Here is a 263067-nt window from a genome sequence, read left to right as displayed (position 1 = left end):
AGAGCAAAGGAAAGTCCAAAGGGTGGAGTCTAACGTGAGCCCTTGCTATAAAGTTCTAATATTTAACTATTCAAGGATCATGTTATTATACAGGCTAGTTTTTTCAGGATCCCATAGGTAATTATAGGGTGGTTGTGATACTGAAAAATCCACCCTCAGTCAGGGAAAATCTTGAGTGAGAAGACTTTTGGGGGATCTTCCAGAAGAGGCTTTGTTGTGTACTCACCCTGCCTTATTCATTGAATTTTTCAGAGGGTCCTATTCTTTAATTGTTCCTGTTCTTAAAATAAGTAGTCATTCTTTAAATGGAGGCTGTCACTGTCCGTTATGTTACAAATTAAAATCAGAATTTTCCAAAATAAAAAAATCTGGGGAGGAGGGTCACAGGTTTAGGGGGGCAGTGCATCCATTTGCCCCACCCTGACTACAGGGCTGGCCCCACCTGCATTCATTTGTTTGAGTTCGTATTTGCACAGGAGCCTACATATGTAGAGCCCCCCTTGAGCTCCATTTTGGTACATACGAAAACATGAACTCCACAGCATAAGTGAGATGCTGAGCTAGGGATGAGGTGGGTGTGTCCAAAGGGGTAGGCCAGCATAATCCCAACTGCATCCAAATGTAGAGTTTGGCCATCAGCACAACTGCAATGTGTATGCCAAATGCATGAACAGCATAATGATTATGGATTCATGTACTTACTGAAGCAAAACATGGTTTTATGAGCTTTATAGGGATGCACGAAAAATTTGCAAAACTGTGATTAAATATAATCTTTTGTAACATTCATCATGATCTAAATCCCTAGCAAGGATGAGATAACCCTCTCTTCTTCAATCAAAAACATGTAATGGAAGCAGCACTTAAGAGTGAGAATTGTGGTTTAAATATCCTGGCTTAGTTGCCGCATCGCTAGAAGTAAAAGTGTAAGAAAATAGCAGCTTGGAAGTTAGTGGTGCAGAAAAACACTTAAGGTATCATGAAAGTGTTTATTGTTACCTTACTGACATAATGAAGCAATGAGGGTAAAGACTCAGCACAGCAGGCAGGTGGTTGTTAAACCGTATGATTTTCTTGCTCTCTGACATTCTACTTTAGAATTCAGGAGCATTTTTCTTCTTCAATCCATTCCATTCATGTTTTCCTAGTTCTTGGATCAGGATCCTTCCAAGCTAAGCATTTCCCACCTGGGAAAATAAGATAGCTAACTATTTCATAATGACCCAAAGTTCATTTTCTTTCTATAAGCTTTCTATGCAGGGCTTGGCACATCATTGTTGCTAAATAATTCTGCATTTATTGCATCTGTATCCTTCCATGCCTGCAGGTCCCTCAGGGCAGTGTGTGTAGGGTTCACAAGATTCCTCTGAGGTGGGTTAGGTAAAAAGATAAGACCTACACAGCCCTTCAGTTGAAGGTAGGGTTGCCAGGTCAGAAGCATCCCAAACCCTGAGATTTTGGGGGCGGGGTGGAGTGATGTCATGGGGCAGGCCCAAGTGATGTCGTGGGGTGGGTCCATGTGACATCATGGGGTGGGTCCAAGTGATGTCACAGGGTGGGTCCAAGTGACTCCACAGGGCAGGTCAAAGTGATGTCATTAAGCATGATACATTAAACATCAATCACAGTTGTTGGCGCATACAATTCATACAAAAACATTTATCTGATTGAAAATTAAGATAGAAATCTTAGCTAAAAGATGAAGCCTGGGTAGTGAACATTTAATCTAGCCAATTCGCTTCTGGAAAAAAGGATTCAGGTGCCCTTAGGCCAGGCCAGGCCAGTCACCAGAAGGCCATTGTAGGCAGAAAGGAGCCTAGTGTTGTGGAGATGTTAGATGGGAGCACTCAGGAGTAAAGATGGGTGCCCCTGAAGAGGGTGCAATTCTAAACACACTTACTAAGGGACTAAGCCCCATATAACTCAATAGGACTTACTTCTCAGTAGATATGGTTTGGATTGTGTTGTTGGTAAAGCTTGACTAGGAATCCTCTGCAAATATATCCATATCCAAGTAGGGTTGGCAACCCCCTGCCTGGAATGCCCTGCCCCTACCTTTTAACATCCAAATTTCTTTACAGATTTGACCCTTCACTTCAGAAAGAGGTCTGAGTAATAAGAAGATTCTCTACCCTTTTCTGTCTCCCCTGTGGGCTGCTATAAACTCACTTCATAAGCCAATAGTGAATATAATTGACAGAGAGAAAGCACACATGATTTGGTCTACCTTCATCGGCAGCAGCTTGGGAACAACAACAATTGCAGCCATGCTGCCCAATATGTGAATTCTCTTTTACCACTATTGGACAAGAAACAAACAAGGTGCATCATCAATGGGTTTAAGAAGGTTGAGCGGAGCACATAGAACCATTGTTGTCGCTTCTGTGGATGAAAGGGAGTGAGGATAAAGGTAAATGAAATGCAAATAGAAAAAGAAAAACAAAGGACAGTGATGATTTCTTAAACGGAATACCATACCAATCACAACAAGATTCCTATGAGTAAGGCAGAAAACTAAGAATCCCACAACCAGTCAGGATTCCTCATCAAAAACCAAAAATAGGGAAAATGAAGAAATATTTGTATAAGCATGACTATCAAATATGTTTATTATTTATACAACCTATAAAGATATTTATAGTGCAATCCTACATTTATTTATTCAGAAGCAAGTCCCAATGTATTCAGTGGGGTTTACTCAAACAGAGACAGAACTGCAACCTCAAATGATAAGCAACTTCATTCACGCAACCCAAAATTCTGAATCATGCCACTTTAAGCTGTTATACTTGTTTTAATGGTTATTGGATTTTAAATGGATTTATTTCTTATTGTGAGCTGCCTTGATTTCCAGACTGCAACCCTACCTCACTGGGTTGTTGGAAAGATTCTCATACACACACACACACTGGAGATGTAAAAATACATACACCCCATATAATAGTTTATTGTCAAAGCCAGTTGATCATTGCAGAACATTAAAAAAATAAAATCAGTATTAATTTCCTACATAATAAAAGTGATACCTAAATAAGCCCTACCTAATTGCTGTAAAAAATAGGATTGGAGGGAGAGAGAAAGATATACAACACAAACACAATTCTTTCCTATGTTTACCAAAGTCCCATCAATTTACAGCACAATCCTAACCATGTCTACTCAAAAGAAAGTTCTATTGAATTCAATGGGGTTTACTCCAGAAAAGCAGGTACTGGATTAAAGCTTCATATTGGGAAGTTTGCAAAACACTGCCCTCTTCTAAATTTAAACCTGTCTGACTCCTACACATAAGTGAGAAAAAGACTGAAAGCTTACTTATTCAATCTGTGAGATGTTCAGAAAAGCAGGAAAAAGTACGTTTTCTGAGCCTTGGGCTAGTCACTGCCTCAGCCTCAGAAGGAGGCAATGGTAAACCCTTTCTGAATACCGCTTACCATTAAAACCCTTTTCATAGGGTCGCCATAAGTCAGAATCGACTTGAAGGCAGACAATTCAATTTGACTCTATATTCTTGGCTCTATAATTCCTTGTCAATCACAACCTTGACTTCTTATTGGCTAAAAACCTGAAAGGACAGGGATTAGAACAGAATTTAGAGCAACTAATAAGTTGTAGGGGTGTGGCTGATGTTTTGGTGTATATCTCTGGAACCAGACCACCTAGACAATTTTTTCAAAAAGAAATGAAAGCTGAAAGTCCAGAGATTAAGGTGAGTCACCCGGAGACCCAGAGGGGACCCCCAAAAACCTGAGTTTCCGGCTGAAAAACAGAGATCTGGTAACCCTAGTTGAAGGCACAGTAGGTGGTTGGGATTTCATCAAGTCACCCTACCTTGCTCCATCACTTGTCCTGACCCAGGGACCCTCCAATGTCTGTTTGTTCAACATTATGCTTGGATAGTGGCTTATCCGCTTCACCCTAGAGCATCTGCTCTATACATATACACCACACGAGAGTCAGGCCTATAAATGTTGCACTCTAAGTATTCAGCTTTTTTACCTCCCTTTTTGAACCATGTAGGTCCCCCAAAACACCTTCCAATACCAGCAATATCATCACATAATGAAACAAGTTAAACAATTAAAATCCCCAAAATATCTACAGAGGCCACAGCCACAAACCAAAAACAAGGCTCAATAGGTCCCAGACTATGTCTTAAATAATATTGACTAGGATGACTACTTTCACATTACCAAAAAAAGGACAAAAGAGGGTATAGGGTTGCATAACATTTCCATATCATAACTTGGATGTGTAGATACAAATTTAGAAATCATTACTATAGAAGTATATAGAAATACAACACATCACCCCATAGTGGGTTGACCTATGTGCTAGGTGACCTATGTGCCTGTTCATTCTGCTGTTGATGGAAACTTCAAAACTCCTGCTGTTGGGGAACTACTGAAGCTCAGTGGTAGATCACATGCTTTTCATGCAGAAGGTCCCAGGTTCAGTTCCTTGCATCTCCAGAAAGGAGTGAGAAGGACTTCTGTCTGAAATCTGGAAAAGTGCTGTCAGAGTTGACTGTACAGAGCCATCCGTCTTGGGAGCAGAGCACAGCCGGAATGGGGGTCGCCTCTCGCCCATAGCACACTGCATGTTCGTGGGGAACCCGGTGCTAAATCATTCGTAGATGACCTGATTCCCAGCCCGGAGCAGAGAGTTGACTGTACTGAGCTAGATGGTCATCTTTCTATGTTCCTCTCCCTGCTCAGGGTCCTTTACCATTAAACCTGCCTTGGACCAGGAAGCCCTTCCAATAGAGGGCACTTTCAAACAGAGGACTGTCCTCTGTAAAGTAGGACACCAAATGACAGACTGAGATAGTGGAGTGTGGGATTAAAAAATCTCATAATTTTTACCTGAGGAAATGAATATGAGAGAACCAGTGGAGGCCAGTGGCTCCAATGTCAGTAGGGCAGTGAATCTGCTCCAGGTTTTAGTCCGAACTTTCAAGGAGCTGTCCAAGGTGCTGAGCAACTTGGACAGCTCCTTGAAAGTTCAGACTAAAATCCAGAGCAGATCCACTGCCTACTGACGTTGGAGCCACAAGCCTCTGCTGGAGAAAACACCAGAAAGCCGTTAAGACATTTTTCCTGTTCATCTCTGCCAGAGCAGTCAGAACCCATCTTCTTGTAACAGACAATAGCGTTTGTTACAGTGCATTGCTAGCTGCTACACAAAACAGTTCCAGCTTCTGGGGAGTGGAGCCACAAACAAGCTGCTTCATTTGTAAAGATCCTATACAATACTGTACAATTTCATTTCTTCAAATGCTGTACAAATGCTGTACAATTCATTTCTTCTCATTTGCAACAGTAGGTAATCCTAGTTTCAGTATTACCATAGATATTGCTCAGAAAAATACTGCATGTGAATCACGCTATTTATTTACTGTTTTAAAATATCTTAACCATGTTCCCATTGACACATTCAAACTATATCCAGTTATATTTATATCATATTCAGACTAACCCATGAAATAATAGACCTGACTAACGTAAGCCCATTGATTTTAGTGGATCTACTCAATGACTTAGTTGGATGCAATTGCATATATTGCATAATTTTTCAACAAGATTTATCTACCTTCTGAGTGGTTAAAATATACATAAGAAAATACCAATAAAATCAATAGATTTTAAAAACAACTAAACTAATATATATATATCAGGGATAGGAAAGTGCTGGGCCAATCATGTCCCCCCAGGGGTCAAATTTGGCTCATAAGTGACTTCAGCTGATGGGCAGGAGGAAAGGGTTTCATCCTGTCTTGTCTGTGAGATCCTGTTCCCAGATCCTGTTAAGGAAAGAGAATGGGATTTTGACAGGTCGGTGCCCCTGCCCACTTGCCAGTGATGTGACATCATAATGACACCATGTGATTGACAGGTGGGCAGGCCCATTCACCTGTCAAATATGGCCCACAAAGCAGATCCTAATAAGAATCTAATCCATGGAGCCAAAAAGCTTTCCCAACCCTGAGATATGTACTTTCCAACAGAGGAGTATTTCACCTACACAGAATATCAGCTAGTGTTTTAAATATGTGTTTATTTTATTTTAAGTTGTGTTGTTTTAACATTTTGATGCTTGCTGTCCTGGGCACCGGGGCGGGGGGGGGAGGACAGGACAGAAATTTCATAATTATAATTCTACTTAGTGATATATTTTATTCTGCTCCCCAGTGTTATTGGGCTCCATTCTCTCTCTCTTAGTATGCTGCTTTCATATATTTCACCTCCCCACATCAGCATAAGATGATGCAAGTGCATGCTAGCACTGAATGTGCCGATATTTGCATGCAGTATGTAATTTGACAGCTGCCAAACACTCCTGAATGTTACCAAAAACCAACTGAAGAAAAACTGATGCTCTTTCCTTTCCAGAAAAGCCAAAAGTGATCCAAACCACCAAACACTATTTTAGCACATCCACATTTATAACACTGCACTTTTTAACTAGAGAGTTGTGCAGTCCAACACTAGATGGCAGACATTTCTCAGAAAAGAGGCAAAGCAGTATTCTCCTTGCATGTATTCACTGGTTGATGTGACCTAGATAGAAATCTTTCACTAGGAGAACATAAAAGGAGGAAGCAAGCACTCTTAGTTATAATACCAAAGGTGCTGACAAAGCAGCAGGATGGGAAATAAAAGCTTGACAATGTTTGATCTTGGAATAATTTCCATAGCTCAACAGTCTTAATTGGTTTTTCACACAGGAAGCAGATTATAGTGGAGAAAACCAAAGATATGCCAAAGATCTAAATGCAGGTTGGCCGTTCCCATGGGTGTCTAGATATTGCTGACAGAGTGCTCATTTACATGGTGGTTTACTATGTGTTTAGTGCTACTCACATCTCTAAAATTGCATGGTTCACATGATGTTACCGGCAAACAGAAGCTATCACACAGTTTCCCCCCTGTAAATCTGGACTAACCCAATACACTAATAATATGAAATGGGAAGAAAAAAAGATTTCACTGCCTTGCTCTAATGCTTGCAGATGCTTTGCTCCAATGCTCTGGGGGGGGTGTTAATCGTTCCCTGCTCCACGCCCACTCCTTCCTCCTCCCTTTGTTCATTTTATTTCCTATAGGCTGACAAACAAATTCTGGTTGGTCTCCTCTATTCTGCTGGCCTTTTTATGTTACTGCAAATGGTGCCTTTATTTTCTTCCCCCCCCCCACTTCTGCACAAAAACATAACACAGCTCAAAGATTTGTATTTCAGCTGCATCCTACCAGGACAAACAAAGATATTCACACTTCTGGATTTTTTTTAAAAGGAGCCTACTGCAGCTGATAGAACAGACTGAGCATGCTTAGTCACCTTAGCAACCAGAGGGAGTGGAAATGTATAATTAGAGGGTGGGACCACAAGGAAAAAGTGAGATTAATCTTCCCCAGAGAGATGCCTGCTTGTGTAAATGGGGAAAAGTGATTGGCAGCTAACATTGAGCAGGAACAGTGGAAGATGCAAATAAAAAGCAAAGGTAAAAGAAATGTATTTCCAGTGAAGAAATGCTCCCATGTAGATAAGCCCAGACTGGATATATATTGAGGCTTATTGGAAAAACAAGAAAGCAGTATTGGATATGGTAGCACTTGCCAGCTGTATTTCACCGAGATGATCATTTCCTATCCAAAACATTTTTAATCAGCTCTTCCAAAAACAGGTGCATTTTTAATCAGCTCTTCCAAAACATTTTTAATCAGCTCTTCCAAAAACAGGTATATTTTTAAAGCAGTCTGAATCTTTTTTTACCACCACCCCAAAAAAAACCCAATTAGATGTACAAACATCCACCTTTATTTATCACTTTTCCCGTAGTTACTTCTCCTTTATACATCATTGATCCCACCTAGATCTCATCTGTATAGATTATTGATTTCACCTTTATAGATTAGTTATCCCACCTAGAGATACCACCAAAGTTCAACAACAGAGATTTAAGAATGAACTTCCCCCAGTTTGGAAACCTCTGAGGTTATCAGCCAGGCCCAAAGCCCCTCTGAAATTCACCCTAGACTCTTGGGCAGTAGCCCTCCCCAATGCAATTCCCCTTTCCTTTGTCCATCCAAACAACTGGGCAGTAGCTGCAGCAATAGCCACAACAGAGAAACCTAGTGCAGGGCTACGGTAAGACATTTGTAGCCACAGCTGCACAACTACAGGCACAATGCTAAATGGAAGATGCAGTTCCAAAGGATCTTGATGTTCTAGATCATGATCATAGCAGCAGGGGCGTCACTAGGGCAGTGCAGCAGGTGCGGGCAGCACCGGGTGACACCCCGAGATGGGGGTGACACCACGAGCTGCCCCCCCAGGTACCACCGGGAAGTGGGGCAGGCAGGCAGAGAGCTGCCCTGCCCGCGCTAACATGTGGAAGGCGGCAGCAGCGGCCTCATCACGCAGGGGAGGAGAAGAAGCCCGCGCAGCTGTGGAAGGCGTGGGGAAGAGCAGGAAGCTAACAGGCAGAGAGCTGCCCTGCTTCCGCCCCGCGCTAACACGCCCTTTGTCCTACAGTGACCGGGAGGGAAAAGGTACATTGACTGAAATCCTCTCATTTTGCATGGCTATGAAAGATCATGCAGAGAGGGCGACCTGCACCGATTCTCCTACACAAATGTGAGAAGCAGCTCTCATGGTATGTGAAATATTTTTAGAGCCCCATGCCCCTCAGTCACCAGGAACAGGGGCTTGGATGCTTTTTTTTAGCTCCCACGTGTGTCTCTCCACTCTCTGCCTCCGGCTCCCGCTGTATCCACTTGATACAGGCTGGTCACGTTTTTGGCTGCTGATGCTGGCGCTGCCTTCTCCTCTTCACACATCCACACGCCAGGGCTGCTTGTAGCTCCCAGTCCCCATCCATTCACACACACAAACACGCAACCATAAAAGGGAGTGTTGTGTGATTTGATGGGGGGGAGGAACCTGGGCCCATTGCTACAGAGAACCATCTCCTCTTACACAGACACCCCTCCTCATTGCTATGCCTGATTTGATTCCTACACATTCCGCCCAGCTTATCCAGGCTGTTCCTGGGGGTGGGGTGAGCAGAGCAGAGCCCAAAAAGGAATGAATGAAAAACGTGATGCAGAGAGAGAGGATGAAGAAGTGAATGGATGAAGAGGGAAAGGGGGAAACAGGAATGAGAAACATGAAGAGGGATGAGGTGGGGAAGGAGGCAGAAGGAAAGCCAGCATTGTCTGAATGGGTGGATGGATGTGTTTAGAAAAGCAAGAAACTCCTCTCTCTCTCTTTCTCTCTCTCTCTGTGTGTGTGTGTGTGTGTGTGTGCGTGTAATCAGAGGGGATTTATTTTCCCTTTCCTTTTTAAATTTATTTTTAAAAATTATTTTAGAAAAGCAGGAACAAACTCCATAAGGACATTTCTGTTACTCAAAGAGCTTACAAATACTTGAACGGATGATGAGAGAAGAGAAAGAGCAAATATTACAAGAAATGCCTTTTTTTTAAAAAAAAAAATCCGCATCTTGTCAATTACAAAATGGATTAAATCTCTGCTGTAAATTCTCTCTCTGGAACTTGTGGTTTTGTTTTGCTTTCAGGATCAACTTCACCACATGTTTTCTTAAAGAGAAAGACTGCTTTATAGTGATCATCTCAAACTAGTAAATCAGTTTTGACATCATATTCACAGCACACCACATTTTCCTGCAAGTTCCATCAAACGCCGTACATTTGGGTTCCCCAATATTTGGCTACTACTAGCCAAACCAGATGGTATTTTTCTATCCTTTTCCCCTAGAATTATTCCACTTCCTCCCCCTTCATGCACAGTAGTAACATCTGTGGTAACAGCTGGTTCTGATTGCTGCCCAGTCAGTATAACCACTGTACAAGATCTACTCAGCCACTGTAATTACCTTTTTCTTTTGAGTGCCCTTTTGTCTGGGTCTTGGTTCAGGTGTGTATCCAACTTTGATGTGCTTATGGAAGGGGTGTGCAAGTAGTGCCCCCCCCAAGTGTGGAGGCTTGGACAAACATTGTGTTATGGAAAACCAAAGTCTGTGTGAAAGTACATATTTGGGAATGCCATCAGTGTAATCCTAAACACATTTAATAATATTGAACTTGCACGTCACAAAATATATTACAGTCATGTCTATAAGCACCAGGAGGGTAGTCGCCCGGGGGGTCTTAATCCCTCTGCTTTTTTGGGAGCAGGATCCCTATGTCTCCAAGCATCTTACAGTCAGCATGAAAAGGGAGTGTGTTAATCACTAAGAAGAGTCTTCTAATATGCTTCCTTGCCTTTCCTGCTGATTGGAGCCAATCAGAGTGAAAGGAGGTGAGTCAGCCACTGAGAAGTCTCTTCTCAGTTGCTAACGCTCTCCGCTTACATGCTGATTGGCTCCTAGAGATGTTTGTTGTGAGAGAATGCATTAACAAAGATCCCATTCTTAATCTAGGAGCAAAAAAGGGTGTATGTGGCTGCAACTATCATGAAGGAACTCTGCACTTCTGAATTTTCTACTAAACAACTGATAAATACCTATGTAACTTTGTGTCTGGAGACTTATTATTAAGAATCACTTTCCATAATTGTAAGGAGGTATGTCCACACGCATGCATCCCAGGCACCTAAATGAAGGGTGAGAGCAGCATAGGGACATAAGCAGATGTCTTATACCAGGGGTTCCCAAACTTTTCTTTTACATAAACCACTTGAAAATTGCTGAGGGTCTGAAAGTATCTGAAAATTTACTATGGGCATATGCAAGATAATTAACTCCCATTAGTGATAAGAGCAAGAATTTGAGCTGTGCGTATGATATTGTAATTTAAAAGTGTAATTTTAATTTTGCTAGTTGTTTATGTCACTACTATTGCCATTACATTCAGTGATATATGGCAATTACGATTTACGAGTAACATTAGTACAAAAAACATTACTAAGGATTCTATATGGTCTGATACGGGAGGAGGTCCATGGGGGTGACACCATGAGTTACCACACCGGGTGACACCAACCCTAGTGATACCACTGCATAGCAGCACCCCATGCTCAAAGTCACATAGGAGATGTAGTTCTCATGGTTACCAATCTCCCAGTTAGGACATTTGTTATTAACTATATTTCCCATAAATCCTTAGGAACAGAGGCAGCTTGCCTTACACCAGATCAGAGTATTTGGCCAGCTGTTTGTCCTTGTGCCCATGAACCTGCTCCCATAACCTAATTAAGACCCTGAAACAAGGTCACCTCACTGTAGGGCCTTACCTTCTCACTGGGTAAGTTTAAGAGAAATAGAAGTAGCAGCAGAAATAGAAGTTAGCAGCAGTCCTAACGGGGAGATTGGTATCCATGAGAACTACATCTCCAATGTGACTTGTGACTTGAGGAAGGATTCAGACAATGAAAAGTTCAGAGGCTTAATTTCCCCATCACACCCATTCATATAATTCCACTATACCTGAATGATGTTTTTCTCACCGCTTCCCTATCTTCCCCTTTGAGCCCCTATTAAGGTTTGCTTCAGAATCATTCAGATCTAGTCCTCTGCATTAGAGAACTCTATCCTGGTTATCGATATCAAATTAAAGACCTGTCGAGGAGCTATAGTTCTTATGGAACATGTACAATTTAAAGGCTGGCCCTACCATTGGATAGAAGGAGGCAGCTGCTGTTGCAGAGTAGCAAAATTGGGATTGGAATACCTGAGTGTGCTCTTGTGTGTTTGAATCTTTGCTAAAGATTACACCTTCCCTGGAATTAGTCAGACAGAGATGTTAAGCTTTAAAATAAGAAATAACTACTTTATTCTGGAAGTACATACTTGATAGGAAAGAGTTCTACATCTAGCTAACTAGCTAAGTTGGAGATGCAAACACTAAGCCTAGTGTTTGCCCTCATGCTTGGAGGAGAGGGAGAGACAAAGAGAAGATGTATGCTCTCCCTCTCAAGAGAAAGAAAAAAAAGGAAGGAGGAAGGAGATGTGGTCATCATCCTATGCATATCAGTTGAGCAGGAAGAGAGAGACAGCAGGAGATCAAAGGATAGGTATTAGCCTAGAAATCAGGAGGGGCTCATTCACATGGCAATTTAATATGAGATCAAGGCTGGCTGCATTCCCTTTTAATTTGCAGCGATCGCATGACTTTTTTGGAAAGGGAAGGCAAGCAGCTGCATTTCCCTTTAAATGCGAATCAAACCAATCCGCTGAAAATCTGAATAGTAAGGAAAAAAACACCTCTGCTTTGCTGCGTCCCACTCATGTAGTCCCTTATTCCGATGTTTCCTGCTGGGGGAGTGGATCGTAACTTGCAGATACTCCCCTTTCTCCACCCACTAAACTCCCCATCAACTCCATTTCATTTCTGTCTGCTTAGCCGGCCACTTCCGCCACTCTAGCCTTCCTTTCCGCCCCTTCACTCCCCCCCCCATAATGTTAACACAGGTTTGTGGGTGTGCAAAAGGGCAATGTTAATGCCCCTCCCAAGTGCAAGCAAAATAAACATCTGGGTTGTTTCAGGCTGGGAGCAAAAGAACACAACTTATAGTGTGTGTACTCACTCACACACACACACACACACACACACACACAGAGAGAGAGAGAGAGAGAGAGAGAGAGAGAGAGATGTCTGCCTGAAGGGAGAGAACCTGATTTCCCCTTCCTTAGGTTCCCCAGTTTTTAGCTCCCCCTCCCATCCTCATCAGCTGTAAGGCAGGAAAAGAGAGGTTTTTCAGCCCAAGGAAGCTCAGTTAAAAACCTCCTCTAAACTTTGTTTGTGTAATATCACAAAATTACCATTGTGGAAATATTAGTCATTTAATATTTGATTTTATGTTTGATCACAAAATAGTAGATTTTTTTACAAAAACAGATGTGAGAGGAATACCCTAGTTCACTATCAGAAGCAGGAATGAAAGGAGAAGGCTCCCTGTCTCTCTGCCACCTGCAAAAGCTGCCCTACTTTGCTTTCACTCACTCCCCCCATGTTTCATGTCAATTCTCCTCCCTGCAGAGAAAGGTGTAATTGAGAAGAAACAATGAAACTGACAAAAAAAAAACCTTCCCCTCTTCAATAGCAAAACTGAGAGAGAAGGGTAGTAATGACTTCGGGAGAGCCCAGAGTGCATAACAACTAACATGAGCGGAGGGTAAGCACTGTTGAGGTTTACTTCTGAGTAAATAAGGACCGGGTAGTCGCTTGAGGCTGCAGAAGGCACACACCCACACGTGCGCGCGCACACAAACTTCCACTAAAAATTGCATTTTATAAATACTTTTAAAAGGGGTGGTTCCCCCACACACTCTTCCTGCTTCAGTGTCCAATTGACAAGAAAAAATGAAAAAAACCCTCCCCTTCTCCATTGGCAATACTCCAGAGGGAGTAAGCATGCAGATTTGGGGGTAGGGCCACAAGAAAACAGCGATACTAACCCTTTCCAGAGGAATGCCATGTGAATTGAAAGTAAAAAAACTCATTGGAAGCTGGGGAGTGTAAACCTTCCAAAGCTATAGCGATGGCAAAAGGTACGTATTTACTATGAAGTTAAGCGCCCGTGTGAACCAGCCCAAAGTCTCCTCTCTAGCTACCCTTTTTAACCCCATGCAGCCTCAACCGACAAATTGGAGTTGAACCACATATTCCAACAGCTGCCTTAGGCTGCTGATTTTGGGTGTCATGAATCAGCAGCAAATTGTTACTTAATCTTTGCTGTATTTCTTACTGCTGGGGAAAGATGCTTCTGGGTTGTTGTTTTTATCTCAGGGGCCAAAATAATTTGGCCAGCCTTGAATACAATGTACCTTGAGTTGGAGCAAAGGAACACCATTTGCTCTCTACCTGAGGCCCTCCCTGGACAATGATATTTGCAAGGAATTCTAGACGGTGGATGTCCAACCTGTCCTGGATAGGGTTGCACTCCCCCTAAAGGAGCAGGTTCGTAGCTTAGGGGTTCTCCTAGAACCATCTCTGTCACTTAAGGCTCAGGTAGCCTCGGTGGCATAGAGTGCCTTCTACCAACTTCGGTTGATGGCCCAGCTATGCCCCTATCTGGACAGGGATAACCTGGCTTCAGTTGTCCATGTTCTGGTAACCTCCAAGTTAGATTACTGCAATGCGCTCTACATGGGGATGCCTTTGAAGATGGTTCGGAAACTGCAGCTTGTGCAAAATGCAGCAGCCAGATTGGTAACAGGGACCAGACGGTTCGAACATATAAAACCAATTCTGGCCTGCTTGCATTGGCTGCCTGTATGTTTCCAAGCTGGATTCAAGGTGCTGGTTTTCATCTATAAAGCCTTACACGGCTTGCGACCACAATACCTGATGGAACGCCTCTCCCGACACGAACCCACCCGTACACTATGCTCAACATCAAAGGCCCTCCTCCAGGTGCCTACTCTGAGGGAAGCTGGGAGGCTGGCAACAAGGGAGAGGGCTCAGTGGTGGCCCCCAAATTATGGAATGATCTCCCTGACAAGGTGAACCTGGCGCCAACACTGTTATCTTTTCAGTGCCAGGTCAAGACTTTCCTCTTCTCCCAGGCATTTTAGCATGTTTTTAAGTTGCTTTTTAAAAAATGTGTTTTTAAATGTGTATATTTGTTTTTAATGCTTTTAATTGTTGTAAACTGCCCAGAGAGCTTTGGCTATGGGGCGGTATACAAATGTAATAATAATAATAATAATAATAATAATAATAATAATAGGGTTGAACTGTAGCAAATTTCTGAGATTTTTTCTGTCAGTTCTCAAGCTCTCATAATCACAAAAGTCTCTGCAACTGAACTCTTACTGGAGTCTTCTCACAGTTACATGACTGGAGACTACTAGTATTGAAAAAGGAAATAATATAATATAAGGAAAAATATAATGTGGGAATCAGCTCTAAGCTTCAGCTCATCTCAATTCATTAATTATCCATTCATACATTTATATCCCACTTCACTCAATTTATTCAAGGCAATTAATATAAAACATCAATAAACAACATCATTTTTAAAAAACGGAATAAAAAAATCAGGAAGTAAAAAAGAAAAAAGAAACATCTGCAACAATCGTAAATTTAAAATAGCAGAACCACAGTTCAACCACTAAAATGCTTGTTGAAACAAGCAAGTTGTGTGCTTCTCCCCCCACCCCAAATGGAATCATGGAATCATAAATACATACATTGGCAGACAGCTTATTCCAAAGCCCCAAGGCAATATCAAAAAAGGCCCTCCTTCTAGTTAACCTCTCTGAGGCTCCAATCCCAAACACATTTAACACTGTGTTTAGTAAGTAACATACTTCTCAATGAGCTCGGTGGGATTTCTCTTGACAATGTGCTTAGAATTGTGCTGCACAAGAGGGAATCTTAAGCATGATCTCAGCCAGGAATGAAACTGGGTAAGAACACAGGAAGCTGCTTTATATTGAATCAGTCCATTGATTGATCTAGCTTAGTACTGTCTACACTGACTGGCAGCAGTTCTCTCTCTAGGGCAGCCTTTCCCAACCAGTGTGCCTCCAGATGTTGTTGGACCACAACTTCCATCAGCCTCAGCCAATGGCTGAGGCTGATGGGAGTTGTGATCCAACAACATCTGGAGGCACACTGGTTGGGAAAGGCTGCTCTAGGGTATCAGACAAGGGTCTCTCCCAACCCCACCTAAAGATGCCAGGGATTGAACCTGGGATCTTCTGCATGCAAGGTATGTACGCTACCACTGAGCTATGGCAGTGGGGGTAGGGTTCAAACAGAGCTGGAGAAAATAGAGTCTCCTAATAATTCACAGTTCAGAAACCAGGCCAATGGCAACTAGGAGTAAGACCAATAGGGACATGAAGTTATAAGTGCCTTGAGGTGAAATTCAGGAATGATAGTAGCAGACTGGTGGATGCTCTGCTGGTGCTCATCAGCTTCTGCCTACAGGGGGAGAATTCAGGTCCTACAGGCCCAGAGGTGCTTGGGTCATCTTCATCTGACCCAAGAAAAAAGATCCTGAAACCATCCAATGCTGAAATGAATCAATGAACTTCAGAATCAGGGAGACAACAGTTGGCCTTATATAGGGATGGGCAAATCTGTCAAATTTCAGCTTCATTCAGTTTCCGAATCTTAAGTTCAGTTTGCCCGTTTTCCACATCAGTTAGCAAACTTTTTCAAACTTTGTATACATTTTCGTGTCCATTTCTCCTAAATATAAGCATTTTTGCTAGCAAAACTCCATAATATGTATTTTGTACGCTATGCACATTGTACACTTTTGCACACTATATATGTTCTCTTTTTTGTACAAATTGTTTAGTTGGAGAACTGTATCACAAAATACAAAGAAATGTGAATTTGAAGGATAACTGTGTTTTTGCCCATATATTGGTTCAGGAAGTGCAATTAGGTAGATTCACATTAAAATGTGAGCTGAAATTATTTCTTCCTCATCTGTAGTTGACAGTATCCAAATTTCAAAGTATTTGTTTATTTATTCCAGCATTTCTGTGCCACTTTTCTGGGCAAACCCCTCCCAAGGCAGCTCACATAAATAAAGCACAAAACAATTCCATATTCTCTAGCCCAGAAGTGAAAACAGGTCAGATCTCCCTTACCCCATGTGGACTAAGTTGCACAGGTGGCCTGTTCCACCCACCTGTCGGTCTCCTGATGTGCAATGATGTCCGGTGACTCATTTTTGTCTGCACCATTTCAAATTAAACCCTGCATGCAGGCATAGGCACAGACCACAAAGTGCCAATGATCAGCAGATTATTGAGTCCTGTGAAGCACTGTGCACAGGACTTGGTAAGCTTAGAGTTCATTATGCACAGCCCTGGGCACAGTGCTTCCTCAACACTGACAATCAGCTGATTGTCAGTGCTTGAGAAATTCTGTGCAAGGGGCTCTGCACAGGGCTTCGAGGCACAATCTATCATATGTCAGATGTAGGGCAGATGGACATGGCTTGGCCTGACCTACTAGTTTTCTACTTGCATGGAGATTTGTTTTTCTATGAGGGAACTTTCCAAACTGATATCCCCCACCTGCAGTTTTTACCACCATATTTCTTAGGACTGTACTACTTCATTTTGCAGGATACATGTGTCCTGCATGGCTGTTTAGATAAAGCAGCAGTTTCTGATGGCTTCTTTGGCTCTTGCTATTTGATACACCTGCACATTATCTGCTTAATAGCCTCCAGGCAGCCACACTGAAAAACAATGTGGTCTGGTTTTCCCAGGATTGTTGAGAAGTCAATTTAGTGCTATAATAAATATACCAAGAGCCCAGCAAGGTTGAAAGAAGCTTAGTGTCTATCACAGCACCCACTTAAGAGCCTGCCTCATGAAAGCACCCCAGCACTTGAGATGGAAGACAGGCTTAAGAATTACAGTAAATGTCAATGTTTAAATGCTGTATAAATCCAGCTGTCCTGAAGCTGGCAGATCAAAGTTTCCCTGGAGCACGAATTGGTAGGTAGGGGACAATTTAAGATTTACTGCCAATGTCAGCTGCTGCAAATATGGGATGCATTTAGTAAAAAACCACAAAAATAAATTAAATGTACCAAGCAAGGGTCAAGAGGACAGGCTAAACAGCACTGCACATCCCAGTTTCTGTAGGTCACAAACAATGGCTTGAGCATCCTAGGGTTGGCAAGTTGATGAACATGAGAGTATAACTGGATCTGCTCTCCTGAGCCCAAAACTCATGTTGGAAGCATATGGCTGACAAGAGGGGGAACCAGTGGTGCAGGGAATGTTGATGTGCCAGAACTCATCATGACAGCCTCCAGAGCCATGACCCTATGGAGAGTCCAAAATGCAGACAGATGTGTTTTTATACACATCCCCCCCACCTAAATATCAGCACTACCACTAGTGTAGTGGCAAATTCAAAAGTGCAGGATCCCTTCATAATAATCACAGCCACAGCCCCTTCTAAGATTATACAACCTTTTGAGATTATAGAATAATCTGGCCAGGCTTGAACACTGCTTTCTGCATCTCTAACACTGTCACCATTTGACTGTCCTTTCTCACTGTCAGAGATATTGCTTGAATTACCAAATTCAGTGTCTACACATTTATCTCCTGCTGCTACCTAATTGCTTGGTGCTATAGATGGGATGCTATCATCAGGATTCACTGTCTCTTCTTCTGCAGTTACAGAATTCTCCACAACTTGGCTTCTTGAAGTAGGCACTAATTAGAACTCATTTCACTCTGATTGGCTTCAATTAGCATGAAAGAACAAGGAAGCAAGTTAGAAGACTGTTCTCGGTGGCTAACACACTCCCCTTTCATGCTGATCGGCTCATAGGATGCTGGAGACATAGGGACTCTGATGGGACCTGGCCCCCAAAAAAGTAAGGAGTCTAAGACCTCCTGAGATCCTGGTAGCCCCGGTATGGATAGTTCTTCTATCATGTCTTAAAGGTGTGATTTTTATATATGCAATGGCTACAGGTAGGTGAACATGCCAATTTTGGTTTCTCTCAGTTTCTTATTTTCCCAATCTTATGTTCAGTTTTTCACGTGTCCACATCACTTTGCTTTTAAAAAAAACTCCTCAGGAGTTTTTATATTACTGATTTATTTATTTATTTCATTAAGCTTATAGACTGCCCCATAGCCGAAGCTCTCTGGGCGGTTCACAAGACAAGAAATAGCAAAGTACAAGACACGTATCAATATAAAACATATAAAAAAGGTAAAAATTATTAAAAATTAAAACAATGTCAGCGTATACTAAACATAATTAATTAAAAAGCCTGGGTGAAAAGAAAAGTTTTAACCTGGCGCCGAAAATATATTAACGATGGTGCCAGGCATATTTCCTCTGGGAGATCGTTCCACAGTTTGGGGGCCACCACAGAAAAGGCCCTTTTCCGCGTTGCCATCCTCCGAGCTTCCCTATGAGTAGGAACTCGGAGGAGGGTCTTTGATGATGAACGTAGTGTACGGGCAGGTTCATAACGGGGGAGGCGTTCCAACAGGTATTGTGGTCCTATGCCGTGTAAAGCTTTATAGGTCAAAACCAGCACTTTGAACCAGGCCCGGAAACAAATAGGCAGCCAGTGCAGGCGGGCCAGAGTCGGTGTTATATGGTCAGACCGTCTGGTCCCCATTAACAATCTGGCCGCTGCATTCTGCACAAGCTGCAGTTTCCGAACCGTCTTCAGAGCCAGCCCCACGTAGAGCGCATTGCAGTAATCTAATTTCGAGGTTACCAGTGCATGGACTACTGAAGCGAGGTTCTCTCTGTCCAGATAGGGGCGCAGCTGGGCCACCAGCCGAAGCTGGTAGAAAGCACCCCGAGCCACAGAGGCTATCTGAGCCTCAAGTGACAGGGATGGATCTAAAAGAACTCCCAAGCTATGAACCTGTTCCTTCAGGGGGAGTGCAACCCCATCCAGAACAGGTCGAACATCCCCCATCCCGTCAGGAGAACCACCCACCAGCAGCATCTCAGTCTTATCTGGATTAAGCCTCAGTTTGTTAGCTCTCATCCAGTCCATTGTCGCAGCTAGACATCGGTTCAGCACGCCGACAGGCTCACCTGAAGAAGATGAAAAGGAGAAATAGAGCTGTGTGTCATCAGCATACTGATGGCAACGCACTCCAAAACTCCTGATGACCGCACCCAATGGCTTCATATAGATATTAAAAAGCATGGGGGACAGAACTGACCCCTGTGGGACTCCATATTGGAGGTCCCAGGGTGCCGAGCAATGCTCCCCAAGCACTACCCTCTGGAGACGACCCACCAAATAGGAGAGGAACCACTGCCACGCAGTACCGCCCACTCCCAGATCAGTGAGTCGTCCCAGAAAGATACCATGGTCGAGGAGAATCAGCAGGGTCGCACTCCCCCTGTCTGCCTCCCGACAAAGGTCATCACACAGGGTGACCAAGGCTGTCTCCGTGCCGAACCCAGGTCTAAAACCCGACTGAAATGGGTCCAGATAATCGGTGTCATCCAAGAGTGTCTGGAGCTGGTTGGCAACCACTCGTTCTAGGACCTTGCCCAGGAATGGAACATTAACTACCGGCCTACAGTTGTTAAAGTTTTCCAGGTCCAGGGACGTTTTCTTCAGGAGTGGTCTCACCATCACCTCTTTCAGGAGGCCAGGGACCACTCCCTCCCGCAGTGAAGCGTTAATCACTGCCCTGGCCCAACCGGCTGTTCCATTCCTGCTAGCTTTTATTAGCCAAGAAGGGCAAGGATCCAATTTAGAAGTAGTCGCACGCACCAGTCCGAGCACCTTGTCAACATCCTCAAGCTGTACCAACTGAAACTTATCCAAAGAATTAGGACAAGACTGTGCGCTGGACACCTCATTCGATTCAACTGCTGCAACATTAGAGTCTAAGTCCTGGCGGATGCAAGAGGTTTTGTCCTGGAAGTGCCTAGCAAATTCATTGCAGTGTGCCTGTGATGACTCCACGACGTCCGTAGGGCCGGAATGTAATAGCCCTCAGACAATTTTAAATAGCTCTGCTGGACGACAGATAGAAGATTTAATAGTGGCAGCAAAGTATTGCTTCTTTGCTGCCCTCACTGCGCCCAAGTACAGCTTAGTATAGGCGCTCACCAGTGTATAATTGCATCCATCAGGAGTTCGCCTCCATCTGCACTCAAGCCATCTTCTATGCTGTTTCATCGCTCTCAGCTCCAGGGTATACCATGGAACTGCATGAGCTCTACAGCGAAGAGGTCGCACAGGAGCGATCGTGTCAACTGCCCGGGTCATTTCTGCATTCCACAGTTCCACCAGGGCTTCGACAGGAGCGCCAGCCTTATCAGCCGAAAAACTCCCCAGAGCCTTTTGAAAATCTTCAGGAATCATTAGTCTCTGGGGGAGGACCATCTTAATGGGTCCCCCACCCTTGCAGAGGGACGAGGCCGCTGAAAGTCTAAACCTCAGCAAGCGGTGATCTGTCCATGACAAAGGGATCGATGTAAAATTCCCCACATCCAGATCACCATCCCCCTGTCCCGTGGCAAAAATTAGATCTAGAGTGTGTCCTGCTATATGTGTTGGGCCAACAACATACTGAGACAGCCCCATGGTTGTCATGGAAGCCATGAAGTCCTGAGCCGCCCCAGACAAGGTGGCCTCGGGATGAACGTTGACATCCCCCAACACCAAAAGTTTAGGGGATCTCAGCAGTACCTCCGAGACTACCTCTGTCAGCTCAGTTAGGGAGTCCGTTGGGCAGCTGGGTGGGCGGTACACCAACAGATTAAAAAAAAGCATAAAATGCCTTTTGGCTATGTTATTCATGATAGTGCTTAAATGAAAAGATGTTATAGCACTAGTTAAAACAATGACTAAAAGCAAAACAAAACAAAACCTAATGCCTGTCCATCACCACTGTTTTATTATTATTTATTAGATTTATATCCTGCCCTTCCTCCCGGAAGGAGCCCAGGGCAGCAAACAAAAACACTAAAAAAACCTCTTAAAACATCTTAAAGCAAAAGACTTTAAAATATATGAAAACAAAACATCTTTAAAAACATATTTTAAAAAAGAAACAGCTTTAAAAATCTTTAAAAGCCATTTCCACGTAGATGCATACTGGGAGAAGGTCTTTAGTTAAAAGGCTTGTTGAAAGAGGAAGGTCTTCGGTAAACACCAAAAACATAACAGAGATGGTGCCTGTTTAATATTTAAAGGGAGGGAATTCCAAAGTGTAGGTGCCACAACACTAAAGGTCCGCTTCCTATGTTGTGAAGAACAGACCTTCTGATAAGATGGTATCTGCAGGAGGTTCTCACCCTCAGAGCGCAGTGATCAATTGGATACATAGAATCATAGAATAGTAGAGTTGGAGGGGGCCTATAAGGCCATTGAGTCCAACCTCCTGCTCAATGCAGGAATCCAAATCAAAGCATTCCCGACAGATGGCTGTCCAGCTGCCTCTTGAATGCCTCCAGTGGCGAAGAACCCACTACCTCTCTAGATAATTGATTCCATTTCATCTGGCTCTAACAGTTAGGAAGTTTTTCCTGATGTCCAGTCGAAATCTGGCTTCCTGCAACTTGAGCCCATTATTCTGTGTCCTGCACTCTGGGAAGATTGAGAAGAGATCCTGGCCTTCCTCAATGTGACAACCTTTTATGTACTTGAAGAGTGCTATCATATCTCCCCTCAGTTTTCTCTTCTCCAGGCTAAACATGCCCAATTCTTTCAGTCTCTCCTCATAGGGCTTGGTTTCCAGTCCCCTGATCATCCTTGTTGCCCTCCTCTGAACACGTTCCAGTGTGTCTGCATCCTTCTTGAAGTGCAGAGAGCAGAACTGGACACAGTATTCAAGATGAAGCCTAACCAGTGCTGAATAGAGGAGAACTATTACTTCACACGATTTGGAAACTATACTTATGTTAATGTAGCCTAAAATAGCATTTGCCTTTTTTGCAGCCACATCACACTGTTGGCTCATATTCAGCTTGTGATCAATGACAATTCCAAGATCCTTCTCACATGTCGTATTGCTGAGCCAAGTATCCCCCATCTTATAACTGTGCATTTGGTTTCTTTTTCCTAAGTGTAGAACTTTGCATTTATCCCTGTTGAATTGCATTCTGTTTTTTTCAGCCCAGTGCTCCAGCCTATCAAGGTCCCTTTGAATTTTGTTTCTGTCTTCCACAGTATTAGCTGTGCCCCCCAATTTTGTATCATCTGCAAATTTGATAAGCATGCTCTGTACCTCCTCATCCAAGTCGTTAATAAAAATGTTGAAGAGCACTGGGCCCAGGACTGAGCCCTGTGGTACTCCACTTGTTACTTCCCCCCAGTTTGAGAAGGAACCATTGATAAGCACTCTTTGAGTACAATTCTAGAGCCAACTGTGGATCCACCTGATAGTTGTTCCATCCAGCCCACATTTAGCTAGCTTGCTAATCAGAATATCATAGTGCACTTTGTCAAAAGCTACATAAGGGGTAAGATGATCTTTCAGGTATTCTCAGTAATCTCCCCCGCCCGCAATATATACATTTCAGCAGCTTTGCCCTAACACACTTTATAACATTGAAAAGGTAATAGAAGTAGCTGCAGAATAGTGCTTAAGGCATCCTTCACCAACCTGGAGCTCTCCAGACGTTTTGAACTAAAACACCCTTCAGCACCAGCCAATATGGCCAATAGTCAGGGATAATGGGGAAGGGCTGTAGCTCAATGGTAGAACATTTCCTTTGTATACAGGAGGCCCCAGTTCAATCCCCTGCATCTCCAAGTAGGGCAGGGAAATACGCCCTATTAAAAATCCCAAGAGCCACTGCTAGTCAGCACAGACAATCCTGAGCTAGATAGACCAGGTCTGACCCAGTATAAGGAACTTCCTATGCTCCTGGAGCAAGAGTTGTAGCCCTACAATCCTGCGCTTGTTAAACATAATAATTCTCATGAAACTTTTTGGGATCTAAGCACACATGAGTATCTCACGATGACAGCCTGGAATATTGTGCTCCAAATACATAATTCAAGGATTCTATATTTATGGCAGTATTTCATGTGGAGAAAGAGACAGATAAGGTCAGAGAGGGTTTTTATTTTCTCCAGTATGCAGCCATAAGCTTTAAAACACTTCAGTCTTGATTCTGCAAAGCAACTCCTGATGGCTTCCAAAACAGTAAGAGCCTGACAGCGTTATATCAAGCTGGCATGAGGTTGGTAGCTGTCAGGCCCCTTCCTGTGGTCACCGCCTTGGCATGGTCCCACCTCAGGGTCCTGGTCTCTTAACGGTTCTCTCACCGACTCTAGCAAAGATCTCTCAAGATCCCTCTGCTAGGAGCACCACCAGACACTCCCTGTAAACAATATTGCCTTGAGACTGTGCCTTCGTTTCCTCCAGGTTTATTGCTACATTGTGTCTGGGTGCACTTACAGGCCTCAACCCCCCTGTATCTTTGTGCCTGTAAAGATTACAGCCCTGGGTTGCTCTGGATATCTGATGATGTTACACTATCTCTTCACCGCTGCCACCATTGATACTGTTTCCCAACCTTGGTATGTGCCCTGCCCACCCTTCTGGTCTGTGAAAGCCCAGCCAAGGATCAGGTAAACCAAGAAATATTTGTTTATATACACAGGGAATAACAAGATTACTTAAAGGTTTAGTCAACAAGCATGTGGTTTCATAAGATGCGTTACTCTTTATGTTTCTTAGTCATCAATATCCTGCCTCACTACCCGCCTAATCCAATCCACCCAACAACCCTCACCAAAACCAACCAACCCTCCAGAACTCTCAGAACCAACCAACAGAACATTCTCCAACATTCCAACCCAGGTACTCCCCCCTCTCACTCGGTCTACTTACCACATATACTCTAATAAACCCACACTTACCATATTTACAGTATTATATATACAGGAACATCACAGTAGCAGCTGACATATCTATCAGGGTTCACGTGATGAGAGGAGTCTGTGTTCTGTACTGTAGTCTCTGGCTCTCTCACACACGCGCACATACACACACACACAGTTTCCAGGATTATCCTCCCATGCATAGTGTTTCTGTTTCAACTTGCATGATTTAAAAGCTGCATGTTTCCTTTAAAGCACAGAGCAGGCAGTTCTTTCCTTCTTGCTTTAACAGTGGACAGTCTGAACAAATTCAAAGGTGAATCAGGAGACACCAAATTGTGTGACTCACTTGGAACCCAGTGCTGGTGTCTAAATGCCAGTACTGCCTCCCAGCATTCCACAAGAAGGGCCATAGTTTATTGCAGGGACAGGGAACCTTTTTAGCTCCAGAGGCCACTGGGTGTGGCAACCCACTTGTCAATCATATTAGGTAATTATAACAGCACATGATTGACAGGTGGGTTGACCCACCCACCCATAAAAATCCCTTGTATGGGCCTAAGTGGGGGTTTCCAGTACTGAAGATCTCATTGATTTTCCAGCTACTTGAGGTGGGGTTGGGGATTTGTGTCTCATTGATATGTGGGATGGACATGTACAGGATCCACAGTTTCTCATGTACAGTAGGGCCCCACTCATATGGTGGGTTATGTTCCAGACCCCCACCTAAAAGCGAAACCCACTGAAAAGTGGAACTCATTCAATAGAATGGTGCCCAATGCCCGAAAAACACTGTAAAAGCAGAACAAGCGCCGTGTGAGTGGGGCCTTTCTCAAATTGAAAGCTGCTGTATTAGCGGAACACCGCAAAGCGGGCTGCTGAAAAGCGGGGCCCTACTGTACCACAAACAGCCTATGAATGTGCAACTGTATTTGTGTAGAACGAAAGTGAGGGACCTTTAGACCTCCAGAAGTTGCTGAACTATAACTCCCATCAGCCCAGCAAGTATGTATGTATGTATTATTTGATTTATATCCCACCCTTCCTCCCAGCAGGAGCCCAGGGTGGTAAGTATGACTAATAGAATGATGAAAGTTGTAATTCAGCAACATCTGGAGTGGCAAAAGTTCCCCACTTGGTGCAGAAATCTATACATACGGTGCAGAAATCTATAATATGGTCACAGACCCTGCCTTTTCAAAGGTTTCTCATTCTTGATCTTGAATCACTGGATGTAGATCAGGAGTCGCCAACATGGACTATAGGTCTCATCATTCCTGACCATTGGCCATGCTGGCTGGAGCTGATGTAGTCCAAGAATATGTGGAGGATGCTTCTCCAGGTTCATCTGATGTAGATAATCTCCATTATAATTAGTGGGATGGACAATAACATGCGCTCATCTTCTGTTTTGTTGAGATGTCTGTGATGGCTTGGCTTCTGTTTATCGGCCTGGAGAATGGCATCCTTTGATTGTCTGGCAACCACAATTTTTTTCTTTGTTTCTCTCCTTCAAAAGCCAGGCAGGGCTTTTGAACAGTAATGGTAATTGCTTTTCATTTCCTCCAATGTGAAAAAGAAAATCAGTTTCTCTGAGTTGATGTAAAAGAGCAATGAAAAATGAAATGGACTGCCTTCAAGTCGATCCCGACTTATGGCGACCCTATGAATAGAGTTTTCCTGGTAAGCGGTATTCAGAGGGGGTTTACCATTGCCTTCCTCTGAGGCTGAGAGGCAGTGACTGGCACAAGGTCACCCAGTGAGCTTCATGGCTGTGTGGGGATTCGAACCCTGGTCTCCCAGGTCATAGTCCAACACTCTAACCACTACTGGCTCTCAAAGGAGCAATAGGCAGGTAGTAAATGTGTCATATTGGTATTGATGGGAAGATTGAGAGCGATAGACAACAGGTGATATAGGCAGTGGGCAAGGAGATTCTCCCACAAACCATTGATTTGGGGTGTTGTGTTTCGAGATGGAGGAGAAATTTAATTCAGTACACATTTAATGGTGGATCTAACTAATTTGCACTTTCTGAAACAACCCAAACATAGCCATCCTTTGAAATTCACACTTCTCTAAATTTTGCAGTGCAGTTCTCCAGACACACAATGTGTACAAAAATGCATATACTGGGGTAAATTATGCATTAAAATGGATATATTAGTAAAAATGAGATACAAAATGCATTGTATTTTGGAAAATTGCTTTGCAAAAAATGTGTAAAGCAAAATTACATATAAACGTGTATAGAAGACATTCTCATTAAAATGCTGACTTTTTTTTAAAAAAAATTGTAAACTGATGTGGAAATGTGGAGGACTGAAGAATGGAAAAATGAGAAACTGAGAGGAGCCAAAACTGACAGATTTGCCCATTCCTAGTTGTGTGCTTAGGTATTGTTTATCAGCCAGCTTGACTATAGGCCTTTAGCTATTTTGTATCTTGTTATATTTCCTGATCACCAGCAGGTGGAGATGTAAGCACTTTGAAAGAAGTATTGCAGTCACAATAATTACATTATCATTATTTATTCTCTATCAATTTTTCCATGTTTGAGATTGTCTGTCTGATTTGTAGGTTCTGTTTGAGCGTCAGGACAAAAATGTTATGAGATCTGTTACCTTCAATATCAGAAGAAAAAGAGGCGAAAATATGAATTTAAAAGCTGTACTAACAAGGGGGCAGCTATGATTCCATGTCTGAACAGCAAGCGGAGTGAAGATGCTTATGTTACAGAAGCAGAAATTCTCAAGCATGCCCCTTCATGACAGAATATTTCCAAATGATTTCCATTTTCCTGAAGGGTGGAATCTCCACTACAAAGTGAGAATACGTATCCACTGTGAATTCACCCTAGCTGGAATTCTTATCTTGTGACATAAAATGCAGAGAAAGCAGAGCTTGGAAGATTACTTTTAAAAAGTAATAAATTACAGTTACAGTTACATGGCCCCAAAAAGTAGTAATTACCGTTACAATTACAATTGCTTTGAAAGTAACTGATTACTTTACTTTTCCTCCAAAGTAATCACTACAATTACATTTCAGTTACTTTGAAAAAACCGCCTACAAGGTGCTGGCCTTGGCTGCTGCACATCTAAGTAGCTGAAAACAACATTAAAAATAAACAAACACATACAGAGGCAGTAGGATAATTATTTTTATTCATAAGATAGCAATGGTGGTCTCTCCACTGGTAAGGGTGGTGGGGAGGGAGGCTGAGGACACTACTCAGATCTTTGCACATCAAACCAAGTGCAACCCCCCCTCAGCCAGCCAGCATAATCTCTCTCACTTAACCACCTCCCAGACCCTGCCCTGCCACCAACTAAGGGCACTCACTCAAGCAAACATTTTCCCGAGATGCAAAAAAGTTAAAATACTGCAAATGCAGCACAGTAGCCAGAGAGGGTGGTGGAGGCCACTTTGTGTGCCAAAACATGTCATCATCTTTCATCTCCACAGTTCTTTATTTCCATTCTGCTGTTGCCTCCTTCTCCTCCTTTATCCATGTTCTTGACCTCCGGATCCTTTTTCCCTCCACTCCATTCTTCACCACCACTATCCGTTTTTTAAAATAATTGTTTTCTCCACTCCACCCTGTCTCACTCTCTGCCTCCTCCCTTGTTGTCTCCTATCCACCCACAGAGCATGAGGGAAGAGCAACACTGTACAGAAGCCCAGTTTGAGGCACATGATTTTCATCCACAAATCAGAGGAGCAGAAGACTTCCCCCTGCTCCCCCCCCAAGTAATGCCCAAAAGTAATTCTGGAAACGTTACAATTACTCCACAAAAGTAGTAAAATTACTCCTGGTTCTATTACAATCAAAATGTAAAGGAATTACCCACTCGTTACTCAAAAAAGAAATGAATTACAAGTAATTTGTTACTTGTAACTAGTTACTTCCAAGCTCTGAGAGAAAGCCAGTGAACATGCCAGTTTCATAACCAGCGCACTTCTGTTTCTGCAAGGATGTGTTCTGCTGTTGACTTTAACGACAACAGAGAAATGGCACAGATCTGCTCCTCCTAAGCCACAAATTGTTTCGATTGCAATTGGCAACCCATATCACATTATGGTGAGTAGTCTTTTAATTCCAGGAAGCAGACACAAGAGGTTTTAATCACTATGTTGTTCTCTCATGCAATAATCTGCATTAGAAGCAATACAAGTAGGACCTTCAATCAAATGTTGCAGTGTGGAATCATCCAGTTCAGGATTTCAGTCACTCTATGTCATTCTCCATATGCCAATCATCATCTCATGGTCACTGAGCACACTTAGTCCTCATTGGCCTGTTGGTGGGATTCTTCCCCCTTGGCATTTCCCTCCCCCCCAAACATGTTTTTATACTTCTGCAAATCTTGAGGATCCCCAAGCCTTTTTCCTGATTTATTTATTTTATTTATTTCTTTATTGCATTTGTATACCACCCCATGGCCGAAGCTCTCTGGGTGGTTTACAACAATTAAAAACATTAAAAACAAATTTACACATTTAAAAACACATTTTTTAAAAAGCAATTTAAAAACATATGCTAAAATGCCTGGGAGAAGAGGAAAGTCTTGACCTGGCGCTGAAAAGATAACAGTGTTGGTGCCAGGCCGCACCTTGTCAGGAAGATCATTCCATAATATGGGGGCCACTACTGAAAAGGCCCCCTCCCTTGTTGCCAGCCTCCCAGCTTCCCTCAGAGTAGGCACCCAGAGGAGGGCCTTGGATTTTGAGCGTAGTGTATGGGTGGGTTTGTGTTGGGAGAGGCATTCCCTCAGGTATTGTAGTCCTAAGCCATGTAAGGTTTTATAGGTTAAAACCAGCACCTTGAATCGAGCTCAGAAAAATACAGGCAGCCAATACAAGCGGGCCAGAATCGGTTTTGTATGTTCGAACCATCTGGTCCCTGTTACTAATCTGGCTGCTGCATTTTGCACAAGCGGCAGTTTCTGAACCGTCTTCAAAGGCATCCCCACGTAGAGCGCTTTGCAGTAATCTAACTTGGAGGTTACCAGAGCATGGACAACTGAAGCCAGGTTATCCCTGTCCAGATAGGGGCACTCCATGCCACTGAGGCTACCTGAGCCTCAAGTGACAGAGTTGTTTCTAGGAGAACCCCCAGACTACGAACCTGCTCCTTCAGGGGGAGTGCAACCCCATCCAGGACAGGTTGGACATCCACCATCCGGTCAGAAGAACGACCCACTAGCAACATCTCAGTCTTGTCTGGATTGAGCCTCAGTTTATTAGCCCTCATCCAGTCCATTGTCGTAGCCAGGCACTGGTTCAGCACATTGACAGCCTCACCTGAAGAAGATGAAAAGGAGAAATAGAGCTGCATGTCATCAGCATACTGATGGCAACGCTCTCCAAAATTCTACTGCGCAGATGCATTTGCGCAGAAGCAGCAACAGCAGTTAATTTTTAGCCAGCCTGCAAACTGGGCAGCTGCTCAGGGAGATCTGCAATTGTGGTTGTTTGTAAACTTTTTCAAGGGAGAAAATATTTATCTTTGACTAACCTCCACCTCCCACCCCTCACCCCCCACATCAAATGCCCTTCTTGAACGTATTAGTCTTTGATTCCAGGCACCCAGAGTCGAGGGAGAGGGGGGGAGAAGAGAAATAGAGGCTTTCCTCTTGGATTACAGACACTCAGGCACCCTTAGTCAATTTCGCTTTCCTGCCTGCAAGGCTACTGTCTGAGTCTTGTCAATTTCAACCACAGCCTGCAGGTTCTCTGCAGCGCGAAAATATCGCAAATACAAGCAAAAAACCCACAGGAATTATTGGCATATAAGTGGTCTGCTAGAGAGTCTCAGCCACCCGCAACCATAGAGACTGGTGGTCTACCTTCCTAATCATGATACATCGTTACTTGCTGTTCTGGAGAAATAAGTGGAATTGCAATCATGTGTATCTCCAGAAACGTTAACGGCAGAAAAGCATACAGTCGCTTTTGTGAAATATCGCAAATAGAAACAAACAAAAATACAGGAATTATAGGCATATAAGTGGTTTGCATGTTTCTTTTATCAGAGGGACCACCCCAAACCCTGTGCTGGTCACTTCAGCGCAGATTGACACAGCAGCACGCAGGGCTGTTTGCCCGCATTCCCTGCCCGAGCCAAGAGCGGCCACCCGTGGGGGGGGCTGTTTGCTTCCCTCAGGGGCAGCATTCCTGCCGCTGAGCCGCATAACGGTCCGGGGCTGAACCCTGCAGTGAATGAGCCCAAGGTTTATGGGGGGATTCGCCTGGCGATTACAAGCACTAATTGCTTGCACTGCCCACAATCCCCCTGGATGGTCAGGGGCACCTGGAGACACCCCCTCCAGCTGGCACTGCTCCAGAGTGATGAGCGATAAGGATCTCCATTACAGCCACTACTACCAAACCATCAGGAAATTCAAACTTTCGCGCTCGTATGTTCAAGCACATGCGCCTTGTTGTGCTTTGTTGCAAAGGGGAAGAGGAACATACGTCATATTTTTGCGGACCAATTGGCTGATAGGGGGGAGTGTTATGGGCGGAGCTGGGAAAAAGTGAGAAGTACGGGTCCTCTCGCTGCATGTGTGTGTGCAAAAAAAGCATTTTTTTTATTGGGAAAGAGCGAACAAACAGGCAAAGTGAGGACTGTAAGATGATGAACCGGATATGGAAAATGTGGATTATCCCACTCCGTTTGGATGAGCCCATAGACACCCAACCCCCAAAATGCTGACAGCTTCCAGAATCAGAAACTCAGCCCCTCTCTCACTCTGTGTTTCTCCCAAATTTGCCTATCGTTCTTTCACAGACACATCAGTTGCATCATCCTCAGCCTGGGGGGTTGGAGGGGGTTGAGAAAGACCTGCCCACTTTTGCAATACTTCCAGAAACGTCTCCAGGTATTTCATTCCTGTGGCAGCATTTTTCCCCAGCTTACTTAATAGAGGATGAGCCATAGCTGGGCGATGGTGCATCTTTACATACAAAAGGCCCCAGGTTCAATTCCCGGCATCTCTAGGTAGGACTAGGAATGTCCCCATCTAGAACCCTGGAGAGCCACTACTAGTCAGTGTGGACAATACTAAGTTAGATGGACCAATGGTCTGATGCAATTTCCTATGTTCCTCTGTCAAGGGGATGCTTAACTGGCCTTGCTAGGCCTTAACAAAAGAAAGAAGGTTTGACCATTTTAGCTGTCTTTCTCCAGACCTCAGTCTTACAACTATAGAATCACAGGGCTGGAAGGTGTAGCTTCCAGACCAACCCAAAAATATTTTGTTCTTATATGAGAGAGAGAGGTCTGTTGATAGAAGGACAATATCCAGTTGTTCACTGCAGTATCTGGTTGTTCGGTGCTGTATTCCTGCATTGCTTAGTACTGGACCCGAGGATGTTGGTGTCAGAGGGCTGGTTTATTTATTTATTTATTGAATTTCTTAGTTGCCCATCTGGCTGGCTATCCAGCCACTCTGGGCAACGTACACACTGGTTCACACTGGAGCTAAACTCCATTTAAAGGCAAAGCTTTTCTCATCGCGATAGAGTTTAAAGGTTCACACTTCTTACCTTATATGAGCCCTCAATCTGCTGTTTTGCGTTCATACTGAAGGGGAAGGGTTAATCTCACAGCTTCCTAATGACCACGCTCTCTTAAGGCCAAACTATCTCTTCCTCTGGTTACCCTGGCAACCAAGCATGCTCATTTTGTTCCAGAGTAAAAAAAAAAAAAAAGGGAGGAGGAGGGAGTGGGCATTGACTCACCAAAGCATCGGAGCTAAGCATCTACAAGACCCTAGAGATGCGAAGCACAGATGGTTTTTCCTTCCCTTTTCAGATTAAAATTGGATTGATTTGCTTTAGATTTAAGGGAGAAAGCAGCACCTTGCCTTTCCATGGGCTGAAACGTCATGTAAACTCAGCAAATTTAACAGGCATGTGAGTAGCACCGAGCTCGGAATAAGTCCCCATGTAAATGAGCCCAGAGTATCACTCAATGTATAGCGTGTTGCCCATGCTGAATCAAGAGTTGCCTTCCCACTTCCAAGAGGCAAAGCACTGCTAAGCAGTATCACATGTATGTACTACTACAGGTGGCTTTGCTGACAGGAAGAATTACCTATGCCCCTGTTTCCCTGGCAGTGGGTGTGTGTTCTTCAACATGCTTTGGGATGTTGTACTGAATCTACATATTCTCTGAGAAGTAGACATACTGATTAAATCTCATCGGGTTTCAGCCTGTTGTACTGTGTATTATTATGTGCAAGTGTCCAGAGTAGTACCATAAAAGCTACACACTGTGCAGTGTCCTACTTATATTTTTTAAAGCTACAAATGACTCACAAGTCACAAACAGGGAGATCTTGTTGGGACAGTAGCAGTGATGACTTCACCTTACTGAGGGTGTGTGTATTCCATGCTACACTGTCTAAAATTCTGCACTGTGGTCATCTAAACTCTGTGACCTGTATCAATTTTGCATATTTACATAATTTCTATTATTGCATATAATCTGCATCTTTTGCTATTTTACATGACATATTATGGTTTTATTCTGGTCATGGAAAAGGGCAAAAAGCTATGCAGTGCACTGAAGGCCCACTCCCAGCCGTAGAAAATCTCATGGCACGATATTAATCATGGTTTCTCAGATGTACGCCCTACTAATTTCCAAGTAAGAATGTTTAGGGTTTCAGACTTACTCAGCTATCACTCTGTCTCCTTTCAGGAATTGTTGCCTACATATTTTCAAGCACATCTTTTCACTGCTAAGGCTCACAAGAAGCAAAAATCTGCAACCAATATCACTTGCTGTGGTTCCACACAGAATTTACAGTATACAGTACACATAGTCCTTTGCCAACATGGTGTAGTTTTGGACCACAGCACCCATGCCAGCTGGTATTTATGGTAATTGTAGTCTAAAACATCTGGAAGGTGTCAGGTTGGCAAAGGATTGGCATAGTCCAATCCATTTTCTAAGGGCTTGGCTGTTTATCCAGTTCTTCTGGTACTTTTTCGGCATTATTACCAATTACCAATATTATTATTACCAATATTAATACCTGGTCTGCTATCACCAAGGGTCAGCAGCATCCTAGGGAAACTGCCAGGGCTAACATCTCAGGAGAGACCACTGTTGACCTCTAATCCATTGGTGCTGTTGCTCCCCATCATGCTTGCTTGCCTGTCTGGGGGTGCAACTGGGGACAGTGTCCAGGAACAGCAGCAGCATCTGCCACTGTAACCTGCTCATTGGCCTGCCCCTCTCTCTGGCCCTCTTGGACCTAATCCTCCTTGCCAGCCAAATATAGGGCAGCTGATCAAGCAGGCAATGGTGATTCTTCCTACTCTCTATCCACTCAATCACTCTCTGCCTTGCTATCTCTGTTTGCTATCAGGACAGAACTTTGGGGCGGGAGCCCATGGCTCCATTCAACAGAATGAGCAAGAGGACTCCCAGTACAGCATGGCTGACCTATCATGAAGTAAGTGAAATAATGAATATTACCATCTAAAGCAGTGGTGGGAAACTGAATAGATCTAGCAAGCCAGATTCCAAAATCCACCCCCAAGGAGCCAACTTTGACAGGTGGGATAATCCACCTGCCAATCACCTGGCACATTAAGGATGTTAAATGATTGGCACTTATCAGTGTTCAAAAAATGTCACTACAGAGACTCTTTGAAGTCTCTGCATAGGGAAAAGAGGATGCATTTAACAATGGAGCCTTTCTTCCCCCTCCGCAGAGGAAGTGGCCTTGGTACAAAGCACTGGAGGAAGTGCTTTGATTCCAGACTGCTTCCTCCAGCTCCCTGACAGGGAACTCTTTAGTGCAGCCAATCCCAGCTGGACTCCTTGTCAGGAGCCCCATTTGTGAAGGAACAAGCAGAGCTTCCTTTAAGGATTTGTTCCTTTACAGCTGTGCCTGAACCTGTCCTTCACCTTCTGGTGTCTATATACCAACGCGCGGAGCTTGGGAAACAAGCAAGAGGAGCTTGAAGTCTTAGTGCATCAAGGCAAATATGACTTCATAGGGATAACAGAGACTTGGTGGGATGACTCCCATGATTGGGATATAGCCATTCAAGGATATAAACTCTACAGAAAGAACAGAAGCAACAGAAAAGGAGGGAGAGTAGCATTATACGTCAAAGACAAATACACCTCTATGGAAATCCAAGAGAGCAAACAAAGTGGTCCGGTAGAGACCATTTGGGTAAAAATAAATGGAGAAACAAATAAAACCGACATGGTAGTAGGTGTCTACTACAGACCCCCTGGCCAAGAAGAGGTGGTAGATGAGGCCTTTCTCAAACAAATCTCTGAAATCTCAAGGAGGCAAGAAGTAGTAGTGATGGGGGACTTCAACTACCCGGATATCTGCTGGGAGACAAACTCTGCGAAGCACAAAGCCTCCAACAAATTCCTGATGGGCCTTGCTGATAATTTCCTCTTTCAAAAAGTAGAAGAAGGAACAAGGGGATCGGCAATCCTGGACTTGATCTTAACTAACAGGGACGAATTGGTCACGGGAATTAAAGCAGTCGGTACCTTGGGGGAAAGTGACCACGTAATGCTGGAATTCGTGATTCTGGGGAAAGCCAAAGAAGAATATAGTCAAATATGGACCTTGGATTTCAGCAAAGCCAATTTTAGCAAGCTCAGGGAAATGATGGGTAGGATCCCGTGGCTAGATAGACTAAAGAAAAAAGGAGCCCAAGAAGCATGGGAGTTCATGAAGAACGTATTACAAAAAGCGCAATCGCAAACAATTCCAAAGAGGAAGAAAAACGGAAGACATCGGAAAAAGCCAATGTGGCTACACGGAAGACTGGTGGAGGAGGTAAAAGTAAAAAAGAGCATGTATAAAGAATGGAAGGAAGGACGCATCACCAAGGAAGAGTACCGACGAGCGGCTCGGGCTTGCAGGAATAGCGTAAGGAAAGCTAAAACCCAGAATGAGCTGAGGCTGGCGAGGGAAGCGAGGAACAACAAAAAGGGGTTTTTCAGATATGTTCAAAGCAAGAGAAAGACCAAGGAAACGGTGGGACTGCTGCTCAATGAGGATGGCAAAATGTTGACAGATAACAAGGAAAAGGCAGAACTGCTCAACGCCTATTTTGCCTCCATTTTCTCCCAAAAAGGGAACAGTGTGCAACCTTCCATCGGTAGCAATCTCAGTAAGGGGTCGGGATTTCAGTTCAAGATTGATAAGGAGATAGTCAGGAAATACCTAGTTAACCTAAATGAGTTCAAATCTCCAGGGCCTGATGAACTGCATCCCCGAGTATTGAAGGAACTTGCGGATGTACTCTCGGAACCTCTTGCCATCATCTTTGAGAAATCCTGGAGAACAGGAGAGGTGCCGGAGGATTGGAGATGGGCAAAGGTCGTCCCGCTCTTTAAAAAGGGTAAAAAAGAAGATCTGGGGAATTACAGGCCGGTCAGTCTGAGTTCAATATCGGGAAAGATATTAGAACAGATAATAAAAGAGTCCATTGGCAACTATCTAGATGACAATGCTGTGATTAGTAGGAGCCAGCATGGGTTTGTCAAGAAAAAATCCTGTCAAACTAATCTCATCTCTTTTTTTAATCGGGTCACTAGCTTAGTAGAGGTGGAAATGCTGTAGATGTCATCTATCTAGATTTCAGCAAAGTGTTTGACAAAGTCCCCCACGACCTTTTGATTAGCAAACTGGTCAAATGCGGACTAGATGGAAATACTGTCAGCTGGATTCACAACTGGTTGGAAAACTGTACTCAAAGAGTGGTCGTCGGTGGCTCTGCTTCGGACTGGAAGGAGGTTTCGAGTGGAGTGCCACAGGGCTCTGTCCTGGGGCCGATACTCTTCAACATTTTTATCAATGACTTAGATGACGGGGTGGAGGGAAGCCTTATGAAGTTTGCGGATGATACGAAACTGGGAGGGATAGCTAACACAATGGAAGACAGGAATAAAATCCAAAGGGACCTGGATAGACTAGGAAATTGGGCTGAAATTAATAAAATGAAATTCAATAAAGACAAATGCAAGATTCTGCATTTAGGCCACAAAAACAAAATGCACGGGTACAGGATGGGAAATACCCGGCTTAGCAGTAGTGCGTGTGAAAAGGACCTTGGAATTGTAGTGGATCGCAAGTTGAACATGACCCAGCAGTGTGATGCTGCAGCAAAAAAGGCAAACACGGTTTTGGGCTGCATAAACAGAGCTATAGTTTCCAGGTCGAGGGAAGTAATAGTCCCACTATATTCTGCATTAGTCAGGCCTCATCTGGAATACTGCGTTCAGTTCTGGGCGCCTCATTTTAAGAAAGATATAGACAAGTTAGAGCGGGTTCAGAAGAGGGCGACGAGGATGATAGCCGGTATGGAGAACAAGTCTTATGAGGAAAGGTTGAAGGAACTTGGCATGTTCAGTCTGGTGAAGAGAAGGCTGAGGGGTGACATGATTGCACTCTTTAAGTACCTGAAGGGCTGTCACATAGAGGAGGGTACAGATTTGTTCTCTGCTGCCCCAGAGGGTAGGACTAGGTCTAATGGTTTTAAGTTGCAGGAGCGTAGATTCAGATTGGACATTAGAAGGAACTTCTTGACAGTAAGGGCAGTTCGGCAATGGAACCGACTGCCTAGGGAGGTGGTGGGATCCCCTTCGCTGGATGTCTTCAAGCAGAGGCTGGACAGCTATCTGCGGGAGATGCTCTAGCTGTGGATTTCCTGCTGTGAGCAGGGGGTTGGACTGGATGGCCTACAAGGCCCCTTCCAACTCTATGATTCTATGATTCTATGATGTCACATATGATGTCAGGTTTGGGGCAGGTGGGTGTGGTTTGTGGGAAATGGCCTCACAGACCAGACTGGGATCCTAACTAGGCCAAGTCGGCTGGAGGTTCCCCACTGCTGATCTAAAGAGAGTGGGGAGCTCTCTGAATGTAAGACCATTAAATTCAGACTCTGGGCTCCTTTGAGAGGAAGACTGGGATAGAAGTGTAACAATCATCATAATAAACATTGCCTAACACCACTTCTGCCACTATCATAAAGGCAGATGTATGAAAATAGTTGGTTGCTCCTTGCCACCATCATCGCCAGCTCACTTACCTGAAGAGGTGGGTTGGTGAGCAGAAATAATAATAATAATAATAATAATAGGTATTTATATACTACATAATATTCAAGATTTCTAAGCGGTATATATAAACTGTGTGGATTTGAAAAAAATGCATACAAAGAATAAGAACAATTAAAATTCATCTTAGAAACATTCAATAGGAAGGGGGCCTTTCTAATTGCAATCAGGAGGGAGGTTCCACAGGACTGGAATTGAATGCATAACCTCTGGTAGTTACCATGGGGGACCACTAATAGAGACTCCCCTGAAGATCTCAGTGATCAGGCAGGGATATAAGGGATCAGGCAGTCCTTAAGCCTTAAGGTATCCTGAGCCCAAGTTGTTAGGAGCATTGTAAATTAATATAAGAATCCTGAACCTGGCTCAGTTACATATCGACACTAGTTCAAGCTTTTAAGCAATAGCAGCAGGTGCTGTCTTTCCTCTTCCTCTGGGTGGTGGATTAGGTGAGCAAGTGAAGGCACATGGGGGGGGGAGACTGGTAGACAGGGGTCACAGAGAGTATTTTGCTGAAGGTCCCACAAGAGCTGGAGCCAGCCCTGACAGCTCTGTAGATGAACTAATGTCAGGAAGAGCTATCTTTATTTTTATTGTCAAGGTACTTAATATAGGCAAAGGCTTTTATATAGCCTGGCAGCAACCTTTGCATGAGAAGATGCCCTTTGCTTGCTTTTTGCTTTTACTCTGTTCTGTGTGGGTGTATAAAAAGGTTTCCTTATGCGGAGACAGAGGTCTTCTTCAAAACGAGGGCAAAATTATTTGAGCATTTTCAAGCACATTTAGGATCAGGAATACTGATTTCTTCCAATCTATCCACTTTCTAAGTTGGTTAAATGGACAAGGTTGGGAGAAAGGTCCCCTCCTTTATATAACTATTACTAGTGAACCAGTGCTGGTGTTGAAATTACACCCTTTTGGAAAAGAACATGACTGTGAAGCATGTCAGTTTCACCAAAAGGGTGGGAGTAAAGAAAATCACTATGACCCACATACTCACAGTTATGGAACAAGAGAAGCAAAGAAAAATGGTACATGGCAATCTACACCTGTTCTAATTCCCTAGTCAACAATAGGCAAGGGGGGTGGATTTGATTCAATTCTCATTTAAAGGCAAATTGGTCAAATTGACACTTTTCTAAACAATGAGGACTGAAACACAGCCATCCTTTGAAATCCAAACATATCCAAATTTTGTACTGCAGTTCTGCAAACAACCAATGTTTACAAAAATTCATATATTATATAAAAATCCACTGGATTCCTGAATGCCCTGGGGGAGTTCCCAGTAGATACAGCAGGTGACCCTGTTGAAGCCCTTGTTACGCTGTGGAACAGTGAGGCACATTGGGCTCACAACGTGGTTGCCCCCGAGAGCCCTCTTCGGCACTGTGGAGCCCAGCTTGCACCTTGGTACACCAGTGAGCTAAGGGCAATGAAACAGGCTGGACGACAGCTAGAGCGCAAGTGGACAAGGTGCTTGCGATGATGCGGCCAGCAACGTGTCTTCTTGACCCTTGCCCTTTTTGGCTTATTAAAGCTTGCCGAGGGGGTCTGACTGAGTGGATCCAGGGTGTGGTCAACGCATCATTGCAGGAGGGAGTGGTTCCAGCTGCCTTGAAAGAGGCGGTGATTTGATGAGTCCTGAAAAATCCCACCCTGGACGCATTGGTTTGTGACAACTACCGACAGGTTGCAAATACTCCCTTTTTAGGGAAGGTGATTGAGAGGGTTGTGGCGCAGCCACTGCAAGTACTCTTGGATGAAACAGATTATCTTGACCCATCCTAGTCTGGGTTCAGGCCTGGTTATGGGACTGAATCCCTGGTTGCCCTGATGGATGACCTTTATCGGGAGAAGGACAGAGGGAGTGCGACCCTGTTATTCTTACTTGATCTCTCAGCGGCTTTTGATACCATTAACCATGGTATCCTTCTGGGCCGACTTGGTGAGATGGGTATTGGAGGCACTGTTTTACAGTGGTTCCGATCCTATCTCCAGGGTCATTCTCAGAGAATAGCATTGGGTGACTTTCTTTCGGTCCCCTGGCAACTGTGCTGTGGAGTGCCTCAAGGTACCATCTTGTCTCCAATGCTGTTTAACATCTATATGAAGCCCTTGGAAGCAGTCATCAGGTGCTTTGGGGCGAGGTGTCAGCAGTATGCTAATGATACCCAGCTCTATTTCTCCATAACATCTGAATCAGGAGAGGCCATGCAAGCCCTGGACCGCTGCCTGGACTCGGTGGTGGGCTGGATGAGGACCAATAAACTGAGTCTGAATCCTAGCAAGATGGAGGAACTGTGGGTTGGTAGTTCCCGAGTCCGGATAATTGGTCAGTTCCCTGCTTTGGATGGGGTCGTACTCCCTCTGAAAGAGCAGGTCCGTAGTCTGGGGGTGCTCCTGGATCCATCTTTGTTGCTAGAGGCCCAGGTGACCTCCGTGGCAAGGAGTGCCTTTTACCAGCTTTGGCTGGTGAGACAGCTGCAGCCGTTTCTGCACTGGGACAGCCTGACCACTGTTGTCCACACACTGGTAACCTCTAGGCTGGATTACTGTAATGTGCTCTATGTAGGGCTGCCCTTGAGGCTGGTCCGGAAGCTGCAGCTGGTGCAAAATGTGGCGGCCAGACTGCTCACTGGAGCAGGGTATCACCAACATGTCACCCCACTGCTGAAAGAACTGCACTGGCTGCCCATTTGCTACCGGGCCAAGTTCAAGGTTCTAGTGTTGGTGTACAAAGCCCTATACAGCTCGGGACCAGGATACCTGAAAGACTTATCCCTTACATACCCAGCCGATCACTGCGCTCTGCAGGTGAGGTCCTCCTGGAGATACCATCTTATCAGGAGGTTTGTTCTGTACAATATAGGAAATGGACCTTTAGTGTGGCAGCACCTACCCTGTGGAATTCCCTCCCTTTGAATATTAGGCAGGCGCCATCTCTGCTATCTTCTCAGCGCCTTTTGAAGACTTTTCTTTTTCAACAAGCCTTTTAAGATGAGAGCTATCCCAGTCTGTGTCTGTGTCAGAATTGCTTAATATATTTTTTAATAATGTTTTTAACCCTTTTAAAAATGTTTTTAAAATGTTTTAATGCAGTTTTGTCTTAATGTATTTTAAGATTTATTTTTATGATGTTTAAAAGTGTTTTTAGTGCCTTGTTTGCCGCCCTGGGCTCCTGCTGGGAGGAAGGGCGGGACACAAATTAAATAAATAAATAGATAAATAATAATAATAATAAAAATGTGTTTTATAATGCATACATTTGTGAAAATAATAAAGAAGTATGCATTAAATTAGGAAAAATGCTTGCAAAAATGTGTGCAATAGTGAAAACTGCATACAAAATGTTTGTTAGGAGACATTCACATTAAAATGCAAAAGAAGTTTCATGAGAATTTTTTAAAAATTGGAAATTGCTGCAGAAACATGAAAAACTGAATTTAGGATTGGAAAAATAAGAAATTGAGAGAACCAAAATTGACAGATTATTCCATCCCTAATCTACACAACTATTAAAGATGCAGAAGTCCTGCCCTCTTTTACTTCTGGCTACCCCAGCTAGGAAGCACATTGGTTGACTTTGGATCAGTCATTCTCTCCCAGCCTAACCTATCTCACAAGACTATTGTGAGGATAAAAGCGGAGGGAGAACCATGTGGCATATATTGAACGTTTTGGAGGAAAATAAATAAGACTGAACACATCTGTTCACAGGTGATGCAAATGTGCAGAAAATTTGAAGTTTAGTTATAAATCTATAGATATCAGTCAATTTTTTTACCTGATAGAAGTGTGTACGAGGCATCATTTTTATATTTCACATAAACTGTGGAAGAGAGGCTTTAATAGCACAGGCCTAGACATGTCTACTTAGACATTAAGTTCCACTGCATTAGACTTACTATGTAGAGGATTGCAGCAAGGCAGAGCAATCCAACTCAGGGATAGCCAGAGGGAGGAGGTCCCTGTGGAAGAGGAGCTAGCAGGAAGCTCTGCGGCATCCACTTGCTGCTCAGGACTGCTGGCCCAGCTGAATGCAGGCTGTGTCAGGAGCCGTGCATGGGAGTTGGAAGGGAAGAGCCGGCTCCCATGAACAGGCCTACTGGGAAGTCAGCACTCCCCATAGACCATCACTGGAATAGTTTTACTGCACCAGCCTTTTTGCTGGCAGAACTTCACGCTGGATCGGGATCTGTGGGAGTGTTCGAGGGGGATTCAGATGCTGTATAAGTCCCCCCTGAGGTTCCTCCTCTGCTTTGCTCCCAGAACACCCCATTTCTGGGGCTATTGACGGCTTCCGATGGCTCTCCATCTGCCGGGCTGGCTACCCCAGTGGACCTCAGGCATTGCCATGGTTCAGCAAGGATGCGGGACTTCTGCTGGTGGAGCCTGGCAGTGCTGGGAGCCTGCCAGCTCAGCTGGGGGCCTGTCAACTCCTCCCACCCTGGTGTAAACTCAAGTTGGATTGCTCCCTATATAAAAAAGGTAAAGGTGTCCCTGCACTTGTAGTGCGAGTCATTTCCGACTCTTAGGGTGATGTCTTGCGACGTTTACTAGGCAGACCTTATATATGGGGTGGGATTGCCAGTTCCTTCCCTGGCCTTTCTTTACCCCCCAGCATATGCCAGGTACTCATTTTACCGACCACGGATGGATGGAAGGCTGAGTGCACCTCGACCCCTTTTACCGGAGATTCAACTTCCTCCTTCCGTTGGAATCGAACTCCGGCTATGAGCAGAGCTTTCAGCTGCGTTACCGCCGCTTACCACTCTGCGCCACGGAGGATCTTGCTCCCTATATAGCAAATGTGAAATTGGTGGATTTGTGTTTCTTCCCCTTTCAAGAAACCACAGGAATAATTTTCAGCACAGCACTCATCTTGGTGCTGTGCCAGAAATTACTCCTGTGTCTTTTTTCAACCATTCATCATCAATTAATGAGAAAAGAAATTCATTCTAAAATTATCAAAGGGGAGAGAAAAAAATGTTGAAATTCTCATGGGCCGTGTGCAGGGTTTTTGTTATGTGAGCGTGCTTTCTTTCATTCTTTTTCATTCCACAAAATCATTTTTCTGGTGGTCTGCACTCTGCAGCCTTCCCAGGTGCCCATGTGTCAAATTAAATTCAAATTAAGGATGAGTAAGCAAAGGCTCATAAAAGAGCAACCAAAATTATGAAAGGGATGGAGTGACTCCCCTATGAGGAAAGGTTGCAGCATTTGGGGCCTTTTAGTTTAGAGAAAAGCAAGTAAGAGGTGACATGATAAAAGTGTATAAAATTACACATGGCATAGAGAAAGTGGACAGAGAGACTTTTTCTCTCTCTCATAACATTAGAACTCATGAACAACCAATGAAGCTGAATATTGGAAGATTCAGGACAGACAGATTCGCTCCCACAAGAGGCAGTAATGGTCACCAACTTGGATGGTTTAAAAGAGGATTAGACAACTTCATGGAGGATAAAGCTATTAATGCCTGCTAGCCAAGATGGCTATCCTCTGCTTCTATAGTTGGAAACAGCATGCAGAATACCAGTTGCTGGAAACTGCAGGACAAGAGAGTGATTTTCTGCTCAGGTCTTGCTTGTGGGTTTCCCTTGGGCATCTGGTTGGCCACTGTGAGAACAGGACACTGGACTAGTTGGGCAACTAGCTTGATCTAGCAGGCTCTGTTCTTATATCCTTAAAGCCCAAGGAAAGGATATCATGAGGTAACTCCTTCCATGGAGCTTTTTCAGATCAGGAAATATGTGCAGTAGGGAAGATTACAAGAGTGCTGTAGAAATGTTTACTAAAAGAAAAACAGAGACTAGCCTTGGCCACCTCACAATAATATGTTAAAAGCTCACACACATAATTTGTTTTTAAAAATTCTAAAATGGTTTGAGAATGAGGCAGAGAAATGGAAGCCTCTTTTGCATAGGAAGAAAAATTTTCAGAAACTGGAAAACAGATTTCATCTGAGGGGTACCATTTTAATTTTCTACAATACCGTTGACGTTGTTCCAAAGGGGTGGGAAAATTTTTTGATTCAGTTCACATTTAAAGCCAAATCTATTGTATTTACACTTTCTGAAAAAATATGAAAACACAGCCATCCTTCAAGATTTACACTTATCTGAATTTTGTGATGCAGTTCTCCAACCAATGTTTACAAAAATGCATATATTAGGGGATAGTGTGCATAGACATGAATATATTACTGAAAACATATAAACATGTATTATGAGAAATAGCTTGCAAAAATGTATACATTATTCAAAACTGTACACAAAAACTTGTTGGGATCAATTTGCACTAAATTTCTGAAGAATTTTCATGAGGATTTTTTATTTTAAAAATTTGCAAATTGCTGCAGAAATGTGGAGAAATGAATTGAAGACTGGAAAAATTAGAAATTGACAGAACCAGAATTGACATATCCTTCCATCCCTAACTACAGAAAATTAGAAGAGGCAGAGTGCAAGGGGGGATTGTGTAAAGTGTTCCCAAGACAGTGTTAACAGTAAGTCCTTTGCGGGCACTAGAGTCCCAACAGCTGCCAAGGATGCTAGATATTGACTCCTCCAGGCTTGCTACTTTGTTCAGAGCATCACATCAAGCTTAGTCTATTCAAGCAGCCTGCTTCCTACAACATTTGAAAGCTCAAGCAGGGCATGAAGGCAAAGGGTCTTTTCTTGTTTGACCCCAGCCAGGGTCAGTCCAAGGTATTTTTCTACCTAAAGCAAAATACAAACTGGCACCTTTCCCTCCAATTCTATGTACAGAAGCTGATCAGACTGGCAGCTGAATCTCCCATACCATAGATTAAAAGCAATCTTATACCACTTCAACAGATATGGCTCCCCCCCAATAATCCTGGTTACTATAGTTTGTTATGGGTGCTGGGAATTGCAGCTCTGTGGGGGGTCTCCTAACAGCTCTCCTACTGGGAGGAAGGGCTCCTACTGCGAGGAAGGGCAAGATATAAATCTCATAATTAAATAAATAATAAAACTCTCAGCACCCTTAACAGACTACAGTTCCCAAGATTCTTGGGGGGGGGTGGAATTCTGTTAAAGTGGCATAAGAATGCTTTAAATGCATGGTGTGGATGTGTTTTATCACTGGTGACATGATTGTATCCTTCACTGCACCTGAAGAGAACAGGCTAGCCTACAGGATTACAGAGCATGCCACATGGCACACACCTGTCCTCCAACATTATTTATTTATTTATTTAACAACAACAACAATAATTTATTTCAGTCATAGACCAGATACAAAGAAATAAAAAACAGCTAAAATATAAACAGGAACATTTAAGAACTGATAATGACACTGCCTAACCTGCTGCTGCCTATCCTCTAGTATCTGACACCTGAGGCAACCATCTTGTTCTGCCTAATGATAAGGCTATCCCTGTCCCCAACATCTGGAAAGCCTCTGAAAGGAATACGAGGTGGTGAAGCCCCAAAATTAGTTCCTTGGGAACTCTTTGCAGGTATCCAGACATCCTAGTGATCCTGAAATTCCTGGAAGAAAAAGATTGGCTTGCTTTGTTCACCATGTAGCCTGAAAAGCTCTTTGTGCACCATTTTTGTGACATTTTTGTTGTTGTTATGTGCCTTCAAGTTGATTTTGACTTATGGCGACCCTATGAATCAGTGCTCTCCAATAGCATCTGTTATAAACCACCCTGTTCAGATCTTGTAAGTTCAGGTCTGTGACTTCCTTTATGGAAACAATCCATCTCTTGTTTGGCCTTCCTCTTTTTCTACTCCCTTCTGTTTCCCCCAGCATTATTGTCTTTTCTCATGTCTTCTCATTATGTGTCCAAAGTATGACAGTTTCATCATTTTAGCATCTAGTGATAGTTCTGGTTTAATAAGACCCAATTATTTGTCTTTTTTGCAGTCCATGGTATTCGCAAAGCTCTCCATTTTGCTTGGCTAATAGTAGTATTGCTCTAATGGGGGTCTTAGGACCAAAAAGCAATATATAAATAAACCACAGCACAACATAACATAACTTGGACTTTGCCATTTTTTTCTTATGGGCCAGCATGGCCACCTTTGCCTCCTGGAAAGGAAGCCCTCCACAGTTCAATCCTATGCATTGCATGTTTACTTAGAAGTCCCACTGTGTTCAATGGGCTTGCTTCCAGGTGAGGATGCACACAATTAGAAGCACAAGAAAACCCCTGCTGGATCAAACCAAATGTGCACAGCCAACCAGATGACCATGCGAAGCCAGAAATCACAAGTTCAGTAGTACTTTGCCAGCTTCTGATTTCCCGTAACTAGTATTCAAAGGTATACTGTCTGTGATACTGAAGGTAATATAGCCTTCATAATGAGTAGTAGCCATTGATAACCGCCATGAATTTGTGTAATTGCCTTTCACAGCCATCTAAGTTACTGGCAGGAAATCCTAATGCTTCACAGTACAATCTGATGTATTACACGCTTACTCAACAGTAATTCCCACTGTGTTCAGGGGCTTACTCCCAGGCCAGGAGCATAAAAGTGCAACCAAAAGTGTTTGGCAACAGGCTGAGTTGCTTTCTGTACATGCTGAGAAGTTCCCGTATTAAGGCTGCAATCATATTTCCATTTATATGGGAGAAAGGCTTGTTGAACTCAGTGGGACTTGCATCTGAATAGAAATGTATAAGAATACACTGATAATTTGTATTTTTATCACTGTTTCTTTTTAAAAGATGCAAGGTCATAGATGTAAGGAATGGATGCAAGACCACGACCAACACCCTTCAAGACATTTTATTTATGTGTATGCTCTTCCTGGTATATGATGTATAACACAAACCGCATAAAATAAAATGTATGTGTTTTTTTCTGGTGCTCCAATTCTTTCTATTTTTGGCTTGTGCTGCTCTCTAGCTGCAGTCATTCTGCACGCTTGCTAGGACAAAAGCTAGTCAGCCCTACTGATCACAGTATAGGATTAGGACCTTGGAAAGCAGGCTTCAAATCCCCACTTAGCCATGAAGCTCACAGGGTGACACTGGGCCAGCCACACAAGCCAGTCCATTGCAGCAAATGAGGCTGCCCCACTAAGCTCAGTCTGCCCTCAGGCAACCTGTCTGCCTTCTTACTTACAACTAGTCTAGATGGTGACCCTGGCTGTGAGCTTCCTCCTCTGGTGGCCCCATCTACACTATACATTTAAAGTGCTATCATACTGAGTGGAAGGCCTGTAGCTCATTGTTAGAGCATCTGCTTTGCATGGAGAAGGTCCCAAGTTCAATCCCTGACATTACCAAGCAGAGCTGGGAGAGACCCTGTCAGAAATTTTCAAGAGCTGTATGGACCGATACAGTATAAGGCAGCTTGCTATGTTGCTATGCCACTTTATACAGTCATAGCTTTTCCCAAAGAATCCTGGGAACTGTAGTTAAGTATACTGACAGTTGTTAGCCCCCCTCATTACCCTCACAGAGTAGCAAACACAGAGAGATCCCTGGGAAGAGGGATTCCTTTTTAAACCACTCTGAGGCTTGTGAACAGGAGCAAAGCATTTCCATTAGCCACACCTGGAAGGGGAACAGGTTTATCTGCCAATCAGTTGCAAAATCTCTTTGAAGCTGAATTGTTTTTTTAAAAACCCACTCTCGAGCTGCTACCACCAGGTTTTACAGTAAAAAGGGCAGCGAGTGTGTTTGTACCCTGAGAACTGTGGCTCGATGAATGGAATATGGGGCTCCTAACAACTCTCAGCACGCTTCACAAACTACACTTCCCAGTATTCTTTGGGGAAAGCCATGACTGTTTAAAGTGGTATGATACTGCTTTAAATGTATAGTGCAGATTGGGCCATAATTATCAGGGTTGCCCTTTTATAACTCAGCAGGGAGGGGGCCACAAACTAGAGATATTTGGCTCAGTTGGCTCCTATTGTTGACCTCCTCCTTGCCTCCCACCCCATCAGTCCCAATGGGCATCTACCACCGCTGCCAGGGTTGTTGTAGGGATAACATGGGGAGAGGCAGAATCACATCTGTTATCTCCAACTTCCTGGAGAAAAGATATAAACATCGTAATAATAATAAAGGGGGGGGAACAGGCAAGGGGCTAAAAAGTCGCTAATCTTAGACACGTCCCTCCCCCCCCCGCACGGCCAACCCAGCTCTGGCCCGGGGCTGCTATAGCCCTCCGTTTCCACGTAGAGCCCTTCCTCGGACGGGTGTTTCTTTTCTCGCCCTCGCTGCTCTCACAACGTCAGTGGGAATTTCCAGCTAGGAAGTGAGAGGGAGGCGAAGGTGCGGGCGGAGGGAGAAAGGCGGGAGTCACCGAAGAGGCTGGTGCACGGTCTCGTCAGTGTGTGTGCGTGTGTGGGCGCACGCGGGCAGCCGGGTGCGCGCGCGCGCTGTTGGAGGCCAAACGAGTCCGCGCAAAATAAAACAAAAAACAAAAGCCTTGACAGTGACAGCCGGCGCGCGCGCGAGGCTTCCTTTTTGCGTTGTTTTCCTTTTTTTCTTCTTCAGCAGACTCGGAGCCAAGCCAGAACCCCACGGGCAGTTAGTTAGTTAGTTCCGCCTCCGCCTCCTACTGTTGCTGCCGCCGTCGACGACTAGCCTCTTTCAACCCGTTGCGTTGTGACATGGCGTTCTTATAACCGGGACTCCTCCTCCTGCTCGTGTTGAGTCTTTTTACTATCGGTCCCTCATATCGACCTGGGTTTCCCTTCCTCGGCGAGGCGTGCTCCACAGCGAGGGCCATAAGGAATTCCGCTCCCTAGATTGAGGTAAGTCCCCGGGAAGTGGGGGGAGAGATGAGAATAAGAAGGCAGGAAGCGCCGTGTTCACAGCAGACGCTGCCTCGCGCGCGCGCTCTTGGTTGCCACGCGGGAATGTTTATGGATGCGGCAGAGAGAACTAGAAGGAAGTCTCTTTTTGGCCAGTTCCTGAGGGAAAGCCTGTTGGCAGATTCAAAGAGCCAGTCTGGTGGCGGCGGCGGCACATTGTAAGGCTTACAGATGTATGGTAGCAGCAGAGGCTTTCGCGGGCCGCCCCTGATAAAGTGGCCTCTAGGCTGCGAAAACTTATGCCGCAGTAAACCTGTTTGTCTTTAAAGTGGCATAAGGCTCCTCTTTCTTTATTTTTTGTGAGGTTGGGGACAGCATTTTTATCAAAGCAGATTTCCCACCCGTCCAATGATTACAAACTGATTTAAAGGGGGCGAGGGTGGATGGAAAGAGGGGATACACTGATTTCAGTTTCTAGGCGGGACAATTTTCACAGCTGGCATGAAGCTGTTTTAGATATGGGCTAACTGGGCTGGATCTCTGGGGAATTACATTTTGATTGTTGAGTTCTGCATTTTTCTCTTTCTGCCTTTTGTGTGTGTACTTCAACAGCTCTTTCTGCTTCCTCATTCTTGTACAAGCTAACGTAAGACGCTGCTCCTCATGCTCTGAGAAAACTGCTGGGGCTCAGAGAGGAGCGCACATGGCGAGGGCTTCTCTAAACTGAAGGATAGGAGTTGCCCTTTTTCTTTCTGACAAGTACCTTTTCTTTCTTTTCTCCTGTGCCTTTTGCAGTTGTGCTAAAGGCTGATATTCGACTGGAGAAGCCTCTTCCTCCTTCCCCACCCCCACTTCACTTCCTCTCTGTTCCAGGAACAGTCTCACTTGCTACATGGCTGCCTGGCAGAATACAGCTGGTAAAAGACACAGGAGCATTGATGGGGAAAAGATGACAAAAGCACTGTAGTGCAGAGTCTCTTTTATAACTGACCTTCGAGGAGCCAGTAGGAAGGGCCATTGTTCAGTGGCAGAGCATAGGTAGGGCTGGCTTAGCATGGACAGTACTGAACTAGATGGCCTGGCTCATTATAAAGCAAGTTCCTATGTTCCCACCTTTGGAGCAGAAAGTGGGGGGAAGTGGTAAAACAGCAAAAAAAGACAATATATTCTTACCCCGATGCCACTCTGAAAGTGGTACTATATGAGTGCATCTCTTTAATGCCATTTGAAGTGTCTTTTTCTCCCATTGGGATTAACCAGATTTTTCCCGTATATAAGTGTAGATTTATCAATGCCAGGGCTCAGCCTTTTAAGAGACGTAATCCTAAAGAGAATAGATCTAAAGGACGTGTAGAGTGCATCCCTCCCTCCAATACAAGATCAGCACACTTGATTCATAGTGATCTGAGATTAGGGGGCAGGATTTTCTTGTTGAAAGGTGTGATTTCCAGACACCCTATTTTTTTATGGATTCGTGATTATTTGTGCTCATGGTGGTATCGGGGCAGTTGGGAACAAAGAGTGAAATATAGGAAGCTGCCTTATATACCTAGTCAGACCATTGGTCAGTCTAGCTCATTGTTGCCTATACTGACTGGCTGTGGTTCACAGGGATTTCAGGCAGGAGTATCTAACAGCCCTACCTGAATACACAATGCTACTTGAAATATTGTTTGTGCCTGCAAAAGTTTCAGGCTGGACATACTGCTTCACTTCCAATAGCTGCATAGCCCTGCTGAAACCCTGCAACTTTTCATACCACAAATGTTTCAGGTCAGGGGGGTTTGTCCCACTTTTGTTGTGCTGTGGTGCAAGAGTGCCCCTCTAGACATCAAAAATGTGAGGAAGCATTGCAGAAGAGCTAATAAAGTGGAATGATGTATGGGTGGTCCAGTATAAATTCACCACTAATGCACTATTATTGCATCAATGACATGTTGCAGAATACGTCCACAAAAAACCCCACCAATCTGGAAGGTCAGCACTTTTCTTGCTGCACCCTGTGTCAATGTTATTTTTTTCTCATTTGGGAATGTAATACTTGCCAGTGTTGATATGTCATCTTCCATGTTTAAGGACCAGGGCAACTGCACCTTTGTGTCCCCCCCCCCTTCAAAGGGCCTGTTCCCACACAGATCTGAGCCCCTGGACCTCTCTTTTTGAAAGTTAATCGCCAGGTGGGGAGAGGGCAACAATACCCACTAGGGGCTAGGCCTACTATCTATTTCAGTACCAAATTCCTTCACTGGATATATTAGTAAAATAAGATTTGGGCATTTGCAGAGTGTCCCTAGTTATCTGAGATGAAGAGAAAGGGTTTTCCTTTCCAAGGGTTGTTGGATTTGAGTCCCAACAACTTTCATGTTAAGAATTAAGCAGTAAGTAGGTACAGATGCATGCAATGTGTGTTTGTGAGCCCAATGAATGGTGATTGATATACCTGGAAAAAATGGTAGCTGCATTTTTGAAAGCGTGAGAAATGTAACACACTACAAGGTTTTCTGTGAAATGAAGATACTTGAGCTGTTTAGACTCCTTTTGCTTTGGGTTCCTAGACTGCATGTTTCCTAGCTATTTTTGTTTTAATTCAGATTTTAACTTGTGCCATTCACACACAAGTTGAAAACCAAGATGGTGCAGGAGGATAGATGTTATTATACATAGCCAATTGCTACTAGTATTCCAGGGGTTTTATTAGGTCCCACTACTATGGGAATGCAGGAGCTTTTGGGGTATGCCACTAGGCTGTCTGCATTGATGTTAGAGGACAGTGTGATACAAAGGATTAAACTTGCCACTTGGGCTAGAGAAAGTGAGTGTTCTAAAGGACACCTAATACGTTCATGTTTGTGTTCTGAAATAAGTTGCATTTCATTAAAATAAGGGCTTGTGCAAGGATGGGGGGAGATGTTTTGTTGTGACTCAGTAACTTTCATGGGGTGGCGGAGAGATGTCACTTCCAAGCTGCACTGATATTAAGAGAGGGAACATTCATTCCATTTGGCTTGTATCATTAGTAAAATGTATTTTTTTTCCAGTTGCTTGGTCCTAGAGAATATGGTTCCTTGTGTGGGCTAGGTTTACTGAATGAGATTGAAGCATGATGTGTACAGTACAGCCCCCTTTTTCTGAAATCTCTTGCTTCTAACAGCAGGTTTGTTTGCTTCCTACGCCCAGAGCTTATCAATACAGCAAACTGCTCATTTTCCTTCCTTTGCAGCTGCTCTCTGCAGAGTTGCAAAATTAGGTTATTGAAGGTGTCCGTAGTTGCCTTTTAATATAGTAAGATCAATAAAATCCTATTTATTAATGGCAGATGCTGTCAACTTTCATATGTAATATTATGCATTTACAGAATTTCCTCATTTCTCTTTGTTCGCTATTAAAATGAAGATGGTTTTTAGCAACAATTTTCTGCACTTCCACAGCCTAATCCTCAAATGGATTTTAAAAACAAACTAAATAAAAAAACCAAAACCATATGGAACTATTATTGCAAGACTTTAACAGCCATGATGGATCCTCTCATTCTTCTATTTGACATGCAGAGTATTTTTTGTTTTGCAAGCATAATGGGAAGGAGCTGTATTTTGGGGCCATTTCATACATTTCATACATATATTTCATACATTATAGTTTTCTACCCAGAAAGTGGTGCTTGGTGCCCTCGGTATTTTGCACTGTTATGATACACCTTGCTGCAAAAACTCACCAGCAGCAGGAGTTATGTAAGTGCACTGAAATAAACATGGCTGCATTCATTGTGTGTTGACAGTGTGAACATGTAAGATCTGTATTGCAGGGATAGACCAAGGTTCAGCATTCTGTTCTTTGAAGAGCAGCCAGCTAGATGCATCTCTGAGTACTCACAAACAAGCAGAGTATGAAAGTGTGGCCTTCCTCAGTTGTTAGTTTTTGGCATATAGTCCTCAAAGGTATTCTGCCTCCATACATTACTTATCATGTCTAGTAGCCATTGACAGATCTATATTCTATTAATCTGCCTAATCCATTTTCTAATCCATAAAGGAAACATCATATATATTAGATGCTTGGGGGAATACAGATGCCTTCATGCCCTGTTTGCAGGTTTCTTCAAACCACTTGGCTGACCACTGCTGGAACAGGTATCCACACAGGCAATTATTCATATGACAAGTGCCCTAATGTCCTTGTCAGCAGTGTGGCTTTTGAGGGATTGTGTACATATCCAATTAATATACAGCCCCTGCAGTTAGCATACTTTGGATCTTCTGCCTCTTTGTTACCCACTAATCCACCTGCTATAATGTTGTCATAGCCACACCACATTGTACCTGCTCTTTTATGTGTGTACATTTTAGTTAACTTGATTCTAGTTTAACACTATTAATAGTGGATCAGTGGCGTAGGAAGCTCTTGCAGCCAAATCCTCCAGCCATTCCAATGGATCTGTGCCCAACAGATCCATTAGTACTAGTGCAGGGGTTCCCAAACTGTGGTCTGTGCACCACCAGTGATTGGCAAGCTTTAAAATTGTTACTACTGTGCTATTTGTTTTGTTTTGTGTGTTTTTAAATTTACTTGTAAAGTTATAACCTACTCTGGTTGCTTCCAGAAGTTCTGTGTACTGAGTGTTCATCCTGATTTGTTTACACAAAGTTTGTGGGGAGGCTAAATGATGGCAACAGTTTTTGAACATTCATTCTGATCTGTTTGTGGATAATAAAATGTCACATCAAGTAATTACTGTCCCACACTTTCTAATGCATTTCCCTATCACATTCTATATCACAAACCTTTTTTAAAAAAAAAAGGGTTTGCTGTGCAAGATCCCAAATCCTTACTAATTGTACAAACTGAACTTGCTGTTATGCATTGAAGCCCACATGCAAAATAGCAAGTCTTGAGGAGCCCTCTGAGCACCCTGAAAAAGTGGCCTAGATATGTTTCAGTAAATAAATACATACAAAATAACTATTTAAGAACATAAGAAGAGCCTGCTGGATCAGGCCAGTGGCCCATCTAGTCCAGCATCCTGTTCTCACAGTGGCCAACCAGGTGCCTGGGGGAAGCCCGCAAGCAGGACCCGAGTGCAAGAACACTCTCCCCTCCTGAGGCTTCCGGCAACTGGTTTTCAGAAGCATGCTGCCTCTGACTAGGGTGGCAGAGCACAGCCATCATGGCTAGTAGCCATTGATAGCCCTGTCCTCCATGAATTTGTCTAATCTTCTTTTAAAGCCATCCAAGCTGGTGGCCATTACTGCATCTTGTGGGAGCAAATTCCATAGTTTAACTATGTGCTGAGTAAAGAAGTACTTCCTTTTGTCTGTCCTGAATCTTCCAACATTCAGCTTCTTTGAATGTCCACGAGTTCTAGTATTATGAGAGAGGGAGAAGAACTTATCTCTATCCAATTTCTCAATGCCATGCATAATTTTATACACTTCTATCATGTCTCCTCTGACCCGCCTTTTCTCTAAACTAAAAAGCCCCAAATGCTGCAACCTTTCCTCATAAGGGAGTCGCTCCATCCCCTTGATCATTCTGGTTGCCCTCTTCTGAACCTTTTCCAACTCTATAATATCCTTTTTGAGATGAGGCGACCAGAACTGTACACAGTATTCCATATGCGGCCGCACCATAGATTTATACAACGGCATTATGATATCGGCTGTTTTATTTTCAATACCTTTCCTAATGATCCCTAGCATGGAATTTGCCTTTTTCACAGCTGCCGCACACTGGGTCAACATTTTCATCGTGCTGTCCACCACAACCCCGAGGTCTCTCTCCTGGTCGGTCACTGCCAGTTCAGACCCCATGAGCGTATATGTGAAATTAAGATTTTTTGCTCCAATATGCATAATTTTACACTTGTTTATATTGAATTGCATTTGCCATTTTTCTGCCCATTCACTCAGTTTGGAGAGGTCTTTTTGGAGCTCTTCGCAATCCCTTTTTGTTTTAACAACCCTGAACAATTTAGTGTCATCAGCAAACTTGGCTAACCCCAGTCCTTATAAAATATACACGATCTGTTTCTTCCCTGTTAATGTTTGAATAACAACACTGAGTTGGTGACAGAAGTTGATTGGGGTTTAATTTATGCAAAATGAAGCAAAGTTAAGATCTTAAAATAGGATGTGCTTCTTTACTTATTACATTTTTATTTGCTGTCCTTCCTCAAAAGAGCTCAGGACTGTCTACACAGCTCTTCCACCACCTTTATCTTCACAACTGCGATATGAGGTAGGTAAGACCCAAGGCCATTCAGTGAGGCTATGTATACAAGACAGTTTATGTATCCCATCTGTGCATGTTTTTCACATCACTCGCATGAAGCCCTCATCCAAGTAACAGCCGACTCTTTCCCTTCATTGAATTCAGATTTTCCTGATCCATGCATAATGCAGTAAAGAAACAAAATCCAATGTAAAATGGTATGTATCTCATGGCTGGGCATACTGAAACTCAGTGTGTGGGTAGGATTTTTTGTGTGTGTGGTGACATTTTGCTGGGTGCCATCTATCACCATACTATTCCCTACATCTAACTCCTAACACTCTAATCGCTATACCATACTTGGCTTTTCAGCATTTTTTTCTTTAAGGATTAGAGGTGCCATTGTGAAAGCTTTTTGCAGACCTTCCAGTTTGTGTGTCCGTGTGTAAAAAAAACATTGAACAATAGACTACTGTGATTCACAGAATCACATAATAGTCGAGTTGGAGGGGGCCTATAAGGCTATTGAGTCTAACCCCCTGCTCAATGCAGGAATCCAACTTAAAGTATACCCAACAAGACAAGTATACACTGTCCAGCTCCCTCAAATCCTTCCAGTGCACTGAATAACTTGGAAGTATCTCCAATAGGGAATGCAGTCACATCCATTCTATCTCATTTTGGTCTTACTTGCAGCTAGGAGGAATAACTGTAGGAGGAGCAATTGCTTCATACTGGGAATGGATGATCTTGAAGTGAGAGGGAAGAGGGAAGGTGATCTATTATAGTGGATGCACAAGAAAGTTAGAGATAGTGAGAGTCTTGGATTAGACATTTCTCTCATACTAGCTTTAGTAAGCATGCACATACGTTACTGATGCTGCACAAGAAATAATACTTGAAATTGTCACTGGGTAACTTCATCTAAGGACGGAATGATTGCAGGGGAGATAGGTGTTCAGTTTCAATGAGTGCTCACCAAGGCTTAGCTTTGGAACCTTTCCCCTCCAAAACTCCAGCTCTGAAAGATGTTCTAATAGCTTCTTTGCAGATATTTGAAGTGCCTTTGGGTGCTTCCAGATGCGGACTTAATATTGTAGGTGGTTTAGACATTGCAAATAGGTTGTTGGTAACAGTTTTTTTAAAAAACAAACACTGGATTTCATCCTGAAGTTAAATCCAGATTAAATGGGGGGATGCCAACCATGTTGTGTGGGATGCTGCCAGAAATGTGCATACATGAGGAGCACTGATCCCACCTGTCTGAAAGATCTGTTTCGTTCAATTCTGAGTAACTCCATCTAGCCCACATATATCTTGAATTGGTGCAAAGGTTTCTAGGCATCATGCTTCCCAGAAACTATAAGCAAGAGAGCCTTGGGATTCATTTTTTTCCCTCACTTGTTTTCCAGGCTCATTCTTCCTTACAATTCCACTTTCCTTCAAAAGCTCATTTCCATAGAGCTATAATGATCTTGTAGTGAGAAGGTGAAGAAATCTGATCTGCTGTGAGTGCTTCTTTACAAAAGACTTTTGAGATGAGCTCCTTTGGCTAGAATACAAAATGCAGGTGTTATGTTGAGCTCCAAACCATATCTTTGCACTTTCTGTTCTATATTAGCAACATGTACACAAATAAAACGAGAGAGACTTCAGGGTCCTTAGTGCAACATGTGACTATATGTTTTGTCAAGAGTCCCATATTAAGAGTTTATGAAGTGAAGTAGAAGATCTGGTACACTGTCTGTTCCACTACACAGAGGCTCAAGAAGGAAATTTATGAAGTTATAATAAAACTATCTGACTTTAGTTGGCCATAAAAATGTGTTGCCTTTTTGTGACTATATTTAATTTATGTTATTTAATAAAATTTATAGATACCTATAGATATCACTTGATTGTAGAAAATCTCTAAGCGGTTTACAAAAATATGCATGTGTGTATAATACATGGATAGCTAATGTGGTGCCCTCCAGATGTTATCGCCTGCAACTCCCATCAGCCCCATCAAACATGGGCAATGGTTAGGGATGATGGGTGTTATAGTTCAGCAATATTTGGAGGGCACCACATTGGCAGCCCCTGGTGTAGCATATTGGACAGCCATATTTGTTTAAAGCTCCTTAAAATCTTAGAATCAAGATAATGATGAGAAATTGCTATATATACATATTTGCAGATCAGTGCATTTAAGTGTCCTTTTTAAAAGGTATTTCATTTTGTATGTAATTTTTGAACAGAAGTGGAATTGGTTGATGCAATAAAATGTTTCATTTACAGGGCACCCACATTAGACATAGTATTCTCTTATTACAACCACATCCTAAATTCATTTAGGTCTGTGGATTATCTCTAGGCAAGTTTAGGCGGTGAGGCTCATTCCAGTTCCTTCACTCTTCCCCAGCCTGATACATCCCCCTTTTACTATACTGGTTCTTTATGGGTTCTTCTAACTTGCTTTCTTCTTGCTGGCCTGTTAACAGGCCATGGAACCCATCCATCCCCTGACCCATTGTTATCCAGTTGAGCATTTAGTTGCTCCATGATTGCTCTCTAGAAGTGCAAGTTCATATCTTCTTCTTGTCTTTGAGAGCTGGCCTAATCTAATAGTGAGTAGTGTCAGCTGCAAGTCCCCAGTTCAAAACTCATGGCAGCTGCAAACACACTAGGAAAGCCACCATTCCTTTGAATTCAGCCCCTCATCTGCCATTAAAATAATAATGCTGACTTAACCTTGTAGAACTGTTGTAGTAATTATTGAGACGAGGACAGGTTTTCACATAACACTAATATATGGTTTGTTTGAACACCTAAAACCATGATGTTAAGCCATGGAAAACAAAACAAAGTTTGGAAAAAGAAGATGCGGCTTGTTTGCTTGTGTGTGACACAACTCAACTCATGGGTTGTTGAACAAGTCATGGTTAAAAGAAATAATGATTTACATAATGTGAATTCACATTTGAAATGTAATATTATACATGCTTATTATTTGGTTGTATTGGAAAAGGTATTTGCAGGTTTAACCCTGATACAACTTGTTTTGTCATATCAACTGATAAATAAGTAACTGCCAGAACAAGGTATTGAGCTGAATAACCAGTTGTTGTCACTTGAAAATACTTTTATCTTCTCCAGAGATAATATTTTGTAAGATTCTTGCTACAGTTATGACTACTTCCCTTTTTCTCCATTAGAGCAAGGCAGAACTATTGAGTGACATTCATTTAGTTTTAAATGATTTGATAAGGAGTTCCATACAGGCTGAGGTTTGTTTCATGAAATTGGAAATGGTGTGCTTTCATTTTTGCATGGATTTTAATGTTTCATCTTTTTAGCTTAGTGAAGCTCAAGCAACTCTGCAACCATATGAATCTTTCAGCACATTTTACAAAACGTAGAGTGGGAAATGGAGAGACTGGAAAAGATATAAACTTGTAGAGTGAATAGTTTGGCTGAGAAATGTATTGTTATAATCTTCCTTACTTTCCAAAAGATTTTGGACCACAACATTTTAATAGGAACATAGGAGGCTGCCTTAATACCAAGTCGAACCATTACTTCACCTAGCTTAGTATTGCTGACACTGACCGAAAGAAGTTCCCCAGGGTTTCAGGGAATGGTCTACCTGGAGACGCAGTTGATTGAAACTGGTACCTTTTGAATACAAAGGATGTGATCTACTATTGAGCTACGGCATTTTCTCAGTATTGCATTCTTTTTTTAAAATGGGAGATAAGTCTTCCCAATCTTAAAATGGTTAAATAAGAAGCATCAGAAGAACAAACTTGTTCTTCTTTAGATTCTGTTTTCTTCAGTTTTTATGTCAGTGCATATATGCCTTATTTGCAAATCTAAAAAAAATCTTAAAACCTATTTCCAGTTATTTTCTGTGTTATTCACCTTAAGCTTGTTTCTGTTTTCAGAGGAATTGAGGAGACTCATTTATATATAAATGTGATAATGCAAAGCTGTTTAAACTTTAGATTAGTGTTAATGACTTCCTTGATTTACATGTTAACAGAACAGAAGGAGAATAAATTATGTAAATTGGTAAATATATGCATAAAATACTTTTATTTGAATCACATGCACAGTTTTTTAAAAAGACGAAATACTTCAGGGAAAAGTTGCCCTTGCTATAGTTGACACCAGATGATTTGGAGACTGAAACAATTCATACATACTCCAGAATTTGCTTTGGGTTACTTTCGTTCATAAGTTCTGTTGTTTTTGTAATGTTATTTGTGAACATTTTAGGGTGGTTTTTATATTTTGTTTCAATGGTTGTCTCTGTAAGTCATTTTGAGTTCATCTTTTTGAAAAAGCGAATAATTTATTATTGTTATTATTATTGTCATTATTTAGATCTATTAGTTGCTTAATACCTGAGGTCCCCAAACAACTTGCACAATGTTAAAACAAAAAACAAAACACATTATAAAAAATAACAGTAAACAACAACAAAACAATAGCAATAGCACCCCCACGCAGTCACAGGAAGGTTTGGCAGCATATTAAAAAAAAATTATCTCAATCTATCAAATGCCTGGGAGAAAAGGCACTTCTTTATCTGATGCTGAAAAATGATAATGAAGGTGCCAAGCTAACCTCATTGAGGAACATATTCCACAGACAACTGAAAAGGCCTTCTTCCTTGTCATCACCCTCAGAGCTTCTCTCAGAGGGGGGACCTGGAGAAGGGCTCAGAGGAAGATCTAAGGGTCTGGGTAGGTTCATATTGGGAGAGGCATTCCAGAAGATATTGAGGTCCTGACCCCATAAAGAGCTTTATAGGTCAAAACCAGCACTTTGCATTGGGTTTGGAAGCGTACGGGCAGCCAGTGCAATTGGAACAGGATAGGTGTTATATGTTCCGTTTGCCTTGAACCTGTCAATAATTGGGCAGCTGCATTCTGCACTAATTGAAGTTCCAAACAGTTTTCAAAGGCAGCCCCATGTAAAACGCATTGCAATGATCAAACCTTGAGGTTACCAGAGCATAGATTACTACTACTACTACTACTGTTTTATTTCATTCCTCTCTCTGTAACCCAGACTTTCAGGAATAATTTTTCCCCCAGGAATACACTTTTCATTGCAGAATTTACACAGAAGTAGACTATCACATAGTCATCATAGCACATTTCTTGTCTGAACAGTGATAAACAGTACCTCCATATTTCATCCATTTACAGTTTTCTGACTTACCATGATGTGTGAATCAGGCCATTGAATACCTTGGGGTACGGGGGAAAAACACCCTTAAAAGTTTTTTTATAGGTTTAAATTAGCGTCAGTACTAAATACAAAATTTGTGCCACAAGAAATAAAACCAGCATTTCCTGTTTTAAGCATTGAAATATTATCTTTAATAGAAAAGGTAAACCTCCCATCCTTTGGCCAAATTTAGCCCTCTCTAGGCTGGCGGTTACAGTGAATGTCACACTGAAAATTAATGATACATGTGGTATTTGATGAAAATTTGTGCATTTTTGTAATCTCTTAGCCCTTTTAATCTTTTTCTCATGTTTTCATTTGCTGTAATTGAAGAAGAAAAGGAGTTGCGTACAATATGCAAAATATTACTTTATAGATCCAGCATGGTCTTAGTAATGTCTGAGCATGATACGGATAGCCTATGTTTTGCTGGATTTTTGTTGTTTAACTCCCTTAATGACCTAGAAACTGAACATTTGTAAAGTTAACTCACTAGGCTACAAATGGCTTAATTCTTAAGGTTTGTGGGGCTGTATGTTAAATAGCAATAGGGAGTATGTCAGAATAGTGTTGTACTCTTTGAGAGTGTATTGACTAGATAGGGAATCTCAGAACTGCAAAGAAACATAAAGGCCAGAACTGGGCATCAGTACTTTCTCAACTGAGGCTGTGAGCGCACTAGTCACCTACAGCAAAGTAGAGGATGTCCCTCACTGCCTACTATTTTGCCACCTATATCAGACCCCTACAGAGAGATTCCTGGGACAGATTTTGACAGCTTTAGAGGGCGAGACTCCTTATGTGGAAGTTTGTTGGTCACCGTCAGATTGCGACCCGTATGTTACATATAAAACAGCTCTGTTCGCTAAGGCAGCAAAACATATTCGGGCAAATACCTTGAATGCAATTGCAGTGGACTGTACAGGGGACTGGTTAAATTGAATTTGTTTGTACTGTATTTTTGTATATATATATATATATATTCTTTTGGGTTGTTATGGCTTTTAGTCAAATACAATAAGATGATGATGATGGTGATGACCTACAGCAAAGTGTTTCCATTGGCCACACCTGAAGGGGGAATAGGTTGATTACTGAACAAGTGCAAAAACTCTTTAAAGTGAATTAAAAATAATAATGCACTCAAGCTGATCCCACCAGGTTTTAAGTAAAAAGGGGTGGGGTTTGACTAGCGTGTGTTCCTGTTGTCAGAAAAGACAGGTGAAGACACCCTGGAACCGGCAGAAAAGTAAGTGGGTCTCTTCCCTGAGGCTGCCTCCAAGTTATCAGCTATTATCCATGTCCTCTTGTTTGTGGGTGGAGGAATGAAGAGCATTGAGTTTTCAGAGAGTTCTCAAAGAATCATAGAATAAGAAAAAAAAGAATTGTCTACCCACTAGCCTTCCATAGACTGTCAATACAATCCAGGCCATGGTTGTTCCACAGAGAGCAAGAGGTTTGCGAAAAGGTGCCTGCAAATTCTGGATATTAAAGAACCAAGATGCACGCCCTGTTCTATGCGTGACTTCTTCTGTTTCAGACAGTCTTTAGAACAGAGTTGCTCCAAAACTTTCTCCCATTCCCCCCCCTTACACTTGTCCCTGAGAAATAGCCTCTCTCGCTATGAACCTACCCGTTCACTTCGTTCAGAATCTAAGGCCCTCCTCCGGGTACCAACTCATCGGGAAGCCTGGAGGGTGGTTACTAGATCTAGGGCCTTTTCTGTGGCGGCCCCTGAGTTGTGGAACAGCCTCCCCGAAGAGGTACATCTGGCGCCTACACTTCTATCTTTCCGGTGCCAGGTAAAGACCTTTTTATGCTCCCAGGCATTTTAATCTTTTAATTTTCTTAATCTTTCTATTTTTAATATGTATCCTTCTTAATTTGTGTTGTATTTGTTTTTGTTGTGCTTTCTGTTGTTTGTTTGTACATGTTTTTGTGATTTTTTACCATGATATATTGTATTTTACCTTGTTTGTTCACCGCCCTGAGAGCTATTCTGCTAAGGGCGGTATATAAATTGAAATAATAAATAAATAAATAATAAATAGAGAAAATAAATTATATTTGAAAATTATCAAAAGCAAGAAGAAAATCTGGTGACATTTTCATGGGTGAGGTGCAGGGTTTTTTATATGCTTTCCTTATTTTGAGGTGGCCAATGAGTGCTCATGAGGGTCCCATCTTTCATTGAGCATATCATCTTGCCAGTAGTCTGCATTCTGCAGCCTTCCCAGGTGCTGGCACCTCAAATTAAAACCCAGGGCAAGACATCAAGAGATCTTATCCCATGGGGGTTTGTCAGTTCAGGAAGTGTGGGCAGCCGGGAAGGCTACAAAAATGTTTACTGGAAATGACTACTTGGGCACTTTGTAGTGTAGTGATAACATAAGCTCAAAGCCCTGCACAGACCCCAAATCCTAAAGAAATTCTCAAGTATCTTGAGAATTGAGGCAGAATAATGGAAGCCTCTTTTGTAGAGGAATGTTTTTCTTGAGAAATTGGAGGGTGGATTTCAGCATTATACTAGTCTAGCAGTTGTGAAATTATCAAAACGTTGATCTGAAATGCTCTAAAAGATGTGCATAACAAGATTTTGATAGGTTTGTTGCTTATACTGTGAAATATTCTTATTTGAAGATGTAGGATATTCTAGTAATTTAATCTGGTAATGTGAATCATCAGCAAATGCATGAAACAGCAGTTACATGTGTTTACTCTAGGCAATTCTATTTTCATGTGATTGCACTGTTAATCTCCTTCCATAGATGCAGGAATTTTGTTTGTGCCTTGTGGAATATTAAATTCATTCCCAGTATTAGCCACTTTCTTGCCATTGCGTTGTTAATTGCTTGTAGTATCCTTAGGTTTACAAAGCAATTTGTGGTGTGGTTGAAGGGGGATCTATGTTACATCAATAGTAAAGATATAACTATTGTTATATCAATAGTTGATTCAGGCTTCACACAGGAATTGGTAATGTAGCAGCGTTATATTTTGCGTGCACACACACTGCTATCTGACAGGGCTCTCAACACATGCCTGCCTCAGAGTTTCACCTAGTTCAAGGGAAGAGAGGGGAGGGAAAAGGAGTCAGATTGCTGTATGTACTTTAGCAAATGTTGCACTGTTAATTCGCTATGCTCTGAATACAGCACAGAGGTGAAGTAAAAGCAAGTGAGTATGCAGTTAATGATATGCTGGATTGTGGTCTAGATGTATTTGAGCGACAAGCAGACAGAGGTTGTTATATAGTACTACAAGCTGTAATTGGCATAATCAGCTTTAGTTGATTGGTGACAGGAAATATGAATCTGTGAGGCATATTTATTTGTTGTTGTTTTTAATGCTGTGTTGATTCCAGTGTATTGTAATAAAGAATTACAAATAAAATATTAAAAGAGTTCTACCATATTAAAAGAAATGGCAGCTTATGATCAGCTTAAATTTAACTTACACTTTCACTCATTAGTAAATCTTAGTAAAATACCTGTATAGGTGCTTTTTGTTACATGGGTTCACTTGCTTGACTCATCAGCCCCAATTTTTTAAGCAGTTAAAAGTGTTAGCTCTGCGATCTTGAGCCTGCCTACAAGTAAAGAAGTTGCATTTAAATTAATGATAATTATTTCAAAAGCAGTGAATATGTAATGAAGTGGTATGATGCTTATTTATACTGAATGTGGAGTGTATTTTTCCAGACAATACCTTTCGCTGTTGGACATTCTGATATCTTCATAGTAGAATTTTGGGGCATTGTTATAAATTTCTGTTTGCATCAATCAATATAAATAAAATGATGCATCCTTCAGTTGTGTATTTTAGATCACATTTGCAATGGAAACCAAAATTCTGTTTTTAAATAGCTGTCATCAGAATATCCGGCAATAGAGCCAAAGCCTCTTTTTTCTGAGTCACATTTGATCAATTCAAAACATAGATGCCTCACATCATACATGCTTAAGAGAAACTAAAAAAAAACAACCCTCAGTGAAATTACCAGAGCTCCTCCAGAAAAAGAATGTATAGCTCATTGTTGTGTTGCAAATAAGCTGTGAACCTGGTTAAACAGGTTTCTCTAGAAAATTGGCAATACATTTAAGAGGAAAACCTTTTAGCTCAAAACGTTTACTGGAAAGGCGGACATTTTACCAATGATGTGCATTAAATCCCTGCTTAACAAACTTGGGATTCCTGGCTAGCTGGGATTGTGCTGAAAAGAGAAATGCTATTAATATCTGATGATTAAAGGATGAATGAAACCTGACTCTCTCTAGTCTTATTCCAGCTAATGAGGCAGGGATGAGGGGAGTAAACCTTCAAAATGTGGTGGTTGGTAGGTTTATTTATTTATTTTCAGTGCATTTCGAAACTTAATATCTAAAATCTCTATGCAGTGTACAAAAATACAAACAAAAACAGCAAAAGAACTTTAAGAAAAAAAACCTCCCAGAAATCTAGCAATAACTGGGTCTGGTCTCATGAGTCAGGAAAAACCTGTGCAAAAAGATATGTGTTTTACAAGATAACTAAAGCAGCAGATGGATGATACTTCACATATTGCTACTAGATTACTAGCAGTGGTAATTGTACAAATGACAGAGCTTTGCTTACCATCATAATGTGTTTGGTATTTCAGTGAGTGTGTGTAATTGTTAATCCATATTAATGGATTTTCTGTTTTTATCTAGTACTTAGTTTAGGTATTGTTTTTGATACATTGTTTTATTACATAACTGCAAATGATACAAATGTTAGCTGGATAGATCAAAATGGCTTGTTTATTTACCAAAATTTATATGCTCTTGAATGTAAAGATCTCTAAGTGGTTTTCAAAAAACATTAAAATTATCAATAAAACAGTTATTTTCCTTGTAGATTAATTTTCATCCTAGCAAACTGTAATTGGTAAGTCAAGGACAAACCTTAGCTTCACAGATTGGCTTGTTTGGAGCAAAACAAACCATAACATAATGGACATGGGGACATAATGCTAAGAAAGAGTGTGGTTTGTTTGTTCCTGCTTGTGCTAGGGGATGAGTAAAGCAGGAGCTACCCATGTGTTCACGGCAAACCATAAACTGTGGTTTGTTGTGACATGCACATAAAGCCTCAGGCTGCAATCCTGTACACCAAGGGGTAGCCAACTTGGTTCCTTCCAGATGCTGTGGGCTGCAAATCCCATCAGCATCAGCCAGCATAGCCAATAGTCAGGGATTTTAGGAGCTGGGCCACAGCATCTGGAGGACACCATGTTGGCAACTTGTGCTATGCACACTTAATTGGGAAAAAGGCCCATTGAACTCAATAGGGCTTATTTCTGAGTACCTACACATATTTGTAGGACTGCACATTTAGATTACTAACATGTGCTTTTCAGAAGCCAGAGTGGGATAGACCATTGAAGAGGAAATGAATTAAGTAGGCAGGAGAAATGAAAGAAGGGATTATGATAGGTATAAACTGCCTGACACAGAGTCAGACCACTGGTCCAACTAGCTCATATTACTTTTGCAGTGGCTTTTGAGGGTTTCTGACAGGATAATAAACTTTTGAGTGAGAATTAAGGTTAAAAATGTACAAATATTCTTATTATCATATGCAAAACATAGAGGGGCATAGTATTTGTTACAGGTGTGAATTGGCTCTGTCTGTACCACAAATTAAGAAGTCTACAGAACTCAGGAACTGAACTGCAGATTGAAGCAGAGAGAGTACAAAGTGACTACAAAACAGATTAGAATTTTTTAAAATACAACAGATTCAGGTACAAAGCGAATTTTGGGCCCCACACACGCCTATAGTACATAGTACTTCTTGAACAATCATGTAATATTCTAATAGCATGCAGATTATGGTGTAGATCTTATTTTTGGCTTAAATTAATATTACGGAATTTTATAAGATACTTTGAATATCTTCATATTCAATGAAAATTGATTTCTTTTCTACACATGACATGTATATTCTTCTTCTGAGGATTGGACTTGAGGAAACAGTTCTTCTAATTTAGAGCAGAAACTGCATTTGCACAGTGCTGATTGACCAGCTCATGTTTTATCGGTCATGAAGCAATTTCCCCTCCCCTGTTGAAGCCAATCTTTGCATTTAAATAGTTCATAAATGGTTAACAAAAATAATAAAGCACCAGACATTAGTATGGTTAAACATGTTGGATGCTTGAGAATAAAATTTAAAAAGTGGATGGCCCACCTGAAGCATGAGGAAACTAATTTTTTAATAAAATTAAATTAGTGCTTTATTAAAGTTTTCATATCCTTTTTTGGACAGTGTAGTCCCTACTGTAATCCAAGTGACAGTTTTATTTCTGCAGTTTAATCGGTTATGGAATCATGTAAATACATGGACAGTCATAGGTAGTCAAGAAAGGATTTAAGTAGGCCAGTAGCACGATTGAGTTGCCCCTTGGAGTTATTTGGCAATTAACTCCAAATCTCCTGGAAGTTTATTTAAAATTTATTTATGTACTAGGGTAGATAGGACTTTCTCATAAGCTGCCAATTGTGGGAGGTTTTGTATGCAGCCCTCAGCTCCTGGCATGACACAGGATTTACAAAATGGAGGATTCATTTTGTGTCTGTTGAGAAGCCAGAGGTGGGGTGTAGGATGGGAAGAGCTTGCTCCACAGCTGAAAAATGGGCTCCTACTCCTCTTTAAAGGAACGTCTGTCTCCACCCTTACATGTAATTTACGGTTTCTCTTTAAAGAGTGAGATACCTTTGTATTTCAGATTCACACTTCAATAGCATACTGTCAATTTTACGAAGAATATCCATTTTAGTTTTGACTAAAGCTTTATCTGTATACAGTTGCAAAATATGTACTACCCTATTGCTGCAGTTAAACTAAGACTGTCTCTTGGTTGTCATTTATCATTATAAATGCTTATTTGTCTTTTTGCTTTCCATACTTTTTTTTTAAAAAAAATCTGAACATCCTTAAAGTTCCGATCTTAAAAAGGAAATGGCATGCCAGTCATAAAAACACTTACCTGGAAGGAAGCACTTCTGATTTCTTGCTTCTGAGTTATATGCCTAAAGGAACCGATTTTCCTAATGTGGTTTCTGAAAGTAGACTTTTATCATTACTTTGTGGTTTCTCCTGTCCTATCTGACTGATCCAGAAGGTGGTGCTGGAGGACTCATGCTCAGCCCAGTGGCAAATAGAGTCATAAAAGCATCAAATGAGCTGCTGACTGTCTTATTTTGTGAAGCTTTTAGTGTGGGTAACTTCTGCCTTTATCTAATGTGAATTGTTTTATTTTGCTCTTGGTTTTATTGTATGAAATCAAATGTAGTAATTTGGACTGGTTTTATTTAGTGCTATGCTGAACCTTCGCACAGCATTCTTTTTCAACAATTCAAGGGGATGCAGGGATGAAGCAAAAATCACTTCAAAAAGGGTGGGTGGTGGGTAGAATTTCTTCAAATAAATAAATTTTAAAGTGCATTTAATTTTTTGGATTTATAAAGTGGTTGAGTTTTTTTGTTTGTTTTGTTAACCCTCAAAGCTTTAAGGAAAATTCTGTACTGACTCATAGCAGCAAGAAGCTCTTTGCAGTCAGTTTCTAGCCAGGCAGTCTTTCTGGAGTGATCATGTGTTGTTGAATGGTGACATGATCTTTCCAAGAAGAAGAGTAGTCCAACAGCTATAAAGCATGGTGCGTCAAGAGTGGTTCTTTCCTGAATGTTTTGAGAACTAAGAACTAAGAAATAATACCTCTTTCACTGGGAGTGAAGATCTTTGTAAACAGCTCTGTGGGGTTCAATAAAGCACTGGCTTTATGTCCTTTATGAACATTTTTTAAAGCTGCTTTTGAGCTTATTTTAAACATGGAATATAATATTTTAAATAAAGGCATACCTGTTGTTTGTCTTTCTATTGATTGCTTTCACAAATTTCTCTTAATCTTTAACATATGAACTATGGTACATTAGTATCAGGTACACAGTATTGGTAAATGTGGCCATAGCATGTAATCCTATGCACTCTCATCAGGAAGTTTGTCCCATTGAACGAGTCGTGTTTCCAAGTATAGATTGCTAGGATTGGGCTACAATGATTTTTTTGAAATTCCAGCTGATTTATGCAGTCACTAGACATTTTCACATGACAATAAATGTTCTCTCTCTGTTTGTTTTTTCCATTTACAGCAAACTGTTCTAATGTTATAATCTGAATAGAAACCACTGACTCCTACACTGTGGTGGCTTTGCACATGCTCTTACCATTTTGCAAACTATTGGTTATTTACAAGCATGGTTCTTGGTGTCACACAATAAACTTGCTTTTGTATTTGGGGGAGGGGCCATTTTTTCATATGTGCTGCGAAAGAAGTGCATTGTAGCTAAGCGATGAAGCTGCCTGATATTTACTGCTTCTAAAAATTGCTGTCTTACACACATTTAAATGGGAGTAAATCCCACTGAATGGCACTTCTTAGTAGACGTGTGTGGGATGGATTGCAGTTTAATTTCCAATCCTTTTACCCACTCATTATGTACCAGTCCATCTTATCTTTAACTACTCTAGTGTATGCATGTACTGTGTAGGCTGCTTTTAGGATTAAAAGGTAGAACTAAAGACATCATTTGTGCTTCAGCTGTAATATTTCCACTTGCTATATGCTTTTTGTTTGCTATGTTGTATCAGATGTCTTCAAGAAACTTGAGCCCCTAATCATTCTTCTAGGAAAAGTCCGACTGTCTGTAATCTGATTCATATAGTTCCTTCTTTACACCTTCCTCTAAATTCTTAGCTTACTTGATAAAGTAAACCAGGCACTTTACCTTGTCAAAACAGCTGAACGTTTGGTGTGAATTCTGAAGTCTGCAGTATGTTAACCTGTGTAATGCAACGACAAGTACTAAAATTTTACTGTACATTGATTCTGGAACATAAGCTGTGGCAAGTGTCTTGCTTTTGTGGACTCTTGTCTACAGTTTTGATTGCTTTCACTTTTTAATATGTTTCTTCCTCTGAATAAAAATGGCATTTGGCATTTGTCTGTTGATCGTACTTGAATCATCCTTAACTACGTCTGACTCATGGAATGATACCAATGAGTTACATTCCATTAGTTTGCAGCTTTCCCCAGCCTTGGGTTACCAGATGATGTTGGACTACAACTCACACCATTCCTGCAACTAGTTGTGCTGGCTCAGGATGATGGGGTTTTTAGTCCAATAACATCTGGGTACCCAAGGTTGAGAGAGGCTGTGACCTAATGGAATGTGTCCCATGGTTGGGGTAGGCTGCATTAGGACATTATCCTGTGCAGATGCCATGATTGAAATGTTAGCTGTTGCATGTTAGCTCTGCTAGAAAGATACTGGAGCTAACAGATGGGGACTAACAGATGGACAACAAAAGTGGACTCTGTGAGCCCTTGTGGTTGCAAAAAGACTTGGACTTCAAGGTTGGAAGAATAAACATCTACCATCCACTGCTGAGTGGTCTGAAGATCCCAGTGGCCCCTTCTATGTTTGAACATAGATCTTATAATTGTCAATTTTGTTTGGATATATGAACTGCTTATATTTGTGTATATGTTGAAATCAGGATTGAAGAATTATTTTTATTGTTAATGTGAGCTGACAATATTTCTTGTGTTTGTCTCTTTTTTCTGCAAAATAAAAAGATTAAAAGAGAGACACTAACATCACTGTGCTGTCACACTACTCCCTCTCACTGCAGTTTATATAGGAACACTTTTTTCCATGGATTGCCATGCTCAGGATTACTGCTAGTTTTGCAGAGAAGATGTTTTTGAGTTTCTTCACAATAGTGCCATTTTTGTCCACCCATAGTCAGTTCACTTTTCTGAACAAAGGTAAAGTAGCCCATCATTTTTTTAAAAAAAGTGTTGATTGAACATTATCCTTCAGACCTTTTCTTCTTTTAAGAAAAAAGGTCCATTAATACATTTTATAAACAAAATTATAAAGCAGTTGGACAGCTGCCTGAGATGAATTCAACAGGCATTATGAAGATGGCACACCAATTTCCCACTTGCCAGATTGGTTGTGTGAATTGCCTCTGACCTGGTTCATTTAGAAAAATATCCTAATCAAATTGTCCCTGATATCAGTGAACTAACAATGAAGGATTGGCTTTGATCTAGAAATGTCATCCTTTTAAAAATTTTACCAATATTGCACTTTAAAACGGCATCTGATAAGTTTTTTTTGTCATGTAGCAAGATGATTTCTCCTAGAGATAGTGGTTGTATTCAGTTAAGTCCTACTCAGAGTAGACCCACTGAAATTAATGAACTTGTTAGTCATGTCTATTAATTTCAGTATGTCTACTCTGAGAAGGATTAGCATTAATACCACCTTTTAATTATTTTTATTTATCCAGTGATGACTTTATTGATGCAGGTTGTTTTATAACTGTGCATTGACTTGCAGTATCTGATTGTTTCAGCTCTCAGAATGGCAGATGACAATGCATATCTCTTGGGAGTGGGAGACCCACAAGTGAGTATCTGTATCCAGTGAAACTAACATCTTGTTAAAATGCCTGTAGAGCATTATCTGAAGTTGGTTTGCCTACTTCAAAAATTAGGAATGTCTGAATATTCTATAACCCTCAAAGCAAATAGTAAAATATTGTGTTCACTGGATCCCTGTCAGTTTCTGGATCCAGTTTGAGGTAGTGATTCTAACCTTTTTAAAACCCTTCACAATTTGTGACCTCTGCTCCAAGGATTGCCGCTTCCCACAGGTACTTGCCTGAAGCTTGAGGTCATAATCCCCACACCCTTCTCAAGAGCACCCCTGCCTTGTAAGGTATGGCTGGTGGCTACAAGAGAGAGGGCCTTTTCAGTAGTGGCATGGTTACCTTTCCCCAAAGAAACTCACCTGATGTCTTCTGTAATTCCTTTTTGGCACCAGACAAAGCATTTTCAAAAATATATTTCCCAGACATTTTAAATTGTGTTGTGATTTTAAGATTGTTCACTTCTGTGCATTTTTATCTCTCTGCTCTCTCTGTTTTAAAGTGATCTGGCTCTGTGGTTTTATTTCTTTGCTCTCTGTTTTGAATTGACTGTTTTGTTAGGTTAACCTATTGTTAGGTTATTTGTTTTTGTTGTAATGTGATTATGTTTATGTTGTAAGTGGCCCAAATAATTCTTGTTATATATAGAAATAATGCAAATAATAGCTATAGATTTCTTTTGCTTAATTAAACTAGAGGTCATCAACTATGAGTGAAGTCACGAAGGGACTGCAAAATACTGTGTTGTGCTATGCTTACTATATGGCTGGGAGCTACTTAACGAATGTTCATTCTGTCTGTTGAATCTGTTGTTTAAGGGCAGAGTAAATCTGCTGTTGCTGCAAGTGTTGCTTTGCTTTTAAGCTAAATTTCTCTTAAATGTATACCGTTAGGTGAATCCTTCTGATTCTGTCTTCCAACTTCTGTTTCATAAGTATCTTGAAATCCGGGTAAGAAAGTGGTAGAAGTAGACAGTAAAAGGAAACTACGTTTTGGACACAAATAATAACCTATTTTCTATTCATATTAAGAAAATGCAAAGTAAGTGTTGTGAAAGATGGACCCATTAAAAACATTTACTTGGTATTGCATTTTTAGGTTAGTGTATCCTGTATGAGTCATAACTATGGTTTTTTAGATGTTGCTTTATTTGCTCATTAGTGAGTAGGAGTTGCAACTTTTTGACACTCACTGAGCTCCTTGTATTACACCATGGTCAAATTAGTGAAAGCCAAATTTTCCAAATACGTATCATCCACCCACTGTAAATCATGAAACACAGCCAACTTTACATTTTATCTTTATTTTATTTTTTAAACATCCTGGCAAGGTTGGGCGGACAATTCTCAAACATTAGTACTGTGTGATCTTAAGTCACTTATTGGGATTACTTGGGTCTTCTGTGCAAACCCTCAGATAATGGAATAGACCATGGGTTGCCCTTCAAATGTTGTGAACTACAACTTCCATCATTCCTGACTATTGGCCATACTTGGCTGGATTTGATGGGAGTTATAGTCTATAACTTCTTGTCTGGTGGGTACCACCACATTGGATATTCCTGCTGTAGGGCATAAGAACTAGAAGCTTGTACCAATGTCAGCTTTAAAAAGGTGGGCTATGTGATGCATTTGAAGGACGAGATCACACAGGTGCTCTGGGACACTTGTATGTAATGAATATGTGCAATATTACATATTATGGCAGTGCCATATATCAGTGCTTATATTTCTCTTGTAGACTGCAATCCTGGGCTCAGCTAATGACATGCTTAGCACCACTGACATCTATATATAACAGGATGCAGGACTTCCAGTGCATTTGTGGTTCTCATTGTTGATTATAGCGGATGGAGCTCTTCTTGTCCTTGCATTGCAAGCAGTGTAGAAACTCTGTTGCTAAACAAGGCTGCCTTTCCATGAGGAAAGGTTAGCTTAACATTTGGGGCTTTTTAGTTTAGAAAAAAGTGAGGGGGGATATCATAGAGGTTTAAAAGTTTCAGAACAGACAAAAGAAAATACTTCTTCATAAAGTACATGGAGTACCATGGAATTTGTACCAACTAGAAGTAGCGATGGCCACCAGCTTGGATGGCTTTACTTTTATTTACTTACACGTTAAATTTTTATCCTGCCCTTCATTCCTAAGGAGCCAGGGAGGCAAACAATAAAATAGCAAAACAATACAGATTAAAAATAAAGTAATAAAGCTTATAAAGATGTTTAGACAAATTCATGCAGGATAAGGCTGTGTTCTGCCTCCACAGTCAGAGGGACTACGCCTCTGAATACTAGTTGCTGGGAATCATAAGTGAGTGCTCTTGCAGTCAGGGCCTGTTTGCAGACTTTCCATAGACATCTGGTTGGCCACTGTGAGAGCAGGATTCTGGGCTGAATAGGCCTTTGGCCTGAACCAACAGGGGTCATCTTATTACGTTCTTATGTACCTTGTAAGGTCACATCCATTGGACACAATATAGAGAAATGTGGATATACAATATAGAGAAATGTGGATACACATTTATTGGTCATTAAGTGGGATTTAATCAGCTTGATACAAGCCAGATACTGTGAAGAACTGAATAGTGAATTTGAACTCTGTGATGGTAGCTGTGAAATGCAACACAAAATTGGGTCAAGAAGCAAGAAACATAAAATTAGTTGTTTTTTTACTAGAGATGAAATAACTTGATCTATTAAGAAATACAAATATTCTCAATACAGGTGTTTGCAATGGACCACATCATGGGAATAAATCAGCTGTTCAATAACACAAACATGATTACATCTGAACTACATCTTCACACAGGTAATAGTCATTGCAACTTGACTGAGATGTTTTATTGGTTGTTTGAAAATATTCCATTGAGGGGCATAATTTTGTCTAAAACAGTTATGGATTACAATTATAAATATTAATAGTGCTGTTTTTTAACAAAGGAAGGCAATTTAAAGGTGTCTTGGTCTTGCCTTTCTATTTTCTCATGATAAAAATCTTGCCAATATTTGTTTCTTGATGTGATTAGTAAATTTCTCTAAAGGAGTTTCAGGATTGTTATTATTTTTTAGAGGATACTTGCAAGTATCAAAGTCTATGATAGGGTCTGTAGTACATAAGAAAGGATTCAGATTAGAATCCTTATTGCTGAAATTGTCCTGTGTGCTTCATATTTCATAACAAAAAAGCTTCTCCATCCTACAGTAAATTAGGTTGTTGAAAAAGAATGCGTGTGTAGGAGAAATTGGGTGAATTTTGAGGTGAAAGGAATTATTTGAATTTGTTTCTGATACTAATTACAAATTTCTTGGACTGGCCATGTGCTCAGAGGCACCCTGTTCCTTAGATCTGCCCAGATTTGCTGTTGTGCTCTGCCTGGCTCTCTGGGTCATGGTCTGCTTGGCTCTCTGGGTCATGGTCTGCCTTCCCCTGTTGCATGCTGCTTGATAGTGCTCTCCACACCTACACCTCTTTCCTATTCCTCTCTTAATAATATATTCTATATTTTTAAAAATGCTTTGCAGCTTTTTGTAGTGGTGTGTTCTTCAGCACAAAAATTACAAAGTACAAATTGCAAAGTAATTGTCTTTCTCATGTTATATATGAGGAGCCAAGGTTGTGTGATGGTCCTTGCCATGACTAGGATCTTCCCTGGATCCTTCTCTTTTTGCATCAGTGGATATGCATTTTAAATTGTCTGTCAGATAAAAATCATGGCTGCCTGCAAAATGGCAGAAAAACAGAAAAAAAAACACAAAATGGCCAGGATTCTTGCTAATGTGGTCTAGAGTAAAGTTAGTTTCCTTTAAATTGATCCTGTATTGGTGAATTGTGTATATACTGTCAGATATTGAATAATAAACCTCTACCAGATGTTCAGGCTTCATATCTTATTAAGTGGTGAACATGAAAGACTCATTCTGGAACTCTTCTTCTCATTTGCCCAGTTAGCACATAACATTAATCCAAACAATAACTTAGAGCCGGGGTGAGGAACCTGTCAAACAGGGTGGGTTCACAGCGGTTAGCAACTAATTAACAGATACCAGCCGTCAGCTAGACCATAAATCTGCTAGGTAGGAGGAACCAGGGGGCCAGCCAGCGTGTTTACCATTTGGGAAACACCAAATGAGGATGCAGGGAAGTCAAGTCCTCAGGGTAGTCCAAAGGTCCAGAAACCAAGAAATCTGATCAGGCAGGGCAGGGTCCAAGGCACAGGTCAACAGGGGAGCCAGAGCAATGTCTGCAGCAAGGCTTGACATTGACTCTAGCAAGAAGTCTCCCTTCTTCCAGTTTTTTATGCTTGGTGTTCAGCCATTTAGCCTGTGTTCTTGCAAGCTCTCCTGCTCCTTAATCACACTGATTGCCTTCGTTGCTGCAACACCTGTTGGCGTCTTCTCTCTGCTGGGGAAGGGGCAGCCTCCTGGTCGCTTCCCGATTCCTGGTCTGGCTGTCCTGAGCTGTCTCCCTGCTTGTCCCCTCTCCTGGGTCTGCGGTTTCCCATTTTTTCCCTCCTCGGATAAGTCATCTGAGGGGGGCATGACAGAACCTTTTTGACCTGGCAGGCCAAAACTTTACCTCCCCTGCCATCCTGTGTCCAACTTTGGCAGATGGGTGGGATCACCTACCTGTCAAGCATCTGATGCTATAATGACAATAGGTGATTGACTGGTCAATAATTCCATCATGTGTGGGACAGGTGGGCATTGTTTGGGGGAAACTGCCTCACAGGCCAAATGAGGAGGCCTAGATGGCCAAAGGTTTGCTTAGAGCATGAATGTGCAGGCCTCCAGAGAGGACCAGTTTTTTTTCTCCCTGGTTGTTCAGCTGCTGTGCTGGGCTGAACTAAGCCATGGTTTATCTTATGGTTTACAGCTCCATGGTTTGTCTGGGAGAGCTAAATCATAAACTCAGATTTAGAAACCAAGCTTTGGCTTAGCTCAGTGCAGTGGAGTAGCAGAACCACTGGGGAGGAGCAAAGCAGCCATGATCTCCTCTCCAGGAGCCTGCACATTTGCTCATTCATGCTAAGCCATGGCTTGCCTAAGCATTACATATGAACAAGGACATTGTCACATAAATGGGCATATATCAGGTCCTTAAAAGCAGAGTGTGGATTCTGTTGATCAATCTTTTATAGGACACATGGGGAGCAAGAGAGGAGATATGTTGGGAACAGGTGAAATCTTTCCGTGTATAAAATCTGTACAGCTGTTAGTCAATAGCTCTGTTTTGTTGCTGAAAGTCTCCCTCACTGAACCAACATGAGACAGATGTCATGAAGTGTGAAGATACAACACATGACAAACTATAATGCTTAAATAGTTTAATCTCAGAATAGTTTTATTTTATTTATTTATTTAAAATGATAACCCACTCATCCAAAAATGCATTCAGGGTGGTATACAAAGAAACTTAAAATTGAAAAAAAAATTACATATAACCCTGCATCATCATCATCATTAACAACAGCAAGAGAAGCAAAACCATTTAAAAATATCATAATCTAAAATGTGCCTGGACAAATAAAAATATTTTAAACTCATGCTGAAAAGAATACAGTGACAGTCCCAGGCATGTACTGATCACACGTACATGTAATTCTATTTTGTTCAACAAGATCTGAGTTGATTCTGTGGTTGCCAGTCAAAGTGGAACTCGGTGGCATTCACTAGATGTCAAAGAGGAGAAATTTATGCAAGGACAGGTTCTCCCATTATGGTATTGCAGTAATGTGAGAAGCCAAAATTTTGTGCCAAAACATTACATTCTCAATAGCTGTAAAGAGCACAAGACTATACTGAATCGAGAAATGCCAGCTTCAGTGTTTTCACAATAAAATGCTGTGTTATTAAGGAACGTACTTGCATGAAAGGGATTATTGCTGTACAGTTAATACTTTTTTAAAAATAGATATGAAATGCTTGGGAAGTTTGGGGACTTTCTGAGAATAAATGCCCTGTTTCTTGAAACTTTTCAAAGATGAAAAGGGTTTTGTTGATATAGTGGACTATAAATGGACTTAGGCTCAACTTTGTTTTTCCAACTTAAACATCATGGATGACTTATAACAGAATTTGACATCGCAAACAAGTAGGAAGAGGGGAGGAGTTAATGACTTGCTCTCCTTTTTATTGTGCTAGTGAGGAAATGTGTAAGAGGTTTCTCTTTCTCTGGTATGAGATGTGCGAACTCAGCATATACTATGACTCTCATTTTGTATTTCATGCATTTTCCTTCACTGTTATGTGTGAAGCTGCTCTGAAAATAAGGCTGCTTTTAGGCAGTGTACATACAATACCTTTAAAGTGCATTCTCCCCCTCCGCAAAGAATCCTGGGAAACTGTAGTTTACCCCTCACAGAGCTATAATTCCCATCACCCTTAACAAATTACAGTTACCAAAATTCTGTTTTGGGAGGGTGAATGTGCTTTAAATATTCTTTAAGGGTATGGTGCATACACAGACTTAGTTATTCTGTTTATTTACCATGGACAGGATCCAAAGAGGCTCAAGGGCACACACATCATTTCCATGTGTTCATTGGAGGGTTAGTGATTTTATCTTCTGGTGATAGTCATTCAGGAGTGTCTGCCAACCTCCTGTGGCCACTTTTCATGGGACACAGGGAACAAGGGTAGGAAGCAGGACTGTGGAGTCGGTACGCCAGACCTTCGACTCCGACTCCTCTATTTTTCTACTGTTTGACTCCGACTCCTTCATAAATGGCAAATGTATATTAACTAGTAATAACAAATTTACTGTAGTAAAATGGTAGCACAAGGCATTTCATCACCACCACGTGAATCCAGAGCTTGGAAAAGTTACTTTTTTGAAGTACAACTCCCACGAGCCCAATCCCTGGGGCTGATGGGAGTTGTAGTTTAAAAAAGTAACTTTTCCAAGCTCTGGCTGCACGTGGTGGTGATGAAGTGCCTTGTGCTACCATTTTACTACAGTAAATTTGTTATTACTAGTTAATACACATTTGCCATTTATGAAGGAGTCAGAGTCGGTACATTTCTTCCGACTTCGACTCCACCCAAAATTGCTCCCGACTCTGACTCCAACTCCACAGCCCTGGTAGGAAGGGGGTGCCTGGAAAACTAAAGTGTACATGCAGAAAAATATATATGGACCTTTAGATCCTCACCTATATTTTTAAGCCACTTTTCCTTGAAGCTTGGAAGTAAAAAACACACCAGAAAGCAATTTAAAACTACAAACGATTAATAAAACACAGTAAACCTTAAAAGCTCACCCAACTTCAAGTAAGAAGGCACATGTGAACAAAATTGTATCTTGTTATCTGCCTGGGGCAACATTATTATATACTTTGATAAACACTGCAGAATTGTCTTAGATAACTTTTGCAGAAATGTGTGCTTTTTGTTGTTAGGAGGCATATTCACAAGGTTATCCTCAGCTGATCTTGGTGCCTTTTGGATGTGTTATTTTTCTTTTTAGTTGAGCAGGATCATGGTCATATCAGTATAACCAGAAAAGTTTCAAGATCAACATCATTCATCTGTCTCCTTTTCTTAAGGCATCATATGCAAAATTGTAGCTTTGTAAAAATAACATTTTAAAAATAAATATTCAGACTGTAACAATGCTACTTAGGTTAGTCTCTTGTGCTGTTTTTGCACATGTAGATTATTCTCTCCTAACTCAACTTTTTATCATACCAGATTGTGCCTACCTGGCTATGTTTGAAGGGAGCAAGGGTGAATAATACTGGAGAAAGGAAGGAGGTGAAAGCAGCAAAATTGTAGGGAGAACTGTTGTAAAAGAAAGAGGGAAACTTTAGAATATTAATTTAAACAACTATTTTCTTTTCTTTTTCATTTTTTGTAACAAGGTGATGGGCCATACCTTCAAATTGTTGAACAACCTAAGCAGGTAAGAGAAGACCACTGAAGTTTTGAAACAACAAAAGGAACATAGGAAACTGCCTTTTAACGAGTCAGACCATTGGTTCCTCTAGCTCAGTATTGCCCACACTGATTGGTAGGACTCTACAGGATTTCAGACAGGATTCTCTTCTAGCCCTGCTTGGAGATGCTGAGGATTGAACCTGGGACATTTACTTTTTGCTCACCATAGTGGCAACTTTTGACAGTACATTTTTTATGATTCTCATTTTTTACAGATGGTTAGTTGATCTTAAGACCCAATGGTAGTTCAGAAGTAATGCCAAACTACGGCTCAGCAGTTTGTGAACAAGCAGTCAGGAGCTCCAGACTTGCATGCTCCCTCTCCCAATTCTTATTCAAAGTATCCGTGTCCCATCCTATAGCAGAGATTTCAGGGCACCTTACATATCCCAGTTCCTTACACTTGGTTTTGCTTTTACCATCTGGCAATGTATGTTTTGTTTGCCTGCAAACTAGGATTGAATTGTGTTTCTCAGTCCTGATATGCACAGTAGAGGCAAACCATATTTTGTTTCAAACCAAAAATAGTGGCAGGAAATTATCACATATAAAGTACGGGAGAACACTGTTGCCCATGATATCTAACTACTTGCTCTTATTTATTTATTTATTGAATTTATTAGTTGCCCATCTGGCTGGTTATCCAGCCACTCTGAGCAACGTACAAAATAAAACATCCAAATACATTAAAACATTTAAAATCTCAAACCAGAATAATAAAACCTAACTCATATTGTCAGAACAAAATTCAGCATTTTTAAATACTTTAAGGACTTAGGAAACTGCCTGATAAGAACTCAGGCGGTTGGTCCTTCTTGCTGAGTATCATCTGGTATGACTGGCAGTGGCTCTCTATGATCTCAAACGTCTTTCCCACCATTCACCACCTGCTCCTTTTAATTGGAGATGCCTGGGCTTGAACCTGGAATCTGCTGCATGCAAAGTATGTTTCTTTGCCCCTCTCCATTACTATTGGTGTTGTTGTTATTATATTATTAATAATAAATATTTATATCCCACCCTTCCTCCCAAAGGAACCCAGGGTGGCATGATGTCTGCACCATAGTGACATAGCCACATGGCCGAATAAGAATTTAATTTCAAGGATAAACAAACAGGAGACTCTGCTATTGTTTCCTTACAATTATGGAAAATTTATGCCACAAGTCTTATAGCATACAAATGAACTCTTACAAAAGCAACTGTCTTTGTAAGATGAGTTATCAATCACTGTGGGTATGCCTCCAGCCCTCATGAAGGTTGACACAGATGCATAATTAAAGCAGGCAGTGCTTGAACAGATCTAGCATTGTCATAAAAGATTAACCTGTGCACCTGGTAAGTCCTGCATCATAGCTTTAATGCCTCATTCTGAAATTGTATCTTACAAATTGCCCCAGTGGTTCTTCATGCACATGTAAAGCATGGTTGCCTTGGTTTAGTATGCTGAAACATTTGCAGCAACTTTTGAGTGAAAGTCAAACATTACATCCATTGTAATGTTAATGGAAAAAGTTTTAGACAGAATAGTTGGTGCTTAGGCTTTGAGGCTGATTACTCATTTTGAGAGCAGTAGTATGAGTAGGATGGCTAGCTGTGAATTGAAAATTGTTTGAATTTGAGACATATTAGTAGTGTGTAGCCTGCTTATTTGTTTTAGATACAGTGCCATATCATATCAAGGTTTTGGGTAGGTTAGAAGATATCCTCCCTCTCTAGGATGCACACCTTCACGTGGTGAGGGGGTTTGAGAGTGTTGAAGAAGATGAGAGCAATGCCATCAGGAATCTAGACCAAGAGGCTAGACTCCTAGCAGGTGCACCCAAGACAGAATGGTCAAAGCTGAGACACCAGACTAAGTTGCATCCAAACTCAGAGGAAGGCAATGGTAAACCACCTCTGAATATCTCTTACAACAAAAACCCTATGAACATAGTATCCAAAATGCTACATGAGATAGTGCTGGAAGATGAGACCCCCAGGTCAGAAGGCACTCACTGAGCTACTGGGGAAGAACAAAGGACAAGGTCGAGTAGCATTGTGACTAATGCCTAGGCTTAATTTCAACATCAGAAAATGGTGGCTTTGAGATTTTGCAGTTTGCCTGGTCTTGGCAACAATCAAGAGGAATACTGCAACCAGGAGCTTGAAACCCAAGAATGTAGCCACAAGAAAGTGAAGATTGATTTGAGCATCTGATGGGGTGCTATGGTATGAAGCAGTGCAGCGAGCCAGCAACAGGGCGACTTTGAGGGGGAGGCAAGAGGACTGTGGGCTGCTGCCGCTATCATCACCGCCGCCATCCAGAAGCCCCGTGGCTTTTCAATGGAGGAGCAGCCCGGCCTGCAGCAGCAGCACTCGCTGTCACCGCCACCGCCACAGCACCACCACTACCACCGCTACTATTACAACCAACACCACCAGCAGTACTTGGCCGAGGGCAGCGGGCCCGGTAAGGCCCAGCTGCAGCAGAAGGCACCCCTGCAAGCAGTCAAGCCTCCAGCCTCCACAGCACGAAGTGCCCGTCAAGAAAGCAGCCCTGCAGTGTAGGTTAGCTGGAGGAAAGATGATGGTCCCAAGGTCATCTAGGGAGCTGAGTGGGGACTTGAACCTGGGGTTCCCCAGTACTTTCGATTTAACTAATAACTTCTTCAGATTGGAACCCTGGGTTCTCCCTGCTTTTAATTAACAATATTATGATAATGTTATTTGTTATTTAATTTAATTTTTGTAAATTATATTGTTCTTATTGTATTTTTATTGTATTTTATACCTGTGTTTATTTTTCTTTGTAAGCCGCCTTGAGGGCCTTTGGCCAAAAGGCGGGGTATAAATAAAATTTAGTAATAATAAAAATAATGACGCAGCTGGGTCAAAGCTGAAAGGAAGCCCAGAGGCTGATGCACACAGATGCGAAAGGAGAGTCCGGAATTGTATGACGCACACAGTAGGAACATGAAATGTGAGAAGCATGAACCAGGGAAAATTAGAAATTGTCAAACAAGAAATGGAACGTATCAACATTACATTACGTGGCATGAGTGAATTAACATGGACGGGAATGGGACATTTTCAATCAGGCAACTACAAAATATTTTATGCAGGAAATAAGAAATTAAGAAGAAATGGGGTTGCCTTAATAGTGAGAAGTGATGTAGCAAAAGCAATTAGGAGCTATAACACAAGGTCTGAGTGAGTGATATCAATGAGATTAAATGGGAAACCTATTAACATAACCACCATTCAAGTCTATGCTCCAACAGGAAACACAGAAGAGGAATTCGAGAGATTTTACACAGAAGTACAGGAAGAAATTGATCACACACCAAAACAAGATGTGCTGATAATCATGGGAGACTGGAATGCGAAAGTAGGGAACAGAGAAGAACTAGGAATTGTGGGGAAATTGGGCTTAGGAGACAGAAGTGAAGCAGGAGACTTATTGAATTCTGTGAAGCCAGTAATTTGTTTCTTGCTAACACATTTTTTGAGCAATCGAAAAGACGACTGTACACATGGACATCACCAAATGGTCAATATAGGAATCAAATTGATTATATAATTGGTAGCAGAAGATGGTGAAATTCCATACTTTCTACAAAAAGAAGACCAGGAGCAGACTGCAGTACAGATCATGAACTGGTCGTATTGAAAATCAGAGTAAAGCTAAAGAAGACCAACAAAAGCAATCATAATACCAAAATACAATTTAAATAACATCCCAGAAGAATATAAAGATCAAATAAGGAACAGATTTGAGGCTTTAAACCTAGTTGACAGAGAACCAGAAGAACTATGGAGTGAAGTCAGAGACATTATCAGGGAAGAATGCGAAAAGACAATACCTCTATTTAAAAAGAGAGAAAAACCTCAATGGATGACTGAAGAAACTGTTAAAATGATTAAAGAGAGAAGTAAAGCAAAAGCAAAAGGAGATAGAAACACAGTCAGAACCCTAAATGTAACAATACAGCGACTAGTATGTAGGGACAAAGAGAACTATTACAATATTTTATTTATTTATTTGATTTATTATTTGATTTATATCCCGCCCTTCCTCCCAGCAGGAGCCCAGGGCGGCAAACAGAAGCACTAAAAACACATCAAAACATCATAAAAACAGACCTTAAAATACACCAAAACAAAATAAGTTTTAAAAATGTTTTTTAAAAGCTTTTAAAACATCTTTTGAAAAGGGTTAAAAACATATTGTTTTAAAAAAAACATATTAAAAGGCAATTCCAACACAGACGTAGACTGAGATAGGTCTCAACGTAAAAGGCTTGTTCAAAGAGGAAAGTCTTCAAAAGGCCCGAAAAGATAACAGAGATGACGCCTGCCTAATATTTAAGGGGAGGGAATTCCACAGGATAGGTGTCGCCACACTAAAGCTCCATTTCCTATGTTGTGCGGAATGGACCTCCTGATAAGATGGTATCTGCAGGAGGCCCTCACATGCAGAGCGCAGTGATCTAGTGGGTATATAAGGGGTATCCTAGTCCCAAGTTGTATAGGGCTTTGTACACCAAAACTACAACTTTGAATTTGTCCCGGTAGCAAATGGGCAGCCAATAGTTATTGTATAGAAATAGGAGAGGACAACAAAAACGTAGAACAAGAGCCCTATTCCAAAAGATTAGAGAAATGAAAGGGAAATTTAAACCAAGAGTAGGGATGTTGAATAAGCAACAGTGGTACACACTGACTGACCGAGATGAAATAAAAGAAAGATGGAAGCAATACACTGAAGAACTCTGTAAAAGAGATGCCAGGATGACAGATTCATTCATGGAGGAACCGTATGATGAAGAACCAGAAAATTTTAGAATGTGAGGTGAAAGCTGCTCTTAAAATACTGGGAAGAAACAACTCACCAGGAACAGATGGCGTACCAATAGTTACTACAAGCTACTGAGACTGAATCTGTCCAAATTTTGACAAAAATCTGTCAAGAAATATGGAAAACTAAACAATGGCCCACAGGCTGGAAGTGTTCAATATACATCCCAATTTCAAAAAAAGGCTATCCCAGGGAATGGAGTAATTATCAAACTATTGCCTTAATACCCATGCAAGTAAAGTAATGCTCAAGATTCTACAACAAAGGCTCTTACCATATATGGATCAAGAAATGCCAGATGTCCAAGCTGGATTTAGAAAGGGAAGAGGCACCAGAGATCATATCACAAACATACGTTGGATAATGGAACGAACCAAGGAATTTCAGAAGAAAATCACCCTGTGCTTTATAGATTACAGCAAAGCCTTTGACTGTGTAGATCAGCCTTTCCCAACCAGTGTGCCTCCAGATGTTGTTGGACCACAACTCCCATCAGCCTCAGCCAGCACTGCCAGTGGTCAGGAAAGATGGGAATTGTGGCCCAACAAAATCTGGAGGCACGCTTGTTGGGAAAGGCTGGTGTAGATCATGAAAGAGTATGGAATGCTTTAAAAGAAATGCATGTAATTGTCCTAATGCTCAACCTATACTGTGGACAAGAGGCTACTATAAGGACAGAATATGGAGAAACCGAATGGTTCCCCATCGGAAAGGATGTGAGACAGAGGTGTATTTTATCACCCTATTTATATAATCTATACGCAGAACATATCATACGGAAAGTGGGATTGGTGTGAAAATTGAAGGGAGAAATATCAATAATTTAAGATACGCAGACGATACCATACTACTAGGAGAAACCAGTCATGATTTGAAACAAATGCTGATGAAAGTTAAAGAGGAAAGCACAAAAGCAGGACTAGAGCTGAACATCAAGAAGACTAAAGTAATTACAACAGAAGATTTATGTAACTTAAAGTTGACAATGAGGACATTGAACTTGTAAAGGATTATCAATACCTTGGCACAGTCATTAACCAAAATGGAGACCATAGTCAAGAAATTGGAAGAAGGCTAGGACTGGGGTGGGCAGCTGTGAGAGAACTAGAAAAAGTCCTCAAATGCAAAGAGCTCACCTTGCTGCCCACAGCAATGCCTTGAAAGTATCATTTTAAAAGCTCTGCTTTACAGAATCCCATTGGTCACAATCCCAGGATAAGTCCTCCTTTTCCAGAGACTTTGCTGAATCCATTCTGTACAGTGTTATATAAAGGTCATTTTTTCTGGCCAAAATTGTGATCTAGAATTTATAATACTATGGTATATTATCTAGGGATGATCATGGCACCATATCAAGAAATAACAATAATTCCAAAATGGGTAGCATTCAAAAGCTGGATGCCTTCCATCATTGGCAATCCATGTAACTTTGACAATTTACCTTTGATTTCAGGATAGTATAGAAAAGGCTTTGGTTCACTTGTCTCTAGATTCAATTTTCGCGGTAGCTGGACAAAAACAGATGCAGGTTTCGTGATATTGACGTCTCGGTACTTTGGTGTTTTGAATACTATAGCAAACTGTAGGTGAACATTGAATAGGTGATCAGAGACAGTTTATATAATTTGTCACATGCACATCCTTTTCTCCAAAGACCACAGAGCAGTATCTGTCTATACATTGCTGATTATTTCTGTGGAGCAATGGGAGGGTTTCTTCTTTACTGCTAATGTGACAATTTCATTTATTTATTTATTGCATTTGTATACCGCCCCATAGCCAAAGCTCTCTGGGTGGTTTACAACAATTGAAAACATTAAAAACAAATATATACATTTAAAAACACATTTTAAAAAAGCAATTTAAAAACATATGCTAAAATGCCTGGGAGAAGAGGAACGTCTTGACCTGGCACCAAAAAGATAAGTGTTGGCACCAGGTGCACCTCATCAAGGAGATCATTCCATAATTTGGGGGCCATCACTGAGAAGGCCCTCTCCCTTGTTGCCAGACTCCATTCCATCGGGTATTGTGGTCCCAAGCCGTGTAAGGCTTTATAGGTTAAAACCAGCACCTTGAATCGAGCTCGGAAACATAAAGGCAGCCAATGCAAGTGGGCCAGAATCGGTTTTACATGTTCGAACCCTCTGGTCCCTGTTACCAATCTGGACGCTGCATTTTGCACAGGCTGCAGTTTCCGAACCTTCTTCAAAGGCAGCCCCACGTAGAGCGCATTGCAGTAATCTAACTTGGAAGTTACCAGAGCATGGACAACTGAAGCCAGGTTATCCCTGTCCAGATAGGGGCGTAGCTGGGCCACCAACCGAAGTTGGTAGAAGGCACTCCATGCTACCAAGACAATGTGAGCCTCATGTGACAGCGATGTTTCTAGGAGAACCCACAAGCTACGACCCTGCTCCTTGACTTCCGGGAAGGGTGACTTAGCCTGTGCCTGCTTTTGAGACGGGCTCCTGCCTCAAAAGAAGCTTATTCAGATATATCAGTCAGTTTTTTCTTTTTTTTTTGACTGATTAAACTTCTCCCGGGTAGGGAGAAACGAAGAGATTAACCTCAAAGCCTATTTTTGTTGGGACGACCAGATCTCATTAATTTATGGGACGAGGTCCAGCCGACGAAGGTGGGACGGATTTTCAACAGCAAGCTCTATCTGTTAAAGCGAACGTTCATCTTATCTTCTAAGAGAGAACGCACTAACAGGCAAGCACCCTTCTTTCTATATTTTTCTTTTACTTGACTTAAATTGTTGCTGTTTAAAAGAGATTTGCCAGATTGATCGGTTTTTGACATCTCACTGGGGAGCCGTAACTTCTCTCTGCTACGCACTAATTAATAGCTTATCTCTGTTTTTGTTGCAAAAAGCTGTCCTGGATTTGCATTCTAAAGATACACACAGAAGAGGGATTTCTATTCCAGATTTTTATTTTGAAAAATATTATACTGTTTTGAGACTACTCTCTTTTTGGTCTATTTTATTTTGACGAATCTGTTTCTTGACGATTGCCATTAATTGCTTCGATCCTGGGAACTGCATTTTGTTTACTTAACTATTGGAGAGATAAGGCTGTCTGCTCTGTTTATACTGTGATGTCACCAAGTTTGGAGTATTAACCCAATTGTTGCTGAAATAAGAAGTGGTTTTCCTATATTTTTCTTTTAAAATGGCAATTAAGAAAGTGGCTGAGAATCTGGAAATAACTATGTTTCAGAGAATAATGAATGAGATTGAGATAACGAAAATTGAATTGAGTAAAATGAAGCAGGAGATTAAAGATATAAGGGTCCCTGTGAGAGAGGTGACCCTGGAAGGGGTCCCTGTGAGAGAGGAGACCCCGGAGATTGGAATAGGGGTCCCTGTGAGAGAGGAGACCCTGGAGACTGGAATAGGGGTCCCTGTGAGAGAGGAGATCCCGGAGATTGGAATAAACGTGGAACAGGAACAAGATTTGGAGTCTATGGACTTTAGAAATAAAATCTATTGTTTGGAACTCAATGTTATCTCTGAAGAAATTAATGAAGATTCTAGAGATAAAGTTATCAATGGCATGGATTATCTTCTGGACTGGAATGATGTGATGGAGCCCAATATAGAGAAAATCTATGGAATTAACTGCAGCCATGTGACAATGGAAAAACTTTTAAGAGATGACCCAGTGTATTTTGAAAAAAAGAACAGAGATATGATTTTACAGCAGTATTTCAGCAACTTATTCAGAATGGATGGCAAGAAAATATTTGGGATAGAGGTAATTCCCATCAGACTCTTATTATATGACTATGGCTTTGACAGCAAGATTATTATGGAATACTGATAATGGAAGATTGGATATTGAAATTACTGGACTTAACAAGACTACTGAAGATAGAAGATGGAAAATGGAACTAATAGAGATAATAGAACAATGGCTACTGAAATTACTGAACCTAACAGATTCTGATGTGATGGATTAATTGAAATGTTTATTTTGACTATGGTTATGACAATAAGATTATCATAATTAGTAATGAGATGGATTAATCGATATGCTTATCTGGAAAAAAAAAATTGATAGATATATTTCTTAAAGAATTGAAACCTCTCTTTGACTTTTTGTGGAAAGAATAAAGTAATGTTTATGAGATTTGATGATTAAGTAAGATAACTACTGGAGGAAAGTGATTTTATAATATGACTTAAGAGACAGGATTGCTATATATTATAGACTTATAACTGATTTGATCTTTGACAAATGGGAAGTCAATATTTTACTCTTTATTTTATTTTTTTTTGTTTGTTTGTTTTTTTTTTTTTCTTCTTTTCTTTTTTTCTTTTTGTTTAACTATTTTTGATTTTGTTTTTTGTCTTTGAATGTTTTATGATTTTGTCTTGTATGTTTTATGAAAATCTGAATAAAAATTATTGAAAAAAAAAAAAAAAAAAAAAGCTACGACCCTGCTCCTTCAGGGGTAGTGCAACCCCATCCAGGACAGGTTGGACATCCACCATCTAGTCAGAAGAACCACCCACTAGCAGCATCTCAGTCTTGTCTGGATTGAGCCTCAGTTTATTAGCCCTCATCCAGTCCATTGTCACAGCCAGGCACCGGTTCAGCACATTGACACCCTCACCTGAAGAAGATGAAAAGGAGAAATAGAGCTGTGTGGAATCAGCATACTGATGGCAACGCACTCCAAAACTCCTGATGACCGCACCCAATGGCTTCATATAGATGTTGAACAGCATGGGGGACAGCACTAACCCCTGTGGAACCCCATACTGGAGAGTCCAGGTTGCCGAGCAATGTTTCCCAAGCACCACCTTCTGGAGGCGACCCGCCAAGTAGGAGCGGAACCACCGCCATGCAGTCCCTCCCACTCCTAACTCAGCCAGTCTTCCCAGAAGGATACCATGGTTGATGGTATCGAAAGCCACTGAGAGATCAAGGAGAATCAACAGAGTCACACTCCCCTGTCTCTCTCCCAACAGAGGTCATCATACAGGGCGACCAAGGCTATTTCCATGCCAAAACCAGGCCTGAAACCCTACTGAAAGAGTGTCTGGAGTTGGCCTGCTACCACTCGTTCAAGGACCTTGCCCAGGAATGGAACATTTCCTACCGGCCTATAGTTATAAAAATTTTCTGGGTCCAAGGAGGGTCTCTTCAGGAGTGGTCTCACTACAGCCTTTCAGGCAGCCAGGGACCACCCCCTCTCGCAGAGAGGCATTAATCACATCCCTGGCCCAGCCAGCTGTTCCATCCCTGCTAGCTTTTATTAGCCATAGTGGTCGAATAAACTGATTATTCTATTCTATTTATTAGCCAAGAAGGGCAAGGATCCAGCACAGAAGTGGCTGCATGAACTTGTCCAAGCACCTTGTCAACGTCCTCAAGCTGTACCAACTGAAACTCATCCAAGAAATCGGGACAAGGCTGTGCTCTGGATCCCCGCTTAATTCACCTGCTATAACACTAGAGTCTAAGTTCTGGCAGATGCTAAAGATTTTATCCTGGAAGTGCCTAGCAAATTCATTACAGCGGGCCTCAAATGGTTCTACCATGTCCTTGGTGCCAGCGTGTAATACCCCCCCGGACAATTCTGAAGAGCTCCGCTGGGTGGCAGATTGATGATTTGGTAGTGGCAGCAAGATATTGGCTTCTTGCTGCCCTCACTGCCCCTAAATACAGTTTACCATAGGCATTTACCAGTGTGTAATTGCATGCACTAGGAGTTCATCTCCATCTGCACTCAAGATGTATCACTGAACACTAAAGTCAGGATCATTCAGACCCGATCTCTATGTACGGATGAGAAAGTTGGACTGAGGAAAAAAGAAGATAAGAGAAAAATCAACTCATTTGAAATGTGGTGTTGGAGGAGAGCTTTGAGCATACCATGGACTGCGAAAAAGACAAATAATTGGGTGTTAGAACAAATTAAACCAGAACTACCATTAGAAGCTAAAATGATGAAACTGAAGTTATCATACTTTGGACACATCATAAGAAGACATGATTCACTAGGAAAGACAATAATGCTGGGAAAAACAGAAGGGAGGCCAAACAAGAGATGGATCGATTCCATAAAGGAAGCCACAGACGTGAACTTACAAGATCTGAACAGGGTGATTTATAACAGATGCTTTTGGAGATCACTGATTCATAGGGTCGCCATAAATCATAGTTGACTTGAAGGCACATAACAACAACAACAAAGAATATATCCTTCTGTCATCGCAACAATTTTGGGAGGTGTGTTGAGCTGAAAGCAAGTAATTTACTCATGGATGAGATAGGGGTAGCAGTGTGTTGAAGCACAAACGACAGTGATTTCACACTGGGCATTTACTAAGGAATAGCCACATTTTGTTCCCTTGTTTTTTATAATGAACAAAACATCCTGGTCCCTGTTCAGCTTCCATTTTTTTCAAACTTCAGAAAACCAACCTTTTTTTAATACATTGGAAAAGCTACACAACCTGTCCACATTTAAATGATCCATCGCACAGCTATACTGTGGGTTTGAGGCTGGTTATGGCCTGTATAAATTGTTCCAGTGGTTTCCTCCTCTGATCTATCATCCAGAGCTCCTCTCTAGGAATCAACTCATATCACTTTACTCCTTCCGTTTTCAAATATCATTGTCTTTGTATCTATTTAATTTTTCCTTTCCCTTTTTGCCCCTAAATTACAGCAGTGGGGCTGGGGAATCATAATTGGGAATGCAGCAAATGGAAGGAGTCATTTTCCCCATGCCATGGTCCCAGTGATAATCATCCCCCCCTTCAACATCTGGGGGGGTTGAAACATGTTCAGTTTACCTGAGCAATGTGAACTGGTGTAAGACAGATAGTAATACAAAGGTGTGTAAGACACCTCCCAAAGGATATTGATAGATTTGTAGAGCTCATTTTAAAAATATACACATTGCAATATGATGGTCACATCTGTGTCTAGCATATAATATCTTAAAACTCTTACGTAATTCCCACAGCTTTATGAATCTGGTACAGTATCTGATACATTGTATCACTAAACCTCTAAGAACATAATAGCCCTGTTGGATAAGTCCTGCATTCTGTTCCCATTGTAGCCAGCCAGATCGTACTCTGTCTCCTCTTACAGATAAAAAAGGATAGTATAATGTTGCGAACCTGCCGTTCACCAGGGATTATCCCTCCTGACATTCCATGCTTCATTCAGGAACTCCCCACCCAGCAGGATGCTTGCCTCAGCCTGGGTCAGATATGCTTTCTGCACCACAAGCTTCAGCCCTTCCACCTTTTGTCCCATCCAAAAGGTGACCACTGGTGTGCCCTGTTAGCACAATAGGATGTAGGTACAGGAACTGAATAGGACCCTGATATGGTAGCACACATGACCAGGCAGACCCGCAGGAATTTAAATGAACAAAATAACTTTATTAAAATACAAGATTTTAAACAGTATATTGATGTTTATTGATTATTATTATTATTATAACTGTCTTTTTATTCAAACATCCCTTAGAACTCTCACACACCCCTCTCACCTGGCAGTCTTACATCACTCGTATTCCCAGGCATTCTGTTAACTCCTTCAAACCTGTAACACATTTAATAACAGTTCCCAACAAGTGGTTTCGTTACATATAACAGTAAGGAAAATGTGTTTAAAGTTGAGTTGAGATAAAATTTATAAGAAAACATTTTTCTGAGAAAATGTCTAAGATTTTTCATTTTCTAACTTCCCTAGAAAAAAGCCACTCTACAGAGTTGTCTTCTAATATTGCTCACCATTATTTATTTGTTTATTGTGGTGGCTGCCATTCTTCTCCCTTCCCCCTAATAGTGCTCAGAACAACACTAGGTCTGGGACATTGTGGAGGATACAAAATGGTGGACAGCCCGCCCAATGCAGTTGCTGCTTTTGCTACTTGCAGCAGCAAAAATTGTGGGGGCAAAGAAAGAAACTGTCTACTGCTAATGGTGAGCTGCATCCGAAAGAAATGGTAGGGGATTTTTTTTCGCTCACAAGAAATTAAATAAAATGATCCCCAATTTCTCTGCCCACAAAATAGGGTGGAGAATTTCAAGGGGCCATTTGTGCACACCTCCAGTTTAAAGGGTTCGTTGTTCCTTTAACTTTCACGTAATACCATGCTACTTAAAATAATGTGATAGGTTTTCTTGCCAGGTGTCAGAATTAAGGGGAGACAGTTCAACAGTTTGCTGTTTTCCTTTCAGAAAAAAACTTGAGAGCCAGAAGCTGTTATTTGTTATATCTCGGCTATCTTCCAGTCTTACTGCTAAGGCTTTTCCTCCCCTAACTACATTGTAGCTTATAGCTATTCGGTGAACAAAAACAGTCCTGAAGAAAAAAGTGAGAACTTTCGTGCTGAATTATTGCATTTATTAATGGGGTTCATCCTCAAATAAGAATTGTTTAAAAAATAAATATATGAACACCTTGCTGCAGTATTTTAGTATTAAAATGTCACTCCTGTCTGTAAGTTGAATTGTCTGTTTACACTTTCCATTAATTAAATTCTTACAAAGGTGTCATATTGTGATGGTAATGCATGCGATATTTCAGTACAGTACAGCTGTAATTGTACTGTAATGTTTTAGGCAGGAGCAGAATGAGAGGACTTCATGATAATTTTAGTCTTGTTTTGTTTTAAAACTATTATTGATATCAAAATTAATTAATGTCAAACAGAACACAAATTCATAACACATCAGTCTCTTTTACAAATACAATGGGCAATATCCAAAGAAGCAGACCCGGTATTGCAATGATTTCCATTTGTGGAATAGAATTTCCTCCCTCTGACCCCCCCCCCGCAGTTCCCCGCACCATCCCCAGATTTCTGAGGGTGCAAGGAGAGGGAGGGGAAGTTCCATTGCATAGCTAAAAGTCCTTGCACTGTTGGATCTACTCTGCTGAATACTGCATAATATTCATAACAGTATTTAAAATACAGCTCATTCTTAACAGCTTTTCCCTAAATCATTATTCCAGAGATGTATATTTTTAGGACCCACCCTATTTTGTGATTTTAGATTGTTTTTAATAAAGTATTTTAAAGTTGTTGCAATCCGCCCTGGGGCCTTTGGGTGAATGGCAGGTAATAAATGTGTAATAACAATAAATCAGCTGTCTTTTAGTCCTGCTTAAAAAATACTCCATGAATTTTATGCAGTTCATAATTTATTGTATTTTAAACAATGTTTATTGTATGTTGTTGCATTTGTTTTATTATATTACCCACCCTGCGATCACTGTGTGATGAAGGATGGAACAGAAATTCAATAAATATAGAGGCAGAGAAATCTGAAAAATACTGTTTATTCACTTGCCCAGTGTATTAAAGAAGATGGGGTTCTGTGAAACATTCATTTATTAACCCTTTTAAAACTGATCTTCTTAGAGGGGGTTTCGCTTCCGATATGTTTGTGAAGGACCATCGCATGGTGGACTTCCTGGAGCTTCTAGTGAAAAGAACAAAAAATCATATCCACAAGTTAAAGTAAGTTCATAATTTACTTGCCATTTATTATGATGATTATGAGTAATACACCATCAGTTTGTGCTTACAGCAGCCTTCTCCAACCTGGTGCTCTCTAGATGTTGGACTCTCATCAGTCTTAGCCACCATGGCCAATGGTGAAGAGTGTTGGGAGTTGGGGTCAAAACTTCTGGAAGATATTTGGTTGGGAAGGCTGGTTTACAGCAGGGGTGGACAGAGGTAGATCAGGATCTGCTGGCAGATCTCTGGATGATTAGCTTGGAAAGGCTTCTGAGTCACAATTAGCCGGCAGCTACTAAAAAGTTTTTCCCCTTTCTGTTAGGTTGCTGAAAAATAATGCCAGGGTGGGGGAATCAGGAGTCAATTTTTGTGCGAAGACTTGTGAGCTTGGTTCTGGTACTGATCTGTTAAAAATATGTTTTTTAAGATGTTTTGATTTTAATATGTTTTTAATGCTTTATCATTTGTTTGCTCCCTTTGGGAAGAAGGGCAGGATATAAATTTAAATAAATAATAAGTAGTAGTAGTAGTAGTAGTAGTAGTATCTGCTCATTTACAAATGTATAATTTGAGCAAGTGGTGAGCAAACTGACACAAGTAGGCAATGATATTTCCAAAGCGTCTTGTTCCAAGAGTTATGGAAACCAATTCCAAAAACTTAGAGCTGCTTTTTCTTTATCTTAATTTTAAAAATTCCTTTTGGGAATTTCTGGCACACATCTTTTTTTCCCCCAATCTGGCATTTTACAGCCCCTGGCCCACCTTGTAAATAGATATGATATTCCAGGCTGGCTTTTTGGACAAAGGGGAGCTTTAAAGGCTCATATACCACTTTGTGTGATATACATCTTCAACAGCACTTTACAGTCTTCACTGTAGTCATCCACCCAAACTGTATCTCTCCAGTATTTTGATTCTGTAGACAAGAATCCCAAAGTCCTAAACTGGTTGTTGAGACTAGATGGGCAAATCTGTCAATTTCGGTTTCTCATTTTTCCAATTTTAATTTCTGTTCTCTATATTTCTAAATCAGTTTATAATTTATTAATTTATTTTAAAGTCCCCATAAAAATTCATACTTTAATGCAGATTTCTCCTAATGTATACTTGTTTGTATGCTATTTTGTCTAATACAGACATTGCAAAGCAATTTTCCCTAATACATTACATTTTTATATATTATTTTCACTAATATGTATTTTTATGCACACTTTACTCAACTGTATACATTTTGTATGTTACTTGGTTGGAGAACGGCACTGTAGGGTTAAGAGAAATGTGAATTGCAAAGAATGTGTTTTAGTTCACAGATTGTTTTGGAAAGTGCAAATTACGTAACTCCACTTTTAAATGTGAAGTGAATCGCATTTTCCCCTATCCCTAATTGACACAATGGCCTCGTTCTCACTGAGGTGGTAAGCCTATGTCTGGACTGTATCACTTCAGTCTACATAACTTCATGTTGTTCATAAAACTTTGTCTCCCTATGAAAAACAAAAATATTAGCCAGTTGGGAAGAAGGGTAGTCTAGAAACCTTCTCCCTTACATCTAATAGGGTTTTTTTTTTTTACGTGCAGAGAATATTTTATTTCATTTTGTATGTAGGAGCATTTAGTTATTAGAGCTCCTGCCTGCCTAAAGTGGTAGAGCCCAGATAGAGGTTTAACATATCCAGTGAGAACTAGTCCTGTGATGTATAAATTTGAACCACGTATTTCAGTGGTAACCCAAACCTTAGTTTGGAATGCACACCCAATGTTTCTTGTTCTCTTTTACATATTTTGGCTACTATTGGGATGGAGTGCCATGTTTCATAGTGTCCTGTGCAGGGCCGGCTCCAGGAATGCCAGGGCCCTTGGGCATCAGCTTGCCCTGGGCCCCGGCGTGCGTGTGTGAGCGCATGCACGCACGCACACGTGCCCCCCACGCCCCCCCACCTACCTGTCTGCTGTCTTTTACCATTGCCCTTAACGAAGATGGCTGCCACGGTTTCCCTAAGGGGATGATGCCTCTGCCACCATCTTTGTTGATGGCATGCGTGCATGCTATGTGCATGCATCTCTGCCATCAACCAAGATGGTGGCAGGGGCTTCAGTACCTTAGGCCGCCATCTTCGTTAAGGTAAAACAGTAACGGTAAAAGACAGCAGACAGGTAAGTGGGGGGACGTGGACTACGGAAGGGGAGCGGAGGGGCGGCTGAGGGGCCCCCTGTAGCTCCAGGGGCCGTCGGGCCAGTGCCCCACCTGGCCACCCTTTAGAACCGGCCCTGGTCCTGTGTCTCAATGAAGAACTGGGCCACAAGCAACTCAAGGCCATCTTGTAGAAGACGGTCTCTCCTGAAGGTGTTGATATATCATTGGTGGTGGCTCAAAGCTTATTTGAGGGTACACCCCCCAAGTAGTTATTTTCTAAACATTTTGGCTATTGTCAGCATTATTATATCATATGTATTTTATTATATTTTATTTATATTGGTTATTATTGAAACACCCAAAAACACAGAAGTTGATATAAATCTTTTTTATTATTTGATTTATATCCCACCCTTCCTCCCAGCAGGAGCCCAGGGAGGCAAACAAGAGCGCTAAAAAACACATCAAAACATCATACAAACAGACCTTAAATCTTATGGATGTAGATGTCACAGTTCTTGAGATAGGTGCTGCAGGAAGATGACTGGTGGCTATTTTGGAAAATGGCTTCCACAGGCTTATGCCAACCTGCAAATGATGTCTACTCAATTTTTAAGTGTAATTTTATTTAATAAATTTTTATACCGCCTTTCAAAAATAAAATGCTTCACAAGGCAGGGGTTTTGTTTTCATTCCAAACTATGTCTTTGTGTCATCCATGTCAAAATTGCCCACAGTAATGATATTCCTACAGAAGTCTTTTTACAGGGACAGGTCTGTAAGGAGAGCTGAGGCCTGCTCCATCTGCCTTATCTCATTGCACTCTGTTGCTGCAGAAACACTTCTCTCCAGTATGGCTCCCGTACCAGAAATAAATCAGGCTAGAGAGACAAGTGCCTCAAGTAGAATGCAATGAGGTAAGGCTCCCAGCTGCCCTCAACCAACATACCTTTTTGTTTTTAAAAAATTGAGACTCCCACCTTTCCCTCTTTATATCTGAACGGGGCTTGATATGTGAATAAACAAACAGCTATCTCGTTTGGCCTTTAGTGTGTTTTCTAGAGCTCATTGGTAAATAAACCATAAATTTGTGTAAATGAACTTTGAACTGGGTCTCTTTGAAAATATAACACAAAAATGTTGTCATTATGTTCGTGGAAAGGGGCTAAGGTATGGGTTTTGCGTTTGTGTGTTACCCTTATTAACATTTCACCCATTTCATATTTTATCATAGTTTTATTCTTTAGGCTACAGTCCAGTGTTTACTCACCTGGGGAGTCCCATTGAACTCAGTTGGGTTTACTTCTGAGTAGACAGGTATAGGATTCCAGTGTCAATCTTTTTATTTTTATCTGAAGTGATCTTTTTCATTGACTTAATTTTTTGCTCTTCTTGAATCTTCGCATGGCAACACCAGTTAGGAGAGGCTGGCAGAGAAATATGGGGAAGTTCCTCAAGGCTACTTTACTGGCTTGTTAGTGCCTGCTCTTGATTTCAAGTTTAGCCAAAGGGAAAGAGAAATATTTTCCATTCAGCTCTCCTCCTATTGGCCCACCCCCACCCCAGGTGCTTGTTTTTCATGAATGGCAAGATCTCCAGTACATTTTAACACACTGTTCTAACTGATAGTTAGTCAGTGTGGCCTTTGGGGTAAAATGTATTTCACCCCTTAAGGAACTGGAGAATTTTTTCTTATTGGTATATTTCTGAGGAGCAATTTGTTTATCCTCTGATGCTACTTCACACAGTACCATCAGTCTTCCAGGTTAGATTTAGGTGACATTACTTCAGTCAAGAGCTTGGAGGGGATATCTTTATATAAACATCTTGGGTTTTGTCATTACAACAACACTACCTGACAGACAATATGGAGCTCATTCACACTGGAGTTGAGCTCTGTTTTAAAGACGAAACTTTTTCCATTGCAATGGGAGTTTAAAGATGACTCTTCTTAGCTTCCAATCATTGTTTTCCATTCATACTGAAGTGAAAGAGTCAATCATGCAACTTCCTAATGACCACGCCCTGTTAAAGTCAAACTATCACTTCTTCCGGTTACCTTGGCAACCGAGCATGCTCAGTTTGTTCCAGAGTAAGTTTCATTTAAAAAAGGAAAAAATCCTCAAGTTTTGATTATTTGTATTTTCAGAATCCAGCAGAAATACAAATATTTGTTTGAACAATGTTATGCTTTTTTGTACAAGTTAGGGGGGAAAGAAAAAAAAGCACCATTTGCAGCAGGCTTGCAGAATGGGAGCCAGCAGGAAATAACATAACAAAGGGGGGAGGAGGGAGTGGGATGGACTCACAAAAGCATCGGAGCTGAGCGTCTACAAGCCCCTAGAGATATGAAGCTCAGACGGTTTTTCCTTCCCTTTTCGGATTACACTTGGATTTATTTGCTGAGGATTAAAAGCTGAAAGCACTGGGACACCTTCCCTTTGCCTCCTACATCATGTAATTTCTGCAAATTAAATGGCTATGCAAGTAGAACCCATCTCACATTAAATCGCCATGTGAACTGGCCCATGTATGCAATAGCAGGTCCCATTCTAGACATTGTTAGGGAAGTGTGTGCAACAAATCTCAAGAGTAAAATGGGAGCAATCAGATAAGGAGAATTTTTTTTGTGTTGAAGACGTATCCAAAGGTACTTACAACCTTGGCTTCTGCTCGTTGTTTGTCTGGAGATAAACAAACCTCCAGCTTGTTGGTTTGCATGTAACATGAAGTTATTTAGTTTGTTTTCTCCCCAGTGCAACAACAACAGGAGCAGGTGAGGAGCAAAGTGGGGGACTTCAATAATGTGCACCCACATACTGCTTGTTCACATTAAACCTTAGTTTAATAATTATGGTTTGATGTGATGTGCGAACTAGACTGGATACAGTCACAAAGAGTTGGGGGTGGGTGGGAAGGAACCATAGGGAGCTGTCTTATACTGAGTCAGATCATTGGTCCATCTAGCTCAGTATTATCTACACTGTTTGGTAGCGGCTCTCCAGGATTTCAGATGTGGATCTCTCCCAGCCCTACCTGGAGATGCTGGGGATTGAGCCTCAGACCTTCTGGGTTGTATTCAAGTAAGTCATACTTGGAGTAGGCCATTGGAAAAAAAATATTTAAGTTAGTCATGTTTATTGATTTCAGCAGGTCTGTTCTGAGTATGACTTAATTGGAAACAACCTTCTGGTTGCAAAACAGATGCTCTACTACTGAATCACGACCCCTACCCAAACAGATGCTGGTGCTGACTAGACATTATCCACAACATTATCCATGAACATGGCCTAAAGAAGAATAATGTCTGGTTCCCTCCTCTATTTTAACATCTAGCAAACAAGTTTAGGGAAAGCAGACTATTTAACACCTTTACTTTAAATCTTGTGAGGATTGTGTAAAATAATTTTTTGTTCCCAATTATCTCTTTGGTTTTTGAAGTAATCAAAGTATAAAATAGGGATTTATCCTATATTATTTGTAAGTTCAAGAAGTTCCCAAGGCAGCTTATGAAAATTTAAAATTACAGTAACATTAACAGAAAACATAAAAACACCACAGTATAAAAAGATCGATATAAAATTGTCAGCAGAACTATAAACAAACACAAAGCAGCTTAAGAGCAATGTAAGAAGGCTTAAAAGCCAGGGAAAATAAAAAGCATTTGCCTGCCATCAAAATGAGATCAAGGTATGTGATAGACTGAGCCTCCTAGCAGAGAATGTTCTAGTCAGAGTGCCCACTACCAAGTAGGTCCTTTTCTCTGTAGGCAGGTGGGGAGAGAAGAGCCTTTGTTGAAGACCTTGATCAGGCACATACAGAGATAAGCAGACCTTCAGATATCCCAGTCTTAATCCATGAAAGACTTTAAAGGTCAAGGGGGGGAGGGGAACTAGGAGCCAGTGCAGTTGGAGAAGTATGGGTGTAATGTGATAACACCCAATTCCTGTTAACAGCATTGCAACTGTATTTTAGACTGATTGTAGTTTCTGAACTGTCTTCAAAGTCAACCCCATGTATTATGCATTACAGTAATCTAATTTGGAAATTACTGGGACATAGTTTACTAAGGCCAGGTTATTTCTGTCTAGAAAGACTCAAAACTGTTGCAGCAGTCTAAGCTACTAGAAGGCACTCCATGCTACTGAGGCAACTTGTACCTCCAGTAACAAAGATGGATGGACAAACAGCCCAGATTGCAAACTTGTTACTTCATGGGGTGTGCAACCCTGTCTAGTATAGGGTGAACACCAGTAACTTGGGCAGATTTCTACCCATGACTTCTGCCTTGTCTGGATTGAGCTTCAGGTTATTGTCCCTCTTTGTCCCCTTTGTGGGCAAGGTGCTCCAGCAGTTAGTTGCTATACAACTCCATATACTCTTGAATGAGATTGGGTTTCCTCCATCCATTTCAGATTGGGCAGATCCTACTACTCCTACATTTTTCATTTATTTATAAAATGTATAGACCACTTTTCACCACCAAGTAATTTGAAAACTGTTTGCAATTAGAACAAAAAACAATAACAGTTCAAACATTAAAACCAGCAGAAGTACAATAATACATAAGGTACTGTACTAAAACTGCATTCTCCAAAAGCCTGTGAGAACAGGGAATTCCACAGTTGGGGTGCAGTTACCAAGAAGGTCCTATCCTGTGTCCCCACACTGAGGAACACTCACTGGTGGTACAATGAGAAGGGCCCCCAGCTAATCTAGCAGCTCAAGCTAGCTGGGAATGGAGAGAGGCACTTTATCAAATACCTAGGTTCTCAGTCATGCAGAGATTTATAACTTAGACATAATACTTTAAATTGTGCTTGGTAACATATAGGTAGCTAACGCAGATGCCTCACCTTAGGTGTTATATGACATTGCACTGAAGTGGCAGCAAGCAATCTAGTTCTGCACTAGTTGTCTTCAAGGGTGGCTCCATGTAGAGTGCATTACAGTAATCAATATAGGTAGTTACTAGAGTGTGCAAAACCATGACCAAAGTATCTCAGTCTAGGAACAGCTACAGATGGCAGATTAGCCTTAGCTAGAAGTAGACATACTTCACTGAAGCCTGTTGGGCTTCCAGTGACAACAATAGATCCAGGAGTGTCTCAGACTAGGTATCTGCTCCTTCAGGGGAAGCGTGACTCCATCCAGATCAGTCTGAATACCCAGTTCCCAGATATGAGACCATTTGCTAACAGCTCCTCCATCTTGTTAGGATTCAGTTTATTGGCCCTCATCCAGTCCATTACTGCCTTCAGGCACCGGTTCAGCAATAGCACAGCTGCATCTTGTTCACAGTATGGAAATATAGACCTGGTATTTATCAGTGCACTGATGGCCCCAGGCCCCAAATCCACTGATGACCATAGCCAGTGGCTTTATATACATGTTAAATAGCACTGCAGACAGAAAAGAACTCTGTAGGACCCCACAGCACTACTGTGCTTTGGGGCCAAGCAGAAGTCATCCATGCTACTCTCTGGAAACTAATGTACTATCCTACCTGTCCACAATGGACATGGTTGTCTGTCTACACATGTAATATCCAATTATTCAATATTGTCCAGGGAATCATGCAATTTCAGCCCATATGCATTGAATTTTACACTCATAGGCTAACTTCTGAAGTGCTGCTCTCCGTGATCATCCAGATCTCAAAGAGTGCTTATCAATGGTTCCTTCTCAAGGTCGGGGAAGGTAACAAGCAGGGTACCGCAAGGCTCAGTCCTGGGCCCAGTGCTTTTCAACATTTGTATTAATGACATAGATGAGGAGGTGCAGGGAATGCATATCAAATTTGCAGATGATACAAAATTGGGAGGGATAGCTAATACCCTGAAAAAAATCAGATTGGACATTAGAAGGAACTTCTTGACAGTAAGGGCAGTTCGGCAATGGAACCGACTGCCTAGGGAGGTGGTGGGATCCCCTTAGCTGGATGTCTGCAAGCAGAGGCTGGACAGCTATCTGCGGGAGATGCTCTAGCTGTGGATTTCCTGCTGTGAGCAGGGGGTTGGACTCAATGGCCTACAAGGCCCCTTCCAACTCTATGATTCTATGAAATGGAAATAGATTGCCTTCAAGTTGATCCTGACTTATGGTGACCTTGTGAATAGGGTTTTCATGGTAAGCGGTATTCAGAGGGGGTTTAACATTGCCTCCCTCTGAGGCTGAGAGGCAGTAACTGGCCCAAGGTCACCCAGTGGGCTTCATGGCTGTGTGGGGATTCGAACCCTGGTCTCCCAGGTCATAGTGCAGCACCTTAACCACTACACCACACTGGCTCTCAATGCCCTAGAGGACAGAAACAAAATTCAAAGGGATCTTGATAGGCTGGAGCACTGGGCTGAAAACAACAGAATGAAATTTAACAGGGATAAGTGCAAAGGTCTACATCTAGCAAAAAAGAAACCAAATGCACAGTTTTAAGATAGGGGATACTCAGCAATGCGGCATGTGAGAAGATCTTGGAATTGTTCATCACAAGCTGAATATAAGTCAACAGTACAATGTGGCTGCAAAAAAAGGCAAATGCTATTTTAGGCTTTAGTAACAGTAGTATAGTTTCCAAACCATGTGAAGTACTAGTTCCCCTCTATTTGTCACTGGTTAGGCCTCATCTTGAGCACTGCATTCAGTTCTGGACACCAAACCTGAAGAAAGATGCGGACAAACTGGAACAGATTCACAGGAAGGCAACAAGAATTGTCAGGAGACTGGAAACAAAGTCCTATGAGGATAGACTGAAAGAACTGGGCATGTTTAGCCTGGAGAAGAGAAGACTGAGGGGAGATATGATAGCACTCAAGTACATGAAAGGTTGTCGCATAGAGGAGGGTCAGGATCTCTTCTCGATGATCCCAGAGTGCAGGACACGGAATAATGGGCTCAAGTTGCAGGAAGCCAGATTTCGACTAGACATCAGGAAAAACTTCCTAACTGCTAGAATGGTACAACAATGGAACCAATTACCCAGGGAGGGGTAGGCTCTCCAACACTGGAGGCATTCAAGAGGCAGCTGGACAGCCACCTGTCAGGTATGCTTGAAGCTGGATTCCTGCATTGAGCAGGTTGTTGGACTCGATGGCCTTGTAGGCCTCTTCCAACTCCAGTGTTCTATGATCTGACTGAAGATATTATCTGAACTGATAACATTGTCATGTGCCTGATAGCAGTTTGTTCCTTGACCAGCCTGGCACTCATCAATCATGTTGTGAAACTTTATTCATTGTTATTGTTTATTATTATTTATTTATACAAACTTATATCCTGCTCTTCCTCCTGGTAGGAGCCCTGAGGCATCTGAATAGCCTTATTCATAATTGTATGGTTTTAAGACTGCTTTGTGTCTATGCTGAGTCCAATCATAAGGCATTCACAAGAAAAGTCACACTCTATGGGTATTTTCCCAGAAATTCTAAGTGAAATGGGAATTCTGCCATTAATTTCAGAAGAATGTGAATTGAATACACAATATCCTTTCACTGCTTTCTGCAATAGGACTCAAGTTGGCCAGCTTGTAGGGCATTCTGGATTTGCTTTTTTGTGTTTTGGTAAACAATATTTGGGATAGTGAAGCCTCTAATATGGATAATATGGCTTAACATATTCAGTTCTACAGGGAACAAAGCAGTTTTCTATCCTGAGGGAAATTTGTCAATTTGGCTTAGGATTAAAGCCGCACACAGGAAATGTCTAATGACTGGTAAAAAGCCCCAAAGGAATCTTAAAGGATGGAAAGCTCAGAGGTGAAGGAAGAGTGTAGAGTAGGCAATATCTGAAGTAAGGGCAGGGGATAATGAAATTTGAGAAAAGGATCCAAGAGAACTGAGACAAAAAAAAGGAGTAACATGAACCCTCTGAAGAAACTTCACAGCAATTAAGCTCAAGAGGGGATTTATGTTGTAGGATAGCCTTTCCCATCCTTTGGGTCCCCAGATGTTGCTGGACTACAATTCCCATCATTCCTGATCATTGGCTATGCTGGCTGACACTGATGGGAGTTATAGGAGGACCCAAAGGTTGGGAAGCCCGCTGAAGGAGAAAGGAACACAAGATGGCTGAAGATGACAGACAAAGTAGGCAGTGGCCTGAGCAGTACATGGTTGAGCCGAAGAGTTGAAGGAAGCAGGTGCTAAGAGGAAAATAGAATTGGACCAAAACTACACACAGTGTCTAGAAACAGGAGGAACTGTGTTATATTGACATGATATCAGACTAGAAATGGGCAGGCAAGAGAGAGGGAAAGGGTGCATAGAGTTACTAGATCAAAACCTCAACAGGGGAATGACTACCTAAAGGCTGCATTCCTATACACAATCCCATACTATTGAAGGAAGGGGGAATGAGATAGGTGCAAAGAAAGTTCAAATTAAAATCTAAGCTGGAGAGTAATTCCAGGATCATAATATTTGAGGTGAGAGTCATAAGCCCCTCTGTCTCTTATTTCCAACCCTGGAAATCCAAGTCTTGGTGACCTCCAAGTAGGGATGGGGGAGAAATCCGATTTCATTCATGTTTAAAGCCCAATCTTATCAAATTTGCATTTTCTGGAACCATATGAGAACTCAAACACAAACATCCCTCAAAATTCACACTTATCTGAATTTTGCAGTATAGTTCTCTAACCAGTCTTTTAAAAACATGTATATATGAGGAAGAAATGTGCTTAGAATGTATTACTGAAAATAACATAAAAATGCATTCTGTTAGAAGAAATTGTTTGCAAAAGTGAACATTAGTCAAATTTGCATGCAAAATTGTATTTAGTATCAGAAATTCACATTAAAATGCTGAAGAATTCTCATGAGGATTTTTTAAGAAAACCAACAATTTGTGAGTTGCTGCAGAAATGTGGATAACTGAATTTAAGGCTGGAAAAATTAGAAACTCAGAGAAGAGAAATCAACAGATCTTTCCATCCCCATTTCCAAATAAGCATGCCTAGGATCGGGCTGTAAGGGATCAAAGGATGAGAAACTCATGACAACATTGGGAAGCATGGACAGGCCTCTTAATTGCTTCCAACGTACCCAAATGCATGCCTATACCTGGTTGTATCTACTCATAAGTGGCAGAGCAAGGAAAACAGGGCTCTCATTAAGTACCTGTGGATCATGCTCATAGTGTGTACAATCAGTTTATTTTGTCATTTATTTATTTCCTTTTTCTTTTCTAATTTTTGATTTTACTATTTGTATGAGTAAACAGAAAAACTAATGGATTTGAAATAAAGTTGAATGCATGAATTGGCAGCCAGCTAGCCAGCTTAAATTGATGGGCTTTGTGTGTGTTGTCTTGTTTATTAAATCTCAATATGATTCAAAGTTATTTTGCTTCCCAACATCCCAATTCTCAAATGCCCTATTTTGCTTCACCCCTACCCTTTTGGTGGGTGCAGCAGGGACCTTTCTGATGGCAAATCCAGTAGAGTTGGGTGGAGGGAAGTGGTTGCCACATCCTAACTCCCTCCACTAGCGTGGATCAGGGGTTAAAATTGCCACTTGGAGTTTTTTTGACTGAAAAAAACCTAACAATAACCCTGTATGGTCTCTAGCTATTGGGTATTTATTACTGTGTTTATATTTAACCACTCTCCTGTCAGAGGCTAAGAAATGGGCTGGGACATCTGGCCATAAACAGGCCAAATTAGACATAGGTAGCGTGGGAATCTTCTGTTTGAGATGTTTGAGGCTTACCTGCTTTGTCCTGATAGAGAAATCTGGTATGCCCCAAATATTCATATAAGATGAGCTTGAATCCTTCATTTTTGCTTTTCAGAATGTTATTGCCTGGTCTAAAGAACTGTTTGCGGGCAATTTGGAAGCTTAATTATTTTCACTGACCAAAGACTGAAAATGGAACACATTGCAAATACCAATGCCAGGATCGTGACAAATGGATAATTGCTCAGTAGTGAGAGTATTCTGCTTCTTACAGATTTGCAATTACACCGGGAATGCAAAAGTCATTGTGCAGTTAGTCACAAATGGAAAGCATGCCCACCTGCATGCTCACAGCTTGGTGGGGAAGCACTGTGAGAATGGAGTATGCACAGTTAACGCAGGACCAAAAGACATGGTGGTAGGGTAAGTGCAGAAGTGTATTTGTAAATGCAACTGTGATCCATATAGGCATGACACACCTGATCAAGCCCTGTGCTCCTTTATCCCCCTCTCCTTCCCTTGCTCACACTCTGACTTGCTGTCTCACATGCAATTTAGGGACAAACTGTCCTGTTATGCCATAATTTTCCCAGTTTGAGTATAATGGCAAAATATGATTTCTTTCTAAAGTAGAAAGTGAGAGGGCAAATTCAGAGCAATTTGAGAGAAGGGAGGGAGTGTAAACAGAGGGTTCATCCACATAATCTACGCGGGGCTGCCTTTGAAGACAGTTCAGAAACTGCAGCTTGTGCAAAATGCAGCGGCCAAATTGGTAACAGGGACCAGACGGTCTGAACATATAAAACCAATTCTGGCCCGCTTGCATTGGCCGCCTGTAGGTTTCCGAGCTCAATTCAAGGTGCTGGTTTTGACCTATAAAGCCTTACACGGCTTGGGACCACAATACCTGATGGAACGCCTCTCCCGATACGAACCCACCCGTACACTACGTTCAAGATCAAAGGCCCTCCTCCGGGTGCCTACTCCAAGGGAAGCTCGGAGGGTGGCAACAAGGGAGAGGGCCTTCTCAGTGGTGGCCCCCAAATTATGGAATGATTTGCCTGACGAGGTGCCAGGTCAAGACTTTCCTCTTCTCCCAGGCATTTTAGCATGTGTTTTAAATTGTTTTTATATTGTTTTAAATTTTAAAATTGTGTTTTAAATTGTTTTTAAAATATGTGTTTTAAATTGTATATTTGTTTTAATGTTTTTGATTGCTGTAAACCGCCCAGAGAGCTTCGGCTATGGGGTGGTATACAAGTGCAATAAATAAATAAATAAATAATGCTAAAATATTCTTAGGTGTAAAGTCTGAACTAGAAATGCAAAATTAGGTAATTCTCACTTCAAAATTTACAATTCTCTGATTTTTTTGCATTTTGTATGTTGTCTTGAGATATTTGTGGAAGGTGATTAATAAAATACTACTACTACAACTACTACTACTACTAATACTATTTGTGGTGCAAAATTCTCCAACCAAATAACATGTGCACTAGAGGAAAATGTGCATAAGATGCATATAGGTAAAAATATCATAAATGCCAACTAAAATGCTGATGAATTCTCATGAGGACTTAAAAAAAATAGGAAGCTGATGTGGAAATGTGGAGAAATTAAGAAACTGAGTGAAACTGAAATTGACGGATTCGTCTATCCCTAGTCTGAAGCAAGCCGTAGTAGAAATAAAAATAGTATATTTAAGCAGACAATTGCCATTTATTTGGGTTGCTTCATGTGGGTCCTCTATAGGGATGTACTAGAATTCTGCCCAATTTGGATTTGGTACCAAATTTTCCATTAATTTGCTTATTTGCTTCTGTTGTGGATAAGATTTTTAGGCATATGGTGAGTGGTGGCAACACTTGCCATCTCCAAGATGGAGAATTACATTTTTGTATGTTTATTGGTGTTCTTCTTACTTTGCTTTTTTCCCGTGTTACTACTGTTTCTACAGAGAATCTAATCTAGAAAATTACATTTCTTTCATTATTCATCCTAGAAATCTGTTGTCAAATTTATTTTTATTAATTCCAAATCCTTTTTGTTGGTCAATGTCATATGATGGTGAAGACAGCTTTTTGTGTTTCAAACTGGAGGTTATGTTCTATTTCTACTTTGGGTGCATTAACAGTTGAATCTGAAACTGCAGTTTGATGTAAAATCAGACTGGTTACAATATGTTGCTACTTAAGCAATGAATCTAGCTGTTGGAAAAACAAACTTAGCCTGCCCAAGATGCATGTTTTCAGCCTGCTATGCTGAAACCACTCCACTTAAGGAAAGGTGGGCATGGTCAGTTAAAAACATAGAGCACACCTCGAATTTCGCTAGAATATATTTCACCTCCCACTGTTTAATCTTGTGTAAACTGAGACACTCCTCACATCCAATGGAGACTATTCTGCAGAATAGTCAGTGCCATTATTCCACAATTATGTTTGGAGTTTTTTTAGTGTAAATTTTGCAAAGTGTTGCTGTACTTCACATATTCACACAAAAGAAGGGGGGGGGAAACGATTTTACTATAGGAAACTTCACTAAAATTGCAAAGTAAATCAAACATATTTAAAGTGACTATATGAACTATATGAACTATCTTAATATTCTTGCTTCCTCCCTGCTAAAACAAGATCAGCACAGCACATGTCTTTTTTCTGTTATTTAGGCTGATTGCAGGTGTTGCCTCCACTCACCATATGCTCAGAGGCACAAGTTACCAAATTCTTCCAAGCTACACAGGAAGTGGATTGGACTGTGAAAGACCAACCCAAATTGTGTTTGCATTTTGACAAATTTGTTGGGCAATCCAATATCTCAAAGAGGAGGTCAGGTCCCCTGCTCCCTGGTGCATTCACTACAGCTGCCCAATTTCACTGCTTTTAAAAGTTTGATAGAAATATCTGTTGGCTATAGGTACATTCTTAAACTGCAGGGGTTTTTTTTTGCCTATTAGTGAATTTTGCTGCTTTTTACTTTGGGAGGTAAGAAATGGAATCCTGTGCATGTTTGCTGAGAATTGATTGATCATTTGCATATTTATTGAGTTCAGTGGGATTCACTCCCCTGCAGTCATGCTTAGAATAGGTAAAACTGACCATGGAGGAGGAGGAGGGAGAGGAGAGAGGGAAGGAGAAAGGGAGGGGAAGAAGGGGGAGGGAATGGGGAGGGATGGGGAGAGAGGAGTGAAGGAAAGGGGAGGGAAGACCAAAAAGGAAGGGATGGGAGGGAGGAGGAGTGGAGAGCAGGTTTGATCATTTGCATGCTTTTTGAGTTAAATGGGATTTACTCCTGTACAATCATGCTTAGGATAGGTGAAACTGACCTGGGGGAGGTGCAGGGAGGGGGAGTGGAGGGGCATGGGTGGGCAGGCACTGGGGAGAGAGAAAACCCCTTTCCTTTCTAAAAGGAAAACATTGTGAACAATATCATTGTTTTTCAGGGTTTTCCCCACCTTTTTATCCTACAGCAGACATATGTAGTCTTCCACACAATTTAAACCAAAGCTGTTCCTGGCCACATCCACGCCAGACCTTTATTTCACTTTACACAGTCATGGCTTCCCCCAAATAATCCTGGGAAGTGTAGTTAGTGAAGGGTGCTGAGAGTTGTTAGAAGAGGCCCTATTCCCCTTGCAGAGCTACAAGACTCAGAAGAGGGCCTGAGTGTTAAACTACTCTGGCCACTGGAGCTCTGTCAGAGGAACATGAGTCTCCTAACAACTCTGAGCACCCTTCACAAACTACACTTCCCAGGATTCTTTGGGGGAAGCCATGATTGTCTAAAGTGAAATAAATGTCTGGCATGGGTGCGGCCATCTGATTAGCCAAGCCAAGCAGGTGTGAGTCTGGCTTTTAGAACACTGACAGTTGGTTCTTACTGAGCATGCTCGATGTTATAATAGACTGTAATGTTAAATTTCTTTAATTAATTAAAAATCAGCCATGATTTTTTTAACTTTTAAACTGCAGAAGGTGAAGGTCAGAGTATGGGGCAAGGTCAGCAATAGGATTACATGTGCTCTGTGAACATGGCTGATTTTTAATTAATTTCAACAAATTATGAGACTACTGACAGAAAAAAGTCCAACAGGGGTCTGGATTTTTTTCCCTCTTGTTTTATGCTTTGAATTCTCTTTTTTTTTTTTCAATAATTTTTATTCAGATTTTCATAAAGCATACAAGACAAAATCATAAAACATTCAAAGACAAAAAACAAAATCAAAAATAGTTAAACAAAAAGAAAAAAAGAAAAAAAAATAAAATAAAAAATAAAGAGTAAAATATTGACTTCCCATTTGTCAAAGATCAAATCAGTTATAAGTCTATAATATATAACAATCCTGTCTCTTAAGTCATATTATAAAAACACTTTCCTCCAGTAGTTATCTTACTTAATCATCAAATCTCATAAACATTACTTTATTCTTTCCACAAAAAGTCAAAGAGAGGTTTCAATTCTTTAAGAAATATATCTATCAATTTTTTTTCCAGATAAGCATATCGATTAATCCATCTCATTACTAATTATGATAATCTTATTGTCATAACCATAGTCAAAATAAACATTTCAATTAATCCATCACATCAGAATCTGTTAGGTTCAGTAATTTCAGTAGCCATTGTTCTATTATCCCTATTAGTTCCATTTTCCATCTTCCATCTTCAGTAGTCTTGTTAAGTCCAGTAATTTCAGTATCCAATCTTCCATTATCAGTATTCCATAATAATCTTGCTGTCAAAGCCATAGTCATATAATAAGAGTCTGATGGGAATTACCTCTATCCCAAATATTTTCTTGCCATCCATTCTGAATAGGTTGCTGAAATACTGCTGTAAAATCATATCTCTGTTCTTTTTTTCAAAATACACTGGGTCATCTCTTGAAAGTTTTTCCATTGTCACATGGCTGCAGTTAATTCCATAGATTTTCTCTATATTGGGCTCCATCACATCATTCCAGTCCAGAAGATTATCCATGCCATTGATAACTTTATCTCTATAATCTTCATTAATTTCTTCAGAGATAACATTGAATTCCAAACAATAGATTTTATTTCTAAAGTCCATAGACTCCAAATCTTGTTCCTGTTCCACGTTTGTTCCAATCTCCGGGATCTCCTCTCTCACAGGGACCCCTGTTCCAGTCTCCAGGGTCTCCTCTCTCACAGGGACCCCTGTTCCAGTCTCCAGGGTCTCCTCTCTCACAAGGACCCCTATGTCTTTAATCTCCTGTGTCTCCAAACAATAGATTTTGTTTCTAAAGTCCATAGACTCCAAATCTTTTTCCTGTTCCACGTTTGTTCCAATCTCCGGGGTCTCCTCTCTCACAGGGACCCCTTCCAGGGTCACCTCTCTCACAGGGACCCCTATATCTTTAATCTCCTGCTTCATTTTACTCAATTCAATTTTCAGCTCCTTACAACCCTGTCGCAGGTTTTGTTTCGTTATCTCAATCTCATCCATTATTTTCTGAAACATAGTTATTTCCAGCTTCTCAGCCACTTTCTTAATTGCCATTTTAAAAGAAAAATATAGGAAAACCACTTCTTATTTCAGCAACAATTGGGTTAATACTCCAAACTTGGTGACATCACAGTATAAACAGAGCAGACAGCCTTATCTCTCCATGCTTAAGTAAACAAAATGCAGTTCCCAGGATCGAAACAATTAATGGCGGTCGTCAGAAAACAGATTCGTCAAAATAAAATAGACCAAAAAGAGAGTAGTCTCAGACAATATAATATTCTTCAAAATAAAAATCTGGAATAGAAATCCCTCTTCTGTGTATATCTTTAGAATGCAAATCCAGGACAGCTTTTTGCAACAAAAACAGAGATAAGCTATTAATTAGTGAGTAGCAGAGAGAAGTTATGGCTCCCCAGTGAGATGTCAAAAACCGATCAATCTGGCAAATCTCTTTTAAACAGCAACAATTTAAGTCAAGTAAAAGAAAAATATAGAAAGAAGGGTGCTTGCCTGTTAGTGCGTTCTCTCTTAGAAGATAAGATGAACGTTCGCTTTTCCAGATAGAGCTTGTTGTTAAAAATCCGTCCCACCTTCGTCGGCTGGACCTCGTCCCATAAATTAATGAGATCTGGTCGTCCCAACAAAAATAGGCTTTGAGGTTAATCTCTTCGTTTCTCCCTACCCGGGAGAAGTTTAATCAGTCAAAAAAAGAAAAAATCTGACTGATATATCTGAATAAGCTTCTTTTGAGGCAGGAGCCCGTCTCAAAAGCAGGCACAGGCTAAGTCACCCTTCCCGGAAGTCTATGCTTTGAATTCTCAATTCTCTTCAGTGTTTTGTGTATTGCCATGAAAACTTGGAAGGTTGTTAAGCAAGCATTTCTGAGTTCAGGACTATGTTTTGTAAAGTTTTGTTTTGAAATGTGCTTATGGGAAGCAGAGGAATGGCATAGGGGTATTTTCAATTTAACACTGGAATTTGAAAAATCCATGCTGACTGTAGTATACAACCATTCTCATGGCTGTATAATATTTTAAAAAATCTGTGTCTAAAATATTGATATTAGTAATATTTTATCAATATTCCTTTGATTATCAAAATTCCCTTTAAAATACTGATATTTCCTTTAAAATATTGACATTTTCTTTAAAAATAGAAATATTACTTGTACAATGAGTTGGAGTTGGTTATTCTTGTCTTGGCAGAGGAACAAGATGCATAATATGGAGTGGGTGATTTAAGAGTGTGTTATAATGTTATACATTTCATTAGGAGTTTCTATAGCTTTGAGCAGATACTTATCACACCCAGAGGGAAGAAATCATTTGAACAGTTGTAGAAATCAGTCTTTCATTTTACTGAACTAGTACTGAAATATTGCAAAGAATTAACTGCAATTATTTATCTTTTTAAATATAGCACTTACAAAGTGCAACGTTTAAGAAAAACTACACATTTTCATTCATATTCACAGTCCACTTGGGAAGGTTATCTGCATTTTCCATTTCGGATGGAGAGCTAAGACTGAGAATTAACTGATTGCCCAAGGAAATCCAGTTAATCATTGTGTGACCAAAAGATTCCTGTGAATGAGCTCTCTCTCTCTCTCTCTCTCTCTCTCTCTCTCTCTCTCTCTCTCTCTCTCTCTCTCTCTCTCTCTCTCTCTCTCTCTCTCTCTCTCTCTCTCTCTCACACACACACACACACACACACACACACACACACACACACACACACACACACACACACACACACACACACACACACACACACACACACACACACACACACACACACACACATTTTCGTGACTTCTGCTTTCACTTCAACTCTGTCCACTACATACATTGGAAGCTTTCTCCAACTTTCACCAGCTTTGGGATTTACAAAATCCAAGCTAGGCTACAGTATCTGGTGACTGTTGTCACGCCTAGACGAAATGGGTTTATCACTTTACTCCAGTAACATATCAACGCAAAATTGATGCAAACATTGGGAACACTGGATTACTTAAACTCTGTTCCAGCTGCGGTGCAACAAAGGAATACTAACTGGCTGGTCAATTGACCGTAATAAATCTAATGAATGAAAAAGGAATACTAAATCCTAGTCAATCTAATCCCTTTTTTGGAAATAGATTATTTAAACAAAGTACACATTATACTGTTTGCAAGGTTGGATTGGGTTTCAAATAACTACTAGTTTGATGTCTTGAGTCTAAGTTTTTGGAACATATTTGCCAGTCTTGAAAGGAATAGTGAGATGGGATGCTTTTAACACTTGAAAGTCTCTTGCTTTTGATGTTAAGAAGACCCAACTTGCCAGCAACTTGAATTCAAAACTTCAGATTTGCTCTGTCGAAATTTTGCTTCTAATCTAATCTTGAAAGATTTGTCATGCTGCCCGCTAAGTATTTTTTTCCCTCCAAACACTGAAATGATAGATTTTCGCCTAAGGAGTCAAAACTTTTATTTGGAATGTAAGCATATTTCTTGCTTTCCTTGGTAAAAATGGTTTAAAGAAACACAAAGAACTGCAACTCCCCTTGAATTCAGGGTGTATAGTTTGCAGCTACTTGTCTAAGAATGCATCTTGTTTGATGTCTTTTTGCTGTCTAAACTAAAGACCTCATAACCTTTCCCATATTGCAAAAAAGGCACTGAGTGGGTTTCAAGAAATCAAACAGCTGTGCTTGCCATTGATTTGCATTTATATTTCCTCCAAAGAACTCAAGACAGTGTATCTGGTTACCCCTCACCCCATTTTATTCTCACAATAATCCTTTGTTTAGGTTAGGCTGAGAGATAGAGAGAGAGAGACACTGGCCCATGAAGTGGGCTTCATGGCTGAGTGGGGATTTAGGTCGCCTTGGTCTTAGGGTAGGGACACACTTACTGTTCTGCCTGTTCCATTGCGTCTTCACCTTTTCTGAAAATGGGGACACATGACCCTAGTCAAACTGAACCCTTTTTTACTGGTTGGATCAGCCTGATCATGTTTTTTTAAAAAAATTAAGCTTCAGGCAGATTTCACAACTGATTGGTAGATCAATTTGTTTGCCTTCCAGGTGTGGCCAATGAAAACTCTTTGTTGTAGGCAACTAGTGCACTCACAGCTTTAGATACTTAAACCACTACAACACATTGGGTCATAATATTTTCAAGAATGAGCGAGCGCAGGCAATAGAAACATTTTAATTCCACTGCCTAAGTTGCATTGACTGGGGCCAAAGGAACAGAAAGTGTAAGTGGCCATGGAAAATGGTAATTCCTATTAAATGATAAATTTCAGAGAACTACTGTAGATAATTATGTTGTACTTCTGTGTAGATTTCCAAACCTGGGGATACTCCATGTTACAAAAAAAAGAGTCTTAGATACACTGGAAGCACGCATGATTGATGCATGTAAAAGAGGCTATAATCCAGGACTCCTAGTACACCCTGAACTCAACTATATACAAGTGGAAGGTGGAGGGGAGAGGCAACTAACAGGTGGGTGAGAACTGAATATGGTTCTGATCTCTAACATATGAACAAATTTCTTACTGTTGTGTCTGTCAACTCTTATATCCTAATGTTTAAAATAATATACCCTGTGTGTGTGTTGTGTATTCCTGCACACTGAATTTCTTAACAGAGAAGATTAATACTTCTCGTAAGTTTTTTGCACAAATAAAATAGAATGGGAAAGAAAAACCAAAGCTGCTTTGTGCTGTGATGCACGTTACTATTCAGTTAATAAATATCTTTTCAAAGTTTGCTTTGAAGCTCCCACAGTCTTGAACGGGATCCATCCATAATTATTAAAAGTGTTAACCAATTTCAGCGTACATTTTTGTCATAATTGGCTGGGGGAGAGTTAGAGGCAGGATAGAGCTACTGTACATGTTCTGCATAGATTATGTGATTCTTACCCTCTGTCCCAAAGGTATTGTTTTCTAATAAAGCAGCTTTGGATGACATCAAGTTGAGTAGATGACCAGAAAAATAGAGCAGGATGACTAAGGAATAAAGGCAACAGGAAGTGCATGTGTGCAATATTGAGTACACAAACAGCTGGATGGGAAGGGGCTTAAACAACCCTTTCTCCTTCCCTGCCAGTCCTTTGCTCAACCTAAAGCTTCCTACAGCTGGGGGGAACATAGGAAGCTGTCTTGTACTGACATAAACCATTGCTGCATCTAGCTCAGTATTGTTTACACTGACTTGCAGCGTCTTCAGACAGAGTTCTGTCCTAGCCCGATCTGGAGATGCCAGGGATTGAGCCCAAGACCTTCTACTGTATATGCAAAGCAAATGCTTTTACCACTGAGCTACTAGAGAGGGGAATGGGGGTGGGATGGGAAGAGAGATTGAATTCTAGAACTGAATATTAAACATCATTTCTCCTTTACTCTTATACCAGTAGGCCCATGTCTTCATTCCACTGATGTTACATGAAAGTATTATTCTTTATACAAATCCCACTGAAACTTGTCCTGATTTTATTTCTGACCCACCTACTCTCTTTGCCATCCTATGTCACTACCACCATTTCAGACAGGGCTGCAATAATTCAGCTGCCCTCTTCCTTGATTGCAGAGCGAGAAAAAGAAATCATTCATCAGGCAGCGCTTCAACAGACTAAAGAAATGGACCTCAGTGTTGTGCGGCTTATGTTCACAGCATTCCTTCCTGACAGCAATGGCAGCTTTACAAGAAGACTCCAACCTGTTCTGTCTGATCCTATATATGATAGCAGTGAGTGTTTTGCCCATCTTCCTTTTACTGTGGCCAAATCCCAGTCCAATAGTAATTTTGCTATATGACTGATCGTTCTTGTAGGGATATAGAGACTGATCCCCACCACTTAACATTCATTGAAAGGTTGAGAAAGGTGTCAGGTTTTTTAAAAAGTAGAAAAATACCATGCCATCTAAGAAACATAATTACCTGCACACTACTGCAATATACGCTGTGCAAATGATGCAACAAAACAAAAGAGAACCTAGAATACATTTTCATGTGATTAGTGTTCCTTTTAGCTTATTTTGTTATGCACGTCTGTAGTGTCCAAAAGTGACAATGAAATTCTTAGGTTATAACTTCTAGATCTGCTAATTAACAGCATGCTTTCAACTAAAGTGTATAAAATGACTGTCATATACAAGGGCTTTGAGCTTCAGTGTTTCTGTTGCAACACACTTAAAATGCTTGAGGACTGTAGCATATAGGGCATAATCCAAACAGCTGCCAAGTGTGTGAAGGGCATGTTGCAAATAACTGAGTGTACGGTTCATCTAAGATCAAGGTGCTACCTGGGGAATCTTGCAATGGTAAATTGGCCATGGCAAGGAGGGGGCACTATTGATTGCATATCATGTCTTGGAGGCTTTGAAGAGGCATGTTATGAGTCCTCATGGGTATAGTTGGATACTGAACTTCCAGTCACTCCTTCAACTCCATTCCAGACTTCCCAAAGCTTCTGTGAGCCACTGTCTGATGAATCCACTATGGACTTAAGACCTGCAACCCCCATCTCTGACCCTGTGGTCTGTGATTGGAGGTCTGGCACCCAATTGTACATTTGAACTTTCCAGTCCCCCTGTGTAAGAATTGTGGTTATATCTAATTAATTATCAAGCAAAATACAAGAGTCATACATACAAAGGTTTTTGGACTTTAAGGTTAAAGAAAGCTTTCTGCATGGAACCAGTAGCAGTGCAATGTCTCTGTTGAAAATAGTATGAATTGCAATGGTTACATTTCATTTTGTGTCTGTCTTTTCTTCTTCTTAGATCAGTAACCTGTAACCTGCCTTAAAAGCTCACTTGCCAACTGCTCAGTGTTCTTACTATGTTCATATTGTAATATTAAAAGATGAGTCAGATCTCCTTCTGTTGTGCTACCTTTATTGCCTATTTGGTACAGTTGTGTATATTGTGCTGATGAATTTCATTTTAACTTTGAAATTAAAAAATGGCCAGAGGAGGGCTTTGTGTGTGTGTGTGGGAGGGGGAAGACGCCTCTTGCCAGAATAATCATCATTCGTCATTCTTCCTGTTTTCACCCACCCAGAAGCCCCCAATGCATCTAACTTAAAAATTGTACGAATGGATCGGACAGCTGGATGTGTGACAGGAGGAGAAGAGATTTACCTTCTTTGTGACAAGGTTCAGAAAGGTGAGAACTCAAGATGCTTTATTATGATTGAACATGATTATATGATAAACAAAGACTATAAAACAACCACAGTTCTTTGAGTGTGAAACTATAGGCAGATCTGCACCATACATTTAAAGCATACTCAATGCACATTTAAACCACATGACTTCCCCCAAAGAATCCTGGGAACTATAGCTCCATGAAGGGAAACTACGTTTGCTAGGATTCTTTAGGGAAGTCATCTTTAAATGTGCCTTGAGTGTGCTTTAAATGTATGTGTGGGTCTGCCCTATGTCCCCACTAAATGGCTTGGGACCCAAGTATTTAAAAGAGCATCTTCTCTAGTATCAACCATCTCAAACCCTGTGATCAGCAGGTGAGTCCTTGTTGGTGGTGCTGCCACCAACCATTGCCCAGTTGGCGCTGAACTGTCACAGGGCCTTTTGAGTGGTGGCTCCCTGTTTGTGGAATGCCCTCCCCAGTGAGGTGTGTTTGTCTCCATCATCATTGATTTCCAGGAGGAATTTGAAAACATTCCCGTTTACCCAGGCATTTGATGGCTGAAGAGGACTTGTTCCTGGCAACCTGAAGATCACTGATTAAAGACTGTTTTTAAGCTCTGTATTTTAAACGTTTTAAACATATTTTAAATATTTTAAACTTTGTTTTACTATATTTTAACTGTGTTTTAGAATGTTTTCAATTGTTCTTGTGTTTTTGGAATTTTTTAACTGTTTTAGTATGTTTTTTCTTTTTATTAAATTGTTTTATGTTTGCCGCCCTGGGCCCCTGCGGGAGGAAAGGCAGGATATAAATTCAATAAATAAATAATAAATGAATGAAACCCCAGTTCAGCCATGAAGCTGACTGGGTGCAACTAGGCTAGTTACTGTTTCTGAACCTAACCGGACTTGTGTGGTTATTGTAAGGATAAAATGGGGGGTGGAAAAACTCAGGCTGGCACTCTGAGCTCCTTTGAGGAAGGATGGGATTTTAAAAACACAATAAATAAATAAAATAGCCATTGTAAGACCATAATGTTTTATTTTGTAAAACTTTTAGAGGCTTTCATGTTGATATTAAAGGACACTTCAAACACTGTTTATGAAATATAAAGAATGGGAAAATCCTTAAAGCACAATATTTTATACCATGATTCCGTGGTACTCTTCCCAGAGAAGTAGTCTGGTGCCTAAGTGACTGAAATACATTGTTGTTGGGCTTTTATTTGACATTTCTGTATCAAAGTAAAATGGATGCTCTGTAAAAGAAATTTTTCATTTTGATTGGAGTTTGTGTGTGTTCAGTTTTTAGAATGTCTTCATTTTTATTGTATTTATTGGAATCATATAGATATTGCAGTATTTAATTATGTAATGTTTTTGTTTTAATAATAATAATTTGTAAATTGACCTTGAGTTTCATTTGGCAGAAAGGTAGCAAAAAAAATTCTATAAAAACAAACAATTCATGCCCTTTTTCTGCAAGTCCAAAGTGCAGTAAAGGTCTTTAGGAGGGAAAGTTTACTCCCTTGTTTTACCATTTTATGAGTAACTTTCTTGAAATCTGTGAAAGTCATTCCTGATCCAAGAAAGGGAAGTGAAAAATGTGTGTGTTTAAAAACTGCTTTTAAAAGATGTCTGACTAAATGGAAACCCCAAAATGGGTTTTTCCCTTAGCTTGAGGATGGTTTTCCCTTGTGACATCATTTGTTGAAATCTCTCAGTCCTAGAGAATTGAAATGTATGTTGAGAAAGTTAATAGAGTTTTTCCTCAGTAAAGGCTTCCAGATTAATGAATGGGAGATAAACATCCATCGGCTAGAAAGAAGCAAACCTCTTTGGCCAACACTACAAGTTTTATAGAATTGACAGCCTGAAAATAATACCTCTGCTCCAGAGCCCTGCAGGTATTCCAGTGTACACATTGTACTCCTGCACAAGTTTGTATTCCAGGGCTGGGGAACCTGTGGCTCTCCAGATGTTGTTGGATTACATCATCCCTGACCATTACTATGCTGGCTGGTGCTGATGGGAGCTGTAGTCCAAACAACATAGAGAGGTGTACAGGTACCCCAGTCCTGCTGTATTTCTTTTATTTGTGCAGGACTTACAATCCATAGATAATGGATTCCGAAGGCCTTGCAGTCCCAGGCCTCTAAGGTATGCAAGATTGGTGAGAGCCACAGAGGAACTTTTCTTCCTTTGTCCTATCCCCACCCACCCCCACCCCACCCCAGGTAGAGAGGACAATCCCAATCTGCAGCCTAGAATGAATCAGCATGAAGAGATTTTTGTCTTACATACCGCCCTAGTATAGCCATACTTGGAAGTGCAGTTAATTTTAATACAGTTGCTTCCCAGTGAATCCAAATTGCCCAATTCTTTTGGTGCATAGGAAGAACTAATTATCTGTTACCCTCGAAGTCCTCTGAAATAGCAGAGTCTTAACATGCCATCTAAACCACATTAATGCACAAATCAGGCAACTTAGTAAAGCATCACTACTATGTAAGTCCTGTCTCATGTAGCCACCACATGTCTGTCAGCCAGGCTGGGATGGGGGTTGAAGAGCTTGGCCTCAGGTGATGACCTGAACAAGTGGATAAGTTTGTATGAGAGGAGGAGAACTTTAAATGGCTGCAGACCATTTAGGACTTTAAAGGTCAAAATTAGCACTTTGAACTGGATACAGAAAACAAGGAACCAACAAAGGTGACATAAAATTGCAGTGATATGCTCCATGCAACCTGGCCTAGTTCACACCCTTGTTGTCCCCATTTTGGACCAGTGCTGTATCTTAACCACTTATTAACTTGTGTTCTCAATACAGATGATATTCAGATCCGTTTTTATGAAGAAGATGAAAACGGTGGTGTCTGGGAAGGATTTGGAGACTTTTCACCTACTGACGTGCACAGACAGGTATACCAACATTGGCAAGATGCTTTAGTAGTAACTTAAGCAAACAATTTCAACTTTCAATTATTTTGTAAACTTTTTTGTGATCTAATACAATCAGTATCACCACTCTGTTAACTTGAAAAGGACTTGGTGAAATGACTGCCCTTAGGAAAATAGGGCAAAAAATTTTTTGTCCTCTGTTGAAAGGCTCCCCTCCTCTCCATTATATTTGTGAACAGTTTGCAACCTACCACTGCTTGATTAGGGCTATTATCCACCAGGACTTAGACTCCAGTGTTATAGCAGGTGAATCAAGTGAGATATCCAGAGCACAGCCTTGTCCTGATTTCTTGGATGAGTTTCAGTTGGTACAGCTTGAGAACGTTGACAAGGTGTTGGACAGGTTCGTGCAACCACTTCTGTGGTGGATCCTTGCCATTCTTGGCTAATAAAAGCTAGCAGGGATGGAACAGCCAGCTGGGCCAGGGAAGTGATTAATGCCTCTCTGTGAGAGGGGGTGGTCCCTGGCCACCTGAAGGGCTGTAGTGAGACCACTCCTGAAGAGGCCCTCCCTGGACCCAGAAAATCTTAATAACGATAGGCCGGTAGGAAATGTTCTATTCCTGGGCAAGGTCCTTGAACGAATGGTGGCAGGCCAGCTCCAGACACACTTTCAGTCGGGTTTCAGGCCTGGTTTTGGCATGGAAATAGCCTTGGTCGCCCTGTATGATGAACTCTGTTGGGAGAGAGACAGGGGGAGTGTGACTCTGTTGATTGTTCTTGATCTCTCAGCAGCTTTCGATACCATCAACCATGGTATCCTTCTGGGAAGACTGGCTGAGTTAGGAGTGGGAGGGACTGCATGGTGGTGGTTCCGCTCCTACTTGGCGGCTCAGCTCCAGAAGGTGGTGCTTGGGGAATATTGCTCAGCACCCTAGATTCTCTAGTATGGGGTTCCACAGGGGTCAGTTCTGTTCCCCCATGCTGTTCAACATCTACATGAAACCATTGGGTGCGATCATCCGGAGCTTTGGAGCGTGTTGCCATCAGTATGCCGATGACACACAGCTCTATTTCTCCTTTTCATCTTCTTCAGGTGAGGGTGTCAATGTGCTGAACCGGTGCCTGGCTGCGACAATGGACTGGATGAGGGCTAATAAACTGAGGCTCAATCCAGACAAGACTGAGATGCTGCTAGTGGGTGGTTCTTCTGACCGGATGGTGGATGTCCAACCTGTCCTGGATGGGGTTGCACTCCCCCTGAAGGAGCAGGTTCGTAGCTTGGGGGTTCTCCTAGAACCATCTCTGTCACCTGAGGCTCAGGTAGCCTTGGTGGCACTGAGTGCCTTCTACCAACTTCGGTTGGTGGCCCAGCTACACCCCTATCTGGACAGGGATAACCTGGCTTCAGTTGTCCATGCTCTGGTATTCTCCAAGTTAGATTCGGAAACTGTTCGGAAACTGCAGCTTGTGCAAAATGCAGCAGCCAGATTGGTAACAGGGACCAGACAGTTCGAACATGTAAAACCGATTCAGGCCTGCTTACATTGCTGCCTTTATGTTTCTCAGCTTGATTCAAGGTGCTGGTTTTAACCTATAAAGCCTTACACGGCTTGGGACCACAATACCTGATGGAATCCCTCTCCCAATTCGAACCCACCCGTACACTACGCTCAACATCCAAGGCCCTCCTCTGGTTGCCTACTCCAAGAGAAGCTGGGAGTCTGGCAACAAGGGAGAGGGCCTTCTCAGTGGTGGCCCCCAAATTATGGAATGATTACTCTTGAGGTGCACCTGGCGCCCACACTGTTATCTTTTCGGCACCAGGTCAAGACGTTCCTCTTCTCCCAGGCATTTTAGCATGTGTTTTAAAATTGCTTTTTAAGAATGTGTTTTTAAATGTGTGTATTTGTTTTTAATGTTTTTAATTGTTGTAAACCACCCAAAGAGCTTTGGCTATGGGGCGGTATACAAATGCAATAAATAAATAAATAAAATTGTCACATTAGCAGTAAAGAGGAAACCCTCCCATTGCTCTGCAGAAATAATAGGCAATGTATAGACAGATATTGCTCTGTGGTCTTTGGAGAAAAGGATGCGCATGTGACAAATTATATAAACTGTCCCTGATCACCTATTCAATGTTCACCTACAGTTTGCTATAGTATTCAAAACACCAAAGTACCGAGACGTCAATATCACGAAACCTGCATCTGTTTTTGTCCAGCTACGGCGAAAATCGGATCTAGAGACAAGTGAACCAAAGCCTTTTCTATACTATCCTGAAATCAAAGGTAAATTGTCAAAGTTACATGGATTGTCAATAATGGAAGGCATCCAGCTTTTGAATGCTACCCATTTTGGAATTATTGTTATTTCTTGATCATTATGGTGCCATGATCATCCCTAGATAATATACTATAGTATTATAAATTCTAGATTACAGTTTTGGCCAGAAAAAATGGTATTTATGTAACACTGCAGAGAATAGATTCAGCAAAGTCTCTGGAAAAGGAGGAATTATCCTGGGATTGTGACCAATGGGATTCTGTAAAGCAGAGCTTTTAAAATGATGCATTCAAGGCATTGCTGTGGGCACCGAGGTGAGCTGCAATCCAGTGGTGAGGACCAAAACCCAGGAAGGATGATCGAGAAGAAAACCTGAACTCAAGGACACACCAGAGCTCAAGAAGACTTTGTTGCTCAATCAATGCTTAACTGAAACAGGAAGTGTCTTATATTTCTTCCTATTCCGGATGATTCAGTGGCTGCCCTGGATGGGCCTGATCAGTCTAGAGCAGGGATGGGGAAGCATTTTGAGCCTAAGGGCTGCATTCCCTTCTGGGCAGCCTTTCAGGGGCCAGAGGCAAAAGCTGGCAAAGCAATTATTATAAATTTTATCTTTGCACAGTAGGCTAGTTTCTACACATGTGTCCATGAACTCTTATAATGCCTCTTGCTTGTCTGGATGAAAGGTATGAAAGTGAGTATGTGTAGAAACTACACAAACGAAGGAGGGAGGTACCAAAAGCAAGAAAACCAAAAGAGGAAACAAAATCTTCAAGAATGCCAAGGTCAGTCACAGTACAGTAGAAATGTTTTGTTATCAAACAGAAGCTGTTTATAAGAGCCCAATGCAGTTCCGGTCTGAACATCCCTTTTTCAAGGGCAGTCTGTAACAAATAAAACATTATTAGGTGACTAAAACAAATAATCATAAAATGTTTTCTAAATATGAAATATAAAAACATTAATAAATTATTTAAAACATACAAAGTTATTTAAAAAAACCTTCCTAAATAACCAGATCCTGCAACATGCTGACCAATCAGAAACAATACAAAGTTTAAGAAGAACAGCCAAAATATTTTATAGCAAAGAGGAAGCAATCCAAAATTATTTACCTTAGATTTGGAAGAATCTTCAGAATCCCTTTGTAATCTTACGGGAAGGCAATGAAGTATGCTCCATTAGGTTCAATGGGAATTACTCCAAGTTAAGCGTGTACTGGATTGCAGCCTAAAGTTCTTTTTAATCCTATCCTGTTTTCGTTGTTATTATATCTGCTTCTACATATACTTTTGAAGGTAAAATTAAGAGTAGAAAACTACAATAGAAATGAGAAATCTAGGTCCTCGTTCAGACCTATTGGATACTCCAGTTGAAGAGTTTATCTCCGATATAAAATATTTGAGTTTTTTCCCTTTAGCTTTGTATTGTTTGATTGGTCAGCATGTTGCAGGATCTGGTTATTTAGGAGGTTTTTTAAAATAACTTCGTATGTTTTATTAATGTTGTTATATTTCATATTTAGAAAACGTTCTAAAATTATTTGTTTTAGTCATCTAATAGTGTTTTGTCACAGACTGCTCTTGAAAAAGGGGTGTTCAGACCTGAAACACATTGGGGTTTTAAAAATAGCTTCTATTTGATAACAAAACATTTCACTGTGACTAATCTTGGCATTCTTGAGGAACTGATTTCCTCTTTTGTTTTTCTTGTTTTTGGTGCCTCCCTCCTGCATTTGTGTAATTTCTACACATATTCACATTCATACCCTTCATCCAGACAAGCAAGAGGCATTATAAGAGTTCATGGACACATCCCAGCCAGACAAAAACACTCAAGGAGGGTAGGAAGCAAAGCTGGTGAGGGTTGTTTCCTGGAGAAAGGGGTGTTGCTGTGGAGGGGGTGTTGCTTGGGAAGAATCCCAAGGACCAGATAGATGGGGGGGCACATTTGGCCCCAGAGCCTGAGCACACTAAGCCACCTAACGCAGATGATGCACTGTCTGGTGGCTTTCCACACACACTACACAATAGATCTGAAAGTCCCCGGTTTGAACCCTAAGAACTCCTGACAATAACATTCCCCTGGCAAAACTTCAGTGGGTGTGCTAAATTTCATCCTCATGGAAATGTAAAGCTGGTCTGTGCATTCAGTAAAATGAGGTGGGAAAATCTTGACTCCAGTACTGCAGATAGGCAATACCATCTCTTGGATGCTCCATTTTTAAGCATACAAATAGAAACCTAGCACAGCAAGAACAAATATTCTAGCCTGACTCACTCCTTGCTGTGCAAGCTGTCTATTTGGGGGGGAATGTACTAACTAAGGCCTGGGCTACACATCCCCCACTTCATTCTGCTGAATTTGTGTAGCCCAGGTCTGTTACTCTGTGAGGGCTGGCCAACTTTGGCGAAGGCAGTCCCTGGAACTACTTGATCAAGCCCATAGAAAATTATAATTAACGGTCTAGTAAAAATATTTTTCTGCAGTTCTCAAACATAAGGAAAAGAAAAATATTTTCTGGTTGAATAAATTTGTGATATTACAGACTTTCATGTTGCCTTTTATATATAATATGTATATATTTGTATATTATGCTGTGCCTTAGGACATGTACTCCATGACTGTGAAGCACTCTGCTCAATGACACTAGTTTTCTTATGGGACTAGACTGCTTGTGGCTTTTGTAGAGGTCACATCGCAAAGCAAAATACATTTGTGGTTTCCAGACCACCACCTAGATCAAGGGTGGGGCACCTGTGACCCTCCAAATTTTTAAAAATGTATTTAACAGGATTTATATACCACTTAAGTGTAGAAACCTCTAAGTGGTTTATATAAAAAATATATTAAAATTATCAATAAAACAAGCTGACCTAAAAAAATCAAAATATAAATAAAATTAGCAGTTAAAAATAGAGATTTAAAAATACATTAAAATGCATGTCAACTTTACATGTCACTTACCTAAACAAAAAAAGTTTTTAGCAGGCACCAAAACCAGTGTAGTGAAGGTATGTGCTTAAAGTCAGTGGGCAGGGAGTTTCAAAGTGTAAGTACAGCCATGCTGAAAGATTAAGTTCTTACAAGTGCAGAATGGACATTGTGTGGCACTTGTAAAGGTGATAGTTCTGCAGAGGCAGTTGAGTGGGCATATATGGGGAAAGGTGATCTGTTAAGTAAAGTCGTATCAAGCTCTTGAGGGCTTTGTATACTAACAGTAACACCTTAAATTTGGCCCAGTAACAAATTAGCAGCCACTGCAGATCTCTAAGCACGAATGAATTATGCTGGCAACTCTTGTGCAAACTGAGACAGTCCTCATGCCAATTGGAGACTATACTGCAGAATATTTGGAGTTTTTTAATGTAAATTTTGCAAAGTGTTGCTGTACTTCACATATTCACAGAAAAGAAGCAAAAGAAAATGATTTACGCTAGGAAACTTCACTAAAATCGCAAAGTAAATCAAACATATTTAAAGTGACTATATGAATTATATTGACTATCTTAATATTGTTGCTTCCTCTCTGCTAAAACAAGATCAGCACAGCACATCTTGTTTCTGTTATTTAGGCTGATTGCAGGTGTTGCCTCCACTCACCATATGCTCAGAGGCACATGTTACCAACTTCTTCCAAGCTACACAGGAAGTGGATTGGACTGTAAAAGACCAGCCCAAATGGTGTTTGCATTTTGACAAATTTGTAGGGCAATATAATATGTCAGAAAGGAGGTCAGGTCTCCTGTTCCCCTAGCACATTCACTATAGCTGCCCAATTTCCTCTTTTAAAAGTTTGATAGAAATATCTGTTGTCTCTAGGTATGTTTTAAAACTGCAAGGGTTTTTTTTGCCTATTAGTGAATTTCTCTGCTTTTTAATCCAGGAGGTAAGAAATGGAATCCTGTGCAAGTTTGCTGAGAATGGATTGATCATTTGCATGCTTATTGAATTCAATGTCATTTACTCCCCTGCGGTCATGCTTAGGGATAGGTGAAACAGCCCACAGGGGGATGGGGAGGGAAGGAGAGGAAGAGGAAGGGCAGGGGTAGGAGAGGAGGAGGGAGGGGGAGGAAGGGCAGAGGGAAGGAGGGGGATGGGAGCAAGCGGGGGGGAGGGCAGGTTGGATCATTTTCATGCTTATGGAGTTGAGTGGGATTTACTCCCATGCAATCATGCTTAGGATAAGTGAAACTGATCACGGGGGAGGAGGAGAAGAGGTGGGGTGGGAGGCCTGAAGTGGACAGGGGAGGAGAAAGAAGGAAGAGGGTGGCTGTATGATGAAGAAATCGAGCTGCAAGTATCTAATGGTTGCTCCTAGTGGCTTAATATAGATATTAAATAGCACTGGGCGGGGGGAAGTGCCCTGTGGCACCCCATAGCATAACTGTCAAGAGCCAAAAAAGACACACCACTCTGTCAGTGTTACTCTCTTGACTTGGCCATGTAGATAGGACCTGAAATGCTGTAACACAGTGGCCCCAGGTCCCATCCGACAGAGCCAGTTTAGGAGAATACCGTGGTCAATGGTTTCAAAAGCCACAGAGAGATCAAGAGTCAGGAGCAAGGATGCACTCCCCTCGTCCCACTCTCGGTAAATATCATCAGTCGGGGTGTCCAAGGTTGACTCGGTCCCATGGCCAGGCCTCAACCCAGATTGGAATGTGTCTAGATAATCTGTAATGCCTGTAGCTGCCCCACCACAACCATCTCCACCACCCTTCCCTAGGAAGGGGTTATAAACCAAGAGGGACAGGAGTCAAGAAGGCATGTGGTTGGCTGGGTACTTATTGGACTCAAACTCCCATCAGCCACAATCAGCATGGCTAATAGATGGAGATGATGTGAGTTGTAGTGCAGCAACCTCTGTAGGCTATAGGTTCCCTACCCCTGTTCTAGTTAAAAGACAGTAGGTAATAATCTGGATAATAAATAATTCTGCAGTATGTGTGGAAACCAGTTGGTTGAGGATGCAGCACTCAGACTGTTGATGGAATCCACTTTTAGGGAGTGTGCCATCCACCAGCTTGATTGGCTATCAGTTAGTCAATAGCCACAATTCAAAGTGCTGATTATGACCTATAGAGCCCTAAATGGCTTAGGATGAGGGACCACCTTGTCCCATACAAACCTGCATGGATGTTGTGATCTGCTGGAGGCACACTTATGGTTCCCCCAATGTCTGACATATAGGATGACTGAAAGGGTGTTTTTAGTGGCTGCATCCAACTTTAGGAAGTTCCTCCTCCAGGAGATATGTTTAGTCACCTCATTGATGGCCTTCCACCATCTGATAAAAAGTTTTATTCAGGCAAGCATATGTCTTGCATAGTTGATGATTGTTTCTGTTGCTTAATTGTTTCAGTTGGCGATGGTGGAAGTTGCTTTAATGTTTAAATAGTCAACTGATTTTTGTCTGCTCTGTATAATCTGTTGAATTTGTATTTTTTCTGAATTGTTTATAATGGTTAAGCTGTAAGCTGCCTTGAGTACTATGGTAGAAAAGCAGCTACAGGTTGACTAAATAATTAGCTTTTAATTATTCAATTTAATCTGCTTCTCATGGCATGCTAGTGGTTCATTCAAGTTGCACTTAGGTGCTCCTAGTTCGTAATTAACCACGCTAGCTAGATGTACCCTTAGATTAGCATTAGTATTGCATTTCTGTCTATATGCTCTAGCAAAGGAAGAAAGCCTCCATCAGGCTCAGTTTTGAGCATGTGAACGAGATCAAAAGTATTCCCATGCCTAAAAGTTCAATTAGATCCTGTTCTTCCAAATACTGGCACACCAAGTTGATCATATGACAACATGTGTGTTTAATTTTTTTTAGCAGATTTGATACATTTCAAAGGGTTGAAAATTTTGGCATGTGACAAGCATTGACACGTAGATGAGAGTCAAATGAGGGAACAATTCAGTTCATAGTCAATGACCTTATCATAACTGGCAGGAAGTTGCGTGTATCAGGTAATTTCCAGGTTTAATTGATGAACTCTGCACACTTCTTTTTTTGGATTCAGAAAACTTTGTGGTGCATGTTTGAACTTTACAGAAACTTTCAAAAACTCCCTTGACACCTCCAGATCTATCCTGGGGCTGGCTGACATGTGTTTATTATCAGGGGAAATGCCCAGATGATAGATAATGATCTGCTGGGGGGGGCATATCTTTCATTTATCCACCATAAATATCCATGCCTTATTCTGTTCAAGGTTATAAATATGTATTTCTTTTTATGGGATTCTTTCTTCTTAGTATGTGAATATATTTGGACTATATCCAAATATAGAAACCGTTTGTGTCAGCTCAGTAGTTGTGGTATGTGTGTGTGAATCAAAGAAAATGCATGGAGATTCCTTTAAGGAAGTATCACTTTGAGGTAAAGAAACTGCAAGCAAATAATTTTCACTTCTACTCTTGTATTTCTAGTACAGAAAACTATAAATTTGCCTTACACCAGATCAGACTATTTGTCCATCTACTGCCCAGTACTGTCTACTCTGACTTGCAATGTCTACTCTGGGTCTTGGGTAGAAACTATTTGCATCCACTGCTGCCTGATCCTTCTTAAAAGTATTGAATCTGGGGCATTCCTCATAAAAAACATGTACTTTCCCACTGACAAATTACACCTTCCTGAGGGTGGGGTATGAAATAAATTAAATAAATAATTGCATCTGCATGGGGGGGCAGAACGGGCAATTTGAGAGGAGAGAAAACTGCACTCAATGGCAGAACTATGCCATTAAGGTTACATGTAGTTTGGCCTTTATATTGGAGCTAATGACATTAGTATTGATGGCAGGAAAAATGTTACAATATATTGGTTTATATGCCATGTTCTGTTCAACATTTTACTTGCTTTTAGCTGAAGAGAACCAAAGTGGGTTAGGTAATGCCTTTTAATCAGCCCAACAACTGTTTGTAGATTGAATTAGCTTTGAATTTGTTGTCTTGGCTGCCAGTATTCCCTGACCCACCTTGCATCTTGATCATATCCTGGTATGAGCCCAACTTCAGTTAGGCTTCTTATTTGCGTGTGATTAAATGGAGGTTCTGAAAGTAAGTGAAAGGCCCCTTGAGGAAAGCTCAGACATGTACAGTCCAGATATTGCTGGACTCCGACTCCCATTAGTCCCACCCACCATGGTCAAGCGCCAGGGCTGAGGAGAATTGTAATACAACATGTTGTAGGGTTGCAGGTTCCTCACCCCTGATGTACAGAGGGTTTGCTGTCACCCACCTAATCAATACCTTCCAGTCCACTCAACATCATTCCAATTATGTCCCTATCAGTAGGTCGGCAGCAGGGCAGTGTTACTTGCTTAGCTTTACCAATGCCTCATATCACTGCTGGTTACTGAGAGGGGGAAGGACAAGGCAGCAAGGAGCTCGGTGCAGCGTCAGGAGCATCGGACTGGCTCTAATGCTGCATCCACACCCTGCTGAACTCCCCATTGCCTTGCCCCTGTCCCTCTCAGTAACCGGCAGCAAAGGTGGCTTTGAGAAGCCAAGTGAACAATGCCACACTGCCCTGCTGGCCCCTACTGGTCCCTATGTAGTTGTCATATCTTAATTGGATTTTTCATATACTTTTATCCAGCAAATAAGCCTTTTTTCTTATAAAATGCAAGATTTTTAATTGCTGATACCAAAGTCAAATGCAGTAAATGGAAATGAATTTTGTTGATTAAAAGAAAACTTACCTTCATCTGCATACACTTTAGGGTTTCTGCCTTGGCCTGTGATCACCTGAAATATGTGTAAACTCATGTGCGTATGTGTGATGTCCTTATATGTTAAAAACTGTAAATATGGTAAATGTGGGTTTATGTAGGGATATATGGTAAGAGGGGTTGGCTGAGTGTTTGAATGGTTGAAGGTATAAATGAGAGGATGACAGTTGAGTTGGGGAGGTTGTTGGGGGGAGTGGAGAGGAGAGTGATGGGAAAAGGAGTTGAAGTGGGAGGCAGTTGGGATTGAGTTGACAGAGTTCTGAGGCAGGTTTGGATTCTATTAGGCTGATATTTGGACAGAATATATATAACTGGAAACATAAGAGTGACACTATATGAAACCATACGCTTGTTGAACATTCCTAAAGTAATCTTGTTATTTCCTAGTGTTATCAAATAAATACTTTTATTGGTTTACCAAAAGCCTGATCCTTGGCTGGGGATATACAGACCAGAAGGGAGGGCAGGGTAATTACCAAGGCTGAAGGGAAACTGTATCTAATGGTAGCAGCGGTGAAGGAAGAAAGTGTAACATCGTCAAGTATCCAGAGCATCCCAGGATTGTATGCTTTACAGACAAAGATACAGAGGGGTTGTGGACAGCAAGGGCACCCAGACACAAAGTAACAAGCCATAGGGAGACTAAGGCGAAGTCTCTAGCAGTATTGTTTACAGGGAGTGGCTGGTGGTGCTGCCTAGCAGTAGGATCTTGAGAGATCTGTGCTAGAGTGGAGTGAGAAAAAATAAAAACAACGATCCTGACTGGTGGTGTCCTGAGGTGGTGCCTAGTGAAAGGCAGTAGCCACAAGCAGGTGGGAACCTGACAGGTGGAGCCAAAGGTGGGATCGTCACAGTATGCTTGCTTACTTGGTTGCACACCCACACATTGGAGCTCTTCTGCCATAGTTCTTTCCTGTGATGTTGGCATTCCATACTTTATCAGAGGCTATAGGAGGGCACCAAACACAGTGAAAGGAAGGGAGGAAACCTCAGGTTCAGAAGAAGACGTTTATTAAGCCCATCACCATTTCAAATCAGACTCTTTCCCTTAAATGGCTATTGTCCACTGGCACCAGACCAACTTGTATTACAGCAGGGATGGGGAACTTGCTTCGCTCCAGATGATGCTGGACAGCAGCTCCCATTATCTGTAACTATTGGCCATACTGTCTGGGGATGATGGAAGTTGTAGTCCAACAACATCTGGAAAGCTACAGTATTGTAGGCTGTGCCTGAAGTAGGGATGGGGACTAACTTTCCTAATGTGCACTTTCCAAAACTGTACATGAATTAAAATACAGCCATCATTTGAAATTCACACTTCTCTAAATTTTGTAATCCAGTTCTTCATCCAAGTAATGTGTACAAAAATGAATATACCAGGTAAAGTTTGCATATAAATGCACGTACTGTGTGTGTGTTATGTGCCTTCAAGTCGATTACAACTTATGGTGACCCTATGAATCAGCAACCTCCAATAGCGTTTGTTGTAAACCACCCTATTCAGATCTTGTAAGTTCAGGTCTGTGGCTTCCTTTGTGGAATCAATCCACCTCTTGTTTGGTCTTCCTCTTTTTCTACTCCCTTCTGTTTTTCCCAGCATTATTGTCTTTTCTAGTGAATCATGTCTTCTCATGATGTGTCCAAAGTATGATAACCTCAGTTTCATCATTTTAGCTTCTAGTGATAGTTCTGGTTTAATTTGTTCTAACACCCAATTATTTGTCTTTTTCGCAGTCCATGGTATGCGCAAAGCTCTCCTCCAACATCACATTTCAAATGAGTTGATTTTTTTCTTATCCCCTTTTATCACCGTCCAACTTTCACATCCATACATTGAGATCTGGAATACCATGGTGTGAATGATCCAGATTTTAGTGTTCAGTGATACATCTTTGCGTTTGAGGATCTTTTCTAGTTCTCTTATAGCTGCCCTCCCCAGTCCTAGCCTTCTTCTGATTTCTTGACCATTGTCTCCATTTTGGTTAATGACTGTGCCAAGGTATTGATAATCCTTAACAAGTTCAATGTCCTCATTGTCAACTTTAAAGTTACATAAATCTATAGATTTACATAAATGCACATATTAGTGAGAATAAAATACAAAAATGTATTATAGTAGAGAAAATTGCTTTGCAAAATGTGTGTATTAAGCAAAGTTATTTGTAAAAATGTGTATATTAGGAGAAATTCACAATAAAATACTGATGAATTTTTGTGAGGACTTTTTTTTAAAAAAATCAAACATTTTGAAATGTGGAGAACCGAACCTAAGATTGGAAAAATTAGAACCTGAGAAAAACCAAAATTGACAGATTCAACCATCCCAAGCCTGAAGTTCTCTTGACTTGTCCTGAATAGTTTGCCTGATACTGCAGGAAGGGGGGTGATCTGTAGAAGGAAGGATTTCAAAAGCTCCTCCCTGCTACATGTGAGGACTTTCTGTTAGTAAATTAAAGCTATTTTCTTTTATTCATTTAAGCCAGGGAAGTATTACTGTAATGAAATCTGAGTTCTCCAATCAGCAGTATGTGAGGCTTGCAGTATCCCATTTTTCCCTGTTTGTTAACCAGAGCTTCTTTCCTTGAAAACAAAAGGGGCACACTTTGGTTGGTTGAATCTCTCTTGCCCTTCTCTTTTGCCCAAAAAATGCAGATAAAGAAGAAGTGCAAAGAAAACGACAGAAGCTCATGCCTAACTTCTCCGATAGTTTTGGCGGAAGTGGTGCAGGTGCTGGAGGAGGAGGAATGTACGGAGGAGGAGGAGGAGGTGTTGGAGGTGGTGGGGCTGCTGGATCAGGTAAAGACAAATGACAACTGGTGTGAGCAATGAGATGCACATTTCAGAAATGTTTGTTTTCCTTTAATTTCAGACCAGTGAAATGCCAATTATTAGGGATGGATTGTATAAGGCTGGGGGCTTTGTATACTGCAAGGATCTCTAGGGGGTTCAGTGTATCTCTTGTGTTTCTGCATGTGCACATGCAGAAACAAATTGTACTCTCTCCCATGTATGATCCTGACACTGAGGGCTGAACAGACCAATATATCAACAGTAGAAGAAAGCTACTTTCCTCACCACTACAGTTTATGCAAGTGCAGCACTTTCTTCCTACAGAGGATGGTTAAGCTCTAAAGTGGCTGTGATCCAGGAGATGCCCATCCATGCTAATGGGTTTCTTGTATTGTCTGCTGTGGCCAGGGAGAAAGATCTGCACAATCTGTCTGCCATAACTGGCAGTCGTAATTTACACACATGACACACTGTGGATTATAGTCTGTCTGTGTGGGTGTTGTTTTGTCCCCATTCCTCCCTCCTCTCCCTCAAGGATCAAAAAAGTAGAAGGCATATTCCCCTGAGATACAGTGTGATGGATTCTTTCATTTTCTTGATGAAATTTATTCCTGAAGTGATTGTTAGTATGGCCAATTCCTTAGAGAAGAGATTGGCTCTCATTCTTAAAGCTTCATTACAAGTACTAGTGGCAGTCAATGGGTTACTTGCAAGCATTTTATGTTTCTACTGTAGATTATTATAAAAGACATTGCAAGGAGCATGTTGTAGGCATCTAAACGTGTTAGCTGCCTTCAGAAAAGAGTTGAGACAAACATGATGGAGTTGCCCATCTATTTATATCCCACCTTTTCCCCATAGAATTTAGGAAGATGTCCATAAGGAGGCCTCCCATCCAGGCACTGACCAGAGCAAAACCTGCTTTGTGAGGAAAGGTTGCTACTTCATGTACCTTCAGGCCGTGTTATAGTTTGAGCTACCTGTTTAAAATAGGACATTTTATTGGTTGTTAGCTAATACTTCTATGTGTGTTTAATGGCTACTATTAGTGACTGATCACTCTCTCTCTGTTTGCTTGCTGTTTTTAGGGTATGGGTACCCACCATATGGGTTTTCTGGTTATGGAGCGATGCACTTCCATTCCAGTGCAAACAAGGCTGGTGCAGGAATGAAGCATGGTAAACATCAGAGAGGTTTTTTTTAATTTGTTGAGTTTATTTACTTATCTATTACATGCTTAGAATATCAACAAAACAAGTGTTGCTGCTGTGTAGTATTTGAGCAACATGAACTGGATTTTTATACAATAATTGGTTTTTTTATTATTATTTAACACCATCCATGTACTTTAGAAAGGTTCGGCAGAGATCTCTACCACAAGTAGCTTCCAATCTGAAATACACAAGAAAAACAGGGGAAGGGGAGGGAATGGAGACACATAAACAGAGGAAGAGAATGCAAAGATTGCGCTTACATGTATTTGGCTTCATTACATGAGAATATTGGGACTAAATTGTGTTTGGGGAGGAGGTGCGCGAAAGGTTTCACAGATCAATGAATTTCCATTGCCTGAATTTCCAAGAGATGGGAAATATTATCTGTTGCTTTTAGCTGTTACATGAGTTCAGTCTCAAATTAAGTGATGGCAGGTTGAAGTTTTTACAAATGCATATTTTGATGCTATATGTTTTGTCCTTTTTGTTTTAATTGTAGGCCTTAATCAATATGGGGGGAAAGTTAATACTACTTATTTCTACCTTTTTAAGGATTTTCAAATGACATGCCAAATAGGGATGGTGAAAGCTGCTGCAACAAAAAACATAGTGTGAAATTCAAGGAGAAAGTGGAGCTTGAAGAGAAAAACAAAACCAGAATTGGCACAGCTCCTGAGGTGGAAGAAGCAGCTTTACCATGTACTGATGCTGACATCAGTTTACAAGGTAACAACTTGATTTTGTGTCACTTTATTCAGCTAGAAAGAAGAAACTTGGATCAGAAGTTTGAACCCTTAGATGCAAATGCACTTCCAAAGTGGTCAAGTTTGATCAGTCTTGGAAATAGTGGCAATTCTTTAATTCAGGCATCTTCTAATATATTATTCATAAATAACTAGAGCTATCTCAGCATTCCTCCCGACATACACACACCTTCAAGAATGATTGCACTGTTGCTTTACGTTTTATAACAAGTAATGTGCCTGACATAGTATTTTTTCCCTATAAATAATTTATTTATTCCCCCCATCACAGTTGGCCGTGATCAGAACTGTAACTTTAAGAACTGCTGTCTGAATTAATTATTTTTCTTCCTCCTTCCCCATCCATTTTTCCTTATGTGTTGTGACTTTTAGATTATAAGCCTATGGGCAGGGACTGTTTTATTATTGACTAATGCTTTTAAAAAAATTACTCTTGACTTTTACAAAACAGCTTCAGATCAATGTACAGCTAAATATTTTTTTAAAATATGAAATAACATAAATATCAGTCAAATAACAAAATAAAATAGCAGATAAAAGACAATTATGTCATCAGGTAAAAAGAAAAATTCAGATAAAAATAGCAGAAAGACAATTAGAAGGGTTCAGATATCTTTAAAAGCCATTGGAGGCATGCCAAAACCTTGACACTTGAAGGACAACAGGGAAGGCATTAGGCAACCATGATTAGAAAGGGGGGGTCTATTATTTGGGAGCCAATACAGAAAAGGTCCTCCTTCCAATAACCACCCAGAGGAGGGCCTCTGAATAATCTCTCTGTTAGTGAAAAGAGGAGGCTCTAGGCAGCTGTTCTTTACAATCCCCTTTTCCGGACAGATCTAGTAATAATTTTACCATATGTGCAGTGCAGTTAGTTCCATTGCAGCAATCCGGACTCTGTGGGGTATGTACTGTCAAAGAAAAATGGGTGAATGGAAGAATGCTGTGTCCAGTTCCTTAGCAGTATGCCATTTCACAGTTTCATGCTTGGGGAGGTTAAATTTGAAGCTTCTTCATCTTTTTTAGCTATTCTTGTGGGTAAGAAGTAAATTGGTTTTGAGTATCGGGATACATAAAAACAGGGATAAATTTAAAAATTGTTGAGTAGAGATACCACTGAAGCTCCCCACAATTCTTTTCTTGTTCAGATTAAATCTGAGCTGGAAAAGGATTCTGCAGTTCACGAGAAAGCTCTAAAGTTATGTGGTTTGCTTGGGATTGCAGCCTGATCCAGCAGACTCTTCTTAAGTTCTTAAGATGGCAATTTTTCACCCCCAATAGATGATTTATTTTTGGAGAAGGCTATGGAGCTTGCTAAGCGTCATGCAAATGCCCTTTTTAACTATGCAGTAACTGGAGATGTGAAGATGCTACTGGCTGTTCAGCGTCACCTTACAACTGTCCAGGATGAAAATGGCGACAAGTAAGTCTGGTGCCAAACCTCTCTTTAACATGAGCGTCTGTGATGTGTTGGATGCCAGTTTTGCATCTGATAAGAAATGCCATTCCTCAGGTTCCTAAAGAGTTCTAGAAAAAAACATTCTTTAGGTGCAGTCCTGTGCACATTTGGCTGAGAGTAAACCCTGCTGAATTCAGTGAGACCTATTTCTCTTATTTCTGAGTGTTAAAGGTCTTATTCTACTCATGAGATGATGTAAGAAGGGAAAGTAGCAGTTCCAAAATGAGGTTGCAATCAAGTAATTTATTGTAGGTGTTTCTCATTAAGAGAGAGGCAAAATGGTTTGACTCATCTGTGTGTGTGTAACTTTTTTTCCCTTTTGCCTTCTAGAGCAGATAAAATGCATGCTAGCCCCTTCCCAGTGCGCCTCAAGTCTGTTCAGTTACTTCCTTTACAGTTGATTCCAACCAGCTACTCTTTCAGAATTCCTATTTTAGGAAAGGGGGTGGGAAAGAAAGAGAATAATGGGAATGGCTCAGAAAGGTGATAGTGAGGAGCCAGCCCATGTCTGAGACTTGCTTTGTCTACTGCCATCCTCAGAAGGGTAGGAAGAATCTCCCTTCAGGAGGCCTGCTCGTGTCCTAAGAGGAGAAGCTCCATCCTCCCAGGTTATTCCGTTAAAGTCATCTCAGGATGTGGTCCCAGAAGAAAGGCAACTTGGCACAAAATTCCTTGTCTGAACCTCTAAAACAGGGATGGGGAGCCTCAGGCCTGAAGGAGACAAACAGCATTCCAGGCCTCTCTCCCTACCCCTCAGGACTCTGTCCAGGCTACACACCCTCCAGCCCTGCTTCATTCCCTGGAATGCTGCCTGGCTGGGATGTGTTCTTGACCTCTCGTTCGTGTGTGTGTGTGTGTGTGTGTGTGTGTGTGTGTGCGTGCGTGCGTGCGTGCGTGTGCGTGTGCACGCGTGCGCGCGCCTGCCTACTGTGCAAAGATTATTGCTTGGCCCACTATTGCCTCTGCCCTCATCCACCGCTGATGTGTGGCCCCCAGAAGATTGCCCAGAAGGGATGATGGTTTTGGGCCTGAAAAAGGTTCCTCACCCCTTTCTCTCTTAACATGCCGTCCCCCAGCCTACCCCTGTCTTAGTTAATTGTACCAATATTCAACAGTTATGCTTGCCATGGCATGCATGGCAACACTGTCTGGTAAATGTGATGAGCAACAAGCTTTCCTTCCACATTTTTTGAAGCTGCAGAATTGGGCAGGGATCATCCCAGCAGCTTCTCAACAATCCCACCTCCAAGGCTGGCCAAGGGTCAAGCAAACAAACTCCTCACCCTTTGCTTCTCCGTGGCCAGTGAAGGTCAGTGGAGGCTTCTTGACTACAGCTCAGTGGCAGTGCTCTTGAGAGCCACTACCAAGCATCCACTGAATCCTCCCACGCACTCTCTGCCTATCTTTCCTGTAGGACAGAGAGGTGGGGCACATTCTCTTTTAGCTGCTGCACAGCAGAAGGGCCCAGAGTCTTATGGCTGAGCATTGGCTGAAGCTCTCACACTCCCTTCATATTCCTGCCCTGCACCTTCTCTTTCCTGTAAGAGAAAGTTCTTCAGCTGTTGCTCCGAAGACAAGCTCTGAGCCTCTTTGCTGAGCAGTGGCTGAAACTGGAATTTTCCCTCCTTGGCTTTGTAGTAGGGGCTTCCTTTGCTGCTTGTAGGAAGCACTTGCTTTCATCAAGCTGCCAGTGGGGGGTGGGAGGAAACTGGCCACCACAGTTTTTGACTTTACATAGCAAGGCCAGCCAAAAACTGTTATGTTGCTGTCTTGTACTCCATGCTTTGGCCCACCAGTTTGCAGTGTCCTGATGAGCAAAGCAGGATCTAATTATCTACTGCTGTCATTGTCAAGCTTTTTATTTCCAGGGAACACTTTCCACATAGAGCCACCTGCTGAGGAACGTCTGCATGTAGGCAGAGGATGATGTGATTATTCTAGGATATACACTGAGTTCATGTGGATTGCTGGGCCTCACTGTGTTACCCCATGTGAACTGAGAGTGCACTCTAGAATACCCCCCTGTGGCTGGTTAGTAATGACAAGTGTGCTGCCTCTCATGCTGTCTGCCATTACTGTGTTCTTACTGAGGAAACCCTTGATACGCTTCCAAGGAACCTATGAGTTCCCCAGAACACAGTTTCAAAAATCAATGGTCTAAACTGGAATTTCACAATAGCTCTCCCACAGAGCCCATAGCTCATGATTTGCATGCAAAAGTTCCACATTCAGCCCCTGGAATCCCCTGATAGAGGGAGCGGGGCAGGGAAAGATCCTATACCCAAGAGAGCTTCTGCTAAATAGCGTAGACAGTAGAGCAGAGAACGCAAGCCAGAAATCTCAATAAGGCTCTGGTCAGCATCCTCTGTAAGCTCAGTTCCTTACTTTGATTCAGATGAATTTATTAAACCTCCTTAACGTTTTACCTTCTGGGTCTCTGGACCTTGCACAATCCTTAGTTGGCTGCTACCCTGGATTTCTGCTCAAACCTTATCCTGTTGAGCTCACTTAGTCTATTCCCATAATGTTAGCCATCCAATAGATTGTCTGTGAATCTCACCACTTGCAGCGTGGGCTCCTTCCCTGAAGAGAGCCAGCTGGGACAGGGTTTGGATGTATTTTCCTTTTAGGAAAGTACGCTGTGATGGGAAATTCCCTTTTCTAAGAAAATATTGTCCTTAATATTAGTCAGCATATTTTGACTTGGAGGCATATGTTGCAATATAACTGTGGATCTTTGCAGCAAGGTAAGCCTTGACTGAGAGGAAAATATTTGGATACAGAGTTCAGTATACCAATTCTGCACCAACTTAAAAGCTGGCACATTGTCTAAGCTCAATGAAGAGTATCCTTTTGAGCATATCCTTTGCATGCCAAGGCTGTATTACACAATAAGAGACATTTTAAGGGAGGCAGTCATACAATTCTGAAATTCTCTTTCACCCTGTGAAGACTCAGTAAAGTATGAACCTACGTAAGCATTTTTCACAGGCACTGCAAGCCATTTTTATTTGGGTTGACATTAGCTCCCGGTTTGTGTTAAACGTTTTTTGTACTGTCACTACACATGATTAGATCAAGGTACTAAAATGTTACTGACAGAAAATAAACTACAGCAATCATCTAAAAATATCAAATAACTAATGCATATAAATGGTTTCAAACTCCATGCTGTCCTACCCATTCTTCAGCATTGACTGGAAAATAAGAAGGAAAGGATAGGGAGTACAGATGTAGATGGAATCACAGAATCATAGAATAGTAGAGTTGGAAGGGGCCTGTGAGGCCATAGAGTCCAACCCCTGCTCAGTGCAGGAATCCAATGCAGGATAAATACTTAAAACATAAAGCAATCCAAAATAAATACTGCCATATTTCATAGTAGGGGGCTTTGTTTTCTAAGCTGTTAACATGACTGCTGACCAAATTAAGACAGCATTCTGCAAACCAGACTTTGTTATACTTACAGACACCCCCAATTGGCTATAACATAACCTTACAGAAGGTTCTTTACAGAAAAGAATTTTTGCCATTTATAATGTGACCTTTATTAGTTGAATGACTTCCACCTAAAATTGAGTGAATTACTCTAAAGTGCCAGATCGTATCTAGCCATGTCTGGAGAATGGCAGTGCCAACAGAAAACGGATTAACTTCTACCAGCTGCAATAGGTGCTGACCCACCCCCAATAATTTTTGCAGCATGAGTCCAAGTCACATTGTGTGTGATGAAATAGAAATCTAACTGGAAATAATTTCCCATTACAGTTTGTTCTGTTCATGCAATTCCATATAAAATGCAAAAACTCCAAATCAAGCATGCATTCCTTATGCAGCTGGCTATATTAGTGGAAGGTGGGGGACCCGGAGTTTCCCAATGAGGGAGGTGCTTGTACACCAGACAGAACAGGGTGGGGAGCAGATAATGGATCTGTGTTGCCATTTCAAATGCAAAGTTACCAAATGCTGGAGATTGACTTACTGCCACAGAGGCCCAATTTGTACATCCTCAATGACAGTTGAAATGCTCTAGTGCAGCTCCTTGAGTGCGCTTTCAAAAAGAAGAGATTGTGTAAGCCGGGCTGACTGTTGTGATTACTTCCCACCCCAGCCGCCATACAACCATTGGCCTATTCCAAATGGATCTATTATTGATGCAAGACAATCAGTCAAGCTACTAGATGGATATTACCCATTGTTCTCCATGTTCAGAGGAAGTATATCTGAGTATGAAATTGTAAGGGGCAAACAATAGGGATTGATTGCCATTGACATGCCCTGCTTGAGAACTGCCACATGTATCTGCCTGGCTGCTATTGGAAACAGAATGCTAGAGCAGGTGTCTCTTTCTCTGATACAAGACAACTTTTTACAGTCCAATTATTTACTTATTTATAGCATTTGTATACTGCCCCACAACTCAATTTATTTGCGGTGACATACATAAAAATTTCTAAAATTAAGTGTGTGTGTACACACCTTGGAGAATGATAGCAAAAGGCTTTCTCTGGCACTGAAAAGAATACAAAGGAGGTGCTAGGTGAGTTTCTCTGTGGAGGGCATTCCACAGCTGGGAAGCTATCACAGCAAAGGCCCTATTTCTCTTATAGCCACCTGCCATATCTCACTTTGTGGGTGAGTAAAGGCACAGACCCTCTCTCTCTCTGTTTCCCACCATAGATATGGGAAAGGGAAGCAAACCAGATAGGACTGCTACCTCTTGAAAACTCATGGTATTGATTGGATGCCAGCTTTTTGGGGGGAAATTTACCTATTGACCTTGATGGTTGATTGTCTTAAGAAGTAGAAGTTAAAAAGTATTTAGTAGATGTGTAAAGGATGGTCTGGGATTCACAGAGGAGATGGCCAACTTTAAACCTTAAAATCAGCAGGAGATCCATCAAGGAATCAAGTTGTTGGGGTGTTTGCATAGTTTCTTATCACCTTTTTCACATACTGAAATAATGAATTGATGGGAATTGAGTGCAGGCAAAGTGCAGGCCTCCCCTTTCACATATTACTTTTTCCAGCCACCCGTCTGAATCCTGTGGTTCTGAGTCACATTCTGTATTACAATGAAAAAAGCTAATGGTCAGCCATTGGGGAATCCCCAGGGGAAAGAATAAGGCACTTTTTAGGACAGCTTGTGGGTCATATTTCACTGTGAAACCATGGCTCAGTAAACGCAATGGAAATCACAATTGTCTCTCATTAAAACTCTCAGTTTATTATTTATTAGATTTATATCCTGCCCTTCCTCTCAGTAGGAGCCCAGGGTAGTAAAGAAAAGCACTAAAAACACTTTAAAACGTCAGAAAAACAGACTTTAAAATATATTAAAACAAAACATTTTTAAAAAAGGTTTTAAAAACATCTTTTTTTTCTTTTTTTTTAAAGAGGTTTAAAAACATATAAAAATCAATTCCAACACAGACACAGACTGGGATAAGGGAAAATTTGTTTGTTCACCGCCCTGAGAGCTATTTCGCTAAGGGCAGTATATAAATTGAAATAATAAAATAAATAAATAAATAAAGAGGGACTGACTGTTGTTCCTGATATATATTCTTTCTGCACTGTTTTGATATGTTTTGATAGCATGCACAAATGTTAACCACATGTCAAGTAATGAAAAATATTTGAAACATCCTGTAAAACAGGACTGGGGAGCCTGTAACCCTCCAGCTTGTTATCAGACTCCACCTCCCATAGTTCATGATCCAATGGCTGTATTGGCTGAAGCTGATGGCAGAAAGAATCCAATAGCATCTGGACAGCCACATGTTCCCCATCCCTGCTGTAAAGTAAACTGTCTTCCCCTATCAGTTTTACATTGCCACCCTGGGGTCCTGCCGGGAGGAAGGGGGGGATATAAATCAAATAATAAATAAATAAATAAATAAATAAATTTTATACTTAGTGTTTGTTCTTTTTTTCCTTTGATCAATATCAGCGTCCTTCACTTAGCAATTATTCATCTTCGTAAGGAACTGGTGAGGAACTTCTTAGAAGTGGTAGCAGATTTGAATGCTGATGATATTCTCAACGTGAGAAATGACCTTTACCAGGTATGGAAACAGTGGGGAGGATGATCCTTCAGGACTCAACTTTTGCTCTTACTGATGACTGTCCAAAAATTATGCAATGCTTCCTCTTTAAAGTATTATGAAAATTAAATGAATTTAGACTGCAATCCTAACCCCACTTAACAGTGGAGTAAGCCACATTGATTTTAATATGACTTTCCTCTGAGTAGACATAGCTAGGATTACACTATTAGTTGTAGAAAGTTACAGATCGGATATATTGCAGAATTCTGTGAGAGAATTCTGTGGCTATGTTGGGATGATGATATAACTGCTTAATAAGCTGAGATATGTGCAATATTTATGAATGCAGATGTACCCCCTTTATTTTCTTCAAGCAAGCCAGAAAACAAACCAGGAAGTCTTCAGTTAACTATAGTTTCTCATTTCATTCAGACTGGAAAACCAGGTAAATGGGTTTGGAATAGGATATTAAGCCAACTTCAAATCACAGCTTAATACCCTGACTTGTTCCATCTGAACTCAAAAACTATGGTTATCTATAGTTAATGGAAGATGTTGTGGTTTCTTTGCTTACCCCCATGAAGGGAGGAGCAGAGGTGCTGTATACATGGCCATAAGGTCTATTCACATCTTGGCTTATTAAACGTAGATGTGATGATCTGTATGTAACCTATCTCTTCCCATGCCCTCCCCCCTTTCTTTCTGTAGTTCCTTGGATATTCTGGGCTAGTTTTACTTTTCTTAGCAATGTTTTGTTTATTTCTTATGTCTTAATGATTGTGGTACCCAAGAGTGGGATTAACTGTATGGTCTAGTTGCACATGTGCACATGGAAAAGGCTAAGGTTTGGGCTACATTTATGCCTTCTGTGTAGCATGAAACTCTGTTATGATTGGGTGAAGTTGAAAAGAATAAGTCACAACCAGAGGTAGGTGGTTCACTTTAGAATTCATATCAGGCACTCACAGCCTATGATTTGCATTATTTTTTTTATCAGCTGTTACTAAATTTCTCCCTTGGCGCATAATCTTTAAATTCTTGGATCCCACTTTATAATCCATAGATAATATTTAGGGTTGTTTTCAGCATTGCTGTCAGAGCAATTGCTGTTATTTCAGAGAGGTGTACAAAGTTCCCTTTACCCCAGCCTTTCCCAACCTTTCGGTCCCCAGATGTTGCTGGTCTACAGTTCCCATAATTCCTGACTATTGACTGTGATGGCTGGGGCTGATGGGAGTCATAGTCCAGCAACATCTGGGGACCCAAAGGTTGGGAAAGGCTGCTCTACCCCATTTTATCCTCATGAGAACCCTTTGAAATACACCTTGCTGAGAAATAGTGATTGGCCCAAGAATAGCCATTGAGCTTCAAGGCAATGGTGATTTAAACCCAGTTCTTCATGGTCCAATCCAACACTCTAACCACACTGTTTTCATGTTTGTTTGAAGGTACCAAAGACCTTACAACTAAGGACTGCTTCTGTTGTTTCTTTCTTAAGACATTCAACTGCATCTTGATATACTTGTAGACATTATAAGAGCGGATGTGCTTCACTTATATCTATGTCCTAGCAAGGTGCTTGTAGAAAAGCACCAGAAGTTTATCAGAAGAATGTGTCTCTTTTCTAGGAAGTGGAAGCTTGTGAAAACACTCTTATTAGTTCTAAAATGATTTTAGGAAATGATTCTTGGAAGTCACCTGTAGATGGGGATGGGTGAATCTGTCAAATTCAGTTTCTCATTTTTCCAAGCTTACGTTCAGTTCTCTGCATTTCCACATCAGATTGTGAATTCTTTTTTAAACAATCCTTATGAAAATTGGTCAGCATTTTAGTGCAAATTTCTCCTAATATATTCACTTCTGTATGCAATTTGCCTAATGTACACAGTTTTGCAAACTGTTTTCCTCAATATAATTATTTTGTGTGTTATTTTCACCAATATTTGCATTTTTATGCACGCTTTACATAGCATATGTTTTTGTACACATTACTTGGTTCAAGAACTGCATTGCAAAATTTGGGTGACTGCAAATTTTGAAGGATGACTGAATTTCTGCCCACATAATATTTTGGAAAGTGCAAATTAGGTAGATTTGCCTTTAAATGCAAACTGAATCCCTGCCTGCGGGGTGCTTATATGGGCACTGGAGGTGGTAGTGCTGAGGAGGGAAAGAGCCACATGGCAGTGGATTCCAAACAGAATAATGAAAAGGGCCTCCCTACTTCATCTCTCCTGCTGCTACCAATTTATGTAATCCAACCTGTTACTTTTTGTACTTGTCTTAAAACAGGGATGGGGGGAAATTCATGGCCCTGCAGAAGTTGTTGGACTCACCCCAGCCAGTATGTCCAATGGCCAGGAATGATCCCTGTCTTAAGACATGGGGGTATTGATCAGCTATCAAGTTAATCTAGTGAAACCCACTTTCCCATTTGTATTATATTTGTTTTATTTGTACTCATCCATTCCATAAAAATGCCCAAGGTGGCTAACAATAAAATCCAATAAATAAGCAACCCTATAATAAACATCAAAGGGAAACTATGTAAGAATTGGGTCAAAGTAAATCAAAAAGAATGGCAGCCAGTTGAAAACACAAGAAAAGTAAAAATACAGATTAAAAAACAGAGCAGTAGAGCATTTTTTGTAGATGTTTTGTTTAGTACTGTTTTTTTCTTTCTTGTAACAGATTCATTTGTATGAATGGTGTTTATGATGACCACTGCCTTTTAGCTATTACTTCCTTTCTCTTTTTACAGACTCCTTTACATTTGGCTGTTATCACAAAGCAGGCAGGAGTGGTGAAGGACTTGCTCAGAGCTGGGGCAGATGTGAGCCTTTTGGATCGCCATGGCAATTCAGTCTTGCATCTGGCAGCCAAACAAGGAGATGAGAAGGTGTTAAGTATGCTGCTTAATCACAAAGAGGCATTTCTGATGAGAGACCTTCCTAATGGGGAAGGTAAGCAAATGACAAGAAAATTTTGCTTATATGTCAGTCAAATTCTGTAGGATTTGCTGACCCCCTCCTGACCCACCATATTGCCCACTGGTTGGAAGGAGTTATTTGGGCCACCTTTATCTGCTATTCCCATTTACAGGTGGCAGACTGGAGGTGTCATTGTTTTTCAATGTGAGGGGTTGAAACTTCAATCAGTTTCAATGTCTCACCAGTAGTAACATTTCAAGGGCATTTGCAAATAGAGTGTAGCTTCAGCAACCTCCTCCAGCAGCACATGTAGGTTTTTAAACTTAATTTTAAAAAAGAAGCTGTCACTGTAATAATTTTTAGAATTCTCTCTTCCCCTACTGTTTCGGCACCTATCCCAGAACTGTACTCTCTCCTTTCATCAGGCCAAAACTATTGCTCCCAAATTATGAGAGACCCAATCCAGCCTAATTTTTTGCCTGCATATGTTAATTTTTAGTCCTTCTGGTGCAACTCTTCTGAGCCTCAGATCTCATCATGACTGTTGTGCTATGCTTCTCCTGTTGCAGGTCTGACTGTCATTCACCTAGCCGTGATAGCAAATAGCATGTCCTGTCTCAGACTGCTCATTGCTGCTGGTGCTGATGTCAATGCCCAGGAACAGAAATCTGGGAGAACTGCCTTACACCTGGCTGTTGAACAAGGAAATATATCCTTGGCAGGTTGCCTTCTGCTTGAGGTGAGCTCCATAGGGCTAGAAATGTTTTATTTTCCTAGCTAATTGTCTTATTCCTTTAAAGAAGAAGCTGTTCTTCTCACTGTGATCCTCCCACCTAGGAGGTGACTGCTGTTTTTCCCCTTTGAGCACTTAAAAAACAAGATATGTCTGCTGCTTTTAGAATGAGGCTGCTGTAATGCTCAAAGTATATAATACAGTATAAATAAATAGTGTTTATTTTATACTTTCTTATTTAAACAATAAGTGACTTTGACCTATCTTCAGGCGCAAGGATTGTAGATATGGCCTACTGTTACTGAAAGGTTGCCTGACCTTGGATATTTATAGTGCAATCCTACACGTAACTACTCAGAAGTAAGTCCTATTGAGTTCATTGATGCTTACTCCCTAAAAGGGGTTTAGAATTACAGCCTTAAATGGCCATTTGACTGATAAACTGTAAAACCATTAGCAGAGCCAGCAGAGTACCTTTAGAGTACTATTGTGCAAAACTGAGTTTTAGCTTCTGCAGTGGCCTTTTCTTTCTTTGTTAGCAGTTACTGAAATTCACCTTTATCTAGTGAGGCATGCAGGGCAATGTGTAGATGGATGGGCCTGGGTATTTTGTTATTTCATATACATATTCCATTATTTATTGGTCTTTTATCAATTAATAATGGTAAAATACACAAATTTCTGGAATATACATGTGTATAATGCAATTTTTGCAAAATATTCATTTGTACAGCTCACCATCCAGGGTATTTTCTGTATCATTCTGTTAAAATATTTTTTCAAATAATTAATCTTTCCTACTTAATGTATGAGGCCCTCCGTGGCGCAGAGTGGTAAGCGGCAGTAATGCAGCCGAAGCTCTGCTCATGGCCGGAGTTCGATTCCAACGGAAGGAGGAAGTCGAATCTCCGATAAAAGGGGTCGAGGTCCACTCAGCCTTCCATCCATCCATGGTCAGTAAAATTACATGCTGGGGGGTAAAGAAAGGCCGGGGAAGGAACTGGCAAACCCACCCCATATATACGGTCTGCCTAGTAAACGTCGCAAGTCGTCACCCTAAGAGTCGGAAATGACTTGCACTACAAGTGTGGGGACACCTTTACCTTTTTACATTGTATATTTGTTTTAAAAATGTGAGTTATACACAACTTATTTAATTATCTGAGTTCATCCAATGGTCTTTCATATACTTATTCATGTTTACGAATAACTGCATGTCATCTCCAATTTCTGCATGCTTGGGCATTGTTTTCACACAAGTACATATACAAGTACAAAAATAAATGTGCATCATGGCCCTGGTCCAAACTGCACTGTGGGAGCTCCAGTTCATGAGTTTTTGAAACAGGCCTCTTGGGGTTTTTATACAGCATTCAAGCTGTCCCAACGTTTTGTAGAGAAATCAAAGTGTGGTGCTGTTATACATTTAGGTAGCTAAGCCAGCATTTCCTTTTTTAAAAAAAAATAGGGTGATGCATTTGTTGACAGCACTACATATGATGGAACCACTCCACTTCACATAGCAGCTGGAAGGGGCTCTACAAAATTGACATCTCTTCTCAAAGCAGCAGGTAAGAAAGTGTTCAGCATTGTGCTCAGTTACTATTATTCCCTGGTTTACAGCTCATGGTTTGTCCAGGAGAGCTAAAGCATGAGCCCAGGTTTGGACTACATGCTTAAGCCAAATCATGGCTTGGCTTAGCTCAGCACAGCACAGCAGGACCAGAGAAGGAGCAAAGCAGCTGCAACCTCCTCCTCTCTGGGAGTCACACATTTGCTCATTTGTGCTGAGATATGGTTTGGCTTAGTGTTCTTTGTGAACCAGGCCAGCGTGTGAAATTTAGCCCAATCACACACCATTGCTTCTTTTTGGTGCTCCTTGCTCTCTTTTGGGGTTGCCTATCCAGCATACAGAAGTGATGGTGGAAGCCACAATTGGTAATGATTTGAAACAAATGCTGATGAAAGTTAAAGAGGAAAGCGCAAAAGCAGGACTGCAGCTGAACGTCAAAAAGACTAAAGTAATGACTACAGAAGATTTATGTAACTTTAAAGTTGACAGTGAGGACATTGAACTTGTCAAGGATTATCAATACCTTGGCACAGTCATTAACCAAAATGGAGACCATAGTCAAGAAATCAGAAGAAGGCTAGGACTGGGGAAGGCAGCTATGAGAGAACTAGAAAAAAATGGAAATGGATTGCCTTCAAGTCGATTCCAACTTACGGGCAACCCTATGAATAGGGTTTTCATGGTAAGTGGTATTCAGAGGGAGTTTACCATTGCCATCCTCTGAGGCTGAGAGGCAGTGACTGGCCCAAGGTCACCCAGTGAGCTACATGGCTGTGTGGGGATTCGAACCCTGGTCTCCCAGGTCGTAGTCCAACACCTTAACCACTACACCACACTGGCTGTAGAAACTAGAAAAGGTCCTCAAATGCAACCATGTATCACTGAACATTAAAGTCAGGATCATTCAGACCATGGTATTCCCAATCTCTATGTATGGATGTGATAGCTGGACAGTGGAAAAAGCGGATAAGAGAAAAATCAACTCATTTGAAATGTGGTGTTAGAGGAGAGCTTTGTGCATACCATGGAATGCAGAAAAGACAAATAATTGGGTGTTAGAACAAATTAAACCAGAAATGTCACTAGAAGCCAAAACGATGAAACTGAGGTTATCATACTTTGGACACATCATGAGAAGACATGATTCACTAGAAAAGACAATAATGCTGGGAAAAACAGAAGGGAGTAGAAAAAAAGGAAGGCCAAACAAGAGGTGGATTAATTCACAAAGAAGCCACAGACCTGAACTTATAAGATCTGAACAGGGTGGTTCATGACAGATGCTCTTGGAGGTCACTGATTCATAGGGTCACCATAAGTTGTAATCGACTTGAAGGCACATAACAACAACAATCATCAGGTTTTATGGTCTGCCTAGTTTGATTCCCTCACGTCCCTGCCCACTTCCTTCCTGCGAACAGTGCACTGCCTCTTCTATTGCTATGCTCTCCGTGGCTCCTTTGTTTTTCCGTCAGTAAACAACCAGTTTTCATCAGATTTCTACTTTTTTGTCCCACTAACTTCAACCACTCTAGTATTCATCTCAGTTTCCTAGGGGCAACTACATGTTATATTCAATGAGCTTACTGTCTCTGTACACAAGTAACAGAGCTGTAAATTTGTACAGTTGTTCACTTGTAATGTTTAATGAATGTGTGGTCTGTATACCTGTGTACACAATAGTTGAGCTGCACAAATCATCAAACATACACTCCTTCACACAAACACTCATACTCATGTAGACACCTTGTGCCTGTGTTCAGTATAATGTGCGAAGAAGTCTCCTCTGCTGCTTTTCCATCACCAGTGTTGAAGTAAAGGTCAATTGTCAGTCTGCTCAGCTTTTGTATATGGCATTTAGGGATGAGCATTTTGTCCTTTGCCTCAGTTGGTAAAATGATCCCAGCCAAATCTTTCCCTTCCCCCCCGAAGCTGGACTGCAGGCTGTTTTATTCTCTGAGCAACTCCAAGCCATCACATGATAACATACCCACTTTATGTCAGATGCACCTCACCACCACAAGCAGAGCTTGGAAAAGTTACTTTTTTGAACTACAACTCCCATCAGCCCAATCCAGTGGCCATGCTGGCTGGGGCTGATGGGAGTTGTAGTTCAAAAAAGTAACTTCCAGGCTCTGAGTGGATTTAGAGATGTTTACCACTTTGTAACACTTGAGCTCCCCCTACTGGCTAAATATTGGTGAAAACAGTTGATAAGGTTTTTTAATTGTTCTAATATAACATTAAGTCCTTAAAGACTTAAATGGAACACTTTTTAAATAAGAGATAAAATGACGAAGAGAAAATAACGAGCAGCCTAAAAAAGAGAGAGACTTCTGTCCAGAAGAATGCATCTTTTTGGTAATAGCAAATCATGCAAAATAAACATATAGGTTTGTTTTAGACCCAATTGTATTGACAAGGTGCGCCTGGCACCAACACTGTTACCTTTTCGCCGCCAGGTCAAGACTTTCCTCTTCTCCCAGGCGTTTTAGCATGTGTTTTTAAATTGCTTTTTAAAAATGTGTTTTTAAATGTGTATATTTGTTTTTACTGTTTTTAATTGTTGTAAACCACCCAGAGAGCTTTGGCTATGAGGCGGTATACAAATGCAATAAATAAATAAACAAACAAACAAACTCTGTCAGGATGTTGTTGGGCAGCAAGGTGGACAGTACACCAACAAAATCCCCGTCCTGTCTCTGCAACCCAACACCAGGTACAAAACTTCACATCCAGCTCCCAGATGGACTGGCCTCCTGGCAAGAGTGATGGAACTATTACAGATGATTGCCAGGCCTGATCCCTCTGACCTTGACTGGTGCTGTACTAAATACACAGGCGTGCACAGCTGGATAAGGTCAGGGGCCCCCACTTTGCCTGCCCCTGTCTCAGTAACAGACACCAGGTCAGCCACCTCAAATCATGGATGAGAATTGTTTTATTGTGAACTGATCTGGCATCAAGTAACAGCACTGCCAGATGGGAGGGCAGTTCTCTATTTGGGGGGGGGCTGAGCAGGATGACAAATGTCAGGTGTCTGCTATATGGGGCTACCGTTGATGAGGAACAAATTGGACTGTTTTGAATGTAGTAGGTCACAGGTAGAGGTGAAAAGACCAGCCTTGTTTTCAGTCCATGCCAGTTTTTGCATGTGATCATTTATTCATAAGTCTGTTCTGTGCTGTTTCTGCATTAATCTCTCTGTGTGTGTTTTTTTAAAAAACCAGCAAACAAATTTGTATTTAAATATGGATTTTGAACTTATCTTCTGAAAATACATATTTATGAAATACTTTATTCTAAAATACACATGTTGTAATGGGTTTTAAGTCAAGATCTGCATCACAAAATTCTGAGAAGTGTGGACGAAAACGTCATTCTGATCTTCACCTTAGTACAAAAGGAAAATCAGACTTCGCAAATATGAAATTCATAGGAAGGCATGTCACACAGGGTCAGACTACTGGTCTGCCTTGCTCTTCAGTGGCTGTCAGGGTTTAAAAGCAGAAATCCTTTCCAGCCCTATCTGGAGATGCTGGGGAATGAACATGTGGCCTTTTGCATGGAAAGCATGTGCTCTGTCATGGAGATATGGCCTTTCTCAAGCTTCCCTAGACATATGTTACATGAATTCATGGAGATTTTCCACTGGCTTTCTTTTGTCTTCAGTTAACAATAAGTAGTGCTGTCCTATGGAGCCATAAGCAGCTGGAAACTGATATTTAAAATGCCACCAGTAACATACTTAAAATGCTGTGTAAGATAAAATGCTCAAAGGCTGAAGTGTCAAAATCAATCTATGCTGCCACAAGTTGTGACAATTGGGAGGGGTAACCATGAGGAGAAGTCTTCTGGTGAAACTCAACACTTGTTTTGCCCATAGACGGGAATCCAGCAACATCTGCTTTCTAACTCCCATCATCCCTGACCATCAGTCATGCTGGCTGGGACTGATGGACATTGGAGTCCAACAAAATCTGGAGGACCACAAGTTCCCCATCTCTGGCTTTATTAAAACATGAGAAAAGGTTGTTGTTGCTGCTGCTGTTATTTCGATTTGTATGCCGCTTTTCTGCACAAATGCACCCACAACAGCTCACAACACAAAAGAAACAAATGCATATCAATATAACATTATAATAACAGCCCAATGTCCATTCAGCCATGATATAACAATCCAAAAAAGAGTTCCTTTTGATAATATAACAACATTAAAAATACATTATAAAATGAGCTATTAGAACATATGGACCAGAGTCACATGAAATACCTTTCCAGTACAGTGAAATATCAACAAAAATATGAGGAACAGCCAGTTCTTCAAAAATGCCAGATAATGGACACAGCAAGCAGATTTCTTCAAGCCTGAAGCAGAATGTTTTCTCTCCTTCAGCATAAAGGCCGACGTTATCAGACAGGGAGGCAGGACTTCAGGGGAGCAGCCGTATTCAGGCAGGGCTGGACAAAAAGTTCATCTCCCCTGCTGAGTGGTCCCAGCTGCTGCTTCCCTTCCAACAAGCCTCTGGTGGAAATCAGCATAAAACATTGGCAGGGCTGGCCCAAGCCATTTTGCTGCCTGAGGTGAAGGAGACGGTAGCACCCCTTTCACATTCCACATACAGGAGACAACTGGGTGGGTACCTGAATCTTACTGGTGTGGCCACAGAGGGAAATGACAGAGGGGATTAGGAGGAAAAACCAGCGATTGCTGCTGCTGTCCCCAGTATCAGCTGCCTGAGGTGTTTACTTCATATTGCTTAATGGTAGGGCCTGCCTTGCACGCTGACAATACCTGTATTCCTTTTGGGGATTTACTTGACTGGGTATTACACTAGAATGGTCTACTGAACTGAAGACTTTATGAGATGTTTTATGATCTTTCATCATTGTGCATTGTTTAACTGTACAGGTGCAGATCCCCACATTGAGAACTTTGAACCATTGTTTGAACTAGAAAATGTGAAAGACAAAGATAGTGATGATGAAGGGATTGTACCTGGAACAACACCTTTGGACATGGCAACCAGCTGGGAGGCAAGTGCTCAGGATCATGGCATTTCAAGAGCTAGTACAACGTTCATTTTAGGACTGATTTGAGAATAGGGACCAGACTTTTCTGTATGGCAATGTGTGAAAGGGAGTGGGGTGGGGAGAACTAACCTCTACTGTTAAAAACCCGAAGAATACCCAGAATGTCTTTTGGGGTTTGGTGTGGAAATCACAGATGCAACAGTTTAGTTTGTTGCATCAATAACTGCTACTTATACATTTGTGTAGAATTATTTTTTCTTTGAAATATGCCTGAGCAGTATCCCCATAACCACAACCAGCTCCAGGATTGAGGGGTCCATGGGGAAAATGCCATTGGTGAGGGCTCCTCTGCCTTTCTTAAGGTCTATAGCTGAGTAGTTGAGTATCTACTTTGCATGCAGAAGGTTCCAGATTTAGTCCCTGGCATGCCCAAGCAGGGCTCAGAAAGGCTCCTGTCTAAAACCCTGGAGAACCTCTTCCAGTCACTGTAGAGCATACTGAATTAAATGGACCAATGTCCTGACTCAGTTTAAGGCATCTTCCTATCATAGGTCCTGACAGACTTATTTGAGAGTAGCGGCAGCATTCTAAGCAACTGGAGGGGTGAGATTTAGCCATTTTAGTTTCCTGCAATGTCTCCAATGTAGCATTGTTCCAGGACATTATGAGAAATTCAAATGGTGACTAGACCCATCTGCCCAGCACTGACTACTTGGAGCACTGGTGGTGTTTTTTTTAAGAGCCAGGACAGGCATTAGTAGTAGTCCCTGCCAACTGCCTAAGTATGCCCAGCAGATCATGCCTATATGATCAGCTTTTGAATACTTTGTACAATCTCCAACTAAAAATGGTACATCATCACTACATTGAGTAGTCTTTCTCTTTTTATTGTACTGAGTGTGTTACTAGAACCTTTTCAGACCTTTGAAGGCAGATAGGAGTAGAACTGAAGTTCAGACTATATTATCTTTGCTGGCTACTGCTCTGTTTGAAGAACACTCATGGATTTTTTTTTTCTCCTAGATATTGCAAATAGGGTCAACTTAAAACACATTCTGTTTCCCTGGCGGAATTTGAACATTTTGTATAGTCTCCAGGTAAAGATGGTACATCATGCACTAAGGCTGCAGTCCACTACATGTCTACTCAGAAGTAAGTGCCATTGGGTTCAATGGGACTTACTCCCAGGTAAGTGTGTAGTGGATTGGAGCCTAAATTAATTGCTCTGTAAGGAAAATATTGACCCAGTTCAGAAGGAACATAAGTCATTGTTTAGCACTACAGTAGTGAGTTTAGGTGAGTTGCGGGTTGGAGTTCTCCCCTCCCCCTTCAGCACAGCTGTGAAGAATAAATTGGAAGTGTCAACCTGCTTTTAAACTAGTTTAAAACAATTTATGACCAATAAGGACAAAATGTGATTAATTTAAACTATGGTTAGTAAACAAACCAAGAACAGAAAACATGGTTTGATCCTGGCTTGTTTCAATAAACCATGGTTGGCTTAGGCCACCATTTGTCCTTATTGGATATTAATGACAAAAACTGGTTACTTTAGAAGTAGTCACTTCCTATTTCCCCTTTGCAGTTGTGCTAGGGGATATGTGAGTGCCTAAGGCTCACCTAATCCCTCTGTAGCCCTAAACTATGTACAGTATAAGCACTATGTTCAACCTGAGTAACTGAAGAATATAAATGCCAGACTTGAATTGAAACCTAAATGTACAAGATGCAGCTGGATGGTTTCCCTTTATGTTTGCACTAATTAGCTAACTCTTCTTCCCAACAGGTGTATGACATCTTGAATGGTAAACCTTCCCAGTCAAAGGTAGCTTCCGAAGATCTATTGATACGAGGTAAGGGTCTGTTTGTTGTTATATGCCTTCAAGTCAATTACGACTTATGGCGACCCTATGAATCTTTTGGCTATATCCATAGGGTTTTCACAGTAAGAGGTATTCAGAGGTTGTTTACCATTGCCTTCCTCTAAGCCTATGGCACCTAGTATTCCCAGGCCATCTCCCCATCCAAGTACTAACCAGGTCTGACCCTGCTTAGCTTTCGAGATCAGACTAGGTCGGGCATGTTTAAGTAGGGGGAAAATGGCTATGATTTGCTTTCTTCTCCAGCTTAGCTAATTTGCTTGGTATTATTTTGGAGGTTTGCTGTAGGGTAGTTACTCTCCACTAAAGGCATGTGTGAGATCTGAGTTCCACAGGCTGATTTAGGAGACGGTGCTTTCTGCCATCATCCACACCAAGGTTTCTTAAACAACTCTGTCCTTTCTCCCTGGAACTCTCCCAGAATAGCCCCATTGATACCACCATTCTCTCCATCAAATGCTTCTAAATACCATTTCCTGTGGAGCCTTTGTCTGCAATCCTATACACACTTACCTAGGAGCAAGCCCCATTGACCTCATCAGGACATATATTGTTTTGCACTGTTAACCTAGCTTCTGTGTCCCAATTAAAACAAAGACTAACAGAGCAATCCAAACTATGGGAAGCCAGCATAATTTATTCCAGTTTAAGTTACCTCTGCTCCAAACTCTGCTCAGGAGGAATTTGATTCACACCACTTTTTTGTGGGCTAAGTTCCACCAAGTTGCTAGTTCACATGATTGAGCTGAAAACTGTTTGGAATAGTTGTAAGTCTCTCCTTGCCCTGTCCTGCCCCAGAACATCCCTTTTTGAGGACTAACACCAGCTTAAGTTCTACCAGCTGAGCCAGAGTAAAGGAGTTACCTGGCATATCTCCAGCTCAGATGGGGTAATGGACTTAGGCTTCAATCCAATAATACACACTTACCTGGGAGTAAGTCCCATTGAACCCAATGGAGCAAGTGTAAATTTGTATTGGATAGCAGCCTTAGGCTGGCTCAGCTGGGAAAGCCCAACATTTGTCAAATCCAAAATCTCACATTGTGTGATTGCATGGTAAGTATATGCAGTTGTACAGTATTTGTTCATACGTATACTCTCTTACTCGTGATATTTGGCCTCTTTGTAAAAATTTAGTCTGTAAGCTCATCAAGGCAGAGAGATTTCTCTTTTGATGTCACCCTGTAAAATATCATATAATTGATAGTAAAACTGCAATGCTTCATTAATTGAATTAATCTATTTTAATAAACTAAAAATGTGCTCCCAGTCAGGCAGCAGTTTTTTTAAAAAAATGTATTAATAATACAAATATTAAAAAGTAGATCCACATCATTTAAAAACAATGTATTCTTTCTGCTTCAGAACTTTTTTTATCCCCTTGCAAGCTTACTGATCTACTGCAACTCATATAATTAATCAACAGTGCAATTCTGTGCATGTTTACTTGGAAGTATATTTTACTAAGAATATTTAGGACTTCAGCCTAAGATTTCTTTCATCACATGACAACCCTAATCAGTCGTGCTATACAGTTCTTATGATGAAAGCATTTCTGTAGCCCCTTTCCTGATGCAAAATGTTGTTTCATTTCAGCAGCTAAGAGTTTTAGCACATCCAAACCCAACTCCTTAGCTTTTGTCCCACCCAGGCCCTGGCAGCAGGGAGAGCTACTTGACAGCAACCTGGGCAAATTAATTTACTTACCATATCTAGGCTACATAATGGTTAAATCACACTAGAGGGCTGTGAACAGAAGGTGAATTTAACACAATTTCAAACTCTCAAAAACATTGTCCTTTTGAAGGTTTACACTTGTGATTTCTTTCTCTCTTAACAAGAATGGTTTTTTGATCACAATATGACCTCGCTCTACCCACAGGGAGGTCAGTGGGATTTCATTGCTATGTTTAGTTCAAACAGAAATAGACCAACATCGCATGCCTGGAAGAAGAAAAGCTTCACAGCTGGCATCCAAATTTTGCACTGGGGACTTTGGGATGACTGAGTTGCATGCTCATTTCTAACCCTATGGCTCTAGTCAATAGTGAATTTTACATGTTGTTCTATTTAAACGAAGTGTTTGCTTCCACTTGAGAAGTGAGATTTAAAGAATATATAACTTGTGGCAAATAAATTCACATAATGGTTTCTCTCCCACCCCCCTTTTTCCAGGAAACATGAAAGAGCTGAATGAGGATGTTAAATTACAGCTTTACAAGTTACTTGAAGTGCCTGATCTGAACAAAAACTGGTCCATGTTGGCACAAAAGCTTGGCCTAGGGATACTAAACAATGCCTTCCGGTTGAGTCCCTCTCCATCAAAAACCCTACTGGATAATTATGAGGTAACTCTGATAACTCCCATACTAGGTCAGGCCAACGGTCCATCTAGCCTGATACCATGTTTATAAGCATCTGTCCTGTCAAGTAAGATCCCTCAATAATTCCTTGTGTCACAGAGGCCCATGAAGGAGCCCATTCCAACAAGGGCTTTGCTGTTCAGTTTAGTACAGGGACAGCCTATGTATCCTGCATCCTTTGCACATGCTGAGCCAGTCATTGCACTGAACTTAATGAGAGACCTGCACATGCATATGTTCTTTGCGTGTATCAGTATGCACATTGTGCTTGGATTGGAGCCACTGAGAGCTTTAGACCCTATTGAACATTTCCAACAGTTTGATGCTGAGGACACCCCTTTGCAAGAGGATATATGAATGATCCTACCAATTTGAGGCTTCTATAATAATTTATTTAGAAAACTCACCATAAAGTGAGAGATCCCTCAGAGTTCTGTAAAGCTCTGTTGTCCTTATAGTTGTGCTCTACATATGGTTAACAAGATACAAAAATAGATTTCTTCTGTTTGAAAAGTAAACAGTGCTCTCCACCCTCTTCCAATGTACCTGTCTTTTCTTCCACCAAGTGAATGCTTGTTTATAGGAATAAATATGGGGAAATAATAGGGATATCTCAGCTGATAATTATACAAATCATAATAAGAACTGTGGAGATATCTCATGTCCATTTCCAGGCTCAATTCAACTTTAAGGTCCCAAATACCTGAAAGAATGCCTCCTTCCGTATAGACTCTCTTGGGTGTTGATTGGCAGAGAAAGCCCTCTTGGTAGTTCCACTGCCCTCAAAAGTTTTTTGGGGGGCAGCCCAGGAGTTATCATTCTCTGTGGCAGCCCTTAAGCTGTGGAATTCTCCCCATAAAGGTGCATCTACCACTTTCATTGTATAGCTATTGTCATATGCTGAAGATGCACCTGGCTTTTGAAACCTGACTTGACTGTAAATTGTGTACTGATTTTAATATTGTCTTTGTTGTAACCCTCCCTGGGACCTTATGGTGAAGGGCAAGTAAGAAATCTATTTACAATAATAATATTTGCTTTTTAGTTATAGAGACTCACCTTGAGTTAAATAGGTACTGATATTCCTGCTCTTTGAGAAGATAAATCCAAAGGTAACTGTGAAGCTACCTGCCACCAGGTGTCTGGAGAATGAACTGCTTGTATAAAAAGCTAATGTCCTTTTCTTTTATTGGGAAGAAAGCATTATTGGGAAGAATGCCTTGGTGTCTTTACCTTTATTTTCCATTCTGCATAGGTTTCTGGTGGTACAGTAAGTGAGCTGGTTGATGCCTTGATTGAAATGGATTATCCAGAGGCCGCTGAAATAATTAAAAAAGCACTATCCATCTCATCAAGCCAGTCCAGCATGGAGAAGGAAAGAGATGTCAAGCCTCCATTATGTGAATCACCTTCCTCTCCCATGAAAGCACAAACAGGTAAACTATGCAATGCCAATCCATGCATCTACAACAAAACATTTTGCAGATGGGTTTGTTTGCTGTGGCAGTGGTGTGATAAAGGCAGAGTGATGAGGTGACAGACCCAGATTCAAATCCTTTCTCAGCTGCTGAGCCCACCGGTTGGGAAAGCCACCATCTCATTAGCTTAGGGAAAAGGTCAGGATGCAAATATCCATACAATTGTAGCACTAGCCTACAACCCGAATTAGGACATTTTGCTCTCAAGGCCTGAAGTGATAGTCCTTGGGAGCATTCAGCACAGGGATCCTGGAGGAATTAAATTCCTGTGACTTTAAATTCCTGCAAACTGACCTGGTCCATGCTTCTTAGACTAATGTGCAGAATGGATCATAATTATCCTTTTATGTTTCACACTTCTCCAAATTTTGCAATGCAGTGGTCAGCTCAAAGAAAGGATCAAGTCCTGTTTTTGAATTGTGTACACTGAGATCAAATACATATTTAAATACATAATTCATGATAAAATACTTATTTAAATATGAATATTGGTGCATATTATTCAAAAAAGAAAATAAACCACAGATTAACATGGAAACAGGACAGAATAGATGTAAGAATGAAAACATGCAAAACTGACACGGACCAGGAATGGACTGATCTGTCTATCCCTATTTCAGTCCTTTGCATTTAAAGGCTTTAGAAGTAGAGTATGATGAATTAGACTGAAGGCACAGAGTGCAACTACATTATTGAAGCTAAACAGGTCTGTTGGGTTAGTGGCTTGATGGGATTCTGGTTACTCCTGTATATGCTGCTTTGGGCACCTGGGAGGAAAAGATATAAAATTTTAAAAATAGCTTTGTTTAAACCACTCTAATAGCTTATTAAGTAATCTGTAGAAGATTTTTTTTTAATTAGAGTGCAGTCCTGAATACACACTTATTTGGTAGAAGGCCCAGTTGAAATCAGGGAGGCTTGCTTCTGAACAAACATGTTGAAGATTTTGCTGTTACTTTGGGGCTGGTGCTAGTGCATTTAAAAGAAGCCGCAAAGCAACAGTTAAGGCATATTTAACATTCCTGAAGATGATGGGTTCAGATTTATTGAGTTGCTCCTCTATTCGATGTTCTGCCATTTAGGAGATTGTATTCACTGCTAGATCACAGTAATTCCAATATTATATTTTAAAAACACACAGAGACACAGAAAACAGAGGGCATTGACTCTCCCGTTGTCCTTGCAGCTGAGTAGCCTTGGTGTTTACAGACCCTGTGGAAAGGAGGGGAGGAAAAGTGTAGCATAAATGTGTGAAGTTGCCTTATAAAAGAATAGTATCATACCATTTGTCCTACTAGCCCAATCTTTTCTGGATTGCCCATTAGGCAGATGCCTTTCCCAGTTTTGCCAACAAAGCTCCTTTAATTGGAAATGCCAGGGTTTCAGCCAGACACCTTTCATATACAAAGCATATTCTCTGCTGCTGCTGGGCTGTGAAGTCTCTGCAAAAGCCTGGAAGGTAGCAGATTGGTAAAGCTCCTGCCCTGGATTGTCTCTTCTGCACCTGTCAGTAACTACAAAAAATATTGACTTCAGGTGGGAGTACTGATAGGGGCAGGAAGCAGCAAAGGGGCCTTTATATTGCTTTCATTTTACTTGTTGAACTGGATATATTGTACTGTTTTGCAAATTGCTGTCATATTAGCATTTTGTTAAAAACCCTATGAATTATGCAACAGATTCCTTTTTCCCTCTGCCAGGTGATGTCAAATTCCAAGATGCTGAAAGTATTTGTGACAGTGGTGTAGAGATTTCCCTCCGCAAACTCAGCTTTACATATTCGGAGTCTTTCACCAGCAAGTCACCAGTAACATTTAAGAAACTGGCTACAGGCTATGGACAGGACAACTCGCTACAAGGCAAAATTGAAGCCACTTAGAGGTGTGGAATAGTTGTATAAAGCATTCTGCAGTGAAAGGGAGTTGCTAATTATCCAAATGCACTAGAAGAAAAAGCTCTTTGAAATGTACATAGACAGGACCCTTCAACACACAGGTATCAGATCCCGGTAAAGTGGGAAGCTCAGGACAGGAACATGAGGACTGAGTGAATTTTCTTTTTTCCTAACATCTTCACCTATAAAAGGAATCGACTACTCTTTGATGTTTAATAAAAGTTACATAAGAGACATTGACTGTGGTCCAAAACTGTGAAGCACAAAACTCAGCCATAAACGGTGATCAAGATACTTATGTCAAAAATTATAATGTATATTTCAGTAAGTATTTAAAGTTTCATCTGGTGTCTATAAAATCATTCAAGCTTCAAATGGTGTTTACCCATGCTGTTTTACCATCTTTCTAATGTAAATATTTTTGTTTAGATGAATTACTCAAGGAAAAAATGTGCTTTTTAAATGCTTGTTTTTTATTTTACTTTTATAATAAAAAGCAAAATTCATATCATTTTCAGTATTTATGTGCTGACCCACACATGAGATGCAACAAAGTTGCTGGTGGCAACTTCCTCCCATTAGTTTGATGAGATAGCTCTCATAACCTAGAACAGTAATGCATCAATAGGGTAATGAGGTATTTTTCTTTTCTTAAGGGTACCTGAGTAAGGCCTACAGTCTTGCAAAATGTTTGCAGTAGCTTCTTTAGGATTACAAGAAGGCTGGGCTACCTCCTGAACTCCTTAAGAGGTAAAGAAAGTCAGAACACAGATAGAGGCAATTATATGTGCTGATGACAGTACAAATACAAGCAATCCTTTTGAAGTATGAGAAAATATTGATACCTTTTTTCAATGGAGAGTCAGACTGGTGTGAGCTGGATACTTTGGTATACTGTTTTTGACTAGCACGTAAATTGGCAGAGGTGCTTAAAAAACAATATTGAAAAGAAAGAGCCTAAGTGGACTAAAAACAACAGAGTCTTGTGGCACCCTTAAATAACAAATTTTGTTACAACATGAGCATTCATAATCACATCAGATGCAGGACGTGTGATCCTTAGGCTTCAGGTCTATGGGTATGAAGGGGACAGGGAACATAAAAGTTGGAGTTAAATGGCAATGGAATACAAAAGTACAGCCTGTGATGATACAATTAAAGTTTAAATATATAAAGGGACCCTTCAGAGTAGCAGTAATTGATGATGAAGGTATTGCTTTTGTGGATTAGCCTGTTTAAGATGGCACAATACTTGGTTGTTTTTGCTGCAGACTCTCATAGCTCCTCCTCCTCCGGGAACCATCTAAGTGGACCAGTTTGAGAAGGCATCCTCTCCTGACGCTCCCCCCACTTCCCTTCCTTTTAATTGGTGCTTAGCTGCGAAGTGCCACAGTTCAAACTGACCAGAAAATTATAGTCACGGACTTCAAAGGCTTTCTTCCAATGAGTACCTGCTGGCCAAGAATACTCAGTAGTAAAGGAAAAACACTCTGTTTTAGGCCCACAGCCTCATCCCTCTCTCTCTCTCTCTCTCTTTGGCATCTTTAGCAGCACACATGCTATTGGAGGTTGCTGATTTATAGGATCGCCATAAGTCGTGGTCTACTTGAAGGCACATAACAACAACGAAGCAGCACACAGAACAGGTCCAAGGCAGCAGTGCTGCCTGGATTTTTGTTCCAGGCATCATTACTACCTTAAACTGTGAGCTGGGTACCACCTCTCCATGTTGCGAACTTTCAGCTTGCCTTGGGGACCTGCTCTGGGGGGGGGGGGGGGGAGAGACAGTGAGCCTCTTAGTGAAATCAACAAGTCCCACCTTGACTAGCCCCAGCAGCTAGGACTTGCACAAAAGGTAGGACCACCATCACCACCGCACACTTCCCCTGTAATTTGAGCCTTGCTTGGGTGTGACTCCTTAGTCTATTTCTGAAGCAGCACACCTTTCCATCTGAAACACAAGCCCTGATTCTGGAATATAGAGGAATGGAATTTACTCAAAGCATCAATTATTCTTTGACTGCCATATTCCTATTCTCATGACGCTCTCTTAGCATATGTGCTCATCTGACCTTTCTTTTGTTTTTCCTTTTTTTGTTTTTAAATAGCCTCAGTCTGTAGATGTGCTGAGCTGCCCTTGGGCTCAGTCTGTTGAACAAGAGAGTCCCAAGTGTGCAAGAAGCTGGCACAAGAATTATATTTAACGGCCCCACTTTGTGCATCTCTTGCTGCAGAGTTGCAATCCTGTTTCCATTAAGTTTTGTCTTCCTTCAGGGTTTTCCTCAGGAAATGTCTGTTAGTGATGTTAAGCTGAGTGATTTTTCCAGTTCCTTCACACTAGTGGTCTCCCAAGGGTAAAACAACAGGACTTTTCGCTTCTCCGTTAGAAGAAAACCATTGTCGCTGAATCTCCCTGGGACATTCCCAGCATCCAACCACACAAAAGGAGCGATGGCCGTTGTTTCCAGGATAATCTGAAACTGATCTCTTTCTTGGGAAACAGAAGCCTGAAAGGAAGGGAAAAAGATTTTGAGATGTGGTTCCATTATTATTCTTGCAGTTTGTTTATAACAGCTACGGAATTTTTACTATGCAATGTGCTTTAATAATTTATTCATCTTCACAACAAGCTTGCCTGCAGAAAAGGAAATAATGGCATAAAGATATAAAGAGCTGCCTATTACTAAGGCCTGATCCACATTTTAAAACTTTATTTTTTTACCAGTTTTACTACTATGGTTGCCCCTCCAGGAGGTGATGGCCCAGGACATGGTGAAAATTCTAAGGGATCTTTTTACTTTCACCCTTCTCAAGAACTAATTCATGCAGAAAGAACTGAACCAGTTAAGTCTGTTGTGTAGATCAGGGGTTGACAACATGACATCAGTACCTCCTATGGCACCCATGAAAGGTGTCTTAGTAAACATGCCCTCAAAAGTCCACAATGTATGAGACACTGTTTGCTCTTCCTGCCCAGTTCCTATTTGCACTGATTTGGGCTCTCATACATTGAATACACACCCTTCAACATGCCCACATTTCATTGGATTCCAGAATTGGGCACCCACCCCCTCTCCCATCCTGAAAAGAGCTTCTAGGTGCGAGCAAGCAACCACAGTGGCTGGTGTTAGGTGTCTTTTCCCACTGGTGGGCATGCCTGCACCATGTTGTGGTCTGGTCACTTTTTCTGCTCTTTCAGGTATGGCTGATTGTGTTATGTCACACGCCCAGTGGAGCCATTGTGACTGGCACCCATGGCACCTTCTCAAAATTGGACCAAAAAAGGTTGATGACCACTGCTATAAGTCGATATAACCTTAGTCCAGCTCAGTACTACCCTAGTACTTTCAACATTCTTCAAGGCTCCAAGAGAGGTAACTTCCCCAGTCTTGCTAGCTGAGATTCTCTTAACTGGAGAGACCAGGTTCTGAACCTGATTCCATGGGTGACCTTGGGCCAGTCACCATCTCTTAGCCTAATCTACCTCACAGGTTTGTTGTGAGGATAAAATGGAGAGAGAAGAGAACCACGTATGCTCCTCGGAGGAAAGGTGGGATAGAACTGGAATAAATAAATAAACAGAATGATGCATATGGTCTACCACAGAGTTATGACCCAATAGGACAAAGGAAACTGGTCTATACCAGGTCAGACCATTGAACCGTGTGACTCAGTATTGCCTGGCAGTGGCTCTTCAGGATTTTAAAAAGTTGTCAGTTGCAGCTCTACCAGGATATATAAGGGATTGAATTTGGGACCTTGTCGCATGCAAAAAGATCTGCTCTGTGACTGAGTTTCCCCCTGAACAGCTGGGCCCTGATACACTGCTTTAATACACATGTATCCTTGCCAGCTATATCAGCACCTATTCACTATCAGCACTGATCAACATGAAATCACGAAAACAATGCAGCTGTCACAGGTGACACAATTCACATAAAGGAAGGATGAATATGATCCATGCAGTGTGGGATCTTCTTTCAGGTTTCTTACACTTGTAGTTTCGCATTAAACACAATGGGAAATCTCTTAACTATTACAATTTAGCAATAAAATAAGAGGCTATGAAATCCTTTCCTTGAGAGGTTAGTAAGAAAAGCCTGAATAATGACTTGCAGGGTATAGATGTACTTTGGATTAAAAATCCAATATTCTACACCAAGAAAAGTTCAGTTCTGTATCTACAAATTATGAAAATCGGACAATTTTGCATATGGCTTCTGAGATGACAACCTTACTTTCAAAGGGATAAGAAATTTGGGGGGTTGCTTTTTTAAAAATAGAAACACGGATCCTTAGGTAACTGAATTCTGTGCATGGTATCAAATGTCATACACAGTTTTGAGTATTTCTCAGGAGCAAGACAGCTCATTGCAGTTACTCCAACTTCGTGGTTCTATAAATGGCTGCCTATGTGCCAAGAAACAAAAATATTACTCAAACAAATGAGAGCAATTTTGTTGCTTACAAGAAGCTGTGGATTCTTTAGTCCAACTGCATCCTTCAGTGAGGACAGAAAGAAGTAATTGCTTGAACTGGAGAGTTCTTCACCCTTAAGGTAAAAGGTGACAACACAGCTTTGTCTAGTACAATTTCCACATCTTTTCAGAAGCTCACTGATGGGCTCCTTGTAGATGGGGGCACCTGCTCCTCCCTTAAGGACCACACCCTCTTCAGCCAAGGTACACACTGGCTCCATCAAACTCCAATCATGCAGACTGACCTGTAGGGCACATTAAGAGATCAAGGCAGTACAAACAGATTATTAATGCTTGCTTTCCATTTATAAAACCCAGGTATTCAACTCAGTTCAGCACATGTTTGCATGTCTCATATTAAAATTAATTGGATTTAAAAGAACTTTGTTTTGGCAGAAACATGCCTCTTTATTAAGGCAATAATGCTACATTATTCACTTGCAAAATTCAGTATTTACACTTCACTTTTTAAAAACTCAAAACACAATGTTAATTCTTAACTGAGAGTATTTCATTTATTTATTCCTTTGTATGTACTAGGGCTGGACTTCATTTTGCTACAGAGCTGAATGGGAGCGAGGTGGGGGCCATTTGAGCCAAAACTCCACTGTGAAATGGAAGGGGATGAACTGATTCAAAGGACAGAAGAGGAGGCTTCTGACACACACACCCCACTGGCTTTCTTGTTATGTTTTTAAATGTTTAAAGCCAGAGGCTTTGCTACAGCAGCGGAGCTCTGGCTGCTGATTCTTCCTTCTCAGATTGCAGAGGAAGGAAGAATAGTGCTGGCAGCAACCACAGCCCTGTTTTGTTTTTTAAAAAAAGAAAAAGTGGAAGGGGGGGCTCTTCTCCCCCCCCCACAACTGTAAGACCTTTCTCTCAGAAACAGTTTCAGTAGTCAAATTGCAGCCTCTGAAACAGAACCAAAACAGCCACCATCAACTCTCAACCTATCAATGGGGTAACAAATGGACTCCTGTTTCTCGCACATGCACACGCACAACATACAACTAAATGTTGCAGTGTATTCCTAATCCTCAACACAAATTATTCAGCCAGCATCCTGAATGTTGTTCTCTTTGACACTTGTAGAGGACATCATTTTTTTCCTTTTCATGCTCCTGATACCTTCCACCTCAGTGCTGAAGAGTTCAGCATAGTGGCTGGTACCTATTGGGGCTGACACGAGGGTGGAAGGCAATGACAGGTGGAGTGACCCATGGCTCGTAAGCAAGGGTTGGGGTTTTTTTGGAAAGCAGGTTATATTTTTGGGACAACCCACGTGTGGTTTTATATATAGGTATAATTTTGTTCTCTCTTTTCTGGTATTACTATGTGATGCTATCTTAAGAGTTCATGAGACTATCTGTATGTTTATATCAACAGCCCCATAATTCAATTAATAACAAAACAAGAAGGCAGGCAGGTGAGGGGCAGACCAAGGTTGGTGGGGCAGGGCCACGTTTGCCCTACTGGACCAACCTCCTCCGCTTCTGGCCCCAAATCTGAATGTGTTATTGTTATATAGCTGGAAGGGAGGGGGAGGAGAGGTGGGGCTTTTTTTAACCTTACCGCATGCTCACCTCTAACATTAATGCTCACCTTCAAATACTAAAAACTGTCAGGGCCTCAAGCAGGTCAATTCCTGCTCTTTTCCCTCCACTGCTCTTGTCTTCAATGGGCACTTTTGACTTTCTACAACTGCCTTTAACCACAGACTTCATTGCTCAGCTCCCACAGTCTGCTTGACTTCCAGGTTGTTTATATCAATTTTTTCTCTTCTGGGTTAGAAGTGAGGGCTGCCCATGGGGGTGGGGGGAATGGAGAATTTCAGGATTTTAGCATAGGGCACAGTAGGGTAGACTGGGCAGAGCGTGTCCCTCCCCAAAAAAGATAGCCACAAAGACAGTGGCCCCCTGTCTTTTCATTCATTTTGATTCAAGAAGTTCCCTCTCCAGATACTGTCTTGAATTACTCTTGGATTTTCAACATTTGATAGGGTATGTGAGAACTGCTCCCTTATTTTTGGGTGACACTAATTCTTTTCCAAATTGATAGATTTGGAAATGGCTCACCCACCCATTTGCTATCATTAGGAATATATTGTTATGGGTTTGCAGATTGAGATAGATGATTTCTATGAGTCTCCTTCTAGCCTCTGATTCAAAAAAAAAGAAGTCTCCTTTGTTAGTCTAATAGAGTGGCCAGGTGGGTTAATGGGTCTATCAAGTGCCGATTAACTGGCGAATGGGCCAGGGAGATCCTATTGCTATTGAAACTTCAGGAGAGTCCCCTCCCCATCCCAAGACCAAAAGACAGGCTTGTGTTTTTAGTTGAGTCTGAGGAAAGGCTGGGAACTGGAGAGAGACAGAGAGGCTGGTTCCCTGCACCACAACTTTAGGATGCCTCCTGTAAGCCTGATGGAAAAACAAGATCCATTGGACTGCTGCTGCTTTGAATTCCTCCATCTTAAGCTCAGGTTGGAATGTGTGGAATCTCTGCTATCTTTTCTGTGCCTACTGAAGACCTTCCTCTTTCAACAAGCCTTTTAAGTTGAGACCTTATCCCAGTCTGTGCCTGTGTTGGAATTGCTTTTTAATATGTTTTTAACCTTTCTTTAAGATTTCTTGAAAGCTTTTTAAAAAATGTTTTTAAAGATGTTTTGTTTTAATGTATTTTAAAGTCTATTTTTATGATGTTTTAAAGTGTTTTTAGTGCTTTTGTTTGCCGCCCCGGGCTCCTGCTGAGAGGAAGGACGGGATATAAAAATAATAATAATAAATAAATTAAATAAATGAAGACATCACAGTCTCTGCTGATCTTCTTTCCAATGAAACCAAAGTCTGGGTAAGTGCAGGGACTCCTGGAGATTTCTCAGCGCTCGGAGATTGGGGTGGCGTGCAACAATATGTATATGGAGAAGATAAATTTGCAAGCAAATCTGGGTTACGGAAACTTGCATGGAAGCTAGTTAGATTAATCTATTTAAAAACCCATTAGGCTCCAAACGTTTGCAGTCTTTCTTAGGAGTAAGCCCCATTGCACTCAGTACAACTTACTTCTGAGGAATCTATTATGCACAGGATCATACTGTCAGATGAATGAAATGGTAATCCTAATACAGGCGTTGGGAACCCTTGGCCCTCCAGATGTTGCTGAACGACAACTCCCATCATCCCTGGCCATAAGCCACACTGGCTGGGGCTGATGGGAGCTGTAGTCAGCAACATCTGGAGGTCTAAAGGTTTCCCACCTCAGTCCTAATGTGTCGTCAAAGCATTTTCAAAAATATATAACTACTTATAAAAACTGCAGATGGCAAACACCATGTTAGCATTGTCCCCTCCGTTCTCAAAGATGAAATACTGTCTTTTTAAAGATGGCTGCTTCTGTGACATACACCTGTGCCTTCTGAACAAACAAAAAATAGAATTTGTTTCCCTTAAAAACTATTTTTATATGCAAATTTAACCAATCCATTAAAACAGGAGGTCGTTAACCTGTGGTCCCTCCAGACAGCTCCCTATATACCTGGCTATTGGCCATGCTGGCTGGGGGCTGATGGGAGTTGGAAGCCAACAACATCTGGATGGCCACAAGATTTCCACCCACCTCTGCATTAAAACAAATTCCATTAATCAACTAAGTTGTGTTTTTGTTTTGTTTTAAAACATCCTCCTGGATTCTTTCCAGATCCAACTTCAATAATTAGGCAAAGCAGAACTTACTCTGAGTGTCAGCTCATAGTCTGAGTGAAGATCTGAGATACCGTATATGTAGAGGACGTCTTCAGCCTCATGGGCCACCGGCAAAAAAGGAGCAAAGAAACGCTGGGCAAAATAATGGAGCATCTTCCACTTGCCGCCATATTCTGAGAAGGTTTCCAAAGAAGAAGAAATATTACTCATACCCTGAAATGACCTTGCTCCTACTGTGCAACCATTCCAGTTAAGAGGCCTGTTTTCTTTTCAATAGTCAGAAGCAGGTTCGTTCATAAATTACCTGAGGAACATGGCTCTCACATTTATTTATTTTTACATGTTTTATATACTGCTTAATCCACAAAGACCTTTAAGTGGTTTATATAAAACAAAGCATTCTCTCTCGATCTGTATACACCTTATCTTACATATAATATTTTTCTCAGGCTGTCATGCTGTAGTTTGCAGAGGTCACCAGCTGTTGCAGGGCTCCATGGTGCATATGATGAAACATGCTATACAGGGCAGCCTTTCCCAACCTTTGGGTCCCCAAATGTTGTTGGACTACAACTCCTATCAGCCCTAGCCAGCATGGCCAATGGTCAGGAATTATGGGAATTGTACTGGAGGGCTGTAGAAAGTGGAGTCCCTCAAGGATCGGTATTGGGACCTGTACTTTTCAACTTGTTCATTAATGACCTAGAATTAGGAGTGAGCAGTAAAGTGGCCAAGTTTGCTGACGACACTAAATTGTTCAGGGTTGTTAAAACAAAAAGGGATTGCGAAGAGCTCCAAAAAGACCTCTCCAAACTGAGTGAATGGGGGGGAAAATGGCAAATGCAATTCAATATAAACAAGTGTAAAATTATGCATATTGGAGCAAAAAATCTTAATTTCACATATACGCTCATGGGGTCTGAACTGGCGGTGACCGACCAGGAGAGAGACCTCGGGGTTGTAGTGGACAGCATGATGAAAATGTCGACCCAGTGTGCGGCAGCTGTGAAAAAGGCAAATTCCATGCTAGCGATAATTAGGAAAGGTATTGAAAATAAAACAGCCGATATCATAATGCCGTTGTATAAATCTATGGTGCGCCCGCATTTGGAATACTGTGTACAGTTCTGGTCGCCTCATCTCAAAAAGGATATTAGAGTTGGAAAAGGTTCAGAAGAGGGCAACCAGAATGATCAAGGGGATGGAGCGACTCCCTTACGAGGAAAGGTTGCAGCATTTGGGGCTTTTTAGTTTAGAGAAAAGGCGGGTCAGAGGAGACATGATAGAAGTGTATAAAATTATGCATGGCATTGAGAAAGTGGATAGAGAAAAGTTCTTCTCCCTCTCTCATAATACTAGAACTCGTGGACATTCAAAGAAGCTGAATGTTGGAAGATTCAGGACAGACAAAAGGAAGTACTTCTTTACTCAGCGCATAGTTAAACTATGGAATTTGCTCCCACAAGATGCAGTAATGGCCACCAGCTTGGATGGCTTTAAAAGAAGATTAGACAAATTCATGGAGGACAGGGCTATCAATGGCTACTAGCTGTGATGGCTGTGCTCTGCCACCCTAGTCAGAGGCAACATGCTTCTGAAAACCAGTTGCCGGAAGCCTCAGGAGGGGAGAGTGTTCTTGCACTCGGGTCCTGCTTGCGGGCTTCCCCCAGGCACCTGGTTGGCCACTGTGAGAACAGGATGCTGGACTAGATGGGCCACTGGCCTGATCCAGCAGGCTCTTCTTATGTTCTTATGTTCTTACTCCTACAAGAACTGGGTACCCAAAGGTTGGGAAAGGCTGATATAAGGCATACAAAGTTATGTATGCACGCTCAAGAAATGTGACAATTCATCCCAAAAGCAGATGACAGCATCACTGGAATCCAAGCAATTAAAGTGCTGTATTTCAAGAGACTGCATTGCAGAATAAGATACGGCTGATGCCATAGAAGGGAGAGGAAGCAGCAAGTCAGGCACCCTCCATCCTGCCTGACTACACCTCCAGATAAGAGGCCTCCTCCCTCCAGATACCAACTGTCACTGTTGAGGCCACTAGATGGAGAGGATGTAGCAGTCCTTCCAATTTGCTTACAGCTATTAATTTTACCTGCTAAACTTTGTAACTAAAAATTAGATCTGTTTGTTTTCCTTCTCCCTCCCAAACCCTTTTTCTTTTGAGCTGTATCTTTTTACAGGGCAGGGACTGTCTTATTTCTGAACTTTACAGCAGCCTTTTTCTGCTGAAGAGTAGGGCAGAAATGCTTAAACTAAATAAAGAATAAGGGATGGTGATTCAGGATAAAGACAGAAAATAAAAGGGGATAAGATCCCTAGTTTTTAAGTATTCCCTGAAGCTCTTCTCACCAACAGAGCAGGCAGCTCGTTCTTCTCTGAGACTGGTGCTAAATTAATCATGCCACATCACAAAGGCATTATTTCCTTGTGTCTGTACCATAATCATGCATCCAGAAGCTATTATTCTCTCTAATAGCTGCTGGTTTCAGCTCACTGGATGTTGTAAGTGCTAGGTGTGATGTGAAAATGAGTCATCTCTTCCAAGTAAAATGTGTGATCTGAATCAGGTATGTCAAGGTGACATTAACACAGAATGGAAGCTCAGAAAACGCTGGTTGCAATTTGCTTTTCTTCTCCAAAAAGATACTGCCTGCACACAGTGGCTATTGCAATCCCATATGGGTGGACTAACTTGGAAGCAATAATAACCTGAAACTCCTCACACTATGCAGGCTGCAGGAGGCGCAGAGGTGAGACAGCAATTCCCCTCTCCATTGGCCTGGCTAAGTCCTACTGGCATTTGGCTGCTTCTCCTCTAAAGGTGACTCCTGAACTGCCCATCCCAACTGGCAAAGTACCCTCTCTGTAGCATTATGCAGGAGTTGGTACCTGCACTTGCTTATTTGTCCTGCTCCCTTCCACCTTGTTCTTTTAAGTTTTGTATCATGTATTTATTAGGGCACCTCCACACCAGAGCTTGGAAAAGTTACTTTTTTGAACTACAACTCCCATCAGCCCCAGCCAGCATGGCCACTGGATTGGGCTGATGGGAGTTGTAGTTAAAAAAAGTAACTTTTCCAAGCTCAGCTCCACACACCCTTTTATTGTGCATTCATGATTATCTGTGCTCATGATGTGTGGTTATACGGAATCTCACTTTCAATACTGTTTGTGCCCGCATGAGCTTTGGAACAGACATACTGCTTTGTTTCCAATAGGTGCGTGCCCATAGTTTCCTGCTGTGGGTTGTGGAGGGACAGGGCATTCCTAGCATGCGAATGATGGATCACACCCATTTCCTTTCTTTTTTAAGAAGGCTGGAAAGTCAGAAAAAAGGCTGGTAGTATTCCTGTGGGGGCATGTCATGACCATATTCCTGAAGCTGAACCTCAGAATAAGAGTTGGAAGGCATCTTAAAAGGGCATCTAGTCCAACTCATTGCCCATAGAGGAAATCCACTACTACAGCATTCCTAACAGGTGGTCTGTGCTCACAAAAGTCTAACAAAGGAGAATCCTTCACCTTCCAAGGCAGTCTGTTCCAATGTCAAACATCTTTGAAGTTCTGAAGTACCAGAAGTTCTTCCTAATCTTTAATCTGAATCTTTTTTTCTTGTAATTTGAACCCATTGGTTTGGGTCCTACTCAACGGAAAACAAATTTGAGCCCTTCAAGTATTTGAAGGTGGCTATTGCCACAATTAAAATAGGAAGCCTCTAATCAACCATAGTTTACCATGTCATCTTGTTGGAAGTTGGTTTAATATCCTGGCCTGTTCCAAAGCCGGTAACCATAGCTTCCTGGTTCACAGAAACAGAAAATGATGGTTTATTAGTGGTTTCCAGGTTTACTTGCAGCTTGCACAAAGGGAGGAGCAAAGGGGCAAAAGACTTGTGCATATTTCAGTTTTCTAAGTCAATATATGATTGTGCAAACTGGGCCACTGAATCATCTTAATCTACTGCTACAGAATTGGGCGCAGCTGAGAAGTCAGAAACGTCTTGGTATTCATACTTTTAAAAATGACAATTTGTAAGAGTCTCTCAGACAGTCAAGCACTAATTTAAATTGATATTTCTTTAATTTTTCAACAATTATTAAATATCTCCAGAAAGGAAGAGACCGTTCAAACCAAATAATGACATCCTGTATGACAGCAAAGGCTAAATCTAAGACTTAATTAAAGGCTTGGTTTTTACTATCTCCTAATTTATTTCCCTTGCAAAGAAGCAATCTAGCAGGATGACATGCAGGCTGAATTAGCTCTTCCTGGGACACAAAGGAAACAGAGCTGATGAAGACATGCCCCACGCCCCACCCCCAGCAGCAGCTGACGTTGTAGGAGCCAGACTTTAACATCAAGCCTTATCCAAGGGGTAGCCAATGCGGTGCTCTTCAGATATTCTGTAGCCCAACTCCCAGCAGCCCCAGCCAACATGGTCAATGGCCAGGGACAATGACAGGTTGTCTGCAACATCTGGAAGGCACCACATTGGCTACCCCTGGGATAAGGCTTGATGTTAAAGTCTGGCTCCTACAACATCAGCTGCTGCTGGGGGTGGGGCGTGGGGCATGTCTTCATCAGCTCTGTTTCCTTTGTGTCCCAGGAAGAGCTAATTCAGCCTGCATGTCATCCTGCTAGATTATTTGGCCTGAAGTGGCTAAAAAGATTAGTGTGTTATAAGGCCTTTGACAAAATGCTGCAAGTTCACTGTTAATTTGTACTAGAGAATTTCCAGTGCCAGACTAAAGCTGAGAAGACCTTGGGTGGTGTCTAATGAAGTAGCTCCGTTAGCACAAGAACTTCTGACTGCACAACAGAACGTCCTCCTCCTCTCCTCTCCCTGTACACCCCCAACCCTCCAGAACAGATTTGAAGAGGGTGCAGGGGATAAGTGGGGAGAGGAGAAGAGAGGAGGGGAAGTTCCATTGTGCAAACAGAAATCCTTGCATGAATGGAACTACTTTGTTGGATACCACCCTCATAAAAATAAAGCATGTATTTTAAGGGAGCCCAAATCTTGCTTTGGCCTAAGAAGACTTACCCAAAGAAGCCCAGGAAGGACCCTGCCAGATATCATTGAGTTGCCAATACAGCGCGCCCATGGTTCGTCCCTCCCCGCTGATTATCTCGCTTTGGCTGCGACGATAGAACTCCGTTTCTGTTTTTATGCACTGAGCCTGCATAACCTAAATCACCCCCCCCAAAAAAAAGTATAATATCAGTATTAAGTTTTCATGAATTGTGAAATATCTGGGACTGGTCTGCATAAACAGCAGATCATATAGTAAAAGTTTTCCTGGATTGTACCACTTCAATTTGTAAGTGGCAGCTTGCATGATTCAAATGCTCCTTTAAAAAAGATGTCACTCAAATACACATTCAAAATTAGAAAGAGTCTTCTGACACTTTAAAGACTAACAAATGTTCTCATGGCATAAGCTTTCATTGATTAGAGCTCCCTTCATCAGATGCATGATCCTCAGTGGTCAAGTATATGGGTATAAAAGGGGACAGGGAATATAAAGGCTGGTGTTAAACGGCAATGGGATGGAAAAATGCAGTCAGTGACAAATCAGTAAGAGTTTAAATGTATGCAAAATTACCTTTCACAACAAAATGTGTGAATAAATTTAATGTCCAATTCTATTGTCACTTTACTCCACAATGCTACGGTGAGTGTCTAATTACTAGCTACTAATACTGACAAGGGTCATTTTGCATCCATTCAAACTCTAGCTGAATTAGTGCTTTTGCATCTCATTGCCAGTTGACTCTGGCCTTTACAGTTCTCCCCTTCCCCTTTATACCCATATCCCTGGCAACTGAGGATCACACTCCATGCATCTGCTGAAGTGGGCTCCAGCCCACAAAAGCTTATGCCACAACAAAAATGGGTAGTCTTTGAGCTCTGAAAGACTTTTTGTTGTTTTTGCTGTAACAGACTAACCCTCCAGAAATTCAAAACTAGGATACCAGGGAAAAGGTTATTTATTGTACTACACGTTTCCACCACAAGATCTTCAAGGTGACTGACAATTCAAGATAAAAGATTATGAAAAGCTCAGTATTGTACCTGTATGTATTGCAGTAAACTAACTTGATATTTTATATGAACGGGTGATTTATAAATATTTTTTATAAATAAATAAGTATGACGCCATCTAAAAGCCTACAAGTCAAACAAAGGCTAACAGCAGCAACAGAACAGTAGATCACAATATCACTTAATAAAGTCTTGAGAAAAATAGAAGAGTTTTCACTTGGGGTAGGCACCAAGGAAATATTTATGGGGAAATTTCACAGTCAAGGTGCCACCACAGGGAAGTCTGTGCCCATGGCTTAAGCTAGAATTCTTTCCCGACATCTCATTTACTTATGTGCAGAATTTTCTGGTGGAAGTATTTAAACATGTGACTTTCAACACACATGCATACAAATGCACTGGCAGTCTGAACTGGTACAGTGTAGCAACAGTTTTACCATATGAGCTGTTGTTTGTACAGTATAGACTACTTGTTAAAGTAGCTATGGCTGCATGCTGAAATTTGGGGGGGTGGGAGTGGGGAACAACACATGCTGTAGGAGGGGTGGCTAAACTATTACCCTCCAGATATTATGGGACTACAACCCCCACCATCCCTGACTATAGACCATGCTGGCTGGGGCTGATGGGAGCTGAAGTCACACTGGAGAGCCACAGGTTAGCCACCCATTTTATTTATTTTATTTTAAAATATTTATATACTGCTCTTCATTAGAATAATACCAGAGCTGTTCACAAAATATAAGCAAATGCAATACATATTAAAAATTATAAACCACTATAAAACTACACCCACTGTAGACAGCAATATATATTATTCCAAACTGGGAACGAGTAGTCAGCAAAGGCCTGGCTAAGTAGATATGTCTTAAGCTGGCTCCGAAAGCACATCACAGTCGACACCTGCCTTATTTCAGAGCGGAGGGAGTTCCACAGTGCTGGCATCACCACAGAAAAGGTAGTAAGGTTCTCTAGTAAGAAACAGAACCAGGGTGTTGTAGCGCTTAAAGTTCTGAACCAGGATTGGGAAGAACCAGGTTCAAAACCACACTCGGGGATTCTTTCCTTACAGGTTGTGAGAATAACCTGAGGGAGGAAAAAATAATCTTGTTATGTCATCCTGAAGGATGGGATAGAAATGGAGTATTAAGGTGGTAGGGTCATAGGAACATAGGTAATTGCCTTACATCATCAGACCATTGGACCAATATTATTATTATTATTATTATTATTATTATTAGATTTATATCCCGCCCCAGTAGGAGCCGAGGGCAGCACTGAGCCATTGAGCTCAGTACCATCTACAATGACAGGCAGAAATTCTCCAGGGTTTCAGACTTCCCAGTCTTACCTGGAGATGCCAGAGACTGGACCTATTTGATTGAATATGTTAGCAGGTCAAGTTCAAGGTGATGTTCTTAGCATATAAGGCCCTAAACTACTTGGGACCTGGTTACTGGAGGTAGTGCGTTCTCCCATACAGGTCTGCCCAGTCACAAAGATCTTCAGATAGGCTGTCCTGTTTGTTCCACTGAAATCAGGGGGAAGGCCTTTTCTGTTGTGTGCCCAGCCTTTGGAGTTCTCTCAATAGAGCATAAGAAGTGTCCTGCTCAATCAGGCCTAAGGCTCGTCTAGTCTAGTGCTCTGTTGTCACAGGGGCCCAACAGATGCTTATGAGAAGCCAAAAAGCAAGACGTGAGTGCAACAGCACTGTCCCTACTTGTGATCTCCAGCAACGGGGTATCCAAAGGCATCCTGCCTCTGACAGTGAAGGTAGAACCTAGCCATCATGGCATTAATAGCCTTATCCTCCATGAGATTGTTTAATCCTCTTCTAAAGCCATCCAAGTTGATATCACTACACCTTGTGAGAGCAAATTCCAAAGTTTAACTATTCAGTGCGTGAAGAAGTACTTTCCTTTGTCTGTCCTGAAAAAGTCTCTCTGTTCACCCTCTCCACACCATGCATAATTTTATACACCTCTATCATGTCATCCCCCCAACTCACCTTTTTTCTAAACTAAAAAGCCTCTCTCCTGTAGCTTGACAGGTGCCGACCTTAATTGTGTTTCATTATCTGTTAAAGACCGATTTCTTTCATCAAGCATTTGCTGATTTTAATACCTACCTTTGATGATTTTGTATAATATTGTTTTAATACGTTTTGTAAACTGCTCTGGAGTTTGATAACGAAGGGTGGTAAAATAAATATTTTAAATAAACAGACAAACAAACCTGGGAACTTCGGCATGTAAAGCACATGATCTACTACTGAGCCTTACCTCATCTCGATTTAGCAATCCTCATAGACTGTGTGAGAAGGGAATCAAACCATCATCATACCACCATCAACAGAATATTATAGATAAAAATCAAAGTCTTTCAAGAACTCTTTTGAGGTCATCAGCTGTTGCGGGTAAGCACAAGTGGTTTCTCAAGCAATTTCTAACGGACAGCTTCATACATTATATTCTCACAGCACAAACATAATCCCTTGATAGGAAAATATATTTTTACTATTGTGTGTGCAGTGCTAAGTTAATGTTTCACCATGTATACACAGACCTGACAACCAGCATATGCACAATCTGTTTTCACAAAGCAAAGAAAAACAGCCAGATCACACTTTATAAGCGATAGTGCACATGCATTTTCCCATAAGGGGTGTAGGGGTAAGGAGCCCAAAGGTAATTTTAAATTCTGTTGTTTGGCTCAGGAATTAACTACTGTGTAATTCGAACACTTGACACAATTTTCACAATTTTGTACCAGGTTCTCTGCAATACGTGCTGTATATGCAACCATGATTGTGGCTTCATTTATTTATTTAAAACGTCTAAGATTTTGAAAAATACTTACCTGAGTGAGGTAGATTAAATGTTTGAAGTTCTTGAGGGGGTTTGTTTCCTGTGGCAGCTTAAAATGGAGGCCTGCCTGTTGAAGCATTTGGTCGTTGCCCTTAGCATGGTGCTGCCGATGCAGGGAGAAGTTGCTTGTGTAAGACCAGTCCTCCTCGGATGATACCTGTGGTTAAAAAGAAAACAAAATGTATACACATAGTCAGACAGCAAAATTTATTTGCTAAAAAACATTGGTCGTCACAAAAATGCGAAGAGTATTGAGGTACATCTTAGCCTAAATCATCCCCAGGATCCCATATTGTACAATGAAATTTTGTCTAATCTGTTTCGCTGCTAAAGCAAACATAAAAACCTTATATGCGGTGCATTTATCCCCTTCCATCAGCAAGTAACATTTTTTTCTCCTTACTCTTCAAGAAGGAAACTCTCTTTGAAGAATCCTCTTGGGAATTCCATTCCTAGGAGAATTATACAGGGAGCAATACAGTACATAACGAACAACATCATCTTCCACCTTCCCCGGCCACAAATACATAAGCAATGATTTACAGATATTCTAGCATATATCCCATCTAAATATGCTTTGAGCAAAGTCTGAAATCTCAAAGCTGTAAAAGCCTGCATGCAGATAATGTATACATGTACAAATCAAAAAAGAACATAGCAAATGGCCATTTAGTCTATGGGTGGAAGGCCTGCAGCCCAAATACACCTCTGTCTGGCCTCTGGAATTTTTCCTCAGGCCACACTCCTCCCTGGCCCTGTTCTTACCCCAAATGGTTTTGCCTGGCTGTAATGTGTCCTTGAACTCTGATAATGCCTCTTGTTTGTCTGGATGGAGAACAGAGAGGGGTGAGTGTGTGTAGAAACTATTCCACTGTATAAAAGTAAAATTCACATCCATTGCTCCACCCACTTTTGCCTTGACTACACCCACCACTGGCCTGTGGAAGGTTGCCCAGAAGAGAATGCGGTTCTGGGCTAGAAAAGATTCTCCACCCCTGATTTTCACCCATGAACTTGTCCTTTATGTGCTAGTATGTGCTAGTACAGAACAGGCCCAGGTTCAAATCACTAGGTGATCTTGGGCCAGTTACTGTCCGTCAGCCCAACCTAACTCACAGCATTGTTGTGAGAATGAAATGAAGGGGGAGAATCATGTACATGGCCTTAAGCTCTTTGGAATATTTATATTTATTGTTATCATCATTATCATCATCATTATTATTGCAAAGTCCTGTAGAAAAGCATCTTGGGCAGAGGCAATTTGTCAAAAGCAAAAGGATAAGGACAAGTTAAAGACAGAACCAACTGGCGATGAGACACACTGTCCCCAAAAAGGTGATACTTAAGTGCTTTACTACAGGTATATGTCTCATTTGTTTCAATGAAATAAAAGACTGCCTGTTGTTCTCTGTGTTACGCCCTGAGCCAGGAATGGGAATTCTTGTCTTCTGATCAAACGTTCTTTTGTCAGGTAATTACACTCTGGTTGTTTAGTACACTCAAATGATACATTTCCTTCCAGGAAAGGAAATTACTCAGATCAACTCAAGCTTTCAGTGCCATAATACACATGTGGAACTTGGTTCTCAGACAGTCTTGCAAAGCACTTTACACAACTACAAACCCACACAGCTCATTTTAAATTGGTACAATCTTGCTGGCGTTTAAACACTTCTAAGTTCCACTGATTTCAACTGGAGAAAGTTAAGCCCTGTGCAGACTTGACAGTAGCCATGTGATTGTACGAACTGCCTGCAGGCAACCAGACAGGGGAGCTTTGCAAAACTCATTTATGACATCAATCTTTTTTGTCTTGCAGGCCACAAATGGCAGACATAGCTATGCCTGGGCAAGCAGGTGACTAAACATTTTTTGCAGGGCAGTAATGTCTGTAGGCTTACTAGCAATACTGAATTTGTGCATCATTCTGCTACTGGAATCAACAGACTTACAGCAACCTTTGCATACAGGGCCCTTTTTATTATACATTTATGATTATTTGTGATCATGATACTATTGGGGTGGTCATACACAATCCTGCTTTCAATACTCTTTGCACCTGCAAAAGTTTTGGGGCAGTCCTACTACTTCACTTCCAGTCAATGCACATCCTATAACTTTCTGCAACTTTTTATACTGCAAATGTTCAATAATGTGGTAGCACTGGAGAAGCATCACAGAACAACTAATGAAGCAGAATTATTATTGTGCCAAGAACATGCTTCAGAATGCATCCACAATAAAACACCAGTCTAGAGGGGCCCTTAATGTGCAGGGGGAGGGGAGGTTAAACACAAATTGTATAGTGGGAGGGGATGATAATTAAGGGAGTCAGAGCAGGCACAGAGAGGGAATGTAACTCTCTTCTCCCCTGCTGTGGTCCTGAGGAACATCCCTCTATTTATTTATTTAGAAAGTTTATAAACCACTTGATCAAAGACTTCTCTAAGGGGCACACAAATAAAACTAAAAATAAAATCCACAAACAAATTAGAAACAAATACACATATAAGACCATCATCATTAAAAACAAAGATAAAACCAATTAAAACAAATGTAGGTAACTAAAAATTGTATGTCTCAGTAGGCTTGCTGAAAGAAGTTAAGTTTTCAGTGTCTAAAACGGCGTAGCAAGGATGCCTGCCTAATGTCAATAGGCAGGGAGTTCCAAAGCACACGTGCTGACAGACTAAAGGACTGACTCCTCACAAACACAGAACAGGCATTATGTGGCACTTGTAGAAGTGCAAGTGCCATATATGAAAACAACTGAATAGGCATGTAAGGGGCTAGTTAATCCCTTAAGTAAACTGGTCCCAAGAACTAATATTTGCTCTGGGGTGGGGGAAATCAACAACTGTTTGATCCAAAAAGGTCCTTTTTATGTTCAAAGAATTTGCAACAGAGGGAAAGGATCAAAATTCTTACCTGTGCTAAGGTACTGAAGGAAGGCCAGGACTGAAAGCCATACTCCGAGGCAAACCGTGGTCTGGGGTAGGTGGTCCAATCCCAGCAGTCACTCAGGTAGTTGTAGTAATGAGTATCTCCATAATGAGTGTCATAAGGATTATGGGCCAGCCAGCCTTCCTTGGCCGACTCCACACCATTGGTAGGGCTGGAAGTAATATACGGGCGAGTCTCATCTTCCTAGGTTTAAAAAACACAAGACAATACATGAAATGGGGCTAAGAGATAATAAAGGATTTCCATCCTTTTTAAAAAAGCTATGACAGACTTGAGTTGAAAAGCAAGCAAATAAAAAAGATTCTGAATTGGTGAATGAGTCACTGCTTTTTTTCTAACTATGCTGGATGAATTCTGCTCTGCTAACACAAAATAAATATCTGTTTCCTGGAATCATACTCAGCTGCAAGAAACAATCCTCAGCATTCAAAGAAAGCAATCTGCTCAGAAAAATATTACCTCCAGACTATGAGACAAGTACTAAGGAAACCACTGCGCATGGCATATGAGGAAAAATATGCACATTTTAGGAAAAAAATGTATAGTCAGCTTCCATCAGAAAGCAAAACTGATTCGGTAGACAGACTCTCAAGGTCTTTGCAGACAATGAGTACACAGTCATTTCCCATGTGTTAAGGATAGTCCATATGTCTTTCTTCCGGGTTGCAGAGATACCACTATTTTCATACATATTTATACTTATATATGCCCAACTACTATGGACAGTTTATAGTAAAACAATTAAAACCATATAAAGAATAAAACAAAATGTGAAATTTGAATAAAAGCAGCAGCAGCAAACAACATCAATACAAAGTACCACAAACGTTTTAAGATTGAAAATATTTTAGAGTTAAAGGAAGTGGGAAGATAAAAAAAGTATTCAGCTGGTGCCAAAATGACCGTAATGTGGGCACCAGATTAAGGTGAGCCTTTCTGGGGAGAACATTCTACAACTGATGTGCCACCACCAAAAAGGCCCTCTACCACTCCCCAAAATATCACCTTTCACCACAGCTAGCTTATTCATTGCTGTTGTGCTGAACCTCCCCAGAGTCTGTTCTCCACTTCAGTAATAGAAGTTGACTTCTATCCATCTAAAAGGTAAGATTCTTTGCTTCTAAAGCAAAGGAGAGCTTCATACCAAGCAGCAAAAGGAGCAAGATCATAGCTCAGTGGTAGAGCATCTGCTTTGCATGCAGAAGGTCTCAGGTTCAATCCCCAGTATCTCCAAGTAGGGCTGGAAATGTCTTCTGTTTCCTGTCTGAAATCCTGGAGAGTCACTCCCAGTCACCGTAGACTATACTGAGCTAGATGGAACAATAGTATAAGGCAGCTTCCTAAAAGACCCAATACATACAGTACCACATACAAAGACACAAATACCCACATTAACACACACACACACAAAATACGCACCTATCTTCCCATTATCAAGTGGAGCTCAGATCACATGGCATTGCACAGGGCTTGGCATTGCAAAAAGTTGCATCCCTGATCTGGCAAGAGTAGCCTAGATGTAGATAAACTTTTCTGCTTGTGGATATTTCTAATCCATCTGTACAGTACACCCCAAAGTGGCATCCATGGGTAGGTCACTTAGCAAGTAACTATGTGATTTGGGCAGCCCCATATGAACAGAGCCTGACCATATGCAAAGGGCCATGATCAATTCCCCTTGCCTGAGAGGCTGGCAAGAAACATGAACAGCAGCAATACTAATGATTTATACATGAATCATTCCTGGCAACATAGAGAAGAAAAGGCTTCACATCCACATAGCCCCTGCCTATACGATGCTATAAGCTCTCATCATCTGTTGATCAAGGGAACAGAGCAACTCCCCTATGTGGAAAGGTTACAACATTTTGAGCTTGTTAGTTTAGAGAAAAGGCAGGTAAGAGAGATTTAATACTAGAACTCAGGGACATCAAATGAAGCTGAATACTGGAAGATTCAGGACAGGCAAAGAAAATACTTCTTCACACAGTTCATAATTAAACTATGAAATTTGCTCCTGCAAGAGGTAGTAAGGGCAACTAATGTAGATGGCTTTCAAAGAAGATTAGACAAATTCATGGAGGATAAGGCTAACAATGGCTACTAGACACAATGGCTAGGCTCTACTGCCACTGTTTAAGGTTGTATGTCCCTGAACACCAGTTGCTGGGAATCTCAGGTGGGAAGACTGCTGTTGCACTTGGGTCCTGCTTGTAAGTTTCCCATAGGCATGTGGTTGGCCACTGAGAACAAGGTCCTAGACTACATGGCCCTTTGGCCTAATCCAGCTGGGCTCTTCTTATGCTAGGAAAGTGTGAGGGAGGAGGAGGACAAAATTCTGATGCTCGCTTCTCTCCTCCACTAAATATTGCTACTCATCTCTTAGGCAGGATAGAACACTACAAACGTAGCATGAAGAATGCATCCAAGGCCATTCCAACCACCACCACCTCTGACACGCCTCCTACATAGGTAGATAAGGAAGATCAACAAGCAGAAACTTGTATCTGCTTCCAGGCTGCTACAGATGGATCAGAGACCCAACCTTCCAACATGCAAAGCTCTCTGCAAACAAGTGCTGGTCCACCAACCATTGGGTGAAAGAACTGAAGGAAGGCATCCACATAGAGAACAAAAACTTTTGCACTGCAAATCATCCTTGAAATTGCACATCAGAGCCAATCAGCCATATGGATTTTCTTCCATATGCATTTTGTGGAGATTCAAACACAAAAACAAAACAATAAGCATGTACATTTAGAACAGGCCTGCACAGCTTGTGACCTAACAAGTCAAATATAGCCTTTCTACCATATATGGAAACCTCCTCTTTGGTTACCTGCTTAGGACTGTCCCCAAAAAAACAAACCATAAAAAGGTGCACACAAGTTATGCTGGCTTGATCTAGAAGAACAAGTAAAATGTACATTTCCTGTTCAATTAAAACACAGATTTCTCAAAAGCAGTTGCATCCATGTGAGGATTGTGACGAAGTTATCAGGTTGGTACCCAAGGACATGATGAGTTAAGAAGAGGATCCTGTTTTCCAGTTAGCAGCTTATCAATTATGTTTAGGTTTCATGACAGTGGAGGCACTCCAATAACATTTGGGAGACTGAAGTAAGCCAGATAAAAAATAACACCGTTACCAATGCATCACAGTTTCCATGACTGATCATAAACTCTTCAGAGGATGATTTCATCTCCTATGTGCTTTTATGAAGTGTCTCAAGAAATTCTATTATCAACTACATTGAATAATTATTCATAATAGCTAGCAGTAGCTATTGCAGATCATGCTCCTCTAGAGCAATGTTCACAGATGGATAAATGCAAATCTATTTGCTTTCCGCATTAAAGTTGAAAACTAACAGGTAGGTCATTTTGACTAGTTTCATTGAAGGCAGGGATGGGGAACCTGCGGCCCTCTGGATATTGCTGTAGTGTGGACATGCAAAGCACTTTGCAAAGGAAATCAAACAAAATTAAATAATATAGTATATAAAACAATAAAGGAAACCAAAATCAAAACCCATAAAATAAGATTCCAAACAAATTGCCCACCCGCTAACATTCCCACACCTCCACCGGTGCACATTCACCCACACTCATCAGCCCCAGATAGCATGGCCAATTATCAAGGATGATAGGAGCTGTAGTCCAGTAACATCTAGAGAGCCACAGGTTCCCCATCCCTGATTTAACGACACATCAATATGGCAGCTTACCACACTTAACACGGAGCACCTGAAGTGTCCCAGTTGAATGTAGACCCTTTTTCCACTGGAGATACCCTGTGCTCACTTTGGAAAGCCAGCCATTCAGAATACACAATTCTATCTCGGTCCCCATCAGCCACATGGACAGCTTGGGACCACTACGCTGAACTGTTTTGCAGAGATTGAAAATATATGTGCATTAGACAGGAATCTTTCCCAGCCCTTTCTGGAGTTGCTAGGGATTGAACTGTTACATGCAAAGTGGATGCTCTACTGCCCTTTCAAAAAAGGAAGTTTGGAAGAAAGCAGATATGTGAATATGCACTTTTGTGTGTTAGTGGGGGTGTCATGATTGATCTGGGCATCAGCACATAAGTGGATAAATTATTTGCTGACTATAAATGTTGCATGGCACAATTTTGGGAACTTGGTGGGTATATGTGAGGGGGGAAGAGAGAGAGAGATCTGTTCTCTACATTTCTTTCTGTCCATTTTACCTGGCAAGAATGCTTGTGACATGCAAATTGATATCCAGAGCTAAATTCTGTAAAATATGAAGAAGAGACCTATATCTTCAAGCAGTCAAGGACACAGGTTGGCCATGTGCCAAAGAATTACTGATCAGTTGGAGATTCCTGGCACATTCCCAACCACCCTTTATTACTGCAGCATTTAGTACAGCAAACAATGATGCACCCACAACAAGCTCATATGTTTACCTGTAAATATATAAGCAGGCAATTAAAAACTAGAGAGTATGTTAATACACATATTGCATAAGAATCACAAATGTAGAGAAAATATAGAAAATAAAAAATGTTTGTTAGGCCTGATTTGAGCACATCAGTAGACAGTCACAGAGGACAGATGTTTCCAGATTTTGCTTGGTGCATCTTTAATGTTAAGATTTGCCTGCAACATATGCAGACTACCCACTCGTTTCAAACAAAAAGCAGAAAATCAGCAATTCAGAACTTAAAGTGCAACCCTTCATAGACTTCTGAAAAACAGTACTTACAGCAAGAACAATCTCTTGGATATTCTTTACATAAAGTGTGACATAATCCTTGAAATAAATGTGCATCTTTGCACGTGGAATGGAGAACCAGTTGCCTGCAATTGCTGCTTCGTTTTCATTGTTACCACTCCATATAATGATAGATGGATGAGATTTTAGCCTCTTTACCTGAGAAGAAAAGCAAAATCTTTCAACATTTGCATTTTTTTAAAAAAAAGGGGATAAAGTCAGAAGTGATAACAGGTAAAGGACACTGGACTAGAACCTGGGAGACCAGGGTTCAAATCCCCACTCAGCCATAAAGCTCACTGGGTGGCCTTGGGCCAGCCACTGTCTCTCAGCCTAACCTACCTCACAGGGTTGTTGTGAGGATAAAACTGGGAGGGAGAAAACCATGTTTGTATGCCACCTCGAGCTCTTTAAAGGAGAGATGGGGTATAAATGCAATAATAATAATAATAAATATCACCAAGTGTCTTAACAAATCTGCAAATCAGAAACAATTTAAAATGATATTGGCTTTTGAAGTGGATTCAGCTTTACAAGGGATCCAGGAAATACAAAACTAGCCCAGTTTAGGTTTACATGCCTAAACAACAAAACATGTGACATGGCTCTAGGACCAGTTAAAAATTACATTCTTAGCTCCATACTTGAAGGGGAAAACAGAAGAGGGCACTCTCACTGCACCAGCCAAAAACTACAGTATTTACTCACAGCAAGGCAAAGAGGAAGTTCAAACTTCCTTCTGATAAGCCTAACCTGAACAAAATTTAAAAATGTCAAGTCAGGATTATCTGGCACAAGTTTGAGCTCCCTCTTGTTCTGAAGGAATGCCTTCAGAACACAATACTTGAGCTCAAGGATATTTTATGGCCTGATTCTATGATCCAGCAGATCACAGGGATCACACCTAAAGATTTCCAATTCCAGTTTAAGAACAACCATTAATGTTCCTGTCCCAGAGCCTGCCTGTGCTGGATGGGATTTCCACCAGTGTTGCTGTTGGACCCAGGAAGGCAGGAAAAGAAAGATGGGTGGGGGCTTCCCCTCTCCACCTTGTGTTTAAAGCACCCTTGCAACCAGCCTCTCCACTAGTTGTAGACCCATCGCTTGTCAAGCTCGGCAAACCAGAAGATAAGATGGAAAGAACTGAAAGGGAAGGAAGCGATCAGCAATAGTAATGGCGAAAACCCAGGGATGGTGGTAAAAGAGCCAAGACTGCCAGCTCAGAATTACATTGGCATACTTTTGATACCTATGATGACACTATTAAATGTTCGCTCATACAGATTAATCAGCAAACATTCTTATGCCATGTTTATTCAGGTCAGGCAGTGTGTGTGTGCGTTTATCCAGCACCCTCAATGTACAAGGTGCTTCACAAAGTAACCTAACTTAAATATAATAATAAAAGACAAATCCTTGCCCCGATTAACTTGCAAGAAAAATTTCAACAAGAAAAACAGAGCAGACGTCACCAACGTGGTGCCCTCCAGATGTTTTGGACTCCTTGCTGGCTGGGGATGATGGGAGTTGTAGTTCAAAACAACTGGAGAGCACCAGGTTGAGGAACAGATGACAGGGAAAGAAGGAAGAATGAAAGCGAAAAGGAGGGGGATGCTAAACGCATTCATGCATAACTGAACTTTTGTTTCAGCTAGGGATAATAATTAAGTGGCAAAGACACAGGTTTCATGAAAGTGGTGGGGATTGAAAGACGCAAGAGGGTGGTACCACAGAAGGGTTCTGGAAAGGACTTCCAGGCAGGGCTGTGGAGTCAGAGTCGTGGAGTCAGAAGCAATTTTGGGTGGAGTCGGAGTTGGTAGAAATGTACTGACTCCAACTTCAAAATAAAATTAATATTAATATTAATACATTAATATACATTTGCCATTTATGAAGGAGTCAGAGTTGGACAGTAGAAAGATAGAGGAGCCGGAGTCGAAGGTTTGACATACCGACTCCACAGCCCTGCTTCCAGGTGTGTTACCATATCACTGTGGAAGCCTGCTTCCCCTCAGATGATGCTTCTTGCTCGCCATAACCTCCAGCACAGTTTCTCCTGTGGACTCCTGAGATTGAATGGAGAATTTCTATAGTAGGTCTTGTCATCTCCCAGAACAATCTGGGAAGGAGGATCCAGGTGGCAAACTATTCTAAAGTGGGGTGAGAAGAGTCGCTAAGCAGAAGCAGCTGGCCTTGGGAGAAGGTGAACATGCACACGAGCTCTAGATCACCATAGCCGGCAGTTTGCACTTCCATCCCAGCCCCCTCAGCCCAGCTAATGTTTGATTGGGAGTGCTTAGGAAAATGTCGCCTCTCACTTAAGTGTGACACATAACAGAGACTGCAGATAGATGGTGTGATTATTAGTCACAACTAGTTTGTATAAAATTAGGCACTTGGCCCTACCAGACTGAATGCCATACCTGATGAGTAATTTCTGCTCTTACTGAGTCTAAGAAGCTGAGGTCAGTTGGGTAAAGGGCACAAGCAAACATAAAGTCCTGCCAAATCTAGAGAATTAAGAGAAAAACAAAAGAGGTCAAGAAATAGCCAGTTCCTCCATGTAAACAAACTGCATATTTTCCAGCTTGTATCACTTAAAAGATTGTGATTTTTCTCCCCAAAAAAGATTTTGTGCACATTAATTCTGCAGCCCTATGCACATTTACCTGAAAGTAAGCCCCACTGAACATAAAAGAGCTTACTTCTTAGTAAACATGTGTAGGACTGATTAAAGGGAAGGAATTGCATGAGTGTTCCAGGCAGTGGGGGAGAATGTTCCATGGCTCAGGGCACCAAGGAGTTCCAAAAATCAGGCAACAGGATTATATATACTTAATATCCCAAGGTCATTTTGCATTACCACCTTCCCCGCCCCCCACCTCATTCAAACACATGCAGCTTTTTCCAGCATGGAGATGAAGTAAGGAGGCAGAGGGGGCTTCTGCTGCTGAATTTCCACTTGCCTTGTACGAGTCTTGCCCCTCCCCACCCCGAAAAGGTATCAGCAAAGGCTTAGGGATTATTGTCTGACCACGATTGCATTCTGTTTCTGGAGGCGTTTTGCTATATGGAGAGAGAGAGAGAGAGTGTGTGTGTGTGTGTGTGTGTGTGAGAGAGAGAGAGAGAGAGAGTGAGAGAGAGAACAAGTAGAATCATTGGACTTGGATGATATCCGGGGTGTGTGCGTGTGAGGAATCAAGCTTTACCTGGCTGCATGTTCAATCAGAGCTTGGGAACATGTGTTTATAGGTCATATATGTCAAGATTATGCAGGAATTCTTTCTCTGCAATTTGAAGCAGGTGTCCCCCTCCTAGTCATATTTATGCTTGTACACAACCTTTCCCTGGACCTGAAACTTTCAGAGCTTGGTCTCAAGCCAAAACTGGGTTGTTTTTTAACCTGTCTTCTAAAGCAAGAATTACTTAAAATAATAGGAAAATGTCATTATCCACTGGTGCCTGGACTACCCTTTAAAGTGTCTGGAGCTGTAATAGCTGAGTCACTTCTCAGAAGACAGAACAACCACAGTTACAATCTATGAACTCTTTATCTTAGTCAGTACATTGCTTCTAATACCAAAACATTCTTTAGACCAGCATTCACCAACCTGGTAGTCCAAAACATCTGGTGGCCATCACAAGTCCCATCAGCCCCAATCACCATGGTGGTGCTGGCTGGGACTGATGGAAGTTGTAGTCGAAAACATTTGGAGGGCACCAAGTTGGCCGAGAGTGCTTTAGACAGAGGCCTGACATCAAAAGTGGAGCCACTGTGCTAGCCAAGGTTTACCTGGGGGCAGAAATCAAGACTAGAATGTGTATCTATTACATCATGTGGGATACATGCTGTTGGCGTTTAGGAATGTTCCGTAACTATACGGTTTAGTAATTTTGACAAGACCCACTTGGGTCAAAGCAGTTGCTTTCATTTAGTTTCACTTTCTTCCATGTTTATTGTTAGGAGATATCAGTTCTGCCCAAACACATCTTCGTTCTTATCAAGTTCTCAACCCCATTCTACTGTTGTGGAACTATTACAGAATATAACCCCCTGTTTGCAATATACTGGTCCCTTCAATTACCCTCACCTTTCCAGTAACAGAATTTTGCTACAAACCACAGCCTGGGAACAAAAGTGTACCAGTATCACTCTGCCAAGCAGGATGCTGAACCAGATGGACCTTGTTCTGATCCAGCACATGTTTAATATAGTGACCTGTTGTTGTTTTGAAAAATTGTTTTTCAAGTTTACAGGTTATTAATGAAGAAAAAATAAACTAAAAACTATTTCCGGTTCTATTTTATATGTCAGTTTTAAATATAATGGATCACGAGTATAGCTTTTTTGTTTTTTTACCATGATTCCTAGTTCATCGCAGATATCATAGAACTCATCTTGTTCATATATGCCTCCTCCCCAAACCCGGAGCATATTCATGTTGGCATCAGCTGTTGACTGTAAGAGGAGTCTTAACCTGTCAAAATACAGGGGAAATTAACATTTAAGCAGAACCATAACTGGAGTGAAACCGCATGTATTACTTGCTGAAAAGGCTTGGGGAAACCTACCTGGACTTCACTTGAAAGCATACAATATATTAAAACAGTGTGCATGCCTAACCTTCCTGCAGTCCAACAGGGCTTGCACAAGATTACTGTGTCAGCCAAAGTGAACTGATGGCAGTAGGGGACTGCGAATACAGATTTATTTTAATTGTGAAGGGATCTGCCCTCAGCTGCTGCTTCTACCAAAATCTAAGGGAAAAGGAGCAACAGCTCCCACACAGACAGAAAGGGAGGGCCCACCTCTTCTTCCACTGTTTCAACTCCCACTCCTTCACACACCGTTCTACTAAGCTCCCCAGCTCCCTACAATCTTTGGACACTGTAAGTTATCCTAACCACTTCCTGAGAATACCAGTTGTCAGAACAGCCATTACTATTGCCACAAAGACCCCAGTTTTGCACACACACAAAAACCCTTCACATTTATCTGTAACAGGGTGGGGACCCTTTTTCAGCCCAAAGGCCACACTCCCTTCTGGGTAACCTCTCGGGGGCAAAAGTGGGCACAGCAATTAATATAAATGTTACCTTTGTACCCCACTCTATCCTCCATCTAGGCTAACAAGAGGCATTATTGGGATTCAGGGATCCATTCCAGCCAAGCCAAAACACCCAAGGAGGACGTGAAGCAAAGCCAGTGAGGGGTGTGACTTGTGGAAAGAGGGTGTGGCTGGGGAAGGGGCGTGGCCTGGAAAGAGTCCCAAGGGCAAGAGCAAGAGACTAGAGAGACGCATTTGGCCCCTGTGTCTGAGGTTCCCCACCGCGAACTATAATGTAGTGGCATATGTCATTCACTGTAAGAAAATTTAGTATTCCACATTTTCTTATCCTTGTTTAGAAGGTTCTTCTCATTTTTTCAGCTCAGAGCTTTTTGAGTGCTACATGCACACAGGAGCTTCTGCATGAGTAAACTTTCCTATTCATTTTTACCATTCCAGACTAAGAATGCAACCCTCTCCTCATGATCGAGGGGAAGGTGAAACTCTAGTCTGCAGGCAAGGAAGCTCCATGTGTGTATCAGAAGCAGGAGCTGAGCTAGTTTATTTCAGAGCCAATTTATACCTACAGCAGAATCACACAATAAAGCCTTTCCTGGACTGTATACGCCCAGCAGCAGTCTGGGGGTTGCATTCTGAATGTTTCCCCATTAAAAAAATCATCTCTGCACATAAAAAAGCATACCGGAGAAAGCTAAGCTGAACCCTTTTGCCAGATATTGCTCATTTTTTACATTCAAGAATTTCTTTTTTTATGTATGGGAGACTGTTCAACATGCAATCTCTATACCTGCAGCCTGAATAGTACAGTTGTTTGTTCTCTTGACTGTATGAAGTGGTCACAAGAGCTTATTGAAACTCACAAGCCACACAGGGAAGGAGAAAATAACTTATCTGAATGTATGCTCATGTCTAGGGGTTGTGTTCAGCTGAGTCCCATTGAAATTAATGAACCTAAGTTAATAATGTCTATCAATTTCAATGGGTATGCTCTGAATAGGACTAGCACTGAATACCACCCTAGATCTGCATGCATGTGGAAAGCTAATATATGAGACAGATGGCTAGGCTAGAAGCCTTCTTCCTGACATGCTAACTGTCCATGTGCAAGAAGCTTCTGACATGGAGGCTCTTCCAAAGAAGCAATCTCTACATGAATTCTCAATTGATATAGTCTATAAAAGAGCTGTACTCTCATAGTCACAATCAATTCCGGTAAACCCTACTCTGTATCCATGAGCAAAGGTATATCCGGTGCACCCATAAGAATGTCTGAAAACCAGCCACACAAACTCACTTTTTAGAGGACACTCTGTCTTGAAAAGAATCGGCTGGAATCCAGTTGGATCCTTTCATAAAAACAGGGAGTCCATTGATTCTGAAATAAAAACTCAAACCAAGTGACCCAGGAATGGGCTCCTCTACAAGTTCTACTGTTCGGAAATAGACCTGAGGGGGAATTAAAATTTTGGATAGGTTTATAGCAATTGAAGACATTAAAATAGCAGTTACAGACATTAAAATAATAGAATAAAAAACCCTTTCCCTTCAAGATCAGTTAGGAAATCCACGATCTCTTGTATATTGTTTGCCTTTTTTCATATATCTAGGGAGAGACAGAAATAGAAAGTTTTTTTTGTTTGTTTTAAAAAAATGAGATGTTGGTACTCATATCTTGATAAAACTTCCATGGGTGTCAGCATGTAATAGCTACCATGGGCAGCAAAAAAAAAGGTGATAGTATTCCATACTAGTAAGTACCATCACTAAAAAAGTACTGTAAATAATATTATAAGAATTTAATCTTATTGCAAGTAAAGTAATTCTTGTGCACAGAGCAAATTCAATTTGAATTTAAGGAGTTTAAAACTGGAAATTACTGGAAGAGTCTAGTGTCTTTGCTCCAAACACACACACCACCAACAGGCAGCACACATTAGTGCTGTAAACACCCACACAGTCTGCTTGTAATTACTGAGAAGTTTAAAGACGCTACAGACTGAACACTGATTGTAATCAAACTATATTTATAAAAAGAGGCTACAGACATTCAAGGCCAGATTTACAGGGCCCAAGTGTTTTCACTAATTCTGCTTCTGATCAGAATTACACATCTAAATAGCTGTTAGAGTGAGTAATCAGTAAGAGTGCTATTGTGCACATGTCCTGCGTATGGGCTTTCCGTAAGTATCGGGTTGGCCACTATAAGAACAAGATGTTGGACCTGAACAGGATGCTGGATCCAGCAGGGATCTTCTTAAATTCTCAGCAGCTAAGACAAGCTAACTAGGAGGTGTGTGGAATATTTTCCTTTGGGAACTTTCCAGGAGAAGCTGGATCAGTGGAACATGATTTCATTTCAGTATGAAAGTTTGTACTAGGAAAGGGGGTTCCTTACACATTCCCCTCCACACACAATTAAAATATAAAAGAGCCAAACACATCATAAAATAAGAGGGCGGATGGGGGGAGGAGATAAATATAATTTCTTTAAACATGTAAGACTAAACCATTCCATGATGGCAATGTGCTATTAACAAACAAAGCAGTCGGCCCAGTTGTTCTAGATCAGGGATGGGGAACACTGCAGTCCTCCAGGTGTTTATTGGACTCCATTTCCCATCATCCCTGGTCTTTGGCCATGCTGGCTGGGGCTGATGGGAGCTGGAGTCCAGCAATATCTGGAGGGCAACAGCTTTCTCATCCCTGCTCTGGAGAAAGGAAGAGCAAAACCGCTCCTTAAGCATTCCAGGAAATGGTGCCAGTTTTGTGAGCCATAAAAGCAGACCTCAAGAGTGATGTACTCAGACCATATTTTGGTAGGATTAAATCGGCGTAGCCTGTTCAAAATAAATTCCATCTGCACAGATCTCTGTAAAAGCAATGCAAAATTAAATTGGGGACAAGAAACCCCCGTTTGCTTCTTGTGGAGCCTGAAGGGCAGCATTGACCTGCTTGCTACGTGCCTTTCAAAGTGTTTTCTCTGCCTGTCATGGAAATAGGCTTCCAGGAAATAACTCTCCATAACTGGACACGCAGCTTAAACTGGGCGAGTATTGAAGTTGCGTTAAAAGCTACACTGCAACTTCAAAAGCCTTGCTTTACAACAAGGTGGCTCTGGAGCTCAGAAAGATATGAAGCATGCAGGGCTTATCTCAGGTTTGCACTGTTTGCAATCCATTGAGCCAAATTCAGTCCACCCAGAGCTCAGTAACTTTCCATTTTTGCTGACTGCTAGAAGTACAAAAGACAGGTTGACTGTCAAGCATCTGGCAACCAGTAATACAAAATTGGTCAGTGCTATGGTTGGCTTTGGACTGCACAAGCTGTTTCCTGGGTTCCCTGCTTTTGGGACTATTTAATTTAGGGGGGAAAGGCAAGTAACAGGGGACCTGATACAGGTGTATAAAACTGTCCGTGGTGCAAAGAAACTGGACAGAGATGTTTTTCTCCCTCTCTCACAGCACAAGAACTCAGGTCAACCAGTGAAGCTGAATGCTAGAATATTCAGGACAGGCAAAGGTTAGTACTTCTTCAAACAGCACATAGTTAAGACTTGTTACCACAAGATGCGATGATGGCCACTAACATGGACGACTTTAAAAGGCGATTGGATAAATTCATGGAGGATGCTATGAATCCAATTACTAGTTATGACGACTATAATAGTACTTCCAGTATCAGACGCAGCCTATTTCTGAACACCAGTCGCTGGGGAACAACAGCCAGAGAGGGCTATTTTCCTCAAGTCCTGCTTTTGGGCTTCCCATGGGTATCTTGTTGGCCATCACAGGAAACAGAATGGTGGTCTAGACAACCCTTTGGTCTGATCCAGCAGGGTTCTTCTCAGAACTCAGCTGGGCAGGTGAACTGTTTGCCCATGCTGTTGTTCTCCTGGAACCCTCCCTTTCTGCCTCATAACACTGGCCTTTACACCAAAGGAGGAGGGAAAACATTTTACTTCAGGCTTGAAGAAATGTCCAGCATTTGGCATCTTTGAAGAATTGGCTCCTGCTTATATTTTTGTTGATATTTCACTGTACCCGAAATGTTTTTCATACCTGACTCTGGTTCACATGTTCTGATAATATATTTTATAATGTTTTTTTTAACACATTTATGTTATCAAAATGAATTCTTTGTTTGGATTGTTATATTGTGTTTGAATAGTTGTTGGACTGTTGTTGTAATGTTATATTGATATGCATTTTTTCTTTTGTGTTGTGAGCCACTTTGGGCACATTTGTGTGGAAAAGAGGCATACAAAGAGAACAAATAAATAGTTAAATACTAATCTGCTCAGATAGATTTCCAATCCATATGAATATTTTTTTAATTCTTATTTGGACATATGTTATTCCTCAAATTATTATAGATCTACACACTGCATAGTCCTTTCTGTTTTTTAAACAACAACAACTGCATTCAAAGGTCTTTAGAACTTGGAAGGGAGATGCAACTAATATCTAAACTTCCTATTTTTAAACAGCTCATGGGAGCTAGCTGCTTTTCATTTTAACTCCTCAACAAAGAGAGCTTGTTTTTCAGGAAATCATTAACAGATCCACTAGCTTAATTTTGTGTAGTGAAAAAATGTATGCCTTATCAACTATGCTGACAGTTAGGACAGCACCAACATTTCCTTTAACTAGGGGAAAAGTCAAATACAATACACAGCAGTCTGTTCCTCTTTCCCCCCCAAATGAAATCATATACTTATTAATACTTTCCACTACCTAAGATGAACTGTGCCCACGAACGGAGATCACAGTTATTCTCCACAGCCTGACACATGCCTTTCCCAAGCACCAAATGTACTCTCATATTTTGCAAAGTTACTAACAAGGGTGCTTTAAGTTAGCTGTTTTTTTAAAAAATGCTAAAGTTGAGAGGATGTGGCTCAAATCTTGCTAGGTTTATATATAAATGTTCAACACACCTTTCCTAAACATTGGTAAAAACTTCCACTGTACATGTTCATATCAAAGTCATGGCCTTTTTATCTGCACATCCATATTAGAGGTGCCAAGTACTAAGGTTCCTATGTCAAGCAGTTGCTCAGAAATTGCATGAGTTTGAGAATTTGGAAAGCACAGCTGCAAACATTTTAATGAAACACCTTTTCCTCTTGCATTTCAAAGTAGTTGTAATTTTTCAAGTCTGACAGTTAGTGCAGGTACTAGGCAGAGGTGACAGCTAATTGCTGGTATAAGAATTTGTGCCATCTTCTAATATCTAGGGCTATGGCCAATTGCGGGGTGAGTGTGTGATCTGGCTTGGGCCACAAGCTCAAAGGGGGGCTCAGATTTAGACACTTAATTTTTTGACATTTGGTAAGTTTTGCAACTTGTTTTGTGTGTGCATTGGACCAAAATGTCACACACTCTCTCAGGTTAGAGCTGCAAATTTAAGCAAAGAAGAGAGATGACTTAGTTAAAAACTTTTTTTGTTGGTAACTGATATACGTATTTTGGAACATGCCATAGCTCAGTGGTAGAGCACCTGCTTTATTCAATCCCTGGCATATCCAAGTAAGGCTGAGAGAGACCTCTGCCTGAAATCCTGGAGAGCCACTGCCAGTCAGTGTATACAATACTGAGCTAGATGAACCAATAATCTAACTCGGTATAAGATAGCTTCCTATGTTCCTATAGGCTAACGAGTCTGTTACATTGTACAAAAATGAGAATTTTCCTCAATAATTAGTGTAGGGGTTCCCAAACTGTGGTCTGTGAGCTTCATTCAGCTGGTCTGTGGTACTTCCGCATTGCATATTGATATTGACTTTAAATTGTATTATTACTGGTTCTTTTATTTCTTATGTTATATTTTATTGTGTTACAATATGAATTGTATGGAATGCAAGCTGTAATACATTAAAATACAATATAAGAAAGCAACTATTAAAATACAATTAAAATCATGCAACATCTAGCACAACACATTACAATTGCTACAACAAGGAGAAAAATCATCAGGTGGTCCAACCAAGACTGTTAGCAATTTTCAAGTAACCCATGGAGGGGAAAGTTTGGGAACCACTGAATTAGTGCATTTGCCCAGAAAAATGCTAGAAAAGCATTGCCTTATTTTGTTTCTGTATTTCGTCCTTTTTAATTTTTATTATGGCTAGGGAGCTCAAAAGCTGGAAGTAGCCGGAGCCTTTCTGGACCGCTGAGGGGCTCCGCCTAGAACCTAATATAAAAATTACAGCCATCAAACCTGCTGAAAACCACTTCCATGTAGTGGCAGCCCTATGTGGGAGCTGTAGCGTTTGCTTATCCCATGAACTGGTCTGATCACCTGGAGTTTCCACCCCAATGGCTGCTAGGAAAGTGTCTTGGTGGGCACATGCCAGTCTCCGCATAGGGACCATTACACTGTATTTGCATCTAAATGAGTGGCTCTCAGAGTATGAGGCAGATGTCTCTAGGGAGGCAAGAGAAGGTCCCGGCTCCTCCCTAATTTCTTCCAAGAATGTGTCGTTCTTGTTCCATGTGAAAACACTTGGGTTTGTTATCATTGCCTGGGAATCAATGGGCCACCATGTCACACATCAGCTGTAGCCTTTGGCTGCAATCCTACCCCCAGATGGCCTAAGTGGGAATCAGGTTGCCTGTAAGCAGAATTGTAGACTCTGCATTTAAAAACTGAACAAGCCTCCCAGGCAGGCCCATACAGAGTGCAAAGCAAAGAGGTATCCTTAGTCTATGGTATGTCTTGTTAAGCAGGTGGGAGAAGATATGGCTCAGTGTGGAGCACATACTTTGCATACAGAAGGTCCTAGGTTTACTCCCCAGCATCTCCAGGTAGGGCTGGGAAAGACCCACACCTAAAGCTCTGGAGAGACTCAGCCAGCCATATTTAAACAATAGTGAGCTAGATGGACCAATGGTCTGACTCAGCATAAAGGAGCTTCCCATGCTCCAGAGTTGGTATACCTTAGAAAGCTTCTCAATCTTGTATCCTCCTTCTATAATGAATGTGGTTGTCATGTTGTATCTGGTCTGGTTTCCATGTCCTCTTGGCCACCAAGGCTCCAGTGCCACACTCTTTTTTCCAAAGAAAAAAAAGAAATATAATGTAAAGATCAAAGCTCATAATCCTTATGATAATCGCACAAAGAGCTGGTCTTTGAGCTTAAGAGTTTGAGTACATTTTCTGCAAAAGTTGGACTAAGAGCCACCAATGTAAGTCCTTTTGGAGGGATCAGGCTGCCTGCAGTGGGTGTTAAGGGTATGAGAATTTAACTTTCATGCCAGAGGATACTATTCCAGTATTAAGAAACCAGTGCCTTTGTTTACATTAAATTTTGGTTATAAAGAAAGCAGATGTACAACTAAGACATTGTTTAGAATGCATGCCCCAATCATTTTCGGTCTTACTCCAGAATAACCCCTACCTTAGTACTTCACATGGTTCAACTCAGTCTGTGTAAACCCACACTAGGGCAAAAATCAGAACAGCCTGTTGTAAATTAGACAAGAATCTCACAAGGTGCAGCAGAGGTGCAGAATCTGATGCCCTCCAGATGTTGCTGGACTACAACTCCCATCATCCCTGATCACTGGCCATGCTGATGGGAACTGAAGTCAAACATCTGGAGAAGCACAGGTACAGATAATGTCTGTTGTTATCAGCACCTTATGGGACACAGCTTTCCATTTGATTACATGTTACTAGTGATGCTAGTTCAATTGAACAGATCTTTGGAAAGACAATGAAGGAAAACTTAATTTTCAGGTGTGCAAGCAGATTATTGTGCTTGGAAATATTGCATTTGTCACCTTGTTTATTTTTTACATAGGGATAAAATGTGGGCACAATTTGTTAAACCTTATTGTAAGAAAATCCCCATATAGAAGGTTGCTAAATGAAGGTGACCCACCATTTACTGATCTAAAGACTTCTTTGGGGTTTTGCAAAATACAAGGTATAACAGCTGCCCAGATCTATTTCCTTGGGAAATCATTTTTCGGTTGTCTTTTCCTAATTTTCATCTGTTCTGATCCCTCACATCAGTCCACCTGGCACTAAGTACAAACTGGAATAGGCCAAAATGTTTTCTGAATCAGAGGCTGAACACAAATGAAATATTAACTGAGCAGTAGGATAGCTCTGGAAGAGTCCTCTCCATGGTCAGTACAAATTAGCATTTATTATTATTATTGTTCAGTGTTCACTCAGGAAAAGAGTTTGCAGAAGAAGCAAGCTGGGCCCAGCATTGATTGGCTGGCTTTTGTGACATCACAAACCCACCTCTTCTCCCTGGAACAGTTTTTCAATCTAAAAAAAAACCTGGAATAACTCATTGCATTGTCCATTTATCTAGAAAGGAAACTTCTGCATTCACACTGAATGTCAAAAAAAAGAAAAGAACCTAGTCCTTGCTGCTGTCCTCTTTCTTTCTTTCTTTCTTTCTTTCTTTCTTTCTTTCTTTCTTTCTTTTTTTTTGCTAGGTGTAAGGGGTGGAATCACATTTGCCCATTCATAGCTACTCAAAAATCTTGGATGTTTGTGCTGTTTCCATGGCCAGCTCTCACTTCCATCTCAGGAGGTGGGGAAAGGGTCTAAAGAAGTTGGAACTCAGGCAGACTATGGGAACTTAGCCATTAAATCTATGGATGAAAGTAGCTGAGCCATGGAATGTTGAAGGGTGTCAGTTTAAAAAAGGGAGAAGGAAAACCAATGGAGAGTAATGGAATGGGGCTACTTGCACCCTGAGCAACTTATAACATACTGGAGGGAAGCATTAGGGTCTGAGATAGTGGAAGCCCATGTGGTGAAGCAGAGCTGCCCTACTGACAAAGATGTTGCTGCAGCTTACCTGGATGGGGATGGGGCAGGTTGGAGATGGAGCTGTGTGAATGTAGTGACAGAGCCAATCAGGTGCTCCCACTGGTACTACCATGCAGCCCGCATCCCAGTCTCATCCAGGTAAGCTGCAGTGACACCAGTGTCTGGAGGGGCAGCTCTGTTCATCACATGAGCTACTATTGGTGCACCATAGAGCTATAAAAGCTCTTCTCCCCACATTATTCTCCCCCACACCCACCCCGGCTATGTAAAATAATAAAATACTCAGATTCAGTGCTGGCAGCTGGCCATGATCTTGAGCCCATTCACATTATATAATATATTGGAGGAAGAGCTCTGGGGTGGGGAAATGTGTGCTCTCCAAGCCCCAAACAGTGTTACAAGGCTCCTGTTCCAAGCTGGCTGGGGTGCTCAACAGAAACGTTTCAGTGCAGGGCTGAAGATACACTGTGACATTTTGTTGTGGAGTCCCCACTTGTATCATCATCAGCAATAATCTATACAGCATTTTTAACATGACAAGAAGAGTTGTGCTCTTTATATTATTTGTCCTGGTGTGCTGTGCAAAAGATGTGCTCTTGAAAAGCTGCCATTCATTTCACTGGGGCATTCTAAAAGGGGCTTGCACAGAAGTTCCCAGAAGATCCTCTTCAGTGCATCCACACACCCTTTACTGTATCTTAGCCTTTGCAAGATTATCAACCCCACCCCATTTAATCAGCACAACACATGAAGCTATACAAGTGACTGCTGAGCTTTCACCATTTGCTCATCTTTTTGCTGCTTCATTTTTAAATGAAATAAACAGCTTATTTTAGACAGCAGCAACAACTCTCCATTCATGTAAAACAAATGGTGATGCACAATTTAATCAATTACTAGGTAGAGCAAAATGGCTGAAAGGTAACAAGACTGCACAAACATCAAAACCGATGGATCAGTGCTGAACTTCTTAATGCATCAAGCGCCCGAGAATTTCACAAAGAGAAAATATGGAGGAAACAATTTAACAATGTGATTTGTCATGCCAGTTACCAAGGCATGATTATATAGCTGAGCTGCTGATGTTCCACCTTTCATTATCTGGAATTACTCCAAGCAGAAGCATGCAAAATACCAATGAACTCCTAGCACAGGGGATGAAGCATTATTAATATGCATCTTCCACTCTGCTATGTGAAATACAAAATAGCTTTAGAAGCAAAGGCACTGCAGGAGGGTATTCATTGGCTGGAAGTGATGTCACATCCCCACTCACCCATTTGCTATTTCTTAACCAGAAAACACTATGTGCACTCAATTTTGGCAATGGGGGGAGGTGGGATTACACATTTTTAAGGCTGCTGTCAGCTCTAGCAGACTCAGCTTTGGAACTTTGCCCAGAGATGAGTTCTGCAGCTTCATCAGTACATTTCCCATTGTTTAATACATGGAGTGCAATCCAGCAACATAAATTATAGACTCAAGCTGTCTTCAATGCACAAAGACACACATCTCTGAGTGCTTTCTAATCAGCATGTAACATCAAGGGATTGGGGAAGACCATCCGCCATGGGACAGGCAAGCCGAAAACAATAAAGGGTGTCACAGCCCATTTGCCAACACAGCCAAATGGTTTTGAGCTCTTGCATGGGAGATCAGGGCTCAAGACTCACAGCTTATGCTGCGTTGGGGAAGAGAACCTGTGGCCCTTCAGATGTTGTTGGACTCCAACTCCCAACAAGATAAAAAGTGTGAAGCATTCACTGGAAATATAAAAAGGAGGTCAAAAACCAGAATGCTGGAAAGATATGGCTTTATTCTGTGCACAAAGGCATCTAATAATTTCTTGTATATAAAAAAGATGAATTTCTGTATAAAATATACCAAAGCCCAACGCGTTTCAGCCTGTGTAGTCAAGCCTTCATCAGGGGCTACAATATAAAACAATGAATATTCTTTAAAAAAACATACTAACAACTTAAACACACACATTCATTTTTAGAAGGACACAGTTACAATTGCAAAAATTGCTTTCATATTTCTCAAAATATAATTACAAAACTCTAACAACTTAAATACATACTGACAACTTAAACACACTCATTTTCATTTCTAGGAGGATACAGTTACAGCCAAATGATTTTGAGTGGACGTTAGATCATTATACACTAATATTCCTCAGAATGAAGCCCTTGATATCATACGTGCTACATTGGATTTAAGAACAGAGATTTATCCTCCTACCCATTTCCTTTATGATTTAGCAGAAATAGCTATGCATAACAATTATTTCAAATTTGATAATCATTTTTATTGTCAAATTAAAGGAGTAGCTATGGGATGCCCCATGGCTCCAGAAATAGCAAATCTTTATATGGCAGATTTTGAAAAAGATATTAATAATGAATCTCGTGTTGAACAATTAATAGGGTGGTGGAGATATATTGATGATGTTTTTTTGATTTGGAGAGGCACCCCAGAATCTCTCAATGATTTTGTAAAATGGGTTAATAACAAAAACACCAATATTCAATTTGATTATCAATACAATTTGGATCAAATAAATTTTTTGGATTTAGATATTAAGAAACTAAACAATAGTTTACATACAAAAATTTATAAAAAAAACCTACAGATAAAAATACTTATTTAAAATATGATAGTTCACACCCAAAAGTATTAAGAGATAATTTACCCCATGGTCAGTTTCTTAGAATAAAACGGAACTGCACTACAGAGGAAGATTTCTTATTGCAATCTTCGTCCTTAAAAAAACAGCTATGGAATAGAGGATATCCATCCCCTGTTATTGAGAATAACTTTAAAAAAGCAGCTAATAAGAAACGGGAGGAACTCTTCATAAAATCATCACAAAAAGATTCTAGCCGTGTAAACTGTATATTAACGTTTGATCATATCACTAATAAGTTAGAAAATAGTATAAGAAAACACTGGCATATAGTGGAACATCTTAAGGGCTGTCAGGAACCTCCAAGGATCTCTTATAAAAGAACGAAGAATCTTAAGGACATTCTAGTTCATAGTGATTTAAAAGATGTCACTCAACAAAGACAGAGTTTACTCCCAGGTACAACTTCTCCCCTGGGTCATCATCCCTGTGGCCACTGCATTTTTTGTAAAAACACCAGCAGAATGACAGTTTTTCTTAATCCTGCTAATCAGAAGAAATATCATTTGAGGCACTTTTCCACTTGTAATACAGGTAGAGTCATCTATATTATACAATGTGGATGTAAAAAACTGTACATAGGACAAACCTCAAGAATGGTGAAAATAAGGATAGGGGAACATTGGAGTAATTTAAGGAATAATAGAAGAGGGGCGCCTCTTGTAGAACATCATAATCAGTGCCCTCATTCTATAACAGAATACAAGTTTTGGGTTTTAGAAAAGGTTTTTGGAAGAAACATAGATAATTTATTGCGTAGAGAATTATATTGGATTTTGGAACTAGACACTATGATTCCTAATGGGTTAAATGAGGAATTCAATCTGTTACCTCTACTCTAATTCAGAACAAACATAGTCAACTCAAGTCAGGTGTGGTGAAGTAATTATCAAGCAGGTTCAACTCATTACATGCTATAGAGTTCTATATTTCTTTGAATTTGGGTTTCAGTTTGCTTTACATGACAACAGCAATAAGGAAAATACCAGGTTGTCACAATACTTCACAGAAGAATTTATTTTGTAAGTATATTTTGAAAATATTGAAGCAATATTGACTGCAATATTATTCTGTGATTGGTCTTTCAGAATAAGATATGTATTTAAGTTGTTAAAGTTTTGCAACCATATTTTGATATATAATGAAAGTAACATTTGGCTGTAACTGTATCCTCCTAGAAATGAAAATGAGTGTGTTTAAGTTGTCAGTATGTATTTAAGTTATTAGAGTTTTGTAATTATATTTTGAGAAATATGAAAGCAATTTTTGCAATTGTAACTGTGTCCTTCTAAAAATGAATGTGTGTGTTTAAGTTGTTAGTATGTTTTTTTAAAGAATATTCATTGTTTTATATTGTAGCCCCTGATGAAGGCTTGACTACACAGGCTGAAACGCGTTGGGCTTTGGTATATTTTATACAGAAATTCATCTTTTTTATATACAAGAAATTATTAGATGCCTTTGTGCACAGAATAAAGCCATATCTTTCCAGCATTCTGGTTTTTGACCTCCTTTTTATATGACTCCAACTCCCATCATCCAATGGTCAAGCTATAGTCCAGCAAAATCTGGGAGGCAACATATTCCCGCACACCTGGCTTATTGAGTTAACTGGCTTCACCTATTGCTTCTGAACTCTTCCCTTCAAAACGTTTTAACAACTAGCAATAAAAACATTGTTTTGTTCTTTTTTAAACTGAAAAACTATGGGCAGCTCTGAAGCTTTGGAGGGGCAGCAAATAGGACTCTTTGAACTCTTCCTTTCAATTCTCAGAGCAGGATGTTTACTCATCAGGCTAGCACAGCATGCAAGAAGTTGTCTGCTTTGACCTCATGCATGTTGTGGCCTTCAGTGACAGCCTTCTTCTCCATTTGCCCCCAAACCATGCCATTTCAAATCAGTTATTTCCATTCTGTATGGATCTCCCTCTCCGCACTTGGCATTTTATCCTGGGAAAGGCTGATAGTGTCAGAGCTGGTGGGAATGGAGAGAACAGTGAAAAACAGAGAACCTCCCCCCCCAATATGTATCAAAAAGACAAAGTCGCAGGAACCCAAGTGACAACAAAATTATAGCGAATATTTGAACATGCACAACTACAGTAGGGCCCCACTCATACGGCAGGTTAGGTTCCAGACCCCCACTGAAAAGCAAAAACCGCCCAAAAGCGGATCAGCTGTAGCGCGGGGGTCTGGAACCTAACCCACTGATCGCACCAGAGAAGGAGAAGATCAGCTGTAGCGGAGGAGTCTGACCGCCCCCCAGAAGGAAAAGATCAGCTGTAGCATACTACAGCTGATTTCCTCCTCCTCGGTGCAATCAGCTGGAGTGTGGGGAGCTCCAGTCCCCCCTCCAGCTGATCGCCCCACTGGCGCCATATTAGCAGACCGCTGAAAAGCAGGGCTGATACTGTATACATGTGCAAGTGTAAGTATCTAGAATCCAAAATACAAAGTATCAAATTATCCAAGCTGTGGCCACTATATACACACATGGGGGTGGGATGCAGTGGCAGAACAGCAGGCAAGGGAGGCAAGGGAGTGAGGGAAGCAAGGATGGTGGGCAAGCAAGTGAGTAAGCAGGGGAGCAGGCAAGCGAGTGGGAGTGGGGGTGAGCAAGGATGGACGGGCAAGTGGTAGTGACAATGTGAGAGGCAGGCAAGCAGTTGAGGGGAGGCAGGAAACCTGCCTAAATGGGGCGGCTTGGGGGACTGTTTTGGGAGTTGCCTGTGGGCATTTTGGTTGTTGCCTAGGGGTAGGGGTGCTTTCGGAATTGCCTGAGGGTTGGGGGTGCTTTGGGAGTTGCCTGTGTGTGAGTGTGTTTGGAAGTCCCTGTGTATGTGTTCGGGGCTGCCTGGTGTGTGTGTGTATTTGGGAGTCTCTCTCTCTCTCTGTATATATATTTGGGAGTTCCAGGGATGGAGGGGTTGGGAGTCCCTGTGTGTATGTGTATTTTGGGCAGTCCCTGTGTGTGTGTGTGTGTGTGTCTGTATGTGTGGGTGGGTTGGTACACAAAGTGTGCAAGGGCAAAGCCCCTGGTGTTTATATACTTCGTTTCTGAAGAAGCATGAAACAAGATACAATCCTGGAGATCCCGTCAATTATCACCTGTATTACTTGAAAAACTTCATTGTTTTTTATATAGTGGTCACAGTTTGGATTTGTATTTTGCATCCTGTATACTTGCACAAGGGTGGGAGATAATGACATTGCCACAAGCCAGGAGCAGGACTTTAAATTTGCAGTCCACAGGTACTGTTATAAACCCTATCAGCTAGGGTGAACTGACGAACAGTCCTTGTTGTTCCCCATCACGAAAACCTTTTGTGAACATGGAGCAAAGGGCAGCGAGAGAGGGAGGGATCAAGTTCTCCCAGCTACATGAGACCCAGCTACAGGCAGAGCCACATCTCCCATGATCTGGGTGCTTACATAGGAGCTCAGATCCATGAACACATACACCACAGATAATGCCACTCCTTTCTAAGCATTAGAGGATAAACTTTTTTTTAAAAAAAGAAAGATGTTCTCTACTAGACACACAGTGCATTTCTGATACGGAAAAGAACAATTAAGTGTGTGCATCAAAACCTCATAGAGAATTGGGCCATATCCTTCATGTTTAAACACATTATCCCATCAAAAGAAACCCTCACAAAAAGATTAATGTCAGCTCTGATTCTGCCACAATTAGGGAGCCAAATTCCTTAGGGCACAACAAGGCTGGATGCTCCAAGCCAGGAAGGAAAACATAGGAAGCTGCCTTACACTGAGCCAGATCACTGGACCATCTTGTCTGCCACTGAACACTGACTGGAAGCAGCTCTCCAGTGCTTCAAGAAGAAGCCTTTTCCAGCTCTACCTGGAGATGCTGGGGACTGAACCTAGGACCTTCTGCATGCAAAGCAGATGTCCTACCACTGAGCTACGGCCCTTTTCCCATGATGGTAGAGTCCCATTATAGCCAAGAACCATGCCTAATATTATTTATTTATTGAATTTATATCCCATCCTTTCTCCTGAAGGAGCCCAGGGTGGCAACATCCCTAAGACTCAAGGTTCAGGACTCATTTGAGATTAGAATCCACCTGACAGAAGGAATCTTTAGCCTCTTCGCACAGGTTTGCTCACATTAACAATACAATTTAAGTATGACAAGTTTCCAAGGGAAGATTAGCACTTAGAAGGCAAGTAGAATATTCTCAACGCTACCAGCCAAAGTATACTGCACAGATTTGGAAAGGAAATATTTAGTCTCATTAACTGCAAAATCAGAAACAGATTAAGGGACTAAGTTTTCTCTGCCAACAGGAAAAAAAAAGGGGTGGGGAGAGGACATTCCATTAGCACTCATCAGTTGGCACTTTCCTTAGCACTATACCATGTGGTCACAATTGTGAACATAATTATCATGGGGAAAACAGTGCAGACAGGATCTCCTGGGTCCCACAAACAATGCGTTTTTATGCCCAGCTCTGGGAAGTGAGATTCAGAGAAACATAGGAAACTGCCATATACCAAATCAGGCCATTGGTCCATCTAGCTCAGTATTGTCTACTCTGACTGGCAGTGGCAATCCGGGATTTCAGACAGGGGTCTCCCTTAGCTCTCCTAGAGATGCTGGGGGTTGAACCTGGGACCTTTTGTATGCAATGCATGTACTATACCACTCAGCCACAGCCCTTCCTAGCCATGTTGATAATTCTACTGAAAACCCCAGAACAAGTTTGCCCATCTATGTGTTGCTGTATATACCATCCTGTTAAGTTGTCCAATATGAGGGGGTGGGGTGAGTTATGCAATATGGAAAACACTGTGGTTTAACAGTTACAGCATCAAACTAAGACCTGAGAGACCTGGGTTCAAATCCCCACCCAGCCATAAAGTTCACTGTATGACCTTGGACCCTAGCAGCTGAACCTACTTCACAGGGTTGTCACAAATATATAATATGGGGTGGCAAAGGCAACAATGTATGTCACCATGAATTCCTTGGAGGAACAGAGGATATAAATGCCCAGAAAATAACAACTCGATAAATTTAGAGCTGTGATACAATCGGGGAGACTTGTGAAATCTAAGCAGAGACTTCTGCATCACATAGAGAATGCAGTGCAACCACAACGCAAAGAGAAGTATAAATACCAGCAGAGTCAGTGGCCCGGTTCACACACATTGCTAAGCCAAACCATGGCTACCATGAACGAGCAAGTGGGTGCGTACTCACAGCAAAAATTGTGGCCTCTTCACTGTTCCCCTGATCCTGCTGCTGCAGTGCTACTCAGAGCGAAGCCATGGTGGCTTAGCATTATGCCCAAACCCAGACTTGTGGTTTGTCTCCCCAAGACAAACCATAAGTTATAAGCCAAGAACAAACCTTGGCTACAGCTCAGGGTGTGCTGGAGTGAGACAAAGCACAAGCCCAGACCCAGTGGAGGAGCAAAGCAACTGCAATTTCTGCTGTGAGTACCCACTTGCTCACTCAATCAAGTTAGCCATGATTTGGCTTAGCATTACATGTAAACCTGACCAATGTATGTTCAGGATTGTGAAGCGCTACATATTTGACCACCTGTGGTGTGAACAATCTTGCTGAGGCAACCAAACAGGGAAGTTTTTATAAAAACTGTACATACTGGTTCTTCCCTTCCCTGCTTTTCAAGGAATAGATATACCACGGATGGGCAACACAGCCAGCACGCAAGCCAAATGAAGCACAAATGAAAAGGATTTGAGCACATATTTGATTCTCCCACTGAAAACCACATGATTTAAAATGGTTTATCCTCCCTCTAGATTGCGCCCATAAGACTTGTTACATACAGGCATGCAAGACAGCAGAACTTTTTTGTGGCCTAGTATCATTCATGGCTTTATTGACACAGACCAATGCACTGCATTGACTTTGATGCTGAAGGAAATAGTTTTGTATTCAGCAGGACTGCACTCACCTTACTCATGTTTATGAGCAGCACAATGTTGCCTTTCCCAGGATGAAGCTCCACAGCGAATGTCCGGTGCGTCTGCAGCTCAAGAATGCTCACAGTCACGAGACCAGCAATTGGCTTTGAGCTGATGACATCAAACTCTGACTCTATTTTGAGACTCCACCGCTGAGCGTCTCGCACTGAACAAAGCAAAAACAAATAAGGTTGTTGGAAGTGGTTGGTTAGGGTGCTTATTTTATACACACAGTTACTCACCTGTGATCAAGAAAGTTATGCCTATCTGCACACTTAGGGAAAATCCCAACTCAACCACATGACACTAACTGGGGGACTAAAGGGCAGTCACATCTCTTAACCTACATCATACAGAGTTGGTTTTGCGAGGATACAATTATGATGATAAAGAGGGCAATAAATATCCCACCTTGAGCTCCTTGAAGGGTGACAAAAATGGGATAAAACAGGAGTGGGGAACCTATGGCCCTCTAGATGTAGCTGTACAGCCTCCACTATCTCTGATCATGGGCCATGTTAGCTGGGGCTGATGGGAGTTGGAGTCCAACAACATCTAGAGGGCTAGTGCTAGGGTGGATACAACCAGAAGTTGCTACTACCATGGATGGATACTACCTAGGGTGGATACAACCAGAAGTTGCTACTACCAATCGCAGTTGCTACTACCATGGAAAGTCATATAGATGAATCTGTGTGCTACCCAGCTGATGCTAATATTTTCCTGTGCTAGTTGTATTTTGAGGACAGTTCAGAATTGCTCACACAAAGGGATGGTAATTGTGGACCCAAACTGGACATCAAATGTTTGTCTTTCTTCTTCTTCTGTCTAACAGTCACAAGGGGGAACAAGACCTTGATGCACAGGGAGGGGGGGTAAACTGATGAAATTCCCCCCATGCTGCAGTTAAGGTCCGAGAGAAGAGCTTCCATTGGCACCATTCACCTCCCAGAGCAAACAGGAGCTTCAGGGGGAAGGCAATTTTCATTGGGACCATAGCAATGGGAGAAAGGGTGACTACCCCCTCTTGCATGCCATAGTTTCAGTCCCAACACACATTCCTTGCACCTGTTATTTAAAAGAAAAAATACTAGACATGTTAAATGCAATTGTTATATGTCTATTTTGGATCTGCATGAACCAGCATGTTGAAAAGGAATACGTCATTGTTCCTATGGTTTTCTCTACACAGGGGCAAAGTGGAGCTGCAGTACTTAAACTGCCACTAAAGTGGCAGGAAAGGAAACTGCCATTTACCTAACTCTCTCCTTGATCTTGTTTGCACTATTAAAAATATTATATATACACATATGCAGGAGAATGGTGTCATCAACATTTTGTTTCAAGGCTTGAAAATGTCATCAGGCTGGGCCAAGGGCCTTCCCTACTGCAGCAACTGAAGAGCCAGTGTTGTGCCAATGAGGAATGGCTTGGTAGCCTTTCTTCTACTAACCAGCATTCACACATGGGGAGTGGCCAGGCAGGTGTTCCAGCTCCCCTGGCTACTGTTCTTAACTCATTATAAGGAGGCCTGCCTCGCTCTTCAGAAACCACTGTGCAGAACAATCCATGCTTTCATGGGTGGCATCAAGTCTTGGAAGTAAGATAATGCATAAGAGCATAAGAGCCTGCTGGATCAGGCCAGTAGCCCATCTAGTCCAGCATTCTGTTCAGGAAGCTCACACACAAGACCTGAGCGCAAGAGCACTCTCCCCTCCTGCAGTTCCCAACAACTGGAATTCGAGCGTGGAGGCAGAATATGACTAGCCATTGACAGCCTTATTCTCCATGAATTTGGCTAATCCTCTCTTAAAGCCATCCAAGTTGGTGGCCATCTTGTGTGAGCAAATTTCATAGTTTAACTATGCGCTATGTGAATGCACATCAAGATGTTCAAACACTCAGTTCACCTGTAGGGATAGTTGGATGTATATAGAGAATAAAGGCTGTTTGAAGTTTCATTTACGCAGGGCTAAAGTTAACACCGGCAAGACAGGTTTGGGATATCCATTGCCCCCTAACTGAAAGAAAATGAGGTAGCCATTTCACAATACCAAGGCCTCAGGAGAAACAACAGAGTCATGGTCTTTTACGAAGGGAGTTTTCCCCATCTGTTACATTTTGCTTTTATCCAATGTACATTTGAACACAGCTGTTTTGGAGAAATATCAAAACTTCTAGACAGCATAACCATTTCTGTATGTTGAACAAATGCTTCATTCAAAGAAAATGCCTGAAATTCTTCTCTGCTGTAGGCCTATGAAGTGAGTGGAATGAAACTGTGGAATGAATTGAGCCCGTTGCGTCTTAATTTGATGGGGCCTATGGGTGTTTCTCTTTGGCCACTCAAGAGTGTTATCCCACCTCTCCAGCTCAGAGAATAATGACTCACCCAAGAGTATTCCCAGCAAGTGTTTGTTCAGCTTTCCCACTATGCTTGAATAAACTACCTGCCTTGGACAAAAGCTTCACTAATCATTTCCTCGGAATACAATAGGTGAACTCTGCATATCAGTAAATGCACGTAGCTAGATGCCCTTTTTATTGCCAGAGTGGCTACACTGGTTTAAGAAATACAGCAGCCGTTTGTTCCACTCCCCCCTCCCTAAGTAAATGCAAGCAGGACAATAAAGACATCCCCAGCTCTTTGGGTTTGCCTTACATGTGAAGCCACAGGTCACCTCTCAGAGACGGCTCTCAAGTTCACCTCCCCACACCTTATTGTTCAAGTGTTAAGCCTGGTCTTACACAAGCAGAAGAATGAGGTGACAGAATGCTGAGGTGGGACTGTACCACTTCATCCTGCAGACAGGGAAATGCCTTTTTGAATTACATTAAAACACATGCAAATAGAAAATCAGGACAGCTGGATGTCTCCCTGGTCTGCTACTTTCCTGTGTGCATGGATTTGTTTATTGTTATGAGGAGAACCATTCAAAACGGGACTTCTCCCACACACTACACCATGGTCTGAAATGGTAGCATTCATTTTACCACCTCCCTCTGCCACGTGCCTACAGTAGTAGGCAAGCCTTAATTACTGGCACCTGAGAATCCTAGTCAATCCCGCCAAGAGGGGGTGGGGAACAATGTGCAGGCCATCAGGGAAGGACACCATTTCCTCTTCCTACTGCCAACCAGGCCAAGGGCACTGCTCTAGCATTTTATCCCCCACACACACACACACATACACTTGAGAGCCTTCCCGTTGTGTAGCTCGGGAGTAGACAACAGGGCATCCTCCACATTTTGCAGGACTACAACTCCTATCATACCTGGTGACTAGCGCTGATGGGATTCGGAGTCCAGCAGCATCTGAAAGGCACCACATTGACTACCCCTACTGCAGTTGGTACTGTCCCAAATCCAGCTGCTGGGAGAGAAGGATTGCATGTAAGAAGAGAGGGGGAAGCACAGAGGGGTGCTCCTCTATCTCCTCTGGTGACTTCTGGCCATGCTGTGCCTGGCTGGAGCTTTGGGAAAGATAGTGAGCCATTCCTCTTTGTGTCGTCAGATTCTAGCAGACGGGAAGGAAAAGCACAGAAGCAGTGGCAGCTGGTGGCTCCATGTCAGTGCAGCAGCGGAATCCACTCCGGGTTTTACTCTGATCTTTCAAGGAGCACATTGGACAGTTCCTTGAAAGACTGAACTAAAATCTGGAGTGAATTCCAGTGCCCCACTGACATGGAGCCACCAGCCACCACTCCGCAGAGGTATCCCTCCATCTTTCCCAGAACTCAGGAAGGTCCCCAATATCTCCCCCAATAGCTTTGGTGGTCTTTCCCAACATAATGCCTTCTAGATACCTCGCATCAGCCCCAGCCAGCGTGACCAATGGTCAAGGATGACATAAGTTGTAGTCCAACCTCACTTGGAGGGCATCACTTTGGGGAAAGCTGCTCTATACTTTGAAGTGAGAGACATGGGAAAGAATGATGAGGGAGATGGGAAATAAAGCACCCTTCAAATATTCCCCCTCATGCAATCAACAATTCTTAAGCAGGGTTGTGCCAGCTGACCTTACCTCCACCCACTGGGGGGAATGTCTGCAATGGGGAAGCCTACCGAATACACATATGCTCTTCCTGTGATCCAGAAGCCCACCCAATCAGTGCTCCAGTTCCAAATCACATGGAAAACCTACATGTATCCAGCAAGCTTCTCCACTGCAGATATTTCTCCAACACATAGAAGGCAGGGGTGGTGGTGGAGGTAGACAGGAGGAGATGCAGGAGTAGGGCCAGGCAACATGGCCCTACGCTTCCCCTCACACAATTATTAAGTCTCATGGGGGGGGGACACCTGAAGGAGGCCACACAAAGTCTTTATCGTGTTCCCTTCTTTGAAAATAATAATAAAAAAACAAGTTGTGTGAATCAGTCCATTAGATACATAAAGATATATTGGGCCACCTGGATAGAAGCCTTTGAACCACTTCAAGCAACATGGGATTTGCATGACTAATTTAAAGATCAAGGGGTTCATTATTCCAAGTTCAGTTTTTCTTATGGATAAGCACAGCCTCCAGGCTGTATTCAAAAAAAAGAAAAGAAAACCACGCCCATAGCTGACTGAAGGGAAACTGTATCTGGCTGCATACCTGGTTATCAACAGGTGGAGCTGGAAGGCTACATACTGAGCGATTCCTGATGCTGCCGTGGCATTCCATGAAAATTCCAGTTGCATTAATTCCAGCAGAGGGCTGGAGCTATTTCCAGAAGCTTTAAAGGCTGCCTTCTGCTCAATATTATCCATACCGCAAGGCGGTTAGTTTAGCAATAATCAGGAAACATTCCACGCAAAGCTAAGCAATTTTAGGTCTTGCTGACTTCAGTGGGAGAAATTTAAGCAGATGCTTTATTTTCCCACTTACAGTTACCGGGACTTAAAAATGCTTAACATAATCCACAGCTGGATTGTGCCCTTGATTTTTATGTACCCCATTTTCCTGTGAGCCAAAGCACTTTACATATATTAGCTCTGTAATCTTTTTATTATTAAATTGCCGCCCTGGGCTCCTACTAGGAGGAAGGGCAGAATATAAATAAATAAATAAATAAAATTAAATCTCCATATTACAAATGGGGACTAGCAAGCTCAGTCATAAGAATTTATGCTTTGCATGCAAAAGATCCCAGTTTCAGTCCCTGGAATCTCCAGCTAGGTCTGGAAAAAGCCACTATCTGACATGCTGGAGTGCCCACTGCTAACTAGTGTAGATCAGGCATAGTGAACCTTTTTTGAGCTGACAGCTTCATTTCCTCATGGACAACCTTCAGGGAAGGAAGGGGAACAGGGACATTCCAGTGATGGGCATGGCCAGATGCAAAAGTGGGAAGAGCAACAGATGCAACTTTTACTTTTGTAAAATAGGCTACACTCCAACCACACAAATGTCAAAAGTTTTGACTTTAACTATACACACACACACACACCCCTCCACCCAGGCAAGCAAGAAACATTCCAGCCAGGCAAAAGCAGTCAAGGAGGGAGTAGAGAAGGGTTGGTAAAGGCTGTGGCCTGGGTTCTGTGGTCTGGCCCTGAGTCCTAAGAGCCAGATAGAGAGGCCTGGAGGGCCATATTCACCCCTCAGATAGAGGTTCCCCACCCATGGTATACCCAATAATGAGCTAGATGGACCAGTCATCTGACATGGCATAAGGCAGCTTCCTATGTTCTTATTCAGGAAGAGTGGCTTTTGAAAGCCCACACAGTGAATTTAGTGCTAAGGTTAAATTTGAATGAGGAACATCCATGTTTATAGCTTGCTCTCTTAATGCCAGTATGGTGTAGCGGTTAGGGTGTCAGACTAGGACTTGGGAGACCACAGTTCATATCCCCATTCAGCCATAAAGTTCACTGCGTCACATCTTAAAAGGCAATTCTAACAGATGCAGACTGGGATAAGGTCTCTACTTAAAAGGCTTGTTGAAAAAGGAATGTCTTCAGTAGGAACCAATAAGATAACATAGATGGTGCCTGTCTAATATTTAAGGGGAGAAAATTCCAAAGGGTAGGTGCCACAGCACTAAAGGTCTACTTCCTATATTGTGCAGAACAGACCTCCTGATAAGATGGTACCTGCAGGAGGCCCTCATCTGCAGAGCACAATGATCAACTGGGTATATAAGGGGTAAAACAATCTTTCAGATAGCTTGGTCCCAAGCTGTATAGGGTTTTGTACACAAAACCAGAACCTTGAACTTGGCCCAATAGCTAAATGTAGTAATGAATACATAAATGCTATACAATGCTGGTCTCCTACGGTTGGGGGAAAACCTATCATCTTTCTGAACAGGGTTTGTGTGGTATGTTAGGATAAATCCCACTATGAAAAACCACTTGTCCTTTTGATTCAGTCAACTCCAGTATAAGCCAGAAGACAAACAAGCGATTAGCAGCAACAGGAACAGGTTAGGTGGCTTCAGGGCAAGCACAGAATAGGAAGTCCTCTCAAATTACAGCTGAAGATAAGCCATCCTCTTGCAGCTGCTTTTGAGCCTCTGATTTTGCCCCTAGCCCATAAAAAATGCAACACTGGAAGAAATCCAGGGATATGGAGAAATGGGCAGAAGGGGAGCCTTTTGAGCCCTAGCAGTACCCATTTTAGAAATGAAGAGACAGACTAAATGTCACAGATGGGGTGCAAAAGAAGGCAGGAAAGCCTCTGGTTCACCCTCCCTATGGCAGGGAGTAAATAAGAGGAGGGGGTGCTTAGTTCCCATTCTGCTCAAGACTAAGGATGGGGGAGAAATTAAATTTAGTTCTCATTTAAAAGGCGAACCTACCTAATTCACACTTCCCAAACCAACATGTGGACCAAAAACACAGCCATCCTTCAAAATTCACACTTTTCCAAATTTTGCAATGTAGTTTTCCAACCAAGTCGCATATGCAAAAATGCATATACTAAGATAAAGTGAGCATAAAAATGCACACTTTCATGAAAATAACATCCAAAAATGCATTATATTGAGGGAAATATAAATATTATTGAAAACATGCATTGGGAAAACATGTGTATTAAGCACAATTGCATAAAATGTGTATATTAGGAGAAATTCACATTAAAATGCTACTAAATTTTCATGAGGACTTAAATGGAAATGTAGAGAGCTTAATTTAAGATTGGCAAAACAAGAAAAAGAGAAAATGAAATTGACAGATTCACTCATCCTTACTCAGGACACACCACAGCTCTGCCACCACCTCACCTTAAGAAGCTACCTTAGCAGATTTAAACTGTTAGTCCGTCTAGCTGTGGAGTGGGAAACCTTTGGTCCTCCAGATGTTGTGGAACTACAACTCCTACCAGCCCCAATCAGCATGGCCAACGATCAGGGATTATGAGAGTTGCCATCATCCAGCTCTCCAACATTTCAAATAGGAGTTTTCCCCAGTCCTACCTGGAAATGCCAGGGGACTGGTCCTGGGACTTTTTGCATGCAAAAACATATGCTCTGCCACTGAGCTATGGCCTTTTGGCAGTTTTAACCTGGGAATCCCAGTTTTCATTCTTGGAATCCAACGGATATCTACACAAGATAATATCCTTTGCTCCAAATCGATTACTCCAAATAAAGACTATTACTTCCTGGTTCTATGTTTAGTACGATCTGGTTCATGTAGCACATGCATTAACAGCGACCTTTGTTAATGTTCTCATTTTAAAACACTTTCATGATAGGGACAGTCTTATCTGCAGCTTGTTATGAATGTAGATAAGGAAAGCCTTCACCAACCAAATGGGGTCTGAAGAAGGGACTCCTGGGAGGGCAGGGAAGTGGCTCACCAAACAGAGAGAAAGAATCTGTTCCAGACATGAGAAGCAGCATGGGAGAATGTGCACAAAGAGTGGGGGATGGGGACAGCATGCAGAGACAGTAGATGCATTTTTGTATAATAGAGGGAGAGACGGAGGAAAAGCATTAAGTGGAAATAAGCAGGACAAAGACTCATCCTGGGAGCACCTGATACAGCAATACTGCTGAACCTAGGAAGAACCCCATGTAAGAGGAGGACATAGTAACATTTTTTAAAATGCGATTAAAAAAAGAAATTGGGAAGACAAATGTGTCCAAGAAGAGAGTAGTACAGAGCTTTAGAAAGAAAGGACTAGAAACCTGAAATTAATGTCCTCTATTACACAGAGTCAGCATAGGGATGCAAGGAAAACAGTGATGCAGTCCCAGCAGCGAAAGAGAAAAATTTCTTTTGCAGATAATTTCTGGACTACTGGGAGAGAACAGATGATGCTCCTCTGTCATTTGCTGATGTTAGTCCAGAAGATTATTTATCTATGGTTTTGTATCTCTGAAAAAAAATAATGCAAGCCTTTGAACCATAATTTGTTAATACACAGAATCAATTCCCAGAATCAACACTGCATTTTTCCAACTGACTCTAGAGTTAAGGCGACAAGACTTACCATAGTGAGGAGTCACAGCGAAATAGACCAGATGACAAAGATTATATGCTTCAATTCTAACGTCCTTCCAAATTCCCTGAGTAGGGAAAGAGGGGCCCCAGTCCCAGCTAAATGAGCACTGCTCCTGGAATTAGACACATGCATCAGAAAGGCAGGCTTCTTCACTGAAGGGTTACTTTCCTGTACAGAGAGGAAACTGATTAGAAAGTAGCCTTCCTCAATCTGGTTCTGTCCAGATGTTTTGGACTACAACAGCTCCAGTCAGCAAAGCCAAGGGTCAGAGATGAATGGAGTTGTAGTCCAAAACATCTAAGTCAGAACACAGCTTGAAAATTCCTCTAGCATTATGAAGCAAAACCCAAGATTTTCAATATTGGGGTTACCAGAGAAAGAAATCAGGCCTAGCACCTACCCCAGTGGGGTCCCCAAGAGAGCTGGTTTGGTGTAGTGGCTAAAATCCCGAGCTTTGGCCGGCGAGATTAGAATTCACATTCCCACTTGGCTGTGAAGTTCATTGAATGATCTTGGGCCAATCACTCTCCCTCAGTGTAACCTACTTCATAGGGTGATTGTGACAGGGGCAGCCCAAGACTAGCTGCCAGCAACTGGCACTCTAGGCAAACCAGGCAATTGGCACCCCCACTCCCAAACTCCAAAGAGAGATCAAGGCTGAAGTTTTTGGTAAACTGGGAAACCTTTTGCCCCTATATTCCATTTAATATTTTTAATCATATTTAGTTAAGCTTTTTTCTTTAAACAGAGGCATAATTATTCAGTTTGTCTGTCCATCCATCTGTCCAACCAATGTTTCTGAGATCTGATAAAATAGAGACACAATTTTCAGAATAGGTATGAACACAACAGCTAGATGATGTTTTAGTCCAATTTGAAATAAAAATGCATTAAAAATGTTAATTATAATTTTTATTATTAGAAATCCAAAATCGTTCATTACACTGTCCTGCTGTAACTGCCGTTACAACATGCAATATAGAAAAGAACTAAGAAAACTCTCCAATGAACTTTAACCTGTAGTTACAAAATACTCCAAATCAAAAATACTCTGTGTTCTTAAAACATGACTTTTCTTGCTCTGAGTTTTGAAAATTCTGTTGCTAGTTCTTTTAGACCCAGTTTTCTAGCTATTTCATGTTCTATTGACATTGTAGCAAGCCTAACAAGTCTCTCTCGCACCATTGTTGAACACAGATATGTTTTTTATCAATTTTAATTTTGAGAAGCTATATTCCCCACTAGCTATGGAAACTGGCAAAGTTAAAAGAAAGTGTAGAGCTATAAAAATGTTTGAAAAACTGTCTGTGAGGTTATTTTCACAAACAAGCTTCATTACTTCTTCAGGAGTGAAGTTTTTCTTAAGTTGTCTTGACTTTGTGGACACTGCCACAAGGGGGCTGCCATAGTCAAGGCAGGACCAGTCAGAAAATGGCTGCCAGGTGTGTGTGAACAAACTCAGTATTTACTACTGCAAATAAAACATTCATTTCACAGAAGGTCTAAAGACAAGTAATTGTCCAAGAACCTTCGTAAAAGGTTAAGGTGGGACACATGAGTCCTGAAACATAAAGCCACTCCTTTGAATCCACAGTCTTCTGCTCCAACACAACATCTATGTCACAGAAGACAAGTCATTTCCCCAAATCACCTCTAATCAAATCACTACCCACATGCACACCCTTTCCCTTCACACGGGTCCCCCTGGCCTAGATCCTCCTTTTTTTCCCCTTCTGCCTTTCCTTCTACTGAGGCATGGGTACAACTGTTCACTTGCTATCGCCACTGCTCTCCTTGGAATCTCCTGCAGATAGTGTCCAGCTAGAACTCTTCTCTCTGCTGGTCCTGTCCAATTAGCACTGTTCTCTCAGTGCTAATCAGAAGGGAACAGTTTTAACTGGTCTCTCTTTTCTCTGCTGGTAGTGTCCATTTCCGATTCTGGGGCCAATTATCATGTTAGAGAGCCTAAGAAAACTGTGTCAGTGAGCGTTAAGAAAAGCTGGTACCCATTATAATTTAAATTTGTGCAATGAAGGGAGCAGAGACCTTGGAGGGCACTGGTACGTCTTTGGGAGCAAACTGGTGCCTTTAGGCTCTGCATTGAGGACCCTGGGCCTGTAGTACAGTAGGGTCCCACTCATATGGCAGGTTACATTCCAGACCCCCGCCGAAAAGCGAAACCCGCCGAAAAGCAGAACTCCGTCAATAAAATGGTGCCTGACGCCCGAAAAATGCCGTAAAAGCGGAACAAGCACCGTATGAGTGGGGCCTTACTCTAATTACTCTAATTGAAAGCCACTGTATTAGCGGAACGCCGAAAAGCGGAGCCCTACTGTATATGTGATGTCAGTGTGGTGTAGTGATTGGACTGGGGACATCCAGGTTCTAGTCCCTGCTCAGCCATGAAGCTCACTGGATGACTTTGGCTAGTCACTGACTCAGCCTAACCCACATCACATGTTGTTGTAAGGATAAACTGGAGAGGAGGAGGAGGAGGAACATGCAAGCTGCCTTGGGTTCCTTAGGAGAAAAAAGGTGAACTATAACAATTTTTAAAAAGTCTGACGGTGGTTAGGCTGGGTTGTTACTATTTGCTCTGCCTGTAGCTGCAACCATTTTGCTCATACTGTCATGACAAAAGAACACTACCACTAGTAGAGCTGGTTTGGTGATTTCTTCCATTAGATTTATGGTGCGCAAATTAGTGGGATTCTGAAAAAAAAAGAGTTGGCAACAGTGCAGCAATGTATATGAGACCTGGGGCAATTTACATCCATGCCCCCCCTAAAAATGTCCTGGTTAATGCTGTTACTTTTCTTTTATGGACCACCTTATTTATTACGATTATTCATATTCCCTCTATGCACACATAAGAACTGAAATAATGACAGATTCAACTAACCATCCCGCTAGCAGAAGCCATTACAAGGATTCCTGGTAGGAGAACATGGCTTACCCCCTCTCCTCCCCTTGTGCCCCCCTCATCAGCCCCACAGTGCACAAGGGGAGGAGAGGCAAATTGCTCCATCAGGCAAGCAGAAATGTTTGCGCTGACACAGCAATCTCATTAGTGCTACATAGAATTGAAATAATGACATCTTCATTATTTTATTTGTATGGAGTGCTGACTTTTAGGGGGAGGGTACAGAAATTGGGGGGATGGAATGGACAGGCTAGTATCCTGAACACGGAGCACTCCATACTGCAACATTTAGTTGAAGGTTCCACTGGTTCTTTCCTAAGAGGAAACCTATGCATTTACCCTTATTATGCTGATGTGCCTCTGAGAGGGATCCCACAAAGTAGATTTTTCTGTGCAATGTGCAAGCCCTCCCTCTGCACACACATCTTGCACATACATTTATAATATGCATTGTGCTAGTGTTAGAATAAAAACTCCCACCTCAGATTTGCAGGTGCTCTTAAGAAGCACAAATCACTCACATTTCAAATGTAACTTCTGAAGTGCACAGTCATGGACTTCAGAATGCTGCAGCCCATATTTTTTAGGAGGTAATTTAGTATCTTCCACAGAGACATCTCAGGGTCCCTGTGATGTTCCTATATTAATGTATATATGGTAAGTGTTGTTGTTTTAGAAGATACATGGTAAGTGGAGTGAAAGAGGAGGGGGAGTGAATGGGCAGTAGAATGCGAGATGATTGGCTGAGTGTTTAAAATGGCTGAAAGTATAAAAGGAAGAGAAAGAGTGGATGGCTTGGTGGGGTTTAGAGAGTTGTTTACCAGGAGGGAGGTGGAGTTCGGATTAGTATTGAGTAAAACCATATGCTTATGTGCCTTAAGAAGGAATCTTGTTAATCTTGTTAGCTTTGTTATCTGTAATAAATACTTAATTTGGTTTACCAAAGGCCTGATCCTTGGCTGGGGTTTCACAGACCAGAAGGGAGGGTAAGGTAATGACCAAGGCTGAAGGGGAACTGTAACAAATGGTGGCAGCGGTGAAGAGAGTAACAATACCAGTATTCAGAGTCTCTGGGAATACTAGTATTGGGACGTTACTGGTGGTTGCCTAGCAGGGGGATCTGTTGAGATCTGTGCTAGAGCGGGGAGAGCAATCATAAGAGAGAGCGGTCCGGACTGGTGGAGTCCCTGGTGGTGCCTAGAGACAGGCAGTAGCCACGCGCAGGTAGGAACCTGACAGGGAGAGCCAGGGAAGGACACATCACAGTCCCCACTTCAGTTAAGGGCTGCTTCACATATTAACTTTTCTCCTACACTGAAAGCACTTCTGTGTAGGAAATACCACAAAACCAAGGTGGAGAATATCATGTGCAGCAATAAGTGCATATGTCTTTCATGGAGTGTTCATGGGTGTGAGATTATCACACATGATGATCTACACGCAGAGTTCATGTTATTTGCTATGCAGGAATATTTGGGGAGCTTGCCAATTGCTCAATAGAGTTAAAGCCTATCACACTTCAGACATGTCCCAATGCAATGAAAAAGAGAGCAGGTATCTAAATGCACTGTTAGTGCTGTTCAAGTGCTTAATTCCAGACCCCATATATACAACCAAATACACCAGAGGTAGGTCTCTGAGAGTTGTTTTGTAACTTCATCCACATCATTGCAGCAATGTTTGGAAGTCAAAGCTGCAGGCATGCAGCAAATGGCCTGTTTCCTCCTCACTCGATCAACACCATGCTGCACAATTATAAGGTGGAAAAGGTCCACATCTGTGACCCACTCCCATATGGCTCCAGCTCCTGAACACAGGGGAGAGACTCTTGTATTTGCCATTGTGGGATAGCTGTTTCCACCTGTCTTCCCCCACCTTTCAACCCTAGAAGACTTCATAAAGGATCTGCTTTCAGAAGAACTGTGAGGGGACTTTCTTTGGGGGAAGAATGTTTATTACTAATATTATCAGCTTTGGGGTGAAGTTATTGGATACTTATACGCAGGGCTTTTTTGGGTGACATGACTCACTGGTACAGAGTACCAGCACCTCTTTCTTTCTTTTTTGCTGCTCATGCCAGCCATTTTTGTGCCGGCACCATGATATTTTTTATCAAGGTGTAAGTACTGGCACCTCATTTTCTACCAAAAAAAGAAACACTGCTTTTACTTGACCTATTGGTGTGCTTTATGTTCACTTAAATTTTGATGCAAGTTAAATGAACTATTGTGGATTTTTTAGGGTTATGTTGCAGTGATATATCTTTTTATTATGTCTCATTACTAGCCTACTGTATTTAGACAGCTTTTAATTTGAACCACTTTGAGAACAGATGTATTTGTTGAAAGAGGCGGTGATCCGACCACTCCTTAAAAAGCTCACCCTGGACCCATTGGTTTGTGACAACTACCAACTGGTTGCAAATATCCCCTTTTTAGGAAGGATGATTGAGAGGGTTGTGGCGCAGCAGTTGCAAGTACTCTTGGATGAAACAGATTATCTTGACCCATCCCAGTCTGGGTTCAGGCCTGGTTATGGGATTGAATCGGCCTTGGTTGCCCTGATGGATGACCTTTATCGGGAGAAGGACAGAGGGAGTGCGACCCTGTTATTCTTACTTGATCTCTCAGCGGCTTTTGATACCATTGACCATGGTATCCTTCTGGGCCAACTTGGTGAGATGGGTATTGGAGGCACTGTTTTACAGTGGTTCCGATCCTATCTCCAGGGTCGTTCTCAGAGAATAGCATTGGGTGACTGTCTTTCGGCCCCCTGGCAGCTGTGCTGTGGGGTGCCTCAGGGTACCATCTTGGCCCCAATGCTGTTTAACATCTATATGAAGCCCTTGGGAGCAGTCATCAGGAGCTTTGGGGTGAGGTGTCAGCAGTATGCTGATGATACCCAGCTCTATTTCTCCATAACTTCTGAATCAGTAGAGGCCGTGCAAGCCCTGGACCGCTGCCTGGACTTGGTGGTGGGCTGGATGAGGGTCAATAAACTGAGTGAATCCTAGCAAGACGGAGGCGCTGTGGGTTGGTGGTTCCTGAGTTCGGATAATTGGTCAGTTCCCTGCTTTGGATGGGGTCGTACTCCCTCTGAAAGAGCAGGTCTGTAGTCTGGGGGTGCTCCTGGATCCATCTTTGTCACTAGAGACTCAGGTGACCTCCGTGGCTAGGAGTATCGTAACATGCCTTTTACCAGCTTCAGCTGGTAAGACAGCTGCAGCCGTTTCTGGACTGGGATAACCTGACCACTGTTGTCCATGCACTGATAACCTCCAGGCTGGATTACTGTAATGTGCTCTATGTGGGGCTTGAGGTTGGTCCTGAAGCTGCAGCTGGTTCAAAATGCGGTGGCGAGACTGCTCACTGGGGCAGGGTATGGTCAACATGTCACCCTGCTGCTGAAAGAATTGCACTGGCTGCCCATTTGCTACCTGGCCAAGTTCAAGGTTCTAGTTCTGGTGTACAAAGCCCTATACAGCTTGGGACCAGGATACCCCTTATATACCCAGTTGATCACTGCACTCTGCAGGTGAGGGCCTCCTGCAGATACCATCTTATCAGGAGGTCCATTCCGCACAACTTAGGAGATGGAGCTTTAGTGTGGCAGCACCTACCCTGTGGAACTCCCTACCCTTAAATATTAGACAGGCGCCATCTCTGTTATCTTTTTGGCGCCTAGTGAAGACCTTCCCCTTTCAACAAGCCTTTTAAGTTGAGACCTATCCCAGTCTGCGTCTGTGTTGGAATTGCTTTTTAATATGTTTTTTTAAAAAAACAATATTTTTTTAACCCTTTTTAAAAGATGTTTTAAAAGCTTTTGTAAAAAAAATGTTTTTAACGTTGTTTTGTTTTGGTGTATTTTAAGGTCTGGTTTTATGATGTTTTGATGTATTTTTAGTGCTTCTGTTTGCCGCCCTGGGCTGCTGCTGGGAGGAAGGGCGGGATATAAATCAAATAATAAATAAATAAATAATAAATAAATAAAATGTGGTATATAAATTAATTGACTAGGATTGTGACAGTGTGGGATAAAGTGACAGAAATGTAGTTCCTGTATGTCTGGGTAAATATGAAGTGATCCTCTTCAGGGAATCGCACAATTAGTCCAACGTATCGACCAACAGCTTTGGGTAAAATGATATGCAAACTATGTCAACAGCAAGTAACTTAACTATGCAAGGTAGCTTCAAGTTCATGCTAAGATTTCCTAGGCAGTCTCTAGGGCAAAAACAAGTTGTTGACCACTGAAGACGTGTCTTGACTTGACCTCAGAACTCCCCACCCTGGAGTGTGCATACAATAGATCTCGTTAAAGTTTTGCATAGTGACCTACAGATCTAAATTTATAATTTTAACAACTGGCAGCTGAGTCTTACTAATTTTGGCAACCCACACTATGCTTGCCTGGCTTGTTCCCTGTATCCCAGGGAATCAGCTGGCGGGTTGCCAGTATATCAAGTTACAAGCAGTGAAAGCAGGCAATGCACCTATTTCTAGTTATTAACACTACAGACATCCTTTCTTAGAAAACAGCCCCCCTCCCCCGCTAATATAGGTGGACTTCACCGCTAATACAGGTGTACTGCTGATGTTCAAGTTTATACAAGCTATTGTTAAAATGATGCAAGGGCAATAATCTCAGGCCTGGTTTACAGATTTCAGGGTGGGTGAGAGAGAGAGGATGAGAGAGAGAGGGTGAGGGTGAGTGAGTGAGAGAGAGAGAGAGAGAGAGAGAGAGAGAGAGAGAGAGGGTGAGGGTGAGGGTGAGAGAGAGAGAGAGAACGCTCTGTGGCACCTTAAAGACTAACAAATGCATGTCATCCATGGGAAAAGTAGAAGGTAAAGTCACCATGTGCAGACTTTACAACTTCAAAAGTAAAAGGTGTTAATAAAGTTTTCAAGTGCTCTTAAAGAAAGTTGCCAAGATAAAAGTTTATCCATGAGATTCCCACAAAGGGGAAGTCTTTTCACTCCACTTTTTGACACTCATCATCCCAGAACTAGTTCCTTAGTGTATTTCGCACATATACGCACCAAATGCCTGTTGTTAATTGTTTAAAAGTGCTATATTTGCACAATTGGACAGACACATCCATAGGAGCACCTTCTTGAGTAGAGGTATGTTGGGGCTCCACGCATGTTACACTTCCATAAAGGAGAGGGACTTTTCTGCAGTGGAGCCCCAAATTTGGAATGCCTTCCCTTAAAAGGCCCAATTGGCACAAATGTTACAAGCATTTCAGCATCTTCCTATCTGCCCAGATGTTGTAGATGGTAGATGGGGGGGGGATTTTTGACTTATTTCAGCTATTTTAGTTTTGCTTTTTTTTAATTTGTCTCTTTGTCTTATTGTACTATTTAGGGTTATACACTGGTTTAAAATTGCATTTACATGTTGTGTGAATTAATCTGAGTCACATTTTAGTATTTTACTATTATTATTATTTCAGCTTTTATATAACACTTAATCACTGAAATAAAGGGTACAAGGGTAAAAGCAATTAAAATTAATAATAAAAACAGAAAGAACAGAAAGCTCCCTTAAAATGTCTGCTGAAAGGTCTTTGTCAAGCGCCAGAAATTCAGCAGGGAGGGGTCCTAACTGATCTCAGCTGGGAGGAAGTTCCACATAATCTGGCCCACAGTACTGAACAGACACTTCTGATAGACACAAGACATGCACCTGAGCTGGAGGGGGGGTGACACCACTAACAGAAACTCCCCTGAAAATCTCAGTGATAAGGCAGGGATATAAGGAATCAGGTAATAAACTACCCTGGAATCTTTTTGATGAAGAGCAGTTAAGAAATATTTTAAATAAATTCAAGTGGTAATATGTGGGTGGGTGAGTGGGAGGGGCAGCGTTCCCATCTCAGTCACCACAGCTAAGTGGGCCAGGACTGCATCATGTTCCAGTAACCTGGGCAGTGGCCAATCACACCCAGTGTAGTCCAATGATGTCAGAGCAGGATGCTATTGGATACTCACTCTCCGGGCGCTGAGCTGAAGTGTCGGCACAGTACAGCCCCAACATGCCTCCTTTGTTTTTCAACTTGGATCTCCCTTCTGAACTTTGCAGCTCTGGGTAAGGGACACAGTTCAGGGGTCGGATACATGCTCAGGTTCAATCCCCAGCAGGCATTTGAAAAAAACTATCTGAAACCCTGGAGAACTGCTGCCAGTCAGTGTGGACAAATCTGACCAGTGGTTGGCTTGGTATAAATACAGCTTCCTGTGAACTTCCTCAGTTTCAGGGGTTGCCAAGGTGGTGCACCCGGGTGCACCTGCCTCCATAGGAACCTTCCCTGGAGGCCACATGCTCCCCTGGATGAAATTAGGTTTGAAATAATTATTCTGTGGCAGCCAAGAGAATGTGTACTTGGTGGTGGTGCCCATGACAGTCTCCTCAGTTCGCAAATGTGCATAAGGGCGCCAAAAGATTGGCGACTCTTGCGCTCACTCACTCTCACACACAGACACATAACCTTAATACTGTTCCACGGGTGAGTGTGTGGAGATTTCCATACAGCCTTCTGAGCTTCTTTCTTTCCAAATCAGATGGGGAAGATAGGACAGGGAGGATACCGTCACCCCTAAAACTCCAATGTGAGCCAATGTGCATTCTTTGCCAGGAAGGATTTAATCCTACCCCTACCTGGAATCTCATGACACCCCCCTCCCCTTTCAGGTGTCCTATATCTCATAAGAGGGGCCTACCAATGTGGTGTAGTGGTTAAGAGTGTTGGACTAGCATCTGGAAGACCAAAGTTCAAATCCCCATTTAGCCATGAAGCTCACTGGGCCAGTTACTGTCTCTAGGCCTAACCTACCTCACAGGGTTGTTGTGAGGATAAAATGAGGAGAGGGAAAACCATGTATACCACCTTGAGCTCCTTGAAGAAATGTGGGATATAAATGTAATGATAATAAACTAGTGATAATAATAGAACAATGGACTATGCACACAATCTCCTTCATCACATTACATTTGACACTGAGCAGCACCCTCTTATTTCTCATTAAGCCCCTCCAAAATATGAGTATAGAAAATCAATGGATACAGGATCAGACCACTGGTCCGTGCAGACCAGTATCAGTTTGCTCTGAATCAACAGGATCTCAGGCATTATTTATTTCTAATCACCTGCTACCTGGTCCTTTTGACGTGATATGCCAGTGACTGAACCTGGGACCTCTAAGCAGGGGCTGCTCAAGACATTTTGCAGCCTGAGGCAAAGATGGCATCTCCTTCCAATTCAATGTACAAAAGGTGACTAGACTGGCCATGGAATCTTATTCCAGCATGGGTGGCCCAACCATATGCTTCACTGCACCTGAGGACAACAGGCTAGCCTAGGTGATGGTAGCAGGAGGCCACATCGCACACACAGCTCCAATATCTTCTCACTAATGCTGCTCATTCCGCAGCATTTGCCACCTGAGGCAGCTGTCTCACTCTGCCCAATGATAAGGCTGGCCCCCACTCTACTGCTGAGCTATGGCCAGTACACTGACCCAAATCCCTTACATGGGAGGCGTGATAGAAATGTGATGGAGGAGGGGGCATGGAGAAAAAAACTACCATGGGAAACATCTTAATCAGTATTCCAGCATGATCACAAAATTCCTTCAAGGATCATAATCTCTCTCTCTCTTTTTTTTAAAGCTACTGTAATAAACACACACATCCAGTCCAGCACTATGTAAAAGCCACTCTCCCAGCATCTTCTGTTCTAAAAATAGGAGTACAGCTGTTCAAGCTGTTTTCACTCCCCCGCTGATTTCTAACCAACACAGGAGAGATAACATTCTAGATTAGAGCAGAAAAATGACCCCACCATGTTTTAACTGACTGATGTTACAAAAATAGCTCTTTTTGCATGGCTTACTTAAAGATCTGATGCAAGTGTGGGCAACTTTTGCTGTTGTTGGGCACTGCATCCCGTTAGGGGTAATCTGTCAGGAGTCACATACTGGTGGTGGACAGCATCAGTGTCAAGAGTGGGTGGATATTCTCACTTACGCTATGCCACCACCACCCTCTCCCTCTCCACCATTCCCCTTTCCCCCCTCTTTACCCTTTACTCTTTACCCCACATGATTTAATTCAACAGCAGCATTTATATAATAAAGTTAGATTCACAAGTTTTTTTTCTGTTATACGTTTTAATTGCAAAGCTTCCCTTCCTCTGCCTCATAGGGTTCATTATTACCAAGGAAGAAGACACCATATTAGTGAGGTTATACTTCATCTGTAACAACTTAAACAACATCAGATTCGCAATAGCAGATGTGCCTTCTTACTTGACAGCCTCAATCCTAAAACATTTGCTACTGAACACACCTGGACTTACTTCTGAGTAAATATGCATAGGATCACTCTGTCTGATCATCTCAGGAAAGAAAACACAAGAGCAATTTTCATAAAATTTCTGGCTCTCTTGATTGTGGTGGATAAAAAGCTTTCCAGATTTATCCCATCAAATGCCCAAACAGATCCACCTCCCCTTCGTAGCATCTTAATGAGAGGTGGCTTCTTATTAGCTAACGCTTCCCAGAAACTGTCAGAGCTGCACAATACAAGTAGCTTGGCACTTGGGAACAAGCAAACACACACAAAGCTGCTCGGCTAAGATGTTTTATAACCCTGCCAGCATATTCCGGCACCTCTGAGAGCAAACTCTGGTCTCTCTACTTGCTAAATAACCTGGTTGGATGCGGTCACAAGGCAGCAACCACCTGGAACTTCTCCTGTGAAGTTGCAGTAGCTCTGGGGTTGCCAATGTGGTGCCCTCCAGGTGTTGTTGGACTCCAACTCCCATCGGCCCCAACCAGAATGGCTAACGGTAAGGGAACATGGGAGTTGTAGCCCAGCAACATCCGGAGGGCATCATATTGATTACTCCTGCCCTAGATTCTTCTTGCTCAGCTTCATCCGTTACAAAGAATATTGCCTAGGACAATTTTCGAGTGGATTGTGCCTCAATTATTTTTAGTAATTTTCTTGTTCTCGAGGCACTAGTCTCTTTGCTGCAATTTCTGCATACAAAAAAAGTCTTTCTTTTTTTTTTACAGTGCTAAAGTCCTGGGTTTTTCAGTATTTCTCAATGAAATTCATCATATATTGTAAAATTGCTTGCTAAGTAGAGAAACCTTGTAATATTTTAAAATGCAATATATGAATACACACACATACATGCACACACCATATATTTATATGTAAAGTGGTATGGTCCAATTGCCAAACAATGCTAACATTTCTGGGTTCACTTGATTGTATCACCCATTATTTCTGACCTGGACTCCAAAGATTTCCTTCACGCATGCACACAGCTATTACCTTTCTGATGAAATTAACATGACACTGTCCTTTCTGAACAGGTGGAGGGCATTCAGGAGGCACCGTGTATGCCTGGTGAATTTTACTCTGCTCTGCAGCATACCAAACAGCTGAGAAGAAATGAATGTGGATTGCATTGACCTCCTCGATCACATCAGTAATATCAAAGCTCTGCAAAGGAGAAAGAGAGGGAAAATATGTATTATAGACCCAGTATATTAATCATTCTGACATGTAGCATCTATCATGCATTGATTCAGTTACCTGGTTCAAGCATTGCGTTCTTGACTGGCAAGAACAATCTACCTGCATGAGCAATGTAAGAAATTTATTAACCAAGTCCTCAAGGTTCACCATGATGGCCATTTCTGTAAAACTCTAAAGCTATTAAGTCTACTTTAGAGACTGTGGAAGTTGCAGAGGCTGTGGGGATTCATAAGACTGCAAGTCACATTGCATCACTCACGCAACTACACTAATCCTCTGCATGAAGAAAGGAAGTGAAAGTAACATCAAAGCCACCATTAGTTAGTTAAACCAGCCCTTTACAGCTTGCTGCGATCACCCACCAAGCCAAATGCAGCCCCACCACCCATGCATGGAGGCCTGCATGGGGAACTGATATACCAACTGGAACTGCAAAAACAGGCTGGTTGTCAGTCAAGCTCACTCAGAAGCCACAATACATGGTGGGCTGCATTCAGCTTTTGGGTCTCATTGTGCAGGCCTATTAATTTATCAGTACCTTGTGTGGTTATAGCATCATATGCTGACCACATTTGCAGGTCACAGTAAGCCACCAAACTGTGGCTTACCAGGACTGCATGAAATGGCTGGCTCACAGAGAAAAGTTCTCACCCACTTTGCTCTTCCTCAGTCCTTTCAGCACAGTGTGGCATGGCAACTTCACCAAGGTTTGGCTTAGCACGTTATCTGATCTTGAGACCACGGTTAAGGACTATTCTCCTTAACCACAATCTGTAACCTTGGTTGAGCCACTGCACTGTGCTAAAAGGGCCACGGAGGAGCAATGTGAGTATGGGCTTTTCTCTGTGGGAGCCAGCACATGCTGTAATAATAAATAATAATAATAATTTAATTTGTGAGTCGCCTATCTGGCCAATGGCCACTCTAGGCGACGTACAATTTAACAACAATACATTACATCATAATAAAATACATCATAAAATACAATATAACAATAAAACAATAAAACAGTTCCAGTACAGAGTAGTAGGCTATTGGTCGTAAAAATTTAACCCTCCCCGTAAGTCTCAAAGGCCTGTCTGAAGAGCCAGGTCTTCAAAGCTTGGAGGAATACATTCAGGGAAGGGGCATGTCGAAGGTCATATGGGAGGGAGTTCCAGAGAGTGGGGGCCGCCACTGAAAATGCCCTCTCTCTTGTCCCCGCCAACCTAGCTGTTTTAGTTGGCGGGATTGAGAGAAGGTCCTGTGTGGCTGATCTTGTTGGGCGGCATGGTTGGTGGCGCTGGAGGCGCTCCATCAGATAAACTGGGCCGAGACCATATAGGGATTTAAAGGTTAATACCAACACCTTGAATTGGGCCCGGAAAATAACTGGGAGCCAGTGTAGGTCGAACAACACTGGGGTGATGTGTTCCCGGCGGCGACAGTTTGTAAGTAGTCGAGCCACAGCATTTTGTATAAGTTGTAATTTCCGGACCGTTTTCAAGGGTAACCCCACGTACAGTGCATTACAGTAATCCAACCGAGAGGTGACCAGGGCATGTACCACCAGTGGGAGCTGATGAGCAGGAAGGTAGGGCTGCAGTCTACGAATGAGGTGTAATTGATACCAAGCTGCCCGGCTCACTGCCGAAATCTGAGCCTCCATGGACAGCTTGGAAACAAGAACAACCCCAAGGCTACGGACCTGGTCCTTCAGGGGCAATTTCACCCCGTCGAACACCAGGTCAACATCTCCCAGCCTTCCCTTGTCTCCCACGAGTAGCACCTCAGTCTTATCAGGATTCAACTTCAGCCTGTTCCTTCCCATCCATCCACTCACGGATTCCAGGCACTTGGACATGGTCTCCACAGCAGACTCTGGTGAAGATTTAAACGAGAGATAGAGCTGAGTGTCATCCGCATATTGGTGACACTGCAGCCCAAATCTCCTGATGATTGTCCCCAGCGGCTTCATATAGATATTAAATAGCATGGGAGAGAGGATAGAGTCCTGTGGCACACCACAATTGAGAGGCCAAGGGTCTGAAACCTCCTCCCCCAATGCTACCTGTTGATGCCTGTCGGAAAGAAAGGAATGGAACCACCGTAGTACAGTGCCTCCTATTCCCGATTCCTCCAAGCGATGTAAAAGGATACTGTGGTCGACAGTATCAAAAGCCGCTGAGAGATCGAGGAGGACAAGAAAGGTGAATTCTCCCCTATCTAATGCCCTCCTCATATCATCAACTAGAGTGACCAATGCTGTTTCAGTTCCATGTCCAGTCCTGAAACCCGATTGGTATGGATCCAAATAATCCGTTTCATCCAAGTGTGTCGACAACTGATTAGCCACCACTCGCTCAATGATCTTGCCCAGGTATGGCTGGTATGGCTTACCAGTAAGCAAGAGCCAGGCCACTGTGGGACCAGGCCATCCCCACCAGGCAGCATTCAGGGGAGAAGGGAGGTCCCATTACACATTTTAACTAGATAAGAATGTTTTTTGTTGTTGTTATGTGCCTCCAAGCCGACTACGACTTATGGCAACCCTATGAATCAGCAACCTCCAAGAGCATCTGTCATGAACCACCCTGTTCAGATCTTGTAAGTTCAGGTCTGTGGCTTCCTTTATGGAATCAATCCATCTCTTGTTGGGCCTACTCTGACTCCACCCAAAATTGCTTCTAACTCCGACTCCACGACTCCACAGCCCTGCGGAGAGCCTTTGGTTGGGACCAATGGGTCAACCTGACACTGTTTTAAGTTTTTTATCTTCTATTTTTATCTTTTAAGTTCTTTTATTCTCACTTTCTTATATGTGTATGCACATATATACATGTATGTATATGCATAAAGCATTTCATGTATGTATGTGCATAATGCATTTTATGCATTTTATGCATTTTAATAGTATTTTACGCGTTTTAATTTAATGTAATGTTTTGTGTTTTTATTGTGTATTTTATTATATATGTGTGTGATTTTATTGTAGCTGCCCTGAGTGCCCTATTGTAGGGTAGAAGGGTGGGACAGAAATATTTTAAATAAATGAATAAAATAAATAAAGCCCTCTGGGCAACCATACAGGGAGAAAGGCAGAGTCGTGTCTACATGCGCAGAGGTATGGAAAAGGTAAATGCCTGTTGTTTCTTTCCTTATCTAAACTGCTGCCCAAGTAGTAATGAAGGACAGTTGACCCTGGCAAGCAGGTGAGGGTATTGTTGATGCCTGGCCAAATGTTTCAACATGCACCACCAAACAAGCCAGGGCTCTCTAAACTCACTGCATTGACTCTCACTGTCAATGAAACACTGACAAAACTGTATTACTGTTCATCTAAACCTTTGCTTTTTCAAAAGGTTTACATGTACTGCAGGCTACTCAGATAAAAAAGATTAGATCCAACACTGCACGAGCAGAGTTCCACTTACACAACGGGCTTCCCCTTCCTCTCTTCCTTACCATGTGGCCCAAAGATGTGCTCTGAAGGGTCCCCCAACCCTCTGGAAGGATTTTGAGGGTGCACAAGGGGAGAGGAAGGATAAGTACGTCATGACAGTCAAACCTGGGATTTGAAAGCTCATCAGATTACTTTGCCCAAACACAGAAACAAATTTTAATATATATTTGTCGTAATACTCACATATCTGGTGAACGTGTTGTCTGTCCTCCCAACAGTGATGTTATTGACCACAATCTGTGCTACTGTGTCCACTCCCTCAAAAATCAAAGTCACTTTTTGCCATGCACTACAGAAACAGAACAGAACATGCACACCATTATTAGGGAATCCACTGTGCATTAACAATCTGGTGCAAATGTAATAACAACTCCTTACTCTTACCACACTTTGAAAATCCAAAGCCATAATCAGGAACATTTGTCTCCAAATTCCCTTCACCCTTCCCCTTTCTGCTTTAATCATGTTTTAGAATTCCTTCTGTGCACAAGATGTTAACTTTGGTTAACGCTAACCAAAATTTCTAGGTGGATCTGAGCTAGAAACCACAATCTGAAGTGGGTTTGCAAGTTCTGATCCAGACGGGAACCCTGTGGTTAGCATAAGTGTGGCAAACCTGCAGCTAAACCCTGGTTACGTCATAAAGGGAAGGGATCACATCAGAGAAGGGGAGAACTAGTTCCAGTTTGAAGACCATGATGTTCATGGATCCAGCATCCACGCTGACCAAATGATTTCAGCAACATCCGTTTCTAGTCTGCTCTAAAAATATTGGGCGCGATGGAGAACCTGTAGCTCTCTGGATGTTGTTGGACTCCAGCTCCCATCAGCCCCAGGCAGCATGGCCAAAGGTCAGGGAAGATGGGAGTTATAGTCTAGCAACATCTAAAGGGTTAGAAAATCCTAATATTGGATGTAATCATTTTCTGTCTGAAGTTATGACCAACATGGATTTGTAAGAAAGTTCTGAACAGCCTTTCAAATGGGTATTAGTCATTCTGTTACATACACACATGCACATAATCAGTTTTATTGTCATGTTTCAATAGCGGGCAATTCAGAAGGAATTTTTTATAATGGAAAAGGGACTTGAAAACATTTTATTAAAATCCATTAAATAGTCAAACTTGTTTACTCAATATTTATGCAAACTGTTGTACCAAAAGAAGCTCTACAGTACAAAGGTGTTACAAGAAGCAACAAGGCTCAGTTCATTCATACATTTCGAGAATTCCATAGCTAAATTCCATGCCACACTGTTAACATATGCAATAAGTCAGGGGGTTGGGATCTTGAGGCCATCCAGATTTTGTTGGACTAAAGCTCCCATCATGCTAGACCAGCCTTTCCCAACTAGTGGGCCACCAGGTGTTGCTGGACCACAACTCCCATCAGCCTCAGCCAGCATTGCCAATGGCCAGGAAAGATGGGAATTGTGGTCCAACAACATCTGGTGGCCCACTAGTTGGGAAAGGCTGTGCTAGACCATTGGTCATGCTGGCTGGGATCAATGGGAGTTTGAGTCCAACACATCTGGAGGGCCACAGGTTCCCCATCCCTGTAGCAAGTAGGTCACATGGTGGTCCGCACATAAATGCAGCTATCCTCAACCAGTTGGATAACAATGTGAGAATTTATTTATTAGTAACATTTCTATGTTGCTTTTCAGTCGAATGGTCCAAATCATCTCACAAGCATTAAAAACACAATACGTTAAAATATTAAAAATACTGAACAGAGGTAGCAAAATATAATAACATAGATGTAAATGCGACAACAACAGGAGCTTAATAGAAACATTTTCAAGGAACTTTTCACATTTGTAAATAACATGCCATTTCCAGGAGTGCCTTCTATCGTCTGGAACAATGTTCCTAAGTGAAGCCTTGTAACACCTTTTTCTTGGCTGTTTTTTGCTATCTGGTTACTTACAAAGGTCTCTTTGAAACCATGGTTAGAAACAATTCTGGAAACTGGTTTTAGCTAGCCACGGTTAAGGAAAACATCAATGCAGATTATGGTGGCCAGATGAAAAGGAAGACAAGGGGATCCTAAACCTTTAATAGTTCCTTCAAAAAGGAAATTTCAGCAGGTGTAGTTTCCCTTTGCTGAGCTTCCCTCTTCTGTGGTTAGGAGACTGAGCAGAGTTATTTCTACACCAGGTCATAGACAGCGGCCTGGTTCACATGTTAACATTAAACCATAGTTAAAAATAAAGTATGGCTTAATGCAAATGAGCAACGTGCTGATGCATGCAGTTAATACAAAGCTTGTTTCCCTTGCTTCTGCTGTGCTACCGGTAAACAAGTCTGAGTCTGGCTTGCCATGACATCCAAACCTGGGCTTGTTGTTCCCCTACTCTTTTTCTTTTTTGCCTGACAGTAGTGCCACCATAGTTCTGTGATTTGGCTCTCTCTCCAAACAAACATGATTGGAAGACAAGCGTTCAAACATCATGAAAAGCCAAACTCTGGCTTGTTTACCAATGGTGCAACAGCAGAAGGAGTGTAGCAAGAACTGTTTGCAAACCAGAGGTTCCCAGACTCTGGTCCATGGACCACCAGTGGTCCACAAGCTTCATTCAGGTGGTCCAGGGCATGTCTGTGGATTTGTGGCTGAAAACAGGACACGGCACATCCATTTCATTAAATAGTCATATTGATTTTATTGCTTCTCTTATTTCTTATACTATATTCTATTCTAATTTTACAATTTTAATTCTATGGAATACAATAAAATACAATATATGAAATAAAAGAAGCAATTAAAATAAAATTAAAAATCATACAGCATCTAGCACAGTGTATTACAATTGCTACAACAGACAGACAAATCATTAAGTGGTCTGCCAAGACCCCCAGCAATTTTCAAGTGGTCTGTGGGGAAAGAAGTTTGAGAACCACTGTGTTAAACCATAGTTTATTTTTAACTATGGTTTAAATGTTACATCCAAACCAAACCAGTCCCTCGAGTTTAAAGTGTAAATAGAGAGCTTCCACTAACAGCTCAGTCCTATGCAGTCTTCTGAGTTCAATGGGACTTACTTGCAGGTAAGCATGCTTAGGAGTACAGCCTAAATCTTAGTACTGTGACTTCTGTTATTCTCATACCTTTTTAAATATATATATATTATTAATGTTTTCAAGAATAAAAAGACAGACAGGTAAACAATTCTCCTCTTTCCCTCTTCTCCCTTCCCTCCAAACCCCCTTCCCTTCCCTCCCTTTACAACTTAACTTCCTTTTTTTTCTTGCAGGTTTCCAAGCACATGCTAAAAGTTGTGACTATGGCTACCCAAAGACAACGCACAGGAAAGACCCAGCCCAGAACTCCCCTCCATAACTGCACATGAGATGCTGATGGATGCATCATCCCATCCTGCAAGTTCACATATGAAAGAAAGTGAAACCATATTTCAATAAAGTCATCTTCATTTTTACCTCCTTTAAGTGTGTGTACTTGTTTTGTCAGTTTTTCCATTAAGGCCAATGTCCAAACGTTTTCTCTTCAAACACCCAAACTTAAAGCATCCAGTCGTTTCCGGTGCTGAGTAACTGCTTGCCTTGCTGTGACTAGCAAGAAGGTAATCAGTTCCTTGTGTTGCAGGTTGCCTTGGTCATTTAAGAACAGGGTCAATAATGCCAGTTGTGGTGTGCAACAAACCTCTTGGTCAGTAATTAATGTTATCTCTATCAACCAGCCTTTCCCAACTAGTGGGCCACCAGATGTTGTTGGACCACAATTCCCATCTTTTCTGACCATTGGCAATGCTGGTTGAGGCTGATGGGAGTTATGGTCCAACAACATCTGGTGGCCCACTAGTTGGGAAAGGCTGCTCTAAACCCATCAACCCAGAATTTCTGGATTACATCACATGTCCACCACATATGGAACCATGTGCGAACCTGTACACATCCTCTCTGACACAGAGGTAATATTTGTGGGCTGATTCTATGGCAGCATAAAGGGGTTATGTACCACCTATGCAGTCCTTTAAATGTATTGTCACTTTTGCAGATATTAACAGCAGAGGCTTCTTTGCCCACATATTATTCCAGTCTGCCCATTCAATTTCAGTATCCATATCACTTTCCCATAGATGCTTTAGAACCTGAAGGTTTCCCATGTGAAAATTACACAACAGCTTGTATATTATAGATAGTATCCCCTTTGAGTTTGGGGGCATGATCCAGACTACAAACTCAAAGGGGATAAGATTATGTGTTGCTTGCATTTGTACCATTGTATTAGTAATAAAATGTGAATTTGATGTATTAGGAGCCAATTATAATGCCCATGTCCTAATTTAGAGACCAACTGGGGACCAAACAAAGGTTTTTGATCCTCATAGATTGTAAGCAGTAGAGACCCACTTCTTTCCATTTTTTAAAATGCTGAGACCTAGCATTATTATAGAACAGGGAGTGATGCCAAGATAGGATTAATGGTGATATGTCTGGTGCCAGATGTTTTTCCCACTGTAACCATACTTCCAAGTCTGCAAAGAAGAAGGGATCTATATCCTCTACTACTGCTTTTTTTATGCTTAAAGATAAATGGTAATGCTGCAAGTTTGTGAAGTGTTATTCTCATACCTGGCATCAAAAGGAGTTTTGAAATTTCTGCTGTATGTCCAGTTATCCAAGGAGATCCATGTGTAGGCCAGGTCATTAAATCTATAATAAGGATCCTATTGATTGACCACAGAAAAGAAACAAAAAAACTGCTTGTTAAAAAGCAACCAATGCAAAAACATTACATAAACACACTAATGATACAAGCATTGGGGTTCCAAAAATAAAAATGACTATCCATGAAGAAATAAAAGATGAAGTGACTCCTGTGCCCAGTAGACACTATAGTTGCCTTCACTCTTACACTCTGCATTGGTAAAAGCAGGTGTGGGGAACCTTTGACCAGTCAGATATTGCTGAACTACAACTCCCATCATCCTTTGCTATGGACAAAGCTTGTTAGGCCTGATGGGAGTTGTAGTTCAGTAACATCTGGAAGGCCAAAGATTCCGCACTCCTGGGTAAAAGGAAAAGGGGCCCCTCCATCTGCGTCCAGTAAAGAAGTCATGAAATGACAAGCCTTAAAGTAATCATTTTATTACTTATTAAAGTTAATGCTTATACCACTTTTCAGCCTTCAGCTTACTGAACGGGATATTAAAATATAATAACAATAATACTACAATAAAAAAGCAATTCCCTTTGTTAAGTAAGACCTAAATGATGGCTTTTATGCAGGCTTTGACAATTACACTTGCTACACTTTCCATTGAGAGTATGGCATTGCCCTCTGGTGAGCAAAAAATCTTTCTCCCAACTCTGAAGCTACTACAGTGGGCGGGGATCATCCGGGTAGCTTCAAGGAGATTGTCTCAGCAGCTTTGTGGTGATCCTCACCCCATCCCTAGTGCCAAGTTTGGGAGGAAAGCTGGGAGGTGTAAGCATGCTTCCCACCTCTCATTCCTGAAGAAAAGCGAAGCAAGGAGGGGAAACTCCTTACAGTATAAGACAGCTTCCAATGTTCCCAAGTCAGACCACTGGTCCATCTAACTAGCGTTGTCTACACCAGGAAAGGGGAACTTGCGCCCCTCCAGAAGTTGTTGGATTCCCATCAGCCACACCCAGTATGGCCAATGGTCAGAGATGATGGGGGTTATAGTCCTGCAACATCTGGAGGCCCACAGGTTCCCCATTCCTGGTTTACAATGACTAGCAACAGTTCTCCAGGGGTCTTTCCCTGCCCCACCTGGAGATGCCAGAGATCGAACCTGGGACCTTCTGCATGCAAAGCAGTTGCTCTACCACCGAGCTGCAGCCTTTCCCCTACAGCTGATGCTCAGTAGCGGGACTCCATGCTTCTTCGCTGAGCATCTACTGAAGCCAGAATGTTCCCCATCTGCTTTTCCTACAGGAAAGATTGGTGGGGATTCTTCGAGCAGGGGTTCTTGCCTCCATCCATGATCCACCAACGGGAAGGAACCTGGTGACAACAACTTTTTGGCTTGGCTAGCAAGGCCAGCCACAAACAGTAGATTCCTGGGTTTATGGTTGCCTTTTTTTAATGGATAAAATATTTCAAGGTAAGGATTCTTTTCTCACATTAAAAACATGGTCCAAAATAGGCAGCTTCCTTATTACCAGTAGGTTTTATCAGGCTTGTACACAGCTTGTTGATTCATGCCCATGAAATGGTACTAGACGTCTGTGGAATGTCTGCTAAGGTTTCCCCCCCCCTCACTTTTCCGCCTGAACTCCCACCAGAGTATTCTCTCAGTCTTGCACAGAAGTGGACTCAAAAAACCAAGTATTAAATAAACTATTTCCCTTATCAAAGCCTAAAGGTTTCGGTTGCGTTAATAAAGCAACAGTTGGGGAATACACACCTGGTTGGTCCCAAGTTATTATCCTTATTAAGACAGCATCAGAAATTAGAAGTCTGGGGTCCTTTGAAAGCAGCCATGTACAACTTTTGCCTAACAGCATTTCATGAAGACAGCCTACCATTTAGAACAAAAGGGGAAGGGGGAGAAAACCTCTTGCCAGACCACATATGTGAGAGCACGATGTATATTTTAGTGAGCCAGTGCTAAATATAATCCTTTACAGGAATATTTAGCACTGCAGGGAATAAGCAGAGTTCATTCGCCACCGTGTGTGTGTTTGTGTGCGGGTGTGTGTTTGGGTTATTTTCAGTGTTGTCTGCATAGCAAGTTAATATTTAATTGTATCTATAGCTGTTTCATTCACAGGAGCAAGGGGATTGTGCATAGTAATCTTTATTTTTTGAAAGTTAAAGGGCAGGGAAAGGTTTTAGATCATTCATTCCCAAAACTGTGTGCCAGGCAAAAAAAGAGAATCACTAGTGTGCCATAAAATACCCACTTTGAGGACAATTGTTGAAAAGCAGTCTATGGTAATACCTCAGTTAACAAATCCTCCAGGAAAGGAGCTCCTTTTAACAAAGGAGAACAAAGTCTGTTCTGGGTTGGGGGGGCACACACTCTGACATTGTCAAAATGTGGCTCCTTTTCTACTGGACTGCAGCTGCTGCGGGTGGCTCCCTCACGTGTGGCTGGAATAGCGCTCCTTGCCAGGTAGCGTAGGCATCTCCGCAGTAAACAGTGCTTCATTTTGGAAGAAGCCTTCAAGTGGCCTGTATGCAAGGCTTACCTGACCTGATTCTTTCGTTTCAGACATGCATATTGTTTTTAATACACAGTTTGCTAAAATATGTTGAACTGCTCTTCTTTTTTGTGGTGTAGGAACCTATCCCTAGTATTTCCATGTTATTCCTACTTCTGGTACCAAAGTTTCTGTTAAACAAGTAATGTCCAGAAATACATGTACTTTGTTAACTGAGGTATTTATACAGCCACAAAAGTGGCTGTATACTATAGCCTGCATGGATTTTTCACATTCCTCAAAGTTAAATTGAAAATACCCCCATGCCATTCTGATGCTTCCCATAAGCTCATTTCAAAACAAAACCTTACAAAACATATAGTACTGAACTCAGAAACGCTTGCTTAACAACCCTTTAAATTTTCATGGCGATACACAAAACAGTCAGAGAGAATCAAGAGTTCAAAATGTAAAATGAGAGAGAGAGAAAACAGACCCCTTTTGGACTCTTTTTCTGTCAGAGTTCACATAATCTGTTGGAATTAATTCAAAATCAGCCATGTTCACAGAGTACCTGTAATCCTATTACTGACCTTGTCCCATACTCTGACCTTCATCTTCTGGCTAATTTTTAATTTATTTAACAAATTTTACATTGAAGTCTATTATAATCTTCAGGTATGCTCAGTAAGAACCAACTGTCAGCGTTCTAAAAGCCAGACTCACAGCTGCTGGGCTTGCCTAATCAGGGGGCAACACCCACACCAGACCTTTATTTCACTTTAGACAGTGATAGCTTCCCCCAAAGAATCCTGGGAAGTGTAGGTTGTGAAAGATGCTAAGAGGAGACTCCTATTCCCCTGACAGAGCTCCAGTGGCCAGAGTGGTTTAACAGTCAGCCGCTCTGATTGAAGCTCTATGAGGGGAACAGGGCATCTCCTAGCAACTCTCAATACCCTTCACTAACTACTCTTCCCAGGATTCTTAGGGAGAAGCCATGACTGTCTAAGTCTGGTGTAGATGTGGCCAGGGACAGCTTTGGTTTAAATTTGGGTGGGAAGCTACATGTGCCTGCTGTAGAATAAAAAGGTGGGGGAAACCCTGAAAAAACAATGATACTGTTCAGAATGTTTTCCTTTTGGAAAGGAAAGGGGCTTCCCCTCTGCCCAGTGCCCACCCATCCAATCTCCTCCCCTCACCCTCCCCTTCTTGCCCTCCTCCTACCTTCCCTGCCCCTCCCCCAGGTCAATTGCACCTAGAAGGATTGCACAGAAGTAAATCCTTCACCCCTCCTTTCCCCTCCCACTCCCTCCCACTCCCCTCCTTCTCCTTCCCCTCCCCTCTGCCCTCCCCCTCCCCCATGGTCAGTTTTACCTATCCTAATCATGATCCCACTGAACTCAATAAGCCTGCAAATGATCAAACCTGCCCTCCCCTCTTCCACCCTCCCATCACCTCCCTTTTGCCCCTTCCCTCCCCCTTCCTTCAGCCACCTCCCCTTCCAATCCCTTCCTTCCCCTCCCTTTCCAATCCTCTCCTTCCCCCTCCCACTCCTTCTGCTCCCCTCTCCCCTCCTCCTCCCCCATGGTCAGTTTTACCTATCCTAGCCATGATTGCACAGGAGTAAATCCCACTGAACTCAATAAGCATGCAAATGATCAGACCTGCCTTTCCCCTCCTTCCCCTCTCCTCTCCCTTCCTCCTCCCTTCTCCCTCTCTTCCCCTCTTCTTCCTCCTCCCCTGTCCACTCCAGGCCTCCTTCCCCATGGTCAGTTTTCCCTATCCTAAGCATGATTGCACAGGAGTAAATACCACTGAACTCAATAAACATGCAAATGACCACATCTGCCCTCTTCCTCCCCCTCCTGTCTGCTTCCATCCCCCTCCTCCCCTCCCCATCCCGTGGTCAGTTTCACCTATCCTAAGCATGATTGCAGGGAAGTAAATCCCACTGAACTCAATAAGCATGCAAATGATCAATCCATTCTCAGCAAACTTGCACAGGATCCCATTTCTTACCTCCAGGATTAAAAAGCAGAGAAATTTACTGATAGGCAAAAAACCTTGCAGTTTAAGAATGTACCTATAGCCAACAGATATTTCTATCAAACTTTTAAAAGCAGAAAAATTGGGCAGCTAAAGTGAATGCACCAGGGGAGCAGGAGACCCGACTTCCTCTCTGAGATATTGGACTGCCCTACAAATTTGTCAAAATACAAACACAATTTGGGTTGGTCTTTCACAGACCAACCCACTTCTTGTGTAGCTTGGAAGAATTTGGTAACATGTGCCTCTGAACATATGGTGAATGGTGGCAACAACTGCAATCAGCTCAAAGAACAGAAACAAGACATCTGCTGTGCTGATCTTGTTTTAGCAGGGAGGAAGCAACAATATTAAAACAGTTGATATAGTTCAGATAGTCACATTAAATACGTTTAATTTACTTTGCCGTTTTAGTGAAGTTTCCATAGTAAATAGTTCTCTTTTGCTTCTGTTTCTGTGAATATGTGAAATACAGCAACACTTTACAACACTCCAAAAACAATTGTGGAATAATGGCACTGACTGTTCTGCAGAATAGTCTCCAGTGGACATCAGGAGTGTCTCAGTTTGCACAATATAAAACAGTGGGAGGTGAAATATATTCTAGCAAAGTTCTAGGTGTTCTCTGTTTTTAATTGACCATGCCCACCTTTCCTTAAGTAGAGTAGTTTAAGTATAACAGGCTGAACACATACATCTTGGGCAGGCCAAGTTTGTTTTTTCTAACAGCTAGAGTCATTGCTTAAGTAGCAATATGTTGTAATTGGTCTGATTTTACATCAAACTAGAGTTTCAGATTCAACTGTTAAAGCACCCCAAAACAGAAATAGAGCATAACCTCCAGTTTGAAACACAAAATGCTGTCTTCAACACCATATGACATTGACCAATAAAAAGGCTTTGAAATTAATGAAAATAAACACAGGTTTCTAGGATGAATAATGAGAGAAATAAAATTTTCTAGATTAGATTCTCTGTAAAAACAATAGTAACACGGGAATGAAGCAAAGTAAGAAGAACACCAACAAACATACAAAAATGTAATTCTCCATCTTTGGATGGCAGGTATTGCCACCACTCACCATATGCTCAGAGGCACATGTTACCAAATTCTTCCAAGCTACACAAGAAGTGGATTGGACTGTGAAAGACCAACCCAAATTGTGTTTGTATTTTGACAAATTTGTAGGGCAGTCCAATATCTGAGAGGAAGTCAGGTCTCCTGCTCCCCATGTGCATTCACTATAGCAGCCCAATTTCCCCGCTTTTTAAAATTTGACAGATATATATGTTGGCTATAGGTATGTTCTTAAACCACAAGGGTTTTTGCCTATTAGTGAATTAGTATATAATTTTGCCAAAAGAAAACAAAATATTAAAAGCTCATGTGAGATTCCAGGCATGCCTCTTTCAAAAAAAACCTCTATTATAGCAGGTAAATCCTTCGGTGTGTCTGTATCAGGAGGGAACTGCACCATCCAATACACAGACAGGTCAGGATGACCTGCCTTTCATCTCTGCAAGAGCAATTGGCTGCTCTGGGTATGCATCTTCCCACTCTTTTCTTCCAAATTTAATTCAGAAAAACAGCAGGTCAAGAATAGGAAAGGCTGCTTTAAATCACGGAGTCATGAAGCTGGTAGGAACAGAATGGCCATCCAGCCTAAGCCCCAAACCACAAAGTGGAACACCCACCCAACCCCAGACCAAACTGGAAAATGTAGGCTGATGGGTGGCATAAGCAGAGAGCAAGTAGACCACATTAATAATATTTATGATAATAGCGAACACATTTTCTGAGTGTATGTCTTTATGTACCCAAAATAGTGTCACCCACGCACACGAGGGAGACATCAGTAGGACTGGGGGGAAACCACATGTTTGCAGAAATACAAAAAACTTTAAGGCGGGGCTAAAGAAATGGGAGTCACAGCTGGTATGGCATAGTGGGGAGGAAAGCCTGGCTGGGAGTCCAGATTCTATGATTTCAAATCCCTACCAGCTAAAGATCACCCCCACAGGGAGTGGCTCAGGGGTCATGTGCCCTGCCACCTGTGCAGCCGTGGGCAAGCTGCATAGTCCCAAGGAGCCCAGTTGCCCCCCAGCTGGCAGATGCGGACAAGGGACTGGCTTGTGCAGCTGTGGCAAGCTGAGCAGGCCCTAGCCAGCTGGGGAGGACTAGCCTCAGAGGGAGGCAATGGCAAACCCCCTCTGAATACCGCTTACCATGAAAACCCTATTCACAGGGTAGCTATTAAGTCGGGATCAACTTGAGGGCAGTCCATTTCATTTCAAAGAGATGGGAACCCAAGAACAGCCCAGTAACAACTGAGTGGACACAGAATACTGATTGACTGTGGGGATGGGACAGAAAATGGAAAACTGGGCAGGGGGAGGGAATAGCTGGAAACCTGAACAGAAATACTCCTCACTGCAACATTTAGTTGCAGATCTCACTTGTTTTCAAGGAATGTTCATAAAGCACTTATTTTTCATATCATACAATTCATGCTTAATTGGGAGGAAGGATGGATATACATTTAATTAAATTAAAAATTAAAAAATACAGGGCATTAATTTCTGCAGACTACCCACAATTGGGGGGGGGGGGATTGTTAGCCTTTCCTGATGGGTGAGCGGGGCTGTCCATCTGTCAATGACCTGATGTCATAATTACTTGAAAAAGGACACTTGTCAGCGTCAATCAGCTGATAGGCACTGAGAACCATCTGCTTTGAAGCACTTGCAAACAGCCATCAGAAGAGTGGCACCCAGCACCCATCAGCTGATCAGCCCTGAGAAAACAATGGCTGTACTAGGGAGTTCCTGATAGCTGGTCCCAGTAAGGCTCCCTGTTAGCATTGATCAGCTATATGGTACTGAGAGGGAGCCCTGCTTGTGAAGGAACAATCAGCAGCACACTTTAAGCTCCCAATCATTTCTTTGCAGCCATGTCTTTCCCTGATGTGGCTAGAGAAAAATGGCTTCATCGGCCAAATTAGGACTCCTGCTGGGCCTAATTAGGCCTGCGAGCTGGAGGTTCCCCACCACTGGGGTACATCATCAGATGTTAGGCTACCTACTATTCATAAAGTGGTGTCCTAAAGTACCTATCATTTCCAAGAAAATGATTTGCTTCACTAAAACATTACAGTGCCACCTCAGCGAAAAGAACTGAATGCCTGTTGTGCGGTCAATACCAATAGATAAAAGATACCATGGTGCAGTTATGAGCAGTTATCAAAGTAGCTGGCAGTTGCTGTGAGGTAAAATCTGTCATGATCTGGTTCAATGCTAGATCCCACAGAAAATGCATCAAGGTGCCAGGACCACAGATAGCTCCTGGTGAGCAACTTGCTTCAACAAAGGTTGGGACCAGACTGAGGCCTTTTTATAAGTTGTCTCCAGACTACTTCTAGGCTCTACCCCTTTGTGAAGAACTTCATAGCCTCAAAAGGCCAACTCTCTGGACTGAAGAGGAACACTCCTCTTCTGTTCCATAGCCTCCCACCTGGCGCACTCCCTGCGCCGCTGAACTGGTGACATGCAACAGGAGGCACCTGGTTCCTAAGAGGATGACTTTCCAGTGTGCTATAGCTGGAGTGTAAAAGTGTAAGAGTGTAAATTATACAAATCAAGAATTTGCATAGTCTCCTATTTTGCAAGTTTTATTCCGCAGTGTGCTGTGGATAATATATTCTCCCTCTGCTAATTATGTGGATAGGTAAAGAGCTACGCAAGGACCCTAAAGCCCTGCTCTCAAACCTTTGGAAACCTTAAAATTCAGCAGCTCCTCTGACTTCTCAGAATTAACCTTCATGTGTTGAAGCACATCTTTGTGCAACTAGAATTACCAAAGATATGTAATTATTTATAAATTAATAATAACGTGAGTCCTTAAGAAGTTGAGTTCTGCAACCAATATCATACCTAGCAGCTTTTCTGAGTACCCACCATATTCTAGCTTTCATATAGACCTGGCCATAGCTTCAACAGTGAAGAAAGAGGACAGAAAATCACTAGCCTATTAGTCTTGCCACAGATGATCCTATGTCCATAGAAACTGAATATTTCCACTGGGCACATGAATTCTAGCCAGAATCAGGATGGAATAGTACAGTGAGTATGCCAATTCACATGTTTTATGGCAGTGGTCACTAACCCGTTGCCCACGAGCTCCATGACACCCACAAAAGTCTTCAGTCCCCAGTTCGGTAACCTACAATCTGAGCTTTCATTTTTTGAAAAAAGTAACTCAGTAGCCTTCTTTGAAAGAAAGTTATGGAGCAAAATGTGCAGGTATCCTTCTAAGTGATTTATATGAATGAGCCGGTCTAACTGCTCCTGCCTGTCAAGTGTTATTAGCCAATCAGTGAAGTCAGAGCTGTGATTAATAAGTGAGTTATTAGGACATCATGCAACACTGGGGTCCTAAAGAGCTGCTATTTTGCCCTCCCTTTTAGTGCACCTTTCCTGCTTCTATCTTTTTCTCTCAAGCTTTGGAAGTGACTGTGGCAGAGACAGAACAATGACTGTACTCTCTAATTTTGTATTATGCCACCCCCTCATAGCAGCCATTTTGTTCTATGCCATGCCTGAGACAGCCATTTTGTGACTCTCAAGTTTCAAAATGTGCCTTCTGGTCTAAAAAGGTTGTCAACCTCTGTTAGACTATCCCTGACCATCAATCATGCTGGCTGGAGCTGATGGGAGTTCAACAACTTCTACAGTGCCACGGGTTCCCCATTCTATGTAAAGGAGAACCAATGGTTAGCCTGGTTGGACCGAGCTAGTCCACTACATGGGAACCCTTTGCTGCTCAGGGAGATGTTTTAAACTGCAATCCTATTGGCGCATCACATGGGGCAGTGGGGCAGTTTTAGCTCTCCCCTAGCTCTGGAAACCATACATTCAAAGAGTTGTCCAGAACCATTGCCGTCACTGAGCTCAGCTAAAATTTGAGACTTGTACCAACAGCTTTTAAATGAAGTCTCAGAAGCCAAAGGGGAAGTTGAGCAGAATTTCCAACAGTTAGAAGACAGGGTTATAGTGCTCTGTGTGGCAGATGAGATATGCATATCCAGGTTTTGTGATATTTGTTTAATGTTTCTGTTTTGATTCGAACATATTTCATAAGGCTAGTTTCCTGAAGAAAACAGAGGATAAGTAAAAACTTTACTGCTTGGGGGTGAGATGGCTCTGAGCAGTCTTGGCCGCTGTTACCAAGGGAAACAGAATGTTGGGAAGGTGGCAGTTGGGGCAGAGAGAAAAGGAGAAGGAATAGTGACTAGTAAGGAAGAAGACGGTGCTGTCAGTGGTGGCTAGTGTCACCATGTCAGTGGGGGAGTGGAAGCCGCTCCAAGGTTTAGCCTGAACTTGGTTCAGCACCTTGGACAGCTCTTTTAAAGTTCAGATTAAACTGCAGAGTGGATTTCACTACCCCACTGACATGGAGCCATCAGCCACCCCTGGTTGTTGTGACTTTGTGGGGTACATCCAGTGAGAAAAGACTGTGATCAAGTTCTGGAAGTGACTCTGGAAGATAGAGACAGAATAAAACAGCAATGAGGGACAGTATGAGCATAAGATGCAGGCAAATCCAACATCCTGCAAAGCCAAGGAGCATAATGTGCGATGCCTGACACATTCCCATCACTAGCAGATTTTTTAATACACTGCAAAATACACAAATCTGTTTAGTTTATTGAATGTATGTAGGTCACCAAATTTGTTTTTCCTTTGCACATGTGTTTGATGTGTTTAGCGCTACTGCACCTTCTATTGGGGTGGAGGACATGAGGCCTGAGGAGCTGAGCACAGCCCTCTATTAAGTGCTGGGGAGACTCCCCAGGTCCACCCTTTTCTCCAAGCCACACCCCTCATTTGCACCACTCCAAACCCTCCTTGAGTACTTCAGTCTGTCTGGAATGTCTCCTTAAATTGGGATCGTGTCTCTTGCTTGTCTGGCTGGAGAGATGCATATATGCGTAGAAACAGCTAACTTTTGCATGGCTGTCATGTAGCCTACTATACAAAGATAAGAGTATCATCTGTGGTTCAACCCAATTTTCTCTCTGGCCACACACACCCTTGACTGGCAGGCAGCCCTCAGAAGGTTGTCCATGAGGGAATGTGGCCCTTGGCCTGAAAAAGGTTCTCCACCCCTGTTCTGTAGCCTGGCTCCAGGGATTGTGTGAATATGGCAGAAGGCTGCCACTGCACCGCCAGTTGATCAGTACAAGGTTGCTCGATAAAGAAGTGAGTGAGACAGTGCATCAAACGGTTAATTCAGGTACTGCATCACTAAGATGTCAGCTTTTTTTTCCCTTTCCATGTACAGACTCTCAGCACATCAGGCTCATTTAAAAGAACATTTCCACACACTGATTGCTCAAGCTGGATTGGGACACTTTAAATAAACATGAGCAAATTGTAGCATCCCAATGGAATCACTGGCTGCCATTTCCTGAAAAACAGCTTTTAAATACTGACATAACTGCTGGACTGTGAGTCATTTCTTCCATTAACCTTGAACAACTCAATAACGTTAGTGCAACACTTAGCAGCACCTGCAGAAATACAATGGAATACACTCACATTACAACCATCAGAATGGCAACGTGCAAATTTAGGCAAACTAAATCTTGGTGCTATGCCAAGTCATGCAGCATTTAAAAAAAATTCTTAAAGTGATTTTAAAAAACAAAATGAAGTAAAAATGCTTGATTTTTATTTTTTCAAATGAAGAATAAATGCATAAATGTTTTATTTAAGAACATCCCTTGGTATACATCTGATTATATAACATATGTTTAGTACTATATATCTCTCTCTCTCTTCACAGCATGTAATTTTTTTGTAAACCTGGGCTTGGACCGAACAGCTGCAGATGGGAGCTCAAATGAAATGAAAAGGTTCTGCACAGAGAAAATGAAAATGCCAGGGAGGGGAGAAGGCTTTTCGAGAAGACATCTACTTTTCTTTGTGGTGGGAACTTATATAGATATATGGAAGAGCATTCAATCATGCGAGTTTCCACCTACAGTCTGAAGTGGAAGAGTCCAGTCATAGGTTGATCATCTGTGTAAGAATTAGGCCTACAATGCATGTGGTTCCAGTTATATTTATCTCTTCTCCCCTGTGCTTTTGATGCACACTACATGCAGAGGAAAAAGCAGGACAGCCAAAAACAATCAGGGGTAAGCCACATTTTTTCCGTTAAGGGCCATATTCCCTCAGGGATAATCTGTCAGGAGCCAAAACTGTGGATAGGGCCAGAGTCTAAAGCAGATGGGGTGAGGCGAAATTGGGTGCAACCACCCCTTTTCTCTGTCACCCCCTTTTCTCTCTCTTGCTCTACCAACCTCTTTTTCCTCTCTCACTCTGCCAACCCCTCCTCTCCCCCATTTTTCTCCTCCTGGTCACCCACGTGAAATAAAGCTGAGGGCTACATGAAATTGGTCCAAGGCTCATAGACTACTCACCTCTGTACTAAATCATCTGAAAATATTATGATCATACATGGCCATAACGGAATACTGGATACAAGAGACAAAGGCTGAAGCTTTTAAAAGGTTTTCTTCAGAGGGGAGCAGCGAGAAGAGAGACCATAACAGTTTGAAAGACCCATTTTACTTCACTCGGGTCTATTGGATCGCCATACTAAGGGCTGCAGATCAGATTGTTTGGCCGCTGTTTTTCAGCTAGTTTCCCATGAGTACCACTGTTTTAATCAAATGTATTCCTCATCTTGGTTGTTGCTTGTTGCTGGCTTCTGGCTGCAACACCCACTGCCAAGATGTTCACCTGCACAAGTCCCAATAAAACTAATGGCAACCCTGCAAAAACAGGATAGTGGCTTTGTTTCGCTGAGCTGCTCCCACTCATTTCAATAGGGCTAAGACAAACAGAAGTTTTAAAGAAATATTTCAACGCTAACAGACTATATTTGGTTGTGTGGGCTAATATGTAAGGAACATTTTCAATGGAAAGGGTCTGTATGATCCTCAAGTCCCCTTTTAATCCTCTTCGCTAGTTCACACATGCATGTCCATCAACTTGATTTCTCAATGATCGCAGCTGACTACACACAAATGAGATGATTCATTCAGATATGCATTCACTACTTGATGCTGCATCATCAAGTAACGAACGTGTGAATGTGACCAACCTTATTCTAGGACAAGTGGGAGCGGAAGCAACGTGTTGCTGGGTGGAGTGCTCCTGGTCAAAAGAACAGCCCTGCTCAATTTGTAAACCGCCCAGAGAGCTTTGGTTATGGGGCGGTATACAAACGTAATAAATAATAATAAATAATTAGACCAAGGAGCCATCTATTCCAGCACCCTGTTCTCAAAGTGGCCAACCAGATGCTTATGGGAAGCCTGCAGGCAGGACCTGAGCACAACAGCACTCCCCTCACTTGTGATTCCTGGTAACTGGCATTCAGGAGCAGACTGTTCCAGTCAGCCAGGCCCTTCCCCACAATACTACCTTCTTCTCTCCCACTCTGTTTTTCCATACACACACACATATTTGTGACCACTAAACACTTAGTTATCATTGGTATGGTTTGGGGGGGAGGGTCCCTGTGATGTTCCTATATTAATGTATATATGGTAAGTGTTGGTTGTTTAGAAGATACATGGTAAGTGGAGTGAAAGAGGGGGGGTGAATGGGCAGTAGAATGCGAGATGATTGGCTGAGTGTTTAAAATGCCTGAATGTATAAAAGGAAGAGTGAGAGTGGAATCTGGGGGGGGAGAAGAGAACTGAGTGGGTTGCTTGGTGGGGTTTAGAGAGTTGTTTACCAGGAGGGAGGTGGAGTTCGGATTAGTATTGAGTAAAACCATATGCTTATGTGCCTTAAGAAGAAATCTTGTTAATCTTGTTAGCTTTGTTATCTGTAATAAATACTTAATTTGGTTTACCAAAGGCCTGATCCTTGGCTGGGGTTTCACAGACCAGAAGGGAGGGTAAGGTTGAAGGGGAACTGTAACAAATGGTGGCAGCGGTGAAGAGAATAACAATACCAGTATTCAGAGTCTCTGGGAATACTAGTATTGGGACGTTACTGGTGGTTGCCTAGCAGGGGGATCTGTTGTGATCTGTGCTAGAGCGGGGAGAGAAACCAAAAGAGAGAGCGGTCCGGACTGGTGGAGTCCCTGGTGGTGCCTAGTGACAGGCAGTAACCACGAGCAGGTAGGAACCTGACAGGGAGAGCCAGGGAAGGACGCCTTACAGTCCCCCCTTCAGGTTTTTTTTGAAGTGTTTTTATACTTCTGCAAACCATAGGGTTCTCCCTAAGGCTTCCAAGAGTTCCCTTTTGTTTGTGTGTGTGTCTGTGTGATGGCTACATAGTCAGGGGCACTCACAACCTAGGCATCGGAAATAAAGGGAATGATACAAAAAAAATTGGTGGAGAACAATAATAAACCATCTCTCCCATGCGGCTTCTGTGCTTCAAATGTTACTGGGCTGATGTGGGACACACACATGGCAAGAACAGACATGATGGCAGCCACAAGTGAAGTGCTTGCCCAGGCAAACATTATTCATGCACACCAATCCATCACGTATGGGCCAAAAAGGTGGTGGCAGGGCCAAGTAGGGGTTCCACAGAGGCCCCAACACATATAAATGTACCTACCGTGTTAATTCATGTGCAGAGTTAGCACAACAGTCGAGCACCCACTTGAGCCACCAGTCAAATGGGCCCACACAAATGCTGAGCCTATCTATGAGTGTTTCAGGACACGTGGAATATTTTGCCCAAGCAAGTCCTCCCCATCTCCTATTTCAGCTGCCACACCTGTCTGACCCATAGAAGCAAGCTGAAAAGAGTTTGAAATCCACTCTTCTCTTTTCAAGCATAATAAGTGAAAACAGTAGGATTATTCACACATTACATTGAAACACAGGCTGTCTCTACACGGGAGCAAGTGTTTGCATGAAAAAATGTACACTTGTTCATCTCTGCAACTCAAACTGCAGGTACTGCACACAGGCTGCATACTCGTAGAAAGTTACCTGTGAATTACTTTACAAGTGTACAGCTGAACGAGTTGTGCAGATACACCTGTTGCCCACTCGTTAGTGCAACATGCGAACATCCTATTTTCATGTGACAACTTTTAGAGCCTCCTTCCTCAACCTGAGGCTCTTCAGATTTTTGGACTACAACTCCCATCAGCCCCAACCACTGCTGGCTGGGGCTGATGGGAATTGTAGTCCAAAAATCTGAAGGGCCTCAGGCTGGGGAAGCCTCCCAAATCATCGTTAACATGAAAAAGGGGGCGTAAAAACCAACGAAATCCACATCCCTTGCAGATCTATGGAGTGACCATCACTAGCAGCCGTGGGCTTTTGCTGGGACGCTCAGTCGCCGCTTAGCCGTTCGAACCAGCGCAGCCGAATCTGATTGGCTGGCTGACAGCCATACCGTACCTGGATGAGACCCTGCTGGAGCAAAGCGGTGTGCACGCACCCGGGGACATCTCCTCTCAGCGCCAGCGAGCCGTTTCCGTTGCTCAGGCTCCAGCTCCCCCGCAGACTGTAGACCTTCGGCGGGGCGAGAGCCGCCGTCCAGCCACTCCTCCACAAAGCAACGAGGAGCAGGACCCCGAGCCAGCAACGAGCCGTTCTTAGCATCTTCGACTCCAAGGCAAAAACCAAGCAGGAGCAATACGCAACGACCGCACTACGGTGGGGAGCTACTAGTAGCGGAAGAAATACAAAGCCCTCCAAGCAGATGGACGATTCGGCCCGGGAACCTACACACAACTTTTCTGACCTCCCACCCCCGGCGGCTGCAGTTAGCCTGGATCAGCTGAGACTTTTCTCCGGGAAGGTGGGGACTCTCCTGCGCCTATCAGTCTTTGCGCAAGGAGGGAAATACGCCTGCGTACATCCTGTGCTCCCGCTACAGGCTTTCGCTCGCGCTTGATGTTTCTGTATCACGGAAGTCTCTTCCGTCGCAGCCCATGACCGTTGACCCATTCCTAGGCTAAGAAAAGGAGGGATTCCATCCATTCGGTTTCCTCTAGCGAATGCGGTTGATTTTGGTCTGTTTTCCCGCACTGGCTCCACCTCATCAAAGAGCACAGCCTACTCAGGGACCGTTTCTGGGCAATCTGTGTTGCCTCTTTCAAATACAAATTGTTCCTACAGCTCCAGCTTGTTCAGTCCCTTATCCGGCCACGCCCCTTCGGCGGCCTAAATTGGTCGTTTGCAAAGTGTTATTTTCCCCGGCGATCCACCCCACCCCCATCTCGCTTGACCCTGGCACGCACGGCTGCCCTCTACTCCACCCCTTGGCAGCTAATTGCTGTTGGTTCCTGGTTTTATATTCTGCTCTCGTCTTGTCTTGGGGTGGAAGGAAATGTTCCTTGGGCAGTGACCAGATCGGTTTTGATGTTCCGTGTATTGGACCCTGACAGATGGAAATAGTCTTTATTTATATCTTTTATGAGATTTATTCCTCGGCCATCAGTTTTTAAACATATTTGTTGCTGCAATATATCTTTTCTTCAGTTCTCTGGCTTAAAATGATTTGTAATTTAAAAATAACGCTGTGGTTGTATTTTGTTGTTGCCTTATAATTTTGTTTGCTTAATCCCTGTAATTCACCCACATAATTTTGATTATAGTCTATCTACAAAATAGATGGTTTCCCATTTGCCCTCTCTTTCAAATCTGCGTTTTTGCCCTGGAGGTCTTTCGCTCAATAGCCTCCTGTTGTTGGCCAGCAAATACGGTATTTCAATAATAAAGAACACAAGTGTGTATGTGTGTGTTCAGTAGCAGTTTTGCAGAAATGGGGCATTCTGAATTCAAATGTTACCAGCTTTTAAAATACTAGAATAGCTCAAAATTAGTGTGATCAACCAACTGAAGAATGTTTGATTTTAAAAAGGAGAAAATGTGTTCCCAAACATTTTCAAACAAATTTGATTTGATTCATTTAGGGCTTAAGTCAGACTGCAGTTTCTCCCATTATAGGTATTAACATAGCAAAGCCTAAGCTGTTATGGTCATTGTGCTGCTTATTTTAAATTCATTTCAGCTTTGTTACATATATATTGTCTGCATCTGTTGTATTTCATGGGGTTTGGGCTTCATTTTTTACAATTTTTCTCTACGCACATATATATGTGTGTATATACTAAGTCGAGATAACACTTCATACATCTAATTAAATGGGACTTAATCCACAGAAGCTTCTGCTATGGTAAATCTTTCAAGGTGCTATAAGATGCATTTGTAGATGCTTGCAGTACATACTATTCCAATATCATTTGTTAACAGGTACCATATTTTGCTTTGAACAAGGGCTGAGGCATCAAGAATGCTGCATCCACCTTTATAACTCTCTCTTGTGTGGGTAGCAGTATAACATTTGGCATAACCCTACTTTTAGTTTACATCTGTCATTTACACTATGAACTGGTTTATACACTTGGCAGAATCAAGAGGTAAAGCTTTTTCCAAGACTATTCAGGTTAGTGGGCATTGGGAGCAGGTTGTATGTTTATATGCTTCCCTCCAATGAAATAGTTAAAATCTCTGCACTTTTTTTTGTTAATAATTTGTGGGGTACTTTCTTGAAGTGCAAAACATTTGCAGCCCAAAGTGGTATGATGCTTGTTGCATATTGTAATGTAAGCTGAAGCTTCATCCAGACAAAACTGAGGCACTGTTAGTGGTTGGTTTGCTAAACTGGATGGAAGGCATGTAGCCTGCTCTTAATAGGGGGTACTTCTGGATCCATTACTGTCGCTTGAGGTTCAAGTGGCCTTGGAGGCAAGGAGTGCCTTCCATCAGCTTTGGCTAGTTGCCCAATTACGACCCTGTCTAGACAAGGATAGCCTGAGTTAATGTTGTCTACACTCTAGTAACCTCTAGGCTAGATTACTACAATGGGTTATACATGGGGCTGCCTTTGAAGAGAGTTTGAAAACTACAGCTAGCGCAGAATTCAGCAGCGAGATTGCTCACCAGGGAAAGACAGTCAGAGTATAAAACATAATTCTCTCAAAGCTACACTGGCTACCAATTAGATTCCAGGCTCTATTGAAAATACTGGCTTTGACCTATAAATGAACCAACCCCAACCCCAGTTTAGCATATGAGGCCCTTCTTTGTGTGCCCCCTCCGAGGGAGGTGCGGCGGGTGGAGACATGAGAACAGACCTCCTCAGTGGTGGCCCCCTGTTTATGGAACACTCTCCCCAGGGAGGCATGCCTAGCACCATCATTATCTATCTTTAGGCACCAGGCAAAAACACTACTCTTCTCCCAGGCAGTCAGTTCTTAGTTTTGCAGGATTTTTGGAGGGTTTTCGATGTAGCCTCCTTTCGGGGGTGGGCTATGTTTAACTTTTTATTTGTTTTAGTTTTTTATATAGGTTTTAATCTTTGTATTGGTTGTAAGTTGCTTTAGGTTCACTTGTGAAGAAAAGCAACCAATACAGTTAATAAATAAATATGGCTGCGCTAAGCAACCTCTGGCCTGCAGGCCAAATTTGAGGTGCCAGCTCTCCGCATTTGGCCTATCAGGCAGTTTTTGACTAGCCACACCCACCTATCACTCATCCGATATCAGACATGGGACAGGTAAAAGCACAGCTGCCACAGAACAATCACAAACATACTGTTTGGTGTGTGCATTCCAAATTGTTCCTTAGCAGCAGGGCTTTCATTTGCTGCTGTACAAATCTGGCACTGCATACAAGCCCTGTTGCTTTCAGCATAATGTAAAGTGACTGACAGACCAGCAGCCCCACTCACCTGTCAAAATGCAGCCCATGGAGGCTTAGCTACTCTTTGCACTGACCCACTACCTGAACGTGGTTCCCCAGCCTGCCATATAGTATATGTTTTTTAAATGCGGCCTAGCATGAATCTGAGCTAAAACATTAAGAAACATACAGGTTTGTGTGAATCTAGCCAGCAGTCCATATAAAAAGCAAAGAGGTTCTTAATCCATACAGGTCACAGCAGTTCGAGTAAAGAAACTCACAGGGTGCCAAGCACAAAATATGCTGCTTTCTAAGTGATTGGTGAGGGGGATCCCTGAAGCTGTAAGTGACCAATGAAGCTGGGCCATTGGTGTAAAAGACCCATTATGAAAGAATAAAGGGATGGATAAATATAAAGAATAAAGGTCATCAGCACCATACTGTTATACATAAATTTCAGTTTCCATTTCTAGAAATGGAGTCACCCTTACACTTATCTGTCATTCTACAAACTGTTTATCTGAATATTTTCACTATACACCTACATACCCCTCATTCACAGAATTTCAACACAGGCCCTGCTCTTCCACATGCTATAAAAGAAAAAGGGTGAGGAACTTGTCATCACTTAAAAAAACATATCCCAGCACAACCTTATCAGAAAATCCTTTCTACTGTAAATCCTGACTGACTGTAGCAAGTGTTCTTCTGAGAGCTTATACTGAAGCAACTTTATAAATGTTAAATAGTATTACAATTGACCCAACCCATTTCAAAGTGAATAAATACAGGGAAAAGGCTTCAAAGCTGACATTTTCACTTGCCAACACCATCCGACGTCAGCCCAAATTTCTGTAGCCTTTGAATTAAAAATTTTAATTTTTCAGAAGACTCATATAGCATATATGCTAGGCTGTGAGCAGACTTTTAAAGACTGTCTAGATTTCCTTTTTCAAAGTACTTTATACATACTGGGAAGACTATTTAGAGAGATGGCTCAGAATAAAACAAGTACTTGCATATTCAAAACTGCCTGCTTTTTTGTTCATCCTGGATGTATGTCAGTTGTTATGTGCCTTCAAGTCAATTACGACTTACAGTGACCCTATGAGTCAGCAACCTCCAGTAGCATCTGTTATAAACGACCCTGTTCTGATCTTGTAAGTTCAGGTCTGTGGCTTCCTTTCTGGAATCAATCCATCTCTTGTTTGGCCTTCCTCTTTTTCCACTCCCTTCTGTTTTTCCCAGCATTATTGTCTTTTCTAGTGAATCATGTCTTCTCATTATGTGTCCAAAGTATGATAACCTCAGTTTCATCATTTTAGTGATAGTTCTGGTTTAATTTGTTCTAACATCCAATTATTTGTCAGACACACCAAATTGCTGCCATGAAGCAGCCAACATGCCGTTTATTCGGACAAGACACATATAAAAACACCACATGGGTGAAAATAAAACAGCCCAACTTGCTCTTGTGTAAACTGGCTAATGTATGCTTGGGGAAAACAAAGCATAATGTTTTACCAGTGGCTTTCTCCTGGCATGTAAGCGCTGCAAAAACATTTCAGTTGATCAGCAGTTCTTTGGTATTATATTACTACCAGAAGAGCTATCATTACTTTCCCCAGGGAAGCTTAAAGAAGATGGTGCAGGTGGATTGATACAACTGCTATTGTTCTCCTGGACAGAAATAGATGGATAGAGTGCCCACCTTTTACCCAGTAGGAACAAATCTATTATGATCATTTTCCCCTCAGACAAAAAAAACTAGCCACACCAATCCTTGCCAACATATCTTTGTGAACAGAATGAAAGAATTAGTTCAGCTGCAGAGTAACATGAATTCTTCACACATGCAGGGAGAGATCTGACAGAGAATGTAGCACCATTCTATTGAAGGACTGCAGATTCCACAGTTCCATTATTATTGTGCTAAAGCACAGTAATTGGTTTTGGGAGGTGAGAATTTAGGCTCCTAAGAATTTCAATGTTACAAATAAGGGGGAAAGGCAGCTACAATGTAAAAAGGAGCTTACAGCAATGGTCCTGAGCAACAAGGTAAGTTCAGTTTTGCAACTACAAAGGACAGATCTGTGTATCAGTGAATCAAACACTGCCCCCCCAGCTTCTCTGTCTGTCATCACCAAATGAGGTGCGACAGGTATATACTGAAGAGAAGACCTTTTCTATGGTGGCAGCCCAGTTACGTCATCCTTTTGATGCCAGGTGACCTTTTTATTTTCTAAGATGTTTTCAGTTCATTTGTTAGGGCTTTTTAATGTTTTATATGGCTGGGTGCTGGTGTCTTTATTGTGATTGTGTGTTTGCTTGTTTTTTATTATGGTTTGTAAATTGTACATAGTACAGTTTACTGCCAAGAGAACATTATTGGGTAGAACACAAATGTAAAATTGTAATCCTTTAAATAAACTGTCTTAATGTCTGTCTGAAGTGTCACATGTTTATCTATTCAATCAAACATATTTTAAAAGGGGCAATATAGAGAAACACAACTTTTCTGGAGATTGGAAAACTGTGTCTTGGTGATAACAGCAGGATGATCGATCAGCATGATAGACAGCCAAGAAATAAAACTGGATTTTTCACAGCTTGACTTTGGAGAGGATTATTGAGATGGAAGTGCAGACACTTTCAGAGTGGCCCACTGATTTAAAACAAATGACTATCTTAATCTTAACTTTCTAGCTCTTGTGGCTACAATACTAAGCTTGAATAGGTTTGGAAAATGTTTGATCCAAGTCTCAGAAACTGGCTGCACAGGGATTTCACTGGTCAGACAGATGGCACTTCTCCCCTGCATAGCTCATTGCCCTTGTTTATCAAAACAAGCAAATATGCAGAGCAAGCACATTTATACAAATGTACTTATTTTCTAGAATATTAATGGTACCATGGAATTCAGTTTCTTGCTGGAGGATTTCGATTTCCCAAATATTCCATCTGGGCATAGTGCTATGCAACTCTAAGGAAATACAGATTATCTGGACCCATTTTAGGTGGGCTTTAGACCCAATTTTATTACTGAAATTGCTTTCGTCAATCAAATAGATGACCTTTGATTAGAGGACGACATGGGGAGTGCGGCCCTGCTTATTCTGTGGGACTGTTCCATTATTTTTATGCCATTGACCAGATATAATTAAGGTAGCATCCTCCTATTGTTGTTGAACTACAGTTCCCATCAACCACAGCCACTGTGGCCATTAGTCAAGGGTGATGGATGTTACACCAACTACACCTGTAGTGCATCATACTGGCAATTCTTGCCCTTAACCATAGCATAGTTCAGGGTAGGATGTCTGGGATAAAGACTGGGAAAACCTTTTTACAATGGCTCTGTTCCTACCTGGACAACCAATTCTAGAATATTGTATCTGGGAGCTACTGCTCAGCTCTGTAGCATTTATGTGAAGGAATTGCCACAGGGTTTCATTTAATATCTTTTTAATATCTACACAAAACCACCAAGTGTGGTAATGGGAAGATAATGCAGGCATCTACTCCTATTTCTCCTCTACATCCAATTCAGCTGTGGCAGTTCTAAATCAGTATCTGGGTTCTGTGATGGACTGAATGCGATCCAATAAACTGAAGCTGAATCCTGACAAGAGAAGACTCTGTTAGTGGATGGAATTGCACTTTTCTAAGGATCAGGTTTGCAGCTTTGGGGTTTTCATTGATCAGTCTTTGTCACAGGAGGCCCAAGTGACCTCTGTGGCAGAGTGGCTCTATCCAGCTTCAGCCGATGAGCAAACTGTAATCTCTTCTGGATAGCCAGCCTTGCCATGATGATACATGCTGTGGAACGTCAAACGCATTAGGTAATCTGATGTTTTGTACAGGGCTGCCTTTGAATATAATCTGGGAACAGCAAAATATAGCTAACTGCAACCAAGCGTTGGGAGCATTATCTAGCCAGTTCTTACACAGCTTCATTGGCTCCTGGTCTATTTTCAGACACAATTCAAAGTGCTGGTTTGAACTTTAAAGCCTTTCATGGCTTGGGAGAAAGGCACTTGCACCTACATCCACAGGGATGTACGGGGCTCTTCTCCAGGAGCCTTGGCTAAAATAAAGTATAGCCAATGGCAGCAGGAAAACAGAGGACCTTCCCAGCGGTGGTGCCTCACCTATACAACTACTTTCCAGGAGGCAGCTCACCAGGCACCTACATTATTATTTCTTTTTAAAAAACATGTTTTTATTATGTCATTTTATATAAATTTAACAAAATGAAACCAAACATTAAACAAGCTAGATACATATTGAAAGGCAGCCCTTCTGAAAATATGTCAAACTATGCAATAGCAATGTCAAAAGTGGAGCATAAAAATGTCTAACATGATTAATGTTCAACCAATTACAACTCTGTGACGGCCTCATACTGAGTAGAAATCACTTATTTCCAAACTATTTTGCCTTCATTTTATACATCACCAGTCCCTTTAAGTTTTCTTAAAATTCTACATTTTACTTAGCCATTCTGATTTGGAAGATATATTTTATTATCTTTTTAAACACCAGGCAAAGACTTTTTGGGGGGAATTTTTTTTTAATTTTTTTTTTTAAAGTTCAGTGCTGCCCGGCCCTGGCAGCTTTTTGTATTTTAATGATATTTTGACTGAATGTTGTGAAAGTCACTCTGGACTTTAATTTTTAAAATAGTATATAGTTTTCATAATATAAATATGAAGTAATGAGCAGAAACCTGAACTTTATGGTTGTTTGAAAGGGGAGGGTAGAGTAAGAAAGGGTGCATCTACTTCAGCTATGGGAAACCTTTGGACGTCCAAATGTTGCTGAACTACAACTTCCATAAACCCTGGCCATGCTTGCTGGGGCTGATGGGAACTGTAGTTCAACATCTGGAGGACCAAAGGTTCCCCATTCATGATCTATTCCCCGTGCTACCTGCACTCAGTGGCAAGAACCCTGTTGGATCAGACCAAAGGCCAAGCCCTATTGAGTCCAGCATTCCATTTCTCACAGTAGCCAACTCACAAGGAGGATATGAGTGCCAGAGCACCTTTCTACTCAGCAAATGTAATTCAGAGAGGGATGCAGCCTTCATGACTAGCAGCCGTCAAACAACTTTGTCCTCCACGAATTAATGTAATCCCCTTCAAAGTCATCACTAATTGCCAAGAAAGTCTTCCATCTGAGACAAGACTCAGGTCAGCTGGAGGGGTGGCACCCTAACTGTGGAATGCCCTTCCCAAGGAAGCCTGCTTGGTATAGTCATCTTTGGCTTTTTAGGTGCAAGTTTAAACTTATTCTGTCAGCCATGTTAAGAATTGTTTTAGCTTCTTCTTGTATGTTAGGGTAATACTTAATTGTATTTTTATTTGGACTTTGAAAAAAAAAAGTATATTGTCCTGGGATTTTTTTTTTAACTTTAAAATGGAGCCAACAAGGAAAATCATTTGAAAGCCTGTTTAGTTTCTTACATGCCGGACTTAAATTTCAGTGCCAACTTGGCCATAAACTGAGTGACCTTAACTAGTCATTTTTTTCTCAACCTAACCTACCCAACAGAGGTGTGTGGCCATGATATATACATATATGGATATATACATATATACATACATATATGAACGTAATTGTGATTAACCAAACAGAGGTTTTTATTATATTAACGAAACGTTTCAGCTTCCGCCTTCATCAGCTGCCAACATACAAATGCTGTTACCAAGGTGGCAGTTATACAGCTTTGAGGATGGAACGCTCAGAGGGGCTTCATTTGCAGAAGCTAAGTAATGGTGGTATTGTCCTCCAGGGTCAGGCTTGTGGTTGCCGACTTGTGGTTCCTGAAGCGCGTGCGTAGGTTAGTTGTGGTCTTTCCTACGTATTGGATATGACATCCTGATCTTTTGCACTCGATGACAAAAAAGGTGGAGCAACCAGTTGCAAAGCATTTTAACACTGAGGGTCACAGCCTGTTGGACTTTTCCATTACAGCGATAGAGATGCCAGCAGATCTAGCAGCATTGACCAAAAGGGAGAACTTTCGGATTTACTCTCTGGACACATTGGCACCACATGGCCTGAACCTGGAGGACAGTACCACCACTACTTAGCTTCTGCAAATGAAGCCCCTGTGAGCATTCCATCCTCAAAGCTCTATAACTGCCACCTTGGTAACAGCATTTGTTTGTTGGCAGCTGATGAAGGCAGAAGCTGAAACGTTTTGTTAATATAATAAAAACCTCTGTTTGGTTAATCACAATTACGTTCATACATATATTTTAGGTAATTAACGGAATCCTTATAGGGATCCAGAGCAAGCTTGGGTGAAGTTCTGTTTGTTGCTTTCAAAACTCTTATCTGTATACATATACATATATATACATACATATATATATATATACATACATATATATATATATACACACACACACATATATGCCATCTTGAACACCTTGAAGCAGTGGTGGCTGGTGCCCATTGGGACTGGTAGGGCAGAAGGCAGGGAGACCAACAGCAGGTGGAGCTAAAGTCAATGACAGGCAGCGCCAACTCATTCTAGTTTTGTCCCCATCTTCTTCCTCCTGATTTCTACAAAGGCAGCACTGACACTGAGGAGGAAGCTGACATGCAGTGCCATCCCGACTGGCTGTAAGAAAGGCAGCCAGGTGGGTGCCAGCTGAGAACAAACGGAGGTTGGTGGGACAGTGCCCCATTTGCCTTAATAGGCTAGCTCTGAAGGAACAGCAAGTCTTAATAATAGTTCCCTATTGCTCACTTTATTGAAGAATACTTGCTTGAAAAATCTTAGTACTGTAACATTGTCAACTGTGTTTGGATGTTATTAGAGGAGTAACCAAGGACTCTACAACAGCAATTTGGCCTACGGCAATTTCCTCAGAGTAGAAAAACTAGCTTTGTTACCTGTTCACAGCTTGCAGGACAAGCAGCTGCAACTATGATCAAGCTTTGCTCCATGCTTCCCCCAGGCACCTGGTTGGCCACTGTGAGAACAGGATGCTGGACTAGATGGGCCACTGGCCTGATCCAGCAGGCTCTTCTTATGTTCTTATGTGTGCTTTTCCATAAAGCAGTAGATAAGAATTTAAATTGTCAAAATTTAACTGCTTAAATTTGTAGGTATGGACAGGTAGGCAATACCACAGTACCAACATTATAACCTCACTGTTAATTGCCAAAGGGGTGGTGGTTGCAGCAAAAACAACAGCGCCTTATGGAAGACTAACATTTGCAGGAAGGGATTCTGAGGAACTGAGACAAATAGCGGTAACGAGAGAGGAAGTTCTAAGCTTAATGGACAATATAAAAACTGACAAATCACCGGGCCCGGATGGCATCCACCCGAGAGTTCTCAAAGAACTCAAATGTGAAATTGCTGATCTGCTAACTAAAATATGTAACTTGTCCCTTGGGTCTTCCTCCGTGCCTGAGGACTGGAAAGTGGCAAATGTAACGCCAATCTTCAAAAAGGGATCCAGGGGGGATCCCGGAAATTACAGGCCAGTTAGCTTAACTTCTGTCCCTGGAAAACTGGTAGAAAGTATTATTAAAGCTAGATTAACTAAGCACATAGAAGAACAAGCCTTGCTGAAGCAGAGCCAGCATGGCTTCTGCAAGGAAAAGTCCTGTCTCAGTAACCTATTAGAATTCTTTGAGAGTGTCAACAAGCATATAGATAGAGGTGATCCAGTGGACATAGTGTACTTAGACTTTCAAAAAGCATTTGACAAGGTACCTCACCAAAGGCTTCTGAGGAAGCTTAGCAGTCATGGAATAAAAGGAGAGGTCCTCTTGTGGATAAGAAATTGGTTAAGAAGCAGAAAGCAGAGAGTAGGAATCAACGGACAGTTCTCCCAATGGAGGGCTGTAGAAAGTGGAGTCCCTCAAGGATCGGTATTGGGACCTGTACTTTTCAACTTGTTCATTAATGACCTAGAATTAGAAGTGAGCAGTGAAGTGGCCAAGTTTGCTGATGACACTAAATTGTTCAGGGTTGTTAAAACAAAAAGGGATTGCGAAGAGCTCCAAAAAGACCTCTCCAAACTGAGTGAATGGGCAGAAAAATGGCAAATGCAATTCAATATAAACAAGTGTAAAATTATGCATATTGGAGCAAAAAATCTTAATTTCACATATACGCTCATGGGGTCTGAACTGGCGGTGACCGACCAGGAGAGAGACCTCGGGGTTGTAGTGGACAGCACGATGAAAATGTCAACCCAGTGTGCGGCCGCTGTGAAAAAGGCAAATTCCATGCTAGCGATAATTAGGAAAGGTATTGAAAATAAAACAGCCAATATCATAATGCCGTTGTATAAATCTCTGGTGCGGCCGCATTTGGAATACTGTGTACAGTTCTGGTCGCCTCATCTCAAAAAGGATATTATAGAGTTGGAAAAGGTTCAGAAGAGGGCAACCAGAATGATCAAGGGGATGGAGTGACTCCCTTACGAGGAAAGGTTGCAGCATTTGGGGCTTTTTAGTTTAGAGAAAAGGCGGGTCAGAAGAGACATGATAGAAGTGTATAAAATTATGCATGGCATTGAGGAAGTGGATAGAGAAAAGTTCTTCTCCCTCTCTCATAATACTAGAACTCGTGGACATTCAAAGAAGCTGAATGTTGGAAGATTCAGGACAGACAAAAGGAAGTACTTCTTTACTCTGCGCATCGTTAAACTATGGAATTTGCTCCCACAAGATGCAGTAATGGCCACCAGCTTGGACGGCTTTAAAAGAAGATTAGACAAATTCATGGAGGACAGGGCTATCAGTGGCTACTAGCCATGATGGCTGTGCTCTGCCACCCTAGTCAGAGGCAGCATGCTTCTGAAAACCAGTTGCCGGAAGCCTCAGGAGGGGAGAGTGTTCTTGCACTCAGGTCCTGCTTGCGGGCTTCCCCCAGGCACCTGGTTGGCCACTGTGAGAACAGGATGCTGGACTAGATGGGCCACTGGCCTGATCCAGCAGGCTCTTCTTATGTTCTTATGTTCTTATCGCATAACCTTTTGCAAACTAGAGCCCATCATATGCATTAAGCATTATTGTAAGTTGGCAGCTATATAAACACATAGGGTGTTGTTTTTTGGAAGGGGAGGGAAAGTGTGAAATGTAGAGTCAGAGGGAAATTAAATGCAAAACCACCAGTTAAATTACAATACAGTGTTATACACAATCTATACTGACTGTTCCCAAAGGAATGCTGAGGATAACACAAACATCCAGACATTGTAAGTTAATTAACACCAGTAATATCTTTTCTATCTCGTGTAGAGTCTACCCACCCACTTATTTTGATTTACATAAGAGCCAAAGCTGCAAGAGGCCCAATGCAGTGGACAAACAAGGTCTCCTGCCAAAGGTGGCTCCAGGCAACTGGTTTTGGCTGCTGAACTGGACATGGCTTGTCAGGTCTGGCTGGGGCTGGAGACAGCAACACCTCTGGAAAACTTTGGGGACAGAACCACAGTTTGGTGGTAAGAGAACATGCTACGAATCTCAAATTTGATCCCCGACATCTCCCATGTGAAAAAAAGGATCAGGTAGTAGGGATGGAAAGA

The 263067-nt window shown here is 41.7% G+C and overlaps 2 protein-coding genes across 6 annotated transcripts; one reads left to right on the top strand and one right to left on the bottom strand.

Moving 5' to 3' along the window:
- The first annotated feature begins 47287 nt into the window (after window positions 1-47287).
- Window positions 47288-159361, top strand: NFKB1 (nuclear factor kappa B subunit 1). 4 transcript variants are annotated; one of them, XM_061585544.1, is made up of 24 exons: window positions 47288-48160; window positions 70034-70086; window positions 72832-72916; window positions 77967-78007; window positions 92291-92389; window positions 104466-104614; window positions 112989-113152; window positions 114242-114400; window positions 115718-115822; window positions 118637-118728; window positions 120863-121001; window positions 131391-131534; window positions 132617-132706; window positions 133295-133468; window positions 134857-134929; window positions 140919-141033; window positions 143777-143978; window positions 144515-144684; window positions 146147-146249; window positions 151164-151288; window positions 153072-153138; window positions 155341-155513; window positions 156784-156964; window positions 158707-159361. In XM_061585544.1, the coding sequence occupies exons 2-24, from the start codon at window positions 70042-70044 to the stop codon at window positions 158883-158885; spliced, it is 2874 nt and encodes a 957-aa protein (XP_061441528.1). In that variant the 5' UTR covers window positions 47288-48160; window positions 70034-70041; the 3' UTR covers window positions 158886-159361. The 4 variants fall into 4 exon arrangements, with proteins under 4 accessions (XP_061441528.1, XP_061441526.1, XP_061441527.1 ...); XM_061585542.1 differs by having other exon boundaries at window positions 47289-48160; window positions 134788-134929; XM_061585543.1 differs by lacking the exon at window positions 47288-48160 and adding an exon at window positions 48210-48378 and having other exon boundaries at window positions 134788-134929.
- MANBA (mannosidase beta) lies at window positions 159357-250948 on the bottom strand. 2 transcript variants are annotated; one of them, XM_061585547.1, is made up of 17 exons: window positions 250214-250948; window positions 235182-235276; window positions 230770-230875; window positions 226938-227108; window positions 214658-214781; window positions 206220-206395; window positions 195722-195832; window positions 190078-190229; window positions 188075-188192; window positions 186138-186224; window positions 183706-183873; window positions 178933-179151; window positions 175997-176161; window positions 172136-172280; window positions 167107-167249; window positions 163369-163623; window positions 159357-161407 (listed from the first exon to the last, which is right to left on the bottom strand). In XM_061585547.1, exons 1-17 carry the CDS (start codon window positions 250415-250417, stop codon window positions 161183-161185), a joined length of 2664 nt encoding a protein of 887 aa, XP_061441531.1. In that variant the 5' UTR covers window positions 250418-250948; the 3' UTR covers window positions 159357-161182. The 2 variants fall into 2 exon arrangements, with proteins under 2 accessions (XP_061441531.1, XP_061441532.1); XM_061585548.1 differs by lacking the exon at window positions 235182-235276 and having other exon boundaries at window positions 250214-250359.
- Between the last annotated feature and the right edge of the window lie 12119 nt (window positions 250949-263067).

Source organism: Rhineura floridana, chromosome 9 (assembly GCF_030035675.1).
Source record: "Rhineura floridana isolate rRhiFlo1 chromosome 9, rRhiFlo1.hap2, whole genome shotgun sequence".
NCBI classification, from domain to species: domain Eukaryota; kingdom Metazoa; phylum Chordata; class Lepidosauria; order Squamata; family Rhineuridae; genus Rhineura; species Rhineura floridana.
Note: the sequence above shows the minus strand (reverse complement) of the source record. Positions and strands in the feature narration are given on the sequence as shown.

Excerpts from the sequence above, each read along its gene's own strand:
- NFKB1 (XM_061585542.1), top strand. The coding sequence starts at position 70,042 with ATGGCAGATGACAATGCATATCTCTTGGGAGTGGGAGACCCACAA. Across the intron at positions 70,087-72,831 it reads TGGGAGTGGGAGACCCACAA|GTGTTTGCAATGGACCACAT; the intron begins GTGAGTATCTGT and ends TTCTCAATACAG. Across the intron at positions 144,685-146,146 it reads CAGGTTGCCTTCTGCTTGAG|GGTGATGCATTTGTTGACAG; the intron begins GTGAGCTCCATA and ends AAAAAAAAATAG.
- MANBA (XM_061585547.1), bottom strand. The coding sequence starts at position 250,417 with ATGCTAAGAACGGCTCGTTGCTGGCTCGGGGTCCTGCTCCTCGTTGCT. Across the intron at positions 183,874-186,137 it reads GAGCAGAAATTACTCATCAG|GTAAAGAGGCTAAAATCTCA; the intron begins GTATGGCATTCA and ends TTTTCTTCTCAG. Across the intron at positions 161,408-163,368 it reads TAAAGAATCCACAGCTTCTT|GCTTCTGTTTCCCAAGAAAG; the intron begins GTAAGCAACAAA and ends CCTTCCTTTCAG.